This window comes from Sciurus carolinensis, chromosome 4 (assembly GCF_902686445.1).
Source record: "Sciurus carolinensis chromosome 4, mSciCar1.2, whole genome shotgun sequence".
Classification (NCBI taxonomy): Eukaryota; Metazoa; Chordata; class Mammalia; order Rodentia; family Sciuridae; genus Sciurus; species Sciurus carolinensis.
Genome location: NC_062216.1, coordinates 151693523 through 151981880, shown reverse-complemented (window position 1 = coordinate 151981880; position 288358 = coordinate 151693523). Strand labels below are relative to the sequence as shown.

Genomic DNA, 288358 nt, shown 5'->3' with positions numbered 1-288358 from the left:
TGAATACATGACCAGTGTCACTCCACATCACATACAAACACAAGAATGAGATCCTAATTAGAATAAGATATCCTACAACTTTGTATAAATATGTTAAAGTAGACGCTACTGTCATGTTTAACTAAAAAGAATGAATTTTTTAAAATGTAGTATTTGGATCAAACTTCACAATATTTTTATTTTTATTTTTTTTTTTACTTTTACAGACTGCATTTTGATTCATTGTACACAAATGGGGTACATCTTTTCATTTCTATGGTTGTGCATGATGTAGATTCTTACCATTCGTGTAATCACACATGTACATAGGGTAGCGATGTCTGTCTCAGTCCACCATCTTTCATACCCCCTCCCCCTCCCCCTCTCTCTTTTCCCTCTCACAATTTTTTAAAATGTGGCACTTATATTTTACTTTTCCCTGAATATTTTCCCCTAATAAGTTCAGGCTTAGAAAAAATCAACTTGTATTTTAGAAGAACTGAACATATATCATCATGAGTCAATCCAAATATTATAAACTAGCACTATGCCTAAAATAACTGAAAGGATGCTTATGTTTACTGCTCTTTCAAAATATAAGTATGGATATCAGGGTTCCTGCCAGTGTAGTGGTCCTTCTGCCATGATTATAATCCCTCACATCTCTTCTCAGAATATAAATCATATTGCCATCATTATTTGCTTGCTAACTGATAAATATATAAAAATCATTTTCCTCAAAAAATTTTTTATCAAGTTTTTAAAGCCATTAAACATTTAGTCTATCTGTAATTAAGATAATCTGTATTAAGATAATACATTACCTTTTCCTTGATTAACTCAAATTGAGCTGGTTAAATTCCATTTAACAATTAGACTCCTCTACAACTTAATGAATAACAACCTTCTATATATTTTAAAGTGTATTTATAATTTTAAAATGCTTTGTTCCCCTTTAAGTATTTCACATGCATATTTATGACCCTAAAAAGCAAAATGTTCCCAAGTTCTTAATTTTTATCAAGCAAATAAATTAAATAAAGGGAAATCTCAAGTTCATATTCCAATTATATGTCTGGACTTAGTCAAAATATCTTAAACTTTTAATAATCACAAGTCTAAAAATTGATCTACTCAATTTAAATGGAAAGCTTAAGGGTAATGTCTCATATTCTTTACCAAAATTCTTTTATATTTCAAACATAGCAAACACACAAGATTATTCTGCAACTCAAACTTCATTCATATGCATTAAAGTTTTAATCCTGTAGGATTAATTTACTTCATCTCTCTACTTAAATTCTGAATTTTCCTGGAGTTTATTTACCCAGCAGATTTTTGAGACGTGGGTCCTAAGACTCCCATTTCCTAGGGGGTGTTACAAAGCCATTGCTGGTTTCTTTGACTCTTGGAGTTATCCTGAAAAGCCAGTTCAAGTTCATGCCCCTCAGAAGTAGTTGGCTTTTCCTGGAGTCAACATTTATTTCCTGATTTCTGTAAACCAAATTCCTCAAAACCCTCCCCTTCTGCTTTATTAATTTCTTCATGATCATTGACCCCTGAACTCTCTTCGTAGTCCTCTTAGATTCTATATACATTCATCTGGTTTCACTGTACACACCAGATTTATGCAAATATAACACCCAGGTAAGTAAACAATTGTACTTATTTTGTATATATAAATGTTCATGTAATTATATATACTTAATAAGCATATAACTAATGACCAATTTCCCTAGCTCATTCAAACCTAAACATATTCTATTCACTATAACTATTTATTTTATTTTTATTCTTTGTACCAGAGATTGAACCCAGAGGTACTTACCCACAGAGCCACATCCGCAGCCTTTTTGTGTTTTATTTTGAGACAGGGTCTCACTAAGTAGCTTAGGGCTTTGCTAAATTGCTGAGGCTGGCCGTGAACTTTCAATCCTCCTGCCTCAGCCTCCCAAGCTGCTTGGATTACAGGCGTGCACCACCACACCTGACTAACCATGTATTTTTAAGTCTAATGTCCTCATGATGCATTTCTTTGAAGCTTTTAACTGCTACATACAACCCAGCATTATGAACATTAATTTTTTTCTTTATGTCCTTCTAACACTCTGTGCTTACTGTAACAATTTCCTTTGTATTACACTGTCAATAACCCATCCAGGTTATCCACTGACTCCTTGAGCATAAGGAAATGGCTTTTGCTCTCATTTTTTATGATGGTTAAATACACATAACATAAAATTTATCATTTTAATCATTCCTAAGTATATGATTCAGTGACCTTAAGTACACTCACAAGGGAGTGTGTCTTTGTGTCTCTAGTCCTCATTTCTGGCACATTGCCTAGCTCATAAATAGCACTTGATAAATACTTGCTGGATGACCTACGTGATAAATAAATGAGTGAATGTTTGCTAATCATGCCACAGCAGTCTCCCGCCCTCCCCTGTGTGTCTGTGTATCTCTATCTGGTAGATATCTGTAACCGTAACTCTCTTCCTGTGTTAAAGGCTTCAGGTTTAGCAGACCCAGGGAATACGGATACAGTGGATCCAGCGATGGACATAAGCCCTATGCTTGACATTGCAACAGCTGTCCAACTGAGAAAACTGCAGAGGAAGGTCAAGCACATCTTCCTTCACTGGCTGAACCACTACAGATGTGCATTGGGTCAGTTCTGGAATCCATTCCATCGCTCCACATCACTAGTTCCCATCTTTCCAACTCCCAGAGAACCAACATTTAAATGCCTCTCCCCTCCAACCTGTGCACAGTGACCAGGTCGTAAACTGTAAAGCCTTACAATACCAATTCTTATCAAGGATGTAGGTGATAGGCTGTAGCAGGAAAAATAGAAGACAACCTTCACTTTATTTCTTTCTCTTTTTGGAGAAGAGAACCTATTTGCCCACGTCTATGTTTTCATAAGCAGAGGTGATTTATATGAGAGTATTCAGACAATACTTTCACCCCTTCAACCATCACGACCTCGGTCTCCCACTGAAAACTCATTCCTCACCAATGTCTTCTTCCCCTGCTGAGCTGAGAGGGGGCTGTGTCCTCAAGTTAGAATGTGCTATTGCAATATCAATATCAATTCACAGCTGGTGCTTGGCTGCAGAGCCTACACAGTTTCAGTTCTTACCTGGTAATCGAATATAGTTTATTCTCCTTATTTGTGGAAGTTAAGTTCTATCAAGTCCCTACAACACTTAGTTAATACTGAGTCATTGGTTCCCTGAGGTGGCTCACAAGGTGAACTTCCTGCGAGTCTGGTCACATTTTTGTCAATCTGTCTATGGAACCTTATTTTATGCGTGTTTCTGCCTAAAGACACCTTGTTTATTACATATCGTTGATACATTAACAGTGCATTCATGTCAATGGCATGCCTGAGTGAAGCTTATCTAACGTGTATTTTCTCCAAAGAGCCTTATTTTTTGGTACTGGGAATTGAAACCAGAGGTACTATACCATTGAGCTTTATCCCAAGTCCTTTTTATTTTGTATTTTAAGGCAAGATCTCACTAAGTTATTTAGGCCCTTGCCGAATTGTTGAGGCAGGCCTTGAACTTTCAATCCTTCTGCCTCGGCCTCCCAGGCCCCTGGGATTACAGGCATGTGCCACCTCTCCCAGCTTCACAGCCTTCTTGAGTTTCAGAAGGCTAGGCAGCACTTCAGTATTACATTTGCAAGTCATTTTAAACAGAAAATAAAAGCTAAAAACATGGCACTAACTAGGCCTTGAAAAGGACAGCTGTTTACAGAATGAGCTGAAATAGGGAGGCAAAGCGTAGCTCGGTTGGACTTCACTTGGGAATGTGCAGAAGAGGCATCTCAAAAGTTCCACTGCTCTGCTCACGTCTGTGAATGACCAAAAAATTGCCACAGCTGGGGAGATAGCTCAGTTGGTAGAGTGCTCGCTTTGTAAGCACAAGGCTCTGGGTTCGATTCCCAGCACCCCAAAAAAAAAAATCGCCACAGATGCTGACTTTGGGGTTACAAATAAATTTTAGGGAGTAGGTGAGTTCACAATAATGGAGTGAGCCTTGAGTGTGTGCTCAATCCAAAGGCAGCCTTCCCCGTTCAAGGAGTTAGTGTGCTACATTCTACGGTATATCCAGAGCTTCCCAAAGGATATGCCACACGTTTTTTACAGGGGAACTGAAAATGAAAATGGCCCTCAGGGGAGCCCAGCCTGGTGGCCTGACTGAGCCCCCGGGATAGTCATCTCCACCTGCAAGCAGCCCTGTAAGTTTATCCCATATGTCTTATTTTGAGACAGAGTTGCCCTGAGTTGCTGAGGCTGCCCTCAAACTTATGATCCTCCTGCCTAAGCCTCCTGGGTCACTGGAATGATAGGACTGTACCACTATAATTGGCAAGTCCACCTTTTTTTTTTTTTTCTTTTCCTGTACTGGGGATTGAACCCAGGGCCGCACACATGCTAGGCAAGCGCTGTACCACTGAGCTACACCCCAACCCCACATCATTTTTTTTTTAATATCGCACTGTCTATAACAAGAATCCACATGTATAGCGCTTTACTGCTTACAGCTTTCTATGTGATGAGAAAAACTTGAGACACACTGGTGTATTTGTAGCATGATTAAAGGACGGTTCTCAGAGTTAAACAGACCTGCCCAAATCTTGATTATGCCTCTCTCTAGCAGGGTATATTTGGACTTACTTGTGATGTTGTGAAAATAAGAGTACAGCTGTTCCTTGTGTCTGTGGGGGATTGGTTCCAGGACCTCTCTGGACACCAAAATGGGAGGAGGCTCAAGTCCCTTATATAACATGATGTGGTATTTGTATATAACCTACACACATCCTCCCATATATTTTAAGTCATCTCTACACTTGTAATGTCTAATACAATGTAAATGCTATGTAAATAGTTGTCCTCCTGTATCGTTAAGGGAATAATGACAAGAAAAAAGTCTGTGCATATTTAGTACAGATGCAATTTAAAAAGATATTTTTTGATCCTCATTTTGGCCCAACCAGTTGCAGTTGGTCTGAGACAGAACCTGTGGATCTAGAGGACCAACTGTATCCACATACCCATAGGTGAGTAGGACCATGTGTTTAAAGTGCTTGGCTCGTTACCTGGCACATGGTAAGCACAAACTCTTGTGGATTAAATTTGTTGATAGCCTAAAATTTTTCCTTGTATATTATTACACAAATGCCATTTATCCTCTTAGCAGACGTAAAGGTACATGCAAAATAAAAGAACCATCATATAACCAATTAGAATACATTAAAAAAAAAAAAAAATGGAATCATCAGAAAGGGTCTTTCCAAATGGGCGAAGGAGCATCCGGGCTATTGCAGTCAAATTAACCCCTACAGTTCAGTCAGCAGGTGCCTGGTCTACTAAGTCGAATATATTCTTTTACATTTCAGGAATGGAATCACTGCTCACTTGTAAAATAGCCAAGTTTCCACAAGAAGTGGTCAGAAAACAAAAGGTCTTATTAGTGAACGTTCCTCTGAGACAAGATGCAAAGGATAAAAATGAGGATAAGGAGTATCTTCGATACCGAAATACCTTCCTGATGCTGAAGGGTCTCTTTAATCCTTCACCTCTTCGTCGCATCCAGAGGACCCTAGCCAGCAATCAGTCCTTCGGGTAACTAACCTCATTTGTCTCAGTAAGTCGTAGTCCAGCTTATGTTTGAGAGAATGCTGGGTAGACATCTGGTTCGGTCCACCTGGAGATGCTCAGTCAGGCCTGCTGTTAAACTGCTTAACAAGAGTTCTCTGTAAGCCGGTCACTTTCATGCCCATTAATGACAAACCTCTTTAAAAGCTGAGTCGCATAGCCTGGATTCAAGCTCTCTCCAATCTGCTCCTGACAGGTTTCCCATTTAGCAGTGGAATTCAGATCAATCAGGAATCCAGGTTGAGTTCACCTTCACCTCTTTAGCGAACATGTTAAAAACTAGCTCTACGCTGGAAACGCCTCCCTGCGTGCTGGGTGATAGTGCACGAGTGCCACAGTGACTGCTCCCAGTTCTCCCCAGGGAAATAAGTGTGTCCCTGTTTTCTTCATCAGCATAAAAGCCTAGTTCTTTATGTGTTTGTATCTCTAGGACTGGCTCCCAAACAGGGAGGCTTGATACCCAAGGTGGAGATAGGAAGCATTTCCATCTAGGTCTAGGTAACTTGGGGGCGGGGAGGCGTCTGGGAAGAGCAGCTTGGTCTCACGCTGGGTAGCAGCCCCCGGAGTCAGAGAGAAAGCTTGGGTTCTCCCACTTCACATACTGCAAAACAGCTGTGCATACATCTGGCCCCAATCCCTAGAGCTCCCCAACCTAACACTGCTTCAGTAACATTTAGTACGAACAGTAAATTAACAGAAAAGTTCTAAATGCAGTGAAGGAAATGTTTCATGTATTTTGAAGTTTTGTCGTCCTACCTCATGAGTACCGCAAAGTGAAACAGTGCTACCAGATGCATGGCCATGGAACGAATTCAGGTACCACGGAACAGCTGTCTGTCACTATAGGTGTGTAGGCTAAGCGATAGAAGGACTAGGCCCCTGGCCTCTAAGGGCTTTAAGTCTGCAGGAAGAGATAAGATAGTGCGCACCATTAACAGTGGAGGGCAAGGAAGAAAGTGCTAGCAGAGTAGTGTACACAGAATGATAGAGAGGTGTTGGGAGGAAGAATAGAAAAGGTGTGGTGTGGTGTGTGTGTGTGTGTGTGTGTGTGTGTGTGTGTGTCCTGGGTATTGTACCTACCCAGGGCCTTGTGCATGCCAAGTCTGGACTTTACCACTGAAATACATGCCCAGTTGATAGGGACGGATTTGGTGGGGGCGAGCATTTGAATATTCTCAAGTGACAGGGAGAATTTGAATATGCAAGTAGGGAGGAATGAGTATTCCAAATGCAAGTACTTGGAGGATTTTATTTAGTGTTCACGACACATGTGAGGGTTAACTATAATTAATCCCTTGCTGTCCTTCCCATCTCCACTTTAGTGCTAAGGAAACTAAGACTCAGAGAGATTAAGTAATTGATGCAAAGGCTCAGTTAATGAGCACCGGATCAGGGATTTGAGCAAAGGCATCCAGGTGAGATGGTGCAGGCAAGTCAACTTGGCATTGTTGGAGCTCAGGGTATGGAAGACAGAGATGATAGGTTGTGTTTCAGAAAGACTCTATGTACCAGAACCAGCACCAAAGGTCGAAGGTGCCCAGAGACCAAAGAAAGAGACAAGACAAATCCAGGCATGCAGAGTATATTTCATTAGGAACTGAGAGACAGAAGTGTGTCTTGGGCAGCAGTAAATCCAGAGGATACCTGCACCGCATGGCAGGAAGAAGGGATTTAGATGCTAAGCTAGACAAAGATGGGCCACAGACAACAGAATGCACCTGGACTTTCTCAACAACTGTTAACATGTCGAACATGAATTAAAAAACAGTCCAGATGTCAGTGGCCAGCTGGAGCACTTGGCTGTCTTAATGACTGTTTATCCTATAGGGTTTGGAATGTGTGCCAGGGTCACCTGACAAGCAAAATGATTGTTGTGACCAAGATGGCTATGGTCACGTCAAGCTGGATCTCTATTGCAGGGTTGGGCCAGATCATGGAGAGCCTTGACTCCAGGCCAGAACCATGTGCAAAAACAAAATTAACCAAATCCTTTTTTTTTTTTTTTTTTTTTCTTTTTTTTGGGGGGGAGCTGGGGATCGAACCCAGGGCCTTGTGCTTACAAGGCAAGCACTCTACCAACTTAGCTATCTCCCCAGCCCCCCAAATCCTTTCAGATTTGCAATAATGAAGCAATCAGGCACTGTGTGAGGCAGCTCTAAAATGTTTACTTAGCCTATCAAAACTACTCTAGAAGTGAAAGCCCAAGCACTTCACATTTAAATGTAAACTTATTTTTATGGCTCAGTAACATAGGTAGACATCTGAAGAGATTAATACACATTCAATAAGGGCTTTGTTGATTTCTATCAAAACTTCACAGAAACCTTTTAATCCGAGATTCTCAATCTTGAAATAAACTTGAAATATCAATTGGAAACAAGCACCATGCATGAAAAAAGCCTTTAACTGCAAGCACTGCTCTGTACGCTTTCCACACTATAGTTCAATTTCCAGTCCAATCCTGTGTGTGACATATAATGACATTTAGTAGGACAGTGGTATAAGGTCCTAATGACACACTCACAGATCAGACTAGCTAGGAAAACTTCAGCAACCTGTACCTCTCTGAACTTTTGTCTATCTATAAATGGGCATTAATAATAATAATATCTACTTCACAAGGTTGTATAAGAGTTAATTGAGATAAACATGTCAAGTTCCTAGCAGTCTTCCACCCTGTAACTCCTCAATGCAAAGTAGCTATTTGGGGATTCATCCCACTAATGAAGGATATATGCTGTTTTGTCGTGTGCTTGGCTCGTTATACTGTGAGTATGTCATGAGATTCAATCATTTCCCCAACTTTTTTTAAAAAAATTTGTTTGTTGAGACTGGAACCCCGGGGCCTTGGGCATGCTAGATGAGCACTTCACTGCTCAGCTACATCCACAGACCTTTTGATTATTATTTTGAGACAGGGTCTAAGTTTCCTAGACTGACCTTGAACTTGTGATCCTCCTACCTCAGTCTCCCAAGTGTCTGGAATTGCAGGCACATCCCACCACACCTGGCAGTTTATTGCTATTTAAACTATCCCATCAACTATCAGTTCTTAGAGAACTGAGCTAATTTCTTTTTACCCCGTCATCTATGGACCCTCCTCATGGTAACTTTGTCCTTCCATCCTCTTCTCGGAACCTTCTACAATGATCCACATTTGAAGTTAAAATTGACAATGCAGTCCTCAAAATGCAAGTTTATTGAATAAAACTGAGAAATGCAGTGAACAAAGAAAATTCATCTTTCTTTTTTTCTTTCTTTCTTTCTTTCTTTCTTTCTTTCTTTCTTTCTTTCTTTCTTTTAAAACAAAGATCAGCAACTCTTTTCACTTGCAGAGATCAATGCACAGGGAAATGCTGGTAGTATAATAGTATTTAGATGAAGTGGTGAAAGCTATGAACTTAGTCATGTTTCAGACAGTTTTCCCTTCTACAGTAGGCCATATGAGTGACAATTTACAAGCAAACTACTATCAACATGTCCCTTTCCCTAACTTTTTATGCTTTTGTTTCTCTTTCTTGCCTAAAGGATGCATTTGGAATCATTGCGTTTTGTGGTGGACATTGGTGAACATTTAGTTGAATACCAGGGGTTCTTTTCATCCTCATTCTTCCCAAGAGAACTCTGACTTTATTTAGCATCCATCCATTTCTCCTCAGCAGTTTTTGACCCCACCCCACTCTAGAGATGGACCCTGATTGGTATAAAGCAGTTAAAATTTTTCACTTATCTGGTGACAGTTGGGGACCTGGGCATGCGACGCCAGACCTAATGGACTCCAGGCTTTTTGTTGGGGATGCTGGGAACATTCCAAGCCTTGGAATTGCTCTTCCTTCATGGTTGTCCTGGGCAGACGTGAGACCTGGGATTGTTTGGCCATCTGTATCTGGCTATGGATGCAGCTGACTCACAAAGAAGGGGAGTTTGATGTGGAGCCACTGGACGGTGCCACCCCGAAGCCCTGCCTCTAGCTTCCAGCTGGAGCCAGTCGGTATCCTGGCTGAATCAATTTGAGTTGCTTTTTCTGTAATTTGCAGCCAAAGAAAGGGATCTCAATTGACATGATATGTAATATAACAGGCCTCCCAGGGTTTTACCTTTAGTTTCCTTCTTTAGGCAGTGTAGTAGATATTAGCAGAGAGTGGAAATAAACCTGAGTGTTGTCTAGTCCCCCACGTCTTAAAAAAAGCATTTAATTCTTTTGTGACTGAAGTTATCCATTCCATCATATTTTTTGCCTTGAGGATTCTAAACATACCTTTAAAAATGTATGTTTTAGATTTACTTTATTATTTTTATTTTGCCCAGATCAAATATAGCTTTTATTTATTTATTTATTTTGCAGTGCTGGGGATTGAACCCAGGGCCTAGTGCTTGCAAGGAAAACACTCTACCAACTGAGCTATATCCCCAGCCCATAGATCAAATATAGCTTTTGACTATTGATTTTGTGGACTTTCTTAGAATTAGCTGTCTTTATATGTTTTGCCATTTTGGATTCTTGAGTGAAAAGTTTCTTTTTCTGTGTGTGTGTGTGTGTGTGTGTGTGTGTGTGTGTGTGTGTACCTGCTTGTTTCTCCCCATCTAGTAGCTTCTCAGTGGCCACACAGTCAGGATGAACTCTAGTAACAGTGGCTTAGGTGTCTTGCCCTGTGCATATCAGGAAACTGCAAACTCAGTCTCTAGGCCAGTGAGCAGCTTGCCTTAGTCCCGGTTGGGAGGCTGTGTCTGTGTTCTCCCACCTGCCCAGGCATGAAGCCTCCTGTGAGCAGGAGTAGGAAGCAGCTCTGCCTCATGCAGATTGGTGGAAGGTCCTGGGCCACGTTTTCAAGGAGTGAGCCAAGCAACATTCCCCAACCCCAACCCCTTCCTTGAGAGTTTTCACTTTATTTTATTCTATTTCCCCACAAGAGCCAAATTCTTGTCCAATTTTGCTGTTTCTAGACTTGAAGCCAAGCAGGTGGTTTTAGTCCCAGTAACATATTGGGTTTCGGGTGTTTGTTTTGTTTTTTGTAGTGCTGGGCTGGAATACCCAGGGTCTTGTGCATGCTGGACAAGTGCTGTACCACTGAACTACATCCCCAACCAACATACTGGGTTTCTATCCACAGGACTGTTCCCTTGGTTTGGAGCGCAGCTTTGTCCTTTAAATTGCTTCATTTCTGTTTTACCTATCATTGTAATGAAGTTAGAGGGGTTGTTCTGGGAAAGAACTTACAACGCCTTCTTGATCAGAAATTTCCTCGGAGGACTGTTGCCTGCAACCTGAATTTCATTGATTTCACAGCAACAGGCTGTCGCTGGTGTCATGCAGGGATGCTCAGATGCCTCTCCAGGGGCACTGAAGTTGTGATGATCCCTGGGGAGGCAAAGGTGGGACGGAAGAGGAAGTGGTCACTGCAAAACAAGAGAATGTCACTGGGGCTAGGACTCCCAGCAGTCTGCTCTTTCAGGGTGGAGATCAGAGCCTTACTTCAAAGCACACCCTTTTTCTTTGATGCAACTCCTGCCTCTTCTCAGAGCTCTCTGTGCTGCCCAGCCCCTGGCAAAGGTGGTCAGGTTGCTGCTCTTTCTGGATCACAGCGTATACCAAGGCAGACAGGCTAAAAAGTTATTTTCTTTTGAACACTGTACTCTTCAGGGTATAAGATAGTTAACTCTGGAAATAACATTAATACATTGAAGAAGAAAAACAAAGCCAGAAGACTCGCCTACCAGATTTTAAGAACTTTATGAAGCCATAGTAACTAGAATAGTGTAGCATTGGCACAAGACTACTTAAATAGACCAATGGAACAGAGCCCTACTCAGACCTGTTCACACAGGGGAATTTGATACACAACAGAGATAGCATCACAAATCAGTAAGGAAAGAACGGATTAGTTGATCAATGGTACTGGGACGACTGATTATCAGAATGACATGCACACAAAATTTGAATTGACTGAAATCAGGCAGGAGTCCTTGGGGCTTTTAATTTTACCTAAAATTATAACATGAAAAAAATATATACACATATATAATGAATTATAACATTATGATTTGATAAAACAGTGATATATGTAAGGGTATTTGTTTTATTATTCATATTTTTATAAATATGTGAACTATTCCATGACATGCATACAATGATGCACATATATAAACTTTTTCTGTAACTGATATGGAACTGATCATATTCTGAACATTTCAGAAAAATAATATCCTACTGAAATTATTTGCCTCTTTTTCCACGAAAGCAGATTTGTTTCCAAGTTATATCTAAATTCACAAATTAACATTATACTGAGAAAGAACAAAAAAGACATTAAAAATGGGCCTGGTCGGGCATTAAGGCAAGTGCCAAAATAACGTATTCTATTTGCGTACATGGACGTTCTCTTTCTCTCTTTCTCTTTTTAGATATTGAGGGTTGAACTCAGAACTTTATGCATATTAGACAAGTGCTCTTCCACTAAGCTACATACCCAGTTCCATGCATGGGCTTTCTTATGATATTCTTCTTTTCATAGAAATGTGTTCCTATCAAGACATTTTAGAAAGCGTGACTTTAACAAACTTAAGTTTCTCAGTGTATTAGTCAGCTTGAGCTGCTATAACAAAATACCACAGATGGGAAGGCTTAAGCAATAGAAATTTATTTTCTCACAATTCTGGAGGCTACAAGTCCATGATCAAAGTCTGGGGTGATGGAAGGGGTTTGGTTCCTGGGAAGGTTCTCTTCTTGGCTTGCACACAGTCACCTTCTTGCTATGTCCTTGCATGGCAGAACCAGTAAAAGTGAGCCCTCTGACGTTCCCTTGTAAGAACACTAATCCCATCAGATCAGCCACCCTCCATCACCTTATTTAACCTTATTTACCTCCATAAAGACGCTGTCTCCAAATACAGGTACATTGAGGGTTGGTGTTTCAACATACAAGTTTTAAAAGAGAATCACAAACATTGAGTCCACACTACATGGAGTCAGAATAAAGAAATTGAAGCTAATAGTGACTATTTTAATAATAAAATGAACTCTTCTCAGACAGGCACACACCTGTAATCCTAGCTACTCAGTAAACTGAGGCAGGAGGATCACAAGTTCAAGGACAACCCAGGCAACTTAGTGAGAACCTGTCTCAAAATAAAAAATAAAAAAGACTGGGAATATAACTCAGTGGTAGAGTGCCCCTGTGTCCAATCCCCAGTACTGCAAAAGAAAAAGTACTCTTCTTGGCTACCAAGAATGTCAGTTCTAAATAACTTAATTCAAAATGTATTTCTAAACAAGTTTTAACAGCTTATAAAAATCCCTTAAGCTAGCCAGGTGTGTGATGCATGCCTATAATCCCAGCAGCTTGTGAGGCTGAGGCAGGAGGATCTCAAGTTCAAAGCCAACCTCAGCAAAAGCAAAGTACTAAGCAACTCAGTGAGATCCTGCCTCTAATAAAATACAAAAATTAGGGCTGGGGATGTGGCTCTGTGGCCGAGTGCCTCTAAGTTCAATCTCTGGTACCCCCACCAATAAATAAATAAATAAATAAAAATTCTTTCACTAATCAAAATTCAGAAAATTGTTTCTATAACCTTTGTCTCTTCCCTGGAAGTTTTGTGGAAACGTGAACTTACCTGTACATAACAGAAGTTAATATTGAGGAACAGCCTGGTGTAGTAGCACATGCTCGTAATCCCAAAGGCCCCAGAGGCTAAGACAGGATTGCAAGTTTAAAGCCATCCTCAGGAACTTAGCGAGGCCCTAAGCAACTTGGTGAGACCCTGTCTCTAAATAACAATAGAAAAAGGGCTGGGGATATGACTCAGTAGTTAAGCATCCCTGAATTTAATCCCTGGTATCCTCCACCCCCTGCAAAAGAAATACTAAGGCACAATCAGAAGATGGATAGTCATATTGAGAGTGACAGATGATGGACCCAAATATAGCTTTCTGATTTCCATTCTAAATATAGAGTTATGGTTTATCCAGTCTGTAATAGATGTAATAAACCCACTCAGGTGTATGCAACAGGTATTTTGTCTTCAGGAGTCACTTGGATGGCAATATTTTAATAGGAAAAAAAAAATCGCAGGTTCAGATTCCAGCTTTACCATTTACTACTTGGGTGTTTGGGATCAAATTATTGAATTTTCCCAAACAGACCAGACTTGCAAGCATTCTTCTTGCATATTAACACTCTAATATCGTTCCTTTTTTTTTTTTGTGTGTGTGTGTGTGTGTGTGTGTGTGTGTGTTGCTGGAGATTGAACCCAGGGCCTTATGCATGCAAGGCAAACACTCTACCCACTGAGCTATATCCCCAACCCCTCTGATATTCTTACTGACCAATTATTTGCAATCATTTGCCTGCAGAGATGAGAAGACTTACATTTAAGTCTTAGAATATTGACAAGTATTTTCACATGTTGGCAAATAAGATTCTGTCCGGAATTAAATTGTGATGCTTTACCAAAGCAGCCACTCATAATTTGGGGATGTTCTTTCTGTCCTTTCAGTTCTTTAACACGATTCCTAACCATTACATTTCTAGGCTCCCTCTTCTCATTGAAAGCAAGGATGCATGTTTTACTTCCCAGCTGGTTTGTCCCGTGGTCCTAAGGAGAACACTGTGTGGGAAGGAAAGGGACACATGCCGGTGTAGCTCTCACAGCATCCCTGAAGTGACAGACCTGGAGTACGATCACCTTATAAGCAACCAGCTGTCCTCTGTGGATCAGATCGTCATAGTCTATGTGTTCTCAGCTAAGGAAAAAGACAGGATTATAAAAGAAGTGGCCAAAGTATACAGGAAACTGAACAGATCTAGAAGCATGCCTTGCATTCAGGTAAGTACCATGTGTATAAAGATGAACTCTGTGTGTGAGACAAAAATACTTGTATTTTTCATCTTTTAGATTTCCTCAGCCACATAGAGGGTCTTCTGCCCTACTTTTTTTACTGAGGTATCACATTTATATAAGGAAGGTTACAAATCTTAATGGTACTACTATGGTTTGGACATGGTCTGTCTCCCAAATGTTCCTGAGCTAGAAGCCTGGTCCTCAATGTCATGGTATTTCGGTGGTAGAAACTCTAAGGGGTGGGGCCTGGTGGGAAATGATTACGTCATGGGTGTATCAACTCTGGAAGAGATTAATGCTTTTCTCTCAGGAGTGGGTTGGGTCTCAAATACTTGGATTGGTTCTCATGGAAATTGGTTACTGTAAAGTGAAGCCACTCTGTGCACTTGGTCCCTTCTGCTTGTGGTCATTTCCCCTTATCCTACCATGTGATGCAGCCAGGAGCTTCTTACCAGAAGCTGGTACCATGCTATTTGAACTTTTGAGCCACCAGAATCATGAGTCAAATAAAGCCTCATTTTTTTAATACACCACCCAGTGTCAGGTATTTTGTTAGAGCAACACAAAATGGACTAAGACAGATACAAAGTGTAATGAAACTTTTATGTATTTATGCACCACCCAGATCAAGATAAAGAGTGTTTCCTGACCCAAAAAAGTTCTCTCATCTCTTCTCAGTCAATAATCTACCCAGTTACCCATCGCCAAATAACTACTATTCTAATTTCTATCATCATAAATTAGTTCTCTCTGTTCTAGATCTTCATGGAATCGCACAGTGTGAACTTTATGAAACACACAGTACATTTTTATGCTTTCTCTTCCAGAGACTAGGAATAGTAAACAGCAGTCATGTGCTAGTATTCTCCCATTCTACATCCATGGCAGACATTACTAATCAAACTCAGACTGGGTCCTGAACTCTTTTCTGATTGTGCTCCAAGCAGCTACTGCTACCTCAGCAGCTACACATGAATCCTCACTAATTCTTACTGATTTTATCACTGTGAATTTTAAAAATCTGTCCCTTCTCTTCAATTACACTGCTTCTGCTTACTTTATTGCCTCCTACATGGTTTTCACCAAATCCTCTCTAACTGGTTTTCCTGCTTCTGGTCTTAGCCCTTACCCATTACAAGGTGTTCTTTTTAACATTTGAATATGACTGTGCTGTTCTTCCATTTAACATCCTCTGAGATAATGGGGGGTGGGAAGGGTTAGTGTTGGGGTTGGAGTTGGGTTTAGGGAGCGGGGCAGGAATGGAGGAAGGAAGGACTGTATAGATGGAGGGGAAGGGTGGGAGGGGAGGGGGGGAAGGGAAAAAATGGCAGAATGAATCAAACAACATTACCCTATGTAAATTTATGATTACACAAATGGTATGCCTTTACGCCATGTACAGGCAGAGAAACAACATGTATCCCATTTGTTTACAATAAAAAAAAAAAAAAAAAAACATCCTCTGAGGACTTCCCTTTGGGTCAAGTCTAAGGTCCTTGGGGCCCACTTTCACTGTGGCCTCCCCACCCACCTGTTCGGTTCTCCATCTCAATCCTAGTGATAGCTCCAGGGTTGCATTAGAGAGCCCAGATCTTGCTCTTCATCAGGTTGAAGCATGTGGAAGCCAAAGGCCTGGGCTGTGTCAAAGCTCTGAACTGCTTCTAATGAATTGCTTTTTAGGGTGTTGCCCAACATATGTCCTGAGCAGCTTTTGCTACAGGCCTGGGTTTCTCTCTTCATTCCATATACCTAGAAACCTCGAAGAGTGCATGGTGGTGAAATGGTTAAGCTTTCCTTGGAAGCTAGACAGCATGGGAATTCACCAAGTACCCTGGTGGAAGCGTTAGGGGAATAGACAGGGCTGAGGTTGTGGCTCAGTGGCAGAGCACTTGCCTGGCATGTGTGAGGCACTGGGTTTGATTCTTAGCACCACACATAAAGAAATGTATAAAATAAAGGTCCATCAATAACTAAAAAAAATGTTTTTTAAAAAGGGTATCGACAAAGCTGCTAAGAGGGTAGTCTGAGCCATGGAGGGTGTGTGTTGGTTTCTGGGAAGCACCTTGAAACTGATACCTCTGCTCATAACTAGAAGTCTCTCCATGGCAGGATTGTGTCCCATTCACCATTGTAGCCCCCCATGCCTATCCCTGGGCCCAGCACATGTAAACATTTAAGACATGTTTTTTTAATGAATAAATGAACCAATGAATGAGTGAATGATCCTTCAGTACAATGACCATGGTCTTAGTCATTTATGAATGTCCCCTTCCTTGCCTGGCTCCTAATAGACAGTAAATGTTGACTGAACTGATCAGAAATATCAAGGTAAGAACAAGATCAAGAAAGCAAATATTTATTGAGAGTTTACTGTGTTAAGACCACTTATCATTTAATCCTCAGAAGAAGTCTAAATGGCTGGTACTCCATGTGAGTCTAGGGAGCACATATCAGTAGCTGAGATGAGGACAGTTAAGTTACTCAGCTGAGGTTCAGACCAGGCACTCCAGGACCCGTGCTTTTAAGCATCATGCCATGCCATGTAGTACAAAGGAGTAGAAAAATCAGCAGCTAAGGAGGCCAAGAGGAGAACCAAATGAGGTGAATGGATTAAGAAGAAAAGTTCATATCCTGCAACTCAGGAATGTAAGCTTGGCCATGGGGGCAGGAGGCAAGGAAGCAACTTCATACTGTGCTCAGCAGAAATAGATTCCACTGCAGCTGACGAAGGGAGCCCTGCCTGACTGGACCCTTTCAACAGCAAAGAAATAAACCCCCAAGATTACACCAAGTAATCTCTGCTTGGAGATGATCATTCCAAGAAGCGTTTTTGATAGTATCTTTCTATATATTCACTAATTCAGATAGCATTTACCAGACTCCCAGGACATGGGGGGAGTGTGATAGAAAATTGAAAATCTAATTTGACTCTTAATCTTGTCCTCAAAGAAAAAACAATCCAGAGAACAGATAATCTGGACATAGCAAAATAAGTGATGGGTCAGAAGTATGAATGGAGCGTTGAGGCAGGAAGCATCTGGTGGGACCGGTAAGAGTCAGTGGAGAACATTTCCTGCAGGCCACCATTTTGGATGGCATGTCAGAGCACTACATGTTGGAAGGCAGAGGACACGCAATGATAGAGTGGACCTGGGAGTTGGAGATAAATCAGTATTGAGGCAGTGCATTCGAGGGAGCTAGCAGCTAGAGAGTTCATGAAAGCCTGATTGTGAGATTTGATAAAGAATTTGAACTCTTCTTGAAAAGTAGGATGATTCATGGAAGGACATTAAGCAGAGAACAGACATGAAAAGATTGTATTTTAGAAGGACGTTGACAGAACAATGTAGAAAAGTCATGGCAACAGAGAGAACTGCTATTGTGTTTAACCAGTGAGAAATGTTCAGGCAGTAAGTGGGAATGGAAAAAGATGCTGGGTATGAATGGAAGATGGAAGTGAGAATCTGTAAGATTGGATATGTTGAGTGAGGGAAGGGTTTAAGGGGTCTCTCGGCTTCTCATCTGGACAATTAGAAGAACAGTAGCACAACTTTTTGAGAGGGAACTCAGAGGGAAGAGGATAAGCATTGTCTCAGTCTGTATTACTGAAACTGGAGTTTGAGATAGAACAGGATTCTCTGCCTCTGCAGCCAGCTGGGGCCTGTGCAAGCTGCAGGCCTCTGCAGTCAAGAAAGCCTGTGGTCCCGTTAGCTAATCAAGCCTGAGTGTTGCAGCCTGATTCTTCTCCACCACCAGCGGGTGACATGTTCCAGTGTCAGAGCTCTAAGTGGGGACTGTGCCCCCCAGTGCTGCAAAAAACCCCAGCAGCTCATTGCCAACTTCTTCCCAGTTTCTTATCTCACAAATCTGAATAATGAAATTTTGAGGAAAATGGAAGGCAAGAGTGAAAGGAGTAGGATTTATTGAAGTGTGAGGAATAGAAACAGAGCTCTTGCAGGAACAAGAAGGAACCCCAATAAGTGTTCTGCTTGAATGTGCTAGTCTAGGAGTTTGTATATACTTCAGTCAATGCTATTGGCCCAAATTTATGCTAATCAGGGTTTGGAAAAGTGTCAACACTATTGATTAGCCCTGCAATTCCATTCAGGTCTGCCCCACTTCCATCTTATTGGACTGGTTGGGAAGCACGAGGTTGGATTGTGGATATTCTGGGGTTCATGGGCCATGGCACTGTGTGGAGTGGGGTATCTGCACCTGGCCACATGGGGCTGCCACAGGGTGACAGGTAGGGGCACCCTGCCTTGCCTCAGCCCTGGCTTGCCATGCCTCAGGCCCAAGCTGGCATGTTGGTCTCCATGGGCTGCCTTAGCTTCAGCCCACCCAGGCCACTGCACCCCAGCTCTGGGACAAGGGCTTGGCTTCATTACTGCATCACAAACCAACCCAAAATTTAGAAGCTTAAAACCACAAGCACACATTTGCTCATGAACTGCTCAGGACTTAGCAGGGATTGTTTAACACTGCTTCACAGAGCATTGGCTGGGGCAGTTTGAGTACCATTCATTCAAGAACAGCCCATTCAAGTGGCTGGCAGGTGGTGCAGCCCCCATTTGGGAACTCAGTTGTGGCTGCTAGCCAGGGGTCTGTGTTTTTATGAGGGCTTCTCCACATAGCTACCTGGTGTCCTCACAACATAGTATCTGTTCAGAGAAGGAATGTTCCAAGATGTGAAATGGAATCTGTACTTCTTTGAATGTCTGACTTCAAAAGTAATGCAGTTGGTCAAAACCTACCACAGGCCAGACCAGATTCAAAGGTGGTATAAATAGACCCCCAAGTTGATGGGTGGAGTGGCAAGTAATTTATCACCATGTTTAATCCACCATAAGAATTTCTGAAGAAAAAGATGAAGAGCTCAGGTTAGACACGTGAAGTTGGACATAAAAAATGGAGAGGTCAAAATATACCTCAGTACTACATATAAATAAATGAATGAAATAAAGGTCCATTGACTACTAAATAAAAATTTTAAAAAATATACCGGCGATCCAAGATGGCGGCCTAGAGGGAGACTACACCCCCGGTCGCTCCAGAACCCAGGAGTTAAGAAGGAGAGGCATTGAGAGACTCGGACTGAAGTGGAGCCACGGGTGAGTCTGCCCACTGGGTAAAGCTCGGCCCGGGTGGCAGGCCCAGATAGAGGTGGCTTATCGGAGCTGAGCAGGGCAGCTAGAGTCATCCACAGGCAGTCCTGCGCACTCCGGCGGTGGGCCCCGCCCACACAGCCAGCTTCTCCAGGTTCTCGGAACGGAACTGGCCCGCTAGTGAGAGCCTGTCTGAACAGAGCAGGCGCCGAGTCCCGGAGCCCCTGCAGTGCAGTGTACTCCTGCAAAGAACCAGCGGAGAGCCTCGATCTGCAGTCAGCCTCAGGGATAAGGGCAGGGCAGCCGGAGACCTCTTCAGGCGGCTCTGCCCACTCCGGCTGCGGGCTCTCTTCACGGGGCGATCCAAGATGGCGGCCTAGAGGGAGACTGCACCTCCGGTCGCTCCACAACCCAGGAGTTAAGAAGGGGAGGCATTGAGAGACTCGGACTGAAGTGGAGCCACGGGTGAGTCTGCCCACTGGGTAAAGCTCGGCCCGGGTGGCAGGCCCAGATAGAGGTGGCTTATCGGAGCCGGGCAGGGCAGCTAGAGTCATCCACAGGCAGTCCTGCGCACTCCAGCGGTGGGCCCCGCCCACACAGCCAGCTTCTCCAGGTTCTCGGAACGGAACTGGCCCGCTAGTGAGAGCCTGTCTGAACAGAGCACGCTCCGAGTCCCGGAGCCCCTGCAGTGCAGTGTACTCCTGCAAAGAACCAGCGGAGAGCCTCGATCTGCAGTCAGCCTCAGGGATAAGGGCAGGGCAGCCGGAGACCTCTTCAGGCGGCTCTGCCCACTCCGGCTTGAGTCTTCCCAAGGTAGTCTTCCACACTCCGGCAGTGGGCTCTTCCCACACGGCCAGCTGCACGGTGCAGGCCCACAGTGAGAGCATTTCCGCACAGAGCCAGTTCCAAAACGTGGAACCAGTAGGGGGCTAGGGGCAGTATTCTTCGAATGAGCTGCTTTATCAGATTCCTCCAAGACATCAGGCTACTGAAGGCTGGGAGGTGATACACTGGAAATCTACTGGGACACTATAAGCCAATAGTGGAAAACTGCAATATCTCAGGGTCCCACTGACAACTGACCATTATGAGAAAACAAGGGAAGAAAATGTCCCAAACAAACCTAGATACTACATCAATAAAACCCAATGACAGCACAGCAGAAGAAATGTCAGAAAGGGAGTTCAGAATGTACGTAATTAAAACGATCAGGGAAGCTAATGAGGAGATGAAAGAGCAAATGCAGGCATTGAAGGAGGAGATGAAAGAGCAAATGCAGGCATTAAATGATCGCACCAATCAACAGTTAAAAGACCAAATACGGGAAGCAAGAGATCATTTCAATAAAGAGTTAGAGATACTGAAAAAAAACCAAACTGAAATCCTTGAAATGAAGGAAACAATAAACCAAGTTAAAAACTCCATAGAAAGCATAACCAATAGGATAGAACACCTGGAAGACAGAACCTCAGACATTGAAGACAAAATATTTAACCTTGAAAACAAAGTGGAACAAAGAGAGAAGATGGTAAGAAATCATGAACAGAATCTCCAAGAACTATGGGATATCATGAAAAGGCCAAATTTGAGAATTATTGGGATTGAGGAAGGCTTAGAGAAACAAACCAAAGGAATGAACAATCTATTCAATGAAATAATAACAGAAAATTTCCCAAATCTGAAGAACGAAATGGAAAACCAAGTACAAGAGGCTTATAGAACTCCAAACATACAAAATTACAACAGACCCACACCAAGGCACATTATTATGAAAATACCTAACATACAAAATAAAGACAGAATTTTAAAGGCCGCGAGAGAAAAGAATCAAATTACATTCAGAGGGAAACCAATAAGAATATCAGCAGATTTTTCAATCCAGACCCTAAAAGCTAGAAGGGCCTGGAACAACATATACCAAGCCCTGAAAGAAAATGGATGCCAACCAAGAATCTTATACCCAGCAAAACTTACCTTCAAATTTGACGATGAAATAAGATCCTTCCATGATAAACAAAAGCTAAAGGAATTTACAAAAAGAAAGCCAGCATTACAGAACATTCTCAGCAAAATATTCCATGAGGAAGAGATGAAAAACAACGATGCAAATCAGCAACAGGAGGCGCTAGCCTAAAGGAATAGCCAAATAAAGGAGAAACCAAATCATGTCAAAAACAAATATGAGTCAATTGACTGGGAATACAAATCATATCACAATAATAACCCTGAATGTTAATGGCCTGAATTCATCAATCAAAAGACACAGACTGGCAGATTGGATTAAAAAGAAAAATCCAACAATATGCTGCCTGCAAGAGACTCATCTCATAGAAAGAGACACCCATAGACTAAAGGTGAAAGGATGGGGAAAAACATACCATGCACACGGACACAGCAAAAAAGCTGGAGTATCCATCCTCATCTCAGATAATGTGGACTTCAAACCAAAACTAGTCAGAAGGGATAAAGAAGGACATTACATGCTGCTTAAGGGAAGCATAAATCAGCAAGACATAACAATCATAAATATCTATGCCCCGAACATTGGCTCATCCACGTACGTCAAACAAATCCTTCTCAATTCCAGAAACCAAATAGACCACAACACAATAATACTAGGCGATTTTAACACACCTCTCTCACCACTGGATAGATCGTCCAAACAAAAATTGAATAAAGAAACTATAGATCTCAACAACACAATCAGCAATTTAGACTTAACGGACATATATAGAATATACCATCCAACACAGAATGAATACACTTTCTTCTCAGCAGCACATGGATCCTTCTCTAAAATAGACCATATTTTATGCCACAAAGCTACTGTTAGTAAATACAAGAAGATAGAGATACTACCTTGTACTCTATCAGATCATAATGGATTGAAATTAGAAATAAATGACAGAATAAAAAACAGAAACTTCTCCAATACCTGGAGACTAAATAATACACTATTATATGATGAATGGATAACAGAAGACATCAGGAGGGAAATAAAAAAATTCTTAGAAGTAAACGAGAACAAAGACACATCATATCAAAATCTCTGGGACACTATGAAAGCAGTACTTAGAGGAAGATTTATTTCATGGGGTGCATTCAAAAAAAGAAGTAGAAATCAACAAATAAACGAGTTAACACTACAGCTCAAAGCACTAGAAAAAGAAGGCAGACCAATACCAAAAGTAGTAGAAGACAGGAAATAGTTAAAATCAGAGCCGAAATCAACGAAATCGAAACAAAAGAAACAATCGGAAAAATTAATAAAATAAATAGTTGGTTCTTTGAAAAAATAAATAAAATTGATAAACCCTTAGCCACACTAACAAAGAGAAAGAGGGAGAAAACTCAAATTACTAAAATTCGGAATGAACAAGGAAACATCACAACAGACACGAGTGAAATACAAAACATAATTAGAAGCTATTTCGAAAATCTATACTCCAACAAAACAGAAAACCTTGAAGACATCAACAAATTTCTAGAGACATATGAACTACCTAAACTGAACGAGGAGGACATACACAACTTAAATAAACCAATTTCAAGCAATGAAATAGAAGAGGTCATCAAAAGCCTACCAACAAAGAAAAGTCCAGGACCAGATGGGTTCTCAGCCGAGTTCTACAAAACCTTTAAAGAAGAGCTCATTCCAATACTCCTCAAACTATTCCATGAAATAGAAGAGGAGGGAACCCTACCAAACTCGTTCTATGAAGCCAATATCACCCTGATACCTAAACCAGACAGAGACACATCGAGGAAAGAAAATTTCAGACCAATATCCTTAATGAACATCGATGCAAAAATTCTCAACAAAATTTTAGCAAATCGCATACAAATATATATTAAAAAGATAGTGCACCACGATCAAGTGGGTTTTATCCCAGGGATGCAAGGTTGGTTCAACATTCGGAAATCAATAAATGTCATTCACCATATCAACAGACTTAAAGTTAAGAATCACATGATTATTTCAATAGATGCAGAAAAAGCATTTGATAAAATACAGCATCCCTTCATGCTCAAAACACTAGAAAAAATTGGGGTAATGGGAACATTCCTAAACATTATAAAGGCCATCTACGCTAAGCCCATGGCTAATATCATTCTAAATGGTGAAAAACTGAAAGCGTTCCCCCTAAAAACTGGAACAAGGCAGGGATGCCCTCTTTCACCACTTCTATTCAACATCGTCCTTGAGACTCTAGCCAGAGCAATCAGACAAACCAAAGAAATTAAAGGGATACGAATAGGAAAAGAAGAACTCAAACTATCCCTGTTCGCTGATGACATGATTATATATTTAGAGGAACCTGGAAATTCCACCAGAAAACTTTTAGAACTCATAAGTGAATTCAGTAAAGTAGCAGGTTACAAGATCAATGCTCATAAATCCAATGCATTTTTATACATAAGTGATGAATCTTCAGAAAGAGAAATTAGGAAAACTACCCCATTCACAATAGCATCGAAGAAAATAAAATACTTGGGAATCAATCTCACAAAAGAGGTGAAAGACCTCTACAATGAGAACTACAGAACACTAAAGAAAGAAATTCAAGAAAACCTTAGAAGATGGAAAGATCTCCCATGTTCCTGGATAGGCAGAATTAATATCGTCAAAATGGCTATACTACCTAAAGTTCTATACAGATTCAATGCAATTCCAATTAAAATCCCAATGATGTACCTCGCAGAAATAGAGCAAGCAATTATGAAATTCATCTGGAAGAATAAAAAACCTAGAATAGCTAAAGCAATCCTCAGTAGCAAGAGCGAAGCAGGGGGTATTGCAATACCAGATCTTCAACTCTACTACAAAGCAATAGTAACAAAAACGGCATGGTATTGGTACCAAAATAGACAGGTAGATCAATGGTACAGAATAGAGGACATGGACACAAACCCAAATAAATACAATTTTCTCATACTAGACAAAGGTTCCAACAATATGCAATGGAGAAAAGATAGCCTCTTCAACAAATGGTGCTGGGAAAACTGGAAAACTATATGCAATAGAATGAAACTAAACCCCTATCTCTCACCCTACACAAAACTCAACTCAAAATGGATCAAGGACCTCGGAATCAGACCAGAGACCCTGCATCTTATAGAAGAAAAAGTAGGTCCAAATCTTCAACTTGTTGGCTCAGGATCAGATTTCCTTAACAGGACTCCCATAGCACAAGAAATAAAAGCAAGAATAAACAACTGGGATAGATTCAAACTAAAAAGCTTTCTGTCAGCAAAGGAAACTATCAGAAATGTGAAGAGAGAGCCTACAGAGTGGGAGAATATCTTTGCCAACCATACCTCAGATAGAGCGCTAATTTCCAGAATCTATAAAGAACTCAAAAAACTCTACACGAAGAATACAAATAATCCAATCAACAAATGGGCTAAGGAAATGAACAGACACTTCACAGAAGAAGATGTACAAGTAATCACCAGATATATGAAAAAATGTTCAACATCCCTAGTAATAAGGGAAATGCAAGTCAAAACTACCCTAAGATTTCATCTCACCCCAATTAGAATGGCGATTATCAAGAATACAAGCAACAATAGGTGTTGGCGAGGATGTGGTGAAAAAGGAACACTCATACATTGCTGGTGGGGTTGCAAATTAGTGCAACCACTCTGGAAAGCAGTGTGGAGATTCCTCAGAAAGCTTGGAATGGAACCACCATTTGACCCAGCTATCCCACTCCTTGGCCTATACCCAAAGGACTTAAAAGCAGCATACTACAGAGATACAGCCACATCAATGTTCATTGCTGCTCAATTCACCATAGCCAGATTGTGGAACCAACCTAGATGTCCTTCGGTTGATGAATGGATAAAGAAATTGTGGCATATTTATACAATGGAATATTACTCCGCAATGAAGAATGATAAAATTATGGCATTTGTAGGCAAATGGTCGAAATTGGAGAATATCATGCTAAGTGAGATAAGCCAATCTCAAAAAACTAAAGGACGAATGATCTCGCTGATAAGCGGATGAGGACATATAATGGGGGGTGGGACGGGCTAGCATTAGGTTTAGGGTTAGGTTTAGAGTTAGGCTAAGGAGAGCGGTAAGAATGAAGGAAAGAAGGACTGTGTAGAGGGAAAAGAGGGGTGGGAGGGGTGGGAGGGGTGGGAGGGGTGGGGGGGAGGGGAAAATATAATAAACATCATTACCCTATGTAAACGTAAAAAAAATAAATAAAAAAAAAATATACCTCAACTTACAAGTCTTGCACTCACAGGAGAACACAAGCTTTTGGTAGGTATCTGGTCACTTGGTAGATGTAAATTGTTAGCACAAAAAGACTGGACAGGATGCACACCTCAAGGGTCATCTCAGCTGTTTATTCATGGAGTTGAGATGGTGCCCGGGAACCCACTTTCCTGGTGGAAAATGAGCCACTAAACAAACAAAGGGATTGGGTTTATATAGGTTATTTTGAGTAGTGGTCTAGTGAACAAACACATCAGTTTCCTTGAACACTCAGGAATTTGAGCTTTTGGGTCAAGGTCTGTGGGCAGCATCTGAAGAGGATTTACCTTGGAGGAGATTGGTATCTCCTGGAGACTGTTTCTTTTAAGGGTGATAAAACACCTCCTCTCTGCCTGCGGCCAGCACTTGGAAAATATTTGTCTTGGGACATGAAAGTTGTCAGTGCATGCGCTTCATGTTTACTCCTTTTCTCAGGCCTCCTTATCTTGGGAATTTCTCATTTTCCATATCCATTATAAATGGCAGAAGCATGGGTCACCTACAGAGTGTGTGAAGGGAGTGAATGGCAGGAGACAAGATGGGAGTTTTAGTACAGTCAAAATTTAGCGGTCAAGGACAGAAAAAGAAAAAAAAAAAGTGTGCATGATGAAGAAGAGAAGAGAAGACCTAGAGAAATAGGAAGAAGGTGGAAGAGACTGGGGCCGCAGAAGCCATGAGAGAGCTAGAGAAGCGGGTACTGTTCAATGATTTCAAATGCCATAAAGAGGTCAAATAGTAAGAGAAGCATGGAAATGTCCACTGGCCTTGGCAATATGGAGGGCTTGGTGAGTTTATGAAGGCATGTCCAATGGAGTAGCAGGTATAGAGTTTAGAATTTTTGGTTCAAGGACACAATGGAGTAAGAGATTCAATGTCTGGATTTTAATACCTTCACAACTTTTTCTTTTAGAGTCGCTTGGATTCCTTTCGATTGCTCAAATACAACATCATCTCTGCATCTAAATTTACAGGCAGCAGTTGTCCACTTCTGGTTCAAAGGCACAATGTCATCCCAGGAGTTTTCTTGGTATGTGCTTTGAGATAGACAAATCCTTCCACTGACTGTCACGTATAATGCTTGCAAGACCTGAAGATCATTCAGTCACCAGGAGGCTAGAGAGAAGGCAAAAACAACTTAGTTTGAATTATAACCTTCTGTAATAACTCTTTTCCAGAGATTTTATAACTGTAGGTTGTAAGTACAGATCTTAACTGTTAGATTATCCTTACTGTTGCTGTAATGAAATTTAAAATTGGATACTCTCAAAATGCCGGTGGCCAAATCATTCCCCTCATGGATTGATATGGAGATTACCGTAAATTTTAAAAGTCAATTCTTATACCTGAAAGCCAGTTGAGGAGATAAGTGCATAATTTAAGACCTAAAAGAATAACTACCATATGTGAGACAGCCTCGTATGGTAGAGAAAACATGATCACTGAAAACAAAACTGAGCCCAAACCTCGGTTCTACTACTTGCTTCTGAGACTTTGGGCAAATTCCTAAGCCTCTTTGAGCCTGTTTTCTCCCTTTTATGAAAGAAAGAAATGATTAACTAACTCATAAAAATATTGTAAAATTTCAGTGTTTGTTTTAACTTCTGGTACATCAGAGGCACTTAAAAAATTTTAGTTACCTACTACCAGTTTTTTTTCAGTTCAACAAATGTTGATCAAATGTCTTTTCTGTGCCAGACACAGTATATGATAGAAAAGACAAAATCAATCAATCATTCAGCTAGCTACAGTCCCTCCTGCCAAGGAGCTTCGAGTCCAGTGGGGAGAGCTGTGTGGCCTGAGGCTTCCTGAGCAGTGTGATATGTGAGCTGGAGCCTAAAGGTGGGTGGGTTTATCCCGACAGTCAGGCAAGAACAAACAGAAAGAGGTTCCAGGCACAGGGAATGTTACTAGTCAAGGTCAGACTGGGAATGCAAGGAAGCTGGAAACCCCGTATTTACTCTGGGCTTTTCACTGTGACCAGTCACATTTGTCTGAGTCAAACTCATCTGGAAAAAAGACTGGATTACTTGAGTGACTCTCAACTCTGGTCAACTCCTTGGGTACATGGGAAAAAAATGGTTCCTGGGTCTCACCCCAGAACAACAAAATCAAAATTTCTGAGGGAGAGATGTATAGTCGGTATTCTCTTTGTTATATTTTACGTATAATGTAATGTGCTCTTTTTAACTGAATGGTTCTGATGAGTTTTGACAGATGTGTACACCTGTGTCACCACCTCCACCATCAAGGTAGGAAACATCACTGCCAACCCAGAGTTCCTTTGTCCCATTAGCTGTCAGTTCTTACGTCCTCATCCCCAATCAACTGCTGTCTGCTTTCTGTCACCCTTTCTATAATTTCATCTAAAAGGAGTCATATAAAAACTATTCTTTTTTCTGGCTACACTGTGGTATCAGTGGTTTTTAAAAGACTCTCTCAGTGATTGTAATGAGAAGCAACAGACAGGGTGATCTCTCAAGACCCTTCCAGCTAAAAAAAAAATCTAAATTTTGCTAGGCACCGTGGCTCATACCTGTAATCCCAGTGGAAGGCTGAGGCAGGAGGATCAAGAGTTCAAAGCCAGCCTCAGCAATGGTGAGGCACTAAGTAACTCAGTGAGACTCTGTCTCTAAATAAAATGCAAAATAGGGCTGGGATGTGGCTTAGTGGTTGAGTGCCCCTGAGTTTAATCCCTGGTACACCCCCCAAAAAAGGGAAAAAAAAAAAAAAAAAACCTCTATTTCATCTGCCAGTCAATAGATGTATTATAAAGTCAAAGACAACTTTATGAAAGTTGCATTTTAGGAATATTAAGTATGACTGCTGCCATTATGATAATTATATGATGATTACATTAATATTTATTGAGTTTTTACCATGGACCAGGATCCATGCTAAGTTATTCATGTGCATTTTCTTATGTAAATCCTCACAGCCATGCAGGGCAGAGGTAGAGTACCAATATTATCCTTGAGAAGAAGAGGTGGAAATTGAGCCTTAGATCAAGTAACTCATCCAGGTCAAGGAACTAGTAAGTGGTAGGATCAGGATTCGAATACTGATTTTCTCACTACAAACAGAGACTGCTTTTAATGAAGATTCTGCAAGGTCAAGTCTCTTTGGATGCACATAAAAAGTATAAAATGACACCAAATGAATGTTTTTGGCTTGAGGATGGGCTCCAGCTGAGGAGAAACTAAGTTAAACATACACTTAGCAAGAAGGTACACAGCCTCTTGGCACACTACGCAAAGCAAGCCAGCTTGACCCGAGTGCCGAATAACTGTTTAGACAAGAGAAAGGGATTTAGTACAAATGAAATGGGGCAGAGGCTTCATCTTGTAGATCTTCTAAGACATACAGAAGACAGAGAGCAAAAGTCGCTCGCCCACTGATTTCACTTCTGCGAATTATTTTCTTAGATTTCAAGTCCCAAAAAATCTATTTTCAGCTTTCAAAATATACGTCACTGTCGTTCTGAACAATGAACAATGAGTTTTATTGTGTGGCAGGGGAGTCTTCTCAGAGTACCTGGCCGGTCACCAACTAACACCCTGCTCTTGCAAGCCCAGTGGATCCCAGGCGTCTTGGCAGAGGAGCTGGGTTGGTTTGCAGCCTGTGCTGCTTATAAATTTACTGGTGGTTAGAGAACACAAAACAGAACAGATCATCAGCCCAATGAAAACATATTTCTTCCTTAAGTGGCACTCATCCATGACATCCAAATCAAAGCCTGTCCGCAGAGGTTGTCCCAGTTCCCCGTAAGAGGATATTAGCAATTATTCCTTGATGGCTGGAAACCAACAGGTTCCTATTTAAACACCAGCTGTCAATGTCTGGCTGTCAAGCCAAGAGCAAGGCTTAGGCCTCTGCCTGCTGAGCTGTCTGTCCACTGGGTGACAGTGTTGATCTGCTGGAAAAAAATGTGTTTTGTCCCTGGGCCAGAAAATTCCAGGTCCCTAAAAGGAAAGGCTGCAGCCAGATGGCGTTCTGAGAGCCTTGGGGTGCTGCTCTGCTTCTCTTCCCAGAACCAGGCGGGTTCGTGCTTGCTTTATCTTTCAAGGGAAAAACGGGAGGGGAAGCGCTGTTCTGTTGTCATGTTAGGCTTGGTTTGTTTGGCCAAAGCACCACGAGGATAGGTGTGATTATTCACAATAAACTAACCTGCATTCTCCACATAAAGAAGGAAAGAATCTTGCTGAAAACAATACATACATGCAACTGAAAATTCATCTCGTTTTTTACTCGATTCATTGGATGTTTGCATATGTGTGCATGTGTATGGCCTATGTACCGAAGGTTCTGCAAGGGACGAGATGGTCATTATGACATGTTATTTCCATAGTGTCAGGTCATGCTTTTACATTATTCCGTCTACTGACTTGATCCTTTTTTTTTTTAGTTGTCAATGGATCTTTATTTTATTTATGTATATGCAGTGCAGAGGATCAAACCCAGGGTCTCAAACATGCCAGGCAAGCGTGCTACCACTGAGCCACAGAGGGATGACCAAGATGTGACTCAGTCTCCATTGTAAAGGGAAAGCAGAAAGTTAGTGGTACATTTGCTTCAGAAGGTTGGAAGAAGGTTGATTTGGGTCAACCAAAATTGATTGACCCAAATTGATTTTTGTTCTGTTCCATTCCACCTCCCCCAGAATGAAGTGGAGACTATCATTCAGAACACTGTGACTCTTCATTACAATGTCTCGGGAGCAATGAAGTTGACATTAATGGGGAGCTTTGAGCCCCACTCTTTAATCAGGATAAAAGACTGAAATAGGACACTCAAGAAAGTATTTTGCAAAACTTTTAATACTTAATGTAAGAAACCCACGAAAACCACACCGGACGTGGGAAATCACATAAGGGAGTTTATTAAGCAAACAGAGTGTCTCCCTGTAGGGTAAGAGAGAAAATGAGAGGAAAAGAGAAAGGGCACGTGCTAGAGAGAATGGAAAAGCCAGGAGGAGAGAGGAAGAAAGTGAGTAGGAGAGAGAAAGCAAGAGAAAAGATGATGGGGGTGCTATCCTTAAGCAGTGAATTCTGCCAGGCTAACAGGGGACCAATAACACAGAAGGATACTTGCAAGCTGATGGATGAACCAATAGCGAGCTAGGATGTTCACAGACTGACAGTAGTTGGGAGGCGGGGAAATGGCTGCAGCGGAAAGGGCGGGGAGAGCAGCTTTCAGACTGACAAGCTAGGTTGTGATGCAACGGAAAGGGCGGGGCAGCTTTGTATTACATTACACTTAAAGTTTTCTCATTCTCCTTTGCTTTATTTGATGTTATCTGGTCTAATATATTTGTGCTAAATTAGCATGTTTATATTTATCACACTTAAGAAAGGTTGTGAGTTTTTTAATAGCAAAGATTTTTAATTTTTAAATTGCACTAAAAGTGCAGTAATATTTTCTAGGAGATTTCCAGTTGAGTTCTGCCCAGCGGGGCCCAACCCTGTCGTTGGCAGGGAGGTAGAAGGGTTTATGAGGCCTTGGGCAGAAGAGGTGGAGAACTTTCTGGAACTCCCCAGAGCATAGCAGTTTCTCCTGGAGAAGCAAACTCAACCTGGACACCTCCTGTGGAGTCTGCCCTTTTCGCCAGTGAGTCACACAGAAGGTCAATGAAAAGAGAATAGGGTGGAGCCCTCAGGAGTCCATCCCTGCAGAGACATGCACAGGATCCACTCATCGCCCGATTGCTCCTACCTTCTTCGTTTTCCTGACACGAAGGTCTCTGGAGGCACCTGTGATGGCTCCGTGAGATGCTGGTGCCACAGATTGTTTGGGTGGAGCGCTCTGCTGGGGTGGTGTGACTTTTGGAAATGCAGAACAGCATAGTGAAGCTGGCCAGTGGCACACAACTATAACTCCAGCAACTGAGGTTGAGATCCTGGAACTCTTCCCCCGCTTAGTGCCGATACCGCCGTTTTCCGGCAATGAGTTCTACTCCCTCTAATGTTGAAGTTTGAACACTAGAGAAGCACACCAAGGCAAGCATACTAAGCAGGTTTTATTTAAAAGTAATAATACAGATTTCTCCTGGGAGGAAGAAGGGGGCATGGCTGATGTTCTAAAGTCCCCAGAAGTGAGCGCACCCTACATCTTTTATAGGTTAAGGTCTCTTTTGTTCTCCAGTCCTCTCCCCTCTTACTCTCCTTCCTGCCTATGTGACTAGGCCTGGTTTTGCAGGTGAGATGCATAAAGTGAGAAGTGGATGGGGCAGGGGGAGGGCCAAAGTGATTCAGCCAGGCAAGGGCCCAGGGGGCATCAATTAGCAACTCCTTGTCTGTAGTTTCTAACAAGCACAGGTAAATTTGGTAATCAGTGGGCTCTGGAGATCCTTGACACTCCATTCTCCCAGGGGCAGTCTCCAACTTCCAGAGGCAGATGACTTTCATGGCCTCCATTTCCTCGATTTGAAACCCGAATCCCATATTTCTACACTAACTGCCTGTCCCCAATTCTGGTTTCAGTGCCAGATTCAGAAAGGGCTGATTTTCTCTGTTCCCACCATGGGATTTTGTTTTGTTTTGTTTTTGTTTCTTTCAGTACTGGGGATCAAACCCAGGGGCACTTCACCACTGAGCTATGTCCTCAGCTCCTTTTTAGTTTTTATTTTGAGACAGGGTCTCACTAAGTTGCTTCTAAGTTCTCACTAAATTGCTAAGGTTGGCCTTGAACTTGTGATCCTCCTGTCTTAGTCTCCCACCCGAATCACTAGGATTACAACATGTGCCACCATGTCTGGCAAAACAAAACAAAACAAAACAAAACCTTAAAATTAAAGTCTTTTTGTCTTTTTTAAGTAACAAATTTCTTTAAAGAGCACTTTCCTCCTAACCTCATGTTTTTCTCCTTTAGATTGGATGGGACTCTTTAAGTCCAAATGACTAACAACACACATTGAAGGATCTGTTTTAATTTATAAAGCAGTCTGTGTATCTCGTTCTGTACATGTGTCACATTTATAATAACTCGATGTCATCAGCAAACCAAGAGTCATTCCTCCCTTCCTGACGGGGCAGAGAGAGTCTGAGCAGTACAGTGGTTCAGCCAAGATCATGCAGCTAATCAGTCCTGGGGCTCAGGTGACAACTGCCACTACCTACTCTTTCTACTGCACATCAGAAACTAAGGAGAGGGAATGTAAAGTGCCACAGGAAAAACAGTATGGTGGTCACCAAAACTTTAAACAGAAGTCGAGAACTGTGGTGCACACCTATAGTCCTAGTTAATTGGGAGGCTGAGGCAGGAGGACTGCTTGAACCCAGGAATTAGAGGCCAGCCTGGGAAATATAGCAAGAACCTTGATCTTTTTTTAAAATATTTGTTTTAGTTGTCAGTGGACCTTTATTTTACTTATACGTGGTGCTGAGAATCGAACCCAGTGCCTCACACATACCAGGCAAGCACTCTACCACTGAGCCACAACTCCAGCCCAAGACCCTTGCTCTTAATAAAAAATAAATAAACATGGAATTATCATATGACCACTATGGTCATATGGGATTATCAAAATTCCACTATGGTTGTATGCCCCAAAACAAATATTTGCTTCAGAGAAGCATTAATTCACATAGCTAAAATGTGGAAACCACCCAAGTGTTCATGGACAGATGAAGGGATAAAGAAAATGTGGTGTTTACACACATACAGCAGAATACTAGTCAAATGTTTAAAGGAATGAAGTTCTCACATGTGCTACAACATGGATGAAGCTTGAAGATAGCGTGCTGAGTGAAATAAGTCAGACTCAAAAGGACAAATATTGCATGATTCCACTTATACGAGGAACCTAGGAATAGTCACGTTCATAGACGGAAAACAGAACAGTGATTGGCAGGAGTCGTTTAATGGACATGGAGTTTCAGTGGGGAAGATGAGTCTGGGGACAGAGGTGGTGCTGCTCACACAACAGTGTGGGTGTCCTCAACGCCCTTGAACTCTGCACTTACAAATGGTTAATATGGGAAAGTTTTGTTACATGGCTAGTCTGGCACTATAAAGAAAAATTTAAAGGAGAGGCCCTCTATATACACAATGGAGTTTTACTCAGCCATAAAGAAGAATGAAACCATGGCATTTGCCTGTAAATGGACGGAACTGGAGACCATCTTGCTAAGTGAAATAAGGCAGAAAGTTAAACTTTCCTGTGCTCACATGTGAGTACACCACAGTGAATCTCGCCATTATGTCTATCCACAAGGCACTGATTAAAAAAGTACTAGATTGATGAGATCCTACAATATGTGCAGTCAGAAAAATGAGAAATTACACTGATTGGCATCAGATCTGCCATTTTGCTGCCATTATTCTCCCTCCCCCACACCATTTTACAACCCAGATTGTAGCCCGCCAACCTCCTAGTCAGTCATTGGTCCAGATTGTGATTAGCCCACTAAATTCCACTACTTAAGAATGCTCCCCCACCATCTCTCTCTCTCATTCACTCTTACTCTCTCTCTTGCTCACGCCCTCACTTTTTCTCTCTCTCTTCCTCACACACACTCTCTCACTCACTCACTGTTTCTCCCTCTCCCCCCTCTCATTCTCTCTCCCTCTCTCATTTTCTCTCACTCACTCATTCTCTTTCTCTCTCCTTCTCCCTCCTCTCTCTCCTCCTCCCTCTCTCTCTCCCTCTCTCCTCCTTTCTCTCTCCCTCTTTCTTTCTCTCCCTCTCTCCCTCTTTCTCTCTCTCTCTCTCTTTCTCTCTCTCTCTCTCTCTCTCTCTCCCTCTCTCCCTGCGGGCAGACACTCTGCGTGTCTGCTTAATATGCTTAATAAAATCTCTTGCGTGAGTTCCCTCATCCAGAGTGGTTTTTCTGGGTGCTTTCAATATTCCATTTACATACGATCTATCAAAATGTATAAATGCATTCTACTGTCATGTACAACTAATTAGAACAAATTTTAAAAAAGAAGAACTCTAAGTGAATAGCAGATCGGTAGAGTAGAGGAAAAGGACCAGGGGGAGGGAGAAGCAGAGGGAAGGGGGTGTTCTGGGGTGTGGGGGGAGGAGGCTGTTTGGTAAGAGCCGCAAACCTTGACTCTAGTCCTGGTCTGCCTCTGACTTTTTGAGAGACCACAACTAATTAACATTTTCAGTCTAAGAGGACTGTATTAGATGATCTCAAGGCAGCTTCTACTCTAACCGTGGAATCAGGAAAGTGCATGGCCTGGGGACAAAGAAGGGGCCCTATCAGGAGATCACTATCAAGTTCTCAACTGATGGTTGAACATTTCTGGAAAACACACATTCCTCAGGCAAGAGGGAGAGGCTGTGATGGTGGTGTGCTTTCAAGGCTGACCCAGCTTAGCAGCCACTTAAAACAACCAAGCAGAGCAGCGATCAAGTTTACGTCAATGAGCTGTCTACCTGTTGCTCACAGGGCTGATGTAAGGATGCATGCTCAAAGGGGAATGCAGGTTCAAGTGAGAAAATGCACTTAAAAAGCCCTTGGAGAACAAAGCAATACTAAGTTGTTATGAGGAGCTGGGAGTTACACTCGTGTTTGCCTATAGCTCAGTCTTTAAGATTTTGTCTAGTGGTGGTGGTAAAAAATGGTGAGGGTGAGCTGGGCGTAGTGGTGCACAACTGTAATTCCAGCTACATCAGAGGCTGAGGCTGGAGGATTGCAAGTTCAAGGCCAGTCTGGGCAATTTAGCAATAAATAAATAAAAAGGCTGGGGGTGTATCTCAGTGGTAGAGCACTTTTCCTAGCATGCGTAAGGAACTGGGTTCAATGCCCAGTACAGGAAGACTAGTGCGGATGGTGTGTGTGTGTGTGTGTGTGTGTGTGTGTGTGTGTGTGTGTGTGTGTTTTAAATGAATCCTTCAGCTATGTTGGTCTATTTTTAAAAATGCTACCTGAGCTACAGTTTTCCCTCACTCTTCATCTTATCCTCTCCTGAATCCTTAGTCCCCAAAGCTGACTTTCCACTGTGGTGCTCCTTACAATCTATATCCAGCCTCATCCCTTAGAGGTTCTTGGGCAATGGATTGGGGTGGAGCCTGAGTATTTTCTAATAGACCCCTCTCTATATATAGGATCTTCATATACAACCAGGGTTAAAAGCAAGCCAATTTTCTTGGCCTCTAGGGGGATTAGGGTATTTTAGGTCTGTTTCCTTTTCCATCTGGGTTTGCTCTGGATGACCTCACCTGGGGCTTTGAAAACAGTCAAGATGCCTGTGTGCTGGCAGTGCACACCTGTAATCCCAGCTGTGGTATTTCACCACATAATCATTGCAGATTTTATGCCAATTTTTTAAAGTGGGGTGCAACCATTAGATGAAAATTTTTTAAGAAAAAAAAAGTGCCAGTATTACTTTAAAATTATTTATTACTAAACTGTCTTTGGTGCAAGATTAGGATGCACATAATATTCATGAATATACATTAAAATTGAACAGTCTAAGCCAAGGTACATCATTTCTTTGTGACAGTTAGCAAACATTATTCCCGTCTGAAAAAAAGTTAGCACATTAGTTGCTATTGATGTGTGCATTATAGGCAAAATATTACACTTAAAATTTGCTACAGTGTTGTGAAGTATGGACTTAACAAAATTTAAAAGCCTGTGTTTGAAAATTCTGCACTGCTATCATTGGTTTCATAATCTGATGCACCGTGCAGCACCACAGATACAAGATGTGTCTCTGGTTTATAAACAAACCAGGAAAGTAGGCTTTCAGAATGCTGGTGGGGCTGCAAATTGGTGCAGCCACTCTGGAAAGCAGTATGCAGATTCCTCAGAAAACTTGGAATGGAACCACCATTTGACCCAGTTATCCCACTCCTTGGTTTATACCCAAAGGACTTAAAATCAGCATACTACAGTGGTGCAGCCACATCAATGTTTATTGCAGCTCAATTCACAATTCCATGGTAGTTGCACAAATTTGCAGTCCACCAGCAATGTACCTTTCCCCCACATCCTCGCCAACATTTATTGTTACTTATATTCTTGATAATAGACATTCCAACTGGAGTGAAATGAAATTAGTTTGATTTGCATTTCTGTAATTGCTTGAGATGTTGAACATTTTTCTATATATTTGTTGATCAATTGTATTTCTTCTTCTGTGAAGTCTGTTCAGTTCCTTAGCCCATTTATGGATTGGGTTATTTGGTTTTTTCGATGTTGAGTTTTTTGAGTTCTTTATATATTCTGGAGATTAATGCTCTATCTGAGGTGCATGTGGTAAAACAGATTTTTTCACATTATGTAGGCTATGTTCACGTTATTATTTCCTTTGCTGAGAAGAGCTTTTTAGTTTGAATGTATCCATTTATTGATTCTTAATTTTACTTCTTGTACTTTAGGAATCTTGTTAAGGAAGTCAGTTCCTAAGTTGACAAGATGAAGATTTGGGCCTACTTTTTCTTCTATTAGGCACAGGGTCTCTGTTCTAGTGCCGAAGTCTTTGATCTGATTTGAGTTCTGTGCAAGATGAGAGATAGAGGTTTAATTTCATTATATTGCATATGGATTTTCAGTTTTCCCAACACCATTTGTTGAACAGGCTATCTTTTCTCCATTGTATGTTTTTAGCACCTTTGTCTAGTATGAGATAACTGTATTTATGTGGTTTTTGTCTCTGTGTCTTCTATTCTGTACCATTGGTCTACCTGTCTGTTTTGGTGCCAATACCATGACATTTTTATTACTATGGCTCTGCTGTATAGTTGAAGGTCTGGTATAGTGATGCCTCCTGCTTCACTTTTCTTGATAAGGATTGCTTTGGCTATTTTGGGTCTCTTATTTTTCCAAATGAATTTCATTATTGCCTTTTCTATTTTTATGAAGAATATCATTGGGATTTTAATAGAAATTGCTTTAATCTGTACAATGCTTTTGGTAGTATGGCCATTTTGACAATATTAATTCTGCCTATCCAAGTGCGTGGGAGATCTTTCTGTCTTCTGAGTTCTTCGATTTCTTTCTTTGATGTTCTGTAGTTTCCATTGTAGAGGTCTTCAACCTGTTTTGTTAGATTGATTTCCAAGTCTTTTATTTTTGTTAAGACTATTGTGAATGGAGTAGTTTTCCTAATTTCTCTTTCAGTGGATTCATCACTGATGATTCCAAACAAAATCTAAACAAAGAAACTATAGAACTAAATAATATAATTAACAATTTGGACTTAACAGACATATAGAATATTACATCCATCAATGAGTGAATATACTTTCTTCTCAGCAGCATGGATCCTTCTCTGAAATAGACCATATGCCACAAAGCAACTCTTTGCAAATACAAAAAAAAAAAAAATTAGAGATAATACCCTGCATTTTATCAGATCATAATGAAATGATTATAAATCAATGACAAAATAAAAAATAAAAGCCACTCCAACAGCTGGAGACTAAATAATATGCTATTTAATGATGAATGGATAGCAGAAGAAATCAGGGATGAAATAAAAAAATACTTAGAGGTAAAGAGAGTAGTGGTAAAACTTATCAAAATCTCTGGGACACTATGAAGCCAGGAAAGTTCATTGCATTGAGCTCATTCATTAAGAGAATAGAAAGTCAACAAATAAATGACCTAATATTATATCTCCAAACCCTAGTAAAATAAGAACAAACTAACACCAAAAGCAGGAGAAGACAGGAAATAATTAAAAATCAGAGCTGACCCAATGAAATTGAAACAAAAGAAACAATTCAAAAAATGTACAAAACAAAAAGTTCATTCTTTGAAGAAATAAATAAAGTTGATAAGTCCTTAGCCATGTTAACAAGAGAAGTGTTGTCTGTGAAATGGGGATACTTATCTCACAAGGTATCTATATCTTATACCAAGAAGGCCACTCAATAAATGTGTGTCAAATGAATTATGCTACTTTTTTACCATCCATCATTAACAAACAAAGTATTACAAAATCATGACTTATTTGGCTTTTCATAAAACTATTGAGGGGGCTGGGGCTGTAACTCAGTGGCAGAGAGCTTGCCTAGCACGTGTGAGGCACTGGGTTCAATCCTCAGCACCACATAAAAATAAACAAACGAAATAAAGGCATTCTGTCCATCTACAACTACAAAATTTTTTTTTAAAACCATTGAGGTATTCTTTATAGAACTTACTACATTTTTAAAGCATATTCATTCCTAAGGTATTTGGAATATGTAATAAATTAAAAAGAGATACAAATCTTAAAAAAAAAAAAAGAATAAACAGGCCAGATATGGTGGCACATACTTGTAATCCCAGTGACTCGGGAAGCTCAGGCAGCAGGATCACAGGTTCAAGGTCAGTCTCAAGAATTTAAGGAGGGTTGGGGATATGGCTCAGTTGGTAGAGTGCCTGCCTCGCATGCACAAGGCCCTGAGTTCAATCCCCAGCACCAAAAAAAGAAAAAAAAAAAAGAATTTAAGGAAGTCCTGAGCAACTTAGTGAGATTCTGTCTCAAAATAAAAAATTAAAAGGGCTGGGGATGTAGCCCAGTGACAAAGTGACCTTGGGTTAAAACCCCAGTACAAAAAAAAAAAATAAAAAAATAAAGAAAGAAAGAAGAAAAAGAAAGAAACAGATAATAAAGTACAAATAAAACTAAGTAACTATAATTTACATCCTTCCCTGAAGTATACAGGGTGAAAGTGATCAGGACCCCTCTGCTTCAGTGGAGGGGGGGGGTTCAAAAGGAGACTATTCTGTTTATTGACCAGAAACAAAACAAAACAAAACCAAAAAAACAGCAAACAAAACCCTCTCAAACAGAACATCCGCAGAGCAGTCACAACTTGGCCAACACACGTTTTCATATCTGCAACCAAAACACAGTGCACAAAAGATCTCTTTTTGTCCAATGATAACATATAAGCACCTGCTTCCGACAGCAACAGAGCAGTTTGGGGAGGTTGAAGAGCTTCGTGACCTATGAGGAATGCAGTGATCCAGGAGGTGGACCCCAAGACAGAGGAACCATGAAACACCAGGCCAAAGCTTTCCATTAGAAGAAAACAGCAGCAACATGGGTGCAAGCATTTGACAGGCATCAATCAGCTCATCATCACTGCAAGCCTGTAAGCCAGGCATCTGTAAGTGAGAATACCCCACTTCACAGATGGCTGTGCCAGCTGGGGTGCAGTTTCCTGGAATACATGTGGAGCTAGAAGGTTAGAACGAGATATGGAAACAAGAAAGAACCATTTGTTAGGATAATAACAATTAATGACTTACTCTTATGCTTCCTCTGTGCTGAAACCTGTCAATGGCCCTTTAAAATAGAAATTATCACCCTCTAAGAGTTGGGAAGCTGTAGTCCTAGCAGGTGACCCCAAAGGTGAAGGGGTAAAGACCAGTTGACTCCAAATCTAGTGTTGTCTGCTATACCCCAGCAAAGTCTCAAGCTTCAGTTGTATTTTAGAGCACTCAAAGAGCTGGAGACCAGAAGAGGCCTAACAGACTTTCTCAACTCAGGATCATCTGGCGTCTGCTCCTGTCGCACTATGGTCTGATCTTTTAGGTGTCATGTTCAATCTTGTTTTTATTTTTGTTTTAAAACTCGTCTCTGCAACATTTTGTGCTGTTGCCTTTGTTATTTAAAACTCTCTACTCGTACAGTGGCTTCTAAGTGACATGTCCTAGTGTTATCTCTCTGATCACTGGGTTTTATACAGTAAGCGTGGGTTGGATGATAGTGTAGGAAGGTCCTCTTCCTGCCTACCCTAAAAGGTCACAACCAAGTCCCTATACCAAAAGACAGGTTAGCAACAGAAAAGCACAATGAATTTATGTGACCACGGTTTTAGGTGACACAGGCATCTTCACATCAAAGACCCCAAAGACCCAGGGAGAAGTATCCATCTTTATGCTTAGTCAATGAAGTATGGACAGCCTTGTACAGATGTGATTGGACCAAAGTGTATGATCTGATGTGAACAGACTAAGGGAAAACTTAGAAGTCCTTTCTGTTCAGATTCTTCTTGGACTCTGGGTGGCATTCCTTTTTCCCTGGTATGGGACAGGACCCCTCTGGAACAAGGGTCTTTGAACCTACTGTCAGAAAATGTAGGTCAGAGAATTTCTTTAAGGCCAACTCCAAGTCAGAAAGACAGAGGAAGACTAGAGGGATATTTTTTTAGACTTTATTGCTTGATTTTTGGGGAAGAGGTTCTAGTTTCTATGACTTGCCTTGAGGAGAGAAATTCTAGTTTCTTGGATGTGCCTGGGTGGGGGAGAGGGGAGGGAAGCAGGAGGCAGGACGAAGGAAGGTCACAAAGGCTTTGCTTCTGAGCTGCTGCTGGGGCCTGTACTTTGGGGTCTTGTTTTCTGGGCCCTGGCAATAAATAGTTACCATTTATGGAACATTTGCATCTTATGTAGCAGGCACTGTCCCCATCCCTTTCCATGTATTATTTAATCCTCACAATAATCTCATGAATTAAGTGGTATTATTGTCCCCTTTGAAAAAGATGAGGAAACAGCATCAAAAGAAAAATACACAAATTGGACTTCATCAAGATTTAAAACTTGATCATTAAAGGGCAAGAGAGTGAAAAGAGGGCTGGGTTGTGGCTCAGTGGTGGAGCACTTGCCTAGTACGAAAGAGGCACTGGGTTTGATCCTCAGCACCACGTAAAAAATAAATGAATACAAGAAAGGTATTGTGTCCATCTACAACTTGAGAGAGAGAGAGACCACAGAAGGTGAGAAAATATTTGCAAATCATAAATTTTTGATAAGGGTTGTTGTCCGGGAACAAGCCACTCAGTTCAAACATAGGTAAAAGACATTTCTCCAAAGAAGACACACGAACGGCCTCATCTTTCTTGGTCTTGTAGCAGCATCTGACATGTTAATCACTCCATCAGGTATGAAATACTTTCTTCATTCTTCTTCCTGGACACCACTTCGGTCACCTCCTGCTCCTTTTTAGACTCCTTCCCAAGTTCCTTATTATGTCTTGATGTCTAAGTTGTAGAACTCCAAGGTTTTGCCTCAGTCCTCGGGTCATGACTTTACACACCACCCCAAATGCTGACCATACCTGGTCTGGGTCTTCCTCCTGAACTTCAACTCACATATCAGACTGCCTGTTCAACATTCCCACCTGAGGACGGGTGGGTATTTCATACTCAGCCCATGCAAAACCACTTCCTGACTTCAACCCCAGCCTTGTTTGCTGCACCATCTTAGAAAATGACAGCCCTATGCTTCCAGATGTGTAGCCCCAAACCCTTAGAATCCTCTAGCCTTCCCCTTTCTCATACATCAGCAAATCCTATTGGTTCTACCTTCACCATATATCCAGAATCTGATCGCTCCTCACTGCCGTCAGCCAGCACATAGACCACCGCTATAGCCAACAGGTCTGCCTTTCCCCCATCCCATCAGATTTCCATATAGAAATAATTACACTTTAAAAACCTGTATCACATCATGCTACCCTACTGTTTAAGACCCTCCGAGGCTTTCCATCTCATTCAAGCCCCCATCACCCAGCCAACCCTTTCTTTGCTGGGCTTCAACCATTTGCCTCATGGTTGTTCTGCCTCAAGGTCCTGTGTTAACTGCAGTACTTTGCTCTCTGGTGTGTGGGGGGCTGGCTCCCTCATTCCTTTCATATCTGACTGCCCTATAGAAAAGAGTAACCCTCCATCCCCCGCATCTGTTTCCCATGTGGCTTAATTTTTTTTGTGTGTGTAGCATCTATTATCACTTCACTCTCAGTATATGTATTTATTGTCTGACTCCCCCTTCTAGTATTCAATGAGGATGAGAAATTGTTCCCTGCTTTGTCCTCAGAAGGGACACAGAGAACAGTGCCTAACATGTAGCACACAAATTCTGAATGGTCATTGGGTTTTGATTTAAAAAAAAAAAAAAGCATACACGCAAGTTACAGAGTTTTTAAATGAATATATACATTTTGGTGGTAAATAACATTCTTTAAAACATATGAGTGTCATAGTGAAAATGGTATCAGGGGTTTCTTGGTCATTGGAATGCTGAGACTCCTAGATTATATCATCCCAGGGTTTTGTTTTGGTTTTGGTGTTGGCAATTGAACCCAGGGCCTCAGACATGCTAAGCACATGCTTTACCATTGAGTTACATCCCCAATCCTTATTCTAGGTTTTGAAGTTCAACTGAAATTTAAATTCAACAAATTGTCATTAACCAAAAAAAAGGGAATTTTGTTACTGAGTCTGGTCATACCTTATGTTTTAGAAACTTGAGTGTTTTTTCTGCTAGTATTTCTGTATTATAAAGTTATTCCTGCATGAAATCTGACAGCCCTGCCTCCTTGCCACTAGGTGCCAGGCTTAGCCTAGGAGGCAATAACTTGACTAAACACAGAATGGAAAGCTTTCTTCTGATGTGTGAATATAAACCTTGAACACAAATGAAACTTTTTCAACATACCCATTTTAAAAAATTGTACTTTCAAGTTAAGCATTTCATATTCATTGTGGGGTAGAGGGAACTGGCTAAAAGTCACCCTTATGTCCCTGTTTAGAAATAGTTACTCTTGGAGCTTGTGCACACCTGCAATCCCAGCTACTCAGAAGGCTGAGGCAGGAGGGTCACAAGTTCAAGGCCTGCCTGGGCAATTTAGAAAGACCCTGTCTCAAAGTAAAAAGGACTGGGGATATAGCTCAGTGGCATAGCTTCCCTGGGTTCAATGCCCAGTACTGAAGAGGAAAAAAATAAAAAGAAAGAACAGGAAAGAGAAAAAGAAAAAGAAACAATCACTGGTAGGTTTTTCAGATCCTATAAAACATTCACATATGCATTTTGTATTATAACCCTATCACTGACTATCATTATGCAGGTGTCATAGCTTATCTTCCAAGATAAAGGGCTTCCTGGCTAACTGCCAGGTGTGGGTACTAAAGGGCAAAACCAGTACATGAAGTATTTCAGATCAAGCAACCACACAGAACTCCATTTCAGCCAGAACTGGCTATGTAGAAGGCTGCAGAAAGCTTCTATTGTTGCAGAAATGAAGTTAAACTAGAAAAATCCATTCCCATGGAGAAAAACGAGTAAGAGGATATTCCCTCACAATGTAGAGATTATGCAGACCACGGGGGAAAGGAACAACATGGAATCACAGGGAACAGCGGCTCCTTCTGAATCCATACACGTCTTTTCCTAAAACTTGTGCTGGTACTTCAAGCAGTCAGTGTTTGAAGATACCAGGTATGTTTTATTCTTAACAGTATTAAGCTCAGTGCTGGAACTAGCTACCTTATTTTTTATTAAAATTTTTTTCCTTCCCCTGCCACCTTTTCTTATTCTTTCTTCCCAATCTCTAAAAATTTAATATTCTCAAGTTGTTCCCTGTGTCTCAATTTACGGTGTTCATCTTGCACCTTAGGATGGAAAGACAAACTCGGCTTTACACAGAAGAGCTGTTTCTCTATTAAGAAATAGAGAAACAGAATTTTAGAAATGGAATAGGTTTTTAGAGGTCTGCTCTAATTCATAATATTAATCAATGTGGTTTTTTTTCTTTCTTTTTTTTTTTTTTGGGTGCTGGGGATCAAACTCAGGGCCTTGTGCTTATAAGGCAAGCACTCTACCAACTGAGCTATCTCCCCAGTCCCTGGTTTTTTAAGGCAAGCACTCTACCAACTGAGCTATCTCCCCAGTCCCTGTTTTTTTTTCTTACAGAGGAAACTATGGCTAAATATTGTTAAATACTTTGCCTGAGTTTTAGAGAAGTAGTTTTGTTCAGATTCCAAATCTACTGACTTCCAAATTCAAGGGCTCTGTACTGTCTCCTAGTGATTAGCTATACATATACATGTGTACATAGACAGCTTATCATAATGTTAGGAACAGATGCTACCTTTAGTATTAATTAGGATATGCGTTCTGCCATATGCGTTCTGCCACTTTGTGTGACTGAGCGACGAAACTACTGAACCTTTGTCTTAATTTCAAGAAGAATGTGTGATGATTTTTATCTATATACTCATAAACATTTCTTCATAGAGACACATCTGAAGATCTTCCTTTGATAAAATAGGACTACTTTTTTTATGACCACATTCTGAAAATGCTTTATTAACTTTTTGCAGATGTATGTTCGGGGAAAATTATTATTTGCCAACTTTATCTTCAATGGTTATAGCACATCTGCTAAAGACCTTCAAAAGCAAATTGAGAAGACAAGGAACGACTACCATATGGGATACTTCCTACCCAGTGACTTCAGAATCCGGTAGAGTTACTATTCACATCCTACCCCTCCTCTCGCTTTTTTTGGAAAATCTTAGAGAAGGGCCCAGTTTCAAAATTTGCCTTTATGGATATTTATTCCTTGCATCAAGTCATTTCTGGAAAGAGGTGGCTTATTTAAAGTTCAGTTCAAGGAATGCCACTTTCTTAGCTACATTTAGTCTACAGAGCCATTTTGGAGCTCCGGGAATGTGGGTAGGCCAGAAAGGTTCAAACTAGTAACTCCTTCACTTGATCCACCCATCAAAGTATGAGCACTGGATGTGAATTTCCTTCTTGACGTGTCTTTTTTTGTCAGGAAGGTCATATTAGTCGTAAATATAACATGCTTAGAATGTGTCCGACGGGAATGGTGAAAATGGAAATTTTAACTTGCTGTTTCCACACTGACAAATTATCAAGTGAGGCACTTCAGTGAACAAACCAAAGTTGGGGTAATGAATGAAAGATTTTCTCAGACAACTGCCTTTTTTTTTTTTTTTATATATTAAATGCTAAAGATATCATATTGGAGAAAAACAGACACAGGAGGATCACGTGAGCCCAGAAGTTTGAGGCCAGTCTTGACAACAAAGAATCCCTCTCTCTAAAAAATAATTTAAAAAAAATAAATAAATAATAAATTTACATACACTAAAGAGGTAAGGAAGTACAGATTTTATTTAGAGACTTTTTAAGCTCAGAAGGAACAACAATAATATAGATGTATACAAACCTACAGTTGGGTTCTTGTAAAATCCTTTAAAATAGCTGACCAAAAATTGATGTGATAAAATACAGACAGCGATTAATAAAGAAAGATTTTGCACATCCACATTCATAGCAGCATTATTCATAATAGCCAAGAGGTGGAAGCAACCCAAGTGTCCAACACATGAATGGATCAACAAACATAGTTAATACATAACTATTCATCCTTACAAAAGAAGGCAGTCCTGTCACATGATACAACATGGATGAGCTTTGAAGACATAACAGAAAGTGGAATGGTGGCAGCCAGGGGCCATGGGGAAGGAAAAGAGGAGTTGCTATTTAATGGGTAAGTGTTTCAAATTTGCAAGATGAAACAGTTCTGGAGATACACATCATTACAATGTGAATACACTAAAGCTTCTAAACTGTACACTTAAAATTTTCTTGGTGGTCCTGGGAATTGAACCAAGGGCCTTGAGGACTCTAAGCAAGAGTTCTACAACTGAGCTACATCTCCAGCTCCAATGGTTGACTTTAAAAACTTACTATATAAGCAAACCTTAACTCTTTAAACAGTCCTCACATTCCTGTTTTCAGTGTTCCTAATTAACCATGTTAGAAGAGAGTGCGAGGGCCCCCCAAATATATAGACAATATGTACCATATATAAACGTAAGATGGGTTCACATTCATTTCAGGTTATGGGCAACAAACAGTTAACAGTGCAGCCAGATGAGCACACCAATACAGAAAATGATGTTGCGGAAAAGAATACATTGAGAGAGAAGTGTAAACATCAGACTTAAAAGGAAAAATAATAGCATGAATGATGATGGATGAATATGGCATAAAACTAATTCCACAGATGATGGATGAATATGGCTAAAACTAATTCCACAGTTGACTTATTCCAGTGTGCCTCTCCCAGTCCTATTTTGAAGGATAGCTCACTGACCAAATTTTGCTGCTGTTGTAAAGCTTGGAGGAACAGCACAGTTTAAAGTCTCTTTCACTTGATGAGTTTCTGGCTAGTTTGCAGTTACTTACACATAGTCTAAAGCTATTGCAAAAGCCAGCATTACCAGAAGTAGGTTTTCATTGTGTACCATAACTTTTGGGTGTAAGGGAGTTGCATGTCTTTTCAGAGATCTTATCTACTGAATGAAACAACCACCACCACCAACAACAACAAAAAACATGTTATGTGACTATAGCAATGCCACAATTATGATATGAGGCCACACGATGAGTTTATTAGGTCAGAGTATTTTAGAAATTCAGAGCAGCAAGGGATTAAAATAATCTTACTAAAAATCTTCTGCAAACTACTGATGAAAAATGTGAAACCTTAACCCATTTTTATATTACCCTGGCTTGTTTTCATTAATAGCAGAAACTTTCAAAGTGAGCTCTGAAATGTCACAGATTCAATTATAGATTAAAGGAAAAAGGCAATAGTCTCCCAAAACAAGATTTAAAAACCACTTAGTATTGAAACCAGAAGGCAAAGCCCAAATGCCCTTCAGAAACTGTGAACAATTATTATTCAGTTAAATGAAACTGATACAATATTGTTAAGTAGAAAACAAAACCCACTCATTTTGGAGGAAGGCTATTTTGGGGCAGGGATTGATGGATTGACTTTGTGTGTGTGTGTGTGTGTGTGTGTGTGGCTAAGTTGCTTCTGTTGAAAATAGACATTTTCATCTATTTATTATCTGATAATAAAAATCACAAGAACAACTGTCCTCACTGGTAATTAATAGTAATCATAGAGAATTTCTATTTTAAGAAATTACTACAATGTCAAAGTCTGGGAAAACTATGTAGTGTTACCAAATGTTTTCCCTTTAATTTTAGAAGGATAACCAACCAATCCTTGCTAAAAGACAGCATGCATACACAAAGATGTGAATCTTGGTGAACACAGGATGTCTGGTCAGCCTCAGGTTATCTTCAGTCTTCACACTCTTGATGTTCCAGGAATGATGCATGAGCTTAGGTTGGTTCTAGGATAGGCCCAGGGGCCTGGTTTGATCTGGGATCCCTGGGACCATACCTAGAACAAACCCAAACAAAACCAAACTCCTTGGGAGTGCTTTCAGCTCAGGTCGACTTCTGGGCTTTTCACCTACATGGACCTCCAGGGCTGTACCAGGACATAAGCCAACCTTTAAGGGATGGGAGTGACATTTCTGGAGCCTTCTATACATTGTCATATGCTAATACTGTACCTGAGTAGCATTATGGAAATCATAGTATGAACAGAAGGTAAAAATTGGTGTGATAAAAGTGTAAAAAATACTATGATTTAGAAATGGAATCGGGAAGGAAAAAAAGGATAGGTAATTGTTTAGAATATCATAAAAGAATAAACTTGTAAGAGACATGCTTCAGTTTTAGAAAAAAATGTTCAACAATTCGTAGATAGTTGACATTGAAGAAATGCTATAAAGCTGAAAAATATAAAGCCTCAAATAATGAAAGTATCCCTTTAAGAAATTCTTAAGATATAAGAAGAGGAAATATGTATTTCTACAACCATATCTCAGACTATACTCATTTTTAAAGATAATATAGCCAGAAGTATAAATACCATTCTATTGCAATAAATGTTGCTAAACAAATTTCAGTACATAGGGATAAAACTATATTTCATTGTCAATAGGCTAAAGTAGATTAAAATACATAGCATTTTAAAGATATGTTCATTGCACTTTGTCACACATTTTAAGATCTGCATAAAATCCATTCCTCCTGATTGCTGCTAAAGTTCTGCATGTGTGAGTCCTGGAATGACTTGTCTTTTTTGGTTCACAGCAATTACACTGTGCAGAATCACTTTCGCACCAACCTGGCTTGGGCATCGTGACTATCTCTTCTGCAATGGCAGTCTCAACTCCAGAAATGGGTTTGGATCCTCTATTTTTTATGACTATTCTATCATAACTCCCTTCCATTAGCATGGATAGCTGAAAGCTGACTCTACGCAGCATGGTCATGAAATAGACTGATTTGTTAATCACCTTGTGTACTGATGAACAGCATAAGTCAACAAATGGTTGCTAAAACACACTCCATTTGTTAGTAAAAATAAATTGCTTGATGCTATATCTATATACAGATTTGAATTTTACTTGTAAATATTATAACATGCAAATTTCATGTTTTTTTTCCATCCAAGAGAGGAAAGCCTTCCTGCTCGATTATTTTACATATTAAATGATCACTTAGGCATGCCAAATATAATAGAGTGACAGTGGAAATTTAGTCATTCAAATATCTGTCAATATCATTAGATTGAACACTGACATTTTTGGTAAGCTTTTAACACACATTTCCTTTAGGTGAATGAAAATAAAGATACTGTTTGAAAAAGCACCATATCAAAGAATAAGTACATTGTGATAAAATTGCCTAGCTCTTATAAACCTTGTTCCTTCCCAGATTTCTGTGATATCAATAATCAATGTTTTCTTATTTTTCAGGACTTAATCTACTGTATGTACTGGAAATGAAAATACATTTCTCTTGGAAAATAAAAAGCATGTGGCATCCAATTCAAAGAGGAAATAGTATAGAAAACGCTAATTCAAATGAACTGGTTTTAATCAGAGTCAAAGAATTATAGTATAGAACTATCTTTAGAGAAAGTAAAGTATGGGAACAAAAGGGCTCCTTTTATACAATAACAACTTCTATTTTGAGGGTGGGTGTCTAATATGGTAACTTCACTGAATTAAAGACAATAACCTAACAGGTAGGGAGTAACAGATGTCACAAAAATCCATGCATTGAAGCACAATCTGCTTCTTCAGGTCTTCACTCTGTGTCTATTTACTCTACTTTAGTGAACACTCAGTTCTAACTATCTTAGTCATCTGGTCCCCCAAACCCAAGCAGATCAGAAGGTGCATCACGAAGGTGAATAAAATCCACTGCTACAAGCACACTTAAGCAAGCAGTAATATAAATGGAGGAATCAGAACATCCATGAAAGCAAAGATATGAAAACTGAAACAAGTGCTGCAGAATGAAGTTATTTAGTACAGGGACAAATAGTTCTCAGTGTTTAGTCTGAGTATAATAACTAGGGTTCAAAATGATCATTTTAATATAAAAAGCTAAAAGTACACTTCATATATTGTTTAAGAAGACAGCAATAATTTGTATAAAGATTGCCTTCAGAAATTATTCTAAAAAAACTTTAATGCTGAAAGAAATTTAAGCTTAATGGAAAACTAAGATATCAAGAATGACTCATTCCCCAAATATTCAAGTCAGCCAGTTCTTACTAAATTATGTCATGTTTAGTCTCAAACCAATAGTTCTAGAATATAAGTCTTGGTGAACAGAGTTGAAGTCATGTTAATAATGCCATAAGTTTCAAATCTGTGTACTCAACTAAGAACAATTAACAAAAACAAAATATTTAACATTTTCCTGACATACACAATGATTTGTACAAATATGATAGTCAAATTTTTCTTTTACCATTGAATTCATTAACAGGAAGTGCTATTTCAAATGTATGGCAATCACATATTCAACCAAGCATTTTTAGCAAGTTCTTATAAGAGGCAAACTGAAGAATGCTAGAAGCCAAATGGGTACTACAAAGTCCATGCACTTTACTGACAGAAAAGCCCTTAGCCTTGTTGCAGTCTACTTACTCTTATTTTAGACACAATTCTAGCAAGCTTGGCAATCTGGTTTCTCAGTCGACAGCAGATTAGAAGCAGCAAATTAGGGGCCTATTGCAGGAAGCAGGCACACAAGACAGCGGCAAAAGTCACAGCTGATTATAAGGGAAGATAGAGAAACTGTGAAAAACAGACAGCATTCAAAAAGCATAGCAACGTGAAGTTAGGCAGTAAGGGGCCCCGACACCATATATTCCAGTCATCCCTGAGGGTGAATTTGTCAATCACCCATGATAGGAGTTGATATTTTAAAAGATGACAAAGAAAAGGTTAAACTACATTCTATATATTCTAAAAAAATGGAGAATGATGAAATAAATTTGCCTCAAAAATTAACTGATTCAGTGGGACTGGGGCTATGGCTCAATGGCAGAGCACTTGCCTAGCATATCTGAGGCCCTGGGTTCCAACCTTAGCACCACAATAAACAAACAAACAAATAAATAAATATTCTGTCCATCTAAGCTAAAAAATTTTTTTAAAAATTAACTGATTCAAGTTAGCAACCTGTCAACGATGACAGATGACTGAATTATTGCAGTACTGAGGCTTTTTTCCCTGTATTTTCTCTCCTACATTATTTGCAGTTTCATTTTCTAATCTAAGTGTGAACTGTACATATATGTTCTTATAAATAGAATTGGGAAAATAAATCAATCTTTATGCCTTGTCTGACTGTTATTCATAGCATGGTATCTACTTAAGCTCAAACAATGACTTAGCGACACTATACAACTGTCTTATGGTGTTTTGTTCTTGTATTCTGGTTTTATTTGGGTGTAGAAACAATATAGTGTGATTAAATCAAATCACATAGGATTTTTTGACATAGGATTTCTAATAATTTGGTAAAATGTTTCACATTTTACACAGGAAGTCAATTGTCACCAAAGAGAAATGAAATCTAGGGTCTGTTCTGATTAATACTCCATTAACCTACAATGTTTGAAAGGTACCAGAAGTTGATTTTTATGCTTTAAAAGTTTTGTGATTTTTATTATGTTAGAATATTACATTATTAAGAAAACTGAGTTTAAATTTTTTTACCTGTTTTACTAATATATTTATAACCAATCTTGTTTTTCAGTCTCGAACATTTTATTTCTTTTTTGTCTTCTACGAAGAAAGTGCAAAACCGCATTTAAAAATTCAGAGAATTTGGGTTCTGTTGGAAAGACTCTCCCTAACATTATTAGGTCAGCTGCACTCAGTTTTTAAATGAAGGGTGTGGAATTTAAACAGCCTATTCTTCTATAGGAAAGTCTGAACCTATCTTCTTAAACTTCCTCGGAATTTGCCTTAAGTGTGTTTCTCTCAACTTGCTTGTCTCCAGGAACTTAAGAATTCCAACTTGAGTCAAGGCATCAGTTTCCAATAAAAAATATTTAGATGCTGTGAGTACCATTAGCTTTAATGAGGACTTAACCCATAAAATCAGAAAACACAAAGATCTTGTGAAAATAAGCAGAGGATTGCAACAAGAGTCTAGCCCTAGACACACCAGATAGGTAGGGCTTTAATGAAAGCTGAGAAAAGGGATTTAATGCATGATAACTGGTACCAGACCACATTCTATCATGACTTTCCTATCTGTATATAGACAAAGGATAAAAATTCTGTCTTCAAGAGTGGATTAAATCAGTCTCTCATGTGTGTATTTCCTTTGAGTACTAGGTTTGTCCTGATAAAACAAACCATGGCAATATTTGTATTAAGAGTTGTCAGTAGACTAGTACTAATGAGAATTATACTGTCAAAACAATACTATAAAATCTGCAAAGTACAATTATAAGTGTTCTCTACAAAATGTTTTTTTCCCTAGAGGATTTCTAGATGTAGAATGGCAGCTATTAAAACTACCAACAACCTGATAAGAGAGAGCAGAATATTCTTAGGAAAATAACAAACAAGAACGCCTCCTTATATTACATTGGCCTGTTTGCTTATATTTCCTAAGGCATATTCAAGGAAAGGACTCAGTGCTAGACAGAGAGTCTTACATTTTAGTGGATATGAATATTACTTAGGTCTCAAGCTAAGAATTACAGAGTATGGCCTAAAATTCTCATTTACAAAATAAGACCTCTAGTTAATTCTGAAACAGGTACGCCACTAAAACTGAGAAACACTAACTTAGAACATTATCAGAAAAAAATCATCAAGGAATTTTCAGAGAAGACAATATTTTATCTTGGGAATATTTTAAAAGATGAAAGAAATTTTGAAAAACCATTCACAAAAAACACAATATTTGTTTCATGTTCCAACATATTTAGATTATGATTTCAACAAGTAGAGGTTTCATGAAACTATGTAATGGCTAGTGAATAAAACGGATCAGACTGGAAGATTGGAAATTCCTGATTCAAATTATCTAATCTTTCAGAACTAAGAAGTGTCACCTCAGGGAGCACTGAATAAAACCGATACTATGTTACGAAGATATCGATCCCAAATCAGGATAGTGGAAACAAAATAGAATAAAAGAATTAAAATTATTAAACTCTAGTTTTTCCTGTGTAAGGTTATAGGTTAAGATAGAGATTACCAAGTTTTTCTGTAATTGCTATTTTCTAAATCGAAGGAAAAATGGAGTTGGCAAACGAAGTTGTGATTTAAATCAGAAAGCACAGGTATTATTACTTAGGAATACAGAAGTCAGTTACAACACAAGAAGATCCCTTTTTCCTTCCAATTTGGTAAAACGAAGTCTAACCTAAAGTATTAACTCCTAAGAGGTTCATTATGTTAAGTCCCAGAATTTTGGCAAAAGGCAAAATCACCTATGGTACAAAGGGCCTCTCCTATTCATATAAAGTAGAACCAAGTTTTTCCTCAGGATAAAAAAAAATAGTTATTAAAAAAAATTCTGTGTGTAAGTAAATTTGCTCACTTTAAGTGCTAAGTGAGAATTTAAATATTTTTTTTAACTCTGAAGACAATCTAGATTCATCATGTAATTTCCTTGTAATATAACAGCATAAGTTGAGTTATTCCTACATTTTCCCCAAATAATGTCCATACACTATGTCAGTGCACAGAAGCTACAGGTTTCAAAAACAGTATACTCCTGGAAATATCAGTCTTTGAAAATGTAATCACAACACAAAACAGATGAGATTGGCTACTTTGGAAAGCAGTCTCTTCTAAGAGGTAGTTCATAAATGAAGCACTAAGGAGACAAGGGTGCTTTCCAGGAAGCTAACAGGTTTCCTGAGTCTCACAGGGTTAGAAAATAGCAACACTGCAACCTGCTTGTGGTAATGGTGCACAGTTATCCTGAGGCAAACTGATACAAAGAACATTCTGCTTGGTTGGGGGTGGGGTTTTTGACTCTAGGGATCCCACTTTTGACATCATCTCTTCTAGTTGCAACAGGAACAGAAGGAAGAAGTAATAACAAAAAATAATTGAAAGGGTCTTTCTTGACATGGTATGTTTTCCTTTTAAAGACTGTTAGGAACATCTTAAAATTAACTACTGAATATATATATGAACATTAAGAATTGTGTCATAACCCAACTATTTTTGAAGTCACTTTTAAGTTCCAAATCCCAGCACACATCAAATTTATGAATTAAATTTTTTTTATTCAGAACCTGTATCTTCGTTTTAAGACTGATATAAACAAAAATAAAATACAAACAACTTGTTAGTAACATAATAACTGCAGTTACTAACTGCAAGGATACAGTAAAAAGGAGTCATACTAAATATTAATGTTCTTGCAAGAGAATTATCCTAGTCACCTTATGGTAGCAAATTCTGGAAAGAAATGATAAATTCATTTCTTATTAAAAGTATTTAAATAATTACCAAGATTATCAGTTGGGCCACAAATAAAACAGCAGTTTATTCAAAAGAGCCCTTACCTTTCTCTTATTTTCCTAAAAAAAATCTGCCACTTACAGGTAACTATTAATTTCAGACAGTTGTTCAAACCAGGGTTCTTCCTATAAATTCACATATTAGCTTTATATATAGTAAACTTACACTCATTTTCCCTTTCCAGTCTTGAAGCTAAAACACTTTTATAAAAGGAACAATCTAAAATCATTTCATTGAATCTTGGTTCTTACTTTCCTCTACCTCCTTTTCATTTTCTTCTATTATTTGTTCTTCCTCCTCATCGCCAAAAGTCTGTTCCTGCATGGTGGTGAAGGAAAGAGACCTAGCAGCCACTTCGGCTGCAAGGCCAGCAGTGAAGGTAAATTCTGGTGACAGCTGGAGCCGTGCCAACCTCTGCTTAATGGAGGGCTGTAAGGAGTCCCTGGGAGTTGGAGGGGCAATGGCCAGGCTGCCTTCATCGGCCTCTGGAGATTCGTCCTCACTCTCACATTGGTAGCACATTCTTTCTTCAGGTCCTTGGAGGAAGACTTTATTTGCAGAATTGTCTTTATTTTTATCCTCTAGTAGGTTCTCACATAAATACTCAGTCCTACTTATTTCATTGTCATTTGTAGAGGGTTTACTACTATTTTCCTCTTCAGTATCATTTTTACTGACTTTTCCCATATCTGAATTCATTGATGGTTCTGAATTACTTATGGGTTCCACTGGGTCTACAGGAGACAAGGATTTCAACACAGCTTCAAAGGGAAAAAAAAAAAAAAAAAAAAAAAAAAGAAGAGAGAGAGAGAAAAGAAAAGAAAAAAGAAAAATAATAACTAAGAACACAGCAAACAATTTAAACTTTAATTTAAATTCCCAATAGTTTTTTTCTAAAAAAAGAACAATAAATAAATAAAATTCAATAAAACTTTCTAGTAAAATCAATAAAAATTTATAAGTCTAGGTAACTTTATAAGAAATAAAATGCCTAAGAATTGGAATGAGATGGAGATTTGATGAAGAGTTTTAAGGTTATCTATTATCTTATTCAAAAACAATGGTTCTCAAAGTGTGGTCCCTGAACCAACAGGATCAGTCATCACCTAGGAATCTGTTAGAAATAGAAATTCTTGGCCTAATCCCAGTCTACTAAATTGGAAACTGTGGGAGTGGGGACCAGATATATTTTATAAGGCCTCCACTTGATTTTGATGCACACTAAAATTTGAGAACCACTGTTATTAAAGAATAAGCAGAGTACTTTTCACTGAAAATGTGTTTGATAAAAGGCCTAAAGTGACCTAGATAATAATTCCATCTTCAACATATTTATATTTATTTACAAGTTAAAACAGCATGGAAAAAAATATAACATATAATTCAACTTACTTGCCAACCACCTAACAAGACCCTAATGGAAGTAAAGTCAGACTTCTACATATTTTGAAGTGCCACAGAAAAATACAAATGAAATAAAATCTGCATTCAAGATTAACTACTGAACAAAGTATAATACATAAACACATATCCATACGGCAGAAGTTGTCCTTGCAAGGAAAATGAAGTTTTATTTAGGCCCCTCTTGATGTTAGTAGGCAGTGGGTTGCTTGCTAGGCAGTCTCTCCTCCCAGCATGAGGGGTTAGTACAATACAATATATTATGAAGCATGACGGAAGGAAAAAAGTGCTTCTTGAAGATCTGGCGGGTGTTTAAAAAATATTTTTGTAAAATGTGTCCATTTCCAAGAAACATCCCTATTCTGCAGTAACTCCACTAGAGAAGCAGCAACAACAGAAAAAAATGGCCACAGCAGGTTCCAGTGTAGAATTTCCCTCTCTAATTCCATTCGGACTTTACCCCTGTAGGCAGAGATGAAAACAGCTCTGGAAGATGTACTGAAATTTTTCATGGGAAAAGCATTTTATGGTATCAGCAGCTTTTATTTTAGAAAACGACACAGCATTATTGCCTTTTCAAATGCAAACTGCATCAAAAGCACATACCTGAAAATGAGACCCACTTCTCTCATTTGCCCATAATGTCAATAGGTAATTTTAAAACTATGTGAAGAAAATACTAAATAATAAAAAAGACACAAGCTTATATACAATGCTATCTTCAGTATTTATGCACATTTTTAGTTTATAAATATGCTAGTTCTTAACAAACGTAACATGTTAGATATTGATATTCATAAGTGCTAACTGAATGGGGGATATAATTTGCATAAGGGGAGGAACAGTTGACAAGTGTGTTAAAATACAAGCTTTTTTTTTTTTTTTGTTAGTGTTGAAGATTGAACCCAGGGCTTCATGTATAACAAGCAAGTGCATTACCACTGAGCTACATCTCCAGCCTTTTAAAATTTATTTTGAGACAGAATTTTACTAAGTTCCCCAGGCTAGCATTGAACTCCTGCCAATTACTAAACTGTAATTTAGTTTCAGAGACAAAAAAACAAGACAAAACACCTGAACACATAGAAAACAACAGTACCTAAAACCACACCATTAAGTTCTGATTTAGGTAGGCCCGACATATGAAGCAGAAGATTACAGAAACTCTCCTGCTGCTTTTGGGAAGTCCTTAATCATTTCCTTTCTCTGCTTTATGCTTTGCTGTTCAGGTCTTCCTTTATTTCTCACTACAATGCCTCTCTAGTATGAGGGTCCACAGAGCTAGGAGAGGTAGCAGCACCAGAGCACTCAGGATTTAGAGGAGAGACTGGTAGACAGTGCAGCCTGGTAGAGACAGAATTCTTGGCATGAATTTTCTTCAAGAATAAAAATAGTGGTTTGTGGAATTATAGTCTAATTAACTGAACATAAATTGAGGAAGAATTATCTTTACTAGAAACAGTGGGAGATATAATTTTGGACAAAGTAGATTCTTAAGATGAATAGGCTGACACGTACTGTAAGAGGGAACCACTGTAGCTTTTAAGATAAAGCCATTATCAGTGTGCTATTTGAGAAATATCTGGAAAGAGCTTGTAAGATAGTTTAGGAAAAAAAAGTACTGAAAATGGAAATCAGCTAGCTAAGAAACTATTATGATGTATAAGCATAATCTAGTGAGGACTTTGGCTATAAAGGGGGCCGCTAGGGAGGAAAAGAAAAGTTAAAAGCATGAAATGCTGACCTGGAGTGGAGAGAAAGGGAGGGCTCAGAAGAGAAGAGAACCCTGAGGCGCATTCCAGAAGTACAGGTAATCTGTATACTTCCAGTGAGAAAGGGAAAGGAGGGCAATTGATTTTTGAGGGTCCATTAAGATACTCTAAAATGGAAGGGAGGTCCCACTCTAGCTTCCTGGAAATCACAAGAATCAATCCAACTAGCAATTAGCCAGAATGATTAAGCTGCTCAGGATCAAGCTTTCCCTCACTCCTTCCCCAGCCCCCACTGCAGCATGACAGAAGGAAAGAAGGGTGACTAACGTGAAGATTAACCTTTGGTATTATTCTCAGTCATTCAGTCTATTATACAAATTAGAGTATGGAGACAGTATGCACAGAAGACTTCCTCCCTTCGCATCTGCTAAAGTACTCAGCTCACTTAAGTAACCCTACGGCCTAGGCCTTAAGATACTTTCTCAATGGTAAACATAGAGTTATTCATATTGTTTCAACAAGGTATTTTTAATGTAGAAAACAGTTTCGAATTTCAAATTCACTAAATTTGAAAACATTTTATTAAAATGCTCCAAATTGTTCAATGTAATGTCGATTCCAAAACAAATTTAGTAAAAGAATAAATAACTGATGAAAAGATCTCATTTTATATTCCTATTATGTTTACATACCTATTTTTATTGCTCAAACTGATTTGCTTCTAGAAGAAAAAGTACTATGTTTATTGGTAGTTACCTAGAATTTAAGCCATAAGAATTAGTTACAGTAAGATGCATGGTATAAGAAAAAAAGAATCCCTTTATTGAAATAAGCTTTTACTCTGAAGTCAGTGCTTACCATGATCGCTAAATAGAAGTTGCTTCCATTTCTGCCTTTCTGCCTCTGAAGCTTTAAATCCCAGCACAGATTTTAATTCTTGCAGTACCCTTTTGGATTCTTCCTGCTCACGCTTCTGTCTCTCTTTGTCTTCTTGTGACAAGTAATAAAAATCATCCTTTCTGAAATCACTGTCCATATCTATATCATCTACATAAGCTTCTAATTCCTGAAAATGAATATAAGAAAAAGGACTGTACTCCAATTTTCTAGAGCATTCATTTATTTGTAGCTACATATCTCTGATGTTATAAAACAGGAACTTGCTCCAAGGACTTGCTCTTGGTGCAGGTCATTAAAGCACAGTTGGACAAAAAAAATGAAGAAGAAAAATTGAAAAAGCAAACATCTATAGATTAATTAAAATCTTCAAGAAGCTTAACAGTTGGTTTTAAAAAAGGGTTTATTCCATGGTTATTTTTCCACTCTTGATAACCATACTGTAGATATGGTTAAGATTATGGTTATTTGCTATGCAGAAACCAATCAAAACTAGGACTGACAATTTGGGGATATGGCCAGGCAATGTTGTTCTTATGGGAAATATCTGCAGTTCTTTCTGACTTCCCAGGAAGTCTGAATACTCTTCCTAGGATTAGGGATCACCTCATCTTATGGGTCTCCATATCTCTAAGACAGAGGATAGAATATTTACTTGCTCAGTTTTCCTTGCAGTTAAGGTTTAGGAAAATGGCATCTTTAAAGAGAAGCACCTGAATTAGAAGTTTGTGATAAAAGCAGACACCTGGAGAAGGCCATTCTGGCAAGGATGGCAGCAGATAATGTCTCCAGGGGGAGTGGTTCTGAGGGTAGTTTTTACTATTTGGCATTGAAAGAGCAAGAGGAAATGTCAGTGCCCCTGGACTCAGCAATGAAATTTCAATGGAATGGTTCTTTTGAGTGACTTTGGCTGTTAAACCCAGTCTGGCTCAAGCCTGTTTATCTAGTCCTCTAAACTGTTCTGTAAGCTAGTTAATGGTTTTAAATAAATTGTCTGTTAAACTAGCTAAGGTTGTTTTCCATTTGCAATTAAGAATATTGAAAGGTAATATGACTTAAAGAAGATTTGCTCAGAATGAACAAAAGAAATATTTATATTAATCAAATTATATTTAATTACATTTATTTATATTAATGTATATAAAAACTTGTCATTAACTAATGCAACCATTAAAAATATTAGGTATAACATCCATGAAGTCAAGTGTACAAATCTTAAGGTACAGATTTTTACATGTGTATACATACCAGTAACCACCACACAGATCAAGATAAAAACATTTCCAGGATTCCAGAAGGCACTTTTGCCAATACTCACACACTAATCTTTGTTGTGTTTAAGCACTTTTAAAAGCCTCTAAGAAGTGGACATTTGGATATAAAGAACAAGAAAATCTGGTGGTTTCAAAGAATATAAATTCAGGGGACCAAGAACTAATGCTTTAATATAGATTCAATAATTTACATTGTGATTTTTGAAATTCATGAGCAATAGAAACTCATCCAGCTATTTGACAATTACTCATGTCACTTAAAAGAAAGGCAGATAAACTGTGTATGTCAAACTCTTTAGGGGAAAAAAAAGTCATCTTCCGCCTTACCTGCTCCTCGGGGATTGGATCTTTGTCTGCAATGTGTCGAGTAGGCTGCATCAGAGGGACTACTGTGCAGTGCGGGTTTTCACATGGTACTTCGGGCTTGCCTTTAAAGGGTGGAGGGCAGAATAAAGATGAGAAACAGGCCATACGAAAACGAGTGGACATATAGCAAAAATATCCTTGATACTAAAACTTTGTCAATTTCATAGTCCAACTTGTTCTAACTTTTATCGCACACAAAAAAAATTAAAGATACTAAAGTTAACAACAGCAGCAGATTTACAGTTGAATTAAATTAAGCTCTTGGAGGGAAAGGACTGGTTTTCTCTCTTCTTTGCCTCACAACAGTATCTGACACACACTATAAATACTTGTTGAACAAAAGAATCTGTTCAGAGAATAGAAAGGGTCTGAAAGACAGCACTTTTCCTAACTTTAATCTTAAACTTATGCTATTTCAATTCCTACAAGTTAGAACTGGGGATGAAGATGGGCACAGTGGTGCGTGACTGTAATACCAGCTACTCTGGAGCTTGAGACAGATCACAAGTTAGAGGCTAGCTTGGACAACATAACAAGATCCTATCTCAAAATAAAAAGTAAAAAGGATTGGGAATGAAACTCAGTGGTAAAGAACCCCCGATATCAATCCCAAATACCAGAAAAGAAAAAAAAACAAAAAACCTGAAAATGAATTTAAGTAAATACTTTGCAAAGTCAGTCTAACTTTCATCACTTAAAAATTCATGTTTGGTATTTAATCACAGGATTAGTTAGTCTTAGCTGCTACCTTTCATGATTATCTCTACTTAAAAGGAAACAAGGTTTAAACATCTAGATTTTTGCCTTTCAAGAATAATGATAGTTACATGATTTTAAATAAAGGAAAAAAGAAGTATTGGGGAAATGTAAAAAGATGCATGGAGCATTTCTACCAGCAAGGTGGCTGATGATTAATACCAAGATAAATCACAGCAGGGGTAGCACAAATGAGAGGACGGGACAGGACAGGACAGTAGCCAAGAGCTCCAGAGTTAGACACACCTGGGTTAAATCTCAGCTCTTGCAGTTTTCTAGTTTAAGTCACAGTTATCTGTAGAATAGTGGTGAAAATAACAGTTCTTATCTTGTGAAGTAAGAATACATGAAGTATTTAGAACAGTGCCTACAACAGACTAGGTGCTTCAAAATTTCTACCGTTGTGTATTTAGCACAACACAAATTTTATTGCTTCAATGCCTTCACTATATATTAAGTTCTTTTTTTTTTTTCTTTTTCCCCAGTGCTGGAGATTGAACCCAGGGCCTTGTGCTTGCGAGGCAAGCACTCTACCAACTTAGTCATATCCCCAGCCCTATATTAAGCTCTTTGAATGAAAACAAATAAAAAATCCAAGGTACTACTTTTCCTTTCTTCCTAATGCTGGGGAGGTAACTCAGGGTTTCATACATGACAGGCAAGTGCTCTACCACTGAGCCACATTTCAGCTCCTAAGATACTACTATTAATAACAATAAACGGGAACATTCAACAGTGCGCTGGTAATCCAGCTAACAAAACAGACGTCCAACTTGTAGCACTTGCTGATTTCTAATCTCCATGATATAAATTCACCCACCATGGCCAATTTTAAGCTACAAATGGTGTTCAACCAGCTCAAAGAATATTTAATACTCCATGGAGAGCCCGCTCCAGCATGTAATCCATTTAATAAAGATCTACCAAGTACCAATCATGAGCTCAACAATGAATTTATAGTCCTGGGTGAATACGAGGTATATGTATGCTCTATTGAATTTATTTGAAGGAACTTTCACTTTAGCATATCAGTATGACATCTGGGGGAAATGAATGGGTACCTCTCAAGTTTCAGCTTCAGCAAATAGTTTATATCACCTTTTTTTCTTTGGTCTTATACAAACCTATTCATCTGTTTGCATTTCCTTATATTGTACTCATTCTTTTCCTAAGAAAAGTTTGAGGTGGAAAAAATAAAATTAGCCACTATCAAACAGTTCAACTAAAACAAGAGGTCTTTGTATGAATTTCTCTGATATTTACAACCATTATCTAAAATTATACCTTAAAAATTTTTTTGAACCCTAGATTTTTAACCACATGTATGTGGTAAAAACTTCACAGAGCACAGAAGGGTATAAAGTGAAAAAAGCCCCCTTATTTCTCAATTCTACTTCCTGACGGCAGGGATGACTGTAAAAGGCCTTACACTAAAAAGGCAGCCTTGCCCATTTGTTTAAGTACAGGCTGGTGCTTTCACACTACTAGAGGAGCTGAATAGTTGCAACAGACACCAGATGGCCGACAAAACAAAATATTTGCTGTCTGGTCTTTTACAGAAAAAAATTGCCGACCCCTGTCCTGGAGCAGTTTCTCAAATTTTAATATGTATACGCATGACCCGATCTTGTTAAAATGCACCCTGATTTTTAAAAATTGGGTACACTGTAACAATCTCCTCAGTGATGCTTAAATGCTAGTCTGGGGACACTGAGTAGAAGGCCCTAGAGGTAATGAATGTTAAGAATTTTTAGATAAGGTGATATTTTTAAAAATAGGAAACTTGTTTTCTGGAGGTTCTTTTCTATGGTAATTCTTTCTTTGATGCTGGGGATTGAACCCAGGTCCTAGCACATGATAAGGAAGTACTCTACCACTGAGCCACACCCCAAGCCTCTATGGCAATTCTTGCCAATGTAAAAATATGAAACCACATTGAGTATGAGAAGAAATCAGGAGAGAATTTGTAAAATAAATCTGAAATAAAGAATGTTTTAAACTATGATATAAAAACCCAGAAGAAACACAAAGAAAAAAAATATATAAAAATATCTTTACAAGGAAAAAACTACCATAAACAAAAACAAAAAGTTACATGATAAACCAGGGGGAAAAATTGTGTTTTATTTCACCCGGGGTCATTTCACTAACACATAAAAGAACTTCCACAAATCAATAATAATGAACAAAGTATATGAAATAGGCAGGTGTCAGGACAGGAATTACAAATGGCTCCTAAACACAGGAAAAGGCTGAAAACACCATAAGCATTCATTAAGAGACCTGAAATGAAAGGTACACAATGCAGTTGAACAATGTAGATTTGAAAGAACAAGATACTTAACAGTTTGTGTACTATTCAATAATAAATTTAAAAATACTAATATTTGGGCTGGGGTTGTAGCTCAGTGGTAGAGTGCTTGCCTCGCATGTGTGGGGCACTGGGTTCGATTCTCAGCACCACATAAATAATTTTTTTAAAAAAGGTATCCATCTACAACTAAAAGAATTTTTTTTAAAATACTAATACTTGTTTATATTAACGTGTATAAAATCTTTAGAAGGGTGCAGGAAAAACTGAAAGAAGTAGTTACCTGTAGGGAGGGCAATCAAATGGTTGGGGCAATTTCACAGAAGCTTCCTTACTACATTTCTATTCTTTGGTGTTTTTAAATTTTTGAGAATATAAACACCCTACTTTTTCATGCAATCAATATTCAAAGAAAATTTTAAGAATGATATGCTCAACTAAATTATCAACTGGTGGGAATCAGTGAGATACAGGTACCAATGGGGAAATAACTCTTAGATGGAAAGAGGTAGCCTGTATGAATTATCTGGATGCTGGGGGTAAAGAGCCAGCAAGGGATGGCAAGATGCTGGGACCAGAGCTGGAAGAGACTCTTGGCTGGCATGGGCTGGTATTTTCAAAGCAAAGTAGATCCAGGATGGGAAGAACTCTCAGAAGGCTGAGTTAGCAGCCATGTGGCTTATGAGACAGCTCACAGTGTCAAGTGATTAGTTTTATACAAAGGGATTGAGTTAAGTAAATATTTTGAAGAAGATGGGAGCCAAGTTTTTCACAATCAGAGAAGGCAGGTACAAATATGGAAAGATGGAGGACAGAATAAATCATGTGATGTTGAAACTGAATTAGAGGTAATAGTATGACTCATGGTTTATAACACACATGGACAGATATAGAAATAGAAATAGATGTGTGTATATGTGTACTTACATACACATACACATTTTGTAGCTCCATCCATACACTGAAAGGGTATAAACGCAATAACATCCCAGGGGCAAGGAGTTTACCTAGCCCCCAGATCTTCGTTTCTAAATGCCATTCTCTGTTAAAAGGACATGGCTGATGTCAAGGAAAGTACAAGAAAGGAAGGGAAGCGGGGGCTAGGGTTGTAGCTCAGTGGTAGAGCACTTGCATAGCATGTGTGAGGCACTGCGTTCGATTCTTAACACCATATAAAAATAAATAAATAAAATAAAAGTATTGTGTACATCTACAACTAAAATTAATTTTAAAAAAAGAAAGTAAGGGAAGTGCTCACAGAATGACACTGATACAAATCAGCTCAAATGGGGTCCCTCTGGCCAAATCTTGGACAAGTTGAGCAACAAAATGATAATAGGACTGAGTTATGATTCACTGGATAAAATTAGAATCCATAAGTCTTTACTGATATAAATTAGTAACTGTGTGGGGAAAGGGGATATGTTACCTTACCTATAGCATGTTACCTTACCTATAGCAGAGTGCCAACTAATAAATGTAAAAGGGAAAATGGAACTAGAAAATTACCACAGTAACATTGAATTCAAGCAATAACTAAAATAAGGGGATAAAAATAATTTAAGCAAATTTATTTTATTCTCTTTAAAAAATTCACGTTTTGGCACATAATTCTCTGAGTTTAGATAAATTACACAGTTAGGGAACTACCACAACCAAAATACGGAATAGTCTATCACCCAAATATAAACTTATGTCGGCTCTTTATGACTCATTCCTCCTTCCATCTCCAATTCCCAGCAACCGCTGATCCGTTTTCTATTTCTCTGCAATTTTAAAAATGCCATATAAATGAAATAATATAGTATATAGTGGTTTCAGTCTGGCTTCTTTCACTTAGCATAAGGCATTAGAGATTCATTCACACTATCAGATGCATCACTCCTTTAATCCCTGCATAGCATTCTATTGGATGGATGGATGTAACAATTTATTCACCAGCTGAAGGACATATGCCCTGCAGATTTTAGTAATTATGAACAAAGTCACTGTAAATATTATGTAGTTTTTTAAGTGGAAACTAATATTTTGTTTTATTTATTTATTTAGCAGTGTTAGAGATGGAACCCTGGGCCCTGCATGCACTCGGCAAGCACTCTACCACTGAGTTACACCCCCAGCCTATGAACAGAGAGCTTACTAGTTTTTGTACTTTTGAAATGGGATCTCACTGTGCTATCCAAGCTGGTCTTGAACTTCTTATCTCAAGTGATCCTCCCACCTCGGCCTCCTGAGTAGCAGGGATTACAAATACACACCACTGCACCTGGTTGAACATGAAGTTTTGATAGGCTCCAGCTAAATACCTTGGAACAATATCACTGAGTCATATGGGGTATACATATTAACAGTAAAATTTTGATGAGAAGGGCATTTTATATAACCTCTAAGTATTTCTTCACAAAATATTTATCATGAAAGATTTTAAGGAAAGGCTAAAGGATAATAAAGAACACAACAACTAAATATGCACATCATCTAGATCTGGACATATTAAAAAACACTACTGGATCAATCAGTGACATTTGAATAGATTCTGAGGATTAGATGGCAATATTATATCAGTGTTAATTCCCTGGTCTTGATGGCCTACTGTAGTTATGTAGGAGAATGTCCATGTTTTTTAAAACTGCAAAAAGAAGCACTTAGGGTAATGGGACTTCATGTCTGCAACTTCTACAGTTCAGAGTAACACCACCACCAAAAGAATTATCCAAACATACACAGTCATACAAAAACAAAACAGATGTGGTAGAACGGCAACAACCAGGGAATCTGGATGAAGCGTATTTTGAACAACTCTCAGAACTTTTCCACAAATTGAAGTGATTTTTTAAATAAAACACACACACAAAAATGACTGACTAAAGCACTCGTTTCTTAAAATAATCAAATATTTAAATTTGTATAGCCATGGGCACCATAGATATTTTAGTGAAGAAAGTTTGTGAACTATTTGTTTTCTTATTCATATCCTTAGCTACGAGCCAAAGTCATGTAGTCAGAGCATAATTAAGAAATGGTGCATTGTAATTACCTGCCCATTTATCTGGAGACAGTTTTCACAGTAATAATTAACAATAATGGTTATATTACAGAGTAAGATTCAATATCTCAAAGTATGCTGAAGGAGGGCTGAATTGGATATACTTTTTTCCTTTGGTGCTGGGAACTGAAACCAGGGCCACCTGCATGTTAAGCACATGCTCTACCATTGACTGCATTACCCTCTCCGTCAAGGATGCTCTTTTAATATCCCAAATACTTCTGAATATTTCTTCTTACAGAATATGTACTTAAAAGCTCTAGAATTAATAGAAAAATTAATATTTTTGATCACTTGCAGATATTAAATTCTTTAGCAGATTTATCCTTTGGAGAAAAAATTATTCACCATTTACATTGACAGATAAAGTATAAGTAATTAGTATATTAACATTTTCTTTGAAAAAAGTGAATACTTGTTCTATCTAAGGATTTCTTCAGCTTTTTAAAGACAGTAAAGTATTAGAAATCTAGCAGTAAACAAAACAATAAATGATCGGGCCGTGTGTAGAGCACTTGCCTCGCACATGCAAGGCACTGGGTTCGAGCCTCAGCACCACATAAAAATAAAGATATCGTGTCCATCTACAACTAAAAAATATGTTAAAAAATACATTTTACTGTCATGTATAACTAAAAACATTAAAATTGTTTTAAAAAAGTATTAAATTTTCTTTGGTAACAATGTAAATTCTACGTATAAGTCTGATTAATCTCATAATAAAGATCCAAGGGAAAACCATATTGGCTTATAGGATAATTTTTAAAAATTAATATGCTAAACATTCAAAATAAAAACAATGACGTAAAACAAGTATAGAATCTATGCCAACAGCAGTTAGGTAGAAAAGGTTGCTTCCCTCCCCCTCACTCCCCAGTCCTGGGGATTAAACCCAGAGACTCACACATGCTAGGCAAGGGCTCTACCACTGAGCTGCATTCCCAGCCCTTTTTATTTTATTTTGAGACAGGGTCTCTGCTAAGTTGCATAAATTGGCCTTGAACTTAAAATTCTCCTGTGTTAGTCGACCTTGTCCCCTAACGCCAATAGCTGGGAATACAGGCGTGAGCCACAGCCCTCAGCTTCAAGACTGCCTTTTTATGCCAGGCATGGCCGAGCACATCTGCATTCCCAGTGACTTAGAGGCTGAGGCAAGATGGAGAAGAATCACAAGTTGGAGGCCAGCCTTAGCAACTCAGCAAGGCCCTAAGTAACTTAGTGAGACCCTGCCTCAAAATGAAAAATAAAAAGGGCTGGAATGTGGCTCACTGGTAAAGTGCCCCTGGGTTCAATCTCCACTGTCAAAAAAAAAAAAAAAAAAAAAAGACTGCTTTTTTACCTAGCATCACAAAGTGATCCGATACAGAATCATTAAATAATGGTGTTTAATATATGTGGACCCATAAAAATGAATATGCAGCACCATTAATTATATGTTACATATTATTTCTTTTTTTTAACTTTATTTTTTTATGTGGTACTGAGGACTGAACCTAGTGCCTCACATGTGCAAGGCAAGCCCTCGACCACTGAGCCATAACCCCAGCTCAATTTATATATTATTTTTGAAACTGATATAAGTATTTTAAGATAACTCAGTATCTGGCCCCTAACTATCAAGCTCATCATTTTATCCTAAAGGTAACTTCTATTACCCTAACTTAAATGTCTCTGGAAGTTCTGATAATAGGGAATACTAACAAAATTTATCCCTTCGTTTCAGTTATTTAAATGTTCACTCAATGTTCAAATCATATAATCAAAATCTTTTCTAAATTCAAAATAAGCTGAGCTCAGTGACACATGCCTGCAATCCCGGTGGCTTGGGAGGCTGAGGCAGGAGGATCATGAGTTCAAAGCCAGCCTCAGCAACTTAGTGAGGCCCTAAGCAACTTAGCAAGACCCTGTCTCTAAAGAAAATATAAAAAGGGCTGGAGATGTGACTGGGTGGTTAAGTGCCCCTGGGTTTAACCCCCAGTACCAAAAAAAAAAAAAAAAAAAAAAAAAAAAAAAAAAAAAAAGGCAGAGACTTTGAATTCAGGGTCAATTTGTACATATAAATTCAACTTTCTTTTTTTTTTTATAACTAATTAAAATAAATTTAATTTTTTAAAATAGCATCTAAATTATTTTTTTTCCTTTTACTTTTCCTTGCATTCATTTTTTGTTGCTTTTGTTGTTGTTTCTTTTTTTTTTTTTCTACTCACAATTTTATTTTTTTTTATTTTTTTTTATTTCTAATATATTTTATTTTTTTTTTATTTTTTTACATTTACATAGGGTAATGATGTTTATTTTATTTTTCCCCTCCCCCCACCCCTCCCACCCCTCTTTTCCCTCTACACAGTCCTTCTTTCCTTCATTCTTGCCGCTCTCCTTAGCCTAACTCTAAACCTAACCCTAAACCTAATGCTAGCCCCTCCCACCCCCCATTATATGTCCTCATCCGCTTATCAGCGAGTACACTAAGAAATTTTGTGGTCAGTTTTATCATGCAGACAAGCAATCTATCTAATAAAATTCCACCAGAGTGGAATGAGGATGTTCAATCAACAAATACCATGGAAATCTCTCACAGGTACCTTTTTTATCTGTATTTCTCCGAAGCAGTTTGTCCACCTGAGAAATGGCCTCTTCCCAGCAATTGTTGCTTGCTTGAACATGAGGCTCAATCAACTTTAACTTCTGTTCTAGGATTTGATAAGCCTCTGACACTAGTTCTTGTGTTTCTTTAGTACAAACAAGCTTTTCAAGTTCATCTTCAAGAATTATAACCCTAGGGAATAGAGAAAAATAGAATTCTAAAATATGAAATGGAAAATTTATTTACAAAGTTTAATTTAAAAAATTCAGCTTATAAGATAAAAAAAAAGGTCTGAAGATGAATGATGGTGATGGTTGCACAAAAAATGTGTATTTGATGCCACTGAACTGTACACTTAAAATGGGTAAATGAGACTGGGGTTATAGCTCAGTGATAGAGTATGTGGCCAACATGCATGAGGCTCTGGATTTGATTCCCCAGCACTCCCTCTCCCAAAAAAGGCTTATAAAGAATATCATGTACTGCTTAAAAATATTTCTTACATACATACTAGGCATTTTATGAGCTGAAAGGTTAATTAAACCCATTGCCTACTTACTAGAAATTAATAACTGAACCAGGAAAATTATCCATATATATAAAACTACAACATATATAAAAAAATTAAAACACTTTATTTTCACTTTACACATAAGGAATTAGGTCCAGAGAGTTAAAGAAATTTGCCCAGAGTCACAAAGTTGGTACAGCTGGGTTGAATCTAGGCCCCCAAAGATAACACAACAGAGACACTGATAGTCTTAACGCAAGTTCAGCTATGGGCACAGACGGGGAACAGCTAAGGAAGAGATACTTTGAGGAAATATTGAAGGATGGATAATTTTGTGCTTTTACAAAAAGTAAATAAAACATGGGAAGAGGCATTTACACAGTTTGGCAGGACTGAAGGAAAGGAGTGAGAAATAAAGACAGAAACGTAAACTATACTCGGTTATGGTCATCCTTTCCGTAGGAAGTTTTGTACAGACGTTAAGCTGCTGTATGCGGAAACCAGTGAAGATTTTCAGTTAAGTAAAAAAGCAAATACAAGTCTCAGCAACCTTTACCTGGCAGGGCACACTGTGGAGGTGGGGAGAGCTGTTAGTGGCTAATCCCCTGGTGAAGGCAAGGGGCAATATGGTCTGACAGGGAGGCATGGAGAGTGGGAAGAGCAGAAGGGACAAGGGAGACAGAGGACTGAAGCACAAAGAGGGTTTCAAAATATGAAACACAGAACAATTTTTTAAGATAATACTTTTAAAAGTGGTGTGTAGCAGCACTATAGAACAAATCCTATAATAATTTGTGACTGCTATACTTTCTAGTTCAAATAGTTAGAAGGTAAGATATAGTAGCATATACAGAAATTGCATTTTAAAACAGGGCACATACTTCTCATGCACATTCACATTTTCTACCCAAAGTCTCTTTTCTGTATTCATGTCCACTCAGTGTGGCACTTTTCCTTACCTAAGCCATCTTCCTTCACTTTAATGCATTTCAATATGCTCAGTGTATTTCTGATTCTATGGCCAAAAATTAATCCTTTGTAGACTCTGGCTTTACCTAATACAAACTTCCCATGGAAATCTTATTTTTCTCTGGTACTGATTCAACCTTTGAACCCACTCAAGTGGAGACAGCCTTATCTCCCATGTTCCCTGCTAAGAATTGAGTTAGCAGTTACCTGCTATCTTAAATAGCAGAAACAGACTGCTAGAACAGCCCACCTCATGGTTCTTTCATGAGCTTTATATCTAACTATTCCAGGTCTCCAACTGATGGGTAAAACTTATCTTCTCAAAATGTCTTTTTGACCTTAAATTTCTATCCTTGTATATCTTATCTTTCCTCATTCCACTTAAACTAGCCTTTTCATTTTATTGATATGTCAAGTTCTTTTAAGTCATTTTCTTATCTTACAAAATTAATTGCTGCCCTTCTCCTTCTATTTCTTGCCTGGTAATCTGGGTCAAAGACATCAACTATAATCTTATGAGTTCAGTAAATTCCTATGACCTTCCTGATTACCAACACAATAAGAACTCAACCAGCCCTACAGTATGGACATTTAGAGAAAGAGTGGACTGGGAATGATTATATTCAGACATTACATTCTGGTTTCTGCAGTATAGCAGTTATCATTTTCACCTCACAGATATTATATGCTTTGACTCAGATTTTAAATGTGAACAATTTCCATGCTGAAATAAACAAAATAGTGTTTTTATTTTATTTTGCTTTTGTAGGATTGAGTGTTGAACGCAGGCTCAACTACTCTAGGCAAGCACTCTACCACTGATCAATATCCTCAGACTTTATTTATTTTATTTTGAGGCAGGGTCTCACTAAGTTGCCAGGCAGGCCTTGAACTTGGGATCTGTCTGCCTAAGCTTTCTGAGTTGCTGGGATTACAGAAACGTGGATGACACCTGGCTGGAAATAGTAATTTTAATTGATAAAGGTCTACCAAAGTGGTACCCCAAAATTTGGAAATTATGTTAGAGCACCCACAACATTATGCAAAATAGAAGATCAACAAATATAAACTGTGGACCCCACCTTTTACTGTTCAACTGAAGCCAAAAAGCTAGTTCTGTGCTATAGAAAAAGACATATGAATCTGCTCTAATTTATTTATCTAGAAAAATAGCAATGTATAACTCTCTAATTGTGTAACCATGGGTCTTGTACAGTTCCAGTGCTGCAAGTACTCCTCTCAGACTGCAGGTTCCAGGTTTAAAACCCTACCTGAAGAGAGTTAAAAGAAGCTCACTCTTTCATAACCTTCTTCATCTCAGCTTTCAAAGACAATGAACATTGGCTTTGTCCTATCTTTCTAGGTTTTCTGTTAAAATCAGGAAAAGTAAAAACTGTAAGTGACTCTCCAAAATTAGTACTTGCAAATCATTGTTTCTCTGTTATATTTGTAGCTATAAACCATCCTTCATGCCGCATGCCTCAATTTTGTTTCTTCTTTTTAACTAGGATACAAGCCAACAACTGCAATGGCACAAGAATGAAGCTTGCTAATCATAGGGACATTTCCTTATATGGTCTCTAAACTTACTCATTCAGTAATGCTTTCAGATGGAGCTGCAAGCTGCGCACTGCTGTGTGAACATTATTTAGTTCTCTTGACTTCTGCTGAGTTTTGGATAAACGCTGGGGTACTGACTGGTGCTGAGTTTCAAAGTACCGATAGAACTCATAGCTGCGTTTAAGCTCTTCCAAACAGGCAGAATGAGCATGAGGTAGACCTTGAATCACATCAGAGAGAATACGATGAGGCAAGAGTGCTGGAGAAAGTAAGGGCCCTGGAGGTGAATTGGCTGAAGAAAGCAACAGGGCTAACCGTCTGAAGAACTCTGAACTCTGTGCCACCCAGAGTTGGAACAACACCTAAAGAGCGGGGGAAAAAGAAAAGGACTGACCAATAAAAAATATTGGTAAACATTTAAAACAAACCACAAATTTGCTTATCTTAATTTTTGGTTTAAAATTTTTACTTTATCCTAAGTAATGAATATAGTGAATTCGAACCAACTCTTTTTTTTTTCTATGCAGTCATCTCTATTTCAATTCATAACTACATTAGTTTGACATCAGACATCTGTTAGGCATGTCACAAACAGTAGAAAATTGAAACCAACATGAATTTTGCTCAAGTCATCTGGTTATGTTTTTCTGCAATTCATTTATTAAATAAATAATATTACTGGTTTTGTTTGGAACTTGGAAAAGGCCAAGTAATATTTTAGAGTCATGATGACAAATTTTAATTTCACAGGCCCTCTAAAAAGATTTTCTTTTGGGGAGCTGGAGATTGAACCCAGGGCTTCAGAGCACTTATTTTTCTCATATCTTCCCATATTCAGTGCTTTCTTGAATTCCTTAATTTCCCCAAGTATCTGGTGATCTGGGGAGCCTGTAAGGTCAGTAGTCAATGTTTAAATCTGGGATGACAGAAAAATTTGTATTCCTAGACAATTTTTAGATAATTTCTAAACTCTTAATACTGGAAAAGCACAATTTTCTGTTTAAATGACTATTATAAAAAGGATACAAATGAGTCAATTGATAAAATGATGTTCAGACCCTTTTCTAAAAAATAAATCACATTATTAATTCTTACTTCTGAATAAAGGACCCCAAATTAAGTATCAGGTCAACAACTAAGTTGAATGTTGCTCTTCTTCTCTAAGCAAGAGATATTTGGAATCATGAATGAATTCAAAGCCAACAAGTACAGCACAGTAGCTTTAATCTGAAAGCAGATTCAACTCTTAAGATTAGCCAAGAATATTATATATTATTATATATGTCAAATTACATAGAATCATATATATATATATATATATATACATATATACACATATATATACACAAATTCTGTAGTCATGGCACATGGGAACTTATGATCTCAGTATAGTAGGTAACACATATGTGATTTAGTACAGTTCTACCCTAGATGGGAGGTGCTGATGAGATGCAATATGCAATACATTTATTAGGAGTGAGTCTTTCTTCATGAATTATTTAACAATTTTTTTACACACAGAAAATAGGACTATTATATGTTTTCTTACTTAACTATTAAAACTTTATTTGTTCATTCAGAAAATATTGAGTGCTCCAATGGGTCAGGTATTGTTTTGGGTACTGACAATACAGCTATGAACAAAAATGAAAAAAAAAAAAATCCCCACCCCAATAAAGGTTCATTCAAGCATGGGGTGGAAACAGATAAAAATCACCAAGTAAAAGATAGTATTTCTTGGTTGATGGGCTGTGGAGAAAAATACTGTAGAGAAGAGGAATACCTAGTGTGTACATGTACATACACATACGAGCGAGGAAAGGAAATCATCAGAAAAGAGAGGAAGAGAGTGGCCAGGAAGGTCTCTACCAGACTCACTTGGAAAGAGCTAATCCATGAGACCATCATGAGGGAAGAGAGTTCTAAGAAGCAGGAGGTTCGAGTGCAAATCAGGATGCTTCTGTGGCAGGAGCATCTAAAAGAATCAAGTTTGCATAGCTTCCTGCTGCTTTAAAAAGACTAATTTGTCATCTAATTACTGTTATATTATCTACTTAAACCGAAACTCAGAACTAAGTATGTTTTTATCTGTTTGTTCTTTGGATAAAGAAGGTGTTCTGAGGGCTGGGGATATTAGCTCAGTTGGTAGACTGCTTGCCTCACATGCACAAGGCCCTGGGTTCAATCCTGAGCACCACAAAAAAGAAAAGAAAAGAAAAAAAAATTCTGAGTAAGAGGATATCCATAACTTATGGGCAAAAAAGAAATTTTGATTTAAAGCATTTCACAATGTATGGATTAATTTTTTTTTTTTTTTTTTTTTTGGGTGCTGGGGATTGAACCCAGGGCCTTGTGCTTGCAAGGCAAGCACTCTACCGACTGAGCTATCTCCCCAGCCCCTGGATTCATTTTTAAAATCAGAAAATATAGTACTTTATAATTTTAAAAAATAGTTAAAGAGTTAAAAGAGTTGGATGTAGTGGCACCTGACTGTAGCATCAAGTACTGGGGCAGCTCCTGTACTAGGTATTTTATGTCTCCTCAGAAGGTTGTTTTCTTTTCTAAACAAATGTGCAACATTCCCTACTGCTAAGTTTTCCTGAGGGAAGATATATGAACAATGAAGATTACAAAGGAAAACTAAAGGCCCTGATTTATTTGTAAACCATCTTTCATTAGGTCTTTTTATAAAACTTCAGTATTGCTTTTGAGAAAGAAGGCTTTTTAAAAAATTTAAATTACAAAAACCCATTTTAAAATTCTTTAAGTACAATGACAATTATTAAAGGTGGCAATACCTATGTTTTGAATATGACAGGGACATGGAGTAGTTAAAAAACTTTACAGATACCAAGATAAGGCTTCTTTTAGAGCCTAATAATCCTCACAACTACACAATTATTGCATTTGGTTACAGTTTAGCTATTTGTCAAAATAAAGGAACTATAAAAACTCTGTTATAGCCTGATTTGAAAAACAATACGGACAAGAAAAAGTATCCAGTCATAATTGGAATCATTGGTGGGGTGGGGCAAGTTGGGGAGATAAGACCAGAGAATAGGCTAACATTTTGGAGCAGGTTATATCAGCTGCAAGGTAAAAAGACAGCTAACATTAATTAGTCGTTTACAGAAGGCATACCTGGCAAATATTTTATATATATATATATATATATAAAAGAATTTCTCAGGGAGACCATGAGTGCAGTGAGTGCTTGCGGGTTGTCTTAGTCCATGGTGAAGTTCATGGAGGAAGCTCCATGAAGGAAGTGGATGTGCAATGGACTCTGCTGACATTCATTGTTTATTAATTGTTAGGGTTTTAATGAGGAAAATACTAGAATCAACAAATGGCAGAACTATCAAAAGAGAAAACACATCAGGTATCAGGAGGACCACTGCAGTTTCTTCATCTAGAAATTGCCAGCTTAAAATAATAATAATAATAATAATAATAATAATTGTAGGAATGAAGATCTGTGAGTGCACCACATGAGGGGAAGCCTCATCAGGAAGGGTCGCCTCATCAGGTATTGGAGCATATGTTCTAAAATGTACTTAATCTGGAAAAATAGTTTCCTTTAGAAACAACTTCAAGAGAAATTATTTTGTAGATGTTCCAAGTTTTATAAAATGATTGGAGAAAATACCTAACTTTAAATGGTAATAGAATATAAAGGTTTTTTTAGTGTGTAAATAAATGTAATAGTGGTTTCAATAAGAAATACATTTTAAGACCTATAGAAAAGATTTAAATATATTCTTGAATGCATTACTTCATGTGAATTTTGTATGGTTGGGCATTTTACTTAGGAATGCGGGTGTGAAACATAAATTAGATAGCAGATACAGTATCATCTACCAGAATTCCTGTTCTCCAAACCAACATTGTTTCTTTGTTTCTGAGTAAATACAACTTGTTGAGAAAACTGTGTCTCATTATAAATGAATTTCAACACTTAAAAAAAAAAAAAAGAATTTCTCAGATTATCTTTTGTAAAAACATTTATTTCCTTTGTAGAGTAAAGCATGGTCCTGGTATTGAATTTGGAAGTGAATGAAATTGCCTAAAGTTCCACCACCCCAACAAGCACTATTAATATCTTGGTATTTTCTCCTGGTCTTTTTTAAAAAGCAGAATTTTGGTCACACTGCTTATACACTTATATATCCTGATTATTTCACTGTAAACAGATATTTCTTCAAGTTTTCATAAAATCTTCATAAGTAAGTTATAGCTACTACCCAATCTTTCACCATGGGGATCTTCCACAATTCATGTCGTTATTCCTTTATTGCTGAACACGTAGGCAATATTCCATGTCTCCCTATTACATACATAAAGCTTGACTGTATTTAGAATAATTTCCTTAAAAAATTTTGCAGGGCTAATGATGTAGCTCAGTGGTAGAGTGCTTGCATAGCATGTGTGAAGCCCTGGGTTCAACCCCCAGTAGCACCAAAAAAACAAAAAAAGATTTGTATAAGCGTAATTACTGATCCAAGGGATAAATCATTTTAATGGCTTTTTATTTTCAGGTGGATATGATACTTTCATTTATGTATTTTTACGTGGTGCTGAGGATCGAACCTAATGCTTCACATGTGCTAGGCAAGTGCTCTACCACTGAGCCACAACGCTAGCCCCTCAAAGGCTCTTTATGTGTGAAATTGCATTCTCAAACAAATGAACTGGAGGAAACAGGGAAGAAAATGAGTGTGGTGGCCTACACAAGACATGAATGCACCTGCCTGCAATGACATGCACATATAATCCCAGCTACTGGGAGGTTGAAGCAGGAGAATTCCAAGTGTGAGGCCAGATTAGGCAACATGATGCGATTCCCTTTCAAAAAAAAGAAAAAAGAAAAGAAAAGAAAGAAAAAAAGAAAGAAAATAGAGATGATGGCTAAGACTATAATGGTAGGAAGGGATATAGAAAAAAGCAGATGAGTTTAAAATACATTTTAAAGGGAGAATTGACACAAAAATCTGCTGGTCAACTGTGAGAAGTAGGAAGAGGGATAAGGACAGTGTCCAGGCTTCTAGTTAAGTTGTGTGGTGCTATTTATTTAAGATGAATCCGAAAAAAATTTGGAGGTCTGGTGCTGGAGACTTGAACCCATTGAGTTACAAATGTAGCTCCAGAATCAGAAAATTTACATAGATTAGAAAAATTTAAAGATACAAGTTGATACAGTCTCAAAACAAAATGGATCTTGATAAATGTTGTCAACTAAACTACATTTGCATTTGTTTCGTCTTATCATGAGATATTTTAAAGACCAGAAACAAAAAAATATCTAAGAAGAGCTTCCTAAATACTAACAGTGAACAGTTTTTTATTTTTTATTTTTGGACTGGGGATTGAATCAAGGGACAGTCTACCACTGAGGCACATCCCCAGTCCTTTTTATTTTGAGAAAGGATCTCCTAAATTGCCAGGCTAGCCTCAAACTTGTGATCCTCCTGCCTCAGTCTCCAAAGGAGCTGGGATTATAGGTGTATTCCATTATGCCTCACTAAAAAGTAATTTAGAACGTCTGGATTGACTTTTTAAACATACTCCTAAAAATCTTACTGCACACATGATTTTTGTAACTTGCTTTAACTTACGTTTTTCCATGTTATTATTTTTCTTCAATGCCACTAACACCAAAGCAGTTCATCAAATGTATTTACCATAATCATTACCAATTCCCCTTTATATTAAACATAATTTTTTCCAATATTTGCTGCTATAGTAATATGAACCTACTTTGGGTAAACCTTTGATTACTTCCTTAGATTAACCTGTAACATTGTTGGAGGAGAGGATACACACCTTTGTGAAGACTGGAATTCACTGCTAAAGTGAACCAGTTATATACTCTTACCACTAATGTGTGAGGTCTCCCTGATTCATCGATAATGAGTATTATCAAGTTTCATTATCCTTGGCAAAATAATTATTTTTTATTTCTTTCATTACTAACATTAAAATTTTTGCCATATTTATTTGTATTTGTATTTCTGCTTTGTGAACTGCTATTCATAGACCTGACCTATCGTCTATAAACTTTGGGGTTTTGTTTGTTTGTTTGTTTTGTTTTGTTTTTGTACTAGGGAGTGAATCCAAGGGCACTTAACCACTAAGTCATATCCCCAACCCTTTTTATATTTTATTTAGAGACAGGGTCTTACTGAGTTGCTTAGGGCCTTGCTAAGTTGCTGAGGCTGGCTTTGAACTCATGATCCTCCTGCCTCAGCCTCCCGAGCTGCTGGGATCACAGGTGTGCACCACCATGCCCAGTTATGAGCTTTGTTTTTTTGTCTACCTGTTTTTGCAGTACTGGGGATCAAACCCAGGGCTTTATGCATACCAGGCAAGCGACCTACCACTGAGCTACACCCTCAACCCTTTAAGTTTTAGAAACTTTAGTACTCTTTATATAGAAAAAATTCAAGCCCTTTGTTATAAATCATTGTAATTTTTTGAGTTTCTTGTTTTTAAAGTATGCAGTATTTGACCAAATTACGTTATATGCAGGTACAAACATTTAACAATGAATCCCACTATTAACGAGACAACAAAATAAATAAAATTAATCAGTATTTTGAGTTTGGAACTTAATTTTAATGCAATCAATTATGTCATTTAATGTGGCTTTTACTATATGAAATCTTTTTCTTTTTTTCTTTTTTTTTGGTGGTGCTGGGGATTGAATCCAGGGCTTTGTGTTTGCAAGGCAAGCACGCTACCAACTGAGCTATATCCCCAGCCCTCTTTTTCTTAATATATGAAATATATCAAAAAAGAACTGGAGGGGCTGGGGTTGTGGCTCAGTGGTAGAGCACTTGCCTAGCATGTGTGAGGCACTGGGTTTGATTCTCAGCACCACATATAAATTAAATGAATAAAATAAAGGTCCATCCACATCTAAAAAACTATTGAAAAAAAAAAGAATTTAAGGGATTGTTTTCAAGGGAATATATGGATCTTAAATGTTTTATCCATGTTTGTGGAAACAAATGGCTGGCCATAAAAATCACTCATACTGGCTTCCTATTAAAGTGATTCACTTATTTCCAGGCTTTCATTTAAGGCATATCTTATATAAAGAATTTTAAGAATTTTGATACTAAACATAAAGATCTCTTCATTTAATCTGTGTGATTCAGCTTTTAAAAAGTGTCACAAACATCACTAACATATTTACGATGATGACATTCAGCAATAAGGAAGGTGAACAGGTACGCCCATTTATGTTCAGAAAGCACAGGTACAATCCAAGTGTATCTATCTTTTCTTCAGTATTTTTCTTCTGCAAATGGATTACCTTCAATGCAGGTAGGCTGAAGCCATCTGTAAGGTTATGTGCTTCTTCTTCTGAAATCTGCTCTTCACTAAGTCCAAGGCCCAGCTCCTTAAAAGGCACCACACAGATGTAGTTGGTAACATTGTCACTCTCAGAGTTCAGGGGGTAGGTTAAAACAGGTTAAGGCAATCAACAAAGCCTTTTCAATAAAGCATAAAAGGAACAGTCAAATTGTTCAAAATTATGTTTACTAATCTGTATTATGAACTTTTGCAGGATATTTATATCAATTTTTTTGCAGAAATTAATCTCAAGATCTATATATAACAACACTCAGGTGTAGGATACTTGTGAATAAAATTTTTAATGTCTAAATAGTTAGGGTGCTTGGGTTGTGGTTCAGTGGTAGAACGCTCACCTAGCAGTATGAAGCACTGAGTTAGATCCTCAGTACCACAATAAAAAAAAAAAAAGGTAATAAATAAATAAATAAATAAATAAAGTTCAACTTCTCAAAAGTGCTAAAATGCTAATTTAGTACTCTTTAACATCTACCATTTGAAACTGTATTGCATACTTTACTGTGTCATAGCTCAGGCCCCCACTATGCTGCAGCAAATACCTCTCTGCTTCCCAGGCCATACACCGCAGGACATCATTAACTTAACACTACACGGACTACTGATAGCACTAAACCTCTTCTAGGTTTTTTGACATAGACTATTACTATGTTTCCTTTGTTCTCTTCCTCATGGACATATATATATCTATATTAATCAAAAAATTAGTTTTCCTCTTTGTTGTTGTTTATGTCATTATTTATTTTGGTACTGAGGATTGAACCCAGAAGCATTATACCACATTGCCCACCCCACCCCCCATGTTTTATTATTTTTTACACTAAGTTGCTGAGGTTGGCCTTGAATTCATCATCCTTCTGCCTCAGCCTCCAGAGTTACTGGGATCATAGGTGTGTACCACTGTCCCTGGCCATCCTTTGTTTTTGAAAGAATTATATCCATAGAATTCTTAATATTGAACCATCCTTGCATTTCTAGCATTTGTCTATTTAATCATATTGTGATATTTTGATTTGATGCTAGATTATATTTATAAATGTTCTGTTAAATAGTTTGTATCACTGCGAGATTAGCCTATAGTTTTTATTTTTTGTAATATACAATGTTTGGATACTGAGATTAAAGTATTTTAATAAATAAATTGATGTAGGAAAGCTTTCTAACCTTTCCTATGGACTGGAATTTTTTTTTTTAAGCTATAGATTCATCTGGACCTGGTAGTTAACATTTTTCTTATTCAATTAATTTTTGAATAGGATTCAAAATTCATGAGGTCCAGTGAAAATTGCTTCCCATCCCATCATTTAGTCACCCTGTTTTCCTATCAAAAGAAAAGGCAATCCTTATTACTATATCTTGTGTATCCTTCGAGGTATCTTATACATACATACATACATACATACATAAAAGCAAATCTACACTTAAATGTTTGTGTATCTGGAGGAATTTAATAATAATAGTATATATACACCCAAGCACACGAACACATACACTCTTACTTATCCCTACGTATCTATACAGTCCTCTTTATGCATGAATACTATAAATACTGCTTTTGGGTACTATAAATACTGCTTTGGGCACTTAGTTATTTTTTTCACTAAATAAAACTTGGAGATCATCTCACACCAGAGTAATAACAGCCCTATCACTATTGTTTTAATAGTTGTATATTTTCTATTTTTTACATATAACCAGGTATTCTCTTTATTTACTCATAATTTAACATATCCACTAATCTTTTCTTAAATCAAAGATCACATACACTTTTATTTTCTGGCAAACAGAACTAATTTCCTAATTTAGTTAACTTAAGTGACAGACTTACTGTCATGAAGTCTTTGAGTGCTTCCTATAAGCTAGGGAATGTCTGATCACTTTATATGCCTTAACTCATTTGACCTGAACAAAAACACAATGAAGAAAATTATGTTATTAAAGCCATTTTAAAGATGAGGACAGTAAAGTACAGAGAGGTCAAGAAACTTAACATCACCTAGGCAGAAACTAAAACAGTCAGAATTTGAACTTAAATAATCTGATTCTAGAGTCTGCTATTTGAAAGGGGAAGGATTTCCTGTTGCCAGTTTATTACCATGTTCAGACCTAGCAAATCCAGGCTCTTTTGACTTTACTGTTTGGATCACTGAAGAGAGGGTCATCATACTTTTTTCCTGTTAAAAATGAGCCCCACAAGAGCAGAACTTTCTTCCTGTCTGTTACTGTCATTTCCCCGGAATGCATTTCCAGTTTTAAAATAGAAGCGATGATGAAAATTAGCTTTAAAAAAGGCAATTCCCAATGCATAGTTAACTTTTACAGGATACAACTATAATGGACTTTGGAATAATGTTTATTCTCATGTACAGACAGAAAAGGATATTTTTTCAGCATATATAGGGTAGCTAGCCTTGCTGCTTGAAAGTTGGCTCTTACAGTTCTGTAAACAGCTTTCCGAAGACCGATGAGATGCTGACTGGGATGCTGTCCAGCTTTATTAAATGAGCAAGCAGCACTGACCCTGTCAAGCAAACTTGAAAAGTAAAATGTGATACAACTGTACAGGTGTCCTAAAGTTTTTGTTTCCTAAATCCACAATTCTATTAATGTTAGAAAGAATTCCCTTCTCATAATTTTTATTAGAAAATGATTATAAGTATCCCAACTCAGGTATCATAAATAACCATTTCCCTGATCCATAAATGGCCACCAGAAAAAACACAATTGAAAAATCAAAATGTTGAAGAGTAAAGGATATGGAAAAACCACTGGTTGTGATATAATAGATAATATAGGAATATTTATATAAGAATTTGCATATTTTTTGCATAAAGATACTCTACCTTCTAAAATATACTAAAGTGGAACTACTTCACATTCAGTATTCAGAACCCATATCCACAGGATATATGAAGGACTTTAATTATCAACAGATTCACAGTCTTAATATACATTTACATATATTCAATTAATCATATATTTGGTTACTTGTACAGAACCATCAAATATTATACAGAAATAACATTCTGTACATTCATAAAAGTAGGGTAAAATTACTTACCCACCTGCTGCCACTGGCACTTACCTACTCAAAATGAAGTAGGGGACGCAGAAAGATAACAGGACCAGTGGCCAACAGGGGAATGCAAGTAGAAAGGTAAAGTAAGGGTTACTATGTGGTAGGAGAGCTACTCTCAAAATTGTTCAAAAGGAGCACATTTCATGGCACTTTCCTTAAGATTAATGGAAAGTATCTATTTGCAATGATATATGTGTTGTTTTATGACTGCAAGTATGCAGAATTAAATATTACAGTTGTTAGATAATAGCTTTTTTTTTTACCTAACCAGTAATTTCTTCCAATAGCAAAACAAACACCAACATCTGTAAATTTTCTACACCATAACCATAAATCCATAAATCCATATTTAAAAAGAAAAAAAAAACCCTAACTCAAAACTTCAACGATGTTAAAACAAATTAAAATATATGGACAATGACTGACAGGCTTATTCTTAAGGGAACGCAGGCAAAGAAGGGTTAAATTATTTTTTAGAGAGAACAAATTGAGAGAGAAACAAAATAGCACACATGATTTCAATATATGGAACTACTGTTTGTGCTCCACTTTACTCAGTTTTACAAAAATATTTCTAAAAAATTATGATGCACAATTTATTATTTCTCATTTTTTTAGTCCACTGTCCAGTTAAATGGAGACAAATGAAACACAATTTCTTCCAATATTTCTTCTCCTCTCTGCCATCTGAACAGGTATAAAATCATCATCTAGAGGTAAATTGTGTCTAACTGGCCCACATTACCTTTTCATGCCAATTCCATATAAATAGGTAAAAGTCTGAAAATGACAAAGGCACAGAATCCTCTACCCATGCCTAAACATTAGTTGGGCACAAAGCCATTCAGCTTAATCAGTCAGGCCTCTCAATAAAATGCTGTGTAAGTCAGGAATGAAAAGGAGGTATTACTTATTTTAACTGTGATTTTTAACTTAAAATTTGATGAACAATGTAAAATTGTTATCTTCTACCAGTAAGAAGTGGACTTAACCTAGTGGAAGGAAAATATCAACAGACACTGAGCACTTTTATTTTAAGTTGAGCAGAAGAGAAGGTATAAACCCCTTATGTCTTGGGATAATCTGAACACTCAGGACTGTTGTGTAGCATACAACAGAGTAAAGAACATTATAACTACTGCAGATTCCTCTACTTCTTTTCCAGAGACATCTTTTCTGTCAAGATTGTTTAAGTACTATTCTAGAACAGGATGAAAAATGCAAGATACCAGAGGTTTTTCACTTCTGATTTTCATGATTTCCCAGATACAACTAAAAGTAATGATTATTCTTCATCATATACTTTCTCCCACCGATAGACTGCAATTGTTAAATAAGTTATATAAATTATTAAATATACTATAGTCTAACCACCAGTTGTAAGCATTTAGTAGGCAACAACTTACTGGAAATAAGTTCTAGAAGTCAGATGGAATGTTTTTGGATATGTGCTGTAACATGATACAACTTGCCTTTAGTTGTATGCAAAAGTGATTAGCATATTATATGGGACATAGTTGGTGCTCATTTAACTTTTCTTTTAATAAAAAGATAAGTAGCAAGTATGGCCTGTAGCTTAAACACTTATTGCTGAACTGGTGCATATTTAGTTGCCCCTAGGAATATGAACCATCACTATTTCTGTGATATTCTGAAAGTATTCGTGCTGTAATACCTGCAAATGTTTACCTAAAGAGTATGATTACTAACACAGGTTAAGACTTCAAAAGGAATTCATGTCAGATACATCTCTATCAGTTAAACTGGAGAAAGATGGTATTTGAAAGGGAATAAAAGGAACAGACATTTATGGAGTACCTAGGTTCAGTGTCAGGCACTCTTTCCATATTATCTCATATAATCACATGGGAATAGAGAAAATAACCATGATCCTTAAAATACTTTGGTTTCTCAAAGGAGGTAAGCAGAATCATATTACATGTTAAATCTAGCATATAATGTCTTTATCCTTTCATTTAGCAGTTAATAGACTTTAAGAAGAGCTAAAGGGTAACATGCTCTTTTCTGGCAAATTCAAGAGGAAAATGCAAATAGATAATAAACTATGTAGTGGAAAAGAATAATTTTTAAAATGAAATGAAAAATGAACTCACAGTGTAAATCCTCTGGAAATGACTTCGGTTTCTTGGATGAGACGTAAAGCTTTTCTCACAAGATTAGTAAATGCTCGGCTATTTGCTGCCATATCTTCCAGACGGACACTGTATTTTTTAAGGGTCATATGTAGTTTGGCTGTCCTCCATAATCTCAACACTCGTATGATCAAATAAACAAATAGAACCACTCCCCATACCATCCAAGAAGATACAATCCACCAAGTGGGAAGCATAATAAGCAAACTAATGAAGGCAAATAGCATTGAGACATCCCTAGGAACAGAGAAACCAAGACAAGAAGAAGAAAGTCAACTGGTAAAAACAACAGTAAATTTAGGTGTATTAAAATTGATAAAATGCTGGTTTCTTTGTGAAACATGACTTTGAAAGTATGACATTTAATAAGGTAATATGAAATAATTATAAATTTTTTTTTCTTTTTTTGAACCAGGGGTGCTCTACCACTGAGCTACATCCTTAGTTCTTTTTATTTTGAGGCAGGGTCTGCCTAAATTTTACAGGCTGGCCTTAATCTTGTGATCACTCTGCCTCAGTCTCTGGAATAGCTGGGATTATAAGTGTGTGGCACCTTGTTCAGAAAATTCTTCTATTTTTGAAGGAAAATATGCTTACTTCCTCATGATGATATTTGGTTGGCTGCAGATTTGGAAAGTATCATACTTCACTATCTGTTACAATATGAAGCATCTGTCAGTGCGACAGGAAAGACATTTAGAACACTGAGGCCAATAAATGGAGCTGCCTAATATAATTCAAATAGTGTGAACAGTGATTTAGTGCATTCCTTGATTCATTCCTCCCTTCTCTGTCAAATTTAATAAATGTTAATAGGAGGACATCAGCAACTTTTCGTATATAATCTCTTTTTTACTATTCATTCTTCTTGTTTAAAAAAAATGACTTTTGCATTAGATCTAAGTATTTCAAGAGATTGAAAAGTTTCAGGATAATACTTGTCTGTTAGTTTTTGAGACAGGGTCTTGCTTCATTGTCTAGGCTGGCCCTAACTCCTTGGCTCTAGTGATCCCCCTGTCTCAGTCTCCTCAGTAAGTTTTGGAATAGTTTAAATCATTAAATTATGTTCCTTATGATCTCTTCTCAGTCATAGTAGCAATAGTTGACTGTTATCTCCATGTCTTATACTAACCTTAGTGTCTCTATAATGTGGTTATTATACTATATTGGTTATAAACAACCATTAAAAACTAGCTAGGTTTGCAAGCACACATGTGCATAGATCATAGATGTCTGGGTAAGAGAGATTCCTTTTTTTTTTTTTTTTGTTAAAGATTTTTTTTTTTTTTTTGTAGATGAACACAATACCTGTATACTATTTATTTATTTTTTTACATAGCGCTGAGGATCGAACCCAGAGCCTCACACATGCCAGGCAAGCGCTCTACTACTGAGCCACAACCCCAGCCCGAGATTCCTTTTGCCACATTTATACTTTTCTTTTCCTTTCTTTCTCTCTTTCTTTCCTTCCTTCCTTCCTCCCTTCCTTCCTTCCTTCCTTCCTTCCTTCTTTCTTCCTTTCTTCTTTTTTGGTACAGGGGATTGAACTCAGGGGTACTTAACCATTGAGTCACATCCCCAGACGTTTTTTGTATTTTATTTAGAGACAGGGTCTCACTGAGTTGCTTCAGGCCTTGCTAAGTTGTTGAGGCTGGCTTTGAACTCCTGATCCTCCTGTCTCAGCCTGTGGAGCCACTAGAATACAGGTGTGCCCCATCATGCCCAGCTCACATGTAGACTTCTGTTGAGCTGCTAAGCACACAACTAATTTTACTGAGTTGGAAATACATAATAATCAAATTAGAATTTTTCCAGCTTCACTTTAAATAGTATTTACTTCAGAGACATTTTTTAATCTCTAGCATATCATTACGTTCATTGTAATGCTAAATGTATGGGATGTTTATAATGCCTTTACAATGGAAAGCATGATGACATTTCCTCTGTGACTACTCTATATGTAAGCAGTCAAAGAATAGATGGTTCCTGGACAGTACCAAATATTAGGGGTTGCCAGGGAGCAGAGTGTTGGAAGGTGTCCATTTTCCTGTTGTTGAGGTTGCCCTGCAGACAGGATACTGGGATCAAGTAGCTCAATGAGTTCTACATCCTCTTGTAACAGGACTTCCTGTTGTAGGATGGTATGCAGTGAGTCGAGTCGGAATCCAGTATCCTTGCCATTAAAATGCCAGAAGAAAATAATTAATACATACATAATATTGTATTAAATGCTAAGCTTATAATGTATAATAAACTTTATGAGGTGTTTATTTTCAGTATAGACTCCAAAAAGAAACAACAGTCCAATCTATCTTTAGTATGATAGATGGAGTTTTATTTTCACTATATATCTGAAACAATAAAAATTGAGATGGACATTAGTAAGATACTAGATATGAAATATAAATTTTAAATAATGAAATAAAAAGTAATTACAGATTAACAACCCTGTCTACTCGAGCCTACTTAAATTGTTGGGATGCAACATGAAGAATAGAATATGAAAGATGCTGACCCTGAATATTATAATGATATAGCCATTATCTAAGAATTGTATCAACAGGATCAAGGCCTTCTAAAAATGGACATTCAGATATTTAAAAATATATCATTAGGTATATAATACAAAACATTAACATGTCCATAGTACTTTATAGTTTACAAAATGCCTTCACATATACCAGCTCATTTATTCCTCCCTCTCTTCCTTGTATCCAGACATCAAGGAATATCTTCTTTAAGCAAGGCACTATGCTTGACACCAAAAACACAAAAAGTGGACAAGACATATAAGTCTCTTTTATTTTTATTTTTTGCAGTATTATAGGACTGAACCTAGAGCTTTGATACTAGGCAAGCACTCTACCAATTAGCTCACCCTTAGCCCACCAGTCTCTACTCTTACTAAGGAGTTCATAATTTAATGGACAGAACTGCAAATTAAACAGTTATGATATAATGTGTAAAGAAGTGCAATGAGATATAAGTAGGACACTAAGAAAATGACCCAGAAGAACCAAATTTAAAGTCAGCCAAAATTAAAGAAGTAAAACTTGAGCTAGTCTTAAAGGATAAGCAAGAACTGACCAGATTGAAGAATTGGAAGAGTGGGATAGACAGGATAGAAGACTTTCTAATTTGGGAGAGTGGAAGTCATCTGATGTGCACAGAATGCACATTGCACATGGTAGAGAGGTGAGAGAGGAGGTAGCAGTGTTAGGGCAGACAGGTTAATTTTCACAGTAACCCTGTGATGTACATAATCATCCTCTTCTCCATTTTATAGAGGAGAAAACAAAAGCCAAAAGAGATGAAGTTACTTCCTAGAATTCTGATTTCAAATACTAAGTCTAATAGTAGCTTTTATTTTAAAGATTAATTTTAAGTGATACATAAGAACATAAAAATTATACATATTAATGGAGTACTATGTAATGTTTTAATACATGGATACCTGGCATAATGTTTAAATCAGGTTAAACATATCTATCTCCTCATTTATTTCTTTATGGTGAAAACTTTCAAAATTCTTTCTTCTAGTTTTTTGAAATGTACAGTACATTATTGATATCTGTAGTAACCATATTATGCAATAACACATGAGAAATTATTACACCTATCCAAATGTAACTTAGTAACCACTGACCAACCTTTCCCCATCCCCTGTACTCTCTGTAGTCTTTGGTAGTTAATTCTGCTTACCCGCGCAAAGTTAGCCTCAGTCTCACTGGAAAATTTAAGTTTTGTTTTGTATTAAATTTAGAAACAGTGATTTTGTTATATTATCAAAATAAAAATAATTTTTAAAGAATAAGGCCTTTTGCAATAAATAAAAGTAAAATCAGATAGGCCTTAGGTTTGAAGGCAGTCGTTTGCTTTTCTTTTGATTAAATACCATTCCCTAGCATCAGACTCAGCTACAAAACTAGAATTCTGCCTTCTCAAATCAATATGCTTACAAGCAGTGGTAATAGCTTTGAGAATATCTGATTAAAGAGTATAACACACCAACAACCTAAAATAATAATGAACTTGAACCAAGACACTTCAAATAACTAAGGCAGTGTTATCTTAGGGATTAGATTGTTTCTATAGAGGAAAAACTTGAACTATATTCTGATAATAATAGCTATTTAAATTGAATCTGATAAATTATAAAATTATACATTACTATTTATAAAAATAAGAATTAATTGTAGAAAATATGAAAACTATGCTGCACTACAGCAATCAAACTACTAGGAAAATAGTCACATGCCATATTAAGAAACATCTCATAACAGCCTTATTTTAACTGAGAAGTCCAAGTTCAAATCAAACAAAAGAAGAAACTTAGAAGGTACAAATTCTGACTGACTTACATATCATAGGTGGGAGGCCCTGTGCTGTTGGAAGGTACACTATGTAAAATGGCTCATTCTCAACAACTTTGGGTGTCAAAACTTGGTACCTAGGCTTATATCTTGGGCCCACAACTTAAGCAAGTTTTAACAGTTTTCTCATCTGCAAAATGGGGACGATAACAGTATCACTTTATAGGGCTGTGCAGATATCTGTACAGTGATATCTGTACTAAGAACAGCTCCTGGCACACAGTAAGTTCTATCTAAGTGTTAGCTGTTAGTGTTGTTACCACATATGAAATAATTCAAAGACAAGAAAAGCATGCATTGAACATAGTACAGTATAAAAACTTACTGAACATAAATATAGATAATTATTACTAGGTTGATGAATAAATAAGAGATCCAATGGAATGAAGTTTTTGGAAAAAACTTGAGGAAAGGCTAGAACTGCTTACTGAACAGACTCCAAGAGATCAAGAGAAAAATGGAAAGAGTTCCACCACAGTACAGCACACACACAGACATACGAAGTATGAAATAAAGGAAAAGGAAGGCTGGATTTGTTGATGAAAATATTGGTGGATGAAGTTGGAAAGGTTGGTTACGGCTAAATTATGCAGACTCTTTAGTGCTGAAGTGAGGAATTTAGATTGATTTTATGGATAATGGAAATATTTTTAGGATCTACACACGAAAATGGCATGAGAAAGTAACTTAGGAAGATTATTTCTGCCTGGATGAAATGAAAAGGATTTGAGAAGGCACAGTTAAAGAATAAAGAGATTTCTACTTTTTTTCTGTAGAGATGGAGAAGGGAACTAATTCATATGTTAATACATCAACGATCTTACATATTTTCAATATCATAATGCTATTTCAGAAAGATGATAGAAGGATCAAACGAGATACGTGTATGAAAAAAGAAAGCACTTCATAGGTCAAAAAGTGCTTAAAAATACTACTAACACTACCATCATAATTGCTATAAAGGAATCTCTTTTTTTTCCCAATCTTTAGGCACTATAAAAATAAACTGACATATTAAAATATAAGAGCTATTGCCAATATTTTTATAAAAGGAAAGAGGGTCTGCTTCAATGTGTGTATAACTAATAAAATTTTAAATACATCATAACCAAGGGGGTAAAGTCAAGCAATCACACGGCAGATACTAAGTGGGCAATTCCTTTTTCCACTACTCGTCAACTACTTCTTTGGTTATGTATTCCCATAATTCTCTATAATGCAGGCACAAAAGGGATACATACAGAGGCTGCCACTTTATAGTGAAACATGACATGAAACATGTGGCTACTGACAATGAACCAAGAACGAAAGACCAGGCCAATGCAAACAATGATTAAACCACAGAAAAACGTATGTGGATTCGTATACCTTACCACAGTCCTAGTATCACTGAAGAATGAGATGGCTCCACCTGGGTAAAGATGATATTCTATGTAGATGTTAAGACACTTCATTGACCTTCTCAATATACCTTCTACAAAGATGAAACCCTGAACAGAGAACCTGATAATTTGGATTGCTAAAAACATAATTTTAGTCAAAAAGTAATAATACTCAAGCTAGTTTCAGTGGAAAGAGCATGGGTTTTGGAACCAAGAGACTTAGGTTCGGATTCTGGCTCTATCACTTTCTGTAGCTGAACATTCTTGGGTAATTCACTTAATGGTATTAAACCAAACTGGATAGTCTGAACCTTGGTTTTTCACTGGCAAAATATACTAAACTTTATAGTGTGGTTTGGAGTAGCAAATCAAAATGTGAAAGCACTTTGTAAACAGTCTCTTTATAAATGTTAATTTATAAGAATGACAATTCTTAAAGTCACAGGCCAGCAGAGGATCCTGAAACCTGCTTACTCATAACTTGATTACTCCTTCTAGGAGTCATGAGAACATTATAACTTTTATATACAAAAGTTTTAGCTATACTTCCTGAGTTTCATATGGTTAGGTTGTAAGAAAGTTGAAGTATGTCCCCTTTGAAGTCAAGGGTCAAGCAATAGATATATTACTTACAGCCTAGTCTAGGGGAAAAATTTTTTTTAAAAAGAAAGCCTCACAGGAATCACAAAGACTCTCAGTGTTGACTATTTCAAATGTCTAGGAAATTCTGTGATTCATCATTCCCCCCAAGACTAAACTGATCACACTAATAGATGGACTCCCATCCCTCCTGAGGAATAACTGTCAATGGAGGAAGATACTAGCACTAATTTAAAAGTCTAACAAATAAGGTTTCAATAACTGTCATTCTAAGTTGTTATTAGCCTCTTATAAAAGCTATGAACAATACCAAAAGCCAAAATTAAAAGATCCCAGTTACTGCAGAATTTCTAATTAAAAAAAAAATCACTGCCAAAATCAATAGCAAAACAAATTCAGATTGATAATTTTTCTCGCTAATAAACTGGAAATGGCAAACTGAAAAATGACAAAAAGAAGTAAAGTGAATACTCACCAACTTGTGAAGTAAGTCATCTTTCTTATTGCACTGAGAAAAAAAAATCCAACTTTTGATGGTTTCAGCCACTTTTAACAGGATGCCTTGCTGAAGGAGATGAATGACATTATATAGGACTGTTAATTAAACACAACCAAAAATCAAAAAAACTCCAAATAACTTATGTCTAGTTAATCAGAATTTTTATCAGAAAAAGGGAGGCAAAACTGTCCAGGTTATACATCTTGTCAATGTTGCAGCCTCCTCATTAGTTCCAAATTTTTGTTGTATAATAGAATGACCTAGAGATTTTAGTTAGAAATATATTTCTGAGCCTCCAAACTAAAAAGAGTTTGATTCAATAGGTTTGGAATGAGGCCTAGAAATCTGTTCCTCAAAATGCAGCCAAAAGTCATTCTAATGCAATCCATTTGTCTTGGGAACACTATATACTATGTCAATGTGATGATGGTATTTATTTCAGAATGAAAACCCTAGGGCATGCCAAGTTCTCAAATACTAAGACCATTTCATTTCATAATATCAAGGCAGAAAGATGTTTTAATCATTTTAGAAAAACTGTCACATACTGAAATAAAAGATTTATTATTGAATCAACCAAAAATTCAATTTGCCTTAATAGCTTGTTCTCTGAACATGCCAGTATATGGAAGTTATATTCATTAAGTGATGGAGTTTATATTAAGTGATTACTATATCCACATGCCTCAAAGGGTCATAAGAAAAACAAATAAATACGCATAACTGCTGTTTTCAAGAACTTAGTCTAGAAAAGACAGTAGAAATAATGACATACCAATGCAAAGTCAAGAAAAGTGTGGGAGAAGAGGAGGTCAAAAGAGCAGTTGACACTGGAGCTGAGCCCTATCAGAGGAGCAGGAATTTAACAAAGGAGGGAAGACATTCTGGGGAAGGGAAGAGGAGGAGCAGAGGAGAGGGGCTAAGGAGGTGCAGACCATGGGAATGGTGGCTGAGCCCAGACAGTTGTTATCAAGGGAAGAAGGGGTTAGTCAGGAAGTTAAAAGGTATAAGGATTCCATAAATTACAATTTTTATGTGTCAATTAAAGAAAAAAAAAAGGTAGGGCAGAGTGGGTGTAGTTAAGTGGTAGAGAGTATGCTTAGGAAAAGGGAGGCCCCGACTTAATCCCCAGTCTGGGGACAGAGGGTAGTATACTGAGAGGTATACTACAATCTTAGATACCATAGTAATCTGGACATTATCTGGTAGGTTATGAGGAGCCACAAAGGTTTTTAATGCAAGAAAGAAAAATAATAAATCAGCATTTTATAAAAATAATTGTAAAGGCTATACTGGCAGGTAATGTCTGTAGAATGACTAGGAAGATATTTAATAGTTCATATAAATAATGATAAAGGTCTCTGCAAGGTAATGTATGCAAACATAGTAATGCATAAGGGTCAGACTTCAGATACATAGAAGTTGACCTGATATATCATTTAGTTACCAAAGCAACACAGGAGTGATAGGAAATGGTAAGATAACTGACAGAGGGCAGTAATTTGGGAATATAGAAAGAATGTCTTTTGTTTGTTTGCTTGTTTGTTTTGGGGGTGACTGAGAAAAGAAGTCCTGTTTGGACAGGTTAAATCTGAGCTTATTGGAGCACACGCAGGTGAAAATGTCTGATAAGCATCTGGAAATCAGCAAAGCCTGGAGAATGTATATAAGCAACCAATGAAGGGAAGAAAGTAGATGAGATTACCCAGAGAAGAAAGACGAAGGAGAGAAGAGGTTTGAAGCTAAAATCTTATGACAGAGCGGGGAATAGTGCACATCTGCAATCAGGAGGCAGAGGCAGGAGGATTGCAAGTTGGCGGAATTGTAAGTTGGAGGCCAGTCTGGGCAACTTAGTAAGTCCTACCTCAAAATAAAAAGTAAGAAGGGCTGGGGATGTAGCTTAGTGGTAGAAAATCCCTGGTTCAATCCAAGTACTATAAAGTAACAAAAACAAACAAAAAACCTTATGAAAGGACACTAAGAACAACCACAAGAAAGGAAACGGGGAAAAAAAAAGATTGAATATCATGATACAAATACTAGAACAGACTATACAATAAATACTTAACATTAATGAAAAAAAGTTTAAAAAGAGAAGGCAATTAATAATGCTAATGACTGCTTCATCAAGAATGCATATTTTATTTTATTTTTTTTAAAAACTGCTTTGCAAAGAAAATAATTGATAGTTCACTCCCTGAACAGAATTTTGGGGACAATTCTAAAAATATATTCCCTGAGAATGAATAATTCAATAAATGCTTCTAAATTTTAGCTGTCCCAGATATAGGGGGTAAAATTAATTTTAGGAAAATAAAGCTCATACAGTAAAGAAGTTGCTCAGAGATGTACAACAGGAAGACTAAATAAAATTATTCTAGACATGTGGTGAGCTTTTAAAATATCCTCTGACTGTGTTTTTTGTCCCTCCTCAATTACTGAGAGGATTCAATTATAAGCTCTTAATCTGATTTGTTTATAAATGAAAACATTCCTATAAATAAAAATCCTTATCATAAGTGACAAGCATTAAACATCTGAGTTTATGCCCCAAAGCACTTCCAAAACTAGAAGTCAGTGCCCATCTCCTACCCGAAGATTATCCCTTAGCCAGTCTTAGCTGCTGCTAAGTAATCTCAAATACAAGTACTAGTCTATAAATAGCTTATAAAATATTAGGTTTTGCTTTCAAACCCCTTCCCAAGAATTCACATTCTTAAAAGAAAAGGGGAAGAAGGGGTAAATTCTGATCCATGTGAGCACTAACTTCCCTAACTCCCATTTCTAGGTGTTAGTTAAAAACATTTCTTTAGAGTTTACTTCGTTATTGCAAAGGAGTGAGCTTGGTTACCTCACATTTTATGTTTTACTAACAAGATCAGGAGAAAAGATATTCCTGTCAATTTATGCTCTCTCTCTTTATCAATGGAATAAATGACTAATTGGAAACTTTAATGCCTCTTCACAATAGTAACTGAGTCTTGTAATAAAACATGGATTAAACTAGAAGGATTAGGAATGAGGTAATCTGGTTAATTTTTTTTCTATTAGAATCCTTTGAATAAAACTGAAATGTACTAGAATATTTTAATATTTCAGGAAATATGACTAAAAAGACATAAGTGAATCTGGTAGATGCATTTTATAAGACATAATTAATGGAGATTTTTCCAATATCTCAGCTTCACAATGCTGTACATCAACTATATGAGATATTTACTATATAGATGTATGTAACCCTGTAAATATAAAAGGCATCAGAAATCGAGGTAAACACACCCATTCTATTATATAGCCTTGAAACTGTGTTTCAAAAACATCAATTTGCTTTCTTATAATTTGTGCTCTTTTAAAAAAAAGATTTAAAGAGGAAATTCCATTTAATAAAGGATTCCTATTAGTTGGGTTCTAACTGAAGTTTTAGTATATTTTTCAGGATCCTTTTGGATAACTTAAATATTTAAAAATAACATTTTAATTCAACCATGTTCATTTTCTCAGTTTATATAAGTTATCCACAAAACAGTCTGAAGCAGCAGTAAGGATTCCTGTTTACCTAAACGATTTTCTAGTACTGATAAAATGAAAAAGAAGCATCTCACCAATGTGAAGAAGGACACGGAAGTACTTGGGAGGTGGTTTTGCTTTTGCTTTTGCTTTTGCTTTTGGGTAGTAAAAGTGTTTAAACAGTAAAATAAGGAACAAAAGCCATAAAAAATGAACATATTTGGCTGGCGATGTAGCTCAATAACAAGAGTCCTTGCCTAGTGGGTAGAAGGTCCTGGGTTAGTTAGGTCTGTAGCAAAACACACACACACACACACACACACACACACACACACACGAATAACCATGTTCTCAAAGGGTGTGGTGGTGCATATGTATATTCCCAGGAACTGAGGAGGCTGAGGCAGGAGGATTGCAGGTTTGAGGTCAGCCTCAGCAACTTAGCAAGGACTTGTCTCAAAATAAAAAAATTAAAAGGGCTGGGGATGTGGCTCGCTGGTAAAGCACCCCTGGGTTCAATCCACATACAAAAAAAAAAAAAAAGAATGAGCACACTCTCTTACTTTTGGTAGGACTTTCATAGGAGGCTTTTGTTGTCCCTCTGTTGTAGCACATTTTTCGGTTTTTGGTGACAAAGAAGAACATATTTCAAAGTCTGTGTGTCCCAAATCCTGTAAGTACTGGTAAAGTGGAGAATTCTGTAAGAGACATATAAAATAAATTTCAAGATCCTTATTTTTTTCAAAAGTTTAAGAGGCCAAATTCAATATCAAATTTCACCATCATGACTAGTATGTCCAGAGTCTTTAAGACTTCAGTGAGAATCGAAAGCTGCAATCAATGTGATTTAATACCAATAAATCAACGAGCATTCAACAGAGAGACCCAAAAAAGGAAAAACTCTAAGTAAAACAGACAGAATATTTTGGGCAAGTACCAGCAAGCAAAACTGAATTTAGGAATATAAATAGATTGGTTAGGCGATATCTTTGTCTCAAATTTTTGTATTCTTAAAGTGAACTGTTTCAAAATAGCCAATGATGGTTATAGTTATGAAGAGGACCTACAGTGAAAAATAGTTATTACTTTAAGCCAAAAGTACTAAATAATGATTATTATATTAATTACAATTTTATCATAATATATTCATGACTTTGTTAAACACAAGTATATATTAATTACCATAAGCTTGGCATTGCAAATGAAACTCTTCAAAGGAGTTACTATTAGATAAACTATAAATCACATATGAGAAATGGCAAATCAGAGAATATGGCTAATACAAGCATTAGAACCCAGTAACTAAACACCCAAACTATAGGTCTGAATCCCAAGTTTGCCTCTTACTAGCTAAGTAACCTATGGCAATTTACAATCCTTCTGTGTTTTAGTTATGCCATCTAAAACCAGGAAGAGTTAACCTTAATTCAAAGGGTTCTTATATAAACTAAATTAATATAAAGCAGTTAGGACAGTCCCTGGCACATAGTGATTGCTCGATTTATACTCTAACTTTTTATAAGTTATGTGGAAAAAACACAGATATAGGAACAGACTTTTTAAAAAAATGACTAATCGCATCAAACAGAAACATTGTTTTTCCTATTGGACGAAACTTCTATTGGAAAACTCTTCTAGATAAGTATATAAATTAATTTTAACTTCCAACTTTCTCTAAAGCACAAAGTTGGTGATAAATCTAAAAATAAATCTTGGGTCAGGCATAGTGGCCCACACCTGTAATCCCAGCAACTTGGGCTGAGGCAGGAGGATCCCAAGTTTGAGGCCAGCCTCAGCAACTTAGCAAGGCCCTAAGCAACTTAGCAAGATCCTTTCTCAAAAGAAAAAATAAAAAGGAGCGGGGATGTAGCTCAGTGGTAAAATGCCCCTGGGTTCAAACCCTGGCATCCATGCATCCATGCATCCATGCATCTATCCATCAATCAATCAATCTTGGGCTGAGGGTGTAGCTCAGTGGTAGAGCATTGGCCTAGCATGCACAAGGCCCTGAGTTTGATGTCCAACACCACACACACAAAATGTCTTGATTCTGTTCAACAATCTCAATCTTCAACAAATCTATATGCTAGGTATTAAGAAATAAAATAATAAAAACAGTAATGCAGCTGCCCAGCTAAATCAAGCAAGAGAGAGCTATTCTCCAAAGCAGAGTTTATTCAGGAAGAGTAAGGGATTACAACCTGAGACACACTTGCACCACGGCAGACTATAGGGGCCTCAAGAGATGGGGCAAAGCGTTTATTAAGGGCAAAAGTGAAAAGTTCATTTAAAGTATTTAGAAACAGACTGGTTTACAGGGACTTATTGCAGGAGGTAGCATTTGTTCTTTGGTGGTGCAGGCTGTTGCTAGCAGAGGGTCTTTATAGAAGTGGCTTACTTGGAAAATACTGGTTTGGTAAATTCTTGTTCTTTTTTGGCAGTTCCTATTTCAGGCATACCTGAGTGAGGGTTCTCCCTTTTTTGTCTCTGGACTCCATTTTGTTAGGATTTTAAATAAGTGAGTCTACTTTGGTGCTAACAACTTTCACACAGTTAACAAATCTTTAAGTATTTACTTGCATCATCTCAGTTATGCTTCACAACAAACTTGAATGGGTTTTATAATCATCATCATTAAAATTATTATTGCTATTCTCATTTTATACATGTAGAAACAGATTCTGGATGAAAGCAGAAGAGTTGGGATTGGCTAATAAATCTGTCTCCAAAGTCAACACTCTGAAATATTATTCTAAGCTAAAAGAATTCATTTGTCTAGTGAGGAAGATACCAAAGAAGCTTACTTATAGTTTAGTACAGAGAAACCAAGCAAATTAACAATAACAGGAACATAACGGATGCTGTGGAAACAGAGGAGCCACAGCTAAATTAGGCTTTCAGGGACTATATTGTTGAATTCAGAATAAGAATTCTTATTCTGCTGGGCAGCAATTTGAGAGAATAGAAGTATGAGTCAAATGCCTTTCTTAAAATTATGAGGAGAAATATATTTCTTATCCCTCTACTAGATTTAAAATCTCTGGTGGCATAAACAGTTAATCTTTGTATTCCCTACAATGTATATTTGAATATTGCCTTGAAATTCAATTTGTGTTTTCAAGTTGAACTGTGAACCCCACCCTGCTCTGCCTCTCAGGGTGGCAAGAGAATAAGAACACTGGCCCATTTGTCTGGACTGACCTTTTGAAAAGTTTACATACTTAAAAAAAAAAAATCAAACACTTGTTTTTAAGGCAGTAGAACTCTTTCTTCACATGAACTCCCATGGGGAAGAACAATAAATAAGACTGATCAAAGCAGAGTTAAGTCAGGGGCAGCAAACGTTTGCTATAAAAGGCCAGAGAGTAAATCTGTTAGGCTTTGAAAGCCATATGGTTTTCTGTCCCAACAATCAAGCCTGCTGCTGAAGTGTGAAAGCAGAGACAATACATAAACCCATGAGTACAGTTATATCTCAATAAAACTTTATTTACACACAATGAAATCTGAACTTTACATAATTTTCATGTGTCAGAGAATATCATTATTTTGATATTTTCTCCAACAAATGCAAAGGTGACCAGGGAGGATGGGCCTATGATTATGATCCCAGATAATCAGGAGACTGAGGCAGAAGGATTGCGAGTTTGAGGTCAGCCTGGGCAAGTTAGTCTCAAAGTAAAATTTAAAAAATGGGGATACAGTGCAGTGGTAAAGCATTGTCTAGCATGCAAGAGGCCTGGGTTGGATTTCCAGCACTGCGGAAAAAAAAAAAAAAAAAAAAAAAGGGAAACCACTGTTCACCAATCATTTAAAAAATGGGGTGGGAGAATCTGGCCTAATAGCCCTACTTACTGATTCCTATTCTAATTAAAGACTCAGTGGAAATCAGGAGGCACACTCTTAACTGATGTTCTGAGAAGAGGTTTGGAGGGTGGGTGTGGAAGCAAAAATTTTTTTTATTCAGATTACAAGGCCCCTTTTACTGCACATATAGCAGATGCTCCCTCAGCACTGATTCCTATATCCCTTCCTTTTCTAATTGTCATTACTCAAAAAAGAACAAAATGGAATATCTGTAGCACAGATTTTTAACAAAATGATATATAGAAAATAAACAACGAATACTTTGCTTTCCAGATACATTCTTCATATATGTTAAACACATACTTACTGTTTACTTAACTATAATCTAGAACACTTGCCTAATTCACAAAATAACAGCATTAATAGATCATCTTCTAGACCATAGATTATGTTCAACAGTGTCATGTGATACACTTTTCTCCCTGTTTTAGTCAGTTTTTTGTTGCTGTGACTAAAGGACCCAACCAGAACCATTGTAGAGAAAGAAAAGTTTATTTGAGGGCTCGCAGTTTCAGAGGTCTTAGTCCATAGAAGGCTGGCTCCATTCCTTGGGGCTCAAAGTGAGGCAGAACATCATGGCAGAAGAGTGTGGCAGAGGGAAGCAGCTCACATGCTGATCAGGAAACAGAGACTACCTTGCCAGATACAAATATATACCCCAAAGCCATGCCCCCAATGCCCCACCTCCTCCAGCCACAACCCACCAGCCTTCAGTTATCACTCAATTAATATCATTAGGTGATTAATTCACTGATTGGTTTAAGGCTTTCATAACCCAATCATTTCTTCTCTGAACCTTCTTGTATTATCTCACACATGAGCTTTTGGGGGACACTTTATATCTAAACCACAACACTCCTAGTAGCTTATTCTGCCTTTTCTCCAAACAAAAATGAACTTTCCAGCTGGCTTCACAAGTTTCTTGTCAAAGGTGTGACATATCCATTTATGCTAAGTAATTGCTTAAGATGCCATAATAGCCTTGGTTTCTTACCTACTTTTTGTGACAATTTTATTACCTTCATTCTAGAAAGTACTGTTTTACAGTTCTGGAAAAATCTGGCTTGCCAAGACAATCACTGTGCTTTGGTTCATGGCTTTATGCAATTAAGTATTTGATGAAGTCTCATAGAAGTCTTTGGATTGGGAATGAATGTACTGGAGGTCCAATAAAATGTAATTTCTAGACATCTACCATTATATTTCCTATTTACAATTTTGTTTGTTTTGTGATACTGGGGATTGAACATAGGGGCTCTCTATCTACATCCCCAGCACTTTTTGAGACAGGGTCTCACTAAGTTGCTGATGCCAGACTTGAACTTGTGTTTCTCCTGCCTCACGCTCCTGAGCTGGGATTATAGGCGACTGCCACCCTTCCCGGCCATATTCAATATTCTATTTTTGACAGTTAGTGCAAATTGGATCACTTTCTAACACAAACCTAGATACTCTATGAATGCAAAAGTGCCTTTTCTATGTTTATGACAAGATGAACTGACCAAGACAGACCTTGTAGCACATGAGCAATTTTTATGAATACAGAGGAAATTTCTGGCGAAATTAATGCTTTAAAAATATTTGGGGATAAAATTATCACTTTTTTCCCTCAAACTGCCAAATAACTTGCAGACTATTTGATGGATCTTGGGAAACCACATCCAGAACGATGATTCTCAAACTTTTTGAGACTTCTTATGGTCTTAAAAATTGAGGGTTCAAGTCATTACAATGTCAATGTAAACAACATATTTTGAATGCAAAATTTATTGAGAAGAATAAAAAACTTATTGAGAAGAATGAATTGTTTCACATTTTTGCAAATCTCCTATCTGGTTTAATAGAAGATAGCTAGAATCTTATATCTAATTGTTAAGGTTTGGATCTTAAAAGTCTCCCTAAAGGCTTGGTTACCACCTGTGGTACTATTTGGAAGTGATGGAATAGTTAGGAGATGGGACCTACTGAAAGGAACTTTGGTCTTTGTGGGTGTGTCTTTGAAGGGGATGAGAGTCCTTGTCCGCTTTCTCCCTCCGCTGTATGGCTGCTATGAGGTGAGCGACGTTGCTGTACCATGCACCAGTACCATGATGTTCTGTCTCACCACAGACCAGTGCAGTGCAGCCAAATGACCATGTACTGAAAGCTCTGAAACCATGAGACATTTCAAAATAAACTTTTCCTCCTATAAGTTGTTTATCTCAGGTATTTTATCATAGCAACAGAAAAGTGACTAACATACTGTTCCTGCATTCAGTGTGATACAACTTATTGTTTTATGTTTTGGAATTTATTGGGTGAAGTACACAAAGACAACCAAGCTTTAAACAGATATTAGCTGGAAAGGATGGAGTATTTTAATAGTCTCTCTCTCACTCTCTGTTTTGGTACTGGAGATTGAACAGAGAGATGCTTTACCACTGAGCTACATTCACAGCCCTTTTTATTTTAAGACACGGTCTTGCTGAGTTTCTGAAGTAAGTCTTAGTAAGACGCTTAGACTGGCCTTGAACTTTGTAATCCTCCTACCTCAGGTTCCCAAGTCACTGGGATTACAGGTGTGTGCCACTGCATCCAGCTGTCTTTTTGATAATTATAGTATCAACAAAGAATGGCTATGCCAAAACTTGAAACATCATTGTTTCAAAAGATTTTCTTTTTTCTCTTTGTCTCTCGCTTTTTCTTTCAATGATTGAGCCCAACTGTAAGCACATACTCTATCACTGAGTTGTATCACCCCCGAGTCCTTGAAAAGGTTAATTTTAATGTAGAATATGAAATTTTACTGATGTATCTTTGTACTATGTGCATGTATGATAGGATCAGAGTGAATAATGTCTTAATACTAAAACTTGATCACTCTTTCTGGTCTTGGTGGTACATGCCTATAATCCCAGTTACTTGGGAGGCTGAGGCACGAGGATCACAAGTTAGAGGCCAGTATGGAAAACTTAGTGAGATCCATAGGGCTATGGATATAGCTCAATGGCAAGGCACTTACAGGGGTTCAGTCCCTAGTACCACCAAACAAACAAACAAAACCAAGACAAAATCAAAAAGCTTGATCACTCAATATAAAATAATTTACTTTTATTTTGATTGCCTTTTTTTACAGCAAAGTGAGATTCCTTATTGCAACTATCCTAACTACTTTGAGTTTGGGGGTCACTAGTTTTAAAAATTAACAAATATACAGAAATATCTGTTATTCTCATAGTGTTATTAGAGGTTAATGGTGACTTTAGAAAGGGACTTTTTTGGGAAGGGGTAAGGCAGAGCAGGTGGGGCTAGGTAGTTTTTTCTATTATAAGTTTTTCCTTGGTTCAAGCAAAATAGAACCACAGCTGTTTTAGTTAAGTTGTTTTTTGAAGAGAAATCATCAGCACTAGATTCAAACTGTAATTGTGAAGTATCCGAGAAATGTTCCTGCCGCCAAAAGAAATATGAGAAACCTCAGTCATGGCCTGTGGGAGCTCCTCCTCAGGAAATCCTTGTGGCTCACTATTCCTGTAAATTCTAGCTGACAGAAAACACACATCAGAGCATAAGAAAGAATTTTGCTAAATGAAAAATATTCAAGAGTCTTTGGTTGTACTGATTGTTCTGGTGGCTGAAACATATTTTTGCAAGAAAAATAAACAAAAATAGACAAGAAACCCCCGGATTTTTGCTGAACAAGTACTCCAAGAAAATGACTCATCCAAGTCTTATATTAATGGTACTTCAGACTGGCCCTGCACACAGCCCCACCTAAAGATATCAGATCCCACAATAATGGATATATAAAGTCTGAATTACTCGGTTAACACAGTGTCTGTTTTCTGTATGATCCACAGTACATTCTGTAGAAGTGTATTATTATTGTTGGTTTGCATTTTAACGTAAAGATTAGTCCAGAAATGGAAGTGAAGGATGAAATGCTTTTACTATTAGCTTAATTAACTCTTCTAAAATAATTTAAACACAATAGAACAAGTTGTAAGCTTTCAGGTCTGAGGTCAGAGAGGAGTAGGCCCCAAATGACAGAATTAGCCAACCATTCAATAGCAACAAAACAAAAAGACCCAACATTTAGATTCAAGGGATAAAATGAAATAAAACAGGAGAGGTCCTTGCTAAAAAGTTTCATCCTCTGGTACTTCTGATAAGACCATGGTTTATAAGGCTTTCAAAATTAGCTAGAAAAATACTGAGAGATCTGGTACGTTCTAAGTAGGCTGTGCTTCAGGGAAATCATCTCTTGGTTTCAGATTCTTGCAAAATAAGATGTATGGGGTTCTTAAACTTGTTCAGGAGGTAAAATAAAATTCCTGATCCTTTTCAAGAAACAAGATAAAGAAGTGCTATGTTAATGAAAAGAGATACTAAGTAAGAAGGTATATTTTTTTATAGAGCAATGTCCTACCATCCTCTGGGCCCTCTTCTGAAAGAGTAGAATCAAGTCTCAAAAATGACTTTTTAACTGTGTCTCTAATATCATAGGACTACCTCTGTGAATGTAAAATATTTTGTACTTTTAGGATACATAGCAGTTAATCATTATGATGTTCTTGACTGTTCTCTTTCCATATGGTGATTGAGAAGCTAAAGAGAGAATGGTGCCAGGTTTAAAAAAAAGTGGAATGTTAAAATATAGAATTTTGTGCTAAGTCAAATGCCATCTTATCTCACACAATCAGCCAAATTCTACAGATCTAATTGCCCAGTTTCTTCAACAAATAAATGACATACTAAAGGGAGGGGGTAGGGAAAACTGTTAAAAGACCCAACAGACATACCACCAAAATGCAATGTATACACCTGGTTTGAACAACTCTTAGAAGACATGTTTCAGATACTTAAAGAAATCCAATACAAACTAGGTATTATATGGGAAAGGAATTATTATTAATTTTGTTAAATGGGATAGTTGTATTGGGATTACCTCATTTGAACAAAAGAGTATCTGTTAGAGATGCATATGGATATATTTACAGGTGAAATTAGGTAATATCTGGAATTCGCCTTAAAATACTCCAAGAGAAAAGGTGGGGTAGAGAGGAACAGGTACAATGATTTGGTAAAATATTAAAGCTGTGGAAGTTGATGTTGGATGATGGGTACATGGAGTTTTTAATGTATTCGTCTCTGTTTAAATATATAATTTTAAAGTTCATAATGAATGTCTTTTAAAAATCATATGGCAGGTTTTCCAAGATTTAGACATAAAAGGTTAAGAAACTATTATGTAAGAAAAATGTAAAATTGACAAAATTCAACTATCTTAATCTGGGAAAAAGGTCAACTTACTAGATTTTAAAACACAGTCTTAACAAATTTCCTTTTAATAGTAGTGGTACTTTTAATGTCAACTCAAAGGGAATATGGCACAAAGGAATACAAAAATAATAAAGCAATGTCTTTAAATGAATTTGTGAGTTAATCACACACAGGCGTCAACTAGTGTAGCATGCACACATGATATTTTATGCTTTCATTTAAAATATTCTGACAATGCAGGGCAAGTACGTGGAGTTGCAGACTTCTACGACAATGCCCAGGCTCTCCCACTCCCACAAAGGACAACAAAAGTCAAAGGTGTCCTCTAGTAACATGATTTCAAGCTACCAATGTTGGTGGCGGTACGAATAAATGTCTCGTTACCTGTCAATTTCAATCATTCACTTTTTTTTCCACAAACTAATGCAAAGATTATGGAATATGAAATTCTCAGTTATGTGATTCTTTTGGAGCCATGTTTTAAAAACACCATTAAGCAAGGAAGTAAAGAAGAGGAGGAGGAAGAAGAGGAGTTGGAGGGGGAGTTGAGGAGGAAGTGGAAGAGGAGGAGAAAAAAACTACAATCTTCCTACAAAGTAGTGGTTCTCAGTCAAAGTAGATAATTGCAGCAACCCCACCCCACCCCAGACATCTGGTAATATCTGAGACATCTTTTCATTGTTAAAACTGGGATTTGGGGTGGAGAATACCACTAGTTAAGCCAATCTAGTGGGTGGAGGTCAGGATACTGTTCAACATCATACATTGCATAGGGACAGCTCCCATGAAGAGTTATTTGGCTCAAAATGTCAATAGTGTGGCGGTTGAAAAAACTGTTTTAGTAGAGTATAAGGAATCACAGATTTAAAAACCACAAAAAGTAGGTGGCCTAGTCCTGCTTTTGCTATTTACTTCTTATTTTGGGAGAATAATGGATTCAAAAAGAGCAAAACTCAAAACAGAAAGTGTAATGTACAAAGCTGCTCCCCCTGAACTTTCTGGTGCAGCCATTTCCCCGCCTCCCAATCACTTGTCAATCTGTCAACATCCTGGCTAGCTATTGGTTCATCAGTCAGCTTGCAAGTGTCCTTCTCCGATATTGGTCCCCTGTTAGCCCTGCGGGATTCAATTGCTTTACTGTAGCTACCCCAGCCATCTTTTCTCACCCTTCTGTCTGTCCTCCTCACTTTCTCTATCCTCCTGGCTTTCACACTCTCTCTAGCGCGCGCCCTTTCTCATTCTCTTTCTTTGCCTCTCATTTTCTCTCTTACCCTGCAGGGAGACACTCTGTTTGCTTAATAAACTCCCTTATGTGATTTCCCGTGTCCGGCGTGGTTTCTGTGGGATCCCTTACAGAAAGTCAATTATTTTTCCATGATTTGCAAGCCAAAAACTCAACAGAATTTCTATGAATGAAACAAGTTACTTGCAAATCAACTGCATGAGAGGTGCTGGGGATGTAGCTCAGTGGTAGAGTACTTGCCGAACGTGTGAGGCCCCAAGGTTTGATCCCCAGCACAGAAAAAAACAAAAACAAACAAACAAACAAAAAACCCAAAAACCTGCATCAGAGTTTACATTGAGATTTTAATAATGATGGATACATGGAGCTTTCATTGTATTCTTCTCTGTTTAAATATATAATTTTAAAGTCCATAATGAATGTCTTTTAAAAATCACGTCAGGGCTGGGGATATAGCTCAGTTGGTAGACAGCTTGCTTTGCATGCACAAGGTCCTGGGTTCAATTTCCAACACCAAAAAAAAAAAAAAAAATCATGTCAGGTAACTATACAAAAACCAAATAACTAACTACCCTAAGATTCCATCCCACCCCAATTAGAATGGTGATTATCAAGAATACAAGCAACAATAGGTGTTGGCGAGGATGTGGGGAAAGAGCTACACTCATACAATGCTGGTGGGGTTGCAAATTAGTGTAGCCACTCTGGAAAGCAGTGTGGAGATTCCTCAGAAAGCTTGGAATGGAACCACCATTTGATCCAGCTATCCCACTCCTTGGCCTATACCCAAAGGACTTAAAATCAGCATACTACAGAGATACAGTCACATCAATGTTCATAGCTGCTCAATTCACAATAGCCAGATTGTGGAACCAACCTAGATGTCCTTCAATGGATGAATGGATAAAGAAACTGTGGTATATATATACAATGGAATATTACTCAGTCATAAAGAATAATAAAATTATGGCATTTGCAGGCAAATGGATGAAATTGGAGAATATCATGCTAAGTGAGATAAGCCGATCTCAAAAAACCAAAGGACGAATGATCTCACTGATAAGCAGATGATGATACATAATGGGGAGGGGGAGGGGGGCAAGAATGGAGGAAGGAAGGACTGTATAGAGGGAAAAGAGGGGTGGGAGGGGTGGGGGGAAGGAAAAAAATAACAGAATGAATCAAACACCATTACCCTATGTAAATGTATGATTACACAAATGCACAAATGGTATGCCTTTACTTCATGTACAAACAGAAACAACATGTATCCCATTTGTTTACAATAAAAATAAATTTAAAAAAAAACCAAATAACTGCACTACTTGGTTATGCTTAAATAACTTCTATGGTAATCAATATGAACCTTTAAATAGGCTTAGAAATATTGTTACGGTATTAAAAATATCTGAAGAAAAAGTTTTCTATAGAATCTTATGTTCACTTTAATAAGGACTTAAATTTTAAATCCTATAAGAATTCTAGTTGAGCTAGACTACTTGAAGATTATTTCTACATGAACTTCATGTTCATTTAACTGAATTTCAGTTTTCCAATATAATAATTTTCGTATTTAAAAAAATTCTGTTGGGGTGTCAACATAAAAAAGAAATGTATATCTGACTAACAGGGTCACAGATATTAATTAGGAAGGTCAGGCATTTAAATAAACCTAGCCTCTTCCATAAGCAGCTCCACGCTGAGTGGTTTTCTTTGGCTACTGACACTAGTACAGTCAGCCCTCTAGTCCTTGGGTTTCGTATCTGTGAATTCAACCAACCATGGACAGAAAATATTAGGAAAAACTGCACCTGTACTGAACAGGTACTGACTTTTCCCCCTTTTCATTACTCCCTAAACAATATAGTATAACAACTATTAACATGGCATTTATATTGTATCAGGTATCATAAGTAAACTAGAGATGGTTTAAAGCACACAGAGGATGTCTGGGGTTACTATGCCAAGATCTATAAGAGACATGGCATTTACTGATTTGGACATCCTCGGGGGCAGGGGCAGGAACCAATCCCTGTGATTGATTGTGCTGTGGGTCTACAATCCAGTCCTTCTAATGGACAAACAGCCAGTGCTGGCCGTATCTTCCAATTAAGACAACGTCACTGTGTTACGATGCTTTTTTCTGTTTTTCTTCTCCGTCACTTCCTCTGTCCTGGTCTGAACCCTCGATGTTCTTTTCGCACTGACCCTGACACATGTTTTAGGCTCTCTCAGTTCCTCCTCTAGAAGAGCTGATCTCAGAGCCATTTTTAAAAAGCACCCAGCAGTCTGCAACACCCACGGGTCAGATTTTCTCTGATTTCTCACAAAACTATCTGTTTGTCTTATAGATACCAATGACTGAGAGCTAAGAGCATTACAGGGACCAAGCATCTGATTAGAAGACAGGCAGTGGCTATTTATTCATTTGTCACTAACCAAATATTTATTGAGCACCCAATGTGTATAAGGCTCTAGAGTGGCTTTGTTTTTTGACTTTAACTTCTTGCTAGGGACATATAAGAAAATGTTAACTTATTTTACCTATAAAAGGAAACTCAACTGCTCAACCTCATTTTTTTTTATTGCTTTGCTATTTTTAAATTTAAAAATTTTTTAAACAATACAAAAATGATAAAAAATGGCATAAAATGAGAATTAAGCTTGTTTATCCAACCCTTAACCCCTGGTCTCTCTCAAAAGATAATAAGCATTCTTTATATTGTGAATCCTTTCCTCAAATTTAGTGTCCATTTATGTATATAAGAATAGTCTTCAACATTTTCTTTGTCTTTTTGCAATACTGGGATTGAAACCAGGGCACTCTACCACTGAGCTATATCCCCAGCCCTTCTATTTTGATACAGGGTCTCACTAAGTTGCTGAGGCTGGCCTCAAACTTGCATCCTCCTGCCTCAGGTTCCCCAGCACCTGGGATTACAAGCATGTGCCACTGAACCTGGTACCTTCAACATTTCTCATAAGTGGAAATATATTTTATACTCTTCTCTGTACCTGGTTTTCTTCACTTAATACATCTTAAAGATCTTTCCATATTAGGCCTCGTATTCTACCTTATTCCTCTGTAGTGTCTTTATAGCATTTCAATTCTATGAATATGTCATTTACTTATCTTGTCTCCTATTGTTGGATAAACTGGACCAGGAGGTATATGGGAATTGAAAAAAAATTAATAAATGTTTAGGTATTAAAATAAAAATGATTTGGTTACTGACTGAAAGCAGATGGCAATGGAGGGAACAAGATGACTCCTACATTTCCAGTTTGAACAATCAGGCGGTGCTATTTACTGAAACATAAAACAGCAGCAAAGCAACAAATTGGAGGAGGAAAACAAGTTAGAAATACCACTAACCTAAAATATCTGGAGATCAGAAGAGTGGCCTACTAAATGTAGAGATTCAAGTTTTTAGCATATAAATATGGCGGGAAGCCCACGTGGCAAACACGTAGATGAACTAGATGACATATGCAAGGTGAACTAGAGATGGCTGAGAAAAAATGAAGTGAGCCCACTATGTTAGAGAAGAATAGAGTCAAAGCCAGAAAATAATAATAGCAACACTAAAAATAGTTCACATTTGTTGAGTTGCTTATATGCTAGAAGTTTCAGAACACTGAATTCTAAAACCAGCCTTGTGAGAAGGTATTATTATTACTCCCATTTTACAGACGAGAAAACCTAATCATAGGGAGGTTATGACTTTATTGGTTACTGAACAAAACCTGGCTGGTTGGATTCTGAAGTACACACTCTTAACCTTAACATAAAACTGTCTCTTTAAGGAAAAAGGGAGATTTAGAAGAAACAACTTTTGTGTCTGAAGTCAGTCACATATGTTACCTGTTACATTTTTTAAGGTCCAAAATGCTAATCATTGCAAGATAAGTTTTTAATTAAATCATATTTTTGTCTTTCTTCAAGATGTCCTCATCTCAAATTATTCCCTTTTGCCAGTGGCTTTAAGTTTCTTACAAACTATAGCTATTAAGTTTCCTATGAACTATAACTTTGCTGGGCACAGTGGTGCACTCCTATAATCCCAGTGACTTGGGACACTGAGGCTGGAAGATCACAACTTTGATGCCCGCCTCAGCAAATTAGTGACACCCTGCCTCAAAGAATAAAAACGACTGGGGATGTGTCTCAGTGGTAAAGCACCCCTGGGATCAATCCCCAGTACCAAAAAAAAAAAAAAAAAAAAAAAAGAAAGAAAGAAAGAAAGGAAATTAATTAATTTAGCTCTAAGGTAAATAGAGACATAGCAGGCACTAGTATGAAGATCCTGCAAACTAAACAAAGTAAACAGTTGGTCCCACCTATCTGAGGATTTTGCATGTGGAGATTCAATCAATGATGGATTAAGAAAAAAAAATCATGTACAGACTTTTAATTCTCATTATCATTCCCTAAATGACATAGGTGAATACCTACTGTTTATATAGCATTTACATTGTTAGGTAGTATAAGTAACACAGAATACTATGCCATTCTATAGAAGATACTTGAGCACCCTTGAATTTTGTTATCTACAGGAAATCGTAGAACCAACCCCCTGCAGGATAATGGAAGATGCATTTATTTCCATGCTGTTTCCCACAGGCTACAGGGACCATAAGTGGTACCTGGAAATGGCCCTGATCGTCTTCCACGGCAGCAGCTTTTACCTTAGGTGTTGTGATGTCAGTGGAGGCTCCTAATTTTCTGTGATCCTGCCCAGATGTACTTTGTCCTCACACAATCAGTTTAGGTTTTCTGTTTGGGTAATTTTCTCCACACCGATTTCCCCTCAAATAACAGCAGTATCAAATATTTATTGATTACCCAGACGGGACTAGCACTAATCTGAGTATTTTTTATGTACTAACTTATTTCATCTATGCAATAATAACCTTATGAGGCACAACTAATTTTAGATATGAGGAAACTAAGGCACAGAGAAATCAAGTAACTTACTTAGGGTCACAAGGTTAGCGAACGATAGAACAAGGATTTGAACTTCAGTGGCCTGATAGAGCCACTGTTGTTACCAACTGAACTGAAAAATAATGTGGAGTAAACAAGTTCATTAAGTTGGTCTAGTGAGGTATTGAGTATAGTTTATTTTTTTTAACCAGAAAGTAGACTTGGAATTTAAAAACTATTTAGCAGATTAAGTTAGAAAACTCAAAATAGGTCAGCATTATTCTCTTGACAATATCTACATTTATTACCAATTACCTCATTTTTGTTTCAGATGAGCTATAATTCATATGTAAGAATTCAGGAGGAGCATCTGCCTCAAGCCACATAAGGCTAGATACTGGCTGTAAAGATTCTTGGGTACTATAAAAACAATAGTAATCTATTCTTATAAATTACTTTTGAAGTTAGCTCAATGGCTATTTGTTGTTTGTTTTGGTTTGGTTTGGTTTTTTGTACCAGGGATTAAACCCAGGGACATTTAACCGCTGAGCCACATCCTAAGTCCTTTTATTTTTTTATTTTTAGACAGGGTCTTGCTAAGTTGTTTAGGGCCTTGCTAAATTGCTGAGGCTGGCTTTAAATTTGTGATCCTTCTGCCCCAGTCTCCCAAGTCAGTGGGATTATAGGCATGTGCCACCACACCCAGTCACTCAAGAGGTTTTTAAAACAACTCTTAACTGAAAAATCGAGAGAAAATTCAGCCAACATACGATGCAATGAATTTCTTTAATGTACAGTAAGCTCATATAAACCAATAAGGAAAACATTTTAAAACAGTATTAATGAGGAAAGGATATAAAGAGTCAATTTAAGGAAAAAAATACAACAGGGTTAATATAAATGAAAACATGTTAAACTTCATCCTTGATTTAAGAAATGCACAATAAGATAAAATTCTTATCTATTAGTTGGCAACAATTAAGAAGTCTGATAATATATAACATTGGCAAGGTATGAGAAACAGATATTTCTATTAGTGGGAGTATAGGTGCAAAAATATAAATATATATGTCCATCATCTAGCAATTCCATTACAAGGTATCTAGCCTACTGATGTAGTTGCAATAGTATGCCAGGACATACATACAAGAACACTGAATACTACAACTATTTAGGAACTCAATTTATGTGTTTAAAAATCCACAAAATCAAATTATACACTATATCTATGTGTGTCACATAAAGATACACACAAATATAATTGTACTGAAACTGATCTGGAAGAACACATATCAAAGTGACTATAGTGGCTACTTCTGCAGAGAAAAGGGGAAAAAGTGGGGGATCAAAGAAAGATAAGGGAAAGCTAACGCTTTCCTTGTATTACTCGAACTTCTTACCATAAAGAATATATTCATATGCTATTTGTGTGGGAAATGGTACCCAGCATAAAGTCTGCTAAAAAAGAAGATGGCCAACTAATCATGAGTCTATCAAATGAACAGAAAAATCTTGTGCTCTTTTCTATATCAAAATTAATAATCTGGGGCTGGGGAGATAGCTCAGTCGGTAGAGTGCTTGCCTTGTAAGCACAAGGCCCTGGGTTTGATCCCCAGCACCCCCCCCAAAAAAAATTAATGATTTACTTTAATTATTAGAGATTCCTTTATTTAAAGTATCAGTTCTATATCAAAATCACACTCCTGGGTCTGACAAAACGTTAACCACTGTAGATGTTATTTGGGTTCTCTAGTCTATATTAAACACAAAAAGCAACAGGAAGACACAGGCATGCTAGCTAGAAACAGAAGGCAATATGAGGCACAAAGGACTGGCACAGAAACCTGCAACTGTGGGATGTTTGAGGAATAAATCTGTTAATGCAGCCTTCCTACCTACATGAATCTGTGCCCACCTGACCAAGAAGCCTTGTCTCCATTCCCAAATTATAGAACTCATCAAATTATTAAAAGTTCACTTTAAAATTCTGATCAACTTTAAATATCATTTTTAAAAGGCATTTATATATATATATATATATATATATATATATATATATAATACCGCATATATATGGTACAAAGTAAATTGTATATTTTTAAGTTTCTACTGTGCCAACAGACCTCTAAAAGCTCTTGAATTTAGAATGAAACCTTTAAAGAACAGCATATCTGTTCTTAAGGGACCACATGGAAGAATATTTGCCTGGAAAGCATCATTTGCTACTTTAAAAGATTTTTTAAAAAATCTATTATCTTTGAATATAGCTTAAAACCATAGGTCTAAATGTGATTATCTCATATAGAATAGCAATTCTCTTTTTTAAAAAATACTATCAAAAAGGATAAACTCTTGTCAATTGCTATGACTTCCATATTTCTTTTCAGGCTATCTTTAGAGTACCACAAAATAAACTGATGAGGAAAAATATTGTCATCAAATTATACAAGGCAGCAATTTTCTTAGTTTTAATGAAGAAGGTACTTACTGAGCTAAAACTCTGTCAAAATTAACAAAACCCTACAATGGAAAATAAATTTTCCCATTACTATTAATTATATTGCCAATATACTACATTTCTTCAGAAATCATTAAATATTGGCTTTTCTTTAACTCAGTACATAAGCAGAAAGTATAATTTGAAATTAACTACTTCCTTCGTGTCCCTCCCTTGAAAATATCATAGGACAGTGCCCTGCAAAATTAAAGATATTATAAAATAATAGGAAATACACTTTGAAATTTACACATTTGAATATAACTCCTAAACACTACACCAAAAGCCCCAAATGCAAACATTCATTGTTCCTTAATGTTAGCAAAGCAAAATCTCATTATAGAATTCAAAAAGATTAAGCTAAAAGGGTCCATAAAAATGGATCCAGCTACACTACTCACAGACAGCATAGTTCTAATTTCTCCAAATGGTCCTAGATGAAGAATTTAGGGCCTCTAGTCCATATTCTCTTCTTGACCCACACACCTCTTCCTGTGATGAGTCCCACTTGTTTCTCCACAAGTACAGGACAAAATGGCCACTGAAGAGGAGGGCGTGCCTTTATCATTACTAAGCATTTTCCTATCTGAAGCTGCTCTTTAAAAAAAACCTGAACATTATTTCCCCTGTGCTACTATTACTCAGCAACTGCAGAAGGTAACAGGAAAGTGGGCTTTCAAAGAATGTTAGTTAATATCAGTGCATTTTAAACTTTATTTTTTGAACCAGTTGGATAGATAAGAATATATTCATAAATTTTCCTGGCGGCAGTCTTCTCATATTTTCACTGAAAAGCATTTTACCCACTTACTCCTACATGAGTGCTATAAAAGCAAAAAGTTTTTAGAACAGTTTCCAAGATCTTAGTACACAATAGTACAAATGCTATTAAGTACACTAGTACCTAAGTCCAAAAATAAAATTAAAAAACCAAACATATTCATCTAAAGAGAAACTAAAGTCAGGTGTGGTGGCACATCTGTAATCCTAGCTACTTGGGAAGCTGAGGAAGGATGACAAATTTGAGACCAGCCTCAGTAATAGCCAAACCCTGTCTAAAGGGCTGGGGATGCAGTTCAGTGGTAAAGTGCTCACCAAGCACATGCCATATGTGAGGCCTGGGTTCAATTCCCAGTACTTAAAAAAAAAAAAAAAAAAGAAAAGAATTTGTAGTTCTATAGCTTTGGGAGGAGATAAAAAGGGAGACCTTTCTCTCAAAATGATTCATAATTCCCTCACATTAGAAAGGGGAAATCTAAAAGCAAAAGTAAAACAAGGAAAGGACCAGGTATATATTAAAGTAGAAAATCTATTTTCATAAAGATCTTAAAGTGATGAAATTAAAGGCCGTGGGTTAATCAGCAAAATCTATCTGCATAGGTGATTAAAATCTGTCAGCTACATAAATTACAATATAGATTTTAAAATAAAGAGTATCCTCAAATATATTATTTCAAATATACTAATGCACATGTTGATTTGCTGTTTTGCTGTGGGAATAACAGGACGTCACAATGGATACTGTAAACAGTAGCCCAAAACACCCAGGCAGTGAGGTTAATACACTGCCTCCCACACACCCTGTGGAGTGGGCTGAGCTTAGGGCCTTTTCTCCTAAATCCATAAGGCATGATTTGCTTCCAGGAAGTTGGGGAACACCTGGTACAGAACTGAAAATAAAACAGAGCTGGGCACGCCTTAATCCCAGTGGCTCAGGAGGCTGAGGCAGGAGGATCACAAGTTCAAAGCCAGTCTCGGCAAAAGAGAGGCACTAAGCAACTCAGTGAGACCCTGTCTCTAAATAAAACACAAAATAGGGCTGGGGATGTGGCTCAGTGGTTGAGTGCCCATGTGTTCAACCCCCTGTACCCCTCCCGCTTCCCACAAAACAGTCTAGGTTTCTAACCTAGAAACAGACTGGACTAGTAGAATCTCTTCCTGCATTTCCTAATTCATGGAAACCTCAAAGGGTCTACTCTCATTTTCTCAACCTACCAGATAGTTTTAGATCCCTAGAATGAATTTAAGAAAATTTTTATACTAAAGATGGTCTGGTACAAAAGATAATTTTGTTACAATTAGGAAACAAGCTCCAGAGAAATTAAGTGATTTCATTCAGAATCTCATTGCTAATTAATATGTCTGTCTCTTTGATTCACTGACTAGTTTACATTCCATGATGCTTTTTACAGAAAGAAAAATTTTAATATGACTGCATAAAGTACCAAGGTAATTATAATAAATACTGTAAATGCTATGCATACAAAGGGACTTGCATTTTTTTAAAAAATGCAATGAAAATACATAAAAGAGTTCTGGGATTTAAAAAATAAATCCCATGATTACAAATATGGTGGCACATGTCTGTAATCTCCACTACTTGGAGGCCAAGGCAGGAGGATCACAAGTTTAAGGCCAGCCTCAACAATTAGTGAAACCCTCTCTCAAAATAAAAAGAGGGGAATGTAGCTCAGTGGTAAAATCCCACTAGCTTCAATCCCCAGTACTGGAAGAAAACAAATGAACAAACAAACGTAAAAGATGATGGAGACTAGCTCAGTGGTAGGGTACTTGCCTAACATGCATGAGGCTCTGAGTTTCATCCCCAGGATCACACACAGATAGAAAAAGCCTGAACTAAAAGAGGATAAAAGAGAGACATATATGTTACTTTTTTCAAATGTTCAGATTTTAAAAAGAAAAAAATGTTAATATCTATACTTGAGCCCTAAGGATATGTGAAGAAACCAAAACTGAAGAAACAACACAACACAAACAGAGAAAAATCAGGCTTCTTCCCCAAGATTAATTTTTATAATTTGTATTAGACATGTAGTTTCTTCTTGCATATCTGGCAATAAACTAGCTTTGGTCTTCACTGCCCATCTTTTCTGTCAATAGGCTTGTGATTTAATAACATCATTACTATTCTACGATACTGATAAAAGTATGGATTTTGTATGCTTCTAATCTCAGTTACTATTTGAAACTAGATTATTTTAAATAATAAAGTTTTAGGGTTTTGTGTTGTACAAATGGAAGCAGAAGATACATTTTGAGAAAAAATAAGATGACATATTATCTTAAATTTTTTATGTATAATTACTCCAGACAGCAAGCTCCATTATCAAAACAGCAAATACTGTCCATGTGTACATTCACAGACCAAAACAATTTCCTTCCATTAGTCAAATCAATAATGTAAGTAGGACTCTACAAATAACACTTCGGAAAATGCCTTAGTGTTCTTTAGAGATATATGATAACCGTTAAAAATGCAAAGAAAGGAATCACTCAAATAAAAGAGGACTTTTTAAAAACTTTATTCTACATGTGGGAGGTTTTGTGAGTTGTTTCCTTTTGCTGAATTGATTTAGTCATATGGGCAAAAAAAGTACCAAAGCTGAACCAAAAGTACCAAAGCCAATAAAGGGTTAACATTTAAAATTTACAGAGAAGAATGAAGGATGAAGGACAGAAAGAGATCATGTTTCGGGGTAAAAGTTATCATTCTCAGTGAGGGACAAAGAGGGAGAATGAATTCAAACAAAGAGCAAACACCTTTGCCAATAAAGAGTTCAATTATGAAGAATAAGGTTACCAAAGACAGATTTGAGTAGAATGCAAAAAGTTCCTTGAGGACAGCACTATCTCTGTAAGAAGGACTTAACAAAGAAAAGGTTTAGATGGACAACAAATAATGTAAAGAGGTAGGAAAAACTGTTCCTTCAGAAAAAAAGGTCTTATTTCCAGGTACTTTTCCCTCTTGCAATAGCAGAGTTTAAGAGAGAATGAATGACTCAAAATTTCTGCTATTTATTTATTTATTTATTTATTTATGCATGTATGCATACAACAGGGATTGAATCCAGGGGCACTTGATCACTATGCCACATCCCCATCCCTTTTTATTTGAGGCAGAGTCTTGCTAAGTTGCTGAGGCTGGCTTTGAACTAGAGATCCTCTTGCCTCAGCCTCCCCAGCAGCTGGGATTACAGGTGTGCACCACCATGCCAAGCTTTGCAATTAATTTATAATGAAGAAATCTGAAAGTTAACATCAGAACTTCAACAACTTTCAAAAGTGGGTAATTTAAACTTTAAAACATCTTAATTAGTGATTACAATAACAGAGTAAAACAATAGTGTATTTTGGTATTTATTTTATTTAAGGTTCATGTGAGACAAGGTGTTCATTTTCTAAACCTTGTCCTGATGACATTTAGCCATCGAGAGAGATCCAAGACAGGTTACACTGTCCTCAGGATAGGAGGACTTGTAGAAGGTTCTGATTAACATAAAATCTTACCCAGGCATGGTGTAATTGCACACCTGTAATTCCAGTGATTTGAGAGGGTGAAGCAGGAGGATCAAAAAAAAAAAAAAAAAAAAAAAAAAAGTTCCAGGCCAATCTTGGCAACTTGGTGAAAACCTGTCTAAAAAAAATTAAAGTAAATAAATTAATAATAATAATAATAATAATAATAATAATAATAATAATAAAGGGCTGGGGATGTCACTCAGTAATAAACTGCCCTGGGTTCAACCCTAGCACTACAAATTAACTAACTAACTGAAATAAATTATCCTAGAGAAATAAGAGCCATAGCCCCATTTAATGGAATTAACCTTATTGGTATATAGGGAATCTAGGCCTAAGATGAAAGTGGTTAGATTCTAGGGTAAGGACTGGAAATTGGTCTGAGAATCTCACTCTTCCTTTCCTCCTTCCGTTCCTCTCCTACACCATCTTTCAGGGCTGTTCTTCTCACTTCAGACTGGGAGGTCTGTTATGGCAGAACTGCTGTGGCTTAGATAAGAGGTATTTCCCAAAAGCTCAAGTATAAGACAATGGAAGAAAGTTTAGAGGTGAAAAGATTTGGTTATGAAAACTTTACCTAATCAGTGCATTAATCCACTGATATGGATTGAATGGGCAGTCACTGTAGGCAGAAAGGGTGTGGCTGGACGAGGTAGGTCACTGGGGGCATGCCTTTGGGGTTTATATTTTGTTCCTGGTGAACAGAGCTCTTTGCTTCCTGACTTCCCTGTCCTGAGTTGCTTTCTTCCTCCATACCCTTCTGCCATGATGTTCTGTCTCATCCCTGGCCCAGTGCAATGGGAGTCAGCCATCAATGGACCAAGATCTCTGAAACCATGAGCCACCCCTTCCCAAAACTTTACCTCTTCTACATTATTCTTGTCAGGTCTTTTGGTCACAGTGACGAAAAAGCTGACTAAAACAGGGACTCAATGCCAACCTCTAAAAGAAGCACAAATGACCAAAATTATAGGAAAAGATGGCAAAATTTACTAATAATGAAGGAAACAAATTAAAACAAGATACTTCAAAAGAGTTTTAAAAGATTGGATGTTGTTAGAGTACTTTCCAAAACTTTGCTTGATTTAAAAATTTTAATTTTAGGGCTGGGGATATAGCTCAGTCGGTAGAGTGCTTGCCTTGCAAGCCCAAGGCCCTGGGTTCAATCCCCAGCACTGCCAAAAAAAAAAAAAATTTTTTTTAATTTTAACATGACATGTGCCTCTGGGTCTCAAGACATAAATGAGTCTGATTTCTGACTCTAAAAATCATTAAAATAACAGTGTTATCCCAAATATGCCCAAAATATCACATATTTCCATAGGGAAGAAGCTTAGGCCCTTTGATAGATACAGTGGACTGGCTTGTTCAACCTCCATTTCATCTTTCTTCCAGTGTGTCTCTTGTTTGCAGAGGCAGGTACCTTTGATATTTCTCAAATTAGCCCGAGCTAGAGTTCTAGATATAAATTTAGAATTAGGGTTCATCTAATTAGGTGTACCTGTGAGACACTGAGAAGGTAGAGGGAAAGAGGTCTACTTTTTGCCTCTTTGGCTTCTCTTTTTCTCTCCCTACTTCATGACCATGTGTTCTTAGCTTTATGAGCATAGTAACCTTAATAGAGTTTGATACTCTAGAACTTTCAATAATAATCTAACCATTAATTTCTTGTATTAAATCTCCTTCTGTGTATGGTTGATAGATGGGTTTCTTTTCTTAAATAGAGTGAACATCTGTCATAGGATTTAGTATCTAGAAGTAGGGCTGGTTTAATAAACCTGAAATGCCCTGCAGTGGCAGAGGAAACACATTGTGGCTGGCAAGGAAACATGCCCAACAAGCTTTCCACTCTGGGAAGAGTTTAATGAAAATGACCATCATGCCTGACAAGGAGGCACATGCATGTAATTCCAGGAGACGGAGGCAGGAGGACCAAAAATTCAAGGTTGGCCTGGGCCATGCAGCAAAACCTTGTCTCAAAATAAAAAATTTAGAAAGCCTGGATATGTAGCTCAGTGGTACAGTAGTTGTGGGTTCAGTCCCTGATGCCACATGAAAAGAAAGAAAAGAAAGAAGAAAAGAAAAGAAAAGAAAAGAAAAGGAAAGGAAAGGAAAGGAAGGAAGGAAGAAAGGAAAATGACCATTTACAAAGTGGTAAGCAGCACTGAGACAAACAATAGTACCCAGGGACCAGCAACAGCAGGAAGTCAGTACCTTCCATAGTCTAAAAGTCAAAGGCAAGAAGCAGTGTTACTGACACCCTGTAAGGGCTGAAGTTACAAGAGAAGAATCACCTAAAAAGAGTCCTGGTTGTAGGTACAAGAATGTGATCACCACTAAACGTTAGCCCTGTGGGGAGAGAGAACAAGAATAAAAACCCAAACTTCTCCAGTGCCCTCTGATCTGCAAGGCCTTCCTACTGATTGAACCCAAATGAAACCAAAAGGGCAGGAGAATACAGGTGAATATAGGTGATGCAGTTCATACTTCTCAAGGTAGAATTATGGGTCTGAGGGATGCATGCAGAAAATTTACCACCAACAATAACATCAATCCCTCACCCATACATCTGGGTATTAAATAAGTCATGGGTTAAAGGAAAAACTGAAATGGAAATTACAAAACTATGAAATAAACTACATTTCAAAATTCAGGAGATACAGCTAAAGCAATACTAATAGGAAAACGTATAGCTTTATAAATTATTTTCCATATTTAAGCCAGAGGAAAACAGCACAATAAACAACAAAAAAATGAAATAGATAAAATTACAAATTTTTAGAAATTTAAAAACAAACACAGCTGAATTGAGCTGATCAAACAAAACCAATAACTAGTTCTTGGAAAAGTCTGTCACTATTATGTATAATTATAATGCATCAATTAAAAAAAGAGGAAGAAAAAAGAAAAGTGACAAATCAATACTCTGGCAAAATTGCAAGATAAAAAGAGAGGGCATGACTAAACATACATAGTATCTAATTAGTGTTATAAATGAGACTAAAAATTAAGAAACTACTAAGAACAGTTTATATTAATAATTTTGATAACTAAGATTTAGAACAATCTTCTGGGAAGTCTTACAAATATGTAATATTTACTAAATACTTTCTATATGCCCAGGTATTACATAAAAATTTTACTTACATTAAGTTACTTAATTCTCATAACCGCTCTGTGAGATAGGTACTATTATTTCTATTACTATGAAAACTGAAGTTTACAGGGATTAAGCACCTGCTCAAAGTCACATTAATAAATAGTGAAGCTAGGATTTTTTAGGCTGTCCGGCTCCAGAGCCCATACTTTAATATTACATGGTCTCTCAGAATAAGAAATTATCAAAATAGAAAATGTAATTGACCAATAACCATGTGCACTCATACACATACACACACAAACAGAAGTGATAGACAATATCCACTCTCCAGTAAAGACTTAGATCCTTTAAGGGCCATTTAGCTATATCCTCATGAAAGAGATAATTCTCATTTTGTAATATCAGTCCTAGAGCACCAAAAATGGGAAACTGCCTGACTCATTCAGCAGTCAAGCAATAAATGTTCATGGGATTGGAAGATTCAATATGGTGAAAATGTCAAGTTTTGGGCTGGGCTTGTGGCTCAATGGAAGAGCTCTTGCCTAGCACATGTGTGGCCCTGGATTCGATCCTCAGCACCACATAAATAAATACAAATAAAATAAAGGTATTGTGTTCATCTATAACTATAAAAAATTTTTAAAAGTCAAGTTTTCCCAAATTAATCTACAGATTCGAATAATCTCAATCAAATCTCAATTTTTAAAACTGAAATTGACAGTCTTCCAAAATTTATATGGAAATACAATGAGGCAAGAATACTGAAAGGCAATCTTGAAGAAAAAGAAAGCTGATCCTATCAAATATTACCTATTATAAAGTTATAGTAATTAAAAAACATGGGTAAGGGCAAGTGAATGACCAATGTAAAAGAAGAAGGAATTCAGAACAAATCCATACACCAAAGGTACCCTGACTGTGCCACAACACTACAATTCAGTAGGGAAAGGATGATCTGTTCATTAAATAATGCCACCCAATTGGACATTCATAAGGCAAAACACCACACACATACACACACACACATACACACACACAACCACATTTATCTTTACTTGGTACCACACAAAAATCAGTTCCATGTGGATGGCAGATCTAAATGCAAGAGGTCAAGTAAAGTTTTTAGAGAAAATATCTTTGTGACTGTAGGGTAGACAAATATTTCTTTAAAAAAGCACTAACCATGAAATGAAAAAAGTAAGTTGAAATATAATAAATAAATTTAAGAGCTTCTCTTTGTTGAAAGACACTAACAGAGTGCAGATGTTGTATATAAGACTGAAGTAAGAGATTTTAAAAATGTATATCCATTAAAGGACTTGTATCTAGTGTATATAAGGAATTTCTTCAAATCAATAACACAGTCCAACAGAAAAATATATAAGAACTTGAAGTAGCTTCACAAAAGTGGTTATACAATTGGCAAATAAACATGTTAAACATCTTAACTTCCTTATCAAGGATATACAAATTAAAGCCACCAAGAAGATATCAGGATATAGCCACCAGAATAATAAAAAGACTGAAATTACCAAGTGTTGGCGAGAACATTGAACACTTCAAACATTATGAAGAACACTTTAGTACAAACACTTTGTAATAATGTTTGACAATATTTACATAAGGAGAACTTATGTTTTTCCTATGACCCACTAATTCTACTTTGAAGTATACACCCAACAGAAATACATTTAACCAAGCACAAGCCAAAAGGTTCATAGTAGTACTATCCATAACAGTTTCAAACTGGAAACTTACCTCATGACTATCCTCAAAAGAATGGATTAAATTCTCATATATTCACATGGAATACTATGCCCAAATAAAAACGTTGACTTAACAATATGTATAAACCTCACAAAGAAAGTCAGAAAGCAAAAAAAGCCATACGCAAAAGAAAATGTAAATAGAATTGCACAGTGTATAAGCAAGAAACAAAAAAATAACACATCCACAAGAGTAGCCTAGGTTAGTACAAGTTATAGCAGTTATCTTTGTGGTAGGGAGTAGTGAGTGAAAAGCAGATGGGAGCTGGTAATGTTCTCTCTCTTTTCTTTCTCCTTTCTTCCTTCCTTCCTTCCTTCCATCCATCCATCCATATGGGGGATAGACCCCACAGCCTTGCACTTACATGCACTCTACCTCTGAGCTACATCCCCAACCCTGATGTTCTGTTTCTTCATCTGGCAGCTGCTTACATAGGTATGTGCAATGTGTGTACATACATCAATCTGCATACCTATGATATGTGCATATTCCTTATGTTATTGTTATGGTTTAAATATGAGGTGTCCTCCAAAAGGTCATGTGTCAGGCAATGCAAGAAAGTTTAGGGGTGAAATAATTGGGTTATGAGAGCTTTAACCTCATCAATGCATTAATCCCCTGATAGTCATTAACTGGGTGGCAACTGTAGGCAGGTAGGGTGTGGTTGGAGGAGGTGGGCAACTAGGGGCATGCCTTTGGGCCTTATATTTTATCTGTGGTAAGAGGTCTCTCTGCTTCCTGGTTTTCCTGTGTTGAGCTGCTTTCCTCCTCCACACCCTTTTGCCATGATGTGCTGCCTCACCTCAGGCACAGAAAAACAGAGTCAGCCATCTATGGACTGACACCTCTGAAACCATGAGTCCCAGATAAACTTTACCTCCTCTAAAATTGTCCTTGTCAGCTCTTTTGGTTACAGTAATGAAAAAGCTGACTAAAACAATTATACTGCAATACAAATTAATATGTGTTACAAGGAGTAAAATAAACAGCAATTGGAAATTTTTTTCCCAAAGATATCATAAGGGCTTAGTAGTATTTGAAGCACTTTCCTCCCTGTGCTGGGAATTGATTCCAGAACTTTGAGCATGCTAAGCAGCAAGCTAGGCAGCAAGCAATCTACCCCTGAGCCACATCCCCTACCCCAGTCCCTAAGTCAATTGTTGCGTATGATGTAGTGCAAGGGTAGAAGGAATGCTTAGCATGTGGAAGACCCTGGGTTCAATCTCCAGCATTTGGAAAATAAAGGGGGGGGGGGGTCTAGCATCAAATGGGAAAATGGGTAAACAAATGTAACACTCAAGCAAAGAAATAAAAATAGCTAATAAATGTATAAACATACAAAATGTAAATTAGAACAATGGAATGCTAATTTTGCCTATCAAACTAGCAAAGATTAAAGGAAACTAAGAAGGCTGTTGATAATGATTTGGTGAAACAAATACTCTCTTATTCTTAATAGAAATGTGAATTGGCATAATCTTTCTGCATAAGTCTTAAAATGCTCATGCTCTTTGACCCACTAGTTCCTAGAAATTATTCTAAGGGAAAAATCAGAGTTACAGTAAAAGATGGACTTATATCAGGATTGATTACAGTGGTATTTTGAAACAATCTATTCATAAAAAGAAAATGGTTATGATATGTTACATGATGAGAGAGTAGATTATTTATTAATCATGTTTTCAAAGAGTGATGAGTAGGAAAAGATTTATGATAAACTAAGTGAAAAATACATATAAAATTCTTTGTATATATTTTATGTTAACAAAAATCACACACAAATATAAACATGCATTTGAACAAAAAAGTCTGTAAAAATACACAGCATATTGTTAATAGTGGCCATCTTTGGGTCATTTTAATTCTTTTTATTGTTTATTTTCCACAATAAAATGTTCTTTGAGCTTTTATTACTATTATATTCAGAAATCAGAGAAAATAATAGGGTAAAAAATATGGTTACCAGTTTCCACTACTCTAAAAATCTAAGCAACCTGGATTTCTCCCACATTCAATTGGAAATGTCTGTCCAAACAATTATTCCTTCCATTATTCTTCTCATTTCCAAAATTCAGGCTCTAGGTTTTCTAGTGAACTCCTTGCATCCAGACTCTACATTATAGTTAAATGGTCACATTTTCCACTATTTCTACATTGCAGAAATATCAAATCACTTTACATAGTGAACTGCCACACCCCAGTCCCTAAAAATGCACACCAGGTACTTCCACATCTCCCACCCTGGACATATGAATGAGTTCTTCTCCTATGATATTTTTTTTCCTTTCCATCTTCCTAATTCGATTTGTAATTCAAGATTCACCTCGGATATCATTTATAGTTCTTTAGTTCTTGGAGACCGCAAGAACAGACAACCATTTCCAAATTAATCTTCCAATGACTTGTACATATGTCAACATTTAACATTCTGCAGTTAGTGCCTCATTCTCCCGTTGTATGGCATAGGTCATTTTCCTCTTTCTTTCATTCTTCCTTTTTTCTTTTCTTAAAATCTAGTAGGATGAGCTAACGAACACATATGCAATGCATATATACAGCGGTGTGAGTTTTTACCTGTCTGAAGAAAAATGGCATCAAAAACACTCGCCTGATTTTTTTTTTTCATTCAAGATGGCAGAGAACGTCTTAAAATAGTCCTACACAAAAGCACTAATCCAGAGCCTTGATTTCAAAACTGGCTATACCTAGAGCAAGAGCAAAGGACAAAAGAATGGAACCTAGATGCTGAGGCACCCCGGCCCTAACTACCCACCGCAGGTCCCACACCCATAGACTAATCCATGCTAGAAAGGTGGCACCTGCTGCCTTCCTTTCGAGAACCACACCTTGATGGTGAACAGTGACCCAAGGCACTATTGGATAGTGACACAAAAATTCGAGGATGAAAAAGGGAAAGGCTGAGTTGTATTGGTATCTGGAATGCACGTTCCGGCCCCGCCCAGGAACAGTCCCCCGCGGTGCTTCTGGCTCGAGGAAGGAATGGACAGGGCTCCCGCCCCAGGGCCGGGCAACCCGGCTCAGAACTGGAATTCTGGGCGGGCCTGAGACAGAAGCCGGCCGCGGCCGGGGTGCCTGAGGCTACACCTGTCAGGCTGCGGCCAATACTAGGCCCCGAAATCGCTGGGGTTGGGTGGTCCAGGCCGGCAAGAGCGCGTCAGCGGATACCTCGACCAGGGATCGCACAGTCTCCTTGCTTTCCCTTTCGTCCTTCTCAAACAAAGGCAATCCACTCCCACCGCCATTTTCCCCTTACCTCAAAAACCACCTCTTCGTCAAACTCCGGTGTCATCCTTCTCCGCCATGCCACCCGCCTCAGCACGATGGGAAATGAAGGCAGGCAGGAGAACAGGCGTGCACCCAGGCTTCTGCTCCTGCCTGTCCCGTAGGTCCGGTCAACTACAATTCCCAGCATGCCTCGCAGATCACGCCCCCTTTTCCAGTCCGCTTATTGGTGCAGAGGGTCAGCCTGGGGGCGGGAGCAGAACGAAGTTCTAGCTCTTCGATTGGAAGAGGCAGCGGCTTTTGTCTGCCTTTTACCGCCGCGACTAGCAGGGGGCGCCCGCAGCACTGATTTTTTTTGGAGGTTGAGAGGGGCGCGCGCTAGCGGAGGCGCGGTGAGCTCTGCTCGTGCCCGCGTATGGCCGTCTGCCCTGAGCGCGGCAGGGCGGCGCTCGAGCTCGCCCGCCTGCCACCAGCGACTTGCGCCCGGGAGCGCCGCGGGGTAGCTGGAGCAGGCTGCATCCTTTGTGCGGCGCTCGGGCTGCGCCGCGGAGGCACGGGACAGAATGTGGGCTCCGCGGGGGCTCTTCTCTTCTGCCCAAACTCTGAAAACAATGGACCGAAAGGGGAGCATGAACTGAGGGGCGCGAGCGGGGAGGCGAACTGCACAGGGAAATCATGACTTCTGCCGCCGGTAAGTGGCCGCGCTCGCGCTGCCGCTGGAAAGTTTGGAAAGAGCGCTTTCCAAACTTGGGCTCTCCGGCAACTTTCTCTGCTGGGGTGGGAGAGTCGCGTGGCCTGTACCTTTCCCCAGCACCTCGGCGAGCGCGGAGCCGATGGGGTTTGCTGCCGGAGTCTCCCGTCCCTTCCTTCAGAGAGGGCTGCGGGACCTCTTGGGACTTCCCTTCGGAGGGAGACCGGTGCTGGGGGCTCTTTACTCCAGGTGAAACACGCGATGGAAATTTGCTCACTTCTCCTACAATTTGAGCCACTTTATTTTTACGCGTGAGGGTAGCGTAGGTTCCCATGTTAAGAAATCAGTTATTCTAGGAAAGGGCAGTGTTCCCAGAGTGTTGAACTGAGCCACTAGGGTGAGTCGCTTTTAAACCTACAATGGACTGAAAACCCTTTTCATGATCTTATTAAAGAGGTTTAAACTTTGTTACTCGTGTCCTCGTAGTTTTTACCCCTGATAACCTGAGTGTAGAGTGGGATTGCCTCTGGAAATTTTTTTGCTCATCTTCACTCCATTTCTTCTGGGATATTTTTTTTTCCCCTAGTTCTACCTGCTTAATGTAAACAAAGCCTTGTTTTCTGTCTGCTTCCTATAGACTTTTCCCCTTATCCAAATGGCAAAGCCTCTACTTACCTTTGTGTGGATTTTGATCCATTGTGCACAGTATATTGCTGAACGTTCTAAGGATAAGTTTGGTTTTACAAAATAATTACCAAAGTGGTGACACAATCGTTTTATAAGAACATAGGTTAATTTTAAAGCCAGCAACTCAATAATGTATTAAGGTTTTTTTTTAATGCTTTTTTCTACGTTAAGAAACTTAGATTAGAAATTTTATAGTCAAATAGTTTAAATCTTCCTTTAAAAGTTCCTTGTAGATTCAGCACTTAAGTATTAGGTTAAATTCTCATTGCTTTTCTTGGCATTTGTTTAAAATTCTTGCAACCTGAAACTGTCAAACAGCACTCTTAATGTTCTGATTTGTATTATTTCTAAAACCTAGATATACTGGAGTGTTGCATTGCTAAGAATCATCAGATTACAACTAATGAGGCAAGAAGTTAGCCAATAGAAATAAGAAAGCAAGGAGTGAAATATTCCTGAAGGAAATTTTGTGGATTTTTTTTCCTTTCTGATGTTATGTGCATTGTATATGATATATGTCATCATGAACATTGAAATGATTTATTAGCTTTCTTTTTTTTTTACTAAACAAAAGCTTTTCACTTACATATTGTATTATTTTCATCCTAAATTTCTGTGCCTTGTCAAGGATTCTTTAATTACTGAACCAATATAATTACATTAAAAGTGGTTAGCAATTTTAAAATCCTTCCACGTTTATAGTTCTTTTCTTGTTTGGGGTGTCAAATATATCTAAAATATTCATATCTCATGTGTACCTGTTTTCAATTTCTATCCTGACACTTTATAGTGAACAGGTACAGAAGCATTTGACATTTATATATGTAAACCTGATTGCTAGGACCCAGTCTGGAAGTTTATGATTCTTTCATTCAAATTACCCTAGAGTACTGCAGGCTATTTTTATATTTGATCAACTTTACAATTAAAGAAATCCACAGACATTTTTGTGGTGTTTTTGAAAGAGGGACACTTCCTGTAAGTAGCTGAGTTAGTTGGTTTTTAATATGACTGTGTAAGAAGCATTAGCTACTTTTTTACTCACCCATCCCATAAAATTTATTATGCTACTTATGTTTAGATGGGAACTATGAGAGCTGGGATTTTATTTCTATCCCATTCTTATAAAACTATGTATACATTGTTCTTATAAGCTAACCTGCAAACGTGGTGTTTTTTTGGCGTAATAGTTAAAATTCATTAAAACTTTTAGGAAAGTTGTTTACAGTTTGCAGAAGGGTTGTTTGTTTTGGATCTAATCTATTGCATTTGGAAGGGTTGTTTTTATTTAAGAAAATCAGAGGAGTGTTGTAGAACGTCCAAGTTGTGTGTATACTGAAGAAGAGCTTGCTTTGTTTTTTCTACATCTGTGGAAGAATGGATGCTTAGTAGAGTTTAGAATTACTCTAAGCAGTATATGAAAATGGTGAGGTAATTATTGGTGTATGTCTTGTATCTTTTTGAACCTATACAAGTCATTGTCTCATTAATGTCTGTGCTTTGTATTTTGGCTCATCCAGTAGCCAAGAGTGTGTGCACATGAGCTACATCTGTGTATAACAGAACAAGTCTGTTTGTAATAGTAAAATTGTACTAGTGCTTCACTTTCTTACCTTATATTTCCCTGAAGCCAAACAGCTGTGTAAATAAAAGATTGGCTACATTGCTCTAAAGAAGTTTTGGGTCTGCCTGTTGATACTGTCAGTATTAAGATCCAAAGGTGCTGGATTCATTTCCAAACATTATGCACTTATTTCTAGAGTTTAATATTGTGGTACACCATACTGTAATGGCTTGTTTCTTCTAGTTGTGTTTCTTTCAAAATAGAGCCATTAAAAAAATAATAATAGTAATGAAAGACTTTGTATATTTCTGTACCAGTGATTTATTTGAACACTTGTTTCTTTTAATTATTAAGGAATTATTCACTAATCCTATTGGTTGGTTCTGCTTACTTTTCAAAATATCATATGAGGTTAAAATGAATATTAATTTTTTTAAAGGAATTTCCTGTCACTGAGATATAATAAAGAGCATATTTACATGTTAGCTAAGAGAAAGTAGCAACCCTGCTGGAGCTGGCCTTATAGTGGCAAAGTCAGACAAAGATGTACTGAAGAAAAATAACACAGGACAAAGAGGCTACAGCTTATCAGGGTTCTCCAAAGTAGACACCTCTGAAGTACAATCTCAGATTGTACTTTATAGACTTTTCAACTCACCCACTTATAAGTAGGGAGACTGAGGCAGCCAGGTCTGCAGAAGCACACAATTAGGTCAACCAGTTCCTGAATTACATTATTGACTCCCTTTAATACACAGGTAACCAACAATGCTATGCCCAAGTTCACAGGTATTTATTTAATTCACTGAGTATACATTAAGGGCTTTAGGAACATAATGCTGAGCTATATTTTGAGAATCAACCTCAGCTCATATGTGGTTGATTTAATTTCTATGACATCAAGAGAGAACAAGAATTTTTGTCTCTTGGAAGGAAACTCAAAGAAAAGACTGAAATTGGTACCAGAGATTTTAAAAAATGATTCAACTAAAAAGCAAAAATGGATTGATTAAATTACTGAAACCTCTCACAAGACTCTAAAGTTCAAAAAGTAAAAGATTAATTAGATGAAATTTTTTTGAAATTGTGGTAAAATACACATAAATGTATCATCATAACCATTCTAAAGTATATAGTTCAGAAATGTTAAGTACATTGTTAGGTAGCCTCATCTCCAGAACTTTCTTCATCTTGTAAAAGAGATTTTTTAAATTCTATAAAAAATTCCAGAGGTAGATGTTTTGAGAATAACAGAAATGAAATCAACTTGACAGTCTGCTACTTTTTATTGAGTAAGATGGGAGATTGGGAAAAGTCCTATGGCATTCACACTTTCTCTTAAGACTTGACTTGATAGAGTGAGAGTTTAATAGACCATTACAGCTAGCATTATCACTAGACTTTGAAGGGTTTTGCAAAATTATTTTCTGCCTTAAAAACCCTCAAGACTAATAACATCCTTATTGAACAGCTAAATGAAAATTACCTACTTTGGAAATTTGCTTTACTGGGGATTGAACCCAAGGCTGCTTTACCACTGAACTGCATCCCCAGCCATTTTTATTTTTTATTTTGATACAGGAGTTCACAAAGTTGTCCAGGCTGTCCTTCTGTCTCAGCCTCCCAAGTCACTAGGATTACAGGCACATCCCACCCTCCCTGCAGAATTTGCATTATTTTGAAAATTCATTACCTTCCTTACTTATGATAACATTATGTCAAGAAATTGGATGAGAAGACATCTGTTATTGTATAATCTTGGTTGTACATATAGTATTAGAGGTTTGGGAAATTCTTTCCTGGTTGGGAAAAGGAAGTAGAGCACCCTCCTTTTTTTTTTTTTTTTTTTTTAACTTCATTCCATGTAATATTTTCCCAAATGTTATGACTAATTTCCTTTGTTGAAAAGAAAATCAACACCAAGTGAAATATCAAAGCCTCTGTGTGTTTAAGTAAATTAACAATGTCTAGTGGTCCTGTGTAGCACATATTTGAGAAAACATTTTTCCTAGTAAATAAGGTTTTTATTAAGTATTAAATCTTGATAAAGGAACAGACGTAAATATAAGAAGAAGAAGATAAAACATGTTTCACCTCAAGTCTCCTTGGGGAAGTATGGTTGATAAGTGAGTTTATGTGGAAGATCTTTAAAAAATTTTTTTAAAAATGCAGATATACGTATGGTCTTTATATACCTTTTTGTTTTACAGGTCTTTTGTGTAAAGCTGTTATCAAGTTCCTGTATGCTTGGAACAGGTCTACTCAAATTTAGCATTTTTATAATAGGTGATAATAAAGTCCTTTATATGGAATGTTGAGGAAGAATTGCTATGCTAGAACTTGTGATCATTTTTAAAATGCAATAGAACAGTGGTTCTTAATGAGGAACAAACAATGTAATTACCTGTGATATAGAAAAGAAATGCATATGTCCAGGCTCTATCATCAGAGATTCTATATGATGAGATCAGAGGTAAGGTTGGGATATTTTAAAAAATAAAGCTTCATGAAGGAATATAATGAAAATGCCCAGTTGATACACAGAGAAATGCCAGCTTTATTATGAGCTTTAAATAATACCAAAGATTTAATTTTCATTTTTTAAGATTAGAAATTTCTGATATCAGTAAGCCAATCCCAAAAAACCAAAGGCCAAATGTTTTCCCTGATAAGTGGTGATATATAATGGGGGGAGAGTGGAGAGGGAGAGAAGAATGGAGGAACTTTAAAGTACATAGAGGGAAATGAGAGGGAGGGAGTATGAAAAATGGTGGAAGGAGACAGATATCATTACCCTATGTATATGTATGATTATAGTAATGGTATGGATCTACATCGTGCACAACCATAGAAATGAAAAGATGTACCCCATTTGTGTACAATGAATCAAAATGCAGTCTGGAGATTATCAAGAATACAAGCAACAACAGGTGTTGGCGAGAATGTGGGGAGAAAGGTACACTCATACATTGCTAGTGGGGATGCAAATTAGTGCAGCCACTCTGGAAAGCAGTGTGGAGACTCCTTAGAAAACTTGGAATGGAACCACCATTTGACCCAGCTATCCCACTCCTTGGCCTATACCCAAAGGACTTAAAGTCAGCATATTACAGAGATACAGCCACATCAATGTTCATAGCTGCTCAGTTCACAATAGCCAGATTGTGGAACCAACCTAGATGTCCTTCAATTGATGAATGGATAAAGAAACTGTGGTATATATATACAATGGAATATTACTCAGCCATAAAGAATGATAAAATTATGGCATTTGCAGGCAAATGGATGAAACTGGAGAATATCATGCTAAGTGAGATAAGCCAATTTCAAAAAAACCAAAGGAAGAATGATATCGCTAATAAGTGGATGATGACACATAATGGGGGGTGGGAGGGGTTAGTGTTAGGGTTAGAGTTAGGTTTAGGGAGGGGGGCAAGAATGGAGGAAGGAAGGACTGTATAGAGGGGTGGGAGGGGTGGGGGGGGAAGGGAAAAAAATTACAGAATGAATCAAACAACATTACCCTATGTAAATTTATGATTACACAAATGGTATGCCTTTACGCCATGTACAAACAGAGAAACAACATGTATCCCATTTGTTTACAATAAAAAAAAAAACCAAAAAAAAAAAAATGCAGTCTGTAAAAATAAAAAAAAAAAATTAAAAAGATAACTTTGGCATTCTATCCACTGAAGTAGAAAGAGTCTCAATAACAGGCCTTAATGAAGGTAGAAAGACACTACTTCTTTATATGAGAAATTTGAAGAGTTGAATTCTGTAGGCAAATTTAATTTTCAGCACTTAGCAAATGAACTGAAAGCTAGTGTATGGGTTATAACAGAAGTCAATTATTTCATTTAGTGTCAACGTTGGAGGAAAAACTGCATTGGACTTACTAAATGATGTACAATATACCAAAGCTACATATATTAGAATTTAAGGAATCTTCCAATGTAATGTTGACTCTATATAATCGTAATATAATCTGTTGGAATTAAAAGTGTTATCCAATATAATCATATATCATCTTGTGGATTGGTTATTTTATCATTTTTTTTATGCTTTTTTCTTTCTAGAGATCAAGAAGCCACCAGTGGCCCCCAAGCCAAAGTTTGTGGTGGCAAATAATAAGCCATCTCCTCCACCTATTGCACCTAAACCTGATATTGTGATTGCTAGTGTTCCACAGTCAGCAAAGAAAACCAAACCAGCAATCGCACCGAAACCAAAAGTTCTGAAGAGCTCACCTGTTCGAGACATTGGGTGGTCATCAAGGAAAATCACCGTGACCCTGGAAGAGCATAAACTGGAATTACCTGAAAGCAGTGACAACGTGAATTGCAAAAATGTAGAGGATCAGAGCAGTGATTACATTTTACCAATATGTTCCTGCAGTTCTGAATGTGTCCATAAGCTTGGGAATAGAGAAAATTTGTATGTAAAACAGCTTGTTTTACAGCCCCTGGAAATGAAAGAAAATTTACAAAATAGTAAAATTGATGAATCCTCTTTGACGATAAAAACCAGAAGCAAGTGGGATTCTCATGGCGAAAAGCACAGGAGCCAGAGTGGAGTAATTTTAAAGGCAAGCATCCTAGAAGAGAAGCTCAAAGATGTGTTAACACAACAGGTGTCACCTGTGAGTTCCCTGCAGAAGCACAGATCCACAGACAATCCAGAAATGAATGGTGGCTGTAATTCCAATAGACAGTTCAGAATTGAACTTGCAGATCTGTCACCTTCTCAGTCCAGCTTTGAAAAACTTCCTGTTCATCACAGCTGCCACGGACAGCTTCCTAGGGATGAATTTCAAAATCCTGAAACTTGTCAGGACAGCAGTGAAAGTAGCAATAATCGCTGTCATTCATCTGATCAAGAAGCTCTAGAAAATGGTAAAAGGAATACTTTTATATCCTCAGATGGAGTTAGTAAGAAAACAGAAATTGAAGACCTTGGTCCTTTAGAAATTCACTTAGTACCATGTACCCCCAAATTTCCAACTCCCAAGCCCAGAAAGACACGCCCTGCTCGCCTGTTGCGCCAAAAGCATATAGACACTCCTAGTGAAAGTACTGAGGAACCAGAGAATTTAAACAACAGCTCTTCTTGTCTTATTGGAGATAGTTTGGAAAACAATAAAGTCAGTGTTTTTCAGAATGTTTTATGTAACCAGGAACAAGTGGACAGAGTGAAACCAGGAAATAATAGTGAACTGAATAGTAACTCCAACAGTGACAGCCAAGATTTAGTCAATTCACAGAAAGCCACGTGTCAAGCCACATCTTCCTTTGAAAAAGTGACACCTTCTTTAGATACAGACTCTAATTTGAGCTCTGATGGCACATCAGTAGATGGTTCTAGTATGGCACTTGCCACAGACCAAGGGACCAGTTTTATAAGATGCAGTACTCTATCTTTGAGCCTGCCTAAGCAACTCAAATTAACTTACAATGAACATCTGCCTACTGCGTCTAACTCGGGAGCATCTGTCCCTCAAATTCAAAAGGAATCTGTAATAAAAGAGGAAAGTTCCTCAAAAATTGTCCCCAAGAAACCTCAGAGACACAGCTTGCCTGCTGCAGGAGTACTTAAAAAGGCTGCCTCTGAGGAGCTTGTAGAGAAAAGTTCGTATCCCTCAAATGAAGCAAAAAGTTCAGAGAAGGTTCTAGAAAGAAATCGTTTGTGTGCCTCAAACCATGGTATGTCGTCCTCCTTTGACATGCCTAAACGAACTTCAGAAAAGCCGGTGTGGAAATTACCTCATCCTATTTTACCTTTTTTAGGGAATCCAGAATCCTTAAAGTCTGTTACTGTGTCCTCACATAGTGAGCCTCCCACTGCCCTCACCAAGCCTAGAGCAAAATCATTATCTGCTGTGGATGTGGAGAGGTGCACTAAGCCTTGTAAAGACTCTCCAAAGAAAAACTCTTTTAAGAAGTTGCTCAACATGAAATTGTCCATCTCTTTCATGAAGAGTGACTTTCAGAAGTTTTGGTCCAAGAGTAGCCAGCTCGGAGACACAACCACAGGCAGTTGTGGGGAGCAGAAAGGGATTGAAAGTGATTGGCATGAGCTCATGGTGGGCGAAGAGAAAAGAAGTAAGCCCATCAAGGCATATTCTGCAGATAACTACAGCCTAGAATCTCAAAAGAAGAGGAAGAAGTCCCGGGGCCAGACCAGCGCAGCTAATGGTCTGAGAGCTGAGTCTTTAGATGACCAAATGCTCTCCAAGGAGTCATCATGTCAGGCGGTTTGCAGGTCTCTTATAAGCAGCTGTGCACCGGAGTATGAAAATATATGCCATTATGAGGAAATACCGGAGTATGAGAATTTGCCATTTATTATGGCTGTAGGGAAAACTGGAGAGTTGGAATGGCAGGATTCCTGCAGTGGGGAGGACACTGATGCAAATGTGTATGAGGTAGAAGAGCCCTATGAAGCTCCAGATGGCCAGTGGCAACTCGGACCCAGACACCAGCATTTCAGGTATCACTGCACTTTTGTATGCATCATTGTACTGACGTTCAACAAGCCCGGGAGGTAGGAATGCAGGGGGAGAATCACTTAGCAAGGGACTGATCTGGAAAGGATGTATTTCCCTGTGCAACCTCCTTATATCATAGAGTGGGAATGGGTATTTGTGTTGCAGGCTTGGAGTAGGTAACTTATTTTAGTAGCTAATTCAAAGAATTTAAATAACCATGTAATACTACCAGGATGGCCTGGAAGAGAGAATTCCTAGGGCCTCCAAACATCAGCTCATAAGTCATAGGAGGGAAGTCACAGCAGGGAACCCTGGGCAGGAAATTGGTTAATTCAGTGAAGATTATTTGCTTAGTATAAGAAATTGGAAGTTACTGAAATCCATTCATTTACCTATGATGCCCTCGTCAGGGCATATGCACAGATGAAACTTCTATATTTGCAGAAGTTATAGCTCTTTGAGGATTACTTGTTTTACTTGTTGAAGGCTAATTGCCAACCTCAAGTCTAGGGAAAATGCAGGAAATAGGTAACTAGTCTTTCTCACTTTTGTGTATGCACTTCCTACTTTTGAAATACCTCCTTCATCCTTCTTACTAAAGTTGTGCCCATTCTTGATGGTTCAGCTCATCAATCATTGGCTTCCTAAAGCTTCTAGTTACTTAATGGGAAGTGTGATTTCCTATTCTGAACCCCCAGTTATGCTGTGATATCCTTATAACCTTTACCTCAGTCTGTCATATGGTATAATTACTTCTTGGTGTGTCTGATGTTCTGCAGTTTTAAGCTCCATGAAGAGTTCTAGTCATATCTTTTTATCCTGCATGAGGCCAAACCAGGGGTCTAATAGGTGATCAGGAGATGCAGGATGGGAGTAGGAGAAGACAAATGAAAAAGAGGCAAAGGAAATAAGTGTTTGTTTTGTGCTTAACAAAAACCCATAGACTCTGTTTTGGTTTGGATCTGAGGTGTACCCCCAAATCTCCATTACAACAGGAATATTCAAAGGTGCAATGACTAGGTCCTAAGAACTTTAACCTAATCAGCCCATTCAATTTTGAATGGACCGACTGATGGTAATTGTAGGCAGGTGGGGTATGTCTGGAAGAAATGGGTCACCGTGATGTGCCCCAGAAAGGTTCATCCTCCCTGTGTCCCTTGACCCCTCTGCTTCCTGACCTCCATGAGCAGGGCTGCTTTCCTCCACTGCGCCCTTTTGCTATGATGTTCTGCCTCACCTCTGGCCCAGAGTGAAAGAATTGACTGACCATGAACTGAGACCTCTAAAACCCAGGGTTCAAAATAAACTTTTCCTCCTCTAAGTTGTTCTAGTTAGGTCTTTTGGTCACAGTGACAAAAAGATGACTAGCACAGACCATTTTGAAGATTATTCTTACGCCACCAACATCAGGTTTTGAGTGAGTACTCAGCTCTCTTAAAATGTTACTTTTTGTAGGAAGACTGTTCTACCCAGCACACAGGGGCTAATGAGGGGAGGGGGGTGTCATTAGCCTGTGAATTGAACACATTAAATTGTCAAGCAAGTCAGTAGTCACCAAACTGTTTTGAGTTGCTTCAACTTCCAAGATGCTTTTCTCATGTTTTTCTTTACCTATCATCCTCTGTTCTTTCTCCTTTTACCTGTGGAAAACTCCTTAACCTCCCTTGCCTAATTTTTCTCATCTAATCCCACTTGTTTGTTTGTGTAATTGTAGGCAGGTGGGGTTTGTCTGGAAGCAATGGGTCACCGGGATGTGCTCCCTACACATTAGCACCTAGGCAAAAGCCTCTTCTTGGTATAAATATTTCAACAGAGAACTGATATTCAGTATCCAAATATTTAAAATTATTCTCTTTTTTCATGCATGATGTTCTCTCTACAGAGCAATTTTATTGGTACTGGCCTCTTTTTAACATGGCTTTCCATATGTGTGTATGTCATGAATTTCATTGGTTTCTTTAAGGTATGCTGTCCTGAGTGTGGTATGTCATTAACATAGAGCAAACACATTTGTGCCTTTCCACAATGTCAGAATTGAATAACCATAAATTCACAGGCTACACCACTTTCATCAGTGGCTGTTCACTGAATACTTGTGGGTCAACTGGAAGTCATAAACTGGGCAAGCACAGGTTTTTTTTTTTATTCCAGTCCTAATTTCTAGTATCTATAACACTCAAGTCACATATCACACCTCACACAATTTTATGTGTATAGGTTTACATAAAGGCTAAGAAAGGGTTAAGGCATCCATAGGAGTTCAGAAAGCTGAACTGAGAGCAAAGACAGAGAGCAGAGTCCCTGTAGGTGGTCAGACAAGATTAGATACCAGCCAAAGAACCTGTTCAGGGTGCAGAGCTGTCCAGGCAGGCACTTATTCTGGGCCCAGATCTGGAGGTGGGCAGTTTTATAGTGTCTTGGGACTTGTGTGGTCCTCACCCAAGGGAGAAACCATACTCTGCTAAAGCCTGAGGACAGGCTGGAGGTTGTAGCTGTGGTGATTTTCCTGGGCAAGGTTTGTGATGAGTGACCAGGTGACAGGGTCAGGTTGCCACCATGTCTATTCTCAGCATGCTCTTCCTTTTATAAGGGAGTTGCATCATTTGGTGGGCTGGTATGTTCAATAAGTTCATCGGCTTGGTTTATCCACTTTGAGTTTGATACAACCACACATCCATGAGCTTCTAGTTAGTTTGATGAGTTCACGGGTTATCATTCTTATTTGCACAATTAATTTATTATCAGTTTATTCCTTATGATTGTGCCAGGCAGATGGTGTAGAGTCATTTCACCTTAGTTCTTAAACTCAAAATGGAGTAGCTTATGGCAAACTACTGCTTAACAGAATGAAGTAACAAAGGTTCAGGCACAGCCTGAAAACTGCTGTTCTGTACATGGTGGAGTGACTCAGCTCTGCACAACCTGCTGTCCACATAACACTGTTACTTTTGGCTGAGCTAAACTTCTTGAAATTGGAGGTTTGACCCTTGGGGTCAGTTTCCTTTGGGCTCTTGGGTTTAAGTCTCAAGGGCTTAGCTTTAACTGTGATACAGGCTCTTCACTTTTAAAACTTGCTCTTTGAACAGCTTTCTTCTTATACAGGGTCTGGCTTAGGGCCTTCCTGCTAGATTGAGGGGATCCAGGTTGAAGGGGGTGAGTGTACGCTGCCAGCCAGTGCAGCTGAGCAGGCATTCACACAGGGGGATCTTTCTGGAGGCTGCAGTAAACTGAGGGTGGCTTTGGACAGGTTGCAGGCCTGTCAAGTCAGGCAGCCTGATGAAGGATGGGTAAGCTCTGCTTTTGAATTTCGCTTCCACAGAGGTTTTTGTTTAGGCCTGGAGCAGGGAGCCCTAAACAGACTTTGAGACTCCTAAAATGTGCCAGCTGAATCAAAAGCCTTCAGTCACAGGGTCAGACTCAACAGTATTGCTTGGGAGGTCTTTCCTTTTGTAAACAATATTGAATAGTCAGAGAAAGCCAAATCCAAGCCTTCATAAGGAGGACACCCCAAAATGAAATAACTGAGAAGTAGGGCATACATTTCAGGTGAGCAGAGAGGATCCAAGTGGAAATCCTGTGTGGTAGTCTGGCTGTTGTAAATGTAGACCTGTGCCTTGCAAATAATTAATCCAAAATCCAACAAGGCTGCTTGGGATTCTAAAATCTTAACAGGGTTCTTTTTCATTTTTTCATAAGATTTTTATGCTAGAGTCATTGACAGAGTATCTCTCAGAGTTTCTCAGCCTTCAGGGAAGAGAGTCTAGGTCTTAAGTAGGGTGCTGGATCAAAGAATCACTAGCTTTAGAGTTTGTATATTTAAGAAAAAAAACATTCTGGATGAGTAAACAGACATTTGGCAAGCTTGGGTTAGCCCATAGGGTCATTGTCTTTAAAATATAGCTATGTCATAAATCCAACAGCTTAACATTTACAAGTATATAATAACATGCTTATCATTTATTAGGAATAATTGTTGGCAGTCCCCAATTCTAAATATGATAGTTTTCTAAAAGCTCAGGACAATTAGAAACTCAGAGTGTATATTCCCCAAATAAAGTTTTGGAGATGGAGGTAAAGGTCCCAGTTTAGCTCCAAGTTATATTAACCTTTCCAGTCTGGGCCGCCACTCCCTGTCCCTCGGGGAATTTTCTTGGCCCTTCTGTGTGCTCGGGTGTGATGCAAGCTGGGGCTGAGTCTGGAGCGCTGGCCAGGACGGAGTGAGCACCTGACGTCTCAGAGGACAGATCCCCAGGTTGGAGGCAGCAGGGTTTGCGCAAAGAGTGAGGTGACTAAGGAAGAATGAGGAAACTCGCGGCTGGGCCTGCTGGAGAAGGCCGTTAAGGCAAGGGGGAGTGATAAGGAGAAGGGAAGGGTGGGGTGGCTGGAAACTAGTAGGCAAAGGATTTCATTACCTCCTTTTCCTTTGTAATCCCCAGCCCTTCTCTCTTTCCATCCCACTTCTCCTTTGCTGACTGAAAAGTTCTGCTAATTGAATTTCTGACCCTAGGCCAGAGTAAGAAGAAGAAATGGGGGAGGGTTTTGGGTGGGGAAATAAAGGTACTGAGAGCCCCAGAGTGGGGACGGACTAACAGCCACATTTGAAGGTGAAAGGAGGGTAGAAGGGGTGTTCTCATGACCGTAGTCACAGTAGCACTGGGTATTTCCAGGTAGCTCATCATTTGGTCACTGCTGTGGGGTCGCAGAGGTAGTTTTGATGGAAGTCAGATTGGGAGCCTCTCTGGAGAATTCCAGTGTGTTATGGGTGTGTTTATGAGACCTCGTCCTCCAAATGCTTCAAATATCTTAAACCTGAAACACCTAGCAGGCCATGGACATTTCTAGTTCACTAGTGTGCTGGTGGTGAGTTTTTATTTACTACTGCTTTTATTCAGGGAATTTGACTTTACAGGGAGGTTCCTAAACTTTGAGCCATTGATATTAAAGGTGGATAGGCAAGTCAGCAAAATGAAATATCCAAATGTTAGAATTTTCCTTTTGAAATTGAGGCAGATTTCTTGACTCTGGAGAAGAAAACTTGTCCTGGAAACATTCCAAGTTTTTCATGTGTTTCATGATAAGCGCTTGGAAGAAAAAGTATGGTAATTGGGTTTCTCTAATAACCAAGCAAGCACTCAGCTTGTTTATCCCACAGATAGTGACCAGGTGTCGAGCACTGTGCATTCAAAGGGGAGAAGGGGTGTCTACTCTCAGTAAGGCAGCTGTTACAACACACTGGAGTTTTATAAATCCAGGCTTTCTCTGAGTTGTACTTGAGTGAGTTCTGCCCTGAACATGGTATTAAAGATGGCCTTACAGAGGGTAGTGACACTTGAATCAAGGCTTTTAAAATGGATGGGATTAGACTTGGCACTTGAGCTGTTTTTTAACTGTGGTAAGAGCACTTTAGAGGTGCTCTGGGAGGAGAAAGCAGAGCACACTGAGAAGAGAGAGGAAGTTGAATCAGAAATGTGGATTGCTGTTCCTTGAAACAGTGCCTAGAAGTGCCCATCCTTTGATAGGCTTTCATTTATCTTTTGGTCTTCTTTAAGAAACAGAATTTTAAATAACTACATCTCAGAATCACTTCTTTTTCATTGATCTGCATACCCTTATCTCTGATGAAGGAAACAACCAAGTGTTTCTCCCCATGTTACCAACGAGGCTGGGCTTGAAGTGCTGCCAAATGGCATTACCAGCATGTCCAATCCTGTTACCGCATTTGTACTTTAATCAGACCTGGTCTAGAAGACATCTCTCTCTGGTTGCATTTACCATCTGGTGGTATTGTTGGATTTTTAATATGATGACTAAAGGATAAGTTAATAGCCCTAATGAGCAATTTCAGTGTTGTCCCAGCATAGATAAGATTATGCACAGCAAAGCGGTGGGGGTTGGGACAAATATATCTCAACAGCAGCCCTTTCCTGTTAAGTTATTTTCAGCATCAGCTCAGGAAATATCAAAAATTTGTATGCCTCTTTAACTTTTTGTTTCTTGTGTTGGAATCATAGCCACATAGTTTTGGCAAATCTGCTTGTTTACACACTTACCCTGAAACTGCAGCTGAGGGATCTAGTTTCATTTCTTGTCAATAAAGCATTTCTGTTTTCCTTTTAAGTAATTATTAATTAGTTAAATTGTAGTATGTAGCCAGCTCTATGACTGCAGTATTATTTCCTGCCAAAGCAGATAAATGATACTTTATCAGATATTTACTTTTGCATGTCAGTGCGTCACTTTACACTATTTGTAGGCAGAATTGAAAGAGCATGTGTATGTGTGTGTGTGTGTGTGTGTACATACATCTTCTGTCCTGATTGGTAACAACACATTATTTTGAGATAGATGAAATTTGCACATTTAAGTGGGGAGAGAAAAAGGTGGCATTGTTATCTTTAAAGCTAATTGATAAGTTTTCCATGACTGGGCTCTTATTAAATTTTTGAATTTTTTCAGTTACAATTTAACCAAGGGTATGATGATTTGTTTTCATAAAATTAGAATTAATTACAGCAGAGAGACAGAAATTGCTTTGCAAAATGGAATTCTGACCTATTTCCTGAAGGAATGTTCCCAGTATGAACTTTCTGGGGAAGGGCAGATGTGGGAAGGGTGACCAAAGGGCTCCTCCTTAAGCATTTGCAATTCTGATAAGGACCTGATCCATAAAGATAATCCAACAATTGACCAATCGGTGAATGGATTAGAATTAGGATGTTTGGAAATCGGAATGCATTTTGGCAGAAGAAACAGTGAATAATAGGAATTGGGTTCTAGCCTGCTACATGAAAAACACAACAGAAAGTGATAGGAAATGAGACTCTGGCAATAAAATAATAGCAATAAAAGAAATAGATTTTGTGACTGCAATACTGGTGCATTCAAGGAGGAAAAGGTTAGTGTGTTGAAGAGGGAAATTCTAATGGGGAAGAGAACAGATGAAGAGGTGGGGAAGATGACCTTTGACTGGAGAATTTTCCAGGTGGCTCAGGGAATTCCGGATCTGGGCTCCTGTTTGTACAGAAGGGGCCAATCATATGGATGTAGCAGGTATTCCTCAGTAATGCCTGTGCTTATAAATTACTTTGGTAAACTTTCTGTGTTCTCCAGACATTTCTTTTAAATTCATCGTCTTTTCCTGGAATTGCATAGATAAATTTGGTATTTAGAGAAAACCCTTTTGGATTAAAAAAAGTATTTAGAAAAAATAAAACTAGACATGTTTATACCAGCCTATTTATTTTAATACTTTTTTGAAGCTATGTTAGATATAAAGAGCAGTTTGCACTATAGCACATTTTGGGTGTGGGAAGTACTGACTTTTGAAAAAGTACTGAGTTTACAAGTTAAGTTCAAGAATGGAACTGCCTAGTGTCTTCTGGGTGGCATGGAAAAACTACTTTGGTGGTTTGGTTTACGCCTGGTAATTGTATTTGTGGATCTCTGCAGGGGGAAAAATGTATTTGTAAGTAGTTTTGACTTTGGACAAAGATAATGTGTCATTGGAGCTATAAAAATGGGTGGCCAAACAGTGCAGCAGTGGAGTAAAATACCATGATAGTATTTCCAGGAAATACAGCTGTCTTCTGTAGCTCTCTTTCCAGATTTCTCAGCCTTTCTGGTTTGCATATATTATAGATCCCTTTTTATTCCATGTAAGTGCAAATTGGAGTGAAGTTGTATAGGGTGTTTTATACCCTCTTATATTTAAATTGTCATGTTCATAAAGTGACTTCATGAAACTGGACAGTGATGGAAATATAAAGGATTAGTGGTCTTGAGCCCTAATCTTCCAGGGTCTATTTAACAGATTCTCCCATTTGTTAAGTATTTTGGTTCTGCTGCAGGAAAGGTGAAATAATAAACACTGAACAAAGAAAATCAAGTTTCCCCTGAATGTTTGGATAAAAACAAAAAAGTAAAACAAACATGTTTTGTCGTTTTTATGTTTGAAATGGTGTAACTGCTTGTTCTTTAGGTCATGTGGATTTAGTTGAAAACTTGGTAAATTCTACTGAGATCTTTTTTTTTTAAGTTAGCCTCTTGATGACATTTCTATCAGTGGACATACTTTGGCAAATTTTAATAACATTTGAAATGTTACAAATTAAAGACTAGATTTGGTTTTTAATACTTTTTTTGGGTGGTTTTTAAATCTTAAAAGTAGTTCTGATTTTAAATTTTTTGGCAACTGTAATTCAAGTCCAGGAAAGTAGATACAATTTAGAAGAGAAATAATTTGGTTTTTTTCCTCTTATCTTTGTGGACACGGGTGCATGATCACTGAGCCACATCCTCAGCCCTTTTGTGTGTTTTATTTAGAGACAGGGTCTCACTGAGTTGCTTAGGGACTTGCTCAGTTGCTGAGACTGACTTTGAGCTCACAATCCTCTTGACTCAGCCTCCTAAGCCACTGGGATTACAGACAGGCCTGCACCACCGTACCTGACTGTGTTGGTTTTTGAATGTATCAACAGTCAGAAGTAAAGAGGGAGTCCTATTTATTTATTTATTTATTTATACCAGGAATTGAACCCAGTGTACTTGACCACTCACTGAACTACATCCCCAGACAAGGTCTCACGAAGTTCCTGAAACTGGTCTTAAACTTGAGATCCTCCTGCCTCAGCCTCCTGAGTTGCTGGGATTACAAGAGAGATTTCAGTTTAAAGAAGTAGCTTTTTCACCACTTACATTTTCTTTCCATGTCTCCACTAAAAACCTGAGGCTTAAACACCGTCTGTTCTGCCACCGTAGTTAGGTGATGGGAGAGGAGTTAGGTGATGGGAGAGGCAAAGAAAGGAGGACAATGATGAGATTGTTCATGAATCCAGATACAAGTTATTTGGTGGCAAGTTTCCTAAATCTCAATCTTTTAGAAGTTTGGGAGTAAGGTAACATGAATACGGGCCTTTTTAAATTTTGTAATTTTTAGTTGTTAGACACAATACCTGTATTTTATTTCTTTTATTTATTTATGTGGTGCTGAGGATCAAACCCAGTGTCCCATGCATGTGAGCCAAGTGTTCCACCCCTGAGCCACAACCCCAGCCCAATAGTGGCCTTTTCTTTGGAATTAACTGGTTTGAAAAATTTGGAAACTCAAGTATATCTTTTAAAGGCCTTAGGTTGAATTGAATATACTTATAGAATGTCTCAATTTTAGAACTGACGGGGTCATTACAAATCATCCAGGCTAGCCTCTTCTCTCGCTGATAAAGCCAAAGCTCAGCAAGAGTAATTGGCTTTCCCCCACCACAGAGATGGGAAGTTGCAAAACCAGGGTTCCAACCTGGAGCTTCACAACACTGTCTTGTCCCTTCTGCTGGGGTGGAAGCATTGCAGAGTCGGCAGGGTTTAGAAGGCTTAGGTGATCTTAGTTACTGCAAAGGCTCAGGTTTACTTTCTTCATTGCCCTTTTCTCTCCTGTTGTAAAGATATTGTTACTCCTAGCAGGAAGGAGAGTTGCAGGAAGCTGCACATGACACAGAATTATGTGCCTCCAATATTTTCAGTGGTAATTTCAGGGAGCTGAATATTCAAACTATGCTTAGTTAAACTTTGGGCAAACAAGTGTCGTTTTATTTTGACCTCAGGGCTTTTGCATATGCTAAGCACAAGCTCTACCCTGAACTCTACCCAACCTCCGAGGACTCCTGCTTTTCTTTTCTTTTTCTTTGGCTGCCAGGGCCTAAACCCAGGGCCTTACTCACACTGTGCAGGTGCTCTACCATTGAACTACATCTCCAGCCCTGTTTTTGTCTTGTTTTAGGGACAACAGTCTCTGTTGCTCAGGCTTGTCTTGAACTCCTGGGCTCAAGTGATCCTACCCTGTCATCCAGGTATACACCACAAAACCAGGTTTTTGTTTTTTGTTTGTTTTTTTAATTTTGCTTTTGTTTTTTGAGAAGCAGTATTTCACTGTGTTGCCCAGATTGGTCTCAAATTCTTGGGTTCCAGTGCCGCCTGCCTCAGCCTCCTCATGCTACCAAACCAGGTTCACAAATGGCTGGTGCTACCACTAGTATGTGTTGACACAACTTTCTTTACCAAACTGCCTGACTTCCTTTCAGTACAATTTTTTTCCTACCCCATCAAAAGTCTATCAAATAGACAATACCAAAGATTGGGAGTGCTGTTCATGTCAAATAGCATGGATTTGGTATATGATAGCAATAGCTACTGTTTACTTAATATTTCTGATATGCTGAAGGTTATGCTAGGAGCTCTTACATGTATGACTTAGTTCCTGCTATCCTTTAAGATAGATATGACCATTTTCTTTCACAGGAGGAAATAAAACTTGATGAGGTTAAGTAACTTGTGAAGGACACACAGATAAGGCAGATAAACCGAGTAAGGAACCAAGAATTCAGATTCTGAGACAAGTTTTAAATCAGAGCGTGATCATTTTATTCTTTGCTGTGAGCCATGGTTTTGATGTTATTTTCTTTTACTATGTTTAATATTTGTCGTGGTCTGTGGGTTTTCTACCCAGGGGACATGATGGAAAAAATATGCCTGTTCCCAGTTTGTTCACAGTGTAGAGGGAAATAAGAGAGACACCTGCAGGGATTTGAATAGACATTGGTGAGCATTTTCAAAGGCCCCAGATTTTTCATGTAAGAAGAGCTCATTGATTGGAAAATCTTTGATGGTTGGGCAATAGGTGTTATAAAGGTTGGAAACTGAATTATGTTCTATTTGCATTTGGTCCATTTAGTGGTGGTCACCTCTCAGAGCAAGTTAAATGTACTTTCTGTCATTACTAGTTGCATGTGGACTAGTGACATAGAAAGGATTATGCCTGTCTCACATTTCTCCACTGATTTACATGAGGATTGATTTTTTTATCTGTTTTTTCTGTTCCTCATTTCATACTGTCAAATTCTTTTTGACCTCTAAAACACTTCAATAGTTAATCACTATTTATAGAGTCCCAAAGTAAATAATGTTGTAAGGTTAAAAGACCATTTCTAATAAAATAATACCCTTGTTATCTTAGTGAAAAAAATGTGTACTTAAATGAATGTTCGGATCTTTTTCCCCAAAGAGGCAGATGATACACTGTCACTCATGAACGGAGGATTTCTTAGAGGAGACTTGGAATTATAAGAGGGTAAGACCTGGACACTGGAGGAAGGCACACGCAGTCCAGCTTGGGTGGAGAGAAGTTCCGGGACAGAACCCTGTTAGCTTTGTTGCTGGAGCTGCTGACGCATATCCTCATCACTGGGCCTGTCCCCCAGAAGGATTGCTGAATCTCCTTCTGATTGAGATGCCCCCTTTGTAACCTACCCCCTCCCCACTGCATATCAGACACAGAGACTGGCTTAGAGAAGTTAGATTAACACAGTTCATCGGTCAGGAAGGAAAAAGTTCAGTCATTGTTTGTCCCTTTGTGATTTTTAACTTGTCGCCTGTATTTATCTCGTCTAGGCTCAGCTGAACTTGTCTTCTCTCGTTTTAAAGGTTGCCAACTATATTATAGGAAGCATATTTAAATTCCTTTTGTGCACACCCCAATGGATATTTTTACACTGTATTTACATAAATGAATTACCATGCTAGTTATAACAGGTTTCTCTAAAGCAAAGCTGGATAAGACCTCTACTTGGCTCTCAATGGTTGTTTCCAAGCCAGACGAGGAAATGCACACTTATAGTCCCAGCAACTCAGAAGGATCACAGGTTTGAGGTCAGCCTCAGCAACTTAGCAAGACCCCGTCTCTAAATAAAAAAATAAAAAGGACTGGGGACATAACTCAGTGGTGGAGTGCCCCCGGATTCCATCCTCAGTGCCCCTCCCCTACAAACAAATTGGTACCGATGTGTGAAAGTACTCAAACTGTATTGCAGTAAAAATATCCTATAATTCAGAATTTTAATGAATTTATAATTTTTTTTTCAATTTAATACAAATTCATATCTACCCAGAAGTAGCCACCTAGTGGTCTGGTGGGCAGGAGTCCCCTCATTAAAGACTGTAAGCGTAGCTTGCAGTGTTTAGTCTACAGGTGTGGACGCACGTGTGTTCCACAGCCTCATATCACTTGCTTCCTGACTTGGCTTCCCCCCATTTCACGTGTTAAAACAAAGGATGGAGAAGGGATTGTGATGGTATTCTGCTCTGAAGGTGAAGTCCTATGGCCTCATTCTGCCAGGATTCCTTGGCTCTGCTGCCCAGAGACTCCTACCTAGTGACAGTTGATTTCAAAGCTCTCTGATTTATAGTGACATTTTAACAGCCAGTGGGGATCTTTTCAGGTGATTTTATTCCCTCAGGTACCTCGGAGACAGCTGGATTTTTAGATTTTATTTCATAGAATTCACATAGTAATTTGTATGTAGAATTTATAGTAAAATATGTATTTTACTTTTATAGACGTTAGTAAACTTAATTTCCTCTCAGTTAAATCAGGAACCAAATAATTACCTTGTATTATGACCTTATCTCGGGATGATCTCAACATTTGGAAATGCAGCCTAAAAGTCAGAGATGTTAAGGGCAGTTCATACTCAGAAAGAATTTACAATCTGGTTTATCATTGTTTTTAATGAAAATGTTTGTTGATGCAATTATAGATTCACATGCAAGTGAAGAAATAAAGAGGGAAACTGAGTATACTTTAGCTTGTTTCCCTTGATGGTAACATTTGTGAAATCATAGCAAACCATCACAACTAGGATATTTATATCCTGTCATCCTATAAGTAGGGCACCTATCACGACTTAAATTGAGCAAGGTTATAGGTATCCTATGAGATTTTATAGGTTTTCATATGTGTCCCATGTGTAAGACAGCAGGACATGATGGGTTAACATTGATACAGTCCACTGATTTCCCTGTTTGTACTATTGTTCAAACGTGTGTATGTGTATTCAGTTGTACTTCATTTCATCACGGTCAAGATAATGAACAATTCATCACCAAAAAGATTCCTCTTCTTACCCTTTTACAGCCACACCTGCCCCGCCCCACCTCCCTCTCCAACACCTGGCAACTCCTGATCCATTTCAAATGTTTTGGTCATTTAACAAATGTTATAAAAAAAAAATAGAATCATGTGGGGTATGATTTTCAGGATTGACTCTTCATTCAGCGTAATTCCCTATAGGTCCACCCAAGTTGTGTACATCAATAATTTTTTCCTTTTTATTGCCAAGTGTTATTTTTGTTAAGTCATCCACACTGTTTCCACTGTTTTAACTCTTACAAACAAGGCTTAATGAACATTTGTGTTCAGATTTTTGTGTGAAAGTACATTTTTCATTTCCCTGGAATAAATGTCCAAAAGTGTAATTGAGGGTTGTATGGTAATTGCACATTTAGTTTTATGAGAAACTGCCCAACTATTTTCCACTGTCTCTGCGTCCTTGCCAGAACTTGGTGTTTGTCATTGTTATTTATTTTATAGATTCAGATAGGTGTGTAATGATATCCCATTGTGGCTTTAATTTGCATTTCCTTGATGGTTAATAATGTTGAATATCTTTCCACGTGAATATTTGCCATCTGTATATCCTCTTGGGTGAAATCTGTTTCTCCTCCTCTTCCTCTTCCTTTTTTTTTTCTCTCTGTCCTGGGGATTGAACCCAGAGTCTAAGCCAAGCAGTGCTGTACCTCAGAGCTACTTCCCCAGCCCTCTGTTTGTTTGTTTGTTTGTTTGTTTTGTACCAGGGATTGAACCCAGAGGTGCTTAACCACTAAGCCACATCCCTAGCTCTTTTTATTTTATATTTAGAGACAAGGTCCTTGGTAAGTTGCTGAGGCTGACTTTGAACTTGTGATCCTCCTGCCTCAGCCTCCTGAGCTGCTGGGATTACAGGTATGTGCCACTGCTGTTTCTTTTGCCTATTTTCTAGTAACAGTTCTTTTTTTTAAAGAATTATTTTTTAATTAAGCATCATTTGGTGTCTCCCTCCCTGGAAAATAAAATTCTAAGTCTAGTTAAGTATTTAAGACCTTTTGTGGTCTGGCCACAGTCTGCCATCCCAATCTCACAATCTTATGATACACCTGACCACAAACTTATTACACACACTGACTACACCAGGCATGGTGGTGCACGCCCGTAATCCCAGTAATTTGGGAGACTGCGGGAGGAGGATTACAAGTTCCATCCAGGCCAGCCTCAGCAATTTAGCAAGACCTTGTCTCAAATTAAAAAGCTCAGGGACCAAGTGTCCCTGGATTCAATCTGTAGTACCCAGAACAAAAAACAGACAAACAAACAAAAACCGACCACAGTCCTAAACACCCCATTCCCTTCCATATTTTTCTTCTACTACCCAAGAAACCCTTTCTAAGTAGTGCATGAAGGTATCTTGTGCTGAAGGATGATGTTATTTCTCATCCCTCTAAACTTAACTCAGCTGTCAACCTTTTGTGGCAATCTCCCCTTCCAGTGTAGGAAAAGTTTCAGAAATACCCCCACATCCCTTCTGTTACTCTATTTATCTAGTTATAGTTTTCTTTGTCAAACTTCCTGTTCCCTTCAGAATGTTATCTATTCGATCATGCATCTCTCCTAAAATACAGCCTGCATGAGTGGCCATTACTTAATTTTGATACATTGCTTTATCCCCAGTACCTAGAATAGTGCCTGATAAATAGTAGCTGCTTAGTACATATTTATTGAAAAAAGTGACGGAGGCAGTGAATTTTTATATATTTGTGACCCTAGTCCCTTCCATAACATGTTGCCTGATTTATACTGTTTGTAGTATAATGAAAGTAATAGATAACATTTGCTGTATAATTTTACTATATATCCAGCAGAACAAATCACCCTTTTCCTTGGCTTTTTATTCTTGGATAGCACTAACTTATCATTCTGTCCTAACACTTTGTTAATCTTCCCCTGCTCCCCCTGCCAAAAAAATATCTCTATGAATAAATATTGTGAGAGATTACAAGCACCTTTGTATCCTTGGCCCCAGCAGATACCTGGCACAAATTAGGTGATCACATCTGAGCAAATAGTGGTCAGGTTAAATATTGCTTTTACTTGTGAGGTCAGAATCCAGCTGCATTTTGGGTAAACTAGTGTCCCACTGACTAGACTACAGAATGCGAAGGAAACATCTGTTAATTTTGGAAAGCAATTACACTGATTGGGAGATTTACCGCTCTTTGGTAAAACAAAGCTCCCTTGGAGAAAAGAAATTGAGTTAAAAGACCTTACATGTGTCTGTCTTTATTCACTACATAGTGAGCATCTGTTGTATTGTGGAGTGGTTAAGCAAAACATTCTGTTTGTGTAACTCAGATACACCTCTTTTCAAAACTGTGGAAAGAAGTCTGGGTCTAACCAGTCAAAAGCAGCTTTTAACAGTGTCTTAAATGGTATAGATCTCAAGGTATCTTCATGTGCTCTTAAAAAAAATGCAAAGATGATTGTATCACTAAAAAGAAAACATGAAGTTTGAAGAACTAATTTTGAATGAAAGAACTATGAACTATCCTGGTGGTAAACCTGAAAGTGAAAAAAGTCTGACCAATGTATAGGTAGCTTTGGAGTTAGCAGAAATTATCCTAGGGAAGGGCTTGGTAAAATTTTTTATCTATGGGAAAATGATGAGAATCATTTATCTATAAAAATATGCTTTATCTTATAGGATGAGTTATTCATATAAATATTTCAGTATTTGAACGTGCTATCTGTTTGCCAAAATATACTATTTTAGATTCTTTATGGTCTCCATATAACACATGAGTATGGCTTAAATAAAGTGTTCTTGTGAACCCCAGAATGAACTAATCAGTATCATTAGGGAAAATACTTAAGAATGTTACCTTAGAGAACTGCTATCTCTTTTAGAAAAATGTTAACCTAAGAAAACTCATGTTTTCATTTCACTGTACAATATACAAAATGCCATGTCTTACCTATTAAGCAGCCAGGTAAAGTACGCTTATGGTTTTCAAAGACAACAGGTAGAAACTACTTCACAGATTACATCTTTCCTCTTAATATTTTAAATTCCATTTCTAGTTAACAAGTACTCATTTCACATTCACATGTGCAGAGCACCATATTTGGAGAAGTGTGAAAGAAATTTTTGCCATGAAAATTGTCCCTACCATTTTAATGAAATACAAAATGAAGATCCGAAGGATGAAAATTTTCTATGACTATTAAGGAAATGACTTTGATCTCATTGAAATACATAAAATCTTTTAGTAATGCAAAATTGAAATATTGCTTACCCAGGACCTTGTACATGCTAAACATGCTTGACCACTGAACTATACCCTCTGCTTAGGTATATTTTTATACCCCTGAGTTAGTTGATTAACTGTAGATGCTTTCATACAGTAAATAAATTAAAACGAGATCTTAGCTGCTTTCCTTTTATTTATTTATTTATTTATTTTAGGGTGTGTGTGATAGTGAGGATCAAATCCAGGGCCTCACACATGCTGGACATGCACTTTATCATTGAGCTACCTCCCCAGCCTTTTTTAGTGCATTTCTAGACAGTCTCACTAAATTGCAGAGATTGTCATTGAATTTTCCATCCTCCTGCCTCAGCCTCCTGAGTAGTTGGGATTACAGACTTGCACCCCTGCACTCAGTGCTTAGCCATTTTCTTTATCTCCCCCCCCCCCCCCCGCTTTTTTTTTTTTTTTTTGGTACTGGGAATTGAACCCGGGGGCACTCAACTGCTGGGCCACATCCCCAGCCGTTTTTAATGTTTTATATGAAGACAGGGTCTCACTAAGTTGCTGAAACTGGTTTTGAACTCAAGATCCTCCTGCCTCAGCCTCCTAAGCCACTGGGATTACAGGTAGCACCACCACACCCAGATAGCTCGATTCTTGAAAGTAGTAATTCTAAGCATCTTTAATTCTTAACCGAGCCCTCATACTTTTAAGATGCAAAAGTAAGGACCTGCGCCAGAGCGCTTGCCAGCCTGGGTCCCTGGGTGATGCCAAAACAAAACACTGCAGCAGCAAAAGTATTTCTGCACACTCTTCTACAAATTATGTCTTTTCAGCCTACTCTTAAAGATCTTGTCTATTTTACTAAAACCCTGGGGAGGATTCTGTAAGTAAAATCCATGACTGTGAACCTGAGGTGTTGGACCTTTCAAACACTTCCCCTTTACCATACTTACCTGCTACCCACGGTGAAAACTGTCTTCTTCCTTGGGTTTACCTTACAAAATACAGGAAATTTATCATTTTCCCTGGGGGTGGGAAGTCAGGGGAGACACATAGGGGAATCGAAGAGTTCATTTAGAGACTGCCTACAGTAAGTGTGCTGAAAACTGTGCCATAATCCATCTGTCATCATGTTCTGATTATTTTGCATTTGGGGGGAAGACCAGATAGGAATAGCTGTCTCCAACCCTGCCTTTCCTGTGCCTTTGACTTTTTCTTCCGAGGCATTTAAAAAAAAAAAAAAAAAAGTTGTTAATAAGGAATGCTTAAAATTATTAAGAGTAGTAAACTTAGGGAGGAGAGAATGGAAATTTTCAACTATTTTATGTATCAATTTGTTTCATTATAAAAATTATATAGAATCCTTGTTATTGTTGAAGTTAAAGTGAAAAGTAAAATGCTCCCTTCTTTCTCATTATTCCCCAAGTGGTTATTTTTTTGTTTTGTTTTGTTTTTATTTGTTTGTTTTGATTTTTAATATGGAAAGTTTTAGAATAAGTGGTCCAAATGTCCCGAGAAGGCTGTTGTTATCTCTGAAGAGTACAGACAGACAGACTGACAGCACAACTTCTCCAGGCAGGAGCCCCTGTCTTCCTCTCCTAAGGAATCACAGTCTGACCCACCGGCAGTTTAGTAAATGTCTGTAGAAATGTGTGCCACATGCACCCATGTGCCCAGATGGTGCTCTTTCTTTCCACTTGCTCCTTATTTTTCTCTTCTTTCCTTCTTTTCTTACTATTTTCTGGTATGTTATTTTATTCTTCCTTCCTTCTTCTCCCCTTGTTTTGTGCCTTTGTTTCCAGACTAGGAGCAGGTGATCAATGTTGTGAAATTCAGTCTACTGGACTCTTTCCACTTTGGTCCAGTATGAAAAATACGCATTTAGAAAAGAAGTAAGCTTGGTTTACTTTCCATTCCAGAATGAAGTTCACATTTCCAAAGGAATCAGCAGCTATTTTTGCATACAAGACACATGCTTATGATGTCATTCATAAGCCCTTTTCTGTCTTTGTCACTCATTGAAGTCATTGTTAACCAAAGAGGGACTAAAACTGTGCTTTGAAATAGTGGAATCCTCTAAAGTACCCATTTTATGTTAGCAATGGAAATTCTTTTAGAAATAAGTGATAATATTGTGATACTCATCTAACTGTAATTCAGAGTTTTTGAGTATTATTATACAGCAGTAAACTACCTAGAAGCAATGGAGAAGTTAACTTGGAAACCAAACCCTAGGAGTGATGTGCTGCAAAACCGTGACTCCATGACTTCAGTTTAGGAGTTCCTTACTCAGACATTCAAGCTGGTAAGGAGCCGTTTCACATGACTGATAATGCAGAAGCTTCTCTCTGAAGCAATTTTGTATAAAAATTAAGTGTCTACAGCAATAATTTGTTTTTCTCAGTATTACAGTTAACACTAAATATATATGAGGGAAGTGAAAAAGCAGGCCAGAGAACTAACTCTCTGTGTTGTAGGCAAATCCTCACAAAAACTAGTCAGGTGGGCACTGTTATCATCCCCATTTTATGCATGAGAAAACTGATGCACAGAGGTTAAAGACTTAACTAAAATTTAATTAAACTAGTAAGTGGCCAAGACGCAAAACACAGGCAGTTTAAGTCCAAAGCAAATGTACTGTACTGTTTCTTGCAGGTAATCTATTATATCAAAGCTCAGCAAACATTTTCCATAAAGGGTCAGTGGAAAATATTTTAGACTTTGTAGACCATAGTTTTTCTGTTCAGCTATTCAGCTTTACCAGTGTAGTGCAAAAGCAGCCACAGACAGTATAAAAACAAATGAACATGTTTGTGTTCCAATAAAACTTTATTTGTAGACTGAATTTTAGATTGTATACAATTTTCACTTTATAATTTTTTTTCACTATTTAAAAGCATAAAAATTTGTAGAAGATGTTTCCTTACTTCAGAAAGCAGTGTTTTATTTTTGTCTATATTTTATGATTATATAACAATTCCCATTACTTCATTGGGACATTGTTGAAATTAAGATATTCATGATTCTTGTTTCTATTGACAATAAAATTTTATTTGCTTTTACTTTTTTGTATCAGTAGTATACAAAAGTATATACAAGTATACTTGTAAATGAATTTTATATTTTATCCAGATTGTTTTTTTTTCCTGTATATGTGCATAGTAATGTAATTTTTTATATGTGAATATAATAGGGATAGAATTCAGGGGTACTCTAATCATGGGCTACATCCCCAGCCCCTCTCCATTTATATTTGGAGAGAGGTTCTCACAAATATTTTGAAGATGGCATTGAAATTATTATCTCCCTGTCTCAGAATTACAGTAGTAATTCTGGATTATATGCATGCCCTTTGTATATATATTCATGAATTTTTTCTTATTTATAGGATAAATACCATAGCATTTTAAACGTACCTTTCAAACATTTTACAATTCTTTTTACTTTTATGTGTTGTTTGTAAATTTATTTGTGATCAAAACCACAAAACAAAACTTACTCTTTCACCCTATCATGCATACTGTTCAGCAATATTAATTCAAATTGTCATATAATATATCTGTATAATGCTTACATCTCAAAAATCAATAAATATATTTCCATGTTAAAAAAAAAAGCATAAAAATCATTCTTAGCTTGTGTGCACACAAAGAGGCAGCAGTCTGGGTTTACTTACTTATACTATTCTGTATACATGTAAGATATTAAGATAGTCTATTTATTTCTTCATTTCATGTGAGAGATCAGGTATCATATTAAGCTCTGGGGTTATCAGAGCTAAACAAAAACAAATTTTCTATTTCCTCTTGTCATTGTGCTTGCTTAATGATCCCTGATGGTCTCTTTCTTCCCATGTTTGTTTTTTATAAAACTTTGTCTACTGTATGTATCAGACATGTTCACATTATATCATTTAATCTTCATAGCAGGTGGTAGTATCTAAATTTTACAGTTGAGCAGAATATAGAATTAAAAAAACTAAATAACTAGTCAGTTGCCACAGCCAGTTGAGTGGTGAGCCCAGCTTCAAATGCTGGTCTATCTCAAGCTGAAACTGGTACTTTTCTCCTCTGTAACCTTTCCTTTGCTCCTAGAAATCTATGAAACACTGAAGAAATGTTTACGATCCTGTGTGTTTCACTTCCTGAATACATGTTTTCGCTTCCCTTCCTTTTTCACTGACTCCAGCTTTTGAAAATGTTATCTCAGTTTATTAATAGAAATGTTACGGTTTTTCCTTGTTTCCTGGTGGAAGGATACACTGGTGTGTGGGTTTAGAGAAAGAAATCAATATCCTTCCCTGATCCCCCTCTACAGCCTCTCAGTTTTGAGAAAATGGACCTATGTCCACAGGGTGCTCTTCAGAAAGAAATAGGTTCCATATGGGCCTCTGGGATTGTTGATGATTCATACCTGGTCTACAGTAGATCTTTAAGACAGATCTTTTGTGGATCTACCTCAGAAAGAGAAGTGGTAAATGGAATTGTTCACACCTGGTTGTAAATAAGGAAGGGGATTGAATTTATTCATGAGGGACAGTTTAAGCCCCACTTCTCTGGCTCCCAAGGGACTCCCAAGAAGCCTCCTACCCTTTTCCCCATGTCAGTGAGAAATCCCACTTGTGTCTGTGGTTCATATTAGAAAGCAGACATTCTTTGGGTTTAACTACTGGTTTCCTTGTCATTCACTGTTGCTCTAGTGGGGTCTGTATTTGATGAAACACTTTACTTTCTGCTACATGGAGTATGTGAGATTTCTGTAACAGCTCATGTTTATGATTTTGACTGGACCATTGCTTCTGTTTATCTGGCAGAGTCTGGGTGTTTATGCAAAATATCATTAGGTATAATCGAAACTAACTTTAGAACACCCCACAATGCGATGTCTTAGGATAGTCCTGTTAGAAACCATCAGTGCCCCTGCTTATTTTAATTACCTTCTCTTCACCGAATTAGTGAGGGAGGGATTCCCATCCTAGTGTCATGGTGATGGCCAAACACGGCAGAAGACCAACAACGGCTTATTAGTCACCTACGTTTACAGCCTTTAGGAGGAGGACACTCCTGCCAGCAATGCTGCTTGAGTATTACACTCGGGACAAAGTGAACACCCAGGGGCTGTGGGAGGCAGGCTTCACGGTGTGAAGAGGGTGGGCATTTCTGGTGCCTACAGGAATATAGGATTGGTTCATTTGAGTAATTCCAGGGACCAGCAGGGAACTAAAGTCCATCACTCAAGGATGAGTAGGGTTGTTTGACCAGGAGTGCTTATCCATGGGAGCAGAGTGGGGAGAGGAACTTGGGGCTAGGTTGTTCAGGGGCTCCTGGTTACAGTTGTCAAGGCAGAACATAATACTGGCCCTAACGCCTGACACTGCAGTGGTTGTCTACTGAGTCATGATCAAGAGCATAGCACGTGGTCGTATTTTCCAGAAGTCTCGCCACCTTTCAGTGGGCTGTTAGGATTATGACAAGACATTAGAGGAAACTGTGGTGTGTGCACCTGACACAGGACAGGACTGTTAGAGAAGGTAATCAAAGGTGAGTCTTTCCCTCACTTTCTCACCACCCGAGCTCATCCCCTGGCTTAGTGCCCCTGCTAGGTTCCTTACCATAGTGTTAGCACCTGGCACAGCTGCAGGGAGGGTTGGGTTTGGATCTGCCATCAAGGATAGATGATGCTTTTCTGCCTCAGCTGCTTGCCAGCCATGTTGGCAGTAGCCACCTCTCTCTCTCTCTCTCTCTTAGTGGTCTCTCACCTTGAACTGCACAGAAATGCCCTCCCCACACTTTTCCCGTGCACCCTATCCAGGTCACCTCCACATCACTTCCATCTCACCCACCGCCAAGTCCTTACTCACACTGCCATCTCCAGGCCTCTCCCACTCAGGATGTCTTGCTCCTCCTTCATTTGCTGGGGTCACTTCTCAAACTGCAGTCACTTGGAGTCTCGCTGATGGCTGCACCCTGGATAGAATACTTATATATCTTATTTCTCTGGCCTCACACCTTTTATGGACTGCCTTTAACATTTAGCATACACTAACTTTTAGTTATTTTCTTTCCTTAGTCAGGTCCCCACCCCCAGCATGTGGGGCCTCTTGCTGATTATTTCATTTTTGTGTGTGTTGCTGGGCATGGAACCCACAGCCTCACAAATGCTGGGCAAGCACTTTGAGTTACATCCCTTAGTTTCTTTTTAGAAAGTAGTCCCTGCCTTCATCCTAATTGGCATGGTTATCCCAATTCCTTTTTTCTTTGTCTGTTTAGGAAAGTCTCATTCAACAGGAAAATAAAGAGAAGCCATATTAGAATTTATAGTTTGAATATTATCTACAAGTAATTCTAATAGATGATCTCCATTTAGATCCTAAAACAAGTGATACATAATAGGCCCTAAATAATATTTAATTGAAATAAAGGGCATAAAAAGAAATAAATGGCCAGGTGTGGTAGTACATGCCTGTAATCTTAGCTACTTGACAGAAGAATTGCTGAGAGAAATTACAAGTTCAAGGCCAGCTTCTGCAACTTAGTGACACCATGTCTCAAATTAAAAAACAAAATTTTTTTTAAAGGACTAGGGATGGGCTGGGAACAGCTCAGTTGTTAGAGTGCTTGTCTAGCATGCATGAGGCCCTGGGTTCAATCCCCAGTATCACCAAAAAAAAAAAAAAAAAAAAAAAAAAAAAAAAAAAACCCAAAAACCAAAAAGGGCTGAGGATATAGCTTAATAGTAAAGTACCCCAGTCCCCAATACTACAGGGAAAAAATGAAGTGGTAAAATACGCTACTTTATATATTTAAGTGTTACAAGATATATTTGTATGTATGTATAAATATGTACTTGAGTGAGTATGGATATATAAATATGAAGCACTTTCATGTAGCCATCTCAACCTCATTATTTCTAGTGACCTTTATTTGTTCTGATACTAAGTAGGTGTAGGTATACATTACAGGGAGACAAAGGAGAAATTATATTGGGTCAACCTAACCTTATCTAAAACCTTTTTAGTTTTCAATAAAAGGAATATCGTCTTTGCTACAGTGACAAGACCAGATTGGAATCCTATATTTTATTGAAGGCAGTTTCAAGTTCAATAGAATGCTTTTCTATTTGTGTTAACAAAAACTTTTTAGTCCACATTTCTTTTTTTCTTTTTTTGTACCAGAGATTGAACCCAGAGGCACTTAACCATTGAGCCACATCTCCAGCTCTTTTTTATATTTTATTTAGAGACAGGGTCTCACTGAGTTGTTTAGGGCCTCTCTAAGTTGCCAAGGCTGTCTTTGAACTCATGATCCTCCTGCCTCAGCCTCCCAAGCTGCTGGAATTGCAAGTATGTGCCACCATGCCCAGCTTTAGAACACATTTTTTGAAGAGCATCTTAAGGAGTCATTCCTTAAAGCTCTCCACAATCTAAGATAGCAAAATTGCTGGCAATTAAATGTGGTAATTATTTTAGCTAGTGTTGTTATAGGATACATATTATAACAGTTTATTCATTTCTGACTGAAACTGCTCAGGCCTGACCTGGGTCAGCTGAGGCAAGAGTGTCTGTTGGCCTGTGTTCAACTTTGGGCTCTGCCTGTGTCATAAAGAGAGAACCAGTAGCCTGGAGGACATGCAGGCCAGGCAGCTCTTCCAGGTGCTGTGGGAGATGACCATACTGTTACGGTGCCTGGTGGTTATTCTGTGACCCCTGCAAACTGTTGAACAGGCCCCTATGCTGATCTCTTCTTTCCTTTTTAAAGTCCTATATCACCTAGAAGAAAGTCACTCCTTCCTATTTAGAGACTTATGCTACTGATTCTCCCAGACGAACCCCTACAGAATAAGGGAAAGCCATAGTTGCATATTAGCAACTTAAGAGTTAAGAGGTGTTGTTTTGTTTTGTTTTGTTTTGTTTTGTTTTTTAAAGGCAACTATGAAAATATGCAAACCTCTAAACCCATGGGTTGGGCAGAGAAAAGGGAAGAACAGGACAAGAATGTTTTTCTTCTTAATTCTCATCACTGTGGAAAGGAAAAAAACTATCCCCAAAGAGTTCATAGACTTTAAAAGTAGTGTGTGTGTGTGCACACTTTGAACCACCTTTTATGACTTTTCAGAATTTCTTTGTGTGGTGGTGGGATGGTCTTTGAAAAAGTGATAGTGCTTGTGATAACATTTTTTAAAAATACACCAAAGGGTAGATAATGAAGTCTCCCTCTTAACTGAGGACATTAGTTCCAAAGGTAATTAGAGTTTCAATTTCTTTTGAAACTTCCCAGGGTATGCCTATGGATATAGTAGTATATTTGCACATGTGCATATATATTCTTATGTGACGCGTCCAGCGGAGTCAATTTGGCGCGGGGGACAAAGAGTAGCGAGGCTCTTGAATTCGGAACGGTTTATTGATGAATCAGGAAACCTGGGAACTTGAACCTCGAACCTGGAACCCCCAGCCTTGAACCTCGAACCTGGAACCTCCAGCCTCGAACCTCTAAAAAAAAAAAAAAAAAAAAAAAAAAAAAAAAAAAAAAAAACCCTCTGGTGCTCCAGGAGAGTCGGCTTATATCCCCTCCAGGAGGCGAAGGGTAGGGCTCACACCAATTATGCAAAGATTAGGCGAGAGCTAGCTGCCCAGTCATGGTAAAGGTCAAAACAGCAGGCACCAGCAGGAGCACCTGTGCACACGTCGTGTGCGTGGACTTAATTGGATACGGCCAATGACAAATCACCTGGGTGTGCTTATGTTAATCAACCTCCTCACCGCCCATGTGATCAAAGCCACCTCTGGCTGGCTGCCAAGCGCCATCCCGGAGCTGTCCACAGGGCATAGCCCCCAACACTTATGTATATTTAAAGAATACTTTTTTAGCTGGACATGGTGGCACATACCTGTAATCTGAGCCACTTTGGAGGCTGAGGCAGAAATATCACAAATTCAAGGCCAGTTTCTGCAACTTAGAAAGACTCTGTCTTACATTAAAAAATATAAAGGGGTGGGGATGGGTCTCAGTAGTAAAGTACCCCTGGGTTCAATCCCCAGTACCAAATAAGATAGATAGATAGATAGATAGATAGATAGCATTTTTGTTTGTTTGTTTTTTGTTTTTGTTTTTTGAGGTGCTTGGGATCAAACCCAGGGCCTCTCACATGTTAGACAAGCACTTTTCCAACTGATCTACATCCCCAGTCCCCAAAAGAACAACTTTTAAAAATATTTTTTTAGTTGTCGATGGACCTTTATTTATTTATTTATTTGCAGTGCTGAGGATTGAACCCTGCCGCACACATGCTAGACAAGCGCTCTACCACTGAGCCACAACCCCAGCTCCCAAAAGCATAATTTTTATTGTGTGTTTTTGTGTATGTATACACATATATAACACAAATGGGAACATTCTCTCTCTTTTTTTTTTTTAATGAACACAATACCTTTATATTATTTATTTATTTTTCTGTGGTTCTGAGGATGGAACCCAGTGCCTCACTCATGCTAGACAAGCACTCTGCCACTGAGCCACAACCCCAGAAATATGTTCTCCAATATTTCCTGGAGAACAGTCATGTCTGGTGCATAATCCTGCCTCGTTTTTAGATGTTTGCTTGTCAGTTCATTGTTTGGAAATACCCCAGTTTATTCATTCAACCAGTCCCCTGTTACTGGCCTCCGCTGCAAGCTCCTTTAAAATTGCTTTTTGCATAATTAAACCTAATGACTTGTAAATACAATTACATGAAAGGTATATTGCATATTGGTAGGTACTCTTCTACTTTAAGAAACACTAAAAGCCATTTGCTTTTTAAGCCCTTTTCAGAGTTGCCCTGTGAGGACTATTTAAAATGGTAATCTTGAGGTACAGAAGCTAATTTTGTTTTTTTTTAAACAGTAGGGTACAGTTTTAAGAATCCTGATCATAAATGCATTCCTAGGAAGGGGAATGGTGTGGGCATTTGTAAGGGTGGAGAAAGGCCCTGGAAAATGAGGCCTGCTTCTCAAAGTCCATCCTTGAAGCCTGGTTTCCTTTCTAAAAAAGTCACCCAGAGCTAGTTTTAAGCAGTCTCTGGTTCACATTTCAGGGAAGCTGGGTATTTTTGTGTGGCTTCTTTTTCTGAAGACTTAGAACCTTTGCTAGCTTTCAAGGCTTGGTGGTTAACACCTCTAAAATTTATGACCGAAAAATAAAATACTAATAAAAACATTTAATGCTATACTTCTGCTTTTTATTTATTCCTTCTTTCTTTTGGGTTAACAAACTCCTGTTGTCCTACTAGTATTCTAATGATTTTATTTACTCTAATTCTATATTAAACAAAGAGTTTAACTCAAAACATTTGTTACAGATTTTTTTTTTTTTTTTACCTGAGATCAAGGTAATGAAATCATTAATCTTTTTACACAAAATAAAGTTTGCCTTAACCTTTAGATAAAAATTTTAGGCAAGGTTAAAAATTTATGTACATACTTCTTTTTGGGGGGGCAGGATTTCCGCTCTTGTACTGTCATAAGAGCATCAGCACACACGACCTTATGTGATCCTGAAGGGTCAGTGTTTCTTTTGGTCTCAGCAGCTCTGGGGAAGACCTACCAGATGACCTGGTTGACACTTGTTGAACTTGATGTTATTCAGGTCAGATAAGCTTGCCCCAAACTCTACATTATCTCTTGGCCTCTATGTTCTTGTCACCCAAGCCCTGCACATATTTAAAATAATTATGCAAGATGATTTGTGTGGAGAACCTAAAGACAGGACTTGAATAGGTGACTCCTGCTCTATTAGAGGATGAAATGGTCTCGTATGCTTATTTCACAAGGCATAGCATGTTCCCCGAAAGAATTAGAGCGATGCCTTCCTCATTTTAGGGGTAATTCCCAAGAAAATTATCTGAGTGGGGATGGAGAAAATTCAAGAAGTTCTGTATAATTGCAAAGAGGACTCAAAAAGGAGAATAAGAAAGGTGTGTAAACTGAAGCTTTTTATTGACTCAGTTCATGGTTTCACCACAGCACTGGAATCTATAGTTTTATAAGGGAACTAAAGTAATAGAATATAAAGGTTTCTGGTAAAACTAAATAGAAATTTTTAGTTTTCTGGTAAAAATTGTGAGCCAAGTTTATACTGTTATCATAGCCTAATAACTAATCATTACCTATTTTATTTTAAAAAATATTTTGCTGCGTTTTCCATGTTATGTCCATCCTTCAGGTCCTTGATAGTTTTTTTCCACTGATTCTGTGATAAATTTGAAAGCAGCCAAAGGAAACACATAACCACAAAGTCACAATGGGACAGCATTCAAAATGAATTTTAACAACATCCTGAGGACTAGTAGATTTCTGTTCAGTGTGGGCCAGCAGCAGACAGCAAAGGAAGAGGAAGATCACAGAAATCCAGAGTTACATGTTGTAACTTGGAAGTGAAAGAAACTTCTGAAGGTGAGGGTATTGGAAGAAATTTCTTTTGAACTTCATGTTTGGAGGAATTATGTCCAGAGTTCTTTAGTTAAGGAATTCAGAGTAAAATCAGAGAGAAGAACAAGCTAACTTAAAATGTCCATAACAGAGGAGATAGTGCTTTGACATCTCTCTTCAGTCAACTTGGCTTCTCTTCCCTTCTGGCTGCTGTCCTTGTTCTTCTCCCTTACCCTTGCTGGGATTTTTAATTTAGTGGAGGTTCACAAGGATGTTTTTGTGGTGAACCCTGGCAAGCCTTACTCCTGACTCAACGCTGTGCAGGTTTCATGTTCCTAAAAACTCCTAGAGGAAACGGACTATTTTTCAAAAGACAGTTCTGTCTCAGAGAGAACTCTTGATGTGACATCTTACCTGAAAGAGAAACCTGGTGTACTTCCAGTGGAGGATGTTCTGTTTCAATATATAAAATCTAGAAAAAAAATCTAGCATATAATTTTTAAAAAGTGATGACATTGAATAGTCCTCGCTCCAACTGTACAGATCTTGACATGTGGAACTGAAGTACAGTGCCTATCAGGAGGAATGATTTCTGGCTTTACTTAATTTTCTAGAAACTGGGCTCCCTCCAGGAGCAAATAACTAGGCAGGAAGATGTGGAGGAAGTACTACGTCCTGTTCCTTTAACCCATGAAGCAGACAGTTTTGGGGTGTTATTTTCCTGGCATTGGAAAGGAAATAAAAAGAATAGAAGTGCCTTAACCTGCATGATTGTTTGTTATTTCCACAATCCCACAGTGCTGGGGACTCGAACCCGGGCTTCCAGCATGAGAGGCAGGCACCTGCATGATTGTTATCAGTAAGGAATCCGTGTTTCTAGAGCCAGGTGCAGTGGCACAACCCTGTAATCCCAGCAACTTGGGGGGCTGAGGCAGGAGGATTACAAGTTAAAGACCAGCCTCATGCAACTTAGCAAGATCCTAAGCAACTTAGTGAGTCCCTGTCTCAAAATAAAAATGGATAGGGATGTGGCTCAGAGGTAAAGCACCTCTGGGTTAAATTGCCAGTACATTCGAAAAAGAAAAACTAATCTATGTTTATTAGAAATCTAAAATTTTAATCTAGGTTTATTCAAAAACTGCTAACAATTATGTGAAGAAACAATCTAATTGTTTTAGAAATAAACATGTAAATGTGGATTCTAGATGCCATCTTTTCTGATTTCTTAGTAAACCCTTTACTTTTCCTTTAAAACTAGGCCCCTATTCCTATTTCTGTTTCAGTTGCAGTCACTCATTCTGCTAGTGACACATATAGCCACCCTGATTCAGGGTACCTGCACTCCTGAAAAATGGGGAGAAATTCTTGGGGGCCTGTTGTATTTCAGGCAGTCTGCTAGGGACTCAGGTAAGAAACACAATTTCCCAATCCTTTGGAATTTGCATTTTAATGAGGAAAACGATACATCACCTGTGGAATGAGATGGAATAGAATTCAGAAGAGACAGTGGGCCAATTTGGGATAAACAGAGGGAGTCAGGGAAGCTTTTCAACTGGGAAGGAATTTGGGAAACTAAAAGTCTGCCTCTATTTCATGGCATTATGTTTTTTTTTTCATTAATTAATATATTTTTCTTTGTTTATACCTTTATTTATTTTTATGTGGTGCCGAGGATCAGACCCAGTGCCTCATACATTCTAGGCAAGAGCTCTACCACTGAGCCACAACCGCAGCCCTTAATTAATATATTTTCTACATTATAGTTACATACATACTTTCTTTCTGTCTCTTTATTTCCCATTAAGTATTGATATTTTATTATATTCAGACAGAAGTACATTTCACGGTCTTTTGCAAGAAATATCGCAAAATAAGAGATTTGCGTAATAACAGTTCTTTATGATAAAAAGACTTAACAGACTTTTGTCTTAAAAATAATCAGAATTCCTAGTGCAGGCCATATAGCCCATCTCGTAGAGTGCCTGCCTCTCATGCTGGAGGCCCGGGTTCGAGTCCCCAACACTCTGCAGTTGTGGAAATTACAAACAAATGAAAAAAAAGAATTCAACTTTGTGATTTATACATAAAATACATGAAAAGCACCACAATTTGTGTTTAAGGCAAGGAAAACAAAAAACATGAGAATCACCCAGCTGTTACATGGGTGCACCCCTAGAACCGCTGTCTCCTTGATCTTAAATGTTAACTTTCGTCCTTTAATCCCTTTTGTGTCCCTAATGGATGTGACAGCTGGTTACTATCTTAATAATGGTTCTCAAAATGTGTGACCATGAAACACTTTTCAACTCTTTTAGACTAAATAAATCTCATTTCTTCACAGCACCATAACCCTGTGCTTAGTTCTCCAAAATTCTTATGCCACAGCATCCAAAACAGTCCACAGACGGCTGATGGGGAAAGCCTCTTAGAGCAGAACCTCTCCCACGTCGCCTAGGTTTTGTTACAGCTCAGATTCTGATTCAGTAGGTTGGCGTGGGGGCTGAGATTTTGCATTTCTAAGAAGCTTCCAGGTGATGCTAATGCTGCTCAGAAATCAGACATGTTAACAGGGTTTTAGAAGACGTAAAGAGATACAGAATATAGATGGAAATAAGTGGGGCTGGGTGTGGTCAGTGGCAGAGAACTTCCTAGTATGCACAGGCCCTGGGTTCAAGCCCCAGCACTGGAAGAACAAATCAGTGAAGGGATGTTTCCTCTGTTTGTATGGATGGACTTTACAGCCTACATTTTGGTAACTGTTGTTTATTTGTTTATTTATTTATTTTTATACTGGGGATTGAAATCAGGGGTACTCTACCACTGAGCCACATCCCAAGCCCTTTTTAATATTTTATTTAGCGACATGGTCTCACTGAGTTGCTTACTGCCTCACCAAGTTGCTGAGGCTAGCTTTGAACTCTCAATCCTCCTACTTCAGCCTCCCCAGCTACTGGGATCATAGGTGTGCACCACTGCATCCAGCCCTGGCCCTTTTTGTTTTTTATTAATTAATTGCTTAACATTTTTGCTTTTTGTTTAATTTTTAATTTTGAAACAGGGTCTCTCACTTAAGTTGCCCAGGCTGACTTTGAACTTGCTGAGGCTTGTCTTGAACTTACCATCCTCCTGCCTCAGCCTCCCAGGTGGCAGGGATTACAGGCATGTGCCACTGTGCCGGGTAACTCTCATTTATTCTTGCCAATCTAAATCAACAGCTAACAGCCAGGCTGGGTTGGCTCTTATCCCTGTGCCTAGAGCCAGTGAATCTTGCCAGTGATCTGACTGGACAGCTTCTGCTCTTTACCCCACCCCCAGGGCGTGAGTCTCCTCCGAGTCATGGGAGGGTATGATAAGGTGTGCACTCACCTAATTGAGAGATAAGATTCCCTGAGGCCCCCGCCACTGAGTAATAGGAAACCCCATGCTGGGCAGTGGGAGGAGTTCATTTTGGCATTCTGCCTGCATGCAACTGGGTTTGTGTAGTGCTTGGGCTGCAGCAGTGGTTTCTGACCAAGTCTATATCCTACAATGTGTAATCAGGAACTGACAGAAGCTTTATCTTTAGCTTTTAAGATTCCCGTTAGAAACTCTCATAACTTGAAACCTTGGCAGTTTAGTGACCTGCCCATGACCTGCTGTAAGAGCCCGCCAGAGTGGAATGCAAGTGTCTCTTTTTTCTGCTGGAGTGTTTCCCCCGGTGGTTTTCTTTGGATCTTTTATTGGCCCCACCTACAAGTCTTCTGTTCTGCAGATAGTCCTGTAGAGTGACAGCAGAAAAGCTCTTTCTGAAGGCAATTTTTTTTTTCTAAGTCTTGACAACCAACACTAAAAAGAACTATTTCCATCATCTTCCTGGGGAACTTTCCTGTGGAATTCCCCCTACAGTTTGGATTGCAACCGTGGCTGTTGATTCATGAGGTCTGTCTCAGTACAGACTGGCAAGGGGGGACTTGGTAAATGGCCTACAGTGGTTTGCAGACTTCAGCCTGAATCAGAAGCACTCGGAAGTTTTGTCAAAATGCAGTTTGCTGAGCCCTGTGCCTTTAGGGTTTCTGACTCGACAGGTCTAGAGTAGAACCTGAGAATTTGTTAGCATTTCCCTGATCTTTCCCACGTCTTGTGATGTGCACACTCACCAGTGAGAACCAGGAAGGTGGGCACATGTTCACAATAACACATGCGTTGTTGGTCATTTATAATCGGTATCTACTCCCAATCCTCATCGATTTGGTAATTGATCTTGTTGTTTTTAAACACCAAAGTCCGAGGAGGCAGGCGAGCTTCTGGTGAACCTGTGTACCCAGTGCTCTTTATGGCAAGCCAGTCCACCCTGTAAGCCTCGTTGGTTTATAATGAGAGTAAAAGCCTGATCTTCCAGGGGAAAGACGTATAGAAGCACAGGATGGCGGCAGCTGGGAAACTTCATCCACCTCCCTGTCACCAAAAGGATATTAAATTGTTGTTGAATTAAATGTTAAACCCAACATGAATATGAATGCATTTGACAGCCAAGTCAGGGAAAGAGAATGGAAAGTCAGCCTGATCTGGCCATTTCCATCCCTCTGAGTCCCTTAGATGTATGCTTTGCTCACATCACAAGGATTAGTTGGTTGCTTCGGGTTTTGTTTTGCCAGCTCTTGTTATTAAAGGTGACTGAATCATACTTTCTATTGAAGCAGTTCTGGAGCATCCCAGGAGGGACAGGATGATTTCGACCTCGGTCTTGGTGACCTGCCCTCCGATGAGGAGGAAGTCATTGACAGTTCTGATGAAGATGATGTCAGCTCTGAGTCGAGTAAAGGAGAGCCTGACCCGCTGGAGGATAAACAGGTGTGTGGGGTGATTCCGTGTTTCTACTCTTGTGCTCGCTGGCCTGTCACCATGCTTGGGAATAATGTTGATCAGCATGATGGGCACAAAAACCTAGTGAGCCGTCTTAAACATTTCACAACATTCGTCAAATTTAAACTTAATTCCTGCTCCAACATGGCACCTAAAATGCTATCATGTTTCCACATAAAGATTTAGTGATTCTGAGAAATTGCTTTACTAATGTCTTTTAGCTTTCTTTTTTGATAGCAAAAAAAAAAAAAAAACCTGTTTGGATTGTTCTTGGTACTGTTGCCAGTACTTAGATTTCTTGAAGGAAAGGAATTACATGCATTTCAGACTCAAATCACATCTTTTTAGGGATAGAATAAAGATTTCTGTTACTAGTACAATCATCATTTTCTTTGAAATGATCCAGTGTGTGTGTGTTGTTTTGGGGGAACACAGCATATACGAAGATTGTATGTTGGTCATTGTTTAAAATGTGTGATGGGGAAGTTCATTATACTGTCTCCAGTTCGTCACAAATATTTATTTCACATTTCTTTGAATAAAGACATTTTTGAAAGGGAGAAAATTAGTACAGTAGCAATAGCCCCATGATGTACTGCAAGGTTACAAGAAGATGGAATCTGAAAGGATCCTTCCAGCAAATTGAGCCATGCAGAAAGTCCATGTCACCTAACTCCTGTGCCATAATTCATCAATCTGCTGTGTTTTCTGTTGAATTTTTTTTATTCTATTTAAATTCACTTTCACCTTTAATGAGTGGCACAAGTGCAATTATCTGAATTTGAGTCCCAGACTTTACCAGCTATGATCTGGGTAACCTCAAGACTAATTTTTTAACCTCTTTGGCTTAAAGATGCTACTTTGTAGATGAAAAACAGGATAGTACTTACAAAATTATAAGGATTAAGCAAGTTGATATGTGAAAATCTATAGAACACTATCCAGTACACATTAATAGAACACTGTACAGTACATAGTAAGAGCTCTTCGGTCAATTGTTTATTGCTAATAAGACTTCATTTCTGTGCTCTAAAGTATTGCTCATGGCAGTAAACATTAGACATTATTTAGGCAAATGAATTTGTAAAACTCCTAAGACAAATGAAGGACGCTTTTAAAGAGTCACAGCATCCCACAGCAGTCGGTGGGTTTTGCTTTGACTGTCAGGTAGTCAGTCATTCCTGTGCCTTGACAGTTTTGGTCATGAACTAATTTGAAAACTCATTTTCCATGTTGGTGCCTCTTGGACATGGTGCTACAGACCTGTGTAGAGACCCACACGTCCCCGGTGCCATCAGTATTTACTAGAGATAAGCAGTGCTCCCAGTCCTTGTTTATAGTGCTCGCATCCAGGAAGAATTCCAGTGTTCCAGCCTATGCATGGAGCAACACAGAGTGACAGTGACGTGCCAGGAACTGAGGAGGCTGCTTTGGATGAAAGCATCTAGAAAGTGATATTTGTTTGAGGTTTAAATGACTGGAAAGAGCCAGAGCCTGTGACGACTTTGAGGAAGAGCATTCAGATGATCTGCTGTGATGGCCATAATTAAATCAACCTTTACTCTCCTTAATAAGCAACCTCACGTTCTTTCTTCTCCTAACATATACTGTTATTTCATTCTCTTTATTTCTCTTGCTTGAACCTTTTGCAGCTTCTCCACATACTTGAAGTAGTGACCAGAATTGTTTTCCACGTCTGCCAGGGATGGTGCTGATAGGTGGTGTGAAGGAGGCGTGGTCTCTCACCTTGTTGGGTCTGCCCCTTCACTGCCGCCTGTCCTAACACTGCTGGTTGACTCATTCGTTCTGTGGTCATGGAGACTCCCAGAGTTCTTCCTTTGTATTTGTGCCTGCCTTTCATTTCCCTTCCTGTATTTATTTTATTGTTTTATGTCCTTAGTTGTGCCATAGTGCAATACCCCTGTTAAATCTTTATCTTCTTTTGAAAGTGGGTCTATCTCTTAGTTAATCATGAATATGTAACATTTTTTACCTGATGTCAGTAGTATTAATAGTTCCCTTCTTTAGAGGTTTATATAAAAATATGATCATTAGTTTATATTAAAATAAATGAGGGGCCGAGGAGATAGCTCAGCTGGTAGAGTGCTTGCCTTGCAAGCACAAGGCCCTGAGTTCGATCCCCAGCACCCAAAAAAATAAATAAATAAATAAAATAAATAAATGAACAAGATCTTAAATATCTCAAACCAAGCTTTATATGACCTTACCAATAAATATATATTGTTTGCCTTCTCTTTAATACAAACATAAAATTTGTTTACTTGTAAGGTACTATTGTGTTTTAAGGGAGATTTTGAAAGTTACTGTCCTAAGACCTATGTTTCTGTCTCAGCTCTGCCACTTCTAGCTGTATGACTTTGGTCAAATAGTTCTTAAAAATCAGTTTGTTTGCTGGGCACAGTGGTGCACATCTGTAATCTCAGCGGCTCAGGAGGCTGAGGCAGAAGGATTGCAAGTTCAAAGCCAGCCTCAGCAAAAACGAGGTGTTAAGCAATTCAGTGAGACCCTGTCTCTAAATAAAATACAAAATATTACTGGGGGGCTGGAGTTGTGGCTTAGTGGCAGAGCACTCACCTAGCACATGTGAGGTACTGGGTCGATCCTCAGCACCACATAAAAATAAATAAATACATAGGTAAATATTATTTTTAAAAAATATGGCTAGGGATGTGGCTCAGTAGTCGTGTGCCCCTGCGTTCCATCCCCCGTACCAAGAAAAAAAAAAATCAGTTTTTTTATACTAGTCTCTCTTCATAGTGAATTTCAGGTGACTGAACAAAAAGGTTGAAAAAAAACCAGAATGTGAGCCAGGTGCAGTGGTGCACGCTGATAATCCCAGCTGCTTAGGAGACTGAACCAGGAGGATCTCAACTTCAAAGCCAGCCTCAGAAACTTAGCGAGGTCCTGAGCAACTTGGTGAGACCCTGTCTCAAAATATAAAATAAAGGGGGCTGAGGATGTGACTCTGTGGTTAAGCACCCCTGGGTTCAGTCCCTGGTACCCCCCCCCCCAAAAAAAGAAAAAAAACAGGATATCAACAAATAGAAATGGAATTACCACTTTCTACCTGCAAAGGGACGAAGTTGGACCCCTTCCTTTCACTATATACAAAATTAACTCAAAATAGATCATAGACCTAAATGTCAGAATGTATAAAACCACTAGAAGAAGAAAAAGAAAAGAAAAATAAGTAAAAAAAAAAAAAAAAAAAAGAAACCCCAGCTAAACCTTTAGAAGAAAATGCAGAAATAAGTAATTCTTGGTTTGGGTTAGACACAGGTTTTTTTAGATGCAAAAACACAAGTGATGAGAAGAAAATAGATAACCTGGACTTCATCAAAATTAAAAACCTTTATACTGGGCTGGGGATATAGCTCAGTTGGTAGAGTGTTTGCCTCGCAAAAGTACAAGGCCCTGGGTTCAATCCCCAGTACCGCAAAAAAAAAAAAAAAAAAAACTTTATACTGCAAACAATGCCATCAAGAAAGTAAAAAGAAAACACACAGAATAAAAAAAATATATTAGCAGACCATCCCTCCGTTCAAGGACTTCAAAGCGACTACATAAAGCACTATTACCACTCAACAATAAAAAAGAACCTAGGCCTAAGGATCTGAACAGACAAAAGAAAATATACAAATGACCAAGAAGCACATGAAAAAATGTTCAGCATCATTAGTCATTAAATAAATGCAAAGCAAAACCTTTAAGTGTCCACCCACCGGGGTGGCTGTAATCAAAAGGATGGACAGTAACAATGCTGATGAAGATGTAGAACCCTCATGTGCTGCTGATGAGAAAGGACAAGGGTGCCACTTCTTCAGAAAAAAGTCTGGCAGTTCCTCCAAAGCTTAAATGTGGAGTTATCTTATGATCCAGTAATTCCGCTCTTAGTATAGACCTAGTATAGGAATGGGTCAGATCAGCATTATTCATAACAGCCAAGAGGTGGAGAGAATGCAAACTAAAAAGTAGATGAACTAAATGTGATGTATCCCTGAGATGGAATATTATTCTACCCTCAAAAGGAATGGGGAGTGTTATAGTTTGGGTCTGAAAAGACCCCCCAAAGACTTGATCCCAGCTGGTAGTGCTATTGGGCAGTGGTGGAAACTTGGGAGGTAGGGCCTAACTAGAGGATGAAGGTCACTGAGGGTGTGTCCTTGAAGGGTATAGCTTGTCCTCTGCCCCTTCCCCCAACCTCTGCTTCCTGGCCCATGAGATGAGCAACTCTGTTCCATTATGAGCTTCCTGCCATGATGTTCTGCCTCCCACAGGCCCAAAGCAGTGGGCTGAACTTAGACACCTCTGAAACCATAGCCAAAATAAATCTTTCCTTCTTTTAAGTTGTTTATCTCAAGAAAGCTAACACATGGAACGAATGGTAATGGGCATAGTTTCTGTTTTGCATGAGAAAGTATTCTAATAAGTAAATTAGGTTGTGGTGATGTTTACACAACCCTGAATGCATTAAGAACTATTGAACTGTTTACTTTAAAAGAATGAAAATACATTTTGTAGTAGGTAAATCATATCTCAATAAAGCTCTTAAAGAATAAAGGAATTCCTGCTAAAGGAAAAATAATAATGCTAAGAGGAAGATTAACACACAATCTTGCATATCATATAATCCTATACATCAGCCAAGGATGGCCACAGATTTGACTTTCCAGAGACTCAAGGAGAAAAAGTGCTATCAATGTCCGAGAGAAAAACCAGTTCTTTGGAATTGGAGCGTAGGAAGAGGAGTTTCTTTGTGCCTTCTTTGATCCTCTGTTTCTCTTTTTGTAAAATGGGATAACGTTCTCTGAGTTGCTCTGAGGTTCAGACAGCTTCAGGATAATAGATGCAAAAGCACTTGGAAAGTCAAGAAAGTTTGTGCATGTTAAACATGTAATTTATTTCTATGATTGCATTTGGAATAGGCTGTCCTAGGTTCTTAGGGCCCTGTGACAAAAGTACCTCAAACCAGGTGACTTAAAACAACAAAAATTTGTGGTATCAGTTCTGGGGGCTAGAAGTTAGAATCAAGATGTGACTGAGTCATGCTCCCTCTGAAACCTGCAGGGGAGGATCCCTCCTTGCCTCCTCTGGCTTCTAGTGGTTTGCCTGCAATTCTTGAAATTCCTTTCCTTGCAGCTGCAGACTTCCTTCTCTGCCTAGGCCACCACGTGGTATTGCCCACCACTCCGGTGTGTCTGTCCATACTGAGCCTTTTTTTTTTTTAAAGGACAGCAGTCATATTGGAGGTCAGTATGACCTCAGTTTGCCTTCTCTGTAATGACCCTATTTCCTGGAGGATCTCTTGAGGAGGGCAGAATTCAAACTACACCAGGTGGCATATACCGTGGACATATAACCACTGTGGTCATTGTTGCTCATCACTGATGTGTGTCTAGATGTCAGAAACATTTTCTCATGAAAGTGTCCAAATCGGTACGAGGAACAAAGAAAGGGTAGGGACTACCATGCCCTTGTTTTCCTTTTACAAAGAAAAAGCAAATAGAAATTCAAAAAGTTACTCTCCTAATGGTAAAAGTGGCACTGCACAGGAAGTGGAAATTGGCATTGTACCACTCCTGTGTGCTGTTGCTTGTCCCTGTGCTGTGGGTACATGTTATTACACTCTATTCTAAATATCCTAGGACATAAATCTGACTTATGTCCTATTTTTGTTTCTTGTAAAGAAAAAGTTTTAGACAGGTTAAGTAACTTGCCTTAGAATGCCCTGCATTGGGGTTTTTAGCCAAAATCTATCTCTGTCAACAAATTGGTACATCATTCTCAGATGCTGAATGGGACATGTTTGGGGTGGTAAGTTAGTCAGCTTCTCATCACTGTTACAAAATGCCTGAGGAAAACAATTTAAAGAAGGAAATATTTATTTTGGCTTAGAGGTTCAGAGGTGTTAGTCCAGGGTTGGCTGCCTCCACTGCTTTGGGCCTGAGGTGGGGCAGAGAGCATCACTGTGGAAGGGCATGGTGGAGGAAAGCTGCTCCTCTCATGGCAGCTGGGAACCAGAGAGGGAGCATGGAAGTGTCCAGGGACAGATTCCCTTCCAGGGCATGCCCCCAGTGACCCACTTCCTCCAAGAAGACCCCACTTCCTACAGTTTTCACCACCTCCTAATAACACCATCGAATTAGGAATCCCTCAGTGGAGCAATGCCTCGATGATGTCAGAGCCCTCACTATCCAATCACTTCCCCAAATCCCCACCTTCGAACATTCCTGCATTGGGATCAAGCCTTTAACCCATGAGCCCTTTGGGGGGCTCTTCATATCCAAATTGTAATAGGTGCAGTAAAAAGCCATGCTGTTCTCCATTAACCCCTTTTCCAAATTTTCTTCGTTTTGTATTTTTTGTTGTTTCCTTTCAGCACTTAATAAATGTTTGTTTAAAACTGGAGGTGACCAGGCATGGTGACGCACACTTGTAACCCAAACAACTCGGGAAGCTGAGGCGGGAGGATCGCTGGTTCGAGGTCAGCCTCATTAGCTTAGCAAGGCTCTAAGCAACTTAGTGAGGACTTCTCTCAAAATAAAACATAAAAAGGGCTGCAAAGTGACTGGGTGGGAGAGCACGCTGGGTTCAGTCCCGGTACTAAAGGGGAAAAAAAACAGGGATCATTCTGCTTCTTTGTGGTTAGTCACCCTTATCACTCGGCTTGTTTTCTTGTCCTTTTCCAAGTCTTTGTGAAATAGCTTGTGATATATTCCCTCAGGGGGAGAGCACTGGCCTTTCGGTATTAATCATGGTGTCACCTCATCTTTGGGGTAACTTAAGGAACAAGAGATACTCTCAGGTAGGTCTGCAGGTTGACATTTTTTCTTTTTATTTAAACTCTTGAGTTGGGTAGAAGAGGCCTTTTAATAATTCTGTTAAAAAGTAATGGATGGGGTGGGCAGAAACTTTAAATTGCTATGGAGTTGAGTATTTACAGTAGTTATTCAGAGGAGTAAGATGCCTATATTCTTTTGGCCTTTCTAGGGCAATCAACAGAATTGAGATTTTGGGATAAGATACTGATTATCATGTGCTGTTTTTATTTTAAAGATATTAAGAGAAAAAAGTTAATAAAATTGTGTTAGTATCCAAAAAAAAAAAAAAAAAAAGTAGTGAATATGGGTTGGCGTTGTGGCTCAGTGGCAGAGTGCTTGCCTAGAATGTGCAAGGCACTGGGTTTGATCCTCAGCACCACATATAAATAAATAAAATAAAGACCCATCAGCAACAACAACAAAAAATGGATAAATTTTATGGAGCATTGTAGTGAACAAATATGAAAAGAGGAGAATAGCTGGGTACCGTGGCTCACACCTGTAATGCCAGCGGCTGGGGAGACTGAGGCAGAAGGATTGTGAGTTCAAAGCCAGCCTCAGCGAAAAACCCGGTGTTAAGCAACTCAGTGAGACCCTGGCTCTAGATAAAATGCAAAAGGACTGGGAATGTGGCTCAGTGGTTGAGTGCACCTGAGTTCAATCCCAGTACTCAAAAAAAAAAAAAAAAGAAGAGGAGAACATCATTAAGAATTTACCAAGTTTGGCCATTACTGAGATCAGAGCATACAACAGGATTTCAGATCAAAGGTTCTGCTTTGGAATTTGTTTGATTTACTTTATGATCTTGACAGTGTTTTCATTTGTTTGTGGCTCATGTTTCAACTTCCACAGCAGCATATTTTGGGAAGGTGCTGTTATTTAACAGGCAATCTGCTTTGAAATGTGATACAATTTAAGTGAGAATTTTCATTAACTGAAAATTCGAGATGCCAAATATGGCCTTTCTTGAGATTTACAGTGAGGTGTGTTTTTCATCATTGTTTGAGTTGGTCAGCAAAAGTTGCTTGTTCATACAAGTTGGAGGTACTCTAGAAACTTTACTTTTTTTTGTTTTTTAATTATCTCTGACTTTTTGTCTACTTTGAAAAGGATTGTAATCCATTGGTTCATTTTCTAATAATTATCCTTCTTTATTTAGCTTGGTACTTTTCCTACTTAAGAGGCAAAATAGATAATTGAATAAATAGACTTTCATTATTCCGAAATTGGAAAAGGCCTTATCATCTAGACCAGCCCACAACTCCTTTATGTGACAGAAGTTTTTAGTTTACTTAAGTTTGTATTTTCATGTTATGCAGCACATTTTAAAAACAATGTTCTGGTCTTTGATTCTGAGAACATGGCAGCCACCCTTGTACACATTTACTTATACCTGAATAGTAGCTGCACAGCAGCTTAGGTTCTAAGCTGTCTGCAGGATACCGCAGTGAATAAGGTCATGGACTAGAGGGAATTGGGACATTTCAGGAAATGAACACCATCCACCCAGTAGAGTCCTGTACATGCTGCATGAACAAGACAGTAACCTTTTCCTTTGGGGGTGGCAGGAAGAGAGCATCAGGCAGCCCTCACAAAGAGAAAACCTTTGGGTGTTATCTTAAAGGAGGAGTTGGAACATGTCAGGCTTGGGGAGAAGGCACACCTTGATGTGGCAGGAAGTCAAAGCCAAAAGAAAGGTGCTTGTGAAGAAGACAGGTAAGGACAGAGCACACTTGGAGTCACAAGGTGGTTGATTCCAGTTTGGGTGGAGTTGAGTGGGAGGGAGCAGGAAGGTAGGTGGATGCATTGTGAAGTGCCTCATTTACATGGCAAAGGAAGGTTTGGTCTTGGTTACCCTTGGGAGACGCTGTGAGTTCAATAACCAGCATTATTGTATTTGCATTTTAGGATATTCTTTTTGTACCAATGTAGAGCATCCATGGCAGTGCAGTTAATCTTCAACCTAGTAAACCAGACAGGTTACCGCAATAGATAAAGCAAGACAAGGGTGAAGGACAGTTTGGATCTAAAGTGTCCCCCAAAGGCATATGTGTTAAAGACTTGATTGCCTGGCTATGGCACTGTTGGGAGGTTGTAGGACCTTTCAAAGGTGAGGTCTGGTGGAAGGAAGTTAGGTCATTGGGTGCATGCCCTTCAAGGGACTCTTGGGATCCTGGCTCCTTCCCGTCTTTCCCTCTTTGCTTCCGGGCCACCATGAGCTGAGCACCTCCTCTGCTGCTTGCTGCTGCCATGCTGCCACAGGCCCAGAGCAACACCAAGTGACCATGGATTCAACCTGAGGAAACCATGAGCCAAGCTAAACATTTCCTCCCTTTAAGTTGTTCATCTCACATATTTTGCCACAGTGACAGAAATCTGATAGTGGGGGAAGAATTAATTAAAGAAATATTCAAAAGGATGAATTGACCGGCCTCGTAGACTCATGATAAAATATGGCTCTGAGGAAAGAAAGAAGAGTTAAAGCCAGGTGTGGTGGTACCTGTAATCCCAGTGACTCAGGAGGCTGAGCCGGGAGGATCAAAAGTTTGAAGCCAGCCTTGGCAATTTAGTGAGAACCTATCTCTAAGTAAAGAAGGCTAGGGGTGTAGCCCTGAGTTCAGTTCCTCAGTACCAGAAAAAGAAAAAGAAAAGAAAGAGGAGTTCAGTTCCTGGTGTCAATCCATGAGTATGTACAGTAGCTAGAATAGCAGAGTCCAGACTTTTCCATCTGAAGGTTCCATAGTTGAGTCTGCTAAAATAAACTGACAGTGGACAGATCAGCAACAAAAAAGGCATGAAAATTTATTAGTGATCCCACAGGAGCCACACAAAATATGATATGCAGAGGGCTCAATAGTTGAAGCTTCGACACCCTCCTCACAGGGGAAAAAGAAACGGGGGGAGGCCGGGATATTCCTGTGATCAAAAGTGGTCTTCTAATGCAGATAAAGTCTCTCAGGTCGAAGTCCTCGGAAGAATAGAGGGCACATTTAGTGTAAATGTATGCGGAGACCTTCTACTATACTCTATGGGTTAGCCTTCTCTGATTAATGAGATTTTAGGGAGGAAATTCGAGACAATTTATTTCTCTTGGAAGAACTTTCTTCAGTTAGATAAGCAAACTTAAGTGAGAGCCCCTCCCTGTGCTGAGGGGTGGATAGAAACGAGAAAAGGTTAGAGAGACCTTGAGTCTAAGGCTGCCTCAGAGGCCTTCCAGTTTCCTATAATTAAAAGTGGTCGGCATGTCAAAGCGTCATTCTTTGGGCTATTGTTTTATGAGCCTTAACACTCAGAAGCAAGTATGTGATGGATCGTTTAAAAAATGACTAAAGTTCATCAGCCTTTCCTGATTTCACATCTGTCTGGTTATGATTTTTCTTTCCTTCAAGATGTCAGGTTCATAGTTGGCTATATATATATAGTTAATTTGCATATTTGGTTTGCTCCCTTACTCGATTCTTGAAGGTTGAGGCTCTGTCTTTAATTCCCTCTTCTAACACACACTTTCATGATCCATCTCCGACCTATAGATTCAGAATTTCTAAGACAGTTGCCTGGGAATCTGCAGTTTAAGGTGTAGCTGGTGTTCCTAATAATCAGTCACTTCAGACTGGGCTGTAGACCTGTGAATCAGCTGGCAATGGAGCTGTTTTAATCACCTTGCTATCAAATGTAGGTAAATTAGTTACTAATTGCAGATTTACAATGACAGAGTAAAGTGGTATTGACTCCTCTTTCTTGGAAGTGACCTCAGAATAACAAGGAGGATAAGAAGTACAAACTGTGTCCTCAGTGATACCAGATAACAGCAGAAAGCCTGAATCAAAGTCTGTAAGCCAGGGCTGCCACGCCCTTCTGCAATTTGCCACAAACTTGCCAACACCTGGTATTTTTAATTTTTTAAAGAAATTGTAGCCATTCTGTGGGTGTGAAGCTACATCTCATTGTGTTTTAAATTTGCATTTCCCTATTAACTAATTACGTCAAGCAACTTTTCATATTTTTTGGCCATTTTTATGTCTTTGCTGAAATGCCTGTTCACCTCTCTCTCTTTCTCTCTCTCTCTTTCGTACTGGGGATTGAACCTGGGAACACTTTACCACTGAGTCACATCCTCAGCCCTTGTATTTTTTATTATGAGACAGAGTCTCACTAAGTTGCCTAAGGCCTCACTAAGTTGCTGAGGCTGGTCTGGAACTTGCAATCCTTCTGCCTCAGCCTCTTGAGTTCTTGGGGTTACAGATGTGGGCCATGACAAATGACTTTTTTTTTTTTTTTTTTTGGTACTGGGTAGTGAACCCAGGGTGCTTTGCCATAGCCCTAGTCCTTTTTTTTTCTTCTTCTTCTTTTTTCTTTTTTTTCTGACACAGGGTCTCACTAAGTTGCTAAGGCTGGCTTTGAACTTGCAATCCTCCCACCTCAGCCTCCCAAGTTGCCAGGATTACAGACTACACCCGGCTCCACTTAATATGCACTTCTAATTCTAAAAATATATACTGTATTTTATAAGCATTAAACTTTCTAGCTACAATGATACAGAGAAACCCATTATAATATAAAAGTATTGATTTGCTAATTATTTTTTCAAAATAACAGTGATCCAAGTGTGTGTATGTGCATGTATGCAGTTGTGGTTATTAATGCGTGATTGATACATGACCTGTAAATCAGATTGCTCTTAAGATGACTTCCCCAGAAATGTTAGCTGTGTGTAGTTTCTTTCTCTCTGTGTATGTGGGTGTGTGGTGTGTGTGTGTGGTGTGGTGTATTGATGGGGATTGAACCAAGGTATGCTAAGCAAGTACTCCACCACTGAGCTGCATCCCCAGCTCTTTTCATTTTATTTTGAGAGGGCGTTCTTGCTGAGTTGCCCAGGCTAACTGTGAGCGTGTGATCCTCCTGCCTCTGCAGAGCTCTAAAGTAGCTGGGATTATAGGTGTGTGCCACTACACCCAGCTCCCTCCTCTTTTTTTTTTTTTTTTTAAACTTAAAGGTGAATGAATGGGGTTGAGTCTTAATATAACCTGTTAGTCTCTATCATTCAACACCTTATCTTAGAAAAGAGGAATGATAACAGAGATAGAGGTCAAATTCATTTAATTGTCCCTTTAACAATAAAATTTGAGAACTAAGGTCAAGCAAGGAACAAGACAGATATCCTAGGCTAGGACTAGGTTATTATACACTTTGATTAGTAATCAATTGTCCTTAAAAGATTATTTTCACAGTTAACAGTATTTACATTCTGACTGAAGGCTGGTATTTCTTGTATTGCTCTTAAACTCTAGTAAAGTATGAAAGAAAACCTCGAAGGAACAAATACACACAAACTGCAAGATTTGTGGTCACTTCTGGAGAAAGAGAAAGGAGAGAACTTTAAGTTATAATTAATAATTTGATTCATTAAAAAATATGCAAATACTGCAGAGTATTTGGATTTGTTAAACCTTGCTAGAGGAGTCTGGATGTGGATGTATGTTCAGCAGTGAATGTAAAGATATGACAAGGTCGCTCACAGATATTGAAGGAGTTTCAGTATGAAATACAATAATTCTTAGGTTAGAGATTAGGAAATCTGGGTTCTCTTCCCAATTCTTTTTTGTGTGTTTGCAGTGCTGGGGATCAAACTAGGGCCTTGAAATGCTTCACCACTGAGCTACTCCCCACACCCCCTAGTTCTGATGATCAACCTTGAACCTTGGCAAATTCCTGTTTTAAGTGGGTCTTCTTGGGTCTTCTGCTCTTGGTCATTCAGCAGTCATGATTTTCACCTTCAGAGATCTAAAATGTCATAACTGCTTGTTCCTGATTTGTTCTTTTTTGCCCTTCTCTGGGAACTGTATGTTCAGTCTTTCATAGAAACAGAAATGTTGAGAGACTTGTCTCCTCTCTAATCCGCTGGAACCAAAGCCTTCTCTTTCAGTGTTTAAACTGAAAACAACAACAAAATACGAAGATCTAGTTCTGAAGCATCTACATTATTTTTTATTTCAAACACACACATTCTTTTTGTTCCTTCTAGGACATTTAATTTACCTACAAAGAAGTAAAGAAATTTCATTTCAGCCAGCACAGTGATGTATACCCTCACCTGTAGTCTCAGCTATTTAGGAGGTTGGAGCATGAGGTTCTCTTGAGCCCTGGAATTTTTAAAAATTTTTTCTGTTTAGTTAGTTATACATGACAGTAGAATGTATTTTGACATATCAGGTGTACATGGAATAAAACTTCTCATTTTTGTAATTGGAAATGATATGGAGTTACACTGGTTCTATATTCATATATGAACATAGGAAAGTTATGTCTGATTCATTCTACTGTCTTTCCTAGTCCCACCCCCTTCCCTTTCTTTTCCTTTGTCTAGTACAGTAAATTTCTGTCCTTCCCTACCCTCACCCTTCCTACCCTCACTTATTGTAAGTCAGCATCCACATATTTGAGAGAACATTCAGCCTTTGGTTTTGGGGAATTGACTTATTTCACTTAGCATGATAGTCTCCAGTTCCATCCTTTTGCCCAAAAATGCCATAATTTCATTCTTTTTTTTTGGCTGAGTAATATTCCCTTGTATATATGTACCACATTTTCTTTATTCATTCATCTGTTGAAGGTTGAGCCCTGGAATTTGAGATCAACCTGGGCAACATGGGAGACCTCAACTCAGAAAGAACAAAGCAGAATTTTATTTCAGCTCTTTAGAATAAAACTGCCTTGACTCTAATAGCATACATCTAAAAGGGATTTCAAGGAAATTAAGAGATACTGTGACTGCAGTGTTGACTGGTGTTTGGTATGAAGAGCCCTGTTCAGATCATACTTTAGTTGTCTCAGTTAGCAGAACTTAGGGTGAAGTTGTCTGTACATTCCCATTGGATGTTTCAGTAATTACTGGGTTACTTGTGTGTACCTGAAGGACTTATGCAATAACTGTAGGGGTCTTTTCCCTTGCAGAATGTGACTTTTTCATTATGAAACATTGATGGCTGTGCTGACCAAGGCCGTGGGGTTTCCCAGTGGGGTCCGTCAATCCCATTACCCACTGTCCTCGGCATCTTCTGTGTCATGGTGTATCTCTCATCTAATGTGCCATGTTTGCCTTTGAGATGTTACATAACAGTGTGAACTGTGCGTTAATAGGAAACTTATAAGGATCAGAACTCAAACTAACGTCTAGCTGCTAATAACTGACTTCCATTATCCTTTCATGAGTTCATGCAGTGTACTCCTATCCACAGGATGAAGATACTGGGATGAAAAGTAAAGTTCATCATATTGCCAAGGAGATCATGAGCTCAGAGAAAGTGTAGGTATCTAGTTTACAATTCAGAAGACTTGTTTTCCTCATTGGCTCATTTAAAACATCTTTTCTTTCTTTTTTTTTTTATTTTTGCAGATTTGTGGATGTGTTAAAACTTCTGCATATTGTAAGTATCTGCTAATATTTTCTTTAGCTCTAAGACTTTATCCCCTTTGAACTTTTCCTACCCCAAAAAGTTTTCAATATAACTAACTTAAATGACTTAAACACATACGCTTTCTGATACCTGGTTATGTGTTCAGATTCACACATATATGTAAATGTAGGCATTTTCTAAAACGTATGTATCTTGTGTATTTGTGGATAAATGCAGATAATTTCTAAAAAATAAAGCCTTTATATCTGTATTTCCAAAGTCTTCAATCTATAATTTATAGATTTTGTATAATTATACAGTCTTCAATCTGTAATTTTTGAGTTTCATAATAAGGAAGCTTCTTTTTCTCTTCCTGCCTTCATTCCTATATTCCTTTTGTGGTGCTGGAGATCAAACCCAGAGCCTCAAGCACAATAAGCATGTACTGCAGCACTGAGCTGCATCCCCAGCCCTCATAATAAATTGAGTTTTTAAAGTATTAATATATCTCCTTGGGCATTTGCAGAAGTCACCTGCTGTTAGTAGAATTTTGCTTTAGCAATGTAGAAAGAGTGTCACCTTCGTTGTTCAAAACTGTTTTTCTCCCAGCTGAATAGTTTGTGGAAACAGACACCTGGAATAACATTTTTACAAATAACTTCTTAAAGTTCTATTTTCAATTTTTTCCTTGTCAACTCGAACAGACCTGTTGGGAAACAATTATATGCGTCTGACCACATATTCATTTTTCTCATGCATTCCTTTGTACTTGCAAGTTTTTACAAGTTTCATTGTGCATTCACAGGTAAAGTGCTTTCAGTGTTACTTTATTCCAGTTGTGTTTCTGTAAAATATTAAGACTTAACAAAAGAAAAGGGCAAAGTAGAGGAAACAGTGAAAAAAGAAATTGAAGCGGAATTTTTCTTAGTGTGATATAATTATTAGCTTCATAAATTAAACTTAATTGCTGAGGAAAGAAGGTTCACAAAATATATAGCCATATTATGTCCTTTCAGAGGATAAGTTTTCTTTTTTTCTTTTTTATCACCCCTTCTCTCTCTTCTGTGGTATTGGGAATTGAACCCAGGTCGTTGCACATGCTAGGCAAGTACTCTACCCCTGAACCACATTCTCAGCCCTTCTTACTTTTAATTTTGAGACCGGGTCTTGCTAAGTTGCCCAGGGTGGCCTTGAACTTGTTATATTCCTGCTTCAGCCTCATGAGAAGCTAGGATTACAGGCATGTGCCAACACACCTGGCTTCATTTTTCCTCTTAACAAATACATATGAACATGAAAAGTGGGTTTCACTTATATGTGATTCTTCTTATCTAAATGATTCCCCTTTGCTTTTTACTTGATCTCTTAGAAATATGCAGGCCTAATTCTTGAATGAAAAATTTCTGGCTTTGGAAACATCTTCTAAAAATTTCTTTCACTTTGCTAATTTATTTCAAAAAAATAATTCCCCATGAATAGTTTCTACCATTAGCTGTTAACTGTATTGGTAAGTTCTTTTTTTGTGATTTATTTTAAAAATAGAGTATTCCATTGCCCTAATGTAATTTTTGAGTTTCAAATTAAATGTACATTTGCTGCTATACCCTGAGCATCTCCACCATACCTTAAACATGTGATGTAATGAAGTTAAATAATACGATGTGGTTTTTTTTTTTTTTGTTTGTTTGGCTTGGTTTTTGGGTTTTTATTTGCTTGCTTTGGGGGTTTTAGTATTGTTGTTATTGTTGCTTGTTATGTTATTTGCTTTGTGATACTGGGGATTGAACCTGGGAGCACTTTATCACTGAGCTACATTCCCAGTCCTTTTTAGTTTTTATTTTGAGACTCACTAAGTTGGTGAGGCTGGCCTTGAACTGACAGTTCTCCTGCCTCGGCCTCCTGAGTTGCTAAGATTATAGGCGCGCATCACCCTATCCAGCTAAATGATATGAGTAAAATAATTTATAATTTGAAAAGAAGCAATCATAGACTTTGGGGTCTTTTAGACAACAACTGGCTGGTTAAGTTATACTTAATTAAGTAGTACTGCTACTAAGCATCTTTGTACCTCTCATTTTTTTTAGGTGGAAAGATACATTCCATTAAAAATTTAAGAGTCTCTCAATAAAATCCATGGAGTAGACAGGTGCAGTGGTGCATGCCTATAATTGCAGGTGCTCAAAAGGCTGAGGCAGGAGAATCTCAAGCTCAAGACCACCTGGGCAACTTAGTGAGACCTTGTTTGAAAATAAAATAATAAGGACTGAACAGTAGCTTAGTGGTATAGAGCAATTGCCTAGCATGTATGAGGCCATGAGTTCAGTCCCTAGTATCACAAAACAAAATAAAGCAAAATTTTAAAATAAAATCTTAGAGCTAGAGGCAAGATTACCTGAACATGCAGATTTCTAATACTAAATTGACTATGCTTTTTCTTTGTTTTCAACTGCATTATAAAATGAATAGAAAGTTTCCTCACTTCCCAAGCTTTTCCCATCTTAAAATCTTCATCCTGTTTTACTAAATGCATCTTGGTTTGAGTCTTGTGAACCCTTTAATTATCCTCTCTTCTTGAGTTGTAATGACATAGCTACCTAACTTCACTCCTGAGCAGCTTTGTTCATGTGTGGACTGCCTTCACTGAGGAAGTTCATGATCAAGAGCGCCTTTGTCTTGCTGCAGAGGCTTCTTTCCCATGTTGGTTTGGTATTTTCCTCTCTCTATATGCCTCTTGTTTCAGAGCTTCCATGGACTTAAGTGACCATTGAAACTGTCAAGTCTTTTAATTAAATAAATAACCTTCTATTGAAGGCCCTCTATGTACCTTCACAGTACATCATTTAACTGTGTTATACAAATTATCTGTTTGAATCCTCATAACAACCCTACCAAATACATGTTATTTCCACTTTTTAAATGAAAACAATAAGCTAGCTGTCAAAAAAAAAAAAAAAAAAGTCTGTACTAAATGCCAAAGCCAGACTTTGAAGTCTGATCGGCCTTTAGTGATTGTGTTGAAATTGGTTAAAATTGTTTCTTGAAATTTTGACCATGCTGAATAGGATGTGGTATAACTGAGGTATTTGAACTTGCTTTTAGATGTCTTTCAGTTGCCTAGGAAATGAGAGAAATACTAGTCTTTCATCTTCTAAAGATGGTAATGAAGCTAGACCTTTTGTTACTTAGGATATATTATGATCATTACTTACTAATCTTATTTAAAGGGGATTGGAAACTTGAGATGAAGAGTTGATTTCAGCCATGTTTATACAGTTTTGCATGATATTACCAGATCTGCACATGTAGGAGCAGAGGAATGATTTCAATGAGAAAATATTTTTCACCTTTTAAAAATTTTTAATTGTAGAAGGACACCAATACCTTTATTTTATTTATTTATTTTTATGTGATGCTGAGGATTGAACCAGTTGCCTCACATGTGCCAGGCAAATGTTCAGCCCTGAGCTACAGCCCCAACTCCCTGGGAAAATATTTTTCATTTTAAAAACAAAGTCAAAGTGTTAAGGTGGGGATGGCCCCCTTTGTAGTTTTACTTCTTAATTTCTCACTCATTTCTGCGTATTTATCATAGCTCTTAGACCTCAGTAGCTGCTTTGCTTTTGCGTAACATGAAGTGGTTCTTCGTGGTTTTTACTTACAGAGCTTCCTGTTCATATGTCCATGTGGTCTTTGTAATTCACTGTGTCATGATAGTGGTTAAGTAATGTCTGGAGGTCAGGAATCCTACTGGGGACAGCTGGTGATTAAATTACTCTTCTGTGGCTCTGGAGATATAAAGCCTGACCCCACGAACAAGGCCATCTGCTTTGTGCTTCGTTGCCTCGGATATTCATAGTTGATTTTATTTGCATTGATTTTTTTTCCCCAAGTGATCAGAGCTGGCAAGGCTAGTATGTTAATACCTTAAAGGAATTAAAGATCCACTTAAAATTGTTCTGGTTCTTATTTACATGTTTTTGGGAAAATATTAAGAATATTCAGATATGCTTAGGCCCATTTTTCTCTCTAGAAATTCCAACTTGAACAAGCATTTGGTTAGTGGGACCGAAAACTAGATCATAGGTGGTTAAATTTTGCTTATGGACTCTGGTGAGTTTTATGTTAGAAGGACTGAAGTGGAGTTAGTTGATTCCAGTCATCTCAATGACTTTCTTAACATTTTCACACCCTACTCCCCCCCCCAACCCTTTATTTTAATTACCCAGCTCTCCTAGAGTGGAAAAGTGAACTCTGAATCTAATTTTCGAAATGCTGGTTCTGCTGTCTTGCATCCTCACTGATGTTGGTGAATTTAGATTCTTCTAGCCCAAAATAGCTTTGCCTCTGACTCTTAAGTGTCCTCACACTTTCTCAAATTATCCTGGCTGTTAACATTAGAAAAATAACCAGACATATGTTGTAATCATCCTTTTTATAAAAAATAGGATGTTACCCCCTCCCAGTGGCACCAGTTTTGGCAGTGACTGAGGTTCATGAGCTGAGAAGTTAAAGATTCTGTGTGTGGTTCCTGTGTGATTGGTTACATCTGGCAGTGGGGCAGAGTGTACTGCTTCTAGGGGATGGTGACCCAAGAAGTCAGGGAGTGAGATTGGGGCCATTGCTGCTTCGTGTTGTTGTGAAAGTCATAAATTCCAAGTTGGAGCCTTTGGCATGAATTGTATTGATCTATAGGAAGGAATGCATTATTATTATTATTTATTATTATTATTATTACTGGGGATTGAACCCAGGAATCACACATGCTAAGCATATATGTGCTCTACCACTGAGCTACACCCCCAGCCATGGGTGCTCTTTTCTATTTTCAGAAAGGCACCAAGAAACCCACTGATAACCTCAGAAGAAAAAATTAAAAAGAAAAAATAAGACTTTTAAAGCGTGGAAAGGCAAATTTCACCCAGTACCATCACTACAGTTCTAGAGGCCATTGCAGTGGGATTTTGTAGTGGCAGAGAGAGATTGGGCTTAACCCCTAATTCAGCATTGAAAAGTGGGAACTTGTAGCCCAGGACCATAGTGGCAATCAGTGAATGGAAAATGACCAACAGGGGGTCACTCAGCAGTATGGGGTTCTATTAGCTAAACCAACTTAACAGGATTCTTGCTGACAGTTGGCCAGTGTGACCACATATCACTTGAGGGATGGTGGAGGATGAGGAGCAGGGTCAGATACTATGGGTGAAAGGTTTTTACTAAAACTGGATTTGACAGGGAAGTACACAGGTGGACCTAAGGGTTCAAGAACCTGACTAGTTTGGCCAAGCATAGAATCTTTGTCAAGTGTAACTTAGAATACACAACTTTCTGGGCCTTATAAATATATACTCTTTAAATTCCTATAGTTGCTATTAAATGTTGGTCTTTTGCTCTTTTAAGTATCAAAGTTCATTTTATTCTGAAATATTACTCATGATTTTTTTAAAAAGACATCATAGAGCCACTCGTGGGGGCACATGCCTATAATCCCAGTGACTCAAGAGGCCGAGTCAGGAGAATCTCAGGTTCCAGGCCAGCCTCAGCAATTTAGTGATTCCCTAAGCAACTTAGTGAAACCCTGTCTCTAAATAAATAGATAGATAGATAGATAGATAGATAGATAAAAAACAAAAAGGGCTGAAGATGTAGTTCACTGTTTAAAGCACCTCCTCGGTTAAATCCCCAGTACCAAATAACAACAAAAACCCATCATGGTACATCAATTGAGCTGCCCACAAACATCTAGGAGGAGTATTAGATAAAGCAAAGTTTTGCATGGTATGTGGCAAGGGCCTCCATTCAGAGGTGGCCACCTCACTGGTCAGCCCGCTGTGGATGTGACTGGTCTCTGTTAAATGTGTCTTAAATAAACAAGTTTCCTTTTTGGCAGAGGTGGCAGACATGGAATGTAGAGTCGGGCAGAAGCTGTGTCAAACTGAGTCCTTAAGTTACTTAGCAGCTAACATCTACTGTCCTTGTCATGGCTGAGGAAATACTTTCCAACTGGAAAACAAAAGCAATCATGCTGCCAAGTGACAAACATAGACATCACTTAGTCTGCCAGAAGAAAAGGCAGTGTTCACTGCTTTGCTGAGCAAGGAGCTCTTGGCGTCTAAATTATACCAATCGCTAACCTGGTTGCTAACAAGAGCAGCACTAGAGAAGATGTCTAGGTTTTCAATGTATTCACAACTTGGGAAGTTATCTGTAATTGTATTGTGAGAGCAGACAATCTAATGACTTTCAAAAGTGTTAAGTAGCTCTCTTTTCTCCTTTTAAGAAAGAGTGATGATTGAAGCAAGCTGCTGGGAGGTGGACTTTGGCCAATAACCATTGGGTTCCTGGAGATGTTTGTGTGGTTTTCTGGATTGGAGCCGATGCAAGTTATAAATTCTTGTTTTAGATTATACTAATTATACAAGTTAGTTCTTTTAATATGGTTAGTTATTTTAGTTTGTAGTTGCTTCTTTTGGGCCAGTGTGACAATTAGACCATTAAAGATGATCTCATGTACTGAGTCCTAAGTGTTAGCACTTGTTAGACATAGACTTATCTAGACTAGCCATACTTAAGGGGAGGGGAGTGTCTCAGTGGAAGAGCACTTAACTAGCATGTGCAGGACCATGAATTCAATCCCCACTATTGCAAAAAGAAAAGAAAAAAACAGCCATACTTTAGAAATTTCTTTGTGTACTTTTAGATCATGAGGTTTTGTTTTGTTTTTGCTTTATCCAAAAGTAAGAAATACTCATGGCTAACATATATGTGGTTGGATGCATGAAGGAATCAGAAGAGGAAATGGTATCTTGTTTTGTTTTGTTTATTTCATTTGCCCCGTGAATCCCTAAAGGAAAGCAGTTGGAAATAAAGGTAAAGGAAGATAAAACCTGATGAGTATCATTTCACCCCACCTTAGCTTTAGGATTTTAATTAAAACTACCTTTTCTATTGTTTTTTTATGTATTATTATTATTATTATTATTATTATTATTTACTAGGAATTTAACCCAGAGGCAATTTACCACTGAGCCACATCCCTAGCCCTGTATATTTTTTATTTTGAAACAGGGTCTCTCTCTAAGTTGCTTAGGGTCTTGCCAAATTGCTGAGGTTGGCCTTGGACTTGTAATTCTCCTGCCTCAGCCTTCCACATCACTGGGATTACAGGTGCACACCACCATACCCAGCTGAAAACTTTTTCTAAAAAGGAACAAATATTTTGAATCCTCTGGACCTCCGAACAGAACTTGCATCTTAGGCCCACCCTCAGGGAACAAAGAAATCTAGGCAAATACTTATCTACTACCCCACCCTTTCCAAGATTTGGAGTGATAGGGTGTGGTGCGGTTGACATATTAAAACACAGTACAGATGGTCTTATTGGGCACAGGAAATGAAGAATATGTGAAGATAAATTTTCTTATTTGTGAAAAGTCCAAGTCCTAATGAATTTATTGAGAGGGTGGCTAGAGGGAAGAAAAATATTAAGATCCAGAGTTAAAATGTTTTGTTGATTCTGGGTACCACATGCATGGCAAAAAGCTTTTTATGTAGTATCTAATTGAAGTCTCATAACCATTATAACCCTTAACAAATGAGAATAATGAGACTTAGCCCAAGGAAACCTCTAAATCAGGAGCAAGGGCTTAGGCCCAGGATTCTGATTATCAAATGTCTGGCTCCCTCTGCATGCCTCACCTAGAATACTCTGGTTTTTGGGAAATGGTAACTGAAAATGGAAAGAGGGACTTTTAAATCCAGAATAAAATTAGTCTGGTGTGGTGGTGCACATCTGTAATCCCAGCAGTTCAGGGTGCTGAGGCAGGAGGATTTCAAGTTCAAAGCCATCCTCAGTAACTTAGTGAGACTTATCTGAAAAATTATAAAAGGGGCTGGGGATGTGGCTCAGTTGTTAAGCGCCCCTGGGTTCAATCCCTGGTACCATAAGAGAGAATAAAATTAGTTAATATTAGAAATATTGGAGTACTGTGAGGAATCAGACATGCTCGGAAATAGGCAAAATGAATTTTACTTCTGCAGAAGAGTGTGCTGTGAACAAAGTATGGCAAGCTAGCACACCTGGCGGGAAGTCCACCTGTTTTTATCCCTAAGGCATCACTGCCCCTTGCTCTGATAGGAGCAGCTGGGGTTGCCATCTATACAATTGACTAATTTTAAAATTGAGGTGGGCAAAGGGAAGGGCTATGGTTAAAATGGTTCTGACTGGATCTTAGATCCCAATTAAGGCTAAATCTATGTTCTGAAAATGAACTACCTGGACTTTTTATTTCAGACATTTAAGCTCTCTGGAGGACTTTTGAAATGGTTGTGTGTATATTATGATTTTGGAGTATTTTTAAAGTCTAGATTTGCCATACAGTTTCTAGACACCTTCCTGACTCAGCTAAAAAAGAAATAATCATAGTTCGTTTTAAAATCAAATATCTACCCTCGCTTGTAATTTCTTAAAATTTCCTATCTGCTGAATGGGATAGGAGGAAGTGAGGTCATTTGATTTGTAATTCTGCATGGGAAATAGAACTTTGCAATTTATATCATTTTAGGGAAGAGGGAGATGGAGGGAATGGTTTTTGTCAAGGTATATATATATGTATGTATATTATATATATAGATATGTATATATATGTGTGTGTGTGTGTGTGTGTATAAAATATTGTTTTTCCTCCTCTGCACTGTAATAGGATTTCCGGGATGCTGTAGCTCATGCTTCTAGGCAACTTGGGAAGCCAGTGATTGAGGAGCGGATCCTAAATCAGATCTTGTACTACTTGCCTCAGCTGTATGAGCTCAACCGGGACCTCCTGAAAGAACTGGAAGAAAGAATGTTGAACTGGTAAAAAAAAAACAAAAACAAAAAAATACTGAGTTTTGGGCTCTCCCAAAGCTTCCAATTTTAAATGAGACCATAACCCCACCTGTGACAGGAAGGGGTTTTTACATTGTTTCAATATACTGAATTTTCTTGACAGTTACCTGTAGATTGATGATTTGGGGTGGCCAGGATTCATAACCTTGACCTACTGAGTTCAGTACATATCGTTTGAACAATTCTTTAGTAGTGCTTGCTCAGAAGCAAGAAGGCCCCACGCTCAGAGGACTTAACTCCGTGGACATAACTTTCTATAAGTGACCTTTGATAATGAAGATTTTTCTTTTTTCTTTTGTGGTGCTGGGCCTGGAACCCAGGGCCTCGTACATGCATGTGCTCTGGGACTTGGCTATATGCCCCATCGAGATTTTCACATTAGAGAAGTTTTTAAATATTTCATATATCTAGGATTTTAGGTCATGAAACTAATTGCATTTTGAAAGAGGCCATTCACTATTCTTGTTTGTTTGTTTTGGTTTCCAAAGGCAAAATTACATATATATCACATTATCGAAACTGTAGATTTCAGAACAAGAAAAGAATACCAAAAGGTAGTATTGGAGGCTATCTCTATTGGATTGAAGAAAATAAGCAGAAACTTTAGTGACATTGTGGAAATTTGTAGAAAGATTGGTCTAGGAGGAATGAACATATTGTTGAAGCCCATGAGGAATACAGAATGATAAGAGTAACAGGGCTGGGGAGATAGCTCAGTTGGTAGAGTGCTTGCCTTGCGTGCACAAGGCCCTGGGTTCAATCCCCAGTACTGCAAAAAAAAAAAAAAAAAAAAAAAATGAATGATAAGAGTAACAAAATAATGGGCCGGGATGTAGCTCAGTGGCAGAGCATTTGCCTATCATACAGGAGGCCCTTGGTTCTATCTCCAACACCACAAAAAAAAAAAAAAAAAAAAAGAATAGCATCACCTAATTTCTTGATCAAAGTTTCCCAGTCCAGAAAAGCACCTTGACCTGGCCTGTGTTTGAAATATCGTGCCACTGCGTGTTGGGAACCAAGCTAGATAAGCAATTAATACTTATCTATAGCTAAGTATACAATAACACACAGTTAAGGACTGAGGGATGACTGAGTTTTTAAAAGTCATAATAGAAATAAAGCATAATTACAAAAAACATTCTTACACATGCTTTATTTTCTCCTCATAAAAATATCTTAAAAATCTGAATTGTCTTTAAAAGATATACATACACAAGTGTTTGGGGGTTGAAGTATATTTTTGCTTCTGTTGGTGTGTTTTTTGCTTGTGCTAAAAGTTACCTAAAATTTAGATCCATATGTTCTCTATTAAAATATTAAGCATTCCTAAGAACCAGGATAATTAAAACTATAATTATGGAAAAAGCTTCCCTTATGTGATATAAAATTCTTTAAATCCTTGGTTAAGATATTTTCTACTAAAATATTTTTCCTTTAAGGAGTCTTTGAGTCAACATATTTTGGGGGGGCTTGAGATGTAGCTCAGTGGTAGAGCGTGTTCAAGTTCCATTCTCAGTACTTAGGAGGAACATTTTCTTTATTTTTCTAAGTTTCTGATGTACCATTTTTCCACTAACCTTTTTTTTTTTTTTTTTGTACTGGAAATTTAACCCAGGGTAAATTTACTACTGAGGCACATCCCTAGCCCTTTTATTTTTAATTTTGAGACAGGATCCCGCTCAATTGCTTAGGGCCTTGCTAAGTTGCTGAGGCTAGCCTTGAACTTTTGATCCTCCTGCCTCATCCTCCCCAGCCACTGGGATTATAGCTGTATGCCACTGTGCCCAACTTTCCCATTGATTCTTAATAACACTTAATGAAATATTTCATTTTACATTGAACAAGAGTTTATATATATATATATATACTGTGTTCTAGTCAGTGCTCTTAATATGCAGAGCATATCACAGCATATTCACTAAATAGATAAGATGGGGCTAGACATGTAGCTTAGTGATAGAGCGCTTGCCCTGGGTTCCATCCCTAGCACCAGAACAAACAAACAAAACATCAAGGCACTTGCTTCCATGAACAGACACTTTAGAGGGGAAGGACCAGATAAATAGATAAGGAAAATATCAGAAGCAGTTTCTGATCTGCCGAGACAAATGTGCCACTGGAGTAGTATGTGAGGACTGGGTGGCCAAAAAAGGCCCTCTGAGAAGGAGGAGCGTGTAAACTGACATCAGAGTAAAGGAGGAGCCAGGCAGGGTTCCTTACTTCCAGGCCTGAGAACCACAGTGGAAGTCGGAAGTGGGAATGAACTCTGGTGCATTCAGAGAGTATCAAGAAGGCCAGTGTGGGCTGGGGCTGTAGCTCAGTGGCAGAGCACTTGCCTAGCATGTGTGAGATTTGATCCTTAGCACCACATAAAAAAATAAATAAACAAATAAAAATACAGGCATTCTGTCCATCTACAACTACAAAAATAAATTTAAGAAGAAAAAAAAAAAAAAGAAGAAGAAGAAGAAGGACAGTATGTTAGTAATGGGAGAGGGGAGAGAACCATGGCCTGGGTCAGAAAGGTGGGCAGCAGGAGTCCCTGGAGGGCTTTGTACCTCGAGTAAGGCGTTTATTTTTAGGTACAGGATGTAGCACAGTGGTGGAGCACTTGCCTAGCATGACCCAAATCCCTAGCACTGCAAAAAAGAAAATGAATGAATGAATAAAAATAAATAAAAAATAAGAAGGAGTTTGTTATCCTAAGTGTAATAGAGGACCATTGGAGGACACTTGATATGTACAGATCTCTCAGGTTGCACTATGGGCTATAGGGGACAAGAGTGGAAGTAGGGAGACCAGTCAGAAAGCTAGCAGAGTTCAGGTAAGATGTGGTGGTAGAAGAGGAAATTGAGAAGAGCGGGTTGGGGACGTGTCTTATAAGAAGAGAAGGAGATAGCCTGGTGGCTTAGATGTCCAGCTCTGCTTCTGATTGGGTGTGTTTTGAACACATTGATAATGTTCCTTTGATGTTTATGTTTCTCTCTCCCCATCCATAGGACTGAACAACAAAGAATTGCTGATATCTTTTTAAAGAAGGGGCCATATCTAAAAATGTATTCTACGTATATCAAAGAATTTGATAAGAATATAGCTTTGCTGGATGAGCAATGCAAGAAAAACCCAGGTTTTGCTGCAGTTGTTAGAGAATTTGAGGTATTTGCTACCATCTAATGTTGAATTTTTCCTTCTGTTTTTAGAACTTTAATAATAATTTAAGGTCATTGAAAATGGCAAAAATGTATTAAAATAGAATCCCTTCTAAATCAAACAAGGAACTGATCAAATCAAATAGTGAAAACTCAAACAGTATACAGGATTTAATTCTGAAAATGTGTTACTGCCCTTTGGACTATTTTGCCTTGGGAAATAACAGTATGTTGATGGGATGTCTATAAAATTTTGGTAAAATACAAAATATAAACTTACCATCTTAGCTTTTTTTTCTTTTCCCCCAACAGTGGGGATTGAACCCAGGGGTGTTCCACCCTGAGCTACATCTCTGTTCCTTTTTTAAAAAATTTTATTATGAGACAGGTTCTCCCTGAGTTATGGTCCTCCTGCCTCAGCCTCTGGAGTTGCTGGGGTCACAGGTGTGCACCACCACCACACTGGTGATTTTTAGTTTCAAGCGTACAGTTTGGAAGGGTTGTAGACATTGACATCATTGTGCATCATCTTGCAGCATTGGGACCCTGTAACCATTAAACATTGACTCTCACCTTTCTCCTCTCCCTGACACACCCTTCGGCTTTCTGTCTCAATGAGTCTGAGTACTCTTGAGAGCATTCCTTATATTTTTTAAAAATTTTTTAGATGTTGATAGACATTAATTTATTCATTTATTTATATGCAGTGCTGAGAATCAAACCCAGTGCCTCACACATGGTAGGCAAGCGCTCTATCACTGAGCCACAACCCTACCCAGCATTTCTTATTTTTAACTTACCTTTTATTTGCCCAACTACCTATTACTATGGAAGGGAAATAGAATTTATGTTTTCCTTTAGATAAATAAATAACAGTTTCAATGTCAACATTAAGAAAAATTAAGCATCTGTTTATCGCATGTGTCATCTAAAACTTTGTTTTGACTCAAAGCTCTAGGGTGCAAGCTTGATTCGATTAGGGATACAATGACATTTTTTTAAAGTAACTGAAGTCCACTCTACTGATTGGATTACTATATTTTGTATTTATTTCTTTGTTTCAAAACTAAAAAGGTCAGTGAATTCCAGTCACACTTCAAAAATATAACAATATTACTTATTGCTCATTTGTGCAATAGACAAATAACTGGACTCTAAAATCACTTATCACAAGTTCTAGGCTATCCTTGGCAATTCAGCAAGATCCTGACTCAAAATACAAAATTTTAAAAGGGATGGATTAACTCAGTGGTAGTATGCCCCTGTATAAATAAAAAGAATGCAGAAATGTTTTTACTTGACCATTTTGATACCACCTCAAAGTAAACTCTCGATTTGGAGAATGGGGTCAGGCTCAGGAAAGGATAGAGATATCTGTTGTACATACTGAAGAAAAGAGCTTTGAAGGCAGAATGAGATGCCTTTGAGGTCAGTTCAGAATGTAGTCCCAGGTTTGGGGATGTGACTCAGTGGTAGAGTATATACTTAGCACATGTAAGGCCCTATGTTTGATCCCCAGCACCACCAAAGTTCCTATATATACTTTTTGTTTGTTTTTGGTAGTGGGGATTGAACCTAGTGGTGCTTTACCATGGAGTCACATCCCCAGCCCTTTATAATTTTTTTTCTTTTGAGACAGGTCCTCACTCAGTTGCTTAGATCCTTGCAAATTTGCTGAAGCTGGCCTTGAACTTGCAATCCTCCTGCTTCAGCCTCCCAAATTGCTGGTATTACAGGCATGTGCCACCACACCTGGCTCCTATATATACTTTTATTTGGCAACTGATTTTTGTAGGGTCATTCTTCTGAAAAAGGTTTTTGCAAACTTCAGTCATGCAGAGAAGGCATGCTAAGCAAGGCTGCTCTTCAGATTAGCTTTAATTTCTGCAAGTCTCCCCATCACCATTCTGTTGTTGTTATGAGCCTATGAACCCCAAGGCTCTGATTATCATTTGAGTCCAATTCCCAGGGGTTTTATTTCTGCCGCCTTATTTTGGGGGCTGAGCATTTCCTTCTTGGTCCCTTGGGGTTTGTATTTATAACTACATTGGCAGATTCCCCTCTGCGTGGGAGCTCCTGAGTAGGGAACACAGACTACGGCCACACGTTCTGTGAGAGAGCCGAGATGAGTGTTCCCTAGGAGCAGGTGTTTCAGGGATCTCCTGCAGGAGAGGAGGGCCTTGGTGATGAGTCTGGCTGTGGCTTCCCTTGCAGCATGAGAGCTGTGAACAGTGTGAACAGCTGTCCCTCACCATGAAAGGGAGCATCTCTGAATCCTTTCCAGAGTTTCTGGCTGTTTCAAGTTTGGCTTCCTGAGCTCTGGAACCTGGGTCCCTTGCTTTTTGGACATCATGTTTACTTTGGATGTCTCTTTCTTTCAGATGAGCCCGCGTTGTGCTAATCTGGCCCTCAAGCACTACCTTCTCAAGCCGGTCCAGAGGATCCCCCAGTACAGGCTGCTGCTCACAGGTGGGCTTCTCCACACTTCACCAACCCTATTGCCCTGATGAAGCTCTGCCTTTTCCTATCATTTCCGGTAGCCACTCTGCTTCATACATGGATTTATGGAATGTTATATGTTTCACACATACATGGACCTGAACTGACCTACTTTCAGTTCTTTGTTTATCCCTGTGCATTCTTACCTCTGGGCATTCATACACGTAACTCCTTTTGCTGTGATTATCTTTCACCATCCCAACCCCACAATACCCTTGAATCATTCCTGATTAATATTATTAATCCCAAGAAGATACCTAAGAAGGACAACTTACAGGAGGAAAAGTTCATTTTTGTCAGTTTCAGAGATTCAGTCCATGGTGGGCAAACTCCATTACTCTGAACCCAAGGTAAGGCAGCCCATCATGGCAGAAGGGCATTAGGGAAGGAAGTTACTCTATTCAGGAAGCAGAGAGAGAAAGGGGAAGGGACCTCAGGAAGATGAACTCCTCAAGGCATGCCCCCAGTGACCCACCTCCTCTAGCCATGCCCCACCTGTCTCAGTTACCACCCAGTCAGTTTATTCAAAGTAGGATGGACTGCTTAGGTTTTAGCTTTTCTATCTGATCATTTTTACTACTGAATATTTCTGCACTAACACAGGAGATTTGGGGGGTCACCTCACATGCAGACCATAACAAGAGGCTTTTAGAAATTAAGTAGTTTGGCACCACAAATAAAGCTAATGGACATAGCCTCAGTACCAAGCACAATACACAACATATTCCACTAGGTCCTCCGGAATATTTACTGAAATGTATTGACTGTACAGTGACTTCATATACATACACATGTGCATTAAGCATTGTTTCAGAGTGGCAAGAACATTGAAATGCCACCAAGACTTTACAGTTAATTTTTGTAATTTTATGCAAACAGATTTTGAGGTACTTGGCTCCGGTTAGTGTCCTTAGGAAATTATGAGCATGTTTTTCTCCTTAATCACTTTATCTTAAATGGAGAGCTAAAGAAGAGATAGTAGGTGAATCCTGGAAAACCAGAATATCCCCATTTCCCTTTACACAAAGACTTTAGGCCTTCCATGGCTTGCCTGGTGACAGACAGACTACAGATGAGAAAGGCGAGCCTTTTAGCCCCAGGCCCTGCTACCCAAGGCATGTCAAATGTTTAATTTTAATTTCTAACTGTGAATTGGTCACTCGATTTCTCTCTGGAATGACATAAAGCAAACCAAATAATTGGAGGATATCCTGCCCATCTGTACTTTCTTTCTTTCACTTTTGGCAGAGATTTGAATACACAGTGCAAAAGGAAGTACTGATACACATGTTGTGTTTTTGCTAGATAAATCCAATGCACTGTCATAAACTGGCTTTTGAATAGCTTAGGCTATTTCCACAGCTGTCAAATGAGTACTGTTTTTAGTGGCAAAATACAACTATGGTTTCAAATGTGAGAAAGAAGAATCATCATTTTGAAAATATAATGTGAAAAAGAAATATTTCCCACTCTGTGGCTTATCTATATAGTAAAAAACTACTATGGTTAATTTAGGTTGCATGCTGAGTTTATTTTTGATAGAGGAATGGTGAAATGGTAGAAGCAAGTTTTAAAAATTCTTTTTAAAAAAACAGATTTTATTTGTTTTATAGTACCCACATCATGTGAACTTAGAGTTATTTTTAGTTTTGATTTGCCTCTATTTAATCTTAAACCAGTTTCCCCTGTTTTTTAAAGTGGAAAATCTTACCCATTTTTAAGTGATGCATAATATCTTATATATAGCAAACCTTCAGTAACTGCAGACTGGTTGAGGGGCAAAAATGATGAATGACTTGTTTGAGGTCACAAAGTTAGAACTCAAAGAAATAAATGGAATTATTTACCCAGTGCCTTTTCTTTCCATGGATTCAAACTGTTCACTTCCTCCAAGCCTGACCTGAAGTCCTCCATTATCTTTGAAGCCATCTCCAATTTCTCCCATTCCTGTGACCCTTTAGTATCAGTACTGTGTGACTTAGAAAATTTTCGTGTGATAATTTGTAAATTCACTAATATTTATGACACTTGAAATATTGACTTCCTTAATTTGATTTATAAACCTCTTGAGGTCAGGGATCTGCATCTTTTATGTATAATTTAGTGACACCCGCTCCCCACCCCCAAAAAAGCTAGATCAGTTTTAAATGCCATTGAGCTGTCTGGGAAATAAGTTTGATTGGGTTTATGCTAGGTTTAAAACTTTCCATTAGCCAAAAGTTTTTAGGCAAAGAAACAACATTGAGACATGATTTCATAGGCCTAAGGTACATTAGAGAAAATGTCTTCCCCTGTAAGAAAAACACATCTGGAAAAGTAAAATGTCCTTCAAAGTTCACACGAATAGTATTAATTGAAGCACATATGGTGGTATGAGCCCAGGGACATGTGCGCATGAATACTAAGGTTTGTTTTATATTTTTATTTAAAATAAAATAAAATATTATTTTACTTAAAAATAAAATATTATTAAAATATTTTTAATATTAAAATATTTTTGAAATATTTTACTTAAAAATTCTTATTTTTCAATATTCCTTGTTACAATCTGATTGCTCCCTATTTTATAAGATTTCTTTTTACTGCTGCTGCCAAAGGGCCCCTGTCTATGCTCTTAGATGTTTAGATTTTAAGTCTTCAGTTTGCATCTATTTAAATATGTTAATTAAATAGGCCCCCACTGGATAAACAAACTCAATTGATTTAATCTTCCAAAATAACCTTGTAAAATAAGTACTTTTATTTATGTTTTGGAATTTGAAGTTATTCCAAATGCACAAGATGTACAGGAGCAGAAAGGAAGAGTGAGGCTTTATTTGAAGCATCTCCTTGTAATAATGTTGATTTATCGTGATTTTAGGCAGAAAAGGGAACGTTCCTGCCTGACTTGGTGTGTGGAGATTTGTACCCAGTTTGGTTTCTTGGGAGAGGAAGATTGAGAAATGCGTAGATGAAGGGCTGATAAAATAGGATTTCTTTTAGAATCCTTTTAGAGAAAGATTAAGTGGGAATCCCCTGAAATAGCAGTCCTTGCTACTGTTCAAATAACCATCCTTTTGTTTTGTACTGTTTTTTCCTGGACAATAGGTTCTCTAGGGTATTCTACTGAGGCTATCTCTTTCTTCATTATAGTAAAAATCTTCTAACTTGTCAGTAGGAAGGGCCGGGGGTATAGCTCAGTTGGTAGAGTGCTTGCCTTGCAAGCACAAGGCCCTGGGTTCAATCCCCAGCACTGCAAAAAAAAAAAAAAAAAAGTAACTTGTCAGTAGGAGCCTAACTTTCACAAGTTCAATCACCCAAACTGCAAAACAAGTGAATAAATGAATAAAATGAATTATTGGTAGAATTTTTTTTTTTTGGAAAAAAAAAAAAAAAAACCTCCAAATAGGATCTAGCACATCTGGAGAGGTGAAATGTCCTGCAAAGGTCACATAAATAGTAATCATTGAGACACAGAGGATCTAGGAGAATGCATACAGTTATATAATGAAATATTTAAGGAAAAATAAAGTGAGAGATTTACTTAATTTAAGCCTAAAATCTTGTAAATTTTCTTTCATACTGGCTACTCTGTGCCAAGGCATAGGGACAGACCTTTAAGTCTGTTTGGGGTTCAGATCCTGTTTGAGGCTGGAAGAATGGCGATCGTGAAGCAGCAGGAAGGAGGAAAGCAAACTGCTACAGGAGCCGCGTTGGATGCTTGTTTCCTTCCTTCCTGTGTCTTCAGGGTGGGAACTGTCTTTATTGCCCCCCGTTACGTCTGGCACAAGTCATGACACATATTGGGGACTCAGTCAACTGAAAGACTCAGGGAAGTGAAAAATTGCTCCTTTTTATGAGGTTCAGAATCCTCATGCAGTAGCACCAGTGAGTGTTTGCTGGCTGGCTGGATCACTGAGAAACATTTAAGAGTGAAAGCATTCTTCCTGTCATCCAGGCACAAAATCGTGGAAAGGACCAAAATCCTTCCCTCTCATCTCTCTGCTTGGTTGGATCTACCAACAAGCTTTCCTGCTCTTCTGATTCCTGGTCTTTCCATTTCCCTATGATGATCCAGGGTGGTCTTTCTCAACCTACAGCAATTGCAGCGATCTCTTTCAAACTGGTCTTGCCAACTTTTGTCACACACACCCTGAGTAACCTAGCACATTATTGCTTACTGCTCTGCCTAGGACACACTTTGATTCTGTTTATTATAAGAGTTGAAAATGTCCTTATCCATAGTGTAAAGTCCACAGTTTATAACCCAGCATTATCTAAACCTTATTTTCCTTAGTTCTAATGGCAATAGATTTCTCATGTCCTTCAAGGCCAGATTCTCTCATTTACCACTTGCCCAACAGATATTAATATGAGCCAGCCCTGAGCTGGACACCTGGCTACTGGCAGCCTCCTCTCTGAGGCTGTACCCAACTGTTTAGGCTCCCAGTGACCTCTTCTTCCCCTCATCCCTAAAAATCCTTGATCTTACCACTTGTTATGGGACTGAATTTTTCAATTATTTAATTATCCCACAAATCTATGTCAGGTCTTCTGAACTAAAGCCATTTAAGTCAGAGGCAAAATAAATGCAAATACCAGTCACATAGATATTTGCTTATTTTGAGGGAGAATATTCTGGCAATTATTTTTGCAAGGGTCACTTTTTTTTTTCTCTGAAGAGATCTTTTATGCTATACAAATATACAGATTATATAAAAAAGCAAAATCCCTTTTCATCTTCTGCCATCCAGAGATGACTATCATAGATTCTTTTAGTTTTTTCTTCTACCTGTGTTATATGTTGTATATATATACATTTTTTTTCAATAAAGAATCTTTTACTTGTGGAAAGTTACTACATTGGTGCTGAAACAAGTTGAATCAGTAAAGATCACAGAGAAAATATAATGAAAAATATAATTTAAAAATACCTCTGAAAAATCTTTTCCACTTATATATTTAGGGGGAAAAACAATCCTTTGAACTTCGATTCAGTGTGGATCAGGTAGTTTCTTTGATCTTGTTCAAAATATTTATATTAAATAAAGTTGCTTTAACAATATATCATATTACTTTTTCCTGTAGTGTTTGCCTTTTGTCTGGGATGGTATTAACTCCCTTAGGTTTTAGGAATCCAGGCTTTCCCATGTTGGTTGAACCTGGGTTATTAAACACATCTGTTATGGTATTCTGATGCTATAAACCTGAGCTGTGAACAGGCTTATAAGCAGATTCAAGCACTCAAACTAGTGGATTATTCTTAAAAAAAAAAAAAAAAAAAAAAAAAAACTGAAAAAACTTCTGTTTAGCAAGTATTTGTTTTAAAACCCAGGGCTATTTGTGCACACCAAAAATCACTAACACTTTCTGTAGGGCAGAACTTGATAGAAAGTGGGACTGTCCTGGACTACAGCCAAGGAATTTAGTTTCTGATGAACCCAAAGGCCCTGAAATAAGGCAGTTCTGTCCATGTGAAATAGGAGGATGATACTATTCAGAATTCCTGTTGTGAATTAGCTCAGCTCTTGCTCTGTTGCAACTCATTTTTAATTGTGGTTTTGAACAAAGTGTTTTGAGAAATGCTGCTAAATAAATTCTGTGAACTATTTTAATACTATGGAAAGACTTTAGACTGTCAGAAGTAAGCACACTTTATCTACCTGTTCTGTTATCCTAGAGCTTTTCAGTGTAATCTCACTTTCTCTGTAGAATAGGAATTCTTAATCTTTTTTTGTGCCTGGATCTAGCTGGGGATCTGACACAGCCTGGGTCCTTCTCAGAATAACTTTTCTTTTTACATTACAGGATTAAATAAATAAGATTGAAAGGAAAACTAATTGTGCTGAAAAATGGTATTAAATTTTATTTATTTATTTATATTTTTTGAAACTCCCAGGGCCTCCTCATGCTAAGCACACCCCCAGCACACTTTTAAAAGTGTGCCACAGTAATACCTGTGCTTCTTTAATACTTCACGAGATAAGATCTGCTGGCAGAGCTAATATTAACGTGCTTTTTTGAGGTAATGGTAAGAATCAATGATAGTTTTCTGCCATAGCTATAAGGTGTTATTAAAAAATCTGTAATTTCCATGGTGATTATGTCACAGGTATTGCTGATACTTCTGTGGTTTGCTGTCTGTATTCACTGTGGAAGGAAATTCTGTATTTCGCTTAGAGGTTAGTGAAATTAGAGTTTGTTCACGTGCTTGTTTTTGCCCATTCAAGGTTGTGGAGACACTGACTTCTACCCATAGACATTACTGCAAAGCCATTCTTATTCCAATTCTGAGTGCAGATTTGACCCAGATTCCCTGGAAGTAGCCAAATGCCTCTGTTGCTGGGGCTTGTCTTGGCAAAGATCTAGCAGGCAGAATTTGTTGCTAGAGTTTCTCTCACAGTTTTTGTCAGAATCATGGGCTCCCATCAGGAACTGTTCCAATTAGAGAAAACACTGAAATTCAGTTAAATTTGAATTCAGTTTGTGCTTATGTTTGCTTTATTCTTCACTTGGCTGTTGGATAGCAAAATATGCTGTCTCCCTAAACCTAAATTTGCTCTTGGTTGATAGGGTGTTGGGGACAAATATGGATAAGAACTTCTTTAAAACTGTGGGTTAACTGTGCCAAGGCCATTTCTGTACTCTGAACGATTCTCACTTGATAAACTGGCAGCCTTAAGGATTGGAAAATGTATCCAGTAAGAAACAGTCTCAGCCAACTCAAAATAATGGATGTTTACTTTTGGTGAGAGATTTCCTGTGGGTTTGACTCATCTGAGGGCACTCTGGATATGCCTAGCCTGTCTGTCCCCATAAAAAGGGACCCAGGGGAAATTCTGTCCATTGTGAGATATGCTCCAAAATTTTACCCTAGGATAAGCCTGGAGTCAGGTTTTGTTCATGCATCCTCTGGGGGTACAACTTCAGGACCACAGTTATCAAAGTCTAGAGTGGACAGGCTGCCTCGTGTGGTTGTTCTCTGCAGCAGGGTACCTGAGTGAGGTCCAGGTGCAGCCTGTGCTCTGTGGCCATATTTTGTGCCCTGCTGAGGGTTGCATCAGCCCAAGGAAGGGGACTTTTTCTTATTCACAGAAAGAATTAGCCTGGAGGCTGACAGCCCAAAACAGTCACCTTTTTTTTCCCCTTAGGACAACACTACATGTATAAGAGGCAGGCCTGGGTCACATATTTAGGGACCGGTATTGAACTAGTGTTTGAGAAACAGAAGAATTACAGCCAGGGACCATAGCACTTTTTAATTAGCAAAGACACCTTCCAAGTATCATCTCAACTGCCTAGTAAAATCTGGAGCAAGAAATGGTAACTGTAGAGTGTCATTTAGTCCATCGTAAATTCAGCAACTGTTGATGAATGTGTATCAGACCTTGTTCTAGGTGCTGGGGATGTAAGGATAATTAATTCAGCTTTCTTGTCCTTCTGAAGCCCACAGTTTTAGCATTTGTCCATACCTTGTGCCAGGTGCACACCAATAGGTGCACACCTGTAATCCCAGTGACTCAAGAGGCTAAGGCAGGAGGATCACAAGTTCAAAGCCAGTCCCAGCAACTTCACAAGAACCTGTCTCAAAAAATAAAAGGACTGGTGATGTAGCTCAGTAGTAGAGAGCCCCTGGGTTCAATCACCATTACTGCAACAAACAAACACTGTGTATCATTTATTCTCCAAACCTGTTAACTTTCAAGAGCAAAAGAGGATGCTATTTATAATTACTGGCTGGACAACAGATGTAAGGGAAGATCATCATGGGCTAAAGTGGAGTATAAAATCCCATATATTAACTGTGTCAAATTCAGCATTTATAAAAACAGAATGAAATGGTTGAAAATTGAAACTCATTATTTTAGAGAGGTGTTATTCATGGTTTACGTTTTCTCTGTTGTTTAATCTCCAAATTTCTCCTAATGCATTTTACAATGAAACAAAGTATGTCTCACAATCCTTTAGAATGAGAGTCATTGTATCTTCCAACCTGCTCCAACCTGATTTTTTTTAATTTTAATTATTTTTTTAAATTTTTACAGACTGCATTTTGATTCATTGTACACAAATGGGGTATATCTTTTCATTTCTATGGTTGTGCACGATGTAGATTCACACCATTCGTGTAATCATACATGTACACAGGGTAATGATGTCTGTTGCAGGCCACCATCTTTAATACTCTCCCCTTCTCCCTCTTTTATGTATGAGGATATTGACATACAAAACTGCTGTGGAGGCTAGAGGTAAAGCACTTACCCCAATTGATCCCCAATGCCACAAAATTAAATTAAAAAAAAATAAAAATTAAAAAATGCATTTTTAAAAAGTTAAAGAACTGTGCCTTGGCTCCACGTGGCTGGACCAGGGGAGTAAGAATTTCAGTCTTCTGATTCGCTTGCAAGGCTCTCGACTGCTTCACCAAGCTGCCTTGAAAATATCAATCTTATTCGGTGTTTAGATATTTATTTGGGTTTTTAAATGGTCTGATCTTTGTTTTGTAAGCCACGATTTCTCAGGATCCCATAATTCTGTATGTGTTGCTGAGCTCACTAAATATTTATGGAGGAAAGAAGAAATCTGAATAATACAAAGCAAGAAATATCCTCAAATTCGAAACACTTGCCTCTGGAATGTTACCCCCGAATATGCTCATTTCCTCTGTGCTCAGCCACCAAACCTTTTTCAGCACACAGTCTGGGAGTCTGCCTGGGTGCTGAACGTAGAAAGTCCCAGCTTCCCACTGATGACTAATTTTGAGTAAAGGTTAACTGTAGAACTTCTGAATAGTTTCTCTTTTCAGTTGGCTAATGACTGATGAGGTAATCAAGGAGTAGTAAGGCTTACTAGGAACACCTGTAGAGAAAAGTTATACCTCTAATAGGGTGGAGTATTTGTTGGGCCTCCTTCTTTTCATCCTTGGCCTTGCATGAGTAGAACGGTAACTTGGATATCCCTGGAGATTGCACTTGTTGTGTTTCTGTTACTTTTGTGCTACTGACAGGCGATGAACACGAGTTAATTAACTTTTATAAATCAACGGTGCCACCTGGTGGCCAGAGGGTACATTTTGTGGTGCCTGTATCCAGCACCACTCTTCCTTTTTCTTCTTTGATTTAAAAAAAAAAAAAAGTCAGTGACATTTGATGCATTTTTATTAGTGAAATTTTAAGCAGGGCTTAGCTTGTTTGAGCAGGAGCAGGAAAGCCATAGATACTACAAGTCTCACTCGGCTAACCGAAATGACTGTTTTCCCCCATGTTATGAAAGCTTCTCCAGGAAGTTTGGTCCTAAGTGGTAGGTGGTAAGTAATTCCCCATGACCAATGCAGGCATGTCTGTCTCGTCTCATCTCCTGGGTGTCACCTTGGTTATAGCAGTCACTGGGGCAGCTCGTGGATTCAAGGCTCCTCCCGTCCGACTCAGGGTGATCAGTCATATACTTGTCATGCTGCAGCTAAGGTACTGGGTGATTCATAACTGTTCAAGGGGATCGTAGTCCTGTCTTCTTTGAAAAGGTAGAAGTTCTCAGAAGGATATACTGTAACACTACCCTAAAAGCATACATGGAGGGATAAGTTCGAAAATTGAATTTTGGAAACCATTGAGAGGTTTTTCAAAATTGGCAAAGAGAGCAGACTGAACTCCATCACTTCTTGAGAGCATGATGTTGCAACATCTTTGTGGCCTGTTTTCTGCTTAGCCAACTTGTGTATATAGACTTGGTTCTTAAATGTTCAGATTGACGGACCAGTGGCCGACCTTAAATACAAGCAAAAAAAACAAAACAAAACAAAAAAACCGCTCCAAAGCTTATCAGGCTCACTCAGCACAGTGATTCTGAGGTCAGGATTTCCTAATATGGACATCTTCTAGGGAGCTTTACTGGTGTAGATAAATGCCTCAGTTTGCATGAATATACTTTAGCATTGAAGACGAAATTATAATCTGTCGTGAATCCAGTATTTAAGCAAACCTGCTTTCCTTTCCACACACTTCAACTGACTAAAAGCTTTAAAAAATTACTTTTGATTCATGAATAACTTAGTCATTGAGAACCCCTAACAAGAAGGATCAGTTTGTCTCAACCACATCACTCCTAGCCACAGGATTATTAAACACTTGGATTTGCCAAACATGGCTTATATGTGGAAGGAGTCAGAATGAGAATAAGGTTCTTTTTCCATCTCTGAATAATGTAATGTATAATCAATGTATTTTGTTAATTTCTGTGGTTTTCAAGAGCTCTTTGATCAGAGGCATGCTCTTCAGCCTGTGAGTTGAGATCACTTCAAGATGTAAATAGTTAATTGATCTCTAGCAGCATGGAACCTGTGCCGCGGTGCAGGGAAGCTCATTGTGGTCATACACATCTCACCATGGCTTACTGCCAGTGCTGGGTGTTGATGGTATGCATGTCTAGACTCACACAGGCTCTTGGATCAGTGTCTCAAAGACCTAGGAAGTCTCAGCAGTTGGGCGTGTGTGGGTCATTATTACGTTCAAAAAGCTGGCACTGACATCCAAGTTTTCCTTTGTGCCTTTGAGCATAACTTCAGAATCAACAGGATGAAATTATATCTGTTCCATAGTGTTGATAAATAGAGATTGGGTCTGATAGCAATGCATTCAGTCTTTGAACATGCATTTCCTCCTTTTATTTTCTGGGCTCCTACTGGCATTCAGACTATTTTCTGCCTTTATTGCCTTTACCTAAACTAAGACACAATTCTGCCTTTAAATAAAAAGTTGGGGGACTGCAGTGTAACTCAGAGGTAGAACAGTTGATTAGCATGTGCAAGACCCTGGTTCAGTACCGTTTCAAAAAAAAAAATTTTTTTTTTTAAACTCATTAAGCATTTGTTGTCCTCTGTGTGCAAAGCTCATAGAGGTAAAGATGATGTGGGTCCTGACCTCAAGGAGCTTTGAGTCCAATGAAAAAGAAAATGATAGAACATAAAGCACATAACTGCTGTGTCAGGTCCTATTCACAGGGACAAAATGGTTCTTGCAAATGGAAAGTTTTGTAGGAGAACAAGAATTTGAGATAAGCCTTGAAAAATATGAGTTGAGGACTAGGGGTATAGCTCCATGGGAGACCACATACTTTCCATGCAGAAGCCCTGAGCTCAATCCCCAGCCCCAAACACACACACACATACACATAGCCACACACACACACACACAGAATATGACTTGAATTATATGCATAGACAGAGAAAAGGATTCAAAAGAAAGGAGTCCGAGACACAAAGAACATGGAGCCAGCAACATGTGAGAAGGAATTATGCACTACCAAATTGTGGCTAAGGACAAAGGGCCAGAAGAGTCCAAAGGGACCATGCAGTAGGGTATGGTAAATTCCAGGGAAAGGAATTTGCACTGATCCGATAGTTACTGGGGAGCCATCCAGTGCTTCTCAAGAGAGAAGGAGGTATTCCCTTGAACTCCTGTGACATTCCTTGGTGTTGAAGACTTGTTACATGTAACTAATCACCTCAGTTTTTCTTACATTTTAAGAAGTACTGTATACCACACTGTTTATCAGCCATCTTCATATAGTCCAGGATGTCTCAGCCTCAGCCATATTGACTTTTAGGCCAGATAATTCTTTGTTTTTAGGCTATATTATAGGGTATTTAGCAGCATCCATCCTCTAGCCACCAGATGCCAGTAGCACCCCTTAGCCCTAATTGTGACAACTAAAAGTGTCTCCAGACATTAGCAGATGTCCTCTGGTGGGTAAATGTGCCCCTACTTGAAAACCACTGATTCAGATACATGTATTGAGTTCCTTTGGTGCCCTGGGCATTGAATGATGAAGATCGATTATCTTAGAATTTTATCCTAGATCTGACTGGGTACAGTGGCTCATACCTGTAATTCCAGCAGGAGTTGAAGGCAGGAGAAGCATAAGTTCAAGGCCACTCTTGGCAACTTAGCAAGTTCTCATTAAAGTAAAAAATAAAAAGGGCTAGGGATGTAGCTCAGTGGGAGAAGGTTCCTGGATTCAATTCCCAGTACCTTAAAAAAGTTTTTTTGGAACTAGATCTGGCGTTTAAGGTATTTCATGTATGTTGGGGTAAAAGAACTGAACTGGGCACCAGGAGACCTGGATTCTGCTCCTGGCTCTGAAAGAAATTGTGTGATTTGGGTGAGTTCTTCCACTCAATCATCTGATTCCTTCACAATGATAGAAGTGACTTCTAAGGGTCTCTACAGCTCTGATTCTATGTCCTGGTTTCAGCTGGATCCCAGGGCTTTATTTTCCCACATTTTTAGAAACTTATTTCAAGTTGAACAACAACAAAACGGACTGAAGTACTGAATAGGAAAGGTAAGTGGTTGGGGCACAGCACTACATTGTGCTAAAGTCTCTCTATATATTTTTTTCTAGATTATTTGAAGAATCTCTTAGAAGATTCTGGAGATTACAGAGACACTCAAGGTAAATAACTTTTGCCATCTCATGTTGCAAGTTTTTCTATCATGTTTTCTTTAGATCCGGGAAATAAAAATATGCTGGTAACAAAAACCCCTGTACAAAACTAATTCATAAGAAGACTTGAAGCTTTTTTAACAGATTAAAAGCCTTTTGGACAGATTAAAATAGAACTAAGTAAAGTAGTATAGTGTGGCTAGTGACAAGAGAGACTGAAGAGACCCTAGAGACCACAGGCAGCCCTACACAAGAACCAGCTTCCTGAGAGAGTGACCCCAGCATGGCCTGGGGCCAGGACACTCCTGCATGTGCTCAGTCACTCTGTGCCCCCTAGTCAGGTTCTGTAGATGTCCAGTTCTTCATCTTTCAAACACAGCAATTGAACCAGAAGATCTGCAGGGTTCTTTTAAGCTTGAAAGTCCTGAGTTCCATAAAGTGACTAAGCTATAAGCATCAAGGATATTCTAAAATACCATGTTATTTTGGGATTCTTTAATGATGATATGTTTTTAAAGGTACCATTTTCTTTTTAAAGGAAAAGTTTGGGATGGGCAGTATGACATACTTCTGTTTTTTGGTGAACATAGTCTAGTTGATGAAGAAGTCTATAATCCCCATCAAATAAAGAACAAAGCAGATGGGCTGGGCACAGTGGGTTATACCTATAATCCCAGCTATTGGGGAGGCTGAGGCAGAAGGATGGCAAGTTGGAGGCCAACCTGAACTAGTTAGTGAGACCCAGTCTCAAAATTTAAAAAATTAAAAGGTGCAGGGATGTAACTCAGCAGTAGAGCAAACCTAAGGACCTGGTTTCAATCCCCAGTACAGAAGAAAGGGAGGGAGGGAGGGAGGGAGGGAAGAAAAAAATTTTCTCTCCTCCTCTTCCTCGTAATTTTTTTCTCCCAGTGCTGAGGATTGAACCCAGGGCTTCCTTCATGCTAGGCAACACCACCACTGAGCTCCATCCCCAGCCCAGCAGATGGTTGAGAGTGAGGATGCGTAAGCAGTACAGAATCATTTGAGAGAGGGAGAAAAGTGATGGTTGGAGAGGCAGGAAGATTTGCTTAGAAAGAGGAGATATTGGAGAGAGGCCAAAGGGTAGGAAAGAAGAGTAAGCATTGCTGAACAAAGTCTGTGCTGTGAAGATAACAGTTGTGGGCAGGGGTTGGGGGTTAGCTCAGTGGTAGCACATGTTTGAGGGGCTGAAGGCTTGGGGTTCAATCCCCCACACCAGGAAGAAGAAGGAGGAGGACGGGGGGGGGGGGGGGCGGGGGTGGAAGAAGAAGGGGAGGGGAGGAGGGGGGAGAGGAAGAAGAAAGAAAACAGTAGAGAGATCTTAGCAAACGAACCCTCAAGAGACGTCTGTCCCATGTCCCAGCACTTCTGCCTTCAAATAAAGTGAGTTGTTAGCTCCATTTTATGGATGAAACAAATATAGGACCTGAGATTAAGGAGCTTGAATGGAATCACACACTTCAGGAAAGGCATAAATCAGAATAAGCAGAGAACAGTGAGGTGCATTGTGTACCCGGAGGGCAGCAGAACAATGTGGTGGGCAGCTTTGGATGAGGTTACCTGAGGGTGAGGGAGATGAGATAAAATGCACCTTTGCAAGGTAAGCAACTAAGTGAACAGTCACCAGTCCCTCTTGTAGGATGACGTGGGGAAAGCAGAATTACAGAATGGACTGGAGAGGGCAGGTGACCAGGTCACAGCAGCTTTATCCTTCCTGCACTCATTAAATCCCAAGACTTCTTTACTCTGCCCCCTGGGAACTCCAGCAGGCCAGAAAACAGGGAACATGTGCAGGGTAACGCTGTGATGATCGCGCCAGGTGCATAAATTCTGACCCTTGGTTGAGATGGCTATATATGGAAATGCTGCTCATCTTTAACAATCGTGAAAGGACTGGGGGTGTAGCTAGAGCTCTTTCCTAGCTTGAGCAAGGCCCTGGTTTGATCCCCAGCATCACACACACACACACACACACACACACACACACACACACACACCACACAAAGTAATCACAGTAATATATGTTTAAAGAATATGGAAACTTCCAGGGTTAGTTTTAGAGAACCTCTTAATGGGTTATGGTGGTTGAACCAAAAAACTCAACTCCTTTTAAGAAATTGGTCTTTTTTTTTTTCTTCTTAATCATTGATAAACATCATCACTTCCACAGAGCCTCAGAAGAGCGTGATTATTCCCCTTTCATCACCAAGTCCATTTTTCCTCAATTGGAGTGATGCCACTGTCATATTGCACAGGCTAATCTTCTTTGTGTGGGTTTCTGAATAATGCACGGTGTTCAGAATCCCTGCCTCCTACCCACTAAAGGCCAGTGACCTTCCTGGTCATCATGACGACCACAAGTTGTCTTTACACACGTCCACATGTTCCTAGGGAGCACTACTGCCTTGGATGGAGAATAAGTACTTCCCAAAAGCAGACAAAAGGTAGACTCTGTCCTTTATATCTAGTTCCAAAGATGACGAGGCTAGAGCATTCAGAAGTACTCTGCAGACTTTGCAGAAGGCAAGGGACTCATGTAAAGTATAAAACATAGATTGATCCATGAAGCTGAGTAACCCAGCTCGAAAAATGATGCTTGTACTTCCCTAAGATCTAACGTGCTACCGTGTGGCATTTCTCTCCTTTCTAATCCACACCTCGTGGAATCAGACTAGGAGAGAGAGACTGAGCCCTGGCCCAGTTATATTTTATTTTAATTTTATTTACTTTGTGGTACTGGAGACTTAATCCAGGGCCTCGTGCCAAGCACACCCTCTACTACTGAGATACCCCAACCCCTGAACCTTTTAAATAATCATTTCCCTTAGTTCTTGTTTCTTATGCCAGGATCCTTGTCCCTCATGATCCCTCTTCCATAAGATAGCCTTTACTAATACGGTCCTTAGCTTCCTGGTAAAATCCTATTCTTACCCTTGTAAACTTCCACAGGGCAATCAAATCCCAGAACAAAACCATGAAATCCATGTTATTGCTAAACATGGTCTATTGTGTCTCTTTAGAGTCTTTCTGTGGCTCATTTTTGTTCATAGGTATTGCGTTTTGCCTGTTTTCCTTGGATACACCCCCATTGAGCCTTATCGTCTCTGTTTATGTCTACTCACAGTCAACCCAGTCCACCAGAGTTTGGTTGCTGTGAAATAGCCACCCTGCCATCTGGAACTGCTTAATGTTGGAAACTGTTTGTGTCAATGGTAATAACCAAAAACCCCCTTCTATTCCTACACATCTAGATGCCCTTGCAGTTGTTATAGAGGTAGCGAATCATGCCAACGACACCATGAAGCAAGGAGTAAGTATCTTGGTATCAGTGGCTGGTTCACTGTTCAACCTGGGAGCCTGGGCCTTCACACGCTCTACATTGTCTTCCTCTAGGACAACTTTCAGAAACTTATGCAAATTCAGTACAGCTTAAATGGACACCATGAAATAGTGCAGCCTGGACGGGTAAGTGTTTTAGACTACCTCTTGCAATTTTAACACAGTGCACTCAGGCATCATCTGTAACTGTTATTTTATTTTAGTTATGAAAATAGGTTACTCATTATTGTTAGTCTTCATTGACCTACTGTGGATTGCCCCATCCGTTCAAAATATTCATAACATAAGTCACTTTGACAAGAAGTCTGTTTCAATTAGGATAAAGGCAAGGGACCCCACAGAGTCCCAATAACATGATTTAATGGGATCATTTTTATTGTGTAATACCACCTGACCTCACACAGCTTTGAAGTCAATTTCACTTAAAATCTTTAATGCAAAGAGGATTACGAAGGGAGGGAGAAAATTGATATTTTGATGCTCCTCATAGAGCACACAAGTGGCCGGGGGAATGGATTCAGGAAAATTACAAAATGCAGTTGTCAGGATGTTGGATATACCTCAGGACCAAGTTCATACTGAATTACATATCAGTCCACATAGTTCTTCTGGAGCCAATTTATGAAACTTTGCTTGCTTATCTAATTCTATTCTTGTTTGTTTGTTTATTTTCTGTTTTCTGGCTTTAAAAAAAAAATCTTTCCTTTTGTCCAATTTGTAAGTGACCTACAGGGTTTAAAAAGAAGCTATAGGGGGCTGGGATTGTAGCTTAGTGGTAGAACACTTGCCTAGCATGCAGGAGAATCTGGGCTTGATCACAAGCACGTGTATAGAAAAAAAGCATGACTATAAAAAGTCACAAGGAAACTGTGTTTCCTAGACTCCCAACAATAACAACAACAAAAAATTCTCAGGGAAGAAAAATTAATATTAATGTATAATATAATTTCTTATGTATGCAGTTGTATTATGATGGTTGGAATAACTGGGTTTTTGCTTGAATTAATCAGGTTTTCCTCAAAGAAGGAATTTTGAAGAAGCTATCCCGGAAGGTCATGCAGCCCCGAATGTTTTTCCTGGTAAGAGGCCATGTGTAGCTCTAATGTGCCCAGGTCATTGCTTAATGTAATGAGACATTTATAAATGACCCAGAAACTCAGCAAATATCAGTTTTAGTGGTGTCTTTGGCCATATTACTTAGTTTCATTTCAAGTTATAGAAAATAAGGTCTGTTATAATACATAATCAGAAAATGATTTTCTTTTGGAATTTAGTTTCATTTCTAGTGTGGAAGAATTGTCTTTAAAAATGAATTATTTTTAAAAATTGTCTTTAAAAAATCAATCATTTATAGCTAGTATTATTTTCTGTAATTTGTCCTGTGACATGTTTCTACTTTCAGTTTAATGATGCCCTGTTATATACAACACCGGTGCAATCTGGGATGTATAAACTGAACAACATGCTCTCGTTGGCTGGGATGAAGGTCGGTGCATCTGTTAGAGGGTTTTTGTTTGTTTGTTTTTTTGTTTTTCTCTTTGTTTGTTTGTGGTGCTGGAGATCAAACTCAGGGCCTCCTGCATGCCAGACTAGTACTTTAACACTGAGCTTCATCCGTAACCCTAGGAGATTTTTTTTTTAACCAGACATATTTATATATTCAGAGAAAAAACCCTAAGATAATCATCTTTCTCACATCATTAACTTTCTCTCTCCTTATGCTACTGTTCATGCATTTGCTTATTCATTCATGTCATTTGTTCACTCATGCATTAATTTATTCATACCATATTTACTGAGAATGACTATAAACAAAACATGGTAGTAGATTTGAAGGAAAGTAGGAGGATGTGTTGAAGTATGATTCTTTTTGTCTACCTGAGCCTCCCTCCCCAGCAAGATTGAGCACGCAGTTGGAAAGATAATACACTGTCCAGTAGACAGTAATAAATATCACTGTGAAGGCACAGTGAAAGGTTTCCAGGAGTTCATAAAATAAACACATCTTTTGATGGGTGTAGTGGAGGGACTGGCATGCACAGTTTGATAGACATCTTTGAAAGAGGAGAATCAAGGAAGTCTTTTAGGAAGAAGAGCCAATGAGCCTTAAAATATGGGTCTTAGGGGGCCATGGTGGGATAGGAGGAAAGGAATTCTGGCTGGAAGGAATAGTGTGACCGAAGGCCTGGATGAGGGTATTTAAATTCCTCTGAAGCATAGAGTAGATGATGGAGAATAGGAGTAGGTGAAGCTGAGTAGGAAGGTTGGTCATGGATGTCAGCAACTGAGGGCACCGGGCAACTTCAGCTACAATTCACAGATGGGATTTGCAATAGGATGAGTTTGCTCAGGTTTCTGTGCTTTCTTCCAGGTCAGAAAACCCACCCAGGAAGCATATCAGAATGAATTAAAGATTGAAAGTGTCGAACGCTCCTTCATTCTCTCAGCCAGGTGAATTTTTTAAAATATATATATATTTACATGAATTTTTGCCAGTCTCACAGTGTCAGATATCTCTAGCTTTTTTTTTTTTTTAAACACTTAGGTTATATATATTAGATTTTTTATTCCTTCTTTTTCTTTCCTAAAACTGGTTTTTTCAAAGTTGACTTACATGCACATAAATGACTGACAACTAATATAATAGTATAATAGAAGCACAAAGATAAAAATATTCCTCCAAATAGGATAATACTTTTGTAAAATGATCTTTTGCTTTACTTCTGTTTTTGTCTATAGTGCCAGGGTTCCAGTCCAGGGCCTTGCCCGTGCTAGGCAAGGCACTATACCACTGAGCTACACTGCCAGCCTCACTGATCTTTTTTTGTGTGTGTATGTGTGACTATTTCTGCATTAGTCAGCTTTCCAGCACTGTAACAAATACTGAATAGAAAGAAACTTTTAAGACAAAACATTTATTTTGGCTCACAGTTGCAGAGGTTTCACTCTGTGGTCTGTGGACCCCACTGCTATAGGGAGCATGTGGTGAAGGAGGCTGCTTACCTCATTGCAGCCAGGAAGTAAGAGGAACAGAGGAAGGGGCCAGAGTACCAATGTCCCCTTGAAGAGCACATCTCAAACCTAGCTTCATTACACTAGGCTCCACCTCTTATAAGGTTCCACCACCTCCCAGTAGCAACAAGGACCAAACTGTTAACACGTGGGTCTTTGGGGGACATTCCAGATCCACACATGGCAATTTCAAATATGTTTACAGTGAAACACAATATTAAAAAAAAAAAAAAAAAAAGGTGCTGTATAGTTTACTAGAAAGTTTTCACATTTCATTTAAAGAGATAGCAAATGTATGAGGTAGGTGTCATCTCATTTTGAAAATGAAGCAACCAAATTATAGAATAGTTGAGTTGCTCTTTAATGGATACCTAGCTGGCAAAGCCAGGATGTAATTTGAAGTCTTTTGCTTTTAAATCTCTTGTTATTTATGATACCAAATTACCTTACGCTGAAACCTGCAGTGACTTGTGTTAACCAAAACACAGTATCATAATGTAAATCAAGCATTAAGGAAAACTGAAGCTGTGTGACTCATACAGACATACCTCACTTTACTGTGCTTCACAGATACTGCATTTTTTTACAAATTGACGTTTTGTGGCAACCCTGAAATCTGTTAGTGCCATTTTTCTAACAGCAGGTGCTTATTTTATATCTCTGACTCACATTTGGACAGTTCTCACGATATTTGATTTGATTTGACTTGACTTATTTTTGCAGTGCTAGGGACTGAACCCCAGTCCTCGTGCATGCTAGATAATGCCCTACTACTGAGCTACACCACCAGCCCTCCCAATATTTTAAACTTTTTCTTTATTATTTTGTCTATGATGGTAATCTTTGATCAGTGATCTTTGATCTGTTATGCTGTTTGGGGGCACCATGAACACACCCACGCGAGATGGAAAAGTTAGTGAATACTCTTTGTATGTATTCTGTCTGCTCCATCCACCTGTCACCCTCCCCCTTCTCTCACAATCATCGGGTCTCCCTATTCACTGAGATAACAATATTGAAATTAAGCTAATTAGTAACCCTACAGTGGCTTCTAAGTGTTCCAAGTGAAAGGAAAAGCCGCACATAGCTCATTTTAAATCAAAAACTAAAAATGATTAAGCTTAGTGAGGAAGGCATGTCAAAAGCCAGGACAGGCTAAAAGTGAGTGAGGCAGGCTGTGAATGAAGAGGAAGAGTTCTTGAAGGAAATGAAAAGTGCTGCTCCAGTGAATGCTTGAATGAAAAGAAAAATTCTCCCTGTCAATAGGGAGAAAGTTTGAGTAGTCCAGATAGAAGATCAAACCTGCCACGACATTCCTTTAAGCCAAAACCTAATCCAGAGAAAGGGCCCAACTCTCTTAAATTCTTTGAAGGCCGAGAGAGGAGAGGAAGCTGCAGAAGAAAAGTTTGCAACTAGCAGAGGTTGGTTTGTGAGTTTAAAGAAAGACATGTCTTCATAACATAAAGCACAAGGTGAAGCAGCAAGTGCTGATGGAGAATCTGGACCCCGGCAAGAATCTGCTGCTAGTTATCTAAAGATCTAGCTGAGATAAAGATGAAGGTGGCTACACTGCACAAGAGGGACTTTGTTTGTTATGGGGGTACTAGGAATTGAATCCAGGGATGCTTTACCACTGAGCCCCATCTCCAGCCCTTTTCATTTTTATTTTGACACAGGGTCAAAGCCCTAACTTGCTTAGGGCTTTGTTAAGTTGCTGAGGCTGGCCTTGAGCGTGAGAGCCTCTGCCTCAGCCAAATCACTGAGATTCCAGGGAAAAAACAAAAACTGTTGTTTTTCTATTGGGGATTGAACCCAGAGGCACTTAACCACTGAGTCATATCCCCAGCCCTTTTTATTTTATTTTATTATTATTATTATTATTTTTTTTTTTTTTTTTTTTTTTTTTTTTTTTTTTTTTTTTTTGTGGTGCTGAGGATCGCATCCAAGGCCTCACGCATGTTAGGCAAGCGCTCTACCACTAAGCCACATTCCCAGACCCCCATTTTGTTTTTTGAGATAGGGTCTCACTAGGTTGCTTAGGGCCTTACCAAGTTGCTGAGGCTGGCTTTGAAGTTGCATCCTCCTGCCTCAGTCTCCTGAGCCACTGGGATTACAGGTGTGCACCATCATACTTGGACCCTGCTAGATTTTTAATGTAGATGAAAACAGCCTTATATTGGAAGAAGGTGCCATCTAGATCTTTCTAGAGAGAAGTCAATGCTTGTTTTCAAAGCTTATGGTTCTCCATGCATTCCATCCTACTATCTTTCTGCCTTAACCAGGTGGTGACTCCACTTGGAATTCGCTCCTTCATTCAGTAAGTAATATGGATCCTCTAGCCTGGCCGGGCATTGCACTAGGCATCAGGATACAGTGGGTAATTAAAAGGTCCTTCCTTCACTGAGCTTACGTTTCATTAGGGAAGCAAACACTTAGGAAACATCACCACTATTAGGTATTATTGTGATTAATAGTACACAGGAGGGTTGGAATTGTGGCTCAGTGGTGGAGCACTGGCCTGGTGTGTGTGGGGCCCTGGGTTCAATCCTCAACACCACATATAAACAGATGAATAAAATGAAAGATCCACTGACAACTAAAAAATATTTTTTAAAAATAGTACCCAGGAGAAGTCCCAGATACTCTGAAGCTATAAAACAAGGGACCTTCAGCTAGATTTTTAGAGAGAAGATAAGAGGATAGTCCCCACAGGCCTGCTGTTCATACTGACTTAAGAAGGAAAAGTAGGAGTTGGAAGAGCCTCCTAGTCATTAGGAACAATGAGTCCGAAGATCCCGAGGTGCGAGGGAGCCTGGAGTCTTCAAAGAACTGAAAGGCCAGTGTGGCATGAGCTAGAACGTAACAGGGAGAGTGACCAGCCCAGAAAGACAAGGGGTATATAGATTATGCAGAACCACCTTATGGATTTTGGTCTTTAGCTTAAGAGCCACTGGAAGCCACTGAATTGTCTATACCAGGGAATGATGTGCTGCTGATGTAGACTATAGGACATGTTTCATTGGACGTGGCAATGAAGAAAGGGGTTCTTCCTTGGGAGTCTCCAGCTTGTATGTGGTGGTATCACTCACTGTGCTGAGGAGTGGCTTGGGTGAGACGTCAGTTTAGTTTCACATGTGCACATGAAATGTGAGGAAGGTCAGCATGGAGCCCTCAGAGCAGCTTATGTAAGGATCTGGGTGTCAGGAGGAAGCTTGGGCTCCAGGTATACATTTGGGTGTCATCAGTTGGGATGATAACCAAAGCTAGGAGACCAAATGAGCCTGCACAGAAAGACTGCAGTTCCCTAACTCCTCTAATTCTTCAAGTCCTAACTTGGTCATCACCTCCGCAATCTTTCCCGACACCTAAGTGAGGTAATTTATCCCTTCTCTGTTATTTATCTGACTTACATTTGTTATATCTTACGTTAATTATTTTTCTTGTCTCAGTTAGGTGTAAGCCCTTAAAAGTGAGGTGTATTATGTGTGCCCAGTGTATCATTGAGTTCTTGGCCCTTAGTATTCTCCCAGTAAATGTTACTCAGATGCTGCAAAGTGATGTATGGTTTTTGAACCTCATGGTAGCATCCCAGTTAGTACAAGTAGTGCTGTAGATCCATCTAATGCACCAGCAATCCCTTTGATTGAAGGGTTTTTCCCCCCCCTTGATAATTCATCTCAATTAACAGAAAAATGGCACTTTCTTGATACAACTTTGCATTCTAGTTATGAACAAATTGTACAAAGAAAAGAATGGCCTGTTTCCCAATCCAAGAAAAGATGCCTATTCTTCTGCTAATCATGTTACAAAGAGAGAGCTAGAATGTCTGTCTCCTCTGGAAGCTGTGGGCAAGTGTGTGTGGTCTGTGAGGGAAGTGTTATCAAGAGCTGGTAAACAGCGCTTGGCAGACCCCTCACAGGAGAGAGCCAGGAATGATTAAATGAGAGAACAGCATATGCGACATGATTTGCACAGTCGAGTCACATTCCACATGCTCCCAGGGCTCCAGAAAAATCCAACAGCCTTTCTCAAATTAGCCATCTGCCTCTCCGCTTTCTGTTATTTCTTCCAGTAAAGAGACGGGGCGGGAGGGAGAGATGGTAATATCGCATGAATGTTTGCCTGGAAGCCTGAGCATGTGTTGCCACAGTGTAGTCCTTCAGAGAACTTGAGCAAGCTGGCAGGGACCTGGTGCCGAAGGGTTCAGTTCAAAACTACACTTTGGTCTGATACCCGCTCGTGATGTAGTAGCCTATTGTCTCTAAAGCCAGTTATCTAACATGACTGATCTTCTGTTTCCTGATCAGTAAGTGGTGATGATGGGTGGTGGTGTTGTAGAGGGGACAGGGGTGTGTGTCAGATTCGGTATCTATTCCTTAGGGTCGCTCCAAGGGTGAGGCATGACGACATTGGAAGTACTCTGTGCAGGCTGACGTGTACTCATTAGTAGATACTAGCTGTTTTAGGCAGTAATGCTAGAATAGTAGAGATAACTGAGGTAGGTTTTGTTTAGTTTAGAGAGAAGGGGGTTGTTTCTTTTTTTCTTGTTTTGTTCTTTGTATGTAATGGATATTTGGGAAATATATTTGTTTTAACATTTTATTTTGTAAACCGGATTTCTACCTTTTTATATTCCTATGACTGAATATTCTAAATGGCACTCAAAGCCATTTAATAGAGAGCTACATTTCTGAGAGTGATTATTGTATGAAAGGTGAGTAGTTTCTAGTATCTTCTTGACCTGCTCTGGGCTCTTCAAAATATAGTTCTAAGGGGGCTGGGAATATAGCTCAGTGGTAGAGTACTGGCCTAGTACATGCAATTTCCAACACTGAAAAAACAATTAAACACAGCATTGTATGTCTATATGTGTCCTTACTTATGATGGAATTTTTATGCTTAAAATTATAATGAATAATATACTGAACTGCATATTTAATCACTTGATGCATAAATCATCAAGGCTGCTTGCTGCACAGTTTTTTTTTTCTGTTCTTGTTGGGTTTTTTGGGTTTTGGTTTTTGTTTTTTTCTGGTACTGGGAATTGAACCCAGGGGTGTTTTAATCACTGAACTATGTTCCTAGTTCTTTTTATTTTTGAGACAGAGTCTTGCCAAGTTGCCCAGGCTGGCCTCTAACTTGTCATCCTCCTGCCTCAGCCTCCTGAGTTTCAGGGATTATAGGAGCGTACCACCATGCCTGGTGCTATTCAGTTTGCTAGTTTATGATTTTCTAAAGTATTTTTAAAACAAATGCAGCTATCAGGTCAAATATTTTTTTACATAGTCACAAATCCATTATGGTGAATTTTATTTTATTATTTTATTATAATGAATTTTTAAGTTGATTGTTAAAGTCTCTCCCATTCCTTCTCCCTCTCCCCATGTATGTGCATAAATCAATATATTTATTCCTACTTATGTTACTTAACGTGCACCTCTCAGCTTTGAATAGGACCAACAAAATTTTTAAATGGCTCCATAAATGTCCTGATACCTGATGATTAGGCATTATGACAGAGTTTTGGGGGGAGAGGCATGGTAGCAAAACTGCAGAACAAGAATTCCCTTTACTGGACAGGCTTTCCCTTCTTTGGCCCATTCCCATTAGTGAGTTGGAAGGAACAGAAAACCTGGTGGCCAAGTAGGGAGAGGAGCACTCAAAACAGCCACGGACTCTTTGCCTTATTAACCACTCCTTCAACATCTGTTTTACTTTTGTATTTTTTAATTTTGTTTTCAAATATTTTTTGGATATTGAGAAACCTTTATTTTTATTCATTTATTTATATGCAGTGCTGAGAGTCGAACTCAGTGCCTCATACATGCTAGGCAAGCGCTCTACCACTGAGCCACAACCCTGGCCCCATGTTTTACTTTTTTTAAAAAAATTTTTAGCATCTGTTTTATGACAGTAAAAATATACTCTCTTCACTTCACTATCCTTTCTAGAAGTTTTTGGTAATCTGTAGTAATCTAAAGGTATTTAGTATTCTGTGCCATATATATCAGTGTTTGAAACAGAATTCCTTGGAATATTTCTAAATTCTAGGATTATGTCTTGGGAAACTCTTTGGTTATGTAAATACTTATAATCGTTAATTGGATAATTAGCCCTTAAGCCAAACAAAGATACTTGTAAATTTAGGAGACTTCAGGAGCTATTTAATAGAAGGCAGTACTTTTGGAAAGGGTAAAAGCATTGCATGTGCTAAAATGCTTTGGGTTCCCTATTGCCTGCTCTGATTATTTGTTCACGTCAACCTCAAAGTTGCTGCTTTTGACTAGGAGTGTTGGAGGGTGGTGGAGTTGGTTGCCATGGGAGAACTAAAAGAAGTAAGAAAAAGGCAAAAAGTCAAAGCTGACAGCTGGTTGATGGAACCTTTTTTTGCCCCCAACAGTTCTGCCACTGAAAGGGATGAATGGCTAGAAGCAATTTCCAGGTCAATAGAAGAGTATGCCAAGAAAAGAATCACCTTCTGTCCTAGTAGGAGTCTTGATGAGGTATTGCCTTTCCTTCTTTTTTTTCCAGTGCATTTCTGTTTTTACCTTAAAGAAACATGTCACAGGAGTTTAGCAAAGCAACATGTTGCAGAGAAGGATCAGAGGTGCCTGTCTAATTTTAGCAGTAAATGTTTATCCATCTATGAATGCCTGACTGTGAGTCTGTGATAACATATAATGCACTCATTTTTTTTCTAGTTATAAAAATTATAGGGAATTTATTTATTTACTCTGTATGTGTGTCTGTGTGTGTGTGTGTGTGTGTTGCTAGGAATTAAATCCATAGCCTCATGCATGCCGAACACGTGCTTTGCCACTGAGTTATACCCCCAGTCTCCACTGTAGGAAATTTAGCAAGTACAAAATAGTTTAAGGAAGAAGCTAATCAGCTATTATCCCATTTTTAAAGTTAATTTTGCAGCAAGAGGATGTTGAGAATATAGCTAATCTTAATATTCTGAGGACACGAAAAATATAATAGCCCAAGTTTCCTCCCACTTCTTTAATGGCACCATCAGCACCGGGAGACGGCACCACTAACAAAAAAAGCCTTGATTCTGTCTCAGGCAATGTGGGTGGAGGTAATCAGAAGTCATTCTTCCTCTGCAGGCTGACTCAGAAAATAAAGATGAAGTTAGTCCCCTTGGATCAAAGGCTCCCATCTGGATTCCTGATACCAGAGCCACAATGTGTATGATCTGCACAAGCGAATTTACTCTGACCTGGAGACGACACCACTGCCGAGCTTGTGGAAAGGTCAGAGAGGACAGCCCGTCTCCATTGTGATTTCCACTCTCTACAGGCTGTGCACAGTGAGGAAGCATATTCCCCCTCAGAAACCACTGTGGTCATCACGGCATAAGAAAGAAAAAACAAAACAAAACAAAAACAAGATAGTCATGGTGGGAAAAGTGGATATTGTCTTCTCTAAATATTTAGGGATAGGGGAAGGGAAATCTTGTTAGGGGGAACTTCCCTCCTCTCACCCCAAATTTACTTTATGATGTCAGTAATAGAAACTTTCATTCAGAAACCAAAACTAACAAATCCATGATTAAATGATCCTCACATTTACAGCTAGTTATTTAAACCACCTCTCTCTACATACTAAGTATTTAGCAAGGGGAACTTTCAGTGCTCAAATGATCCCTAATGACACTTGTAGTAGTGTCATTAGTCAGCTTTCCATTACTCTAACAAATACCTGAAAAAAATCAACTTATAAAGAGAAAAAGTTTATTTGGGCTTATGGTTTTGGAGGTTTCAGTCTGTGACCAACTGGCCCCCTTGCTTTGGGCCTGTGGTGGCACATCATGGGGTAGGAGCAGAGGACATGGCAGAGCAAACCTATTTACTATTTCATGACCAGGAAAAAAATAAAAGAAAGAGGAAGAGACTAGGGTCCCACAATTTACTTGAAGGGCGTACCCTCCTTAACTTAAAACCTCCCACTAGGCCCCACCTTTTACAGGTTCTGCCACCTCCCAAGCTGGGGACCAAGACTTCCAGTCATAGACCTTTGGGGGATATTCCAGATCCAAACTATAGCATAAACCCAGCATCAGTAATGTGAGCTTAATAATAATGACATCCATGTTACTCTGAAGATTAAACAAGGTCCCATTTAGAGAGCACTTAGTACAGAGCCAGACACTCGGGAGAGGAGCATAGAAATGGTATTGCTGCACTGTGGTGGTGATCAGCTCTTGGACTACATTATTTTACAAAGTCGCTGCTCTGTGATGTGTGCCTCTCTCTTTCAAGTGTGGTACCATGTGCTAGTCCACTATATGCCTGAACTCCACGAGGATAAGTGAGAGGACATGAATGTCACTGTTTTGAAAAGTGTACAGCTGGGCACAGTGTACAGGCACAGTGCCTGTAATCCCAATGGCTCAGGAGGCTGAGACAGAAAGATGGAGAGTTCAAAGCCAGCCTCAGCAACAGTGAGGCACTAAGCAACTCAGTGAGACCCTATCTCTAAGCAAAATACAAAAAAGGGCTTGGGATGTGACTCAGTGGTTGAGTGCCCCTGAGTTCGATCCCTGGTACCCCCACCCTGCCAAAAAAACGTGAACAGTGCTGTAAGACGTAACCTACTTTGTTGTTTGGAAACAAAAGTTATTCTTTTTTTTTTTTTTTTTTTTTTTTTTTTTTTTTTTTGCGGTGCTGGGGCAAAAGTTATTCTAAACAAAATAATTGCAATGTGTTTTCAGATCGTATGCCAAGCTTGTTCATCAAATAAGTATGGCTTAGATTACCTGAAAAATCAACCAGCAAGAGTATGTGAACATTGTTTCCAAGAGTTGCAGAAATTAGGTAATGTATAAATAAAGATTTAACCAGAAATTCAGTTCTTCCCAGATGCTTTCCAACAGCCTTCTGAAAGAATCATCTTTGGTACATTGGCAGTGTTGATGCTTGCCTTGAAATTGGTATTAAGCTTTCTTAATTCATATTTTGTGGTAAATTCCAAGGAAAGTTGGACTGAAATTTGTTTTTACTGTGTGAGAATATTTTGCTAAGAAAACCCATTATATAAAATTATAGGAGTAAATGCTTAAAACAAAAGGGAACTTTATCTTGCACGTAATTTCGAAGTTTCTTGTTTCCCACAGTAAAGTGCTCGTGAGAATCATTTTCTAACTATTTACAAAGTCATCCTCTATGGAAACGTGCATGGTGGCACTTTGTTAGCCTAATTCTAGTCACTTAGACTGATTTAATGAGATTTTATTGTAGCTGTTTGAACAAATACAAAATGATACTTCATACCTGCCCTCTAGTTATTCGCGACCATCCTCCAAGCAAAGCGAATGTAGGTAGGACTATCCAAGTCTACATTTTGGGAAGGGAACTCTGATTAAATTGTGAAACATAAAGAATCTAAATCTTGAAAAGATTGTCCTTCATGTCCAGGAAAAATAGCTTCTCAACAGATAGGAATATCTAAGTAAAAAAAAAAAAAACTAGATGACATGCCATTTCAGAATCCATGTGTTTGTGAACATTACAGTCTCTGGTACATTACAGTCTCTGGAAATTTTCAAAGGAGGCACATCCCCTATTCCTTTGCCAACCTTTCTGTTCCTCCCTTTGTTCTTTGGATACCTAGTATAAACTGTAGATATACAAAATTTATCTTCAATGAACTGGGGTTGTGACTCAGTGATAGAGTACTTGTCTAGCATGTGTGAGGCACTGGGTTCGATTCTCAGCACCGCATGTAAATTAAATAAATAAATAAAGGCCCATCAACAACTATATGTGTGTGTGTGTGTGTGTGTGTGTGTGTGTGTGTGTGTGTTTGTTTGTTTTAATTGGAAGGCTGGGAATATAGCTCAGTTGGTAGAATGCTTGCCTTGCATACACAAGGCCCTGGGTTCAATCCCCACCACAATACACACAAAATAATTTGTCTTTGAATCTTCCTTTCTCATCATCCACACCTATTTGATCAGTAAATCTTGTCAATTTTATCTTAGAAAGTCTCTCTGTCTTGATTTTGTATCAGTCCTAATAAGGTTTAATAATTTCCTTGTGGGAACTCCTTGTTGCAAATCTCTCCTGGTCTTGTCATACCCAACCTAAATAACTTTCCAGGTTCCTAAGAACCAGTCCCCTTTTTTTTTTTTAACTTTCTTATTCTACAAAGCAGTTGTCATGCTGACTTCTCTGTGTGGAGCCTTCTCCTTCTCTTCTACCTGGCAAACTACTTAGGCCTCAGTGGCCAACATAAATATCTCCTTCTCTTCCTAGGGTTCCTTGAACCTCTGTGGTTCCTCATTTGTGTCCTACAGCCCCTATTTAGTACCTTGTTCACTGTAATGTTATTTGAAAAGTATCCAGATGCTAAACAAAGGTAGGTGTTTTTTAAGTCAGTAGGGAAGTTTTGGGAGATTTAACTTTTCAGTTTAGTAGTATATTCATAAGTTTCAAAATTCTAAAGGCACAAAAGGATAGTTTTTTTCCCGTGGTTTAAAGTTCAAAAAGTAGAAAATCAGGCTGGGGTTGTAGCTCAGGGGTAGAGCACTTACCTAGCAAGTGTGAGGCACTGAGTTCAATTCCCCTCAGCACCACATATAAATTAAAAAAAAAAAAAAAGGTCCATTGACGACTAAAAATATATTTAAAAAAAAAAAAGTAGAAAATCTTCAACAGTGGCAAAGTCTTCCTCCCACTCCGCTCTCAGCAATCATCTTCCTTTCCCCAGGGCCACGGATGTCATCCATTTCTCCAGCATCCTTTCATGGATATTTTCTGCAGTGGTGTTTATTGATTTGAATTAAGTTGAAGTGCAGAATGCTTATCACCATTGGCTCCATAAGTGTATCTGGTTTGTTTTAGATCGCCAGCACTTCCCTAAGATTGGATCTCCTGGGAATCACAAATCTCCTTCAAGTGCCTTATCATCAGTCTTACATAGTATTCCATCAGGGAGGAAACAGAAAAAAATCCCAGCTGCGCTCAAAGAAGTAAGTGTTTCCATTAAACTTACAATGAGATAGAGGCTGAATTATTCATATGCGCATAATATGCTGTTTTTATTTCATAAAGGAAGATGTCATTTCCCATTGCTATTAAAATATGAATTTTAATACTGGCAATGGAGATGGCTGGTTTCTTACAATCTTGCTTGGTCTCCCTTATGATCTGAATCATTTAGAAAATGGCTGTTGAAAGCTTTGGAGAACATTTTATAGCAATGATAGAGAATAACGCTAAGTTGAACACATATAAATTTTTAAAATTACTTCAAGAAGGTCTCCTTCCAAAGGGAAGGAGTTCATGGAATAATCGGGGGCTCCTTGTTAGCATTTACTGATCTACATGGTTTGTTATTTGTTGACATTCTTTAAGCTTAAAATTTTAAACAGTCATAACAGCCTGCAGGCTTTGACCTGCCAGCGATAAAATCCACAGGCATTGTTAATACACTGTCACAGTTCCTCAGTATAAGTGTCAGTCAACAAGTGCCAGAGAGCAGCCACTCCCATCATGATTAGTTTATTCATTAGTTCCTCTTGTGCTAATTTTGTAGCCAGCAGAATAGGTTGCTTTTGTTTGTTGTCCTTGCTTTGGTACTGGGGATTGAACCCAGGGATGCTTTATCACTGAGCCACATCCCTAACCCTTTTTATTTTTTATTTTGAGACAGGATCTCACTAGGTTGTTTAGGGCCTTGTTAAGTTGCTGAGGCTGGTCTGGAACTTGTGATTTCCTGCCTCGACCTTCCGAGTTGCTGGCATTATAGGTGTGCACCATCATGTGTTTCGTTTTGAGATATGGTCTTGCTATGTTGCCCAGGCTGGCCCCAAACTTCTATGCCCAAGGGGTCCTCCTGCCTCAGTCTCCCAAGTAACTGGGACTATAGGCACATGCCACTAACAACAAATCTGACTAGGGTTTTTGATTCTCAAGCTTGTTTATCACAAAGGTGTTCTATTATACAAAGTGGAAGCAAAGAACTCTAAAAATTTGATAAAGATCATGTTTCTCATGTAAAATTAAGAGTACATTCCCAGTTGAAATAATATGAAATGACTGATAACCAATCTGGTGAAATAGTAAAAAAAGGATTTAAAGTTCTAATTGTCAAGTTTTATATGAAACTGATTAAGCCAAATTAGTAAGCATCTCTGAACTATCTCTTCCATCCCTCAATTCCCAAAATAAACCTGCATTTATAACTTTGAGGTCCTTGCCATGTGCTGTCATTCACACTTGGAGTCCCAGCTACTTGGGAAGCTGAAGAGGGAGGATCCCTGAGCCCAGGAGTTTGGTACCAGCCTGGGCAACACACCAAGACCCCTTGTCTTTAAATAAATAAATAACTTTCAGGTCCTTAATCAACTGAAGTTGTTCTCAATTCTCTATAATTTTTTACTTCTCCAATGTCATGTTAGTTTCTAAATAGAATTCTTTCAGTTTGCTCCCATCTTCAGTTGAAATTCATCAGAATTAGTTACAAGACTGTTTATAGACTAGATCAGTCTAACTCTAGTCCCGTTTTATGCTTGTCTCCACCCAACCACAAAACAGGGCTTCCACGATAGCCCTCCAGTTCCTGAATGCAGCCATTTCTTCCTTTAGTCCACTAATGCTCTAAGTGTCCCCCAGACCAGCTGCATCATTATCACCTTGGAAATTCTCAGCCCCCACCCAAAGTCTACAAAATCAGAAATTCTAATGAGCATCCTGGTGATTCAGATGTGTGCTCATGTTTGAGAGTCACTTCTTTGCCCTTTACAGTCATTACTGGAGAAGTTAATATATGTATTTAAGTGCTATAAACATGAAACTGTAGTATTCTCCTTGGGAAGCTGTGTTCTTTGGTTTTGTTTTACTTAATTGAAGTGAAATTTACATAACATATAATTACCCATTTTAAAGTATACAGTTCAGTGGTATTCAGTGTGCTCACAGTGTTGGGTAACCATGATATCTTTCTAGTTTCAAAACCTTTTCATCACCCCATAAAAACAGCCTTTGTACATTAAGGGATCAGTCCCCTTTCCCCTCCTCCCACCCTCTAGCAACCTCTAATCTGCTTCTCTCTCTCTCTCTCTCTCTCTCTCTCTCTCTCTCTCTCTTTCTCTTGAGTTGCCTATTCTGGTTATATCATGAAAAAGAAATCATAGACTGTGTGACTTTCATGTCCAGCTTCTTTTCACTTACCACAGTGTTTTCAAGATTTGTCAAAATTACAGCATGTGTCAGTATTATAGCATGTATCATGCACTTCGTTTCTTTTATGTCTGAATGATATTTCATTTTATTTGTATTCCACAATTTATCCATTCATCCCTTGATGGACATTTGAGATCTTTCCACCTTCTTATAAACAATGCTGCTATAAACATCCATGTACAGATTTCTTTGGAGACATATTTTCATATATCTTAGGTTTCTCCTTAGGAATGGACTTGCTTGGTCATATGGTAATTTTATTTAACTTTTTGACAAACTGAGAAGTTTTGTTTTGTTTTGTGGTACTGGGTATCGAGCTCAGAGCCTCACATGCTGGACCAGCAACTTTACCAATGAGCTACACGTATCCCAGCCCTTATTCCAGTAATATTAGAAAATGTTTAGAAAACCCTGTTTTAGAATTACATTCAGAGCCTCAGTACCCTCAGTAATGACAGACTGCTTCTTGAGTGTTATTTTAAAAATAATTAAAACTTTTGTGAATCAGGTGGTTAAATTGGTTAACACCAATTTTATTTTTTCATGGATAATAGAAGACTATGTGTAACTATTCAGTATTATGATTTATTTTGTGTGGCTAGTATATTAATTCTAAAGGAGTAATATTTTAAGCAACATTGTAACACTTGTATTAATACATAGTAGTGTCCCTGTGCAACTATATTTTATGCAAAATCTCATTTGAGTGTTAACCATTCTAGTTGTTTTAAGAGACATGAGAGCTGGTATTACTTGGTAGACTTTTAAAGGATACTTTTTTTTTTTAAACAAGTGTACTTTCACTTAGTAGATATTTATAACAGTGTTAGATCTTAAAATTTCCACTAAACAATATATAATCCTTTTTGTGAAAGTTATGAGAAATTAATATAATTCATCCATTAATGCATAAAGATATACTTTTAAAATTCACAGGGCTAGGCAAGCACTGTGATGTATACATGTAATCCTAGCTACTTGGGAGACTGAAACTGGAGGATCAAAAGTTCAAGGCCAGCCTCAGTAACTTAGCAAGACCCTGTCTCAAAATATATAAAAATGGTTGGGCATATAGTTCAGTAGTAGAACATCCCTAGGTTCAATTCCCAGTACCATAAAAAAAACTTAAACAAAATAAAATCCATAGGGCTGGGAATGTAACTCAGTGGTAGGACTCTTGCCTAGAGTAAACAAGACCCTGGCACTACAAATACAAATATAGGTAGCCCTTCCTACCCCCATAATAGTTTTCCATAGCCGTATAACAAATTACCACAAACGTGGTAGCTTGAAATAACACGCACATATTATCTCAGGAGTCCAAGCATAGGACTTCTGCAGTGCCTTAGTTAAGATTTGGGCAGTGTTGAATTCTCATTTGGAGCCTCAACTGGGAAAGGGGCCGCTTCAGTGCTCTTGCAGGTTTTTGGGAAAATTCATTTCTTTGTTGTTGTCAGACTGAGGGTCTAGCTTCTTGCTGCTCTTTGCTGGTGGTCACTCTCAGCTCCTTGACAGTGGACCTTTCAGCATGACTACAAAGGAAAAAAATCTCTATATCCAGTTTTCTAGCTTGACGGAGTCTTATATAATATAGCATAATCAATTCCCATCACCTTCATCAGATTCTTTTATTTTTAATTTTTTATTTGTTCTTTTTAGTTACCTATGACAGTAGAATGTGTTTTGACATATCATACATACATGGAGTATAACTTCCCCTGCTTGTGGTTGTACATGATGTGGCGTTACACTGGTCATGTATTCATATGTGAACATAGGAAAGTTATGTCCGATTCATTTTACTGTCTTTCCCATTCTCATCCCCCATCAGATTCTTTTCATTAGAAGTAAGTCATGGGTCCTATCCATGCTCAACAGGAGGAAGCACAACAGTGTGATTGTCAGAGGCAAGAATCCATAGGAAGTCCACCTTAAGAGTCTGCCCATCTGGCTGGGGTGTAGCTTGATGGTAGAGTGCGTGCCTACACCCCAGGTATGATTTCCCAGCAACACACATACATAAATTATCTGCCCACCATACTTCTAATAAGGTGAATCTTTTTTTTTTTTTAACTGTTTAAAAATTTTTATTTATTTTTATGTGGTGCTGAGGATCGAACCCAGTGCCTCACATGTGCTAGGCAAGTACTCTACCACTGAGCTAAAACTCCAGCCCAAGGTGAATCTTAAATATGATTTTAAAAAAAAGAAAAAACACTTTAAATTGCCAGATTATAATCAATGAACACTTGCTATAGTTTTTGCTTAAAAATTAAAACATTTTAAAAAATAGTTGTAGATGGACACAATACCTTTATTTTATTTATTTATTTATATGTGGTGCTGAGTATTGAACCCAGTTCCTCATATGTGCGAGGCAACTACTCCACCACTGAGCTAGAGCCCCAGCCCAACATTTTCAACTTTTATAAAACAAAAATAAGCTGCTGCTGTTTTTGTTTGTTTTTTGCAGTGTTAAACCCAGAGCTATACATATCCTATGCAAGCAGCATTCTACATTTTATTTTATTTTGAGACCAGGTCTGACTAAGTTGCCCAGGCTGACCTTGAACACATGATCTTCCTGCCTCAGCCTCCAGAGAATAGCTGGGATTTCAGGCATGCTTCACCATGCCTCAGTAGCTTCTTTTCTTTTTGAAAAAAGTTTGGGGAGCAAAGATTGATCCTTAAAATCACCTCCATTAATAGAATTTTCAGTGAGAGGGCTCTTGTTGCATTGTAAGGCCCTGGGTTAGATCCCATTTGGGGGTCAGGGGATTTTCTATTTACTGTTCATCGAATGGTTTTTAGAAGTCCAAAGGGTTACTTCAGGAACAGAGTTAACCATTTAAATATATTTCCCCTAGTATTTGCAAGAAAAGCAGTACATGACATATGCAGTCCCCAAAATACATCTTCAGAAAAGCCTGGTAGGTTTTTGGATTATTTTTCTCCTCCTGCCAAACCAGGAAATACAGAGGAACCCACAAAGAAACAGAAACATACACACACACAAACATGTGCAAGCAGGATAACAGGTGATGTTCTAGAACTTGGTTCTAAGAGAAAGGGTTTTTATGCTCGTATAAATTTGTATTATAGCAGACTTTGAAAATGCACAATTTCATTCTGAAAGATTCTGTTGTTATGGTGATTGCAACTAACTCGTAATGATTACAGGCAACTTTGCTGTCTTAAAATGTGTCTGAAAACCATTAAACTATGTATGGGGCTTCCTTATAGGTATCAGCAAACACAGAAGATTCTTCTATGAGTGGCTATTTGTACAGATCAAAGGGCAATAAGAAACCATGGAAACACTTGTGGTTTGTCATAAAAAATAAAGTGTTATATACATACGCAGCAAGCGAGGTAAGATGTGAAATCTAAAGATGAGTAATTTGGGGACTTGTTTTAGTTTGTGCATGTTTTATTGCTCTGCTTTTGTTTGGTTGGTTGGTTGGTTTTTTGTGTTCAGGGGGAGGGGGAGTAGAATCCAGGCCCTCCAGTACTCAACCACTGAGTTACACTCCCCCAGCTCCTTATTGCTTTCATTTGGAGCAAGGAGGTGTCATTGCTGCTATTTTTAAGTGTACCTAGAGACCTCTTACTCACCTTACTCACCCGTTAAGAATTTTCCATAGTAATAAAGTGCAAGTCTTTTGGGGTGACTACTAACCACTTCACTAAAGGCAGAGCTTCTTATCCTTTTGAGGCCGAAGCAAAGGTTAGGCAGTCAGTGTAGGTATGAATGATGGGAGTTAAGAGACTGAGACATTTTAAAATTGTTCTCTCAAAGAGAGAACAATGGGTTGCTAAGTTAACCTCCTCTTGTGCTCCTCTGCACTCTGGGTTGCTAACAATTAACCTCCATGCTCCTGCTCCCGGTCACTTATATGTGGAAGAAAGAGAAGATCATGATTAAAGAGTGGGGCTCTGGGGTCCGTAAAAAAGGCAAGTCCACCCCCTCCCACAGGCTTTCAGCTCTGAAGCCTCCTTCTCTTTGGAGAAGTCTGTCTCTATCACTTTCTTAAATAAAACTTGCTTGCTGTGCTTGCCTTGGCATTTGTCCAGTGTTGGTTTTCAACACTGGGAAACAAGAAGAACCCATTCCTGATCTCCACCAGATCGGTTTCACTTTCTGTCCAGCTTCTGTCCAGACTCTCAGGACTGTCCCCTAATTGTATTGGTCAGGCATCAGCATAGATGAAATAGGCTTTGTTTGGGTTATAAACAGTTTCTAGCTGTTGCTGAAATTCTGTCCTGTTCTCCTGCCCAAAGCCCTGGAGGTATTGTCACAGCCTATGAAAAACTCCAGGGTCCAAGCTGTTCTGTAAGAGGATCTAGGTAACTCACCTCTCCGAGCTGTGTTTGTCCATCCACAAAATTAAAGTAATATAGTTAGTTACTTTCTTTGGTTGTAGTGAAACTAATGTGAAATTCAATGGATGCAAACATGCTGAAATTTTCTAGGACAGTGTCTGGCAGGTGGGGAGAGGATGGCTCAATAAATATTGTTGAATAAATGAAAAATCAATAAATTGTTAGAATTATCATTGTTTTACATATGTGTATATGAAGTGAAATTAGAGGTGTATTGATCACAGTTCTCAAGTCTGAATTGTGTCTTAGTTTAAAAGCCCGTCTTCATTTGTGTCTTTTTAAATCAGGATGTGGCAGCTTTGGAGAGCCAGCCTTTATTAGGATTCACTGTCACTCAAGTCAAAGATGAAAATTCAGAGTCTAAAGTATTTCAGTTACTGCACAAAAACATGTTATTTTATGTATTCAAAGCAGATGATGCTCACTCAGCTCAGAAGTAAGTAATGTAGACTTATTTTCCTTTTATACATGAGATTTTGAGTTGCTATTTAAATGATTGATTTTAAGATCACTTTCTTTCAGGTGTGGGGACTACTCAGAATTTAAATCACAGTTCCAAATTAGAAAGATTTAATATACTATTCAAACTGTTTAGAATTGTTCTAAAACAAAGGAAAGCAAGGGTATCTGGAATAGTTTAAGGAGACAGATGGGAAAAGAAAGTGGGTACTCCTGTCCAAAGTATTCTGTCCACACATGACCTCAGAGGAAGCAGTGTGGTGCAGATCTGCTGAGGAAGAGAAGTGGAGGCATCTGACCTCTCCCTCACTGAGGCTAAGACTCTTCCCTTGAAACGTTCCAGGGCTTTGGTGATCCAATGATTCAATTGTGCTGTGGAACAGCAGGAGTTGAAACAGCTGCTTCCAAACTTACTTCTCTGAGAAGAAGGTCAAACACATTAAGAGGCTCCATGCTGTTCCCAGTGACTGAGTAGAAGAAAATGAATATCATTTTAGATGGTGAAAGCTGAAAGCCTCTTCAACATTCCAACAATAATCTTGATTTATTTAGATGTTATAAGGCTGTTTAACAGAGAAGAGGTCTATTTCTGTGAAATCAGGGTCCCTCCTGAACAAAATAGATCAGTTCACCTCTTTTTTGAGTTTTACTTTGGCTCCAAAATACACTTTTGTGTTTTTCATAAGAAATGCTGGTGTTTTCTCAGTGGACTTTAATGTCCTTGAAGATAAAAAAAGAATGCTTTGAGTAAGCAAGTCTGGTGGTTTCTTAAGGCAATTAGAATCAATGTACCAGAATATCGCGTGTTTCGGCACCAAATGTAAGCTCCGAGGCATGACTAGCGGCCAAATAAAATTGGACAGAAAGCGGCAGAAGCAAGTTTTATTGGAATTTGGCTCATCGGGCGAAATTCCCAGCCCCCCAGGGTACAGGTCAGAGTAGGGAGCCGGAAAAAATCACGCTTGGCCCTGGCTGCCCAGGGTCTTTATAGGCCGGAATGGGCGGGGTCCTGCTGAGTGACAGGTGGAGTTAAGGGTCAGCAGGTGCAGTTAAGGGTCAGTGGAATTAAGGGTCAACAGGTGGAGTTAAGGGTCAGTGGAATTAAGGGTCAACAGGTGGAGTTAAGGGTCAGTGGAGTTTTCTTGCCGGTTTGATTGATCACCGTTTGGCACGCTGCCCTTTGTCTCAGTTGCTTCGCTCTCCCTCCTACAGTTGCCCGAATTCCGACCTAACAACTACCAACCAGTTATATACAGCGTTATGAACATATAAGGCTGCCCCCACCCTCCACCCCTGCCAGTTTTAGGGTACATTAGCTGCTTTTCTAATTCTCTCTGGGTACTGAAGAACATTTTTAAATTATATTACTTTACTATTTTTTCTGTAAAAAAATACTGGGACAAAATTGTAATCATCCTAAGATTCTGCCACATATTGTCTTTCTCATAATTTTCATCTATATTTATCATGAAACTCTTAAAAATTATTGCTTTTCAAATACATGATCTTTTGCTTATACCATTAGGTTGACAGAATTGAAAGGCTGTTAAGACAGAATTAAATATAATTGGGTGAAGAAAATCAGCTTACTTAGAATTGATCCAAGCTAAATTTATAAGTTTCTCTTTGAAGTTATTTATATCATACGGATTGCATTTTTTGTACATGACAGAATATTAAAATGTGTTAATTTTAGTGAAAACTTGTGAGACATTTTTTTAAAAAGCTTTGCTATTATGGTATAACTTATAGGCTATTTATGTATAAAATTTAAATTTTTGAAAATTCTGCTCTTGAAATTTGAGCTGAATCTGTTATGGGGTGTTCTTCCTAATTAAAATGAGTGATTTCAAATGTTCATAGTTCCCTGGAGAGAGAGAGAGAGAGAGAGAGAGAGACACACACACACCTGCTTTTCCTTTTGTACTGGGGATTGAATCCAGGGGCACTGTACCACTGACTAAGCTACACCTCCAGCCTTTCCCTTTTTTAAATTATGGCAAAGATGACTTTTTTAAATAACTTTATTTATTTATTGAATAAAATAAATTTTGAATAAATAAATATTGAATAAAATAAATAAATTTTATGAATTGAATCCAGTGCCTCACATGTGCTAAGAAAGTACTTGACCACTGAACCACAACCCCAGCCCCACTTTTTATTTTTTGAGACAGGATCTTACTAAGTTGCTGACTTGGAATCCTCTTGCCTCCACCTCTTGAGTTGCTGAGATGACAGGTGTGCACCAAAGCACTGGACTGGACTCTTTTTCTTTAATGTAACATATTACTTACTGTAAGAAATCAAATTTCAGGAAGAAAGGGAAAAATAGGTTCAGAAGCAATAACACTAATAGGGATAGAAAAAAGACTACCCCTAAGTGCCTTGTGAGTAATTGCAGCTGTGTTTATTGTCAAATTAAAACAGAGACTGAAGAATTTTAGAAAGACTTATATAAAATTTTGAAAGACTTTTGCATTGCATGTAGAATTTTGATCAACTGGGAGTGAACTAAATGCCATATTGATGTCCTTTAATGAAAAGTATTGGGACCAGTCTGTAGTAGGGAATATCCAGAGGAACTCTGGTAGGGTCAAAAGAGGAGAAAACAGGCACACAGCTACTGTTCCTAATAATACTGAGTCAGAACATCAGAAAAGAGAGAAAAGGAGTTGTAATAAAAGCCTTTGCTGATGTAGCCACTTCCAAAACCAATTAAATGGGAGCATCAAGACTTTATAGAACTTTTACACATGAAATGGTCCCTTTCTCCTGCCTCACAAACCTAAGAGAGACCCTTGGTAAGCCAAATTAAACCAAACTAACAAAGGGTAACTCCCTGTATGCAAGGATTTTAGTTTGCTATAAGATGTTAAATAATGCTGTCAAGGTAATTCAGTCCACAGGCCCAGCTGTGATCCATATTGTGCTCATATATATCAGATGACTGGGTTTTACACATCTAACAGATTTCTCTTATCAACAGGTGGATAGAAGCATTTCAGGAAGGTACAATATTGTAGCATATTGGTTTCATCTCTTCTGTGATTCCAAGGAAGTGGGATTTCATCAGACTTGAGTAAAAGCAATTCAAACATTTTATAAAAATAAACACTGCCAAGATAAATCCAATCAAACACTTCATCAGATACAAGAAATTATTTTGTTAGGTATAAAGAGTTTTTTTTCAATGTTTGCTTTTTCATGTATGTTATTTATTAAAATTGTAATGTTTACTTAATGGTCAGAATTGTTTCTGAGATTCACACTGAATTCTAAAGTACCATTTTTTTTAGAGACCAGAAAACTTACCTTAATATTATATACAGTGTTAATTATTTGTGACACAGTTCACATCATTTTCTCTGCTTTTACATTGTGACATTTTCACTGGTGACAAATATTTATAAGTAAAAAACACATATCAAGAAGCAAATTTCCACGTGGTGCTTGATTTAGAAATTATGATTTTCATAAAACTGCTGATGAAAAATGCATGTCTTTGAATTAATAAACTTTGATGAATTGTTTTTTAATCTTTCAATGGAAAAACACATGACCAGCTTCTACCTCAGTAACTGTGAAATGAAATTTCAGTAAAGTATTTCTACCTTATATATATCTTCTGGCATGAGTTAATATTAATCATCAAAGAATTATAACAAAGGGATAGAAATCTGAATTTTTTTTTAACTGTGAGTAGGAATAAATAAGGATGTTTTCATTTGCAGAGACACAAGTAATCAACTCTATGGGCTTTTCATTAAATTGAGTATTTTTTTTGAATAGCAAAATAAGGCAACTATTATTTTATATAATATTCCCTGCTATTTTGAGAGTTCTGAGCCCAAGTCAATGATAGTATTTATATCTAAAAAGAATGTTATGTTTCCTATAATATTGAGCTTTAATAAATGAACTGGAATTACCATTTAGAAAAGCACAAATTCTAAGCCAGTATTAACTGAAATTGTATAGTATTCTTTTTCAGGTCTTTTTATACCATTTGTGATGTGACCTTGATAATAAAATTCCTTTCTTTAACTGTCAGTTCACCGATATTGCTAATTCTGGCACACTTATTATTTAATATATGAACTACCTTGTGCATAAAATTTTGGATCACCAAAAGAAAAATGAAATTAGCACTGTGATTAAAGTTATTCGATATTTATAATATACATTTTGTTGACTGAGTTTAAATTATAAATTATCTTAAAAGGCAAGGTTATCTATAGACTATGTCATTAAAGGGTATAAGAATTTTCTGCTTCATTGTAAAGAATTTTCTAATTCAGTGTGATACTGATAGTCAAGAGAATTATCTCCTGAATATCTTCATGGGGCCTTTTAGATGCTGTTTGTTGCAAACAAACTAGATCTAAAGTTGGGAGCTTTAGTTTTTTTCTGGTTATTTCCTGCTATGGCATCGTCACAATCCCTATGCAGCCTTCCACACAATCCTAACATACTATCCTCTCAAGTATTTTTGTTATAGCAGGTAAACTGATATTTCTTTGCAACTCACTTTAATCAAGATCACATTCATTAAGTTTTCCATGTTAACCCCTCTGCATTTTTAGTGTATTATTTTTGGAGGCCAATGAATACCTAATAAGTATTTCCTTCTGTTGCATTGTCTGGCATTTAGCAAGACAACAAATTATTTGGGGTTCTTATCCCCGCCTTGAGTTATCAGCCTCTAAAATTTGGCATAAGCCTCAGGATCTAAACATTACCAACCAGACTATTCTGTCTTCAGCACCTGACTGAATAAAGTCTAGCTCAGTGAGGTGACTTCTGTTTGTAATCTTATCAACTCGGGAGGATTGCAAATTCGAGGCCAGACTCAGGAATTTAGCAAAGCCCTAAGCAACTTGGTGAAACCCTGTCTCAACATAAAAAAAAAGGGCTGGGAATGTAGCTCACTGGTTAAGTGGCCCTGGGTTCAAACTCCAGTACCCACCCCTCTAAACACACACACACACACACATACCACAGCAAACACACATACATAGATAAGACAAAGCTAGCACAGACTTATAGTATTTCTCCTTCTTTACATGTGAAACTCAGTTATAACTGTATTAACTATTCTCTTAGCCTCATGGAGTGTTTTGAAAAATATAAAATAGAAGATATCAGATTATCCTCCCCCATAAAGATGTGTTAAATGTGGATTCCCTTTCCTCCTGTGTCAGTCCTTCATAACTTACTAAAGATGACCAATTATTATTTATTTAATCTGGCACATTCAGTGCTGAGAACCCAATTATATACAATTTGCTGTAAACTTTTTAAAAACATGTCTTGATAGCATTTTAAAGGAAAAAATGATGTGAGGTACAGTCTGTAAGAGGGGGAAAAGTGTAAGTCTCTAGATCCCAAGAATATTATATTTGTTACAGATACATTTATTTCCATGAAACCCTTTGTCAGAGGTAGTTACATAGCTAAGCTAACAAGGATGCCGAAAATAATCTAGACAAGAGATGCCTCTGAACTAGGGGAAAGGAGCATGCTTAGCAAGCATCCCCAACCAACTCTTCCTTTATATGTAGCAGTGGTAATGCAGAGGCCACCTGAGTCCAAAGAAAGTGAGAAAGGTTCTATGTCATGATCCCACTTGTCTGAACCTCTTTCCAATTTCTTTTCCCATTTTCTAATGTAGCCAGTATCTTCCTACTGTGCTTTGACTGCCCAAGATACGGACTTACCTCTTTTTCAACTGAATGCTTGAGTATTTGGAATTTGTTTTGTTTGGGGGGTTGCTGTTTTATATTTGTGATATTAGGGATTGAATCCAGGACCCTCACATGCTGAGATACACCCCTATCCCCTCTTTGTTTGTTTAATTTTGAGGCAGGGCCTCACTAAGTTCCCCAGGCTGGCCTCAAACTTGTGATCCTCCTGCCTCAGTCTCCTGATTAGCCAAAATTATAGGTATGTGCCATCCTGCCTAGACACTAGCTTTTTTTTTTTTTTTTTTTTTAAGGGATGTTGGGGATCAAACCCAGGGTTACACTAGGCAAATTCTCTTCCACTGGACTACATCCCCAGTCCTAGCAGCATTTCTGTAAATGAGAACATCAGACCAACCCTTGATTCATCATAATTTAAAATGATACTACTGAGGAAGACTTTATAATTTTGTTAGACAGATGTATATTTACTATTTGGTTAATAAATACCTAGAAGAGGGGAAAGCCTCCTATTTTGATAATTTAGTTAAAATATAAATGTTTCCACAGCATACATTGATATCATTTTGGGATATGCTTCCATTGCTTTCAGGTTTTCAAAAGTTTGAGGTTCACTGTGGTCAAATGTAGTCACCATGATTTTCAGAGAGGTAAACCCTATTTCTCTTACTGTAGTGTACACTCCTTGAAGGCTGATGCTGTATCTGATATATTGCTTTCTCCCACAGAACTTCCTTGGGTCTTTTCAGAGAAAACATTCACTTGTACAGAAAAAAGTAGAACAGAATTCTTATCTACAATTCAAACATAGCCCCAATGCCCTTGTTCAAACTCAGACCATACACGACTCTCCATTATCCTGCGAGGCCACATTTGCAACTACCTGTTGGGATATCTTCATGAGTCCCCAAGCAGATTAATTTGTGTGACTAACACTTAACTCATTTTCTTCCTATTCAAGTCTGTTTACTTCCCTTTGTAATAGGAAGATACCACATGAGGCTCCAGAATCTGACTCCAGATCTCAAAAAAGACTCTGTCCTTGCTCTTGTATCTGTTCCCTCCTCATTGTCCTCCTGTTGTTTTTGCATAGGCCTGGCTCAAGTCCTTGGTACCTCTTCCCAGTGATTGCAATAACTTTTCTTTTCATCTGGGACTGTAACTCCTTGGTGAAGCACTTGCCTAGACTGGGAGAGGCCCTGGCTTCAGTCCCCAACCCTGGAAAAAAAAAAACATGATTAAAAAACACTCATTTTTCTTCTAATTTCATTGCCTTCTTTGTGTGATGCATTTTAAACACTGCCTGAGCAATTTTTCTAAAATTCTAGAATTTTTCTAAATTTCTAGAATTCAAGAATTCTAGTCTTGGTTCATTCCTACTCTTGCAGCTTCCAGTGATATTCCCAGTGGTTTGGTGGAACCGATCCTCAGGAACCATACCTAACCCAGCATGTCTCTGTCCACACCATTTCTTTTTGTTTTTTCTTCTACCCCACCTCCCATCTTTGCCTGTTTATCCCAGATGTCTTTGTCATTTTCTAAAGGAAAATATTATCTATGAATTTTCCCATGTAAGAAATAGTTTCTGCTAGAATTTTTTTAGTTGATTCTAGTCCCTTTCTCCTTTGTTCCATTTGACTAGATTCTCCTCTATGCTTCTGTAGTCTTTTGTTCACAAACTTTCATATGATTCTTATCACATTCTGTCCTTAGAGCAACTTTTCTTGTTCGTTTGAGATTGCCCCACCACTTCTGGTATAGTGCCTTGCATGAAGTTAACACTAGGTATTTCTTGAAATAAATTCCTTCCTATGGATCCCTAAAACGTGTCTCCAGTACACATCATTCTGCCGTGTATGACACTTTTAATGCCATTTTCTAAAGGAAAATATAATCTATGAATTTTCCCATATAAGGGATAGTGTCTGCTAGAATTTTTTTTTTTTTAAAGATGAGTTAGTAGGAGATTTTCAAAAAAAACTAAATATCAAATTCCTTTTCTTTTTGGTAGGAGTTGGTCATAACATGTAAAAACACATCTTGAAAAACTATTTTTTTAAGTGACTTGTATTTCTAGAAACACTTTCTACTTAAAGGGATTATAATTTGTATCTTATTGTCCATATAGAGCGATCGTTTATAAAAATTAGCATTGTAAATATTGTTAATATGTATTATATTTATGCAAAATAAATTTACTATAATATTATCACTGGTGTGATGTCTGTTAAACCATACCATTTTGCAGAGTTACTTTTTTTTTCTTCAGTACTACAGATTGAATCCAGGGGTGCCCAGTCACAGAACTACATTCCCATCCTTATTTACTTGAGACAGGGTTTTGCTAAGTTTCTGAAACTGGCCTTGAATTTTTTATTCTCCTGCCTCAGCTTCCCCAAAGTAGCTAGGATTACAAGTGTGGGCCACTACGCCCCTCTGTATTTGTTTTATCTAACTTGGCTGAATCTGTGGCTGCTTTTCTACAGTTCTGATCTATGCTAGATGCAGAAGTAATTTCAAAAAGAACTTCTCCTAAAGTTTAAACTGCACAGTACTTTGAAGGCAGGGTAGGGCTTCCTATCACAAGTGTCCACTGTCAGAATGTGATGTTCTGTTAGTGTGATTTCATTTCACAAATCTTGAGGCCAGTAGGCATTATCCCATCGTGCTTGAAATGCGCCATTAGAAACTTAACATTCTAGTGATTATATTCTTGCTCCATTAGGCATTATATCTCTCTATCACAACAGTTAGGTTAATCTTTACTACTTCATTACTACGTGATTCTGTCCCAGATTGTTATATTTAAGGGAAGTTTAAATATCTGAGATCTATCCAGACTTCTTGTTCTCTAATAAACCTTAAGAGTGTATGTAATATGAGCTTATAGCAGAATCCACTTTTCCGGAAATTAGAAACAGAACTTCCTAAGTCCTCGTCGATTAATGTTATTACTCAAATCTGAAATGTTATCTCAAAAATTCCTTTAATGACTACCTTTGGCAAACACTATGCCAAAGGGTGCACGTCACTTCTAAAAGTGACTTATAGGCAAGCAGTTCGGGCGAGCAGTTTCCCTCCAAGCCGGCAGGGGGCAGTCGATTTCCAGGGCCGCTACTACACTCTCCGGTTCCTCCGTCCCACCCAGGGAACGTCACGACCTCCTTTCGCCGCTTCGCCACATCGTTATTGCGCAGGCGCGGATTGGAGCGCTCACGGCCCAGCCGAGGAAGGGGTCACGAACTCTGACCCCCACCAAATACACAAACCTGAAAGCTCCTTACCCCCACTTCGCCCCGGTTCCCCCCCCTCCCCTCAGCTTTCTCCAACCCTCCTCCCGGGACATCTCCCCACCCAGCAGCCGCCGCAGCGGGACTGTCGGGTCTGCGCCCGACTGAGGAGTTAGTGCAGCAGAGACGCAGGTAAATAGTGCCGGGTGGGGGGGGGGGGGACAAGGGCCGTGGCGGCGCCCGGGCGGGGGGCACCAGTGTCCCTTTATCCCAACTGCCAACGGACGCAGCCCTAGCGCGTTCGCACTGCCTGCGGGCGGCGCCCGGCCCTGCCGGTCTGATCAGGGTGCCGCGGCGGGCTGCTCGGGGTCGGGGCGCTAGGAGTGGCCGCAGCGTCGGGGCCCCGGGAGAGACTGAGGCGGTAGCGGCGGCGGGGTGCGGCGCTCGGCGAGAGGCCGTGGCGGCGGGGCGCGGGAACAGCCGGCGAGCGGCGCGGCGCACACTGCCCGGTCTCCCGCGGCGCCTCTGACCTTTCACCTACAGGAAAAGCTTCCGCCCCGGCGCCGCCGCAGCCGCCGCAGCTTTCCCCGCCCCGGGGAGCCGAGGGCGCATGGCGCCTACGGGCGGGACGCTGGAGAGGTGGATCTCCTTCTCCCGCCCTGAACCCGTTTCTCCGTGGCCACGGAGTGGTTCCGTGCTTACACAGGACAGACAGAATGACGCTCTCCACTTTCGCTTCACAACAAACAGAGGCGAGAGTAGCCTCTGCCTTTGAACCTATGTTAGAGGAGAAAAAAAAAAAAAAAAAAAAAAAATATATATATATATATATATATATATATATATATATATATATATATGGAATGGCCCCTGGTTCTCTCAGCAGCTCTTTTGTTAAGAACCCTGCCTCCAACTGGTGCAAACATCACTTTCTGAAATACAAATGTTGCTAACCCGCCCCATAACCTTCAGTAAATAGGTCAGCGTGTAAAGTAAATGGAAAAGAAAAGCAGACTTGGAATTAAGGCCTTTAGGACTTTTGATCCCCTGGAAGTTTGTAAGTATACCTCAGACTTTGAGGTTATTTTAGCATAGTCTACTTGTGTGTTGGTTGATGCACGGTTGTTTTTGAACTTCAGATGTCCAGTTGTTGAATCTGAAAGAGATTGTGACTCAGTTCAACTCAGACTATGAAAGGAAAGAGAACTTTGGGGTCTTAGAAATTGCAGTTGGGGAGACAACGTTCAAATAGCTCTGAATTGGTATTTCAAGGAAGATAGGGAAAGTGGGTGCTTATGTGGGTTGTTGAAAGAAAGAGGACTAAATGAGCTATAGAAGATACAGAAAGGAGTGTATATGCTTAATAAAATGCCCATAAAACAAGGGTCTAATAATCTTGTGATGTGCATCTTGAATCTGTGAGCACAGGATAATTTTCCAGTTGTTCTGGTCATTCCAGAGGCTTGTGGTCAAAGGATGGAGATGACCAAAGTTCACATTCCTAGGCAGCAGCTTAAGTCCTGCTTCCTTCATGGCTTCCACACCAATTTTGAAAGCTCTGCGGTGTTGCTTTTGTTGTAATTAAACAAGATATTTCTGTTTATTATAAAAAGAATCACTTGAAATGTAACATTTCATTATTTATTGTAGAACGTTTTGGCCTCAAGGGTTTTGAGGAAGATGCAAATCAATGGTAGCAAACATTCCTGAGAAACCTAATGGTGGTGTGTGTCACACAGTGTATAATGCCTATCCAAGGGAAATAGAAAAGACTAAAGAAAAACAGCATACAATAAATAATAGTATAAATATAATTTTTTTTGCCTTTATTGAGTCATAAGACCTACAGTCTTTTTTTAAATCTTTTTGGAACCATCTTTAGAAAAACGCAGTTAGTTCTTTATAAAAATTTTACATGTTAATGGAAGTCTCTACCTGAATCCTGGTTAATAATCTTACTGTACATGATGAATGCTACACCTGTCTAGACACACTGGGTAAGCCAGGTGTGATGGCACGTGCCTGTAATCACTCTTACTCCAGAGATGGAGACAGGAGGATCACAAGTTTGAGACCAACATGAACATCTCAGTGAGATGCTGTCAAAATTAAAAGGGCTGAGAGAGTGTAGTTAAGTGGGAGAGCACTTCTAGCATTTTATGGCTCTGGATCGAATCCCAAGAAAAAGGGGAGGGGGGAAAGGAAGAAGAAAGAAAGAAAGATTGAATTAAAAAGGATGTGAACTAAATCTCAGAGATCAAGTAGAATTTCAGTGAGGGAAAAGGAAATCAAAATAGTATATTTGGGCATAATAGAAATCCCCCTTATCTGGGGTTTTACTTTCCATGGTTTCAGTTATATGTAATTAGCTCCTAAAATTTTACCCCATGAATTCTTAAGTTGGGATTCTTGGGATGGTTTTATGGAAATTTAGCATAAAAAGGTTAGTAGTATTCATTCATAAATAAATGTGAACTTGGGTTTTTCTGGTGAGGGAAACCTTAACTTCCATCCGATTTTCAAAGGAACTCATTCTACCTCCACAAAAGAAAAGGGAGAGAATTGTTATTTTTTATCATTTTTTCAAACCTGATGACAGACCACAGAAATAGGTTTTGCATACATATGTACCAAATTGAAATAGTCTCCTTCAGACTATTCCTGCCCCTTAAAATAACTGATACTCTATTTTTTATATAGTACCTACTTTTTATGCACTATGTTCTTTTCTTTCCCTTCTTTCCTTCCTTCATTCCAGTTATGTCCTACTAAATTAATTTACCCATTCATAAACAGCTCACTACACAAAGTTTGCAAAATAGTCCTTTGGATGATAGGAACCTAGATTGAGTATGGGAGTGGGACTGGAAAGAATGGGGACAAGGAGCAGATAATAGAAAAATAAAATGAACCTGTATCAGATATAGAAGTTGAATTAAAAAGCAGTCTTAAATTTTTCAATCTCGCTGGGAAAAGGATGGCACCGTCTACATGATGTGTCTTTTCTTTTTTAATCTAGTGAAAAAGATATGAAAGTAAAATCAAGGTAACTGAACAAGAGATTAGGGGTAATGATGTAGAATTCTGTACCCTCTGTTAATTAGCTCTGGAGTAGTAAAGATAGCATCCTTGTTTTTTGCTTTCTCTCTCAGGCTGGTAAAAAATACTTATCCTTCAGTAATTCCTATCTCTTCTAATAGATTACCTGGGACCTTCTCCTCTTTTAGTATTGATCATCTTAACTCCTCGTGTTCATTTAGGGAGCATTTTGTTCATTCAGCTACTTTTAATGGAATAGTAAGCTACATAAAATTGGAATGGTAAACCAAAGCTAATTTGATTCTTTTCTTACTCTAATGGTAATTCTTCCCCATAAAGAAAATTCTGTACATCAGTATATCAGAGCAGTTGGTAATCCTGAGATCCTTTGTTTCATGAGAAAGTATAACAGCAGGGTCTTAAATATCCAGTCTTCAAGCTTTTGGGGGGTGGAGATTACTGGACATTGAACCCAAGGTCTTGCCTGCATGCTCTACCACTGAGATATATCCCCAGCACCCTCCCCATTTTCTTTCTTTTTTAAAATTAATTCTGTTCCATAGTCTTACTAAGTTGTCCAGGCTGTCCTTAAACTTGTAATCCTGCCTTAGCCTCCTGGGTACAGTGATGTACCACTGCATCCAGTCAGTCTTCAGGTTTTAGTATTGAGAATTTCAAGGCTGCTTTACCATCACTCCCTATGCCTTTTTACCAATTAAAGGGGCTAGAGTCTGGTATGTTTATCTTGGAGGAAAATTTTTTGGAATTCTCTAGAAACTTTGGAGATTATCTAATACAACACAGCTCTTAAACTAAAGTTGTTATTTACTAGAGAACTCATAAAACAATAAATTAAAGAACCTTAATCCAAATGTAGCCAAAAATAATATTTAGTATTTTATAAGGAGTTTCATCCCCCACCCCCACTTCTTTTTGGGATTTTTCCAACACAGAGAAAATTGGAATAAATACTGAATTAAATTTTTGAGTAGTGGTGTTCTTTTGTATCAGTAGTAGAAGTAAATTGAAGTGGTTGCCTGGCTATTCTGGATCTACTCAGTCCCAGTGTATGAGAATGAGCCTCCAGATGCCATGAGATGAATGATCCAGAATTTCACAGAGATCAATCAGTTGAGGGACTTTGAACCTTGATCCTAGGCTGCAGCAAGACCAGTTGAATCTGCACAGTTTGGGTCAGAAATGGGGGTGTATATATTGGTTCAAACAGAAGTGACTTCATCCAAGCTGGAAAGTATGTGGGCTATTTTAATCGCTTATCAAAGAGTTAGATATATTCATGGTGCCAGGGACTGGTTGTAAATCTCCACATACCAGACTGTAATGGTCTTACATACAATTTGGTGGAAAACTATGCAGGAAAAACTGACTAAGGTTATTTTGGGGCAGTTAAGGTGGTTATGATGAGTCAAGGTGGCTGCAGTCATGTCAAACTGAATTCATACACTCAGCAATTTCTATGCTAGTCTTCATCATTTGAGAAATGGGCTTTCCGAAAATGGAAGCTGCCTATTGTAAGTAATCTTCTTTCCCAGTTTACCTACAGTGATTAGTCCAAGACATGAGCTCATAACTTAGACTGGTCCAATCAGAATCCATAACTAGGACTTTAAAATTAAAATTAGAGAATACTTTTCATTTCTTGATCCTTTACTACAAATTTGAAAATAACCAACAAAGAAGCTAACAATAGAGAAGGACATTCTTGACTGTATCTGAGACCTTTTTTCTAGTTTTCACCAAGGTCAGCTCTGCTGCTTTCCTAACAGTGATTGTTTCCTTTTCTTCCCTGACCCGTTTTTTCTTTTTAAATCTTATCATGATTATTGTCATAATTGTACTGATATTTGAAATTTAGACTTTTCTATTTATGTACTTGTGAGTAATCAAGCGATAATTGTGTATACAGTTTATCTAAATTTTCATTGTAAAGTAGCTTCTTGGAATCAAATGTGCTAATATATTTGTATTGAGCTAAGATTCTACTTCTTAAAACTACTTTTTGGGGGCTGGGGAGATAGCTCAGTCGGTAGAGTGCTTGCCTTGTAAGCATGAGGCCCTGGGTTCAATCCCCAGCACCCAAAAAAAAAAAAACTACTTTTTGTTAATTTTGTGGTAATTCTTATATTTAGGCAAAATTTAAAGAAACACTTATTCAGTGAAAAATAAATTACCCTCTACCAATATCTCTTGGAAGTAGTCATTATAACCTTTTTTCCTCTTTTTTTTTTTTTTTTTTTTTTTTTCCTTTTTGCAGAGCCGAGGACTGAACCCCCTGGTAACCATTGTCTTATGTTTCCTTCCAGCTATAGTTTGTTGTTGTTGTTGCTGTTTATAGGATATATACATAAATATTTATGCGTACAGGTAATGGGAAATTGGATAGAAATTCCTAAAAATTTGGAGCTTAGTAATAGGTAGAAATTAAGAGGGGCTGTAGCTCATTGGCATAGCACTTGCCTAGCACCACATAAAAGTAAACAAATACATTCGGTCCATCTACAACTACAAAAAAAAGAAACCAGGAAAGATCTGAGGTATGTAGGAGGAAAAAGTCTAGATTGTCTTGAAAAGACTTCTTAGAACTATGGATGTTATAAAGGTGATTCTGGTGATGATTTAGGAAGAGGAGAGTTATAGAAAGAGTTTCTATCACCTTGGAGTTATGTCATGATTAGAAGGTTGATAAAAATGTGAACATTAAAGGTGTTTCTGGTGAAGTCTCAGATGAAAATGAGAAACATGTTGGGCACTGAAGGAAACCTTTTCTTTGTGTTATAGTGACAACTTGGCTGAATTGTGTTCTAGTGTTTTGTAGAAGGTAGAATTTGTAAGGGATGAACTAGGATACATACATGAGGGATTTTAATGCAAACTATTGAAGGCACAGCCTGGTGTGTCCTTGCTGCAGATAGTAAAATTTAAGAAGAGAGAGAAACTGGAAAAGGTTTTGTTTCTTTGTTTCCTCACTGTACTGGGGATTGAACCTAAGGGTGTTCCACCATGGAGCCTTATCTCCCAGCCCTTTTTTATTGTAAGACAAGGTCTCACTAAATTCCCTCAGATTTCCTTGAATTTGTGATCTTCCCCCTTTAGCCTCCTGATTTTGTGGGATTACAGGCATGCACCACCATACCCAGCAAAAAAGGAATTGGTAAGGAAGAGGAAAGAAGAACTTAAATTCTAAGCCTGTTCATATTGTGAAAACTAAGAAAGTAGAAGCTAGAGGTATTGTTCAGTGGTAGAGCACTTGCCTAGTGTGTATGAAGCCCTGGGTTCTATTCCTAGTAACTCCCTCCACCCCCAACACACACAAAACAATAAAGTGTGTTAGGGAGCAGCTGTCAATGGTGCCTGAACAATCATCTTTAAAGGGATTGTGGGTATATGACTTATAGATCCAGCAGCCATCCCATTGAAACTGGGCATAGAAATATGATTATCCATGAAAGAACTGCAGAGGACTCTTGTCATTGGACTCCATGAATTGCATGAGAGACCAGTAGAGTTGTTGAAATGCTACCAAGCTTGGACTCAAGAGGACAGTGATGAGATGAAATGTGAAGACTATTGGACTTCTGGGAGGCTGCAGAACAGACCAGTTAGAATTACCCTCTACGAACATTGTTGTCTTTCATTAAAAGGGAAGAATGACCCCAAAGGTGTGTCAGAGGTTGGCAAGGCTGCCACTATCACAACAAGCTCAGAAGGAACTGTTCCCAGGATGCTAGGGCTGTCTCCTCCTCTGATGGCTTCAGAGAAGTTGGGGCTATCCCTGTTCAGTTTAGTAAGAGAGAGTTAAATAATCAAGCTAAATTTTGAATATTGCTGTTTTAGCACAACTAATTGAAACTTGAAAGTATTTTAAGTAATTAAAAAAAATTTTCAGATAGTTTGGCAGCTAATAGTAAATGTTTGGAGAATTTTACTAACTATATGACATAAACAATGTGTAAGATGAAATCACAAATAAAATTTTTTAATTCTTGACTATAAAGTAAAGAGAAAAAGCAAAAGTGGAAGTCAAGCCATGAATGTTTGTCTCTCAAATCCTTTTGGAGACAGTTACGCATTAAATTCAAGTTAATCTTAATATATATAGAAAATTGCCACTAAAGAAGAGTCATAAAATTCTAGAGAAAGTTTTTAATGTTTTGAATTACTTTATTGGTTTTTGTAAAATGTTTTATAAAATATTGTTAAAAAAAAATAACAGGTTTGTTCACAGGTTTCCCTTGGTTAAATTAATAAACTACAACTCCTGTATCAAAAGAGTACTCCTATTCAATCTTCAGTATATTTGAAAAGTAAATTGTTGGTGCTGGAATAGTTCTGTTAATAGACATTTTCAGAATATACAAAAGCAGAAAGTCACCAGCTGACAAGATATTTAGCAGTTATCAAAACATGACCAATCTTGCTGTTCTCTCCTACTCGTACCCACCCCAACTGGATTACTTTGAAGCAAATCTTAAAATTTATAAATTCCCCCCAAAATGTGTTTTTATGGATATCATTGTAAAAAAAGTATGTATCTTTTATTTTTGGCAGGTCATTTTGACAGTTAGATCATGGCAACCATAGAAGAAATTGCACATCAAATTATCGAACAACAGATGGGAGAGGTATGTCTAGGTAACAGTTCACTAACTGACTCACCAAACGTTTATTATTTATGCTAAATGTGTATGCTAGGTTCTAGAGGTACAGAGATAAATGATAACCCCAACTTTAAGATAGCTTTTCAGTCTAGTGAGAGATAGTTGAATAATCAGTCACAATAGAATATAAAAATATGATAGATAAGTGTGCTGGAGAGCACAAAAGAAAAACAGCTAATGAAGAATTGTGGAATAAGTGGGGACCTAACCAGGGGATGTTTTTTGGAGGGTGTAAAATTTTGAGGTCAGTCTTGATGGATTGAACCAGTAAGAATTAGTCCATGGCAATACAGACCCCCGCCCTCAGCCTGGTTCTGGGAATTGAATTCAAGGATGTTCTGCCACTGAGCTTTATCTCCAGCCTTGGGACAGAGTCTCACTAAGTTGCCCAGGCTGACCTCGAACTTGCAGTCCTCCTGCCTCATCCTTTTGAGTAGCTGGGATTGTAGGCATATACCACCACACCGGGCTACAAATTTATTTTTTAAATGGTTATATCCTATTCTTTAGCAAAAGGTACCTGTTAAATTATATATTTGGTGGGGAGTTATTTACAGTATTTGACTCATTATTCCCATAGTCTCTGTTGTTTTTTAAGTGGCAGGAATAATATTGGCATTTCCAGCCTCAGAAACATGCCTCAGAAAGCAGTCTATAACTTTGTCTTGCCCCCCCATTCACTACTCATGTCCTCCCTTTAGGAGGAAAATGGACCCTGCTGTATAGTAGCACCCAGCAAAACCCAGTCTCAGTCCAAGCCTGTAAGATGAATCAGGGTAACTGACTTTGTCCCCAATTAACATAAATCCAGAAATAACCAAGTTATGGCCAATTTTGACAAGACAAATGTGGAATACTGCTAGAGTTTTAGCTCGGTAGTAAAGCGCCTGCCTAGCATGTGTGAGGCACTGGGTTCGATTCTCAGCACCACATGTAAATAAATAAATAAATAAATGGTCCATTAACAGCTAAAAAAATTTTAAAAATAATAATAATACCTAGTATATAAGTAAGGGTAGATTGTGTTAGAAAGACAAAGTAGATATATCCATAATTCAACAAAATTATACCATAACCTTGTTACCATTTGGTATAATACTGGTGGTATTGATAAGATTCAATTTCCCTATATAAATAAGTCTTAGAGTATTCATAATGAAATTGATTAAAAATTAAGTCAAAGCCTTATTAGGATATACTATCTATAAAAAATAACTGTCCTAAGGAGAAATTAAATCTAACTAACCAGTTGATTTTTATGATAAATCGATCTATGCAAGTTTATTGTAAGGTACAAATAATAATTGACTAATAAAAAAAGTTTGTAATGACTTCGTAAGACAAATTAGTTTCTTTTTATCTGTCCCTACCTTATACTGGCTTCTCTATATTATAGATATATTTGTGTTAATATCTGTTCTGTGAATGCTGTAACATGTGCAGATGTCCTGAAAGATAATCATTGTTTTGCTATAAGGGATCCATGTTCAGAAATCAGGGGATGGCCTATGATAGGATGTGTTTTTAACTTTCATTCAGAGTTCCTAACTCATTATTCCCATGGCTTTTGTTATTTCCTAAGTGACTATAATAATGTTGGAACACTTTAGACTTCAAGTAGGCCTCAGAAAACAAAGTCTCATTCTGTGACCTTCCACTACCCTCCTTTTGCCTACTCCTTTTTTTATTCCCCAATGTAAGCCTTAGAAATAAAAAAATAAACTATAGTTTTCCCTTGCCTTTCTGTTTTGCATCTGGTCATAAAAAATTTATCAGGTAAGACCCTGATTACAGAAGGGGTCCTGCCCCATACTCCCAGGAAAAGATGACTTTGCAGAAAAGCCAAAAAGACCTTGCTGGTTAAAGTTCAGGAGTGAATCAACACCACAATTGAGATTCAGAATATTTGTTATCACCCCCAAAACTCCTCAGGCCCTTTTGTTGTCAGCTCTTAGACCTTATCTTCAGTTACTGGCAACCACTGATCTGTTATAGTTTTGCTTTAGCATGAATGCCATATAAATAGAATCATACAGCATTTAGGCTTATTTTATGCTATCAAGTTTTAAACTTGTATTCTTAAAATTTACATTAGAACCAGGCATGGTGTCATTCACCTGTGGTCCCAGTTATTCTGCAGGCAGGGCAGGACAATAATAAATTTGAGGCCAGCCTGGGAAATTTAGCAGGACTGTTTTAAAATGGAGAATGGAAGGTTCTGGGGATGTAGCTTATTGATAGAGTGTTCTGGGTTCAATCCCTATTACTGCAAAAAAATAAAATTTACTCTGGGTTACAGTTCTATAAGCTTTGAAAAATTATGCATTGAGGTATGTAACCACAAATACAGTCAAGGTATGGAATGGTCCTTTTAGCCTACCCCCACCAAATTCACTCCTGCTACTTTATAGTTGAAACCAATTCCCTATTTCTAACCCCTGGTAATCATTGATTTGTCCTTCTGGTTCATGTTTTGCAGAATGTCATATAGTGGAATTATACAGATGTAACTTTTTGAGAATCAATTTGCTAATAATAAATTTGAGATTTACTGATGTCAAAAAAAAAAAAAAAAAGGCCTTGCTGGGTTTCTCCACTCACTCTTTAGCATTAGATCATTCCATTTGTGTCCAGTCATATTTTGATGTTATTATCCATGCTTCAGTCATGTTTGTACAATGAAGTCTCCATAAAACCCCAAAAGGATAGGGTTCAAAAAGCTTAACATGTAGAGGCTCACAAAATGGCAAACAAAAATTCATCTTCACTTGCCAGAAGGTTGTTTCATCCCAGCTTCATGGAAACAAAAGCTCCTTCAGGACCCTTCCAGACTTCACCCTGTATCTCTCTTCATCTGACTGCTTGTTCATGTCCTCTAAAACATTCTTTATAATAAACTAGTAAACATGTGTCCCTGAGTTCTACAAGCCATTCTAACAAATTAATCAAACCCAAAGAGGTCATAAAAACCCCAACTTTAACTCCCTGCCAAAAATTACAGAGGGTGCCCAGACATGGTGGCACATGCCTGAGGCAGGAATTTTGCAAGTTCAAGGTCAGCCTGGATAACTTGGTGAGAGATAAAACTCTTGTCTCAAAATAAAGTTTTGAGCAAAAAAAAAAAAAAAAAAAGCTGGGGGTATAGCTCAGTGATAGAGCACTTGCCTAGCATGATTGAGGTCTTGGGATCAATGTCCTGTATGAGGGTGGAGAGAGTGGGGTGGCTAGATTTACAACTAGATCTAAAATGGGAATAGGAGGAATGAGACTGAAGCCTTAATCTGTGGGATCTGACCCTATTTCAGGGTAGATTGTAATAGAATTAAAGTAAATTAGAAGACCCCCAGCTGATGTCCACTACTAAACCGCCTACTTGCTAGTGGGGAAAAATCCCTCACATCTTTTCAGGTCACAGGTCTTCTAAGTTGATAGTGATATAAGAATTTTTTTTAAAAATCCCTCAGATACTGCTTTTCCTAGACACACAGTACCATAATCCTGATATTCTCAAAGTGTCATCTAGGGACACTTTCACAAAGGCATCAAGGTCAAAACTGTTCTCAATAATACTAAAATGTTATTTATCTTTTTATTGTTCTTTCATAAACATATATGATGTGATATTATGTGATGAAATGTGTCAACATTTATAAGGTATGTGAACCAGTGTTTTCCAAATGAACAATGCAATTCATAATGTCATAAAATCATGGAGTCCTTTCAAGCTGTAGACTAGACCAGTGAATTTTACTACATCATAGTGAACCTTTGAGAAGTCAGCCCTTGTCAAGTTTTGGTGTAGTACCAAAAAACAGTTTACAGGCTGAAGTTGTAGCTCAGTGGTAGAGTGCTTGCCTCACATGTATGAGGCACTGGGTTTGATCCTCAGTACCACATAAAGATAAATAAATAAAATAAAGGCTAAAAAAAAAAAACTTCAAACAAAAAACAGTTTTCACGGTTCGAGAGGGCTATAAAAATACTATGCTCCCCTTTATACATTGAATGTATAGGCTGTGTTTTCTTTATATATTTAATCCAAACAACATATTCCAGCTGACTGAATGAAGAGGCAGATATGAAATTTCAACTTTAATTAACCATGCATAAAGCAGTTGGCAAAAAATGTAAAATAGTACTACTCTCCCTACTAAATATTGTTTGAAACATAAACTTAATTTTCATAAAAATGTTAATTTTCAACATTTAGTGAGTTACTGTAAATGAATTAAGTATTTTTTAATTTTCTCCTTGAACTTTTAATATGTTAACTACTAGTAGATACAACCTACACAAATAAGAGTTCTTTGGGATACTCAGTAATTTTTTTAGAGTGTAAAAGGGTCCTGTGACCTGAAAACCTAATTTACTGTTCTTCTCTATTGAAGACCATTTGAATTGGTTTGGTTTTCAGTTATTATAATTATGCTGCAGTGATTAGCCAGCATTCTAAGTCTAAGCATAGTATTTTAACCCAGCGATAGCTATACCTGATGTTCTTCTCTAGGAAAAAAGTCTGATACATTCATCTTTTAATAAATTCACAGTGAATATAGCCAATTGAAGTAATTCAAAATAGAACTACACATCTTAACATGGTAAAATGTATTTAGATTAACTGATTCTAAGTCATGTCTTATAAGTATCATTGAAATTTGTGAAAATTATTGGGGGCAGGGTAGAGACTGGACTTGGTAGAAATAACCCATGTAAAATAAAATTGACAACATTTTAAAAACTGTACCCAGAAAAATAGGACTTGGTAGAAATAATGGTTAACAAAAAAAATTCAAATTGACAGCAGGCATAATTGATAGTTTGCTCTAGACAAAAAATAATTAGTGAATCAGTTTTCTTTTAAATTTTGCATACAAAAGGATTGTGATGAAAGTAATTTCAGGAATATAAAAATGGGGGGATTAAAAACTGCCATTTGAAAATTGAATCATGGAAATAAATTAGGAAGTTCACTCTGGAAAATATTTGCTCAGTAATAAAAACTCCCAGTCTCAGTACTGGGATAGTTCTATTTATGAACTTGCTTTTCCCTAGACTAACCCATTTCAGCGGATGGCAATTCTGTCCTCCTGATGTTCAGACCAATCTTTTTACAATCATCCTGGACTTCTCTTTCTTTATTCTACTCTAGTTCATTAGTATATCCTCTCACCTCTGTCTTAAAAGAAAAAAAATCCTAAATCGAATCATTTTCATTCCCAACATAGCTACTGCCCTGTTCCAGCCAATCTCTGCCTATATATAAGCACCTATTAGTTGGGTATAGTGGTGCACACCTGCAGTCCCAGCTCTTTGAGAGACTGAGGCAGGAGGATCACTTGAATTCAAGACCAGCCTGGGCAACATAGTAAGACCCCATTTCAAAATAAATAGATAAAAATAACCATATGTTGGGGCTGGTGTTGTGGCTCAGTATAAAGCACTCACCTAGCATGTGTGAGGCACTGGATTCAATCCTCAGCACCACATTAACAATAATACATAAAAATAAAGGTATTGTGTCCCATCTACAAAAATATACACATATTTAAAAAAGTCAACATGTCTGCAGTAGCTTCCTTTCTGATATCCCTCAGTTCTACTCTTTTTTTTTTTTTATTAATGCATTTTTTTAGGTGTAGGTGGTCATAATTTCTTTATTTTTATGTGGTGCTGAGGATCAAACCCAGGGCCTCACATGTGCTAGGCAGACAGACGCTCTACCACTGAGCGAGAACCCCAGCCCCTCACTTCTACTTGAATACTCAAAAACTATTCTTCACATTAAATCTAAAATGATCCTTTTTAAAAAGGAAATCTGTCACTTCTCTGCTCCAAACCTTGTAGTGCCCCTCCATTTCACAGAGAATATCTAGTCTCTTGTATGGCCTGGGAAGTCTGGCCCCAGGTGTTGCACCCATCCGATCTTCCTCCATAACACCTGTCTTCAACTCTTGAATTTGTATGCCTCTTTGCTGTATCTCAATCCTGAAATGTGTCAAATACACTGTCCTGACCCAGGGCCATCTTATATGCCTATTTCCTCTTTCTGATATTTTCTTTCTCTTAAACAGTCTTAGAGAAAGCCTGCTCAATTTTTTTACTCAGGTCTATGCAAAAATGTCATTTCCTTAGAGCTTCCTTCTCTGCCCTCATTTTTTCAATGTCTCTCACCCTATCTTACATTGTTTTTCTTCATAGTTCATAGTAACACCTACAATATTATTTTTTATGTCTTTTTTCACTAAAGTAAAAGCTTCATAAGGGCAAAGATTTTGTTTTGTTTACTACTCTATCCCAGAAGTCAAAACAACAAACATCATGGTCTAAATTAAAGTGGAGAGAAGGGGAAGAATGGAATCAAAATAATAAGCTTAAATGATTTACTATCATACCTTTATGTATTTGTTTCTATAGGATAGAATTTCACAGAAGTAGAATCGCTAGTTTAAAAGGTTTACAGTGGTGGCTTTTCTAACTCTGACGATATAATAAAATTGTACCACTAAGAAAAACAAAATATTATGCCGAATTGATTATTAATTTAGCCTGATTTTGTTAGATTGTTACAGAGCAGCAAACGGGGCAGAAGATCCAGATTGTGACAGCACTTGATCATAATACACAAGGCAAGCAGTTCATTCTGACAAATCACGATGGTTCTACTCCAAGTAAGGTCATTCTGGCCAGGCAGGATTCCACTCCAGGAAAAGTTTTCCTCACAACTCCAGATGCAGCTGGTGTTAACCAGTTATTTTTTACAACTCCTGATCTGTCTGCACCACATCTCCAGGTAAATGACCATAGAAGTGTCTTCCTCTTAGACTTGTAAAAGGTTAAAAAGATTAAAATTAAAGTCCTGCCATAAAGACTTTAAATATATGCATATTCTGTAGAAAATAATATTGTGTAAAATTATGTGTAGAGTGTCTGCTCTCTCCTGTGGGCCACTATACTTTCACTCATAACCCTCCCTCACACCCAGATACTTTGAGTGTTTCTTAGTTATATACAAAAGATCCTTTCTAGCTAGTTTGGCCAGGGAGTGATTTAATAATGGATACAGTTCTAGCCAGGTTTCTAAGAGTAACAATGGGGCATGCTACAGAACTTGGTTCTGAGAATCTGTTCCTACTTCTGAGGTTAGAAGTAAAGCTATCAAATTCAGGAGCAACTTTTGGTAGCTGTACTGTCTGAAGCCAAGCTTCCTGTGCTACTCATAGCAAGGGCCAGATTGAGAACTAGGAACTGTTGCTGCTGGCTTCAGCATTGTGCCTACTCTCTTGTCAACCACACCTCCCTTCATGGTCTGCTTTACATTGGAACTCTATCAACAGTATAGATAACATTATATCATTGCTAAAAAACAAAATTTTACATTATTTTTCAAAGGGCCATTTATGACCTTCACACACTGCTTGCTTATAGTTACATAGATTATTTTTACTACCAGTTGCTATGATTGAATACAAATACAGTGCACCCATAAGTTTGTCTTCAGAGATTTTTTGAAGGTATGTCTACTTAGAGTTGTGTTTTATAATGAAGAACTAATAAAAGGAAAATTTCTTTTAGGATTGAAAAACTTCTGATTTCTCAAACTTCGAATTTTATCTATATGTATATTCTACTAGATTCTATTCTTCCAATGACATTATTTGCATTATTTTTATAAACTAAGGTAAAAATGGATAGTACCATAGTTAAGGATTTATAAGTTGTTGTTTCATCAAGAAGTCAGAAATCAAAAATAAATTATGTATAACTTTTTTATTTTATTGTAAACAAATGGGATACATGTTGTTTCTCTGTTTGTACATGGCATAAAGGCATACCATTTGTGTAATCATAAATTTACATAGGGTAATGCTGTTTGATTCATTTTGTAATTTTTTCCCTTCCCCTCAACCCCTCCCACCACTCTTTTCCCTCTATACAGTCCTTCCTTCCTCCATTCTTGCCCCCCTCCCTAACCCTAACTCTATCCCTAACCCCTCCCACCCCCCATTATGTGTCATCATCCACTTATTAGCGATATCATTCGTCCTTTGGGTTTTTGAGATTGGCTTATCTCACTTAGCATGATATTCTCCAATTTCATCCATTTGCCTGCAAATGCCATAATTTTATCATTCTTTATGGCTGAGTAATATTCCATTGTATATATATTATGTATAACTTTTTATTTTACTTCAGTTTTTAATTTTTTCTTTATTTTATGGCAGGATCTTGCTAAACTGTCCTGACTGTTCTCAAACTCCTAGACTTTTAAGTGCTTCTCCCACCTCAGCATTCTGAGTGCTGGGACTACAGGTGCTCACCACCGTGCCCAGCTCCTTCAGCTTCTTTTCTTTTTAAACAAAATTTATTTATTTATTTATTTATAGATTTAACTTTTTTAGAATTGTTAAATTTATTTTTTTTAAAAATTGAGTACATAGCAGAGTTCCCATCTTCTCTGCCACATAATTTCCCCACATTTTACCTTAATATGATACATTTATTATAATTAATGAACCGCTATAGGTAACATTAACTAAAGACCATTCGTTTTTAGTCTTCTTTAGTTTTTACTAGATTTTATTCCTGTATGTTCCTTTATGTTCCATGATACCACATTACATTTATTTTTCATGTCTCCTGAGGTTCCTCTTAACTTTAACAGTCATACTTGTTTTTGATGACCTTGACAGTTTTGAATAGGGTATAGTTTTAGGGGAGAAAGATTATGGGAGTTAAATGCCAGTTTGTGATTTACTGCTGGGCACAGTGGCACATGCCTGTAATCCCAGAGGCTCAGGAGGCTAAAGCAGGAGGATCCTGAGTTCAAAGCCAGCCTCAGCAACTTAGCAAGGCACTAAGCAACTCAGGGAGACCCTGTCACTAAATAAAATAGAAAATTGGGCTAGGAATGTGACTCAGTGGTTAAGCACCCCTGGGTTCAATCCCCAGTACCAAAAAAAATAAATACTTACTGTCAACATAATGTGACTGGTAAGGCCAAATTTGGTCACCTCTAGACTGAGATTTAATCCAAATATGAGCAGTCCTTTAACTTCTTCATGTAAAATAATAGCCTCTAAAAGATAAACACCATTTGTAATCAGCATGCCATTAAGGAAGTATGATACTTGTCATGGGTCCTTTCAGAGGCCATCTGCTGTCAGAAGTTTTTGTTCATTTGTTTTTACTTTTTTTGTTTGTTTGTTTCTCTTTGATGGGTTCTCACTGTGTTGCTTAAGCTGACCTCCAGCTCCTGATCCTTCTGCCTCAGCCTTCCTGTTAGCTGGCATCACAAGCGTACACCACCATGCTGGGTGTTGATTTTTTTTTTTTTTAAGTACTTATTGAGGACTGATTTTTGTGGTGATATAAAAGAAATAATGCCATATATTACATAATAAGGGACTGTCATTATAAGAACCATTTAAAGTTTACCCTTTAAAGTTGTTTTTTCCCCCATTTAAAGTTGTCAAAATGAAAATTACTCATGAAGGCATTCACACTCCTAAGTGAGGGGGAAAAAAGGTTAAGGTGGAGATCATTGGGGTTTAAAGGAGCAGGAGAAGGTGTTTAAATGCTGTATCACTTTTTTTGGACCAAATTGATGATTTGTTTGTATTATAAAACATTGAAAAAAATTTGAAGGTTGAAAGATAACCTTAAAAGAAGAAACTAGTATACCTTTGCCAGCTTCACATTCCTTCTACTTAGTGATGAGCTCTTTGTATAATTTAACAGGCCTAGTAATTTGCCCAAGACCATCCCACCTACTTTCACTTCTAGTCAGTTACATGCTGCTCTTCATCAGACCAGAGTCCATGATCTCAACCTACACATGGACCCCAGTCTTGCCTCATTAATGCAAGTTTGTACATTTGTATGGTGATCATATTTGCATAATTATAATTAAGTACATCATCAGAATTTATTTATAATAACCCTTTTCCCCTCAAAAAATTCAGAACTGTTCTTACAAGTTTTTGTCAGGTGACCCATGTGGAAAGATTCTGAGCTCTTCAGAGACATGTCATATGATTAGTATCTATTGCAAAAAATTTTTTTACTGATTGTTATTTTGTTCTTTTTAGTTATACATGACAGTAGAATGTATTTTGACATATTGTATATTTATGTGGAGTTAACTTCCCATTCTTATGGTTGGAATTTATGTGGAGTTACACTGATCATATATTCATTCATGAACGTAGGAAAGTTATGTCTGATTCATTCTACTGTCTTTACTCTTCTCACTCCCCCCCCTCCCTTTTCTTCTTTGTCCTTTGTCTAATCCAATGAACTTCTATTCTTCCTTCCCTCTCCCTTATTGTTAGCATCCACATATCAGAGAGATGCCCTTCAATAGATGAATAAAGAAAAAGTGGTTAGTGTGTATACACACACACACACACACACACACACACACACACAATGGAATATTACTCAGCCATAAAGAAGAATGAAATTATGGCATTTACCAGTAAATGGATGGAACTGGAGGCTATCATGCTAAGTGAAATAAGCCAATCTCAAAAAACCGAAGGCCGAATGTTTTCTGTTATGTAAATGCTGACTCACAATAGGGGGTGAAGTGGAGATTGAAGGAATTGGATGGGGGAATCCAGGGAAGGAAGTGGGAACAGGAATGGGAAAGATAGTAGAATGAATGGGACGTAATTTTCTATGAACTCATGACCAGTGTAACTCCACATCCTGTACAACCACAAGAATGGGAAGTTCCATGTATGATATGTCCAAATACATTCTACTGTCATGTATAACTAAAAAGAAAATAAATAACTTTTAAAAATAATATTAGTGTTTATGATAAAGATGCATTTAGAAAAAAATTTATGTAGCTGGATGTGGTGGTACGCACCTGTAATCCTTGCTACTCGGGAGACTGAGACAAAGGGTCTCAAGTTCAAGACCAGCCTGAGCAACATAGCAAAACCCTTGTCTCAAAAAAAGAAAACCAACAAAACAAAAAGATACTCATATATTTGTGTGTTGAATAGTTTGGTTTCTTTAATGGAGTTGTTATGGAACAAATTGAAAAAATATTCTTACTGTCTTTGCTTCTTATGATAGTTGAAATTTTCACCTATATATAAAGAAAATTAGACTAGCTTAAATGATATGATTTCATAGTTTAACTTATGATAAAAAGACTGGTGTTCTTTAGTTTTTTTTATCAAAATGAGATCGTTACTAATAACATTTTTTTTTTTTTTAAAGCTCTTAACAGATAATTCTTCCTCAGACCAGGGACCAAATAAGGTTTTTGATCTTTGTGTAGTGTGTGGAGACAAAGCTTCAGGTAACATTAAAAATTACCTATATGTGTTGTTTTACAAAAATACCTACTATCCTACCATCTTTCCTCTAAAAATAAAAACAAAAATAGCTTTGGGGATATGGCCCAGTGTTAGTGTGCTTGCCTAGCATGTGTGAAGCCCTGGATTCATCCCTAACCCTGCAAAAAGGAAAAAGAAAGGAATGTCATTTTTATAGTGACATGATTTTAGGTGATTTTACCCTCAATACTGGTGATTGGTGGCTTCCCACATACCACACAAGCTCTCTACCTGTGAGTTACGTCCTCAGCCATTTTTAAACTCTATTTTGAGACAGAGTCTCAAAGAGTTGCCAAGACTGGCTTCAAACTTGTGATCCTCCTCCCTCAGCCTCTCCAGTAGCTGGGATTCCAGGCATTCATTGCGCCCTGCTCACAACATAGCTAATTTTTCTCCAGAGCTTTTCTTTCATCTTGTACTTCAGTGCAGTTTGATTTGTAATGACATAAAATGATTATTTCAATGAATAATGAAAAGTTTCACTTTGAAAGTGCATGTATAGTTTTTTAAAGTGAAAATTGGAAGATTTGTCAAAGGACTCGTTTTTATTATTTTTTTCAAAGTATTTTTTTCAAAGTACTATTTTTAAAAAAGATGTGCTCTTTGGTTATATATTACATTAGTTGTTAACCTGCTTCTTCTGGAAATACAGAGTAATTTGAATTATTGGGGTGGAAAAAGCTTTGGATATCCTTTATTCAGTGTTCTGTGTAACTGAGCAGACTATTCTCAAAGCCTATTACTGGTACTTGGAGTTAAGTCACTTTTCATTCTGGCCATTGTTACTTCATGCCAGAAATACACTCATGCTGCTCATAAGTATTAACAGATGCCAGTAGTATATAGTTTAAGAGTTTTAAGTTCATTACTCTTTTCTAAAGCTTCTTGATAAAAACCTCCATTAGAACTTTTCCCAGAGTAGGTTCAGTTTGTTAGTAAAGTATGCAAAATAAATTATGAAACAGGATAATCAAAATGTAACAGATTTATTCAGAAATTTCAAAAGTGAAACTCAGGGCTGGGGAGATAGCTCAGTCGGTAGAGTGCTTGCCTTGTAAGCACAAGGCCCTGGGTTCGATCCCCAGCACCCAAAAAAAAAAAAAAAAAAGTGAAACTTATGAGGAGAGATGATTATATTTTAAATACTAGCCTCCATTCTGTCTTCCTTTCTGGAGTATATAGTATTCACAGTAAAGTATCTAGTATGTAATAAAACTATAATAAGTGATCTCAGAAATGAAAATTTTGTATGTTAAAAATGGGAATTCTGGATGATTTCTCTTTCCAGATTTTCTTTAACATGGTTGAACTTACCTTATAAAGTTAAAATTTTCATAGTTTATCACAAAAGTATGATTGTTTCATTGTTTAGTAGTTCCTAAAATAGTTTTGCATGTCAGATTCAATAATCTTAGTTTTATCTCATTTATTATTTAAAAGGAATAAATGAGTTTATTTCTTTTCTATTCCAAACGTATGTGACTTTTGTATTTTCTTAACATTTTATCTTTAGGGCGTCATTACGGAGCAGTAACTTGTGAAGGCTGCAAAGGATTCTTTAAAAGAAGCATCCGAAAAAATTTAGTGTATTCATGTCGAGGATCAAAGGACTGTATTATCAATAAACACCATCGAAACCGATGTCAATACTGCAGGTTACAGAGATGTATTGCATTTGGAATGAAGCAAGACTGTATGTATTAGCTTTAAAGGAGAAAATATGTTTAAGAATTCCTGCAAGCTAGAAGTATATTCAAATTAACACATTAAAAATGTCATATATACACTTTCTAATTTCAGTTTTCCAACTCAGATATCTATGTGTGTATTATTCAACAAACTTTTTTTTAAAACTTTTTTTTTTTTTTTTTTTTCAGTTGTAGGCGGACACAGTACTTTTTTTTTTTTTTTTTTTTTTTGGGTGCTGGGGATCGAACCCAAGGCCTTGTGCTTACAAGGCAAGCACTCTACCGACTGAGCTATCTCCCCAGCCCCTATTTTTATTTTATTTTTATGCGGTGCTGAAGATCAAACCCAGGGCCTCACACGTAGTAGTCGAGCGCTCTGCCACTGAGCCACAGCCCCGACCCATCAACAAACATTTTTGAGTGTCTATATAACTATTACATATTTATAATTTGAAATTGGCACCCAAAAAAAGTATGACTAATTAGATAACAGTTTACTGTTTTTGTTTTTGTTTTTTTTAATCCTAACAGTGCTGAGGATCAAACCCAAAACCTCACATACTAGGCAAGCACTTTATCCCACTAAGCTATAAACTCCAACCCCAGTTTGCTTTTTGATGAAACTACTAAAAAGTGACTTAATATGATAATGTGACAACAGCTAATAAGAGTTCCAAGTACACAAACACGGTACTTGGCGTATATATTAATTATCGTCTCAGGACAGTTCTCTGCAGTAGATACTATTATTATCCTTTTTACATTTTAATAAACAGAGATGTTGAAAAACTTGTCCAAGGTCATACAACTGATAAGGAGCAGAACGTGGCTTTGAACACTGGTAGTTTGTTTGTTTACCAGAAAATGTACAATTTACAACCATACTACCTTATCTAATAGTACTATATATACCTGCATGAATACAATATATATTATAATGTATATTATAAATAGACTAGGCAGTTGAGATACCTGTAAAAAACCTCCCTGCCCCTAGCTTAAAAAAGATCTTAGACTTTTTTTGTGTATTATTAGTTTTAGTATTTTCAGTTGATTACATTTTATTGTTTTAAAATCATAGATAAATGAGGAATTCCTAACTTCTTGATGGTGAGATTTAAAAAATAAAAGTTCCTCTATATTTCTACCACTGGAGTGGGGGAATAGAGACAAAATTGAGAGATGCAAACTGGCCTATTTTACAAATATGAAGCAATTTTTTGAATTTGCTTGTATTTTTAAAATATTGATGGTTGTGTGGGGAATATAGTGTGGTAGCCATGTCTTCCATTATTGTTGACCTAGAGCTTACATTTATAATTGGCATAAATTCTTTATTATGATATAATCAATCCATTTTTGTAGCTGTTCAATGTGAAAGAAAACCCATTGAAGTATCCCGAGAAAAATCATCTAATTGTGCTGCTTCAACGGAGAAAATCTATATCCGAAAAGACCTTCGAAGCCCATTAGCTGCAACTCCAACTTTTGTAACAGATAGTGAAACTGCAAGGTATAGTAAAACAAACATTAAGTAGTTAGTCATTTGTTTTTTCCAGTGAAACTGAGACATAAACTTATTTGTTACAGGTCAACAGGATTGTTGGATTCAGGAATGTTTGTGAATATTCATCAGTCTGGAATAAAAACTGAATCAGCTGTGCTGATGACACCAGATAAGGTGTGTTTAGGGCAATTTAAAGCCAAATTTTAAAATGTATTAATTCCTTTAAGAAAGGAAGGGAACTAACTTTTGTTAAACTACTGTCTGCTCAGACACTGTGCTTTAATATTTGTATTAAGTGGTTTTAACAATTTTGTGTATTGTTTCTCTTACAAATAGGCCCAAAGGGCTGGTGTTGCAACTCAGAAGAGAGCATGCTGTGCCCACGGTTCAATCCCCAGCACAACAACTTGAGAATTTAGTTGTACATGTTGTTGTGGGGGGAGAATATAAAAGTGTCTAGTTTTAAGTAGTTGAAAATTATAATACTTAAAAAAAGTTACAACTGTTTTTACTCAAATATAAGAAGGCTGTTTGGAGCAGTGGTATCGAGCACCGGGTACAGTCATATAGGTCTGGCCTGTCCCGCCTCTGCTCTTTACTGCCTAGTTTTAAAGGATCATTCTTTGTTGGTAATAGAAGGACGATGATTCCTATATGACAGGGTTGTTAAGAAGATTAAAATACATGTGGAAGTAGTAGTCATGTAAGAACTTGGTAATTATTATTCATTAAATGATTCTCTGGATACTGATTAATCTGAGGAGAGCACAGAAATTGTTTTTTTTGTCCTATACTTTCACCAAAGTCAACTTCATTCTCATTGTTCAAAAGAACAAATGAAACAACAGAGAAACATAGTTATTATTTTAGGATTAAGAACAATATGAATAAAAACCATAAAGGAAAGTATTATTTAAAAAAATACCAGGGCTGGGGTTGTGGCTCAGTGGTAGAGTGCTTGACTAGCATGCATGAGGCACTGGGTTCAACTCTCAGCACCACATATAAATATATATATACATACATACTGTTTAAAGAATCTTGCCTGTAGGCCATAGAAGGAGGTTCAGAAGTCCTTTTATTAGCTTTGGTGGAATAATTTGAGCATTAAAGAAAGAATGTAACATATTGAAGCATCAGATATCTAAAAATGTATTAATTGAAAACTATACTCTGGAAAATTCATCTGTCACCATTAGAAGTTGCTAGGGTATCAGTGCATTGCTCTGAAAAATTGATGAAGGAAGAAAATGAAGCACTTAGTTATATTTCTGGGTGAAGAATTAGGAAAAAAATATGTTTCTTATGAAAGAATTATAGCTAACTCATACAGAATATATTCTATTATTATTAGCAAACATAAAAAGTGAAGTCAAATGGGGAAAGTGTACTGTGTGAGAAAAAAGCCAACATCTTAACCCTACATAAAAATTTTTCAACTCCAGTAAAAAGGCAGGTTGGTGGGCAAGTGGTTTTTTTTGTTTATTTTGTTTTGTTTTGTTTTGTTTTTAAACACTAATGAGGGATTGAACCCAGAAGTTTGATCATGCCAGGGAAGCATTTTACCACTGAGCTATACCCTCAGCCCACCTCATGATTTTTAACTTACATTTTCCTCAGGTTTCTGAGAACTCAGAGCTCTTTGTTTTTACTTCTGTGTTTCATTTATCTTAGTGCACTTTTTAGCATTTTTAACCTAGAATTGGATATTCAGATTTTAAAGTATATTGATAGCAATTTGCAGATTTTAATTTTTTTTTTTTTTTTCAGGCTGAATCATGTCAAGGAGATTTAAGTACATTGGCCAGTGTGGTTACCTCATTAGCAAATCTTGGGAAAACTAAAGATCTTTCTCAAAATAGCAATGAAATGTCCATGATGGAAAGTTTAGGCAATGGTGATTCATCTTTGTGTGAATTTCAAGAAACACAGACCAATGGTGATGTTTCAAGGTAAGGTCTGTCTTAATTAATAAATGCTTAGTGTCTTAGTATTTACTGGTATATATTTGTGTTAAATACTATTTATATATTTTTCAGAAAATGGGTATTTCTATTAGACTTAGAAAATTTAAAGCATAGTAAGTTTTAACTGAAAAACCGCATTTAGTATAAAATGTCCAGCAAATTACTTTCTAAGTAATAAGCAATAAGTGAATATTTTAAGATTAGAATGTATTCTTAAAATTTAGGAATCTTTTCCCTCTTAATTTATAGTTAGCATCTAATATTTTAGTTGCCAAATATCTTCTGTTTATATAAGCCCAAAATTTTCTTTCTAAACAGTCTTAGTGATCCCACATACACTAATTATTAGTGATGAAAATGAATGTAAAAGACACCCAGTTGAATCGACTACTGTTTTAAGTTATACTTGAGGAAAATAATGCAGAGTTCTGTTTTTCATTCTGTCAGTGTTAAACACTTAGGATTTAGAAAAGAAACCAAATTTCTTCCAGCTTTTCCTATAGTTCTGTCATTTAAAATATTGTGTACTGAGCTGTAGCTCAGAGGTAGAGCACTTGCCTAGTATGCTCAAGACCCTGGGCTTGATCCCTCAGTACCAGAAAATAAATAAAATATTGCGTAAACTGCATTTGAATCATAGTAAGTACTTTGTTGAACATGAGATTTTAAGGAACTCTGGAAAGCATATCATTGAAAAATATGGGGATGTTTTTTGAATAACTGTTTGCTAATATGTTAATTATTCTAACCTCAAATTCTTAACAGTTTACATTTTTCTCCCCCTAAAGATTTTTTTAAAGAGACTAATTCCTTGGTATTACATTAACATGATAATACAGTGTTTAACATCATGTGTATAAAGTTTAATTTGTTGAGTTTGAAGAGAATCATGGAAGTCATTGAAACAAACTATTGATACAGTTAAGGTCTATTTTCTAAAGTTGTAGAGGTTTTTTTTTTTGTTTGTTTTGTGGTGCTGAGGAATTAAACCTAGGGTCTCATACATGCAAGGCAAGCACTATACCATTTAGCTACACACCCAACCCTATTTTCTAAAGAATATTTTAGTCTTAAATCTTTTGGGGAAAGGGGAGGACCTCCTGCATGCCAGGGAAATACTCTTATCACTGAAATGCAACCTCAGCCTCTAGGTTTAACTCACAATTCCAGAATTTTCTGTAGAGTTTTCATTTTATTGTTGGAGATAGACCAAGCTCACAGCTTCTGATGTCTCCTTATAGGGCATTTGACACTCTTGCAAAAGCATTGAATCCTGGAGAGAGCACAGTAGAGGGAATGGAAGGAAGCGTACACCTAATTGCTGGAGATTCAAGCATAAATTACATCGAAAAAGAGGGACCACTTCTCAGTGATTCACATGTAGCTTTCAGGGTATTTCTATATGTTTTTAAATTTTCATATTGTGTTACCGTTTGATTTTGATGTTCCTTTCAAAAAATGGAAGTGTGTTTGTTGTGCTTTTAAACTAAAAAATATCCCTGGTTAGAATTTCAAAACTAAAACTAAGGTATACACATCTGGCTAGCAAAGATAATGGCTCAGTAAAACATCCTGTTTGTAAGTCAGTTACCATAGTAATTAGTGGGTTTAAGTCTTAAAAAGTTAGTTTTTACAGCTCTTTAACCATACTTGTTTTTTCTTTTCAAGTTAAGTGTTAGCTTTAATGATGTTTTGAGTGCACTTCTTTTGTTCAATGCCTAGCTACTATTTCTTTTGTGTAAGTAACTAAGACCCAGATATTCTGTGTTACTACAAAGAATTCCATTTATGTATTGCTTTAATTAGCTTTTGGTGTTATAATAAGAAGGTATAAAATTTTAATAATTTTAACTTCTGGTTTTTAACTTTTGATACTTTTTAACCATTTTGGAGAAGGCACATTTATTTTGTTCCCCTAAATATGTTGTTCATAATGAAAACAATAATGTAGAATGCTAGAAACAATATATGTAGTAGAAGAAGAAGGCACTTTTTAGTATTTGTCTTCAAATATTATGTGTTCCAGAGTTATAAATATGCTCACTATTGAGACTTCACATTAAGAACCTATTTTTGACCCCTCCATTTTAACCACTCTGTATCTCTGCCAGCTGTGGCTGCTGTTAACAAGATGTATCATAAGTGGTTAAATATAAACAGGAGATTTTCCTTAGCAATGCAGTGCATAGCAATTCTGGAGTACCTGAGGGTGATTACTCATGATTTTGTGTAGATTATAACATTTCTTAGGAAAACTTGCACAGTTACCATATAAGTAATGTATTACCCGTAGAAATAATAAACACAGCCAGGCGTGGTGGCGCACGCCCATAATCCCAGCATCTCAGGAGGCTGCAGCAGAAGGATAGCGAGTTCAAAGCCAGAATCAGCAAAATCTAGGCACTGAGCAACTCAGTGAGACCCTGTCTAAATAAAATACAAAATAGGGCCAGGGATATGGCTAAGTGGTTGAGTGCCCCTGAGTTCAATCCCAGGTATCCCCCCGCCCTACCCCCCCAAAAATAGAAAAAGAAATAACACAAAATAAATATAACATTGATTAAAACTGCATATGATATATCAGGGAAACCAATTTCATATAAAATTTTACTAAAGAAAACTTACATGGAAAAATTCAAGATATTTTATCTGTACTGTACAGGGCAATTTTTATGGGTGCTATAAGAAAAGGAAATGTGAATAAATAGTGTCATCCTTAAAAATTATGCTAGGTATGAACAGGGGTGGAGGAAGGCAAAATTAGATTTTTTTTCGCATTGTTATTCTTATTTTAAATAGAAGACATTTCCTTTGTTTTCTTAGTTTTATTTTCTGCTTTTCAATTTAAATGGGAAGAAGAATATAATGAGACAAATGCAGAAAGAGGATCCAGTGTGAGGGAAAAGGACAGAGGACTTATTTAGAAAGAAGTTGTTCACCTCTTTAGTCTTCGATGTTGGTCCTCGAGATTTTTGCTTCCTTGAAATAAGTGTTTTGAACTGATGAATTGGACAAATTAGAACTTTTGTTTTTCTTTCTGGAATTGTCTTTTTTCCATTTCATCTTTGATTTATAACCTTTGTGTCCTCAGAGTTAGCACTATGAAGCTTCTTTGCTGCTGAAAAGGACAGCTTGTTTTGATTATTGTTTATAGTCCTTTAATGTCAAGAGTTTTATGTTTTCTTGATTTCTCTCCTTAGTTCCTAAAGCCAGATCATTTCGTGGTTAGTTCTTTCATTGAAGTTTGCTGGTCATGACTTAAAAAACTGGCATCTTTAATGAGATAGTTCAGTCCTCTCTTATTTGCTGAGCTAAGTGATAGTGTGTTTTTCCTCAGTTGCATTTTTGTGTGTATTGTAGTTTATAGCACTTTTTCACATACATTTCTTCCCTTGAACCTCACCACATTCTGCTGGGGAGATTTGTATTTTTATTTTCACTTGGTAGATGAAGAAAGATTTTAAAAAGTTTTCAGTGTCTTGTTCAAAGCAACCTACATAGTTGGGAAAAGTAGTCATATAATAGAAATAGAAGAATAACTAAAAAAAAAAGAATAATAGAAAAATAGTCTAATGAAACTGAAAGTTGAAAAACCTAGGGCAGTAATAATGTATTATGTAACAGTTTCATTAAACTTGAGTCTTGGGTATGATTTTCATATACCTATTTCACTTGATTGTTAAAATTTTTTTAAGAATAATCAATGTAGTTAGTATTTCCATTTTAGAAATCAGTTTATGAGACAGAAGTAAGATGATTTCCAAAGCTTTTCTTTTGCATCTGTTATCTCAATATTAGAATCACAGTGTTTTTAGTAACTGATGTTTGCATTGGAAATCCTTGTCATTCTCCCCATGCCTTATTCCCATCCATTCCATAACTGAAATTGAATCTTTCTGGTATTTTTGAGTTTTTCTCTTCCTCTTATTTCTACCACCATATTTCAGACCTTTTAAAATTTCCAGCCTGAACTATTAACAATAATATCTGCTTCTAGTCTGTCTTCTCCATCTTGCCCTGTGCACTGGTATTAGAGTGATACTTGTTTAAAAAAAGAAAAATCAATCTAATGATGCCACTTGGCTATTTGTAAACCTTGACTGAGGGTGTAGCTCAATGGTAGAGCCACAACTTAGCATGTGGAAGGCCTTCGGTTCCATCCCCAGTGCTGCCAGTTTATTTTTTTGGTACCAGGATCAAACCCAGGGTGACTTGACCACTGAGCCACACCCCCAGCCTTTTATGTTTTATTTTGAGACAGGGTCTCAATTAAGTCCTTAGGGCCTTACTAAGTATCTCAGGTTGGTCTCAAACTTGCAGTCCTTCTGCCTCCTCAGCCTCTCAAATCGCAGTGATTCCACCGCATCTGGTGCCAATTTTAATTAAGCCAGGTGTGGTGGCACACGCCTGTAATCCCAGTAACTTGGGAGGCTGAGATAGGAAGATCTCAAGTTTGAGACCATCCAGGCAACTTATCAGGCCCCATCTCAAAATTTAAAAAGGACTGGTGGTACAGTTCAGCAGTAGAGCCTTAACCTGGCCTATACAAGGTTCTATGTTCAGGCCCTACTTACCCTTAGTAGCTTTCCCTTACCCATTTGGGACTAAGTCCACTTTCCATAACATATCATTTAGGACCTTCCACATTCTGATCCAACTACCCGTTCCATTGTTTCTCACCCATGTCATTCCCCTGAGACAATGATCTTTCAGTAAATGGTTATTGGATGAATAATCCAGAGTCAGACAAAAAATAAATGAAGAGTTAGAAGTAGAACCCTTACCTCCTAACTGAAGTCATGACTACAGGATGCAGGCTATTAGCAGAATTCCATATAGAAATAGTGCTAGAAGGATAATTGCAAAGGAAAGGGATAACCTCTAAAATAGATTGGTTCAGTTTAAGTCTTATACTCTTTAAAAAATCAGTTCAATTTATTAATTTTTTATAGTTTGGAAAATATGCATCATTCTATTTATAAAAATAAAGATCCACAGACATTTTGGGAAAGCTTTAACATCTTTGTAGAGTAAAAATAAAGATCCACAGACATTTTGGGAAAGCTTTAACATCTTTGTAGAGAAACGTCTGTGTATGAATAAAGAAAGAAATTTGGGTCTTTTCAGTTAAAAGACTTGGCACATGGGTTATTGTTTCTTCATCCATATTAACTTTCTGATCATAACAGTAGAGGTATATTAAAGTATGTAAAAGATAAATAATCATAAAGCATTTCTTCTTTTTCCAAAATAATATAGCATGATAGTTGTTTTTTTTTTAATAATGACCTTCTTTAGTGTATATTGCAAATTATTTCAACTTTTGTGATTAAAACATGGGAAAGTTTTCCATTATCACCAGTGTTGTATAGATTAAAGCCATCGTGTTTTACATGTTGCAAGTAATTTATTTAAAGCCCATTTAAAATTATTTAGTGAAAGGTATTCTTTATTGTTTTGCTTCTTACTCACTCCTCCCCCATAAAACTAGTAATGTTTGGTAATCCCCCAATTTTTCAGGCTCTTTTTCCCCACTCACCTTGAGCATTTCTGAAAAGGTATGATAGCTCCCAGTTTTCAAATATATATATTCATGTGTAGAGACAGTTACATCTAATAATGTTTAAGATGTTTAGTATTTGCTTGATGGAGTAAGAATTGTCTCATTTGTATTTTATTTCACTGTGTCAGTAAACATTACTGAAGCATTTCGAAATTTTTCTTTCTTAGGTCTAAGCATGTAGCTCAGTGGTAGAGCACATGTTTAACATGTGCAAAGACTTGAATTCAATTCCCAGCAACTCAAAAAAATTATTTTTCTTTAAGTAGGATTTCAACTATAATTGTCCTGTTTTATTCCTTAATACCATTAATAATTAGGTAAATCATTTGTGTCTAATATTGAACAAAAACAGCTTTTTCTTTACATTTTTATCTAAAATTTCTAGAGAACTTTTACATCATTTTGATGGAAACCTTTTGATTTGTTTAACATTATAAGTATCTTGGAGAATCTGATGAAAACTATATATTCATTCCCCAGAAAAATACATTTGGGCACATCCACTTACCCCACCTCAGAGTTAGGCACTATTACCTGTGTACTATGCTTTCTTCTGTCCTTTCTATGTACGTATATATGTATGTACACTTAAATGTACTCTATATTATATGTCAGACCACCTACATTCTGTTTTGTAATTTTCTCCTCTTAGATGTCTGTGAGATATTTTTTCTATGCTATTGCATTTCAATTTATCTTACTAATTTTAATACCTACAAGGTATTCTGTTCTATACTATGGATCATTCTTTCCCCATGAGGAAATTTAGGATTGTTGCCAGCATTTAGTTTCACTATTAGAAATAGAACTACAATGGATATCCACAGTTGTTCTTGAGCTCCTGGGTTTATTTGATCCTCCTGCCTAAGCCTCCTGAGTAGCTGCAACTAGTTGCACACCATGATGCCCCTAATATGTGCTTTTTTGTGTTTCTGTGTGCTTCAATTTTTCTGGAGTATATATTTAGCAGTGGAATTATAAATTGAGTATCCCTTATCTGAAATGCTTGGGACCTGAAGTGTTTCAAATTTTGGCAATTTTTTGGATTTTGTAATATTGGCAGAGACCTTACTAGTTAGTTGTTCATTCCTAATCTGAAAATCCACAGTGCTCCAAAATCCAAAAATTTTTGAGCTGTGAAGTGTTTCAGATTTTTGATTTTTGAGTTAATTTTACTCAACCCCTATTGACTCATAAGATGTACTTATTTTTCAAATTTTGTCAGGTAACAAATTGTCTTTCAGCTTAACCACCCACAAATATTTCTTTTCCTATATCCTCACTCAACTTGACACTGTTGATCATTTCAGTAATTTAGAAGAATGTGTTTCTTACTCATTTCATGAATTGATTGCAAAATTTTCTTCAACAAAGTTGTCAGAAATGCTTTCGGACCTGTTTTGATGTAGGATTTATTTTTCACTATCAAAGGTCAACAACACAAACTGACAGCCTGCTTCTAATGGTACGTCCACAAATAGATTTTGTTTTACCTGTACGATAATATTTTTTAAGATCCTTTTTTATTTCTCACTTTTTTTTTTTTTTTTTTTTTGGTGGTGATACTGGGAATCAAACCCAGGTAGTGCCCTACCACTGAGTAACATCTCCAGCCCCCTTTTTTAAATAAGAAGATTCTACAAAGATCATGGGCTCTTTGCAAAATTAAAGGAATGGCAGCACTCAGCCCAAATTCTCATGTTTTTGTTTTGCTAGATTCAAGTCACTACTATGCCATTTGGGAGTAGCGCTCCCCATTTGGCACCAGTAGGCCTGCTTTACTCGTTAACTCTCCTAGCTCTGTAAGCATTTGAATGTATTAACCCTATAGTCTAAATGAACAGGATTGTACCTTCAAGCTGAATTTCTTGTGTACTATTGTTAGGAGGGAAAAAGAAAAAAAAACATCAATGAACCAAGATAGAAAGTAACTTAAACACACAACCAGATAATACCATGGTTGATATTTATTGTTAGAGTCTGCTTTTCTGAATATTGCTTTCATAAAAACTGTAGTAAGCCCTTTTGTTAGCTTAAAATCCAGTAACTTAGATAATTTCGAGATGAACCTTTTTCTGAGCATATTAGATTCATATTTGATGTGTTCTGTTTACATTAAAATTTTTCAAAGAAATGATATTTAGAACTTTCAGTCATAAGATAATTTACCTAAATCCCTGTTCGTACTAGCTCACCATGCCTTCTCCTATGCCTGAGTACCTGAATGTGCACTACATTGGGGAGTCTGCCTCCAGACTGCTGTTCTTATCAATGCACTGGGCACTTTCGATTCCTTCTTTCCAGGCACTAGGGTGAGTGTTTTGAAGTCCTTGAATATAAATGTGATTTTGTAGCACAAATGTTCATTAAGCAACAACTCTTTATTTTGGGAGGATTTGCATTAAAGGAATAAAAATATTTAACATTGTAACTTTTAAGTTGTGTCATTTATATGACAAATCATAGCGACTAATAGCAGTTTCTCTATATCATTTTTATGTGGGAGAGGATCCATATTTCATAGTTTACTGACCAAGTTAACAATTTAGATGAATTATAATAAGAAGAGTTGATAGATCATGACTGGCACTGGTAATGGCCACCTTTGATTGTGTCAAGGATAGCGCCACTGTAGGAATGCCCCAGGTTTTTTTTTCCTCCCACCATTACCATTTCAGCATTGATTCCAGCCATATTACTAAGTTTTATATAAGCTAAAGTTTGCTTATATAAATTATATTTAAAAATAGAGATAATTGTTTTTCAGTTGTGTGATGGGTGGGGGAGAAAATTTGAAAATATAAGCCCCATAGTACCATGATTTAGATGATTTGGAGATTTGGTCTTACCACTGAAGAATACATCTGTATTCTATTCTGAAGTGATCAGATGAAATGGAAATTCTACTCATAGGCCCCTACTTCATCAGCATGATTTGTAAACAGTTCACTCTCACTTCCTCTCCATCTGTTTTCCTGTTTGTCAAATAGATGTCTCTCCCCATCCCTATCCTTAGACAGCATTTTGAATACAACTAAGAAACACTGAAACATAACTATAAAAGACATATTTGAAATTATAATTACTAATCAGTGTTAGATATATCAGTGTATTCAATCATGTATTAAGTAGTACAACTACGTAAGCTAAAAACCTGATTCAGAGTGACAACTTTTTAAATGCTTGTTAGCTCTTTCTCTCAAAATACAATGTAAACTTTTACACAGTATCAGTTTATTATTTTTCCCTCAGTATTGGGGATCGAATGGAGGGCTTCACGCAGTCAACTGCGACCGTCCCTTTTTTTTCTAGGCAGGATCTCACTAAGTTGCACCAAACCTTACTGCATACTTAATGTTTTCAAAGTAATAAACTATCCTGATGCTGTGACACACATCTGTATCCCAGCTACTCGGGAGTCTGAGGCAGGGGGATTACAAGTTTGAGACCAGCATGGAGAACTTACAAGACCCTGTCTATAAAATAAAATAAATGGTTAGAGTGGTAGAGTGAGTAAAAAAAAAAAAATTTAAGTGTAGTTGCTTAAGCTTATAACTGGTATACTTAGGCCAAAAAAACAATTTGGTGATGTTTCTCATAATAGAATATCAATTATTGTAGTAGGACAGCAAAGAAAGGAATTTGGGGTATAATTTAAGCTCCATGAATTAATCATAACACTATTGATATTCAGTGCTTCTTTTGAGTGTGACTATCCTATTGCAAATAATCCAGATGTTGGGGGGGAAAAAAGCCTGAAGTTTTTGATTATAAATTAATATAGAGTGGCAACCACATATCCCTGTGATCTTTATTGAAAATTACTTTCAGTGTAACAACCACAGGATCCTTTGTGATTAGAGTAATTACGGTTGCAATCAAGACCATTAGGTGATACATAAACTCTTATTTCTTATGCCTATCTAGATAGTCTATAGATCTTATGTTAGCTTAATCAGATGGATAAGGACTAGATACTAATGATAGGAAAGTTTTATGTTGAAATAAAATCTATTCTAAATCTAGGAACTGGCATGAGCTGCATTTTTATTTCTAGATATAAAAGTTGGCAAAAAAAAAAAAAAAAAAAGCCCGAGTTTTACAGAGCGAAACAGATAAGCAGCATTAATCGTTTTTTAAAATTCAGGTTTGTTATTGCTAAACTTATTTAATAGAAGAAAATAGTAGCTTTAAAATTTTTTAAACTGTGGTTATTACCATTTGTATTTTCTAAATATAATTTCTGTACTTAGAGGAGTTCAGTGTTTCTGGTTTTTTTGGTTTTTGTTTTGTTCTTCATAATTCAAGTGAAGGACTACACAGTTGTAAGATATTCTGCTGAAGGGCAGTGGGGTACTTAGCTGGATTTGCCTGGAGTAAGTATGGCAGCAGTCGTCTCCACCCAGATTCTTTATAATGTCATCAGAATTCCAAGACAACACTGTTGCCACAGGAGACTATTTATTGAGTTATTTTAAGCAACCTTCCATGAATTTAAGCCTAAAAGTTGAATCCTTTAAAATACCATAAACAACGTAATGTTTCTTGTACCTTCGTGGACTTACTGCCATGTCATTGATTATTTTTCCCCAAGGCCATGCTTTCAGTTGAAACAGATGCTGCCAGGGAAAGAATAATGCCTTGGGTTTATTTGTGTGGATTACATATGGTGGGGTATAGGTGAGTTAGTCAACTCAATGCTTTTTTGCAGCTCTGGATATTAAACCCAGGGTCTTGTGCGTGCTAGGCAAGTGCTCTACCACTGAGCTACACTCCCAGCCCCAGTGCCTCTTTTGGTTATCATTAAAACTTGTGTTGTTTTCTGGGTGCTTGAAGATACCTTAACTTCGTTTTCTACCTAGCTTCTTTTGCTTCTCAAAAGAAAGATGTTTTGGAAATAGGTAGTAGAATGTGACTACAATAGTCATTGGTTTTGTTTTCCTAACAGGAAAAAACAGAGAGTCAACATGCCTTTACCATTCCAAAATATTAGCTTTAAATAGGGGAGTCTCTACTGAAAAATTTCACTTTAGTGGTTTACTTACTAACTTATGTAAGGATATATATATATATATATATATTTTTTTTTTTTTAAAGCATAGCTTTTAAACATCTGAGTTCAGAATCCTGGTTTTAATTCCTCTGCTGACTTATGTGTCTTCAGATCAGGTTACTTAAATGAAACTTATTCCCCCCATCTGTAGATTAGGAGCAGAAACACTTGCTTATGAATTATGTCCTTATATGAGATAATGAATTTAAATTTAACCCTGTGCCTGCTACAAATTACTAAGTGGTCATTTTTTTTATACTCTTAGGAACCTTCTTTTTTAAAGGGTGCTCTTGTTTATCTTTCCAAATGTAATGAACTTTAAAAAAAAAAAAAAAAACAACATAGCTATAGTACAAGGGTTTTTTTGGGTTCTGTTTTGACTAAAAATGCAGATAGATAGATTTCTGTAATTGATATCTATTATTAACTCTTTGATTTTTCCTTTGAAAATAAAATTACCTGGTAATTTATTCCTCAATCACCAGTTTTATCTTATTTCCTTAGTAACAATTTTGGTGTGTCACTGGTACTTATTAACCTTTTCTCTGAGTCTTCCCAGTATTGTCAGGAATACTAACTTTTTTTTTTTTTTTTTTTTTTTTTCATTTTTTAAGTCATTCATATATATTTTATGACAACAATGAAATTAAACTATAAAGTATAAGTAGGAACAAGGAAATAATTAAAATGACAAATATAATCTCAACTTTTTGAAAATTGAACGATTTTAAATAATTCACTGTTGATAAAAACAAATCAGAAAAATTTATGCTCAGCATTGTGATAATGATAAACGTGATAAAAGTTGGATCTACTGTGAAGCTTATATCCTTATTCCATGTATTTTTAAATTTTTTTTGTTCTTTTTAGTTATACATGACAGTAGAAACCATTTTGATATATTTATACGAGTTTGGAATATATCTTAATCTAATTAGGATCCCAGTCTTGTGGATATACACAATGGTGAGATTCACTGGTGTATTCATATATTCATATATGTGCAAGGTACTTTCACATAAGAGGTATAGCACAGGTCAGCTCTGATCCCCCCACCCTCTTATTTTTTTCCTTTCCTGTGTTCATTAGGTAGTTACCTTGTTTAGCTATTTCCTCTTTAAAATTTCACAATTAGAGATCAAGATGAAAACCAGTTCACTTTTAATATTTCCTCCTGTTTAAAGTAATATTGAAGTATAGAACTCTCTCAAGTAAACCCTCACTCACCAGAGGTAACTAACCCTGCTATTAACAGTTTGATATCCTAGATTTTTCTACACCATGTTTATTAAATCATCTGAACACACTCACATTTACATATCTATTCTTTGCCTTGCTCTTTACATGTACATTCTAGACCTGTTCCTATGTCAGCACCTAAAATTTACCATGTTTTTCTTAATGGTTACCCAATATTCAACTTTATGGGTTTATTATAATTTACTTACTTGTCTTTTATCAGTGTATATTTGGATTATTGTCAGTTTTCTTTGTTGTTATATCCAGTGCTGTAATGCACATTTTTGCCTGCCTGTGTAGTACTTCTATAAAATAGGTTCTTAAAAGAAGAATTGCTAGGTTTAAGAAGATGTACATTTGTACTTTGGTAAGTACAAAAGTATGTTGTCTTCTAAAATGTGTAGAGCCAGTTTATGCTCACATTAGCAGTGCAAAAGAATGCATGCTTATTTCCACAAGCCCTCCTCAATTCTGGGTTTTACACATCTTTTCTGATCAATGAAAATAGTATCTTGTAACCTTTCTCTTTGATTTTGCTTAACTGAGATTGAAATACTGAATCCTTTTCTATGTGCAGATTTTTAAATAATGGTTTTCTTTGTATTTAAACTTTCAAGCTTATTTTAATAGCCAATTTCTTATTATATGTAATCCTTCTCAAGTACTGAATGAGAAAGAGATCAACCTGGAGTCAAAATCTCACCTGAAAAATTTCCTGGTGAGAAAAAAATTACTTTCTTAAGTTTGCAGTATTAGCCTTAATATTGAGTATATTCTATTTTTTAATAAAATGTCATGTAAAGAAAGCTGTGATTCTTAATGATTTCTGTTAAACACACTGATTATCTTAATTTTTAATGTTTATTAAGCAGGAAAAAAGTACCATTCATCAGATTCACACATTTCTGATCAGGATGTTCTTATCAACTGAGAACCCTTTGAACAAAGAAACCAATCTTGTAATTTCATTATCTTACTCCTTTTATAATCAAGCAAGATTATAAAAGGATTCATACCCAGCCAGGTGTGGTGGCACACACCTATAATCCCAGTGGCTCGGGAGGCTGAGGCAAGTAGATTGCAAGTTAAAAGCCAGCTGCAGCAAAGGTGAGACACCAAGCAACTCAGTGACACCCTGTCTCTAAATAAAATACAAAAAGGACTGGGATTGTGGCTCAGTGGTTGAATGCCCCTAAGTTCCAGCATCCATCCACCCTCCCCCACAAAAAAAGAAGGATCCATACCCACATCTTTTCTGTCTTTTCTAAGTTCTAACTTCTACCTGCTCTCTGTCCCTCAAGATCAGAAAGCATGTATTAAATTCCTTCTATATGCCACGTACTATGCTGTTCACAGAGATTCAGCAATGCAAAGGGAACATTGCTTTCAGTGAGGATTTAAATATGGGAGACAGACTTAAAAGAATAAGATACCACAAACTGTGTATAAAATACAAATGCATAGATAGAACCTAGGAAGGGAGAAGAATGCTGCCAGAGAATGTTTCAAGAAAGTTGGCTCCGAAGTGTATGTTAAGGAATAAATAACCTTCTTAACCAGGAAACAGTGCAGGGAAGAACATTTCAAGAAAACCACCTTTAGTAACTCACTCAACACTTCTTTTTTCCTCTGTACTGGGGATTGAACCCAGGTGCACTTTGACCACTGAGCTACAGCCTCAGACTTTATTTTTTTACTTCGAGACAGCGACTTGCTAAGTTACTCAAGTAGAACTTGAACTTAGGATCTTCCTGCCTCAGCTTCCTGAGTTGCTGAGATTGCAAGTGAGTGCCATCATATCTAACTCACACAACACTTTTTATTGAACACCTGTTATATACTTGTTCTCATCATGGCATCTGCATTTATTTTTTCTTCTTCCTGGAACATTGCTCCCAAAGAGCTTGGCAGGGAGGGCACACATGTGCATGGGCATCAAACCTATGACCTCACATGCTAGGCAAGTGTTACACCGAGTTACATCCCCAGCCCCGTATTTTTAAAAAATTATGTTCCAGGGCTGGGGAGATAGCTCAGCTGGTAGAGTGCTTGCCTTGCAAGCACAAGGCCCTGGGTTCGATCCCCGGTACTGGAAAAAAAAAAAAAAAAAAATTCTTTCCCGTCTTTTTCAAATGACTGAAATGTCACTGCCTCAGCAATGCCTTCTTTAACCACCTTACCTCCCCATTTTGTTGTATATCAAACTACTTTGTAGCAATGTAGCATTGTCATTACCTGAAATTAACTTATTATTTATATAATCATATAATATTTATATAAAATGTTTGAAATTATACATCTGTTGTGTTTCCCTTCTTTTTCATGAAAGCACATGTAATCCATCTTGTTAACTGCTAGTTCTCCAGTGCCTTAGAGAGAACCTAGCATATGTTATGACTTGTTTTTCAGTATAGTTATATTTTTAATTGACACATAGTAATTGCACACATTTATGGGGTGTAGGATGACATTTCATTACACTGATAATAAGATAATCATGGTAACTGGCATGTCTATCACCTTAGATACTTCTATACTTAGATACTTAGTATCACTTCTTTGTGTTAGGAACATTGAAAATCCTCTCTACTAGCTATTTTGAAATATTCTATGATTATCCACCATAGTTATACTACTATAAATATAGAATATTAGAAATTATTCCTTCTGGGGGCTAAGGATATGGCTCAGTGGTAGAATACTTGCCTAGCATGCTCAAGTTCCTGGTTTGATCCTCCAACACTGCCAAAAATATATTTTAAAAAATGTGTATGTGTGTGTGTGTATAATTACTCCTAACCATCTGCCCCTAGACCATTAACTATACTCTCTTCATTTCCTCCCTTCCCCTACCTCTCCTCCAGGATCTGGTAACCACTATTCTATACTTCTTTGAGGTCAACTTTTAGTTTCCACATAGAAATGAGAACATGCACCTCTTTATAATTTTAAGTAAGATATAGGACATTCAGTGTCTGTGCATTTTATAAAGTTACGCAGTCTGAGACCTGGGAAGCTTATTTGTCTAAATTCAAATGGATAACTGATTTTAAAACCATAGTGCTTTGAATGTATTTCTAAATACTTTTTTTACTTTCTTATGCTGTGAAGAGAGTTCTTATTCAGAAATTCAGGAAAGGCCTTTGGCTTTTTGTGTCTCTTGTTTTTAATAAAATCATGAGTATCTCCTTCACAGGGTTACTAATGTGTCTTCTGATTGTAGTATGCATCATTTCTCCACCAAATTGATTTGCCTTCCCACTGCTAAATAATTCAGTTGCCCCTTACATGTATTTAAAGTAAAAAAAGCTGATATATATATATATATACACACATACACACACACACACACACACACACACACACACACACACACTTTTTTCAGAGGGCAGGTATACTGGGGATTTAACCCAGTGGTGCCTTACCACTGAGTTGCATCCCCAGTCCTTTTTATTTTTTATTTTGAGACAGGATCTCAGTTGCTGAGGTCCTTGCTGATCTGCCACAGCTGGCTGAGAACTTGTGTTCCTCTTCTCTCAAACTCCTGATTCACAGGGATTACAGGCATGCATGCACCACCATGCCGGGCAATAAAAATATTTTAAGTTTATAATATTACTTTCAATTGTTCTTATAAACTAACTGATAATGAGCTAATATTTAAATTCTAAGCACTTTTCATCAGTTACCCTCAGCTATGCAAAACAGAATTGATAAGTCTTTGCCCAATTGGTCTTTCTAGAGTAATTTTAGTAATATTTTTAAGTACATGGATCAGTTGTAAAATATATAAGGTTTATCTTAATACTTGATTTATACTTTTGCTTTTGTTTTTAATAGGCAAGAAAACAGCATATCATTGGTAAAAGCTTATTGGAATGAACTTTTTACTCTTGGCCTTGCCCAGTGCTGGCAGGTGATGAATGTAGCAACTATATTGGCAACATTTGTCAATTGTCTTCACAGTAGCCTTCAACAAGGTAAAAAGCACTTTATTTATTACCTTTTCCAGGATGTACAAGGAGGCATCAGTTTTATAGAATGTTATGACTAAAGTTATATATCCTCATGATTATATTAATGTGTTAGGTACCAGTACCCTTTATACTTAATACATTTTTTACATTTTGGTAAAATCCATTAGTTATCCAAAAGTATAGTTAAATGAGAGTGCAGCAAAATTGATACTAGTAAATTTAAGTCTGGCAGACTATCTTAGTCCATTTCCTATTGCTGAAACAGATGCCTGAGAAAGAGATTTATTTTGGCTCGTAGTTCTGGAGGTAGAAGAACCTGGCACTACCATCTGCTCAACTTCTAGTGAGGACTTGATGGTAGAAAAGCAGAAGAGCAGGCAGGTATCTTTAGAAGAGAGACCACAAAATAAGTGAGGACGCCAGAGAAGGTCAAGGAAGCCAGACTTGCTTTTATAACAACCTGCTCTCCAAAGAACAAATCTAATCTTGAGGAAGACATTAATCCTTCTTAAAAAGCCTCACCACCTTAGCACTACTACATTGGCAACCAAGTTGCAACATGAGGGGACAGATCACATCCAGACCAGAGCCCAGGCTATTTCTGACCAGAGCCTGTGAATTTTTATACTTCAGTACAGAATTCAAAAGCTTATGTAGTCGTGATCAAATGTTTAAAACACATACTTCCCAATTTTAAACTCCTTTGCTTCATTATAGCCCTTTGATTCCTAGTGTGGGTTAATTTCATATCAGTTCAGCAGGGTATATACTCTCAGGTAAGCAGAAAGGAAGAGTCAGGGAACAATCCTTACTCTTTTTCCTTTGCTAGATGCCAAGGTGATTATAACTGTCATTCATTTAAGGAGACAGGCAATAACTGGTTTATAAAGTGCTTAACTTTGGAATAGCTTATGACTAACCAGGAGGGTGTTTCAACCTTTTGAGCTTAGGAGTGATTTTTAAATTGGATACTATTTTTTGTTCTTTAGTATATTCTCTTTTTCATTATTTTATATTGTCGTTAAATCATCTCCTTTTTCCTCATATTTAAGGACAAAGAAATCACCTTAAAATCTCATTTTAAGTATATCTAGAAGGCAGCACCACAGTCCCACCTTATTTATATACTTCTAGTTCTAATTCATTTCTCATATACTTGTATGTGCCACATACCACCTACCCTCAGGAGAGCTATGGTTGACTGGTTACTAATGTCTTTTATACATATCCTTCCACAATAAACTAAAATATTTACTGTAAAACTTTATTTTTTTTTCTCAGTTTTTCTTTGATCTTAGCAGGGGTTTATTTGTTTTGTATTTGCTAAATATTTATGTTTATTATAGTAATATTGCTAATTCTTAAAGATGGTTTTGTGCATTATTTTTTCTATTGATACGAGCTTAAATAAAATCCTGTTACTAAAATTTGAGTCTTTTATATTTTGATTGGCCAGTTTTTCAGGTGGTTTTCTCTATACCTTTCCTTCTCAAAGATGTATCTTAAAAGGAAATGTTACATTAAGGGTTGCTGTAATAACAGTTGAGTTTTTGAATGAGCAATATCTAACGATGATCAGTTCGCCCATAATTAGACTCTGAATTTTACATTTATAGATTGGTTATATTCAAAGTTGGAAGTCAGTAAGAAGGAAATATAGTAGATGAAAATAATCTAACGTTTTAGATGAAAACTAGAAGTATTTGTTTTTTAATTAAAGATAAAATGTCACCAGAAAGGAGAAAATTGTTGATGGAGCACATCTTCAAACTACAGGAGTTTTGTAACAGCATGGTTAAACTCTGCATTGATGGATATGAATATGCCTATCTGAAGGCAATAGTACTCTTCAGTCCAGGTATATAAACATTTACTTCTTCATTAGAGTACAGTGTTTGAGGATATGGAGGAACTGAAACCCTCATACGTTGCTAGTAGGAATGTAAAGTGGCACAGTTGTCTGGGAGGATATGTTAAGTAGTTCCTTAAAATAATAAACCTGGAATTACCATATGACCAACAGTTTCACTCCTGTCAGTCTAAGAGAAATGGAAATATGCACAAAAATGTGCATATCAATGTTTACAGAAGCATTGTTAATAATAGCCCAAAAAGTAGAAATGACTCAAGTGTCCATCAACAGATGATTGAAGAATCAACATGTAATATGTACATATTATAGAGTATTATTCAGCCATGACAAGATGTAAAATTCAGATATATGCTCTATGACATAATGAACATTGAAAACATCTAAGTGAAAGAAACTAGTTACAGTGGAACACATATTGATTCCATTTATATGAAATAATGTAGTGTGGGCAGACCTGTAGAGAAATAAAGTACATAACAGTGGTCGATAGGATCTAGAGGCAGGGCCCTCAGGTGTAATTACTGATAGGTAGAGGGTTTCTTTTTGGAGGGACAAAAATGTTCTAAAATTAGATTGTGGTGATGTTGGCACAACTCTATACCAAAAAATCATCTTTGTATACTTTATATTGGTGAATTTTAAGCCTGTTAGATGTCTGAGTATGAGAAGGAAGGTTGGAAAGCGGTGAAGGCATTTATATAGACCAGTATTTGTGTTGTTAACCCTGGAATTTCTTAGGTATGTTTTGTTAGACATAGTAAATACCAGATGAAAGACAATTGTTGCTTGTTAAGGCATTAAATTCTCAACCTGTTATTAGAGCTGTTCTCTTACTTTGCTGCCAGTTTCAGTTTTCACAGACAATAAAATGACAGACAAGCTCCATCTTTTTGTTTCCGTTTTTTGGTTTCCTTTTATGGTGCTGGAGATTGAACCCAGGGCCTTGCTCATGTTAGGCAAGTGCTCCGCTACCATGCTATACCTGCAGCCAACATGTGTCTCCATTTTTATCACCACCAATTTGCCACCTTCATTTTCTGTAGGTGAAAGTTGAAAAGCTAGGCATCATTTTTATAAAGTTCTTTTAGTAGTATTTCCAGCTTTGCGAAATGTCACAGTGACCATTGAAATGCTTGTGTAGATGACTACATTTTTGTGTTATTTTTCTGATAATGATAATGTTTATGTTTCATAATTTCATAAGTACTTCGTTACCTAACAACAGGTTTTTTTTTTTTCATTAAAAAAAATACTAAAATACTTTCTAAATGCAAATACTCATGAATAAAAAAACACTTCTTTAAGCTGGTTGTTCACTCCTCTTTAAAACCATAAAATCATAAAATGATTGAAATCCCTTCCACTGCCTTTGGAACAGAAAGAAAACTTTATTTTAGTAACATCCAGTTGTCTCATTTTTAAGTAGATGCTAGAATATGTATATGAGGTAAAATAATTTCAAGTATGTAAAGTCCAGTGTTTTGTATATAATAGATGGGCTTGATATTTCTGCAATAAAAGAGCCACACATTTTATAAATTGGCTTCTTTTTTGACTAAACTATATTTTCATCTCCACTTTCAGGGTTTCATTAAATGAGCATTCAGAACTAGGGTAACAATATATTCTTTAATGTTTCAGATCATCCAGGCCTAGAAAATATGGAACAGATTGAGAAATTTCAGGAAAAGGCTTATGTGGAATTTCAAGATTATATAACCAGAACATATCCAGATGACACTTACAGGTATCTAGAAGTTAAATACTATATAATTAAGTTCATTTAAAAACATTTTGTGAATCTTGTTATTTCATTATTTTTCATTATAAGAATAATTAAATGTTTTCATCGGTGTCTATCTTTGGACTAGCTAATGCCACTGGAAGCAGTAGTGTGACTGGGGTGTGACTCAGTTATAGGGCACTTGACTGGCATGTGTGAGGCCCTGGGCTTGATCCCCAGCACCAGAGGGGAAAACAAAGGAACAGTTCATTGTTGTGAGTGCTTTACATGTAGTATATTAATCAGTTCTCACATTTTGTATGCTAAGAGAGACAGGATAAGTAACTTATTCAAGGTCACAGGATCAGGCATCCAATTGGAGTCTTGGAACCTAACTCCACTAATGGGGGCGGTGACTACTGTATGATTAGGATTAAGTCAGTCCATATGTGTAAAGTGCCTAGAGGCACATCTGTTGTGCAGTAAGAGCTATGTAAGTGTGCTTGTATATGATAAATAAAACAGTTTAGCATATTTCAAACTAAGACCATTTTACATATAATAGTGTGTTATACCAAGTAATGTAGATTTGTAAACCAGTTCCATCAAGAAAACCAGCCTTGGTTTATCTAACTAGTTTTCCTTCCCTGCTTCCTTTCAGTTCTGTGGATGGAGCTCAGCTAGTGGGAATGAACAGGAACTGAATAATTTTCGTAGTAGAATTATGCTTCATACAGGAGCTCTTGTCTCATTTAGTCTCAAGTTAGAGTGCAAGGTCATAGGAGGAAGCAGCAGTGCACTGCAGAGGTGGTTTTATCACAAGGGGCAGTTGAATCAAGATTTGGACCTGTGGTCTTGATTCCATCCATATTCTGTGCTCTGGGTAATATCTACTGCTATCTGTTACATCATTTCCAGTAGTTTTTTTGCAGAACATAATCAAGAAAACTTACTGAACCCCATATATCCTGATAACACAAAATATTGCATTTGTACAATCTGAAATGAGTTGCTAAGTCATTCTTAACTGTATAACCTGACCCATGGTTTAATAATTTAGTTACCTGGTCCTTAGACCCTAGTGGGGGCAGCACAGCATAGCAGTTGAGAACAAGGCCTTCATAAGGAGCCTTCAGACTACACTGGTATCCAGGTGACTAATACTTTTACACACTTGAGATATAAAGTTGTGGTTTAGACTTACAAAAATTAGATTGTTATTAGTCTACAAATAATATACATGCATAAATTACTAATATCTTTCTATAAAATCTCTTTTATTTTCAACTTTGTTCCCCTACCCCCTTTTCTCTTTTTCATTTTAGGTTATCCAGACTTCTCCTCAGACTGCCAGCTTTGAGATTGATGAATGCTACCATCACTGAAGAATTATTTTTCAAAGGTCTCATTGGGAATGTACGGATTGACAGTGTCATCCCACATATTTTAAAAATGGAACCTGCAGATTACAACTCTCAAATAATTGGTCACAGCATTTGAAAGCTGAGATCATAGTGCTATAAACTCATTGTTCTTTTTCCGGAACACAGGAAAACACCCAATTGAATTCATTGCTTCCAGAGTATGTGGAAATTTTGACTTTAAAGAGTAACCAAAATCCAAGGTATTTTTGTTTTAGTTTCTTTCAAAGAAGACTTTTTAAAGTGACTGGGTAGGCAGCAGGAATTAAATATCCCTTTTTGTCTTACATAAATGAATAAGAAATACTATGGATTTATTCTTGGTAAAGATGACATCTGAAGCTGTCACCTCCAGACCATATAAACTAAGATTTCAATTCTATTTTATTTTATAAAGCAAATAAATTAGTCTCTTTTTTCCCCCCCAAATTGTGTTCTATTCATATTTAGCTTCATTTTGAACTAGTATAAACATTTAGTGGTCAAATATCCTTACGGAGGAATTCCGTGCATTTTATTCTTCATTGTAATCTGTTTAATTACCATATCAAAAGATTATTTTATGCTCGATGGTATAATGATAAAATTAGAACTGTAGGAAATTATTGAATATGTATTTTTTTGCCTGTGTAAATATCATGATATCCTTAAGCATATACCACTCATTGCTGGCAGTGAGATACAGGCCATTTGTGATTTTTAGTGTTATACATTATTAGTTACAAGCACTTTTTATTTACATGGCAGCAAATGGTTCTGAGAATTGCTTTTGAGAATAAGGTGGTATTCGTGTTTTAATATTTTTGGTTTACTGCTGTGTTTTAAACATAGTAGAGAATAACTGAACCCAAAATATTTCAGTATTTCAGAATAGGTATTAAAATTGTTGTTCTATTTCATAAAAGAACTTCTGCCCTCATCCTCTTTTCTGATCTACATTGTAGCTTCTTGACCCTGCTCTGGGTTTTAGCCAATTTCTTTTAGGTTATTAGAAAAATTCCCTCAATTTGTTAAATAATGGATTTATCATAGCCAATTCATGTTTCCAAGGTGAGTTAAATAAAAAAACAACTGATAATTTTTAAAGATAAAGGAATATGCACTGATTTTTCACTGTAAAGTGGAGGAGGACTGCTTTAGCAGTAGGTGAGGCTCAGCCTGAAGCTGTGGTATTGCCACAACAGCATCTTAAACTCCTGGGATGCCTTCCACAGTACTGTTACAAGCACAGCTGGTACTGTTAAATACTCTACTCTGCTTTCATGATGAATTATTTTGATAAATTTGTTTATTGGTTTTTCAAACAAATATGGAGATTTTATTGCACTCAGTACATTTTTTAGTAAGGAATTTTACAATAGAGGAAAAGTTGGGGGGTGCAGATTTTACTAATTACTATTTTAATAGTAGCCAAAAATTTAAAAGTATCAGCTTACACTTTTTACCAACAAATTAAGGGAAATGTTTTTTCCCTATCTAAATCATAATTTTTGTCAATACCTTTATTTATAATTATATGCTGGGAAAAGCTCCATTTAATATAAAATGCCCAACTGGAAAAGTCAGTAGGTTTTTACCTTTTTAAAGCCAAGGTAGTAAACCAAGGATTCAGAAAAATAAAGCTTTAAAATAATGTACTAATGGTTAATTACATTGTTTCTTCCAGGTATTTTTCCTGATTAAATTTGTAGATATATTTGGAAGTGTTTTTAAAACTATATTAAAATGTGACTTGCATTACAAACTTCTGTATCCTGCCCAGTATATTTTATTTCAGTGTTTATATGCTCAGTATTTGGATATCCTTCATGTCCTGAGACTGAGGATATAACAGCATTATAACATATACGTTACCATGTGAGGCCCTGGGCTCAATTCCCAAAACAAAACAAAACACATTCATGTCAGTATTGTAGGAGCAAAAATAAATAAGTCAGGCACAGTGGTGCACACCTGTAGTCCCAGGGATTTGGGAGACTGAGACAGGAAGGTTGCAAGTTCTGGACCAGCCTCAAGTGACTTAG

General features: G+C 37.8%; 3 protein-coding genes across 11 annotated transcripts; 2 read left to right on the top strand and 1 right to left on the bottom strand.

Annotated features, from left to right (window-relative positions):
- Positions 1 to 54302: 54302 nt before the first annotated feature.
- On the bottom strand, positions 54303 to 125030 carry Vezt (vezatin, adherens junctions transmembrane protein). Of its 6 annotated transcripts, none has more exons than XM_047549102.1 (12): positions 124908 to 125030; positions 95217 to 95351; positions 91123 to 91212; positions 86290 to 86465; positions 84254 to 84529; positions 81444 to 81593; positions 79002 to 79149; positions 71714 to 72045; positions 68642 to 68835; positions 59908 to 60008; positions 58268 to 58475; positions 54303 to 55057 (listed from the first exon to the last, which is right to left on the bottom strand). In XM_047549102.1, the coding sequence occupies exons 1-12, from the start codon at positions 124941 to 124943 to the stop codon at positions 54522 to 54524; spliced, it is 2382 nt and encodes a 793-aa protein (XP_047405058.1). In that variant the 5' UTR covers positions 124944 to 125030; the 3' UTR covers positions 54303 to 54521. The 6 variants fall into 6 exon arrangements, with proteins under 6 accessions (XP_047405058.1, XP_047405059.1, XP_047405060.1 ...); XM_047549103.1 differs by having other exon boundaries at positions 81444 to 81581; XM_047549104.1 differs by having other exon boundaries at positions 95217 to 95333; positions 124908 to 125028.
- Positions 125031 to 125379: 349 nt separating this feature from the next.
- Positions 125380 to 240202, top strand: Fgd6 (FYVE, RhoGEF and PH domain containing 6). 2 transcript variants are annotated; one of them, XM_047551124.1, is made up of 21 exons: positions 125380 to 125567; positions 131898 to 134307; positions 166562 to 166712; positions 180802 to 180869; positions 180960 to 180990; positions 189660 to 189811; positions 192844 to 193000; positions 195375 to 195462; positions 207871 to 207921; positions 211182 to 211240; positions 211324 to 211395; positions 212280 to 212348; positions 212672 to 212755; positions 213641 to 213720; positions 220682 to 220784; positions 221394 to 221540; positions 223001 to 223103; positions 225132 to 225259; positions 230718 to 230846; positions 232145 to 232293; positions 235306 to 240202. In XM_047551124.1, the coding sequence occupies exons 1-21, from the start codon at positions 125552 to 125554 to the stop codon at positions 235340 to 235342; spliced, it is 4284 nt and encodes a 1427-aa protein (XP_047407080.1). In that variant the 5' UTR covers positions 125380 to 125551; the 3' UTR covers positions 235343 to 240202. The 2 variants fall into 2 exon arrangements, with proteins under 2 accessions (XP_047407080.1, XP_047407079.1); XM_047551123.1 differs by having other exon boundaries at positions 166559 to 166712.
- A 996-nt stretch (positions 240203 to 241198) lies between these two features.
- Nr2c1 (nuclear receptor subfamily 2 group C member 1) lies at positions 241199 to 288072 on the top strand. Of its 3 annotated transcripts, none has more exons than XM_047549861.1 (14): positions 241201 to 241443; positions 248860 to 248933; positions 255529 to 255759; positions 260205 to 260286; positions 261837 to 262016; positions 263377 to 263524; positions 263602 to 263692; positions 265289 to 265470; positions 266727 to 266877; positions 273239 to 273360; positions 281181 to 281320; positions 283038 to 283175; positions 284832 to 284937; positions 286239 to 288072. In XM_047549861.1, the coding sequence occupies exons 2-14, from the start codon at positions 248880 to 248882 to the stop codon at positions 286411 to 286413; spliced, it is 1800 nt and encodes a 599-aa protein (XP_047405817.1). In that variant the 5' UTR covers positions 241201 to 241443; positions 248860 to 248879; the 3' UTR covers positions 286414 to 288072. The 3 variants fall into 3 exon arrangements, with proteins under 3 accessions (XP_047405819.1, XP_047405817.1, XP_047405818.1); XM_047549862.1 differs by lacking the exon at positions 241201 to 241443 and adding an exon at positions 242141 to 242308; XM_047549863.1 differs by lacking the exon at positions 283038 to 283175 and having other exon boundaries at positions 241199 to 241443.
- Positions 288073 to 288358: the final 286 nt, after the last annotated feature.

What these genes read in the sequence shown, in the direction of transcription:
- Vezt (XM_047549102.1), bottom strand. Translation starts at nt 124,943, where the DNA reads ATGACACCGGAGTTTGACGAAGAGGTGGTTTTTGAG. An exon ending in CTGAAAGCATTACTGAATGA is followed by an intron (nt 68,836 to 71,713) that starts GTAAGTTTAGAG and finishes TCTATTCCCTAG; the next exon opens with GGTTATAATTCTTGAAGATG. An exon ending in GAGAAATACAGATAAAAAAG is followed by an intron (nt 60,009 to 68,641) that starts GTACCTGTGAGA and finishes CACCCTTTAAAG; the next exon opens with GCAAGCCCGAAGTACCATGT.
- Fgd6 (XM_047551123.1), top strand. An exon ending in TCTCGTTGGCTGGGATGAAG is followed by an intron (nt 212,756 to 213,640) that starts GTCGGTGCATCT and finishes GCTTTCTTCCAG; the next exon opens with GTCAGAAAACCCACCCAGGA. An exon ending in TCCCAGCTGCGCTCAAAGAA is followed by an intron (nt 225,260 to 230,717) that starts GTAAGTGTTTCC and finishes GCTTCCTTATAG; the next exon opens with GTATCAGCAAACACAGAAGA.
- Nr2c1 (XM_047549861.1), top strand. Translation starts at nt 248,880, where the DNA reads ATGGCAACCATAGAAGAAATTGCACATCAAATTATCGAACAACAGATG. An exon ending in GTGTGGAGACAAAGCTTCAG is followed by an intron (nt 260,287 to 261,836) that starts GTAACATTAAAA and finishes TTTTATCTTTAG; the next exon opens with GGCGTCATTACGGAGCAGTA. An exon ending in ATTTGGAATGAAGCAAGACT is followed by an intron (nt 262,017 to 263,376) that starts GTATGTATTAGC and finishes CCATTTTTGTAG; the next exon opens with CTGTTCAATGTGAAAGAAAA.